This window comes from Corvus hawaiiensis, chromosome 2, assembly GCF_020740725.1.
Source record: "Corvus hawaiiensis isolate bCorHaw1 chromosome 2, bCorHaw1.pri.cur, whole genome shotgun sequence".
NCBI lineage: Eukaryota > Metazoa > Chordata > Aves > Passeriformes > Corvidae > Corvus > Corvus hawaiiensis.
Window position 1 is genome coordinate 3,557,767 of NC_063214.1, and position 288,358 is coordinate 3,846,124.

At 38.6% G+C, this 288,358-nt stretch overlaps 2 long non-coding RNA genes across 3 annotated transcripts; one reads left to right on the forward strand and one right to left on the reverse strand.

The window, feature by feature from the left end:
- Positions 1 to 34,211: 34,211 nt before the first annotated feature.
- LOC125322093 lies at positions 34,212 to 220,888 on the reverse strand. 2 transcript variants are annotated; one of them, XR_007201835.1, is made up of 8 exons: positions 220,790 to 220,888; positions 170,785 to 170,904; positions 52,549 to 52,684; positions 48,786 to 48,835; positions 46,795 to 46,824; positions 41,724 to 41,774; positions 40,172 to 40,584; positions 34,212 to 39,646 (listed from the first exon to the last, which is right to left on the reverse strand). It is a non-coding gene; the product is annotated as an uncharacterized LOC125322093 (long non-coding RNA). The 2 variants fall into 2 exon arrangements; XR_007201834.1 differs by lacking the exon at positions 48,786 to 48,835.
- Positions 220,718 to 241,272, forward strand: LOC125322095. The gene is made up of 3 exons (XR_007201836.1): positions 220,718 to 220,802; positions 239,581 to 239,674; positions 241,190 to 241,272. It is a non-coding gene; the product is annotated as an uncharacterized LOC125322095 (long non-coding RNA).
- The last annotated feature ends 47,086 nt before the right edge of the window (positions 241,273 to 288,358 follow it).

Here is a 288,358-nt window from a genome sequence, read left to right on the forward strand (position 1 = left end):
CTGCAGCATAATCAGAAATACACAAAACAATTTGGAAACCAGGGTCAATCACATCTGTTCAGGTTCTGTTATAAATTCAAAATTAAATAAAATTTTCAGTCTTCTGGGCAGAACTCAGCAGAGCTGAAACTGAGCAATCCATAACCTCCCTTCATTTCTAAAGAAATTTGATGGCTTGAAGGCTTCCTTCCTCTCTGCAGATTCTCTTTGTAGAATCAAGTTATCCCCTTTCTCCTTTCAGGGACTTTTCCATTGCTAGCAATTCCTATTCAAAGTTTTTTGCTTTCCAAAGCTCATTTCTTTTCCTGTCCTTAATTTTTGACTGAAGGTATGGAGTTGTGATCCTTTAATTTTTAAATTTTGTAGCTGTGAAATACTGGTTTGTACATCCCAAAAAGCATCAAATTCAATGCTCTGAGAGGTTGGAAGTACTCAGAAAAGAGGCAGCCCTGCAAACACCTGATGGAATTTGGTGAGGTCCATGCAGCTTCCACTAAAATATGTCTGTAGTAACTGGGCTAATATATATATATATATATATATATATATAATATATATAAATTAATGTATAGTGGTTGAGCAAGTTTTTTATTATGGCAATTGTAATACAGTAATCTAATGTGCAATGGCTCCATTCAGTCCCTGTTGTAATTTCTAGTGGAGAACTTTACTGGGAAAAGAGATATTGGTATTTTCCTTAAGAAATGGAGTATTTAGTCCTACAGATTTGGAGATTTCTTCAATACTCTAGATCACCTTTTTTCATTGCATATACTATAGTTCTGGTTTTTATGAGCATTGACAGAACAGCTGTTTTGCTATTTATTTAGCTGCATTTTGCTATTTCCACAGAAACAAAAAGATAAAGAAAGAAGTTTTTGCTCTGGTTTGGCTGAGAGCTGGTTTCTAGGGTTTTTTTCTATATAACTCTTGGTGAGACTGTGCTGGGTCTTATGCTCAAGTGAGTTTAGTGGCTGCTGCAGGGTGGTGAGTTTCTGGGATTTTTGTTTGAAAAACACCTAGAATGCTTGCATTAAAAAAAAAAAAAATCAGATTATTCTGTTATAGTGATCACTATCAGGCTTAGTCACATCACTTAGACCTAATGGCATTGTCTGAGCATAGCTCAGCTGATTTGCAGGTCATAAATTCTTACTGCGCCATATAACTTGTTTATTGATGCCTGTATGTAAAAATGTGACTGAGATAAATAATCCAGTAAACAACAAGAAAAACAAGAAAGAAATCTTCCCTCAGATGACCAATTTTGCTGCTCTTTCTCTTAGGAAACTTTTTTTTCATTTATGTTTTAAAAAGATGACTTAACTAAATAATCCAGTGAGAACACGAAAAACAAGAAAGCTTTCCTCAAATTACCAACTTTGCTTCTCTTTTTCTTATGAAACATTTCTTTTGTTTGCCCATTTGTAAGTCAGGATGATGACTGAAATGTGATTTCAATTTTTTAAAGTTGTTAAAAACATGGATTTTCACCCTTGCATTCCAATCACACTTAACGTAAGAATTCCAACTCTTGAAGAATACAGATCAGCTGTGAATGTAAGTTATTTGGATGTTACAAACCATCTAATAACGTTTACACTGCTTGTAAGGTGAGAATGGCATCCAATTTGAGCAGTTGTTTGGAGAAAGGTGGCAAATTTTGTCTCAGTGACATGAAATACCTTAGCATGAAAAAATAACAGCACTAAAACTGCAAGAAGTAAATTGAGACCTATATCAACAGGAAAAAAAAAAAGTAAACTGTCTCTGTTTACAGCAGGTGCTGTGTTGGACAACCCAGCCACTGGAAGATGTTCTTTCTGAGGTAATCCTTTCCTAACCTTGACTGGGGAAGTGGCATATCCTGCTCTGGATACATAGATTTAATTTCATCACTGTGTCAAGCACAGGCCAGATGCTTTTAATAGGACTCAATAGAGAAATATAAAATGGACCCACAGCTTTACACTCTTAAATCTGCTTCTCTCAGGCTGCCCTGAAAAATGGAGGTGCCCTAGATTGAACTGCTGAACAGTTTTAAGGATCAGTGCAGGCTTTTTGTCCCAATTCTGCTTAGCTGAGGTCATGGTCATGCATCCTCCCCCAGTGCCTGCCGACAAAGCAGCACCAACCCTCTCTTGATGAGGAGTTTGCCCCATTTCTATCCTTTTGGTCACCACCACAGCAGATCCAGCAGATTATGTGAGTGCTCTCTTAATTTGACCTGCATTACTTTAAGTGCTTGACTGGAAAAGTTTTGCTAATATTGCCTTATTTTCATTTATTGGCGTAGAGGGGAAGGGAACAAAGGGAGGAAGGAAATTCCCCCTTTTTCCGGAACAGGAGGCTGTACTGATCCCCAGCAAGGGGCACTCCTAGAGCCCCATTTTATATGAAAATTACTCTAAATGACAAATATTAAAGTACTGCTGTGGGAACTCATGCCTTCTGATCAACAAATCAATGTGATTACGCAGAAGCTTCTTATTGTTTAAAATACACTCCACTCACACATCTCACAACTTTGACATCATACCCTACTTAGACACTTTGCTTACTTATACATTCTACCTACTTATACATTTCATGTGCTTATCTTATACTACTTATACAGATACACATCACTCTACTTATACGTTTTCTTACTTACACTTTTTACAACTTTTACATAACACAGTACTTATGCATTTTACTTTTACATTCTACCTACTTTTACATACTACTCTACTTATACATCCTACAACCTTTACATGATACAGTACACATACATTTTGCAACTGCTGCGCCTGAGATCTCACAGTGCTTGATTGGTTGCTCTGTTCTGGCCATGAGCTCTGCACACACTTTTCTGATAATATGATTGATTTTAATCCAGTGCAACACACTCCTTTTTTATCTATTCCTTGCTGTCTTGGTATTTAGTTTTTCAGCTTCTTCTTTCCCAATTATTTTCCAATTCAACACAGTTTACCTCTCAGTCCTTGATGAATTCCTGAGGGCTCTAACAGGTGGGGCTTCTGATCCAGGCAAGCAGCATCAAGATGATGGCAGCAACAAAACCCATCCAGTGATCAGCAGCCAAGTTAGTCCAGGAAATCCAAACAACAAGAGAGCAAAGAACAGAGAACAAATATAAACCTGTCCCACCTCTCTCCTTGAACCTTCAGACTGGAGCTGAAACCCCTCTTGGGGCTGATGTGCTGCAGCTGAAGGTGGAAAGGCCAAGTGAGGCTGGTGAGGATAATTCCATCCTGGTCCCACTCTGAGGGCTCTGGTAAAAATAACTAAAGATTGTTTGGCTGGGGCACACTATCAAGGTTCAAATACTTTACAACATACTGCCTGCATACAGAATTCAAAACTAGCTTTTCCAGGACTCTTCTCTGTTGGTTTTAGTCATGGCTGGAAAACTTTTGAACACGGCAAAACCCCTCCTATTTTGGAGCTAAACTGTAGGAGAAAATAAAGAACAAAGAGGTGAAATAATCAAAGTGGCATAAAGAGATAAAGATAGGTTTAAAAATGAAATTCCCAGAGTCACAGCTCAATAACTTCAAAATGCTCCTTGTTGCAGCATTTTTAAATTTTCCTGAATGTACAGATGCCTTTACTAGGCCACTGCTATGGAGTAAACAAATGTCACTTCCATTGGCACCAAAAACAAGAGTCTAGCCCAAGGAAACATAAATGACTTGACAAAAACTATTCCCTGTGTCAGGGACAGAGTTACAGTAGGAAAATGGACATTTCACCTCATAACTTGTAGCATTATTTTTGTTTGCTCCAAGTTTCCTTAGACTCCTGTAAATTATGATTTCTCTGGAACACTTTCGAGAAACAAAGAACAGTAATTATTTTGAACTATTTATTTTATTCTTGTAGCTGAGAAAGTCAGTTTACATCCACTTGCAATATTTCCAGCTTTGCTCCACTTATAGAACCTTCTATTTTATAGCATTCTCACCATGGTTTTCACCAGGACAGAATGCCAGTACAATATATGGAATTAATCTGGAAACCTATTTGTCTTTATTTTGTTTTAATATTACAGCTTTGGCTTCTCCTAGTTCCTCATTTTTACTGCATTTCTGAAAGAATGAGGAAATATTTTTAAAGTACTAGAGAGCCTTAATTGCTATTGTCCTTTCAGTGTGTACTATACATTAATATTTAATAGTGGGCACTGATTTTTATGACAGGAAACATTTTTCGAAATGTGCCTTTTCTATTTATCTTTATAACTTGCAAAAGCAAACTGAAATGAAAATGAAGTGTGTATGCAAGACACAAATTTCACTGTAAATTTTTTCCTGACCTTTTCTGGTCCATGCTAAGTAGTTGAATTAATTTGCTTTCACAACATCATTTTGAACAATAATGTGGTAAGAACAAAATTGTCTAAACCTGTGTGTTACCATGTCCAAAATGCTTTCAATGTTTACCCAATCTTGTACATCTTTATTCTACACTGCAATTTAAAAGACAGATCATCCTTCTGCCTCACCCAATCAGGGTATGTTTATTATCCAGAACTTTGCCAGTTCCAGTTGTTTTTCAGAGACCTTTCAATGCCACTACTATAAAGAAAAAAGGGAATAAAGGATGTGCACTCATTAACCAGTAGTCAGCTTAAAAATGAAATTTCTGCCTTTTAGAGTTATGTGAAAAAGTAAAATTCAAGACTGCAGAGGAAATGAAGAACTTAATCTTATTTTGGCAAACATATTACTGCATGCTGATATAAATGTGTTCATTATTATATAGTGTAACAAAGGAACCACTGGAGAAGTCTCCTGTGCTCACAGTTTCAGGCTGATTTTTTCTAACTTTAGAAGTTTCATAAAGCTTGAGCTATAAATTATAGAGATCTGGTAAATGATTCAAAACAGTCAAGGTAATTATTGCTCATGTGTCATAGAATTGTTAGTAGCACACAACATTAGTTTGAGTATTACCATGTATCATAAGTGGCTAATTCCTTATACTTTTATTTTGCCTCCTCATAAACTGCTCACATGTATTTCCTCATAAGCTCTACCAGCTGATAAGTAGCACACCAAATATTGGCCACATTTTGTGTTCAAGTTACGTTTCCATGAAATTTGATTTCTTATTTATCATAAAGAAAGCATAATTATCCACATAGTGGACAGTTACATATGCAATATACATTTTTATTCCAGAAAGCATGACATGTTTGATTATAAGAAGTCTAACACATGGACTTTGTACCAAAAATTAATAGACCCTTCTGTTTTGTTGCCTCAGGAAGTTATTTTACCTTCAAGTGCATGGGAACTTTGCATATTTGCATGAAGTATAAGAAAGGAAGCAAAGAGAAAAATATATCATTGTATGAGGGCAAAATTTCTTTCCTGCAGCAGAGCTGGAAGGAATCCCTCTGCAGCATTTACCTTTCAGGAGAACAGATTGGAAACGCTGCCGCTGAAGCGAACAGATGGTGCCCATGATGACTGCCACCCACCGGAGCTGTACCAGCACGGGCATCCTCATCTCCTGGCAGGCAGCTCGGGCTGGTATCCACTGACACAAGTTACAAAGTGTGACAAGGACCAAGCTGGGTTAGAGGTGGGGTGCCCAAAACTGGTTGCTTCCTTTCAAACCCTTTCTAATTGTGCCTTGTTTTACAGAGGTGAAGGGGAGAAGTTGGTAGGGAGTGTTGTCAATGCTTTTAATAATGATGTGACAGAAAGGTAAAGGTAGTAACTGGCCACTTTCTCTGGTTGGTTGTAAATTTTTGAAGACTGCCCCTCCCAAACCAGCCCTGTGCAAATTGATAAGCAGAAATCATAAATTAACATCACTGCTTCATGCTTCTAATCAATGTCATGCTTCCAATAAACAGGAGGGTACTTAAAAGCCACTGATGCTTTTTGACCCATCCTCTTCACAGCTCATTTGGCTCATACTCTAAATGTCAGATTTCCATACAGAAATCAAGCAGCCTCTTTTCATGGAAACCTTTCAAGACCATGCAACGAGTGAATCCATAGAAAGTTATTCCAAGTGATAATAATGAGGAGTTTAATTCATGCATGTCACTGAAAAAAGTGCTATTTAGTAGTTATTGAAATGGAACTTAAGCAATGCAGTCTTTTGAAAGTAGTTTAGGAAAGGCTGAGTGGAAGTAACTTAAAAATGGATCCACCGAGGAAGTTTTTTAATATATTGACTCATATCCCTCTGATATCCTGACTGATACAACAGGTTCTGATTGCTAAATAAGATCTCCTCCCCTGTCACAAGTTTATAGAAAAGTTACATCCTATTTTGATAAAATTAAGTTAATGATCACACGAAAACCCATGAAAAAAATAGAGTATGTGCCCTGATATCCGTTATTAACACACTTCTCTGGAACTATCACATGCCTGATGTCCCAGCCCCACAAGCAATCCTGCAGCTTGCTATTTCAGAAAACTCACCTGTGTCAGCAGGCAGATTCAGAGCTCAGCACGAGATTAGGAGCTCCTGAGGCAGGATATAGGACAGTCCCTGTGTGTGTACACACATCTTTTGAAGCTGTGCTGCAAGCAGGGATGAAGCTGAGTTCAGATTTACATGCAGCAGTAACAGAGTAGGATATATCTTGACAGCACAGTTAAAAATGGAGACCAAAATTTCTTTGCTGATACCTATTTTTGCACTGTTGAGTGCCTTCCATTTAATCAGTGCCGCGGCCAAGGACCTATGGATTAAATCCTCCAATATTCTTGGCTTTGTGGAAGTCTGAGAAACTGTGTAAAACGAAATACTACAAAATGGGACTCAATACTTAAGTCCTGGTTCCGATTTTTAGAAGCCATAAACCACTTCACAACAGACCAATGGGATATTTCAGACATTCCAATTAATTTACTTCCGTGGTGAGCATCTGAAGAGGAGCTGAATTTGACACTGTGGGCTTGTATTCATACACTTAAATAACTATTGTCTCTAGTTTGAGTAGGCACAGTGATGGTGTCTGCTGATTGCCAAAATAAATTGATTTATATCAGAAAAAAAGCATTGCCTGAAGCAGTGCTTATTGCAAAATACATTTCTGTAAAAACCTGAAACACTGCTCTCCTGTCTTTTCTTACCTTTATCAATGGTACTATTACACTTCAGAAATACAATCTCTTACTGTTACTAGGTTATAAACACTTTGTTCTATATGAATTATTTCATGTTATTTATTTTTGTTTGACAGAACACAAGACAATTCTCAAACTATAAAAGCTTTCAAGCTACTTGAATGAGATGTTACTCTGGAAAAAAAGTGCATTCATTAATAAACCTAATGTAAAAATGGGATTTGAGAATGATCTGTCCCTTCCCCGTTTCCTTCTCTACTTCCTGGTAGCAGGAATTAAGTTTTATCTAGAAATAAATCTCCTTTATTTTTTATAGTAATTGCAGAATTAAATAGGGGAAATTACAACAATGAAATCATTACTCAAAAAAAAGAAAAAGCCTTGAGTAAGTTCTTATGGATATCATTGAAGTATTTAACAAAACATAAATTTGGGTTAGTAAACATTAGAAAATGTGAGGATATATTATGCAGATCTCATCAGTAATTCAACAGTCTTTGAGGAATAAGTAGAATTACCATTTTCCAATTAAAATAACACCGTAGACCAATGCAGTAACAACATAAAGGACAAAGGCAAAGAAAAATTATTAAGGAGTTCTTCCTAAATGTATACAATATAATGATATATACACAAGCTGCAGGTATGATACAGTGACCCACGATGCTCTAGAGGCTGACAAGGAATTTCGGTAACAAGGCCCTGCTGCTGAGTGTCAGCTAAACTCAAATGACACACTAGATATGGTGTAAAATGGTGCTTCAGCAGTCTGGACCATCTCAGTTGTCTGCACAAAATGGTTCTGGCTCAGTGAAATCGATGAGGAAGGACTTCCACACTGAGGTGCTCGTTTCTACTTGTCAAAAGTGGTGCATAGAAAAGTGAAAATTATAAGCACAAGGTTCATAATCCCTTAAAACTAATTAAATATTCATCCTAGAAAAGATTCTTTACCTGTGACAAGCCTCGGGCTGAGATGAGCCCATCCAAAGTGTTTGTCCTCTTCCCTTTGCGTCAAGCAAAAGGCCGGCATGTAAGGAGTTTCCCCCTTTGGGTAAGATCTTCCTACCCACTACTTTTCTCTCCATTTCTTGGCTCTGAGATAGCCAAAAGCTGCCCTAGCATGGATCCTGGGGTAGCAGGTATTAAATATGCCTTGCTTTTCTCCTGGCTTTCAAGGTTTTTCAGTTCCCTGTCTGTCAGCTTCACCAGTGGGAGTGGTGACATAACCCAGAGCTGTCCTCGTGCACTGTCATTTCCCTCCTCCCATCCCTACCCTGATTAACATTTAGGTTTATATTTGCCACTGCAAATGAGTTCACTGTGGGCATTAGGCTACAGTTAATCTGATGCATAGTAAATATTTCTTACAGCTCTCTTTGTTTTAACACAGGGGTTTGATTTCTTTCATTTTTTTCCCCTCCAAATTTTCACTGGGCACATATTGTGCTCTCCTCAGTCCAGAATTTTGAAGCACAGAGCTTTCAAGTTTCACAAGAACTCCCTGACTTTTATTTTGAACCTTGTTGTTTTGATAGTTCTTTATTGTGTCAGCAATGACTGTAATAGGATGGTACTCAGGGGAGAGGGAGGTTCGTGTTATAACAAAGTCAGTGTTTTTCCTGAGATCCCTTATGCTGGGGTTATGTCTGACTCTAAAAAGACTTCTCTAACCACAAATTCTGTCAATCACCCAAAAGAGAAGATCTACATTCAGTCCTTAGGAGAAACCAGACAAGACATCCCAACAAAATAAATGTAGGAATTGGCCTGAAAAACACAGAAAATCTATAGATTCCACTTGTTTTCCTTCTTCTGTAGAGTTGGGTCCTTTGTATGCAATAAGATAGATGCTTACATTTTTTCCACTGATGTATGGAGACAAACCTGGAATTACTGTGTCCCACCATCCCTTATAAAATGTAGAAGTGTCCCAAAATGAGACTATACCATTCCTGTAGTTAAGGAATTGGGAGTAGATGATAAACATAAAATTGCAAAGATAAACTTTCATCACCAAATAGAAAAGGAATCATTGGTACCCCAAAGGATGGACAGCAAGGGTGCTTTCACTAAAAGCTGTGGTGAAGTCACTGTTGTCTTCTCTTCACTCTTTATACTCACTGAGTTTAGCAGGCACAGGGATTTTATGGCATCCAGTCCTACACAGTAAATCACTTCTGCAGCCTGACATATACAAGGCCAAGATGCTCCATAGCTTGCCATTCCAGGAAATCAAGCAGATCCACTCAGTTCTTTGTTCTTTAGCCCCGACAAATTAGGACTTTATTGTGTTGCCTCCATACACATGCAGAGTACCTCTTTCTTCCTAAAACACAGGTCATTTAGCAAACATTAATTATTAGTTAATGTATCATCAAAATCAAACTTAATCATATATACAATTGCTCTCCCATGGCAGAAAAAGAGTAACATTCCCCAGGTGGCTAGAGCGACCCAAATCCACCCAGGATCTGAGTGATTTCAGATTAGACATATGAATCAGCTCCAGCTTCCTAAACTGCCTGAGCTGGGAAAGACTGAAATAAGGTGAGTGAAGACACTGGAGAAAGGAAGTGCCTGAAAGTTGCAAACTGAGAGGAAAGGATATGGTTCGCTTGATAAACTTGAAAATCTGCCTCAAAGTGGAGTCATCATTACAGGAATCAGCAAGCACAGCAGATCATATTCCCATCATCATTTTCTGTGCACTGAGCAGGTAATACCTTTTTTAAAGTGATCTCTGAATGGGCTTGTAGTTGCCAGAGGACACTGGGAAGTTATTGCTTTGGTCATGTTTTGCTGGGGCTGCTTTGTCCTTTATTCTTTCTGGAGAGTCTCACAGGTTTCTTCTGTAAATGTGCTTTCCTTTACAGCCTTCCAGGGGAGGAATGGGGGTCTTCTGCTTATTGTCTTTCTGTCTGAACCTCTCTTCTTGAAGATTTCTCTCCATGAAAAGCATATCAATAGCTGTCATATTATTCCTATACCTAATTAATTTTGGGCCTGTAGTTATGAATCCATGCTTTCTTGCTAGAAAATAAATAGCAAAATCACTGAGCTAGCAAAACAGCCAGGAGCTGAAAGGGAGTGGAAAGAAACAAACAAACATATACAAACCAAATTTTAATTGAGATATCAGTGACCTGTAGGTTAAAAAGAAGAAATAAAGTGTACACTTTCAAACAGTATGTTGGAATCAAAATCTCTGAACTGTCTTATATGGATATTGTGTTGCTCATCAATGGGCTCAGCAAATCATCCCTGTTTATCTTCAATCTGTAAATGGAATTGGATAAAATTTCATTGTCTTTAAAACAGATGGTGGCTTCTATCCATTTCAAACCACAAGCACAGGGTTAAGAGGCTAACCTTTTGAAATGCAGAGTGTGCTAAATATTTTCTGCAGGGAGTGATGGATGTTTACGTGTTGACTTTCTGGGCTTTTTCAGTTTACATATTGGCAGATTTCAGAACACAAAATAAAGACATATTGTATATTTAACCACATATGTTTTAGCCCCTGGCTGTGTTCATGATCCCCATTGAATGCAATCTCATTTTTCTTAGGTGCTCCCTCCTCCAGAACTTCAGGCCCGCTTTAGCAGTGCTTCTAATCCCTGCCTCCTGTGAAAACAGCATCTCCCAGGGGAATTTGAATTACAGGAAGAAGCAAATACTGCTGCTTGGCAAACTGCGGAGACACAGAGTGATTTTTAAAATGATTACTGGTGATATCAAGTGTTGAATAACTGCACTGCTTATCACCTAAATTACTTTTAGGTCCTGCTCCAGGTCATTCACAAAGTCTAAATCTAATACTGCTTCATCTTTTTGTGTCTCAAACCTGTAATTTCAAGAATGTTGTGCTTTGATTGGTCTAATCTGTTCTGCCTACTGAAAGAAACAGCTTTATCATAGGAGGTGAGCTTCTTAAAAAGTAAAGCAATATTTTGGTTCTTAGACATTCATGCCACCTTCAAACTCAAATGTCATGATGGTATGGGCTTGCAATTAGACTGTCTAAACTCTCTAATTCTCAAAATTTTGAGTTCCCAGACATGACCTTCATCGAGTTGAATGTGAACGGAACACAGTTTGTGTATTACTCGTATCAAACATGCACGAGTTTTCTGCTTGTTAGAGATATAATACCCCACATACCTTTCTGTTCCAGTGGAGGTCACTCAATCAGCTCTGTTTGGTCACGCTTTGAAATGAAAGAAATCACATTTTTTCAGACAAAGGCTTTCTCCAGTATTTTTACATTTTGAAGTGGCGGGTTCCTCTGAGTTTATTATCTTTTCACTATTTATGGTTGTTTACTTCTCCTTACCTTTTAAGAACAACCAGAAGAGAACTGTTCTACTTTTGATTGCAGTTAGTGCCTCAAACAACGGCACTATCAGGTTCTCACAGAAGGCACCTACCAGGCATTTTTTCTGTGTTGAAGCTAGTTGCTAGCACAAGTTTTTTATCCTTTTTAGGGGTTTTAAACAGCAGAGAGAGATGGAGACAGAAAGACTGCAAAACAGCAGTAATACAGCAATGTATCCATGTGGACTGGACGGGTTATTTAGCTGCACAGTATTGGGAAATTTTGTGTTGTACTTGCAAGTTCCCTAAGGAAGGCTAGTCTGCAGATCTGCAGTGTTTTATTGGTAAAAGGGATTGATAATCAGATTTGATCTCAGAATGTCACATGTGGTTTTTTGTGGGCATTACACAGTGCTGCAGTGTTGGGGTCCCTCCCCCGCCGTGTAGCCCTGGGAGAGGGGCCCTGAGGGCACAGACACGGGGTTCCCTGTCCCTGCTCAGCCTCGTTCCCATTGGTTGGTTTGTGTCCCCTGCGCGGGCAGAAGGACCCTTGGTCCGGTGACTGGAACAGTTCCTGAGCAGAGCTCCGGCCATGCGGCTGGAGAAATAAACATCTCTCTGAAACAGCTATCAAGAATCTGTCTGTCCGTATATATATTTCCTTTCCACGGGACTCCTGGTTTGATATATGCGTGTTGCAGGATCCCCACTGCAACACTGCAGTACCATGCAAACAAAAGCTGGCAAAATATAGGGGACTCTGGCTTCGGCTGTGGTACCTCACACTCTGCAGTGTGTTTCAAGTCTGATCTGATGCCTTCCTTCCACTACAGTGAGAAAATCCTGTGGGGAAAGAGGAGGGGGATAAAGAAAAAAAAAGGTGAAAGGGATGTTTCATGCAGGGGGGGAAGTGTGAGTGCAAAGATCTCTGGGTTATTCAGACCAGCCAGGGTAAATTAATCTGCTTTCCCTGTGGTGTGGTGTGTAGATCCTTCTTGCCCATCAGCTAAAGATGTCCTTCAGCACCTCCAGTGCTGGTGATACCATCACCACTAGCCATAACATGCAGAGAACACAGATTGTCTCAATCACACACAAATTTTGGCACCAATTCAGTGACTTCTGTACCATGTGCAAACAGTGAAAATGTTTGAATGCTCCACTGTGAGATGATTGTCCATGCCTACACATAAAGTATAGACGTTATGTAAAGATCATGGTTATTAAAGGTGGACTATCAATTATTTTGTCTAGTTAGAGAGTGAAGTGACCACTGGGCCCAGTGACTTAAAGTTCCTTTCCTGTAAACTAAGAATTACAGTCACTGATTTGTATGACAGCCATGCATGTTATTCTCTATCATTTACCCAAATATACTTTTCAAATAATCACCCTTTTTATAAGCATGTAAGGGCACACAAATTTTAATTCAAATTGCTGTAATTACATCTAATCTAGTCAAATTCATTTTTATTAAAGTTCACACTGTGAGACTAATGAACCTAAAGCACTGAAATCATTCTCATTACACACACTTAGATCTATTTACTGAATCTGCATTGTTTCATGCCCAGAAGGTGAAAGTAAAAACCCACACCACCAAGATGCAAAATACTTCTTCTCAATCATTTCCCCTACATGAAACAGTTCAAACCAACTGTGTTCTAACAGACATGGGGATGTAAGAAATGTTTCCCTCACTAGGTTTTAATATGAAGGAATGGTTGACTGATGAAGAGTGGTTTAAAGGATAATGAAACTAGAAGGAGAAAAGTCAGCTGTGGTTGATGGGCAGGGAGATGATACAGACAGCTGACACACTTATAGAATTGATGCTTCCAGAAGCTGAAGAAAAGATACAGCCATTCTAGCTGACACACAACTGTCCTTTCATGTTGTCTCCCAAAACCCTGTAGGCAGGGAATTATCTTCTAAAAAATCACTCACAAGGTCACTCTTCCCCTGTTCATCCAATTCCCCCTTCAAACATATGCTCCCATGGCCTGTGCAAATTACTGGCCAACAAGCAATAAAGATGTGGGAGCTGCTCAGGCTATGCCCATGAACCAAGGAAATGGGTGTATTTCCATCTGTACCAGCCTTCACAACACAGTAAACCTGTACTTCGAAGGACTGACAAATATATTACTAAGCAAAGCAAAATAAAATCACAGTTCTTTTTCCAACACATGAGTTTCATCATGATCCCTTTGCTCAAAAGCCCAGGTAATAAGATCTTCCTATGTGATTGTGAAGAAACATTTTGAGGTTCTTTCTCCAAAGAAAACAAAGGCAGACCAGAGTGCAGAAATTAAAATCACTGTCAAATCTCCTCAATGTCACCAGCCAGTTCCCCAAGCAGGGATTGCCTATTTACCTCTCTTCAGTTCCAGAGCTCTCTCTTGAGAAAGGAGGACAAACAGGATGCAAAGGGCCAGAATTTCCAAATAAAATCTCCTCACAGGTAACAAAACCTATTTTGCCACACAATCAATGAGAAGTGATTGCTTCCTGTGCTAATAACATTTTGGCACCTGGCAAAGAAAGACCACTTCTCATTCCATCCTCTTGGTGCCTACAATGCAATATCCAATTTTTCCATGGCTTTACATTCATGATAAGAGCTATCAAAATAGATTATCTCCTCACCTGCCTGAAGGGAATGGCTTTTATATATCACATTTTGGGTTAGGCAAAATACAGAACTACTTTTTTCTCCATCAGCATTTTCATTGACTTTTTTGTGGTAGTTTTTCAGACATTTTTAGCCACCGATAATTATGGATTACCCAACACAAATCCATCAATAAAGCATTGCAGATAATTCCTCAGTAATGAGAATATATAAATTCCTCACACAATAGGTTATGCAATCAGTTCACTGCTTAATAAAAAACCAAACCTGAGGTAGTGCAACCTCTACAACAATTCATTTAAAGTGGAATTTGTTAATGTTGGACGAGATCCTTGACTGCAATAAATCAACAAAGACTCCACAAATCAATGGAATGACACTGAATCAAACTAGGTGATAGTCAATCTGCAGTTTTTTGTAAATAAAGGTTCCTTTATTAGCATGACAATCCTTCTAAATTTATTAAAATATTTTTTTTCTAAAGAAAAGTCTACATGTATTTATTAAAAATGGCAAAATACTACATCTCTACTTGCAAATCATAAACTAAGACTTTATTTTGCTTATATGTCGGTCATTATTCAGTTTCTGTCTCCTATTTGGCTAGCAATGGATAAGACAATCATGCATCTGCTAAGCTGATCAGGTGGCCCTGGGCTATCCCAGACAGGGGACTCTCTCACCTGTGACTTGCTTCCGATATTCCTGCTGGATTTCCTTTCCATGGAAACTGTGGTGGAGGAGAAGAGGCAGGTCTTCTACAGAGTCAGAAGAGTCATTCCACCTGTGGAGCTGAGAAAACTTTCAGGTTTTACAGCTTATGCGTGAGTTTTATACTGTGCTGGAACCTTTTTCCCCCTCTGCCACCTATTGTCCTCAGTATCACCTGACTGCTGCATCGTTAATGGCCTCATTTTGGGAAATTATGTGGCAATTTTGTAGTAAGATTGCACATTTTATGTGATACACACATTCCAGAGCTGCAAAGATATAATTCCACAAAGTCCCAAAACATGTTAAAACCATTAATATAGGATTAATGGGTGAAGGGTTAGAAAAATGGAATAATTTAGTGAAGACTCTTTAATCTCTTATGTTCCATGATTAAACCTTAGAGAGACATTAGGGAGAAGAAAGAGCCTGGGCTGTTGTCTCTCAGCATTCTGTCTCTAGAATGAAGAGCATGGAACAAGAATCTGCCTAGGTAAGAAAAAAAGTGGTTAATGTTTGATTTCAGCATTTTTTTGCAGACCCCCTGATTTCAGATCTAATATACACATCCCCAAATACATCACAGCATACATAGCATAAAAAATTAACAACACCCTGCTTTCTTTTTTAGCCCTCTCTGTTCAGAGGGCTACAAAATTGTCTCGTGTGTGTGTGCTTTCAATCAAAATTTCCAATTTTTAGGTCCAGTGCTTTTTCTCCACAAGTACAAGAGACAGCCAAAAGCAGGGAGAAAAGCCTCCGTGGAGTTGGACCTCTGTACTCATTATGAGCTGGTTAGCAAGGACCTGCTATTCACCAGCTTAGAAAACAATTTGAAATTCAAGTAAGTCTCAGCAAGAGCCTAACAGAGAACATCAGGCAGCCAGGCAGCCAGCCAGTTTCATATGCCTCATCTTTCAAAGATTTTTTCTCTGACGGTCTCCCTCAGCACCACACACCATTTTTTTTCCTGCTTTTCTTTCTATATTTGAAGTGGAAATATGTCACTGCTTTAAATGTCTCCCAGCTGGAGGTTTTAATGCCCTGTAATGACAAAAATTATTTAGCAAGATATGACTTAGGAATAAAAGAGCGTGTTAATATAGAAAGCCGAACTAAATTTTCTCTTCCAAAGAGCAAAATCTTGGTGAAAAATCTGCTTGGGCCAAATTAGGTTGAAAACCTGGAACATGACAAAAGAAATCTGAGCACATAATTTCCAGCTTTTCTCCGGTATTTATTGTACTACAATGTGAAATTAACTTTATTGTGTAGCTGGTTGGGAGGTCCTTTTTGATGAGGGTGATCCATTCAGCATTGCTGATTTAGATTGTTTTAGAAACAGTATTGAGGCCTCATGACACCCCCAGACACATAAAGCCAAATCTTTTCAGGCTCAGCCAAGCCTTTCAGCATTCCTAGGGGTGAAATGCACACAGTTTCAAACCTTTGGACCTCTCATCCTAAACTAAGCGATCTGATTTGCACCTGGAAGCAGGGAAAAGATTTTCTGTAGAAAGTCAGTGTTTGCTTTTCACACCTTTAGGTTTGGCTTAAATACCCTCTGGTTAGGGATGGTTTGAAATTTTTAATTTTTAACTCAGAATTTACCTGCTATAGGCTTTCTTGGCTCTAGGGTCATAGAGAATAGGAATCCATTCAACTTTTCCTCTAGCTGATTCACCTAAATGTTGCAACTCCTCGATGTTTTTGGGCAGCCTTCACTTTTTGGCTTTGACCTTCTTCCACCACTGAAGAATTGAGCGTATGGTTCTGTTCTGGTGAAATGCAGAGATCAAATTAAATGAGACCAGAAATCACAACTATGTGAATATCCATTAAGTAGGAGGTCTAAGGAAATATAATGAAAACACATACAAGAAGAAAAAAAGTTCTGATACTCTGAGTTTTATGTGTAGATGGAAAGGCAGCGGGAAGTTTTGACTTCATATGTGTACTGATGTGGTAAATTAAATTGGTCAGGGTAGCTCCAGGGAACAAACAATATTTTTTCCTTAAGGGTATATAGAATGTCATATTTTTGTTCAAAAATGCTAATACTTTGCTACTCCTTCAGCATTTTGTATGTCATATTAACTGCAATTCATTGCAGGCAAAAAAAAAAAAAGTGTTTATTTGTTTTATTCAAAAAAAGTATAGTGCACTCTTTAATGGGTGCAGAAAATTAAAACCTGTGTCTGTATCTGAAGAGACACAGGACTGAACCTCCTTATTGACTGAACTACTGGAGCTACTCCAAATAATCTGCATTTTTCAGGCCTTGCACTCCCTTCCTTGCTGTAAGGACAGCAGATAACAAGTACAACAAAACAGTAGGACTGCACTTGCCATGTGCATGGTGCCTGCAACCAGGAGATTCAGGAGGGGACAAATGTAGATACAAACCAGAAAGTAATTATTTTTTCAATCCTCTAAATTAGAGTTTGTGATCTCAGGGTGCAGGGTTTACTTTAGCCTGATGTGTATATGCTGTGTTCACCCACACAAGACAAAAACGACTTCCAGCTTTGAGGATGGCAGAGAATTCCAACTCCTTGTCAGTTTGGCAGCAAACATTGACCCTCCTGGGTAGGTGTTGTCCTTTTCTGCTTTTTAGGAACATTCAGGGTGGTTTCATTATTGTGCTCTCCCAAGAGCACAGAGGAATCATCATCCTTTCTCTTTTCCTGAGGCACATGGGATTTGAAACTTTGGTCTTTTACTACACATGGACTGGGTGTTTGGGTGTGTGACTTGCAGGGTGCCACTGTGTGTGAAGTTGCTTCTGAATTATATAATTATATTATAAAAAATAAAACATATATGTATGCATGCATGTATGTATATTTATCCTGGTTGGCAATGTGTGCAGGAGACAGGACTCAATAACCCAAGGAATAGTTTCCAATCCTGTGTTCTCCAGCATCCAGAAGTACAAAACAGCTGGTACATGAAGAATGGTATTTATCTGGACAAAAGCAGTCCTGCACACTGCAGGCGAGTGCCTTTATTTTAGCCAACCACTCTTTGATCCCATGAACCAACATGAACAGGCACTTCTGAGGTACAATTCCACTCACTAATCCAAGGTTTAGAGGTAAAAACCTCACATGTGTCACACCCCAAAGTCAGGCCATTCACTTTAAAGGAATTTAAAGACTCTCCAGATTAGGTGTCGACAGCTACAGCACAAAGTTGGGTGACATTATTTCAACCAGTAATACTTAGATAGAATATAAATAAAAAATGTCAAAAAACTCCTTTGCTGTTCACTGGCAAGACACCAATTAGAAGGCTTCATCCAGTGTTTTGACATTGTGCTTCAGGGAAGGTATGGACTGATTTTAAAAAGTCTACAAGTGAGTGAGAAATATTAAAGTTCTTGGAAGCCAAGAACTTCACAGAAGTGCTGATGAAGGTTAAACACAGGTTAAATTTAAAAAGGCCTGGGAAAGGGAAGTAGGAGAAAATAGATATTAATACTTTTCAAGTGTGTGAAGAGTTCTTAAAGAGGCTGTGGATACAACAAGAAACATGGATTTCTCTTGCTGCAAGAAGGAAGAAAGATGAAGGCTTGACCACAGCTTTGCCCAGAGTGCAGCAAAAGGAAGCAGCTCCAGAGGATCAGTTTTCCCCAGGGCTTCTTGGTGTTGAAAGTAGGGAGCTCAACTGTGCCAAAGCTCTGATTATTTCAATATCTGCTGGCAGAGGAGGGGGAGTATCTAAAAGTGTGCCCATCCTTACCCTGTTCTCCCACCTCTCCCAGCCCCATCTCTCCCCCTGTGCTCTCTCCATGCTGAGACATGTTCCCTCCTGCTGCAGCAACAGACAAAATTTTGGCCCAAGAATACAAACAGAAACCGTGCTCAGGACTCTGTGAGAGCCCAGCAGAGGCTCTGCCACACCAGGGAAGCAGAAGCACATGTGGCCCCACGTGTTACTGGGTGACTAGAAGCGCTCTGCATTCTACCTAAAGGAGAGGTTTATGTTTTGCATATTTCTCACAGCAATCTCAAGGAACGATGAAACAACTCACTTCCTCTGCTGTTTCTCAGACTTTTCTGGTGCCACAGCAACTGCTTGTGTTGAATATTTAACCACCTTACTGTTACAGATCCCAATTTACTGATGTTCTGACAACTTCCCTTTATCTCCCACCCTTTCATCACTCAAGGTATAAGACACACGAGAGGAGGTGTGGGGGAAAAAAGTCAGTCAGCATTCCTTGTGAGCCCACAGAAGTGCAGAATGAAGAGAAAAAACATGCAAATAACTACATCTGACTCCTTGCTGCTGACACACAAGCCAGAGTGAAAACAGCCAGAAGCTCCCTAAACTGAATGAGAGATGTGAGAGGACTGTGGCTGATTAACTGAAAGGGAGGCATTTAGTGAGGCTTTTAGGTACTTAACCTTATTTTGTGACAACTCCTGCATATTTTTAAGGCCTATTTTCAAGCCTACAGTCTGGGCATAAAATTGTTTGCATTTTGAACTGTTGGCCAAAGTTTTGCAATGAGTTTCAGCAGATATAAGTTCTTTCCTTGATACTTTCCTGTTCCTTTCGCCTAAAAATTTCTTTGCAGGCAGCTTAACAAACCACACACTGGATTAAAAGAAAATGTTGCCTCTTTAAGATTCAAGTAAGAAAAATACTTGCAAGGAATTTTCCTTTTTTCTATTCTCACATGTACATGTGGGAAGTGGAAGTCCTAGGAAGGAGCTGTGTCTTCTTACCTGGAGAATGCCTTTAAGGGAAAGGACCTCCCAGTCCATGTTTCATTGAAGTCAGCAATTAAATATCTCAGTTTTGCTTTCTCTGGCTGCAGTACTGACATAAATTTCCAGTTTCTGAATTTTTCTACCCTTCTGGTTCAGGGATGTGTTCAATAGCTCTTCTTTGTTATCTTAAGATTAAAAAGGAAAGTAGCACTTTTTAAATTCATATAGAATAATGAATGAGAAAAGCATCTTGTCATTCATTTTAAAGAAGATTGAGATGGTTATAGCACATAATTACTAAATTTAATGAAATAATTACTTTTCAAATTGATTTCTAATTTCCTACAAAAAAAAAATTCCCATGGTTAATAACGGAACAGGAATAATTAACAGTACCTACAAATTAAAACTACCCATGCTGTATTGCATACTTTGAGGAGCTGTATTATAAATTTGTTGCATTCTTTTCATGGAAATGGATCCTAGTTTGAATAAACCTCACACTACTCATTCCTTTCTGTTGATTTTGTCAGTTTACAACAGCAGTTTATGCTGTCTCCTGCCCTGAGCTTCAGTATTCTCCCTGCTGCCACTCTGGAAAAAGACTTGTGGGTAGCACAACATATCTGGTGACACCAACAGTGATGAGAAAAGCAAGGAAAAACATTAGTTCCCAGTGAGGTCAGAAAAGACTGCTGGAAATATTCAGTGATCACAAACACTTCAGTGATGTACTGTCAAAGCTGTCTTAATTCCCTCTGTCAAAGCACAGCCGTCATATTGGAGATTGTTTTGTTGGAGAGATGTCAGATACCTCAGGATATGGCCTGAATTTATATAAAATCTAAAATTTGCAGTTTGGGGAAGCAGTAATATCTTCACTTAATGCCAGTGATAGAATTAGGAAAATGAATAAGTTTGTGGGCCCCTGCAGTGGCAGGAAAAAAAGGTTAGAGGGTTATGACTTGAGCTAATTGCACAAAGATTTTTTTTTTCCTTTAATATTTGTGCTTAAAGATAAATAACAGAATATAAGAATTAATGACAGCATTTTAGGCAGCTTTCCTTACCTTGTTGTGAATCATTTTTAGAATAGGAGAGCACAGGTGCATTTCAAAAGACTGAAAAGCAACCAGTCTTGTTCAAAAAGTACCAGGACAACTGACAGAAGTATTTTAAAAGCACTGCAATGCATTCCCCAGTTTTAACTACCATGAACACTGCAGACTTTTGAAATTACAGAAGTAATAGGAATTTATAGAGCTAAAAGACAGCCATTTTTACACTGACATTGTGAAAAGAATATGGCAAGGCAAATGTTTAGCGTATAAGCCTAATCCTACCCCTATTCAGGGTAGACTTTCTGTTTATTCATTAAATTGCTTGCAGCTAAAACCTCTGTGCTATCCTCTGGCATGTCTGATGCTGCTGACTAACCTGAGGAGATTGATGTGGGATAGAAAATCCGGTGAACTTTGTTTCACTCTTCTGGTTTGTTTGGGCAAGAACAGGTGCAGTAGATTGACAGGATGCCAGCCTGCATTTCAATGGGAGCTGCATTTCCATCTAGGTGGCTTCCTCTTCCCCACCAACCAGAGGTCTTTTTGCCTGTTTATTTTAGAGTATTCCATGGCACAGGAAAGTGATTCAGGGGCAGTTATTTGACTGATTATGTTGCTTTATCATAATACTTGTTCGATATATACTTAGAGCACATTTACTGGACTTGAAATCTGAAGTCCAGAAAAAAATTTTTTTTGTTTGTTTTTTTGGGTTTTTTTGTGGTTTTTTTTTGTTTGTTTGGACTTGGTTTTTTTTCTCTCAGGAAGGATCCTATGCCAATGGAAAGTTGGGTGCTCTGCAGAGCACAACTGTTTCTGTTTCTTCAGGAGGCACCAAGCTTTGTTTCAGCATCCTTACAATTCTACAGCTTTGTGTCACTTCTCCAGCTTCTGTCTGTGTAGGACTCAACTTCTCCCACTGGCTGACTTTATCTTGCTTATCTTATTTGTGTGCTGGTGTCATTTCCTGCCAGCTGAATTATAGGTTTGAACCTTGTCAAACCATGACATCCAACAGGTGGAGGCTCGCCCAAAATCCTATTCCTCTTCCCACAGAAAGACATCTTCCTCAATGGTATAAGAATCATCCTAATACCCAGAATGACATGCAAATATAATAACCTTGACTTTAAGATGAAAATTGACTTTTATTTTAATCCTCATTGTCAAAATTTAAATGTAAAACCAAGCAGTGTCCTAAGGGCTTGGACATTAAAAACAAACTCAATGTAATTACTATTTTCAAATGTCAAGAAGTTTTAAAATGATGTAAAAATGCTTATGTGTTTGGTAGTACTGTGAAAAACATAGAGTTTTTCTGCACATCTTGATTAGAAAGCAACCCATTTGAAGCCAAAATCTCCTTTCCATTATTTTTCTTTTCTCTGACAAAAAGAGTTACTGGGCCAGTTTCCTTCACTAGTATATCATACGATAACAAGTCAATGAACTAAACACGTTCTAACGAATCACTTCAGGGTTACTTGATTGACCACACAGTCCATTCCTTGAACAAATCAATGCCGGCATTAGAAAGTATTCAAGTTACAGTTCTTTGTTGAACTACAGGTAGGAATTCACAGGAAAGGAGGAAGCCACTGCACTGGAAAGAACACCTGCATTGCTCTTTGCCAGCAAACTCAAAGCTTGATATTGCAGAGTTTTGCAGCCTCTTAACTTTAACACAACTATTTTAGGAAAAAAGCACTTAGTCTATAGTAAGCACTGTTGTCACTTCCAGTGTTTCTCACCACAGTACCTCAGTAACAGTACCTAATTAATCCATGTAAATAGGAAATCTTTCCTGAACTGACAGAGAGTTCTGCTGCAGTCTTGATAGATTCCTATGTTCTTACCTCAAAATCCTGACAGCCCAAGCACAGCCACAGCTTTGAGGGCCAGTGAGACTGGACACAGCTCTTCAGCCAGGCTCTGGCCAAATCTCTGATTTCTGATCATGTTTTCTTTGCTCACTGTGCTGACCTGAACCAGCTCTAACATCAATCTTAGGGCAAGGTCCTGGTGTGGGGCAGAATCTCAGTCACCTTGTGACTGTGACTTACAGGGAAGCTTGGGATTGTATTGAAGGAAGGAACCACGAGGCTGAGCCCTTGCTCAGCTTCTTTTATTTCTTGCTCTGAGATAGACCACTGTGAACCATCTCAGAGCCTACCACTAGTCTGTGAGGGGAAAAGCTGATTTTTCATCACAGAGTTTCCAATCAAGGAGGAAAAGTGGTATATAATGGAGGGGTATTTGCCCTCCTTTCATCTTCACAGCAGTTTCTGAGACAAAGTTACTCAAGTGGAAGCATTAAATCACATCACTGCATTTAAAGAAGCATAAAATTTTGACAATGATCAGTCTCAGCTAACAAGGTAAATGTTCAGTCATTTTCCCTTCCTAACTGCACTTGGCTCCCGTATTTACTTATTCAAGAATGACTCTGGGTGCTTGTTCTGGCCTCTTCCATAAACAAATGGTGTTCCCTTTCCTTTTTTATAAATTATGCGTTTTGAAAAACTAGGAAAATACATTTTAAAAGTAACCATGAATAAAAGAGGAAACAAAGTGTGTATGTAAGAATGCTGTTTGGCTTGCAGATTTGTAAAATCTCTGAGAAATAAAGGGTGACAAAACCATTTTGCTGTCTTCCTGTGTTAGATTCTGGGTCCCTTTGGAGGCTCCTAAATTCCAGAGCACAGTATAAAACTCCTTGTTTCAATTTCCTGTAGCTGGGAGAGAGTTCCTGTGCTTATTCCTTCACTGTCCTGGTATTGAGATGTGCAGAAGAGCCTCAGACAAGGCCACAGTCCCAGGCATTTTCAGCTTCCTTGGGATCTTGATCATTTCCCAAAGATGGATTGCATCTGTTCTTTTGAAAAGGAGAATGCCCATGGAAAGCACACATCCAAGGTGGTGGATGTGGGGCAGGAAAAGGACAAGAGAAATGTACATTCTTTATACTAAGATGTTATAGTAGCTGCTGAAATTATGTAGGCTTTTTGAGTCCCATTTCAAACAAAATGTGGATAGAGAATGATTTAAACATGATCAGAATTCAAATAAATGCTTATTTGCTACAAAATTTGGACATCGTAAGAAATTTTAGACTCATTGTTCGTGAATTTTACACTGGTTGTGGAAAAAACTTCTGTTTCTCTGCCATACAAATTTAGTAGTTTCATGGAATATCTTATAGGAAAGATGTGCGTGTGTATTGCAGGTATTATCTGCATTCTGTAGGGAACTGCCTGAATTACTCTAATTCAGCTACTTCAGGCACCATGTTAATGCTGTATGAAAAAGATTTCTGCAGTTCCAAGACATTGGATAGACAGATAAACCTGTGCCTCGGTAAGAGGGGAACTCACTGTAAGAACCTCTGAATCTGTCAGTCATCTACCAGGTTACATCAGAGAAATGACATTTGTAAGAGAAGCTTAAAACAAGGGCTCGTCAGTGATTAGATATCAAAGTGCAGATTGTTAGGTTGGATTTCTCATAACTGCAATTTGAAGCCATCTGTCTGGAAAAGTTTGTCCTATCATTAAGCTCTTTCTAAAAATTATGTTCTTCAGAACTCAGATAAAGTGATAAGCAGATGGGATGGAAGGAAAGCAGAGTGTAATGAAAGGTTTGAGTGCCTCCTCAGCGAGTTCTCTGAGGACACAAAGGACAGGTTGGGGAGATGGCCAGAAAGAAATCATAATTCCACAAAGGCAAATGCAGAGCCCTGCGCTTGGAGAGGAGCAAGCCCAGGCACCAGTACAGGCTGGGGACCAAACTGCTGGGAAGCAGCTCTGTGGAGAAGGACCTGGGGGTCCTGGTGGACAAGAGATTGCTCCTGAACCTCAGAAGGTACGGCTGAAATTCTCTCTCATTCACAAAAAAACCAACAAAAACTCTCAAGGTCAGGCCCTATGACAGTTCCATGTTGGGACATGTTTGAGTCAGATGACTTGAACCGGTATGAAAAGGTGTTGGAAGCGAGTCAACTGTAGTCCAGTGATAGTTATAAAATCCAGAGGGCAATTTGGACTGAATTTTGGGATGACTTTGAAATCAAATGAAAATGTAGTGATTCATAAGCAAGGTGAATGTTTTTTCTCTCCTAACTGAAAATCAAAATTAAAAATATGACTCTCAAGCCTCAACCTTGGCAATTGTCTAAACTGAAGCATTAAGGCATTTCACTTTCTCTGTAGGCTATTTTTCCCCCTCAGAAGCAAGTCCCTAAGTCTTTTAGACCAGAACTAAAACAAGCATCTTAAGCATCTCCCAGTGAGTTGAAAAGCATTGATTTCAGGGTTTTTTTCCAAGAGTAATTCCAGACAGTTGCTTTCAAAGCACTTCAAGTAGGAGTCTAGTCCAGGCTCACTGCAATCCCAGCTGCATTTGGTACACAATGAACTTTACTTCCACCTATCAACAATTCTATTGAGTCTACTTCAAAAGTCTGTTGCATAATGACAGAGACTAATATTAATCTTTGTAATGATGAGAGGTGTGCAGTGGTGTTTTCAGATTTATATATCTAAAAAGCTGTTTTTTTTCACAAGGTTAATATGAAAGTCACCTCGATGACTGTGAACCCACACTGACTACAACCCTTAAAGCCATGGTGGTGTTAATAAAACATGCGTGATCTTTAGCTCCTTCCTGATCATGACCCCATGCAGAAACATCATATCACACTGAATAGATAACATAATCTGCACCACATCGTGCCAGTCACAGTTTCCAGCTTCTTTCCTGTTCCACCTGAGAGGTTTTACTCTGGGGAAGATTTTAAAAAAAAAAAAAAAAAAAAAAAAAAAAAAAAAAAAAAAAATCAAGGAATTACATTATCAGTCCTCCTCCCAGCTGCACTCCATGTTTGGGGCAGCCAGCTCACAGAGTCAGCAGAGACTCCACACTGAGGGAAAAAACAGCCAAATAAAAATACACAAATTAAAAAACAGCAACCCAAACACTGGGTGAGAGGAGAACAGGGTAAAATTCTGAGCTGGACATGACTGGGTAGAGCTAATGCCAGGTGGGGGTTTGGGCTACAGACCTGCATGAGAGAGACACCAAGCAAAGCTGTGACACCCTGCTAGAGCAGGACCTGCAACACCTTCACAAATGTTTGTGTGGAAATGTCAGTGTGCCTGGAACTCACTAGGAATGCTTTAAAAAATTCTGGCCTGACCCTCTGCTGTGTGGTACTGCTGCCAGCATAGGCTCAGTGCCTCTGTTTTTCATTCTTAATTGGGAAACTCCCTTGAGTGTCAAGTTTGCAAAACCTTTCCTCCCTATAAACCCAGCTAAAAACTGCTTCATAATTCTCCTCTCCTATATCACATGAAAGCAGAGCTGGCGATGCTGCTGCATTTTATTTTCCATTTTGCCACGCACAGTGAATATGCCAATGTTTTGTTTTGTGACTTGTTGCACAGGCACAAGTCCTCCTGCTGCCTCTTGGAACCTTTCACTTTTCCTTTTTCTTTTTAAAGCTTTCCTCCAAAGAAGATGCCTGATTGGTACTAAAATATTTCAGGCAGCTGACAATTTGGACTGCTGTGAGCACAGTCTTCTGCCCAGCTCACAGCATGGGCAGCTTTCCTCTACTGCTCTTTACTTTGTACTTTTTGCTTATTCAGAATGAAACCACAAAACAGGCTCTGGTTTTCTTTGTGGGCCACAAGGGATGACAGAAAAGGGTGCATTGATATCATGGGGCAGTGTGCATGGGCCTTTCATGGCAGAGGAACAAGAAGAATTTCTCTGCTTCACTGATTTTTAGTAGGCTCACATACAGTAAGTACAGGATATACAAGGGCAAAAGGGAGATATTGCAATATGTGGGAATCAATAGCTGGAGCACTGAAAATAGAGTGGCAAAGAGTTATTTTGAACTCTTTGGGTTTTCTTTTCTTTTTTAACAGGGGAACTGAATAGGGAATCAGATCTGACACCGCCAGGCTGACTGAGCATTGCTATTTTCCCATAATGATGTATTTTGCTTGGGAACATCCCCAAAAAAGAGTAATTTGAGCAACCTGATGCTACATGCTGTCTCTGGATTAAAGTTGTTCTTTTTCCTCTTATGTTTGGGATTGTATTAGAGTGCCTTCACACCAGTTATTGTTTTCTTCCTTTCAGAAAGTGTTGTATGTGATGCTTCAAAGATCCAGTGCTTATTCATATTAAAGTCACTTCCACACTTTTACCCTGCTTTGGTAATAAATGTGATTTGGACCATCATATTTTTCTCCCTAGTGGAAAATTACAGGCAAGGTTGCAAAGATGACAGCATCCAATTTATGGAGTTCCCTTTCCCGGGTCCTTGAACCACTCCATTAACACTTATGTAAATACAAACAACTTCCAGTGTCATTGTCAGCACATCATGTTCCTCTTAGCTAGTGGTAAATATTTTAACCCAAAAAGGTTGTTTGACAAGGTTAGGCCCTTAGATGTGCTTGATGATGCATCCATGAGCTCAACATTTGCTTAGATGCAGATTCAACCGTGGGTATAAAATATTTCCTGGATTGGCACTGAAAGTATTTGCAAACCCAATGTAAATATCATGCACGTGTGTACCTCTAAATGCATGCAAACATCATATAAGAATCACATGTAAACACATGTAAGTTTTCATAATTAATATTTGAAATAATAGTACCATCAATATTAAGACAGTCTTCAATAATTCTATATGTTCCTCACCTATAGAAAGTTAATTTAATTGGGCCAAATTTTATTCCATAAATTTTTATTCCAAGTATTTTATGCCAAAAGTAAAACCTTATGGGAGAAAAAAATAATGGAAGAGTTTTCAGGATTATGATGGCTGGGGAGTGAAACAGTGCTGGTAGAAAAAAAGACTTTTTTTAAATCAGGTTATTGTCATAGCTGGTCCTCCTGTGCTCATATCAGTAATGCCTCATTCATAAACTGAAAACCATCTTACATATTTGCATCCCTGGTATTACCAAGATATGCACCTCATAATTGCAGGCAAGATGTGACTGGTTTTAAACCACATTTTAAATCAAATTTGAGCTGTGATTTGAATTTCTCTCCTTTCAGGGTGACGCAGCCAGGGGAAAAGCCAACATCAAACATAGGAAATACCACTTTCAGTCAACAGAATGAGACACTCCCATTGTAACTGATCTTACACATGAAGTGATAACTGACCTGCAAGGAACATGAATTTTCTTTACATTACTCCCAAATTCACTCACCTGGTTACCACTGAAGGCTGTGATGAAGCTTTGAGTTGACTGCAGCTTCTAATGCCATCTCAAATGCCAGCAGGATATTTTGCCTGCAAGACAAAGTCTCTTGGAAGAAACTCTTCTGGCACTTTACAGAGCAAACTAGACAACTTATCTCTAAAAGCATTACACTTATCATGAAATACAAATAAATCTTTTTTAAAAAGTCAACAATAAGAATGTGTTTCAAGAGAAAGTAAGTGGTGAAGGCTTGGGAAGACACAAAGATACTTCAACAACTCCTATTAGGAGAAAAGTTGTTCATGCATTAAGAACGTGATTTATTAATGTTTTATTTCCAAAATTCAAACTGTGACACTTCAGGATGTTCCCCAAGGATATGTGTAATGCTATGATCAGTTTTAAAGCTGGTGATTTCCACTCACTCTGACAAATAATTTTTTTTTTCTCTTTTCTTCCTTTTTTTCCCTGTATTGCCAATAATAGCTCTCAATGTAAGTTCTCCAGAATCCATCTCAAACGAGATGATTGTATCCTATGAGCCATGAAAAGTTGATATGGGAAAAAAGAGACACAGGAGAAGGTGTTTTATTTTTTATATTGGCTTGGGATTTTTTTAATAAAGAGGATCACTTCTTTCCCAGTATATCAAAGATGAAAATGTGCTCACAGAAAGATGACTCTATAAGTAGAAACTTTTACTTTAGGTTTCAACACTGCCATTTCATTTTAATCTAAAAATTTGCCTTACATAAGGCTAGGAGCCAGGGAAAAAGTGTCTGATTTTTATCTTGCCAATGCTTTTGTCACTGGCTGTAGATTAATAAAGACTATAGTAATGGCAGAACTGCCCAGCACCACTAACAAGCAATATCACTCACTGTGCATCGCCATGGTTTCACTATGGAGGATACCAATATTGTGCATAGAATAAGCCATCTTAATTTAAATTAAATAATTAAGTAATTTAAATTTAAATGGTAGTTATCAAATTATAGATGTCTTTTAAATACATAATATTTATAATATTATACAAGTATCTATAATACTTTGCCCTGAAATAAAGCATCAATAAGAGTGGAGAAACTTCTCTGTTGCCAGGCCTGCCTCAGCGTAATTCTGGTTTTATTTCCAACCTACTCATTTGCAAGGCAGAGAGGGAAGAAACACAGTCATGTTCAAATGTCAGCACAGCAATATGCTGGTGACGCAGCACAGGGTAGGACTAAATTTCATGCTTCCCTGAATTGCTAATAATGTACAGAGCTATCATGCCACTGGTTTAATTCCAATTAAATTGGCAGGAGTTTGACCCAGAAATTTGCCATTTAGCACATGAAAAATTAAAATTTCTTCATTACAGGATCTCATAAGGGATTTTTTTTGCATTTATCCCAAACAATCAAATGATGCAGAAAGTTGTAAGTTTTAAATGGGGAGTTTTATTGTACTCACTGTATCTGAGACTTTTTCACTGCAGGACTCACGCTGCACACTGTAGGTGCATTATATACATATGGAAATGGCATTGCAGTGATCTACTTTGGAGTAGGTTTAAAGAAGCTTTTTCCCCTGTTTCCCCCTAAAAAACCAAACCAACCCACCAACCAACCAACCAATGAGGATATTTTATGAATAAAACCACCATCTTACTACTATTGCAAACTCAGTAGTCTAAGTTGGTCAGACTAACACTGGGATAAGTTTACAAAATTTAGTAATTTGTGCAAAAAATTTTCAGCTTATGTTTTGTTTAAGTATCCGTAAGCACAGAGCTGTGTTTAACACAACTCAAATGCATAAAGTTCCAAGAGGTTGTGGAATTCTCTCCAGAGCTTCCCATTTGTATGGCAAGATCAACAAAATTTAGGGCACCCTGGAGACACCTGATGCTGTTTTTCTCTTAAATATCTCAAAGGGTGGAGACTCAACATTTTCCCTAGGCAAGCTGTTATGGTTTTTTCATTATTTTTACCTCTGGAAAGAATTTCTTTCTTCTGAATGCGTGAATCTCCCTTGTCACCATTTACTTTTGTTCTGCCTCCCACAATTACAGAGAAGGCTCTTTTGTCTCTTTTCTAATAGAATCTTTTACCAGTAGAAAACTAAAATGAATGGTCTGATGTCCCAGGAGTGCAGTAAGTCCCAACCATCCACACTTCTCACTGGAGTCAGGAGAGTCTGAAAGTGCTTCTGCTGTTTACCCTCAAGCCATTTTATTGGATGGCCTAACTAGAACTTTGGACTTCATCAATTTAAAAAGTTTCTCCAGGCCACTCCTGTGTAGTGGCACAAACCTGCTAACAAAACCCCTGAAAGTTTCAAAGCATTCTTTAGTAGCTGTTTCACTCACCAACAAGATGAGTCCCTAAAAACACCGTGAAACACAGAAAGACTACAGAGATACTTTTAAAAATCCCCACAGAGCTCTCTTTCCCTAAAAAAGCAAACAAGGGGAAAAAGAAAGTTGCCAAAGCTTTGCTGGTAGTATAAAAACCTGAGAATGACCACAGCAGAGGTCTGTGCAAGGATCAGTCTAAAGCAGCATCTTGGTCGAGTGAGTGTCCAGCAGCCAGTGCAGCAAAGCTGTTTAAAGCTGTGCTTTAAAACGACCCACAATGAAATTTTGAAATTTGAAATGCAAAATCAAAACCCCTTTTTCTTATTCTTCTCTACTTAATACAGAACAGTGAAGACCAGGAAAGGCATCCATTCACTTCAGGTCAATGGAAAAAACAAGCAGCAAGCATTAAAACTCCCACAATTACTGCTGTCCCATAGCAGTCTTTTTCACCATGGTCAAAATTCCTCATGGGTCTGTTTGTCCCAACACTCTGAGGCAAATAATCATTTTAATCAAGTTGTGTCTCCCTTCTGTGTTCTCTGAGTGCTCACGATTTGCCAAGCATCAAGAAAGGTCCCACTTGCTTTGAGCACTCTTTAAATCAAAGATGAGTAACATGATGAGTAGGTGAGAAGTTTTATTTCTATGTTATCTTTACTTCATGTCAGGCTTGGAAGCAAATTCACACTCCCAAGGGTGTCTCAGGAGGAGTTAGAGGAAGAAAACAAAATACCTACGGTGTTTTACTGGCAATATCCAGGACAGGCAGAGTTAAGTGGGACATGCCAATAGTAAAACATGTCACAAATGTGTTAGAGCAGTGGCCACTGCAGGAAGTGCCAGGGGGCTTTATATCTCTGCCATTTCCACCCTGGCTGCATATTGTCACCAGTGCCATTCTGAGAGCACCTCGAAAGTCATTGGGAGCTGCAAATTCAATTAGAGCGATATTTTACAACAAGATTACATTTTTGTAGGCTAGAGTATTGTAAACTTTTCATTCCACCATAAAACATTTTAAAATTAAGTAATCAAGGCTCAAAACTGTAAAATACATGCCTTGTACATATATTTAATTACATGTGGTGCAACACATTAAAATTTAGGAGGCAGAAGGGAAGGGTGCCTGCCTGCAGTAATTACATATGGGATAAAAGAGTTTAATACCAGTCAAATTTCACATCAGTGACTTTGTATAAATTCATGGAAAACTGCTGGAGCAAGTAGTTATTACTGCTATTACAGAGCAACATTAAACAGTGGTCAAGGAAAAGAAGCTTTTGGCATAAAAATACTCTGTATAATATCAGCCAGCAGGGTTTTATTCAGCTACCTGTTTCTCACTGTACACAATAAGGTGATATAATGAAATCTCTCAGAATTAGCTATAATTTATTAGCAGATGAGTGTCCCAAAAAATATTGAAATTAATAGTAGACTAAGTCTAATAGTCCTTTCTTAGTGCTTCTAATGGTTTGTCATGCTGAACTGATGGTTTTTTGAGTTCTCTGCCAAAAGTAGATTAATGTGTTAAGGGACACAGAGGAATACTGAATTGCAGGAACTCATACCTTCTGAACAACGAATCAATATGATTATACAGAAGTGTCTTATTGTTTAAAATACACTCCACTCACACATCTCACAACTTTGACATCATACCCTATTTAGACACTTTGCTTACTTATACATTCTACCTACTTATACAGATACACATCACTCTACTTAGACATTTTCTTACTTACACTTTTTACAACTTTTACATAACACAGTACTTATGCATTTTACTTTTACATTCTACCTACTTTTACATACTACTCTACTTATACATCCTACAACCTTTACATGATACAGTCCATATACATTTTGCAACTGCTGCGCCTGAGATCTCACAGTGCTTGATTGGTTGCTCTGTTCTGGCCATGAGCTCTGCACACACTTTTCTGATAATATGATTGGTTTTAATCCAGTGCAACACACTCCTTTTTTATCTATTCCTTGCTGTCTTGGTATTTAGTTTTTCAGCCTCTCCTTTCCCAATTCTTTTCCAATTCAACACAGTTTACTTTTCAGTCCTTGATGAATTCCTGAGGGCTCTAACAGGTGGGGCTCCTGATCCAGGCAAGCAGCACCAAGATGATGGCAGCAACAAAACCCATCCAGTGATCAGCAGCCAAGTTAGTCCAGGAAATCCAAACAACAAGAGAGCAAAGAACAGAGAACAAATATAAACCTGTCCCACCTCTCTCCTCGAACCTTCAGACTGGAGCTGAAACCCCTCTTGGGGCTGATGTGCTGCAGCTGAAGGTGGAAAGGCCAGGTGAGGCTGGTGAGGGTAATTCCAGCCTGGTCCCACTCTGAGGGCTCTGGTAAAAATAACTAAAGATTGTTTGGCTGGGGCACACTATCAAGGTTCAAATACTTTACAACAGGGCACACTATTAAGGTTTGTTGAAATACTTTACAACACTGAATTAACTCTGAATTTGTGGGCTGAACTTCACCTGCATGAAGGACAATCGATCACACCACATTTGCCAGGACAAGACTGCAAGACTACTCCATCAAGCACGAGTTCATAGCAGGCAGGACAGAAGCTGCATGGAAGCTCTGATCAACACCAAAAAAAAGGGAAATCGGACAAGAAGATTGTTCAGCCTTCACTTCTGACCTGACAAAAAAACCTCGTGGCAAACTGTTCTGCTGATGGGGCCAGAGGGGGCAAGTGTAAGTCTGTAATGAAGATAAGGACTGGTAGAGTGATGGTGGAGCTCCTCAGCTTCATGCCACCCCAGTTTGATGGATCCAAGATAAAATTATTCAACAGAGGGATAAAACTTGGCTGCTCCCAGAGCACAGGCACTCCATCAGTGCTCCTGTTTCCTGGAAGCACCAGCCTCACTTTACACAGTGTAATTGCACATTACAAAACCACAGCTGGGCCTCCAGTGGAGTAACCTGAGAACAATTTACCAGTAACATGAGAATAATTCTTCCAGCTCCATCTTGTGTTAATGGTTGTAGGTCACAGTGGTGTGGGTGCTCAGCTACGGCTGCTTTGGGGGCCAGCACTGTCCAACAACAGCACCAGGTTGGTCAGAGATTTCCAGGAAAAAAATTCCATACTTTACATTGTTTTCCCCTCTTTCCTCCCTTTTTGCGTCTTCTGTAAGTGCTTTGAAGAAAGCAAAGAGGCTGTAATTGCTCTCACTTAAGGGGTTTTAATGTTGTCCATTTTTCTCTGTTGCACAGAACACATTTTTCAGGTCATTTTAGAGGTCTCTTAAGCAGGGCTCCAACAGGCACACCACATTTTACACACTTTTTCTCCCTTTTCCTGAAGCATGTGGATGCAATCTCTACAAAGGCCAAAACTGCTCTGAAAATGATATTTTGTGGCCGCTTAAGCTACAGTTCTTTTCAAAACTGAAAAAAAAAAAAGGTCAAAGTATATCTGATTTGCAGTTATCAAGATGCAAGGTCAATTTGAACTGGAGACCTCCAAGTTTTAATCCCATGTATTCTCCAAATCACTATTAAGTCACAAGGCAGAACCCCTTTGCTTGTAATAGGGGCAGGATTAGATTTTAACTCACCTGTCCTAGATCCTCATTGCGTCCTGAAGGTTAGAAACCAGACTTTCCACAAAATGTCAGCCTAATATTCTCTTTTATATCCAGCACTTTTTCATCACTCTTGCTGTTGTTCGGTGCAGATAGTTTAGCATTCAACACCTACAGCAATAAAAGAACGAATTTCCTCAAAGAGCAAAGCTCCTCTGATAAGGCTCCTTCTGAGCTTCATGGTCCTAAGATCACAGATTCTAGTTTGGCTCCCCAGGGTGCCTAAAAATGGCTTTCTATAAAGATACAGCATTACCTTTCTTCAGGCTTCTTCCAAACCCCACCTTTGTTTCATCCTGAACAGCAGTTCTCACACCTTTAGGACATCACCTGGAAAACATTCAGGCTTAACCTGCAAATCAGTGATGAAGTTCTCAACCCCTGTTGGGTTTCCAAGAGCACATGAACATTGGCTGGCTCTGGTGTGACATGGTCGCAAAATATAAATTCAGATAGTTGCTAGCAAAGAATTTTTTCCAAACCCTCTCTGAATTTATTCTGCCTTCAACACACAAAACACAGTCCCAGGAAAGAATAACAGACTATAAAAATGGCAGCATCTGTAGCAGATCTGGACTGAAGCAAATTTGAGGTTAACAGGGGAAAGAACAGATGGAAATGGAATATGACTACATTGGTTCCCCTATATGTTTTATTTCCCTACAGTAGAGTTTGCATTAAAACTATGTTTGATATCTCCCTGAAAAGATTACACTGTGGAGAACAAATAACTTATTTAAGATAAATGAATCACACTGTGAGGTATGTATTTTAAAATCTTGCTCTAACAAATAAATGTGCTACAATTAGCCCTCTACTTAATTCTTAACAGACAGCAGGAATTCCATATTGGAATCAAATATTTGACTCAATTTTTACTGCTGTCAAAAAACATAAAACACCTTCCCACAGACTCTTTTAAAATAAAAATCAAGAGTAGAAGAAAGTTTACTGTATTTTTCAGTGGCGTGAAGAAATAGCACGTGTTTCTTCATAGGAATTGTGAAATGCAAATGCAACTGCCTTATATGCCCAGTTAGCAATAAATCATATGTGACCAGATAGGTACTTGCAAATGCTGAGACTCTGTTTATCAGACAGGAAGTTCAAATCAACAGCAATTCATATTCAGATACAATTTTGTGTTTCTTTCCATCATTTTGGTGTGTCCATTAATGAATAGACAAACATGATTTTTACATTGAGAAAATTGGTTGAATGTGTAGATCTTCTCAGCTGTTGCTGTGTTATGCAATTATATAAATCCAACAAATAAATACATCCAAAAATGTTGTTCAGGACTGGAGATACAAGATGACTCTTCAGGACTATTATAAGAGGACATTTGAGAAAGAGTATACATAGCATTGTAAAACTTTCAAAATAAGTGGGACCCTTTCAGTCATTTGGCAAACCTTGATTATTTGTGTGCAGATAAAGACCCAAACTCACCAAAAAAAAAAAAATTCTCTGCACCTCATTTATTTCACAATATTCAGCAGTGAAGAAAGGTCAGAAAAAAGGAGTAGCATCAGCTCCTCTTTTTGTATGCTGTCATCATTTTCCCTTCATCACTGCAACCTTGTCTTCAGGAACTGCAAGCAGAGAACATACACTTCCTGTTATACCTCTTGAGGACTGCTCAGCTGGTAAATCTTCACCAGGACCCACCAACCCGGGGTAGATAGGGCGGACCAGCATCTCTCAATCACATTTCTTCAAAGCAGGATGCTTGCACAATTCTCTAGACATAGTAGACAATTCCTTTTTTTTCTTGAGCATTGAAATATTGGCATTTGTCACCTTGAAATATACTTTTTTCATTACCCAGTGTAGAGGAAAAGCTTCTGGCTTTTTCTCCTGCAAAGGCAACATGCCTTAAAATCACAGGATGCATAAGCAACATGAAAATCCTCCCTCCGTTTTAAAGATATGGTGCATGTGGTTGTCTAGAAATATGGATTTTGAAAGTAGAGGAACTGCAGAAATTTGATTAAAAAGCAGGAATAATGTGGATTATTCAGCATCCTGTAACACATTACACAGGTATTTCTTCAAAAGCATAAAATCCTGGAAAAAATCTCAGGAAAAGGCAGGCTTGGGAAACCTCAATAAAGCTCACCATGCAGCAGAAGTGGATCATTCTGGGTACAATGCATCTGTGAGCAAATTTGCCTTCATAATGGGAGGGAGCACTTCCAAAAGCATAATTGGGACCTGAGAGATGCAATAAGCCTTGCACTGCTACTGCATGCAGGGACCAGTTCCACTCATCGTACACAGCTTGATCACAGGAGCGTGGAGAGGATCTTCTTTGTAGCTTAATATGAATCTCCCAGCAAATCTGAAGCAGCAAAATGCTATTTTCTCTTTAATGAGAGGCAGTTCAAAGAAATGGCTCAGAAAATAGACAAAGCAGCTCACTTGGAGAAAGGCATTTGCTGCCCTTGCTGCAGCACAAGATCACAGGCAAGCAAAGCTGCACTGACTTTCTGTACCTCTTGCTGATCTCTAAAATGCGCCCTGAGAGTTAAAAATAGATCCCAATAGAAAGGGGGGTTTGCTCTGTGTTTTCCACCTCAGAAGGCACAGTTGGACTAAAGGGTCTGGAATATATCTCGGTGTGCTAATTGAATTTAAATGTGCTCAGAGAAGGGGACAGGATCCCACAGGAATCTGCACTCCTGTGCTTTTATGAGTGGATTTTTTTGTTTGTTTGTTTATCTTCCACATTCCACTACCCGGCATGTTTTATAAGGGTTTTTATTATACATAAATTAAATGTATAATCCTATAAATGGTCTTAGTACAAAGGCTATTTGATCATCTCTTCTCCTTGTATTTAATTCACTCGCAAAATGATGGCATGGAAAAAACTGGGGGAAAAAAACTTTCCTGGCTCCGCTAGAGTCCAGAAGCTAATTTTATGACATCTTTAACAAATATAGAAATTTGGGGCATGACAAGGAGGAAAAGTTATGAGAAAGAAAAAGAAATTTCTTGTACAAGGAAGCAGAAATTACCAAGGCCTAAAACATCCCCCTGAAATACACAATGGTTACAGGGAAAATCTCCTCAGTTCAGGTGGTTTAAATCAAATCAAGATCAGAAGTTTTATCGATTTATTAACAGCTCATAAATAACTGGCAATCTGTGACCTGGGTATTCAGGGTCTATACCAGCAGTAGAAGAGATTCAGCACAACATTGGACACTTGTAAAGTGTTAATAAGTATTTGCAGATGCTCCAGACCTTCCCATGCCACCTCCAAGGCACACAAACCCCAAAGCCCTCCCCAGATGCCCCGCCCCAAACACGTCATTGCTTTGTTGCTCCTTCTCAAGTTGGCTCCAGATTTTTTTCAAAGTTTCTTTTTAATCCCCAGTTACTCTTTATTCAAGCTGATGGTCATATTCCTCAGTTTCTCCACCAGTTTTGGGCAGATTTTGGGGTGTTTAAGTCCCTGGGTTTATGACCACTTTTCTAGGTTTGTAGCTTGTGTTATCCAGGCCATCCAATCAAAAGGAGGGGGATTGCAGGGTGGGCACTGCAGCTCTCCCCTCGTGTTCCAAAGAGAGGAAATGACAAATTTTTGGGAGCAGCATGTCTCCCTTTAGCCCCTGGTAGATAATTTTGGCATTACCATCCAGCTCAGCTCAGCAGCAGCACCTCAGCTTTCCACTTGTGTCAATCAAAGACCCTCTTAAACAGGCAAACTCTTTACAATTAGACCCAACATCTATCTGAAAACCCAGAGAGTGCCATGTTGTGTAATTTGTTCCAAAAAGCATTTTCTGTGTACCAGAATGAGCAGCAAACCTGAGAGCTTTTAATATATAACCTGATATAAAGGCAGCTACAAACATGTTTATCATTTACATTGTGGTAACAAAAAAATGAGTTAAATTGGAGCCGTGAAAAAAAATAAATGAGTGCATGACACAAATTATTGCTTTTACAATTAGATTTTGAATCTTCTATTATGTCTATCCCTTAAAAATAATGCATTTTTAAAATTACTGTGGTGGGGAAGGAAATGTATGCAGTTTATTTATTAAAGGACTTTTTACACTAGTCACTTCACACTGTAATAGTCAAAACATCCTATCCAGATGCATTTCTCCCTAAGTATCGTATTTTTGTTAAAAATTTGGATTGTGCTGAAATTTATTGTAAAATCCCTCACAATATTCATTGCTTATGTCTCAAAATAACAGCTGTCTTTCTAATGGCTCAAAGTCAAGTTTATTAAGCCAGATTATAGGTTGGATTTTTAAAGATTTATTTGATTCTACAATTTTTATAAATTTGGGGTTTTAAGAAGAATTATGTATCCCATTATAAATTTTAATGTAACCAAATGACAAATTTCACAAAACTCACATTAGAAACAGAGATGCTGGGGGGTTTTGGCCCTCATTCTCTTGTAGTTGCATGCTCAGGTTCAGCCAGACATTAACGATAATTAAAGAATAATTAAATAAAGATAATAAAGATAATTAAAGAATAGCTGAGATTGGGCACTTTTCTCCTCACACCTCATTTACAACACACTGTCAGTCATACAACAAAACCAATGCACTGGCTTTTCTGCCCACCTGGAAGTGGTTATAGCATCATGACCTAAACATTCTCAAAAGCTCCAGTAATATTTACTTCTACTTCACCCTGACTCTTTTCAAGGTGTCATGGGCTGGTACACTCTTACTTCAAAACCAACAGAATAAAACAGATAAGTGATAGGTAATTAATTATTGGGGAGCCAGAGCATTCCTTCATTGTATTTATCTTTGCCCTCACTAATTTTTATTAAGTGTTATTTTCCTCCTATAAAACAGCCAGAGAGACTGGAATTCAGGCTTATACGTTTGGTAAAAGGAGAAAAAGCTACACATAGGACCTTGCTTCTACCCACATTAATATTTATGCACGCACTTAATTCTCCTCACCTGAGTGCAATTAGGGACTTGCATAGGCCTTTGCAGAACTGGGGCCAAAATAATTACAGTTTACACAAGACTGTGACAGGGAAATATTTCATTACCAGAATTAATCCTTTAGAGCATTACGAAAAGGCCAGTTTCTCAGAATAAAGCAGAATATTTGTTGCTAATCAAAGGTAAGGTTTATGTAATGGCAATAGATGACATTTAATAGCACAGGAATATATAATATTTAACAGCTCCATAATCCATGGTAATTTTTATTTCCCTAATGTTTACTGCAAATGGGAGAGAAAGAATGAGAAGGCCTTCCCTTCTAGTATCAGAGACACTTGGGTTACATTTTTACATTGGGTGGCACTAATTCCCTATTAACTGGAATTAATGTAATATGCAAAACCCACTACAAATTCATGGTGTTAATGTATAACTTTAGAGCTGTTACACTTTACAAACCATATAGTACAGCACTAAATGAAGGCTTGACTGTACCTTGCACAAGTTCTAATAACCTTCAGGTGTTCTTCAGCACCAAACAAGTCAGATCATGTTTTGAGGTGCTGGACAATTTCAGAACCCTGGACTAGTCTCAGGTATCCCATACGTGTTCCTGTCAGCTGCCATCATGAGGAATTGGTGTTAAATCAGACAATTAACCAGTCTTCACAGGGATAGGCAGTGGAAAACTATTGCCAAGAGAACTGAGCATTTGCATTTGATTATAAAGGAGCCTCTTTTTTTTAGGTACCAAAATTTCCTATAAATTAAAAGATACAAAATGATGTAGAGAGCAAAGTGGCACACTAACATCAGCTCAGATGAAAAACCTTGGCATGCTTTACCACAGATTTCACAGGTTTAGAGTCCAGCTTCCTGCTGTAGTGCAGCACAGACCCTGCCAAATCCAGTCCCAGAGCCTGGGGAGCCACAGCAAAGGGGCTGATTCCAGAGATGCCACACTGTGGGGGGAGGAAGGGAGAAGCAAGAGACAATTGTTTAAAAAGGTGCAGGAAGAGATGCACACATGTAATGCAACACAGGCAAAATGAACCCTCGTAGGATCAGCCCGTGACCCCGAGTACATAAAATATCATCTTAGTGTGACCTCCCTTGTGCCTGGAGCAGCTCAGGCCCATCGTGTTCCTGGCAAGCTCCCAGAGAAAAGCACAGGCTGGGCACAGTGGTGAGAACTGGGCATAAAACCACTCCCGTGAAATGGAGCACTGGGCTCCAAGCAGCACAGGTTTGAGCACAAACACCACTTTTTTCACGTAAGGATTTCTGTAAAATAACTGTGATTGGAAAGACCCCTGTTTGTATCTCTTGATCCACACAGTTTTAAGGAACCCAGTCATGTTACAGACTCTCTGCTCTTCCCTGTTTCAATACCTACACACACATAGACAATGCTGCTGTTCCACCATGCCCAGAACACAGGAGGACAGGAGACTGAGCTTTCTAACCCCATTCCTTAAGCGTGTCACCTGCCCAGGGTTCAGAGAAGTCAGCTGGGCCCGCCACTTCCCAATTCCATTTCCATTTTCCGCCCTGTTCCCTCCGCGGCCTTCCCGCTCCCAGCTCCAGCACACGGGGTTTGCTGTTGATGACTGCCAGGTGAACTCTCACGAGAGCCACAAGTCCTCCTTGCCAGCACCAATCACTGGCACAGCAGTGGGGGCAGCTTCTCAAAGGAAAGCCTTTCAATGGATCCATGAAGCAGCAGTGAGAATCTCCAGAAGGAGCAGAGAATTAGCAGTTGATACAAATTGGGAGGGCTTTTCTGGAAGGTGGAAGTGCATCTCAGAGGATGTGCAAAATTAATTAGAAGTTAGAAGAAGAATTCTGAAGGAAAGAATACGTGGATTTTCTTCTTATCAAGGTCCATGCAAATATAGCCCTAAAATAAATAGAAAAAAAAAAGCCAAGATAAATGTGTTTATTTCATTTCAGTATGTAAAATTGTGTGTGATTAATTTACTGTTAGATTAACTACAATTTTGCACAGTTTTACAGAGCAAAGCCTAGCTCCCGGCTGGAGGTAGTAGTTGGACCACATGGATATGTTCCACAGGATAAATTTTTCTTTCCCCTTAATATTTTAATAATTTTCTTACACTTGCCTATACCATTTCAAGGAGTATTTATTTTGCTGATGAGTAGACATCTGACCAGCAATTCTTATAGTATATTATAAACTCTTTAGGTGACAAACACATTTACAGAGTTAGATTTGTTTTATATTTACAGTGATTTCCATCTTAAACTTCCTCTAACCAGAAAGGAAATTTCCTAGCATTATTTCCAAAAAACAAGTATGTTCAATTGTTTTTCAAGAATTTCCTGGGTGATTTGAGAGAATTTTCTGGTAAAATTAGTTGTAAGATATTATGTAACCACAACAGTATTGGCAGGATCCCCTCCCAAAGACAAACTCATACAGATTTAAACAAGGTTACCTCATGAAATAGAGTGAAATGCAGAGTGAGGAACAAAACCAAAATGATTTATGAAGTCCTTGGAGACTGAAAATAAGTAAAGTAAGATAAACAAAATACGGTATAACTAGTTTGACCTATGGATTTTTATTGATTTTTGCCTTTATAGGCTTGGCCAACCTAACAGTGCACTCTTTATGTGAAACTCGCTTGTATTGGGGTCTAGTGGGAGCCAAAGACCCAAATCAAAGCTTTTTTTTTTTCTTGTTTTGTGCTTTACTACCACTTAAAAAATTAATTTAATGTTTGTACTGAAATGCCAGGGCAATAAAGGGGTGTTTTATTTTCACAGTTGGTATTTTTTTTTTAAGTGAGCTGTTTATTGTCATGGAAATGATTTCATGTGGCTGGCCCAAGGAAAGGAAAATTTGGGGCAGGTTGGGAGGGTGCTGTGACAGGACATTCTAGTCACAGCTCTTTGCAAACTAAGGTTGAACCTAAGCCAAAAACCAAGAGTGTGAGAAAGGCAGCTGAACTCTGAGCTGGGCCAAGCAAGAATTTCAGCAGTGGGACATTCCCAGCCTCACAGCTGTGGGAATACCTCTTTGGAAATTGCTGGGTGCAGTTCCTGAAGCTCTCTGTGGTGTTTAATCTGCAAGAAAAAGAAAGAGAAATGGGGATTCAGCAGAGCCTTTCTGCAGCCGTGACATTAACAAATGTTTAGAATAAAGTCTACAGCGTGAAAAAGTAGAAAATGTTTCAAAATCAATGAAAAAGCCACGATGTCTCTTTCAATTTTCTTGCTCTTCATTTTTGCTGGAAAGCAGAAAAGTAGATTACTGTAATGATTAAGACACTGGCCCTCGACTCACACTCAATTCCCTGCTCCCGCATGCTTTTCTCACCATTTCAGCAGCAGAAAGGGCACAGAAGTGGATGATAATACACTGGCAGCATGACATTAAGGAAAATTAGATTTTTGTATAGTGGGAAAACTGAGTATGAAAAGCACTTGTAGTGACTGGCCATTTTGCACTCCCAGCTGGGGTGATGTCTGGTGATCTTTCAGAACTGAAGAAAGTCCTGTATAGAGAAATATTCAGCATTTCTGCGTCCACACTTCGTGATTCCTGTCCTCAGGAATGAGGATCGTGGAGTAGCTCTTACATGCTGCAATTATGACCTAAACTAGAAATTCTTAGGTCCTGCTACCTGCACTGCTGAGCCTTCAGAGTGCCTGGAAGAGCTGTCCTCAGCATGTGGCCTCAAAGTCTTTTCCTACTTAACTCTACCAGGAGATGGGAGGATGGGACAGAGGAAGAACCCAGCATTGCACACTCAAACCACAATACTACACTTGAATCACTGCTGCTGACCTAAAAACATAGACCCTCAAGGACTCACACTGGACCCAAATTTTGTGTTGCATCTGTGCTGAAAAAAAGCTGGAATTTGAATGCCATTCCAAATATGAAAATTCATTTTGCTGGAGAAGTGCCAGTATATTATTATTTTAATTATGAAAATAGTTAATTTTATATATTGCTCTACAAGGCAGGAAAAGCAGTTCCAGGTCCCAAGGCAAACACAATGTTTGCTTCTCTTCTGTTACCTGTTCTCTTTTCCTCCCCTTCCATGTGTCATCTCTCCCTTTGCTCTCTCCTCCTTACACTTACCAAGTGTTGGAAGTTAATGAGATAAGGGAAGGTCTCTGGCCCCCCTTAATGTTGTCAGGCCACTGCAGACCTGCCCCAGTGCCCTCCTGTGCTGGCAGCTCTGATGCTTTGTGTGTGGGGTGCTGTGCTAAAAGGGTCTGTACTGCTACATGAAAATTCAGTGTCCACTTCACCTGGGGATCCCCAGCAGTGCTGATCTCACAGCAGCACCTGAACCAGCCTCACAAACCAAACCTGAGCACATCAAACCCAAGAGCCCCCTCGCAGTGTCCACAGGGTAAAAAGCACAGAACCAACATAGTTCCATGGTGAATGTGTTAAAATCCATGTGGGCAGAACAATTCATTCCCCATCTTCTCCTGCTGGGGAATTCTCCAGTAGGGAACAGTGGTCCTGAATATTGATTGTGTTTGGAGAGGAACATCACTGAGGAGTGCAGCTTCACCTTATTACTGCTACAGCAAAAGCAGGAACCCCTGCCTTTCCTGCAGGTGAGCAGTGCCAAATCAATATTCCCCTGGCACAGATCTCAGTGATAGGCCTACTAACAACATTTTTTTTTATTATTTCTTCCTTTTAATTTCTCAGAGGGATGGAAATTATCTGTGTGCAACAACCTAAACAGTATCAGCCTTGAATCAAAACTTTCTGCTCTCTGTCCTCATCTAATGCATGAAGTTTTATTTGACTGTTTGGAATTTATGTCCACGTTTCTGGATAGCTGTGGTGAACTAAGCTACAGGTTAAATTTATTTTTGGAGTACTAGTGAGGAGTATGGCTAAGAGCTATAAGAACAGTTAAGAGCTGTGGCAGCTAAAAGATGTGTTGTGCCCCAGAAGAAACAAAATATTTGGGGCCTGCACCCTCTCTTATCAGAGAGTGCCCTCCACATACTGATTTAGGTGGGGACATGAAGGATTTTCTGCAGGTCTCTGGGGCTCTTATGCTGAGGGCAATGGACCCATGAAAGGTGCAATACTTACACATTTTCAAGTGCATAAAAAATGTGGTTATATTTACTTCAAAGTATGGTGATGATATATCTTGAATTGCTGTTATATCACCAAGGAAGCAGACATATTCTTCATTTCCTAGAGTGTCTGCAAGGGCTATACAAATGTTGGGAGGGACATAATTTTTCTGGTTCAAATACAGATATATCTGAGGTGGATTCATGTATGAGAGGAATTACAGACTGCACACCACTTCAGGAAAACGTGTTTTAACAGAAAAAAACAAGAGGGGAAAAAATGCTGTAAAGTAATTGAAACTACAAAGGTAATGCAGGCAGGGAAGTTTAGAACCTGAGCAGGGCACCTCTGATTAATAGGACTCTCTGGTGAAACCTGCTGTGGGAAAGTTAATCAGTGTTAGGGGCAGGATCTGGGTGCTGTGTCACCCTACAGCGGCCCAAAATATCCAAACTGAATTTCAGGGATAAGTTCCAACACTAATTTGGGCTATGAAGGTGGAGGGAATGACACCACCAATTAGTTGTCCATAAATTCCACTTCCTGCCAATGTGATCGGTGTCCCTTATCAGTGCTACTAACAAGGTAAAGGCTGACTTGGCTTGGAAATCAAGATGAGATCATAACTTGAGGAGATGTGATAGCAGGTTGTCATTTTATGTATTTTTCATATGGTTTTGGCTCCTTCTTCAATCTGTGCTCACCACTGCCAACACAACTACATCAGTTGCTGAAAGAATGAGAGTCTCTGTCGAAGGTTGGCCACGTTTCCCTTACACTGTTGTGTTGGCTCTGGAGCACTGGATATTTGTTGCATTTTAATTAAGGACACAGTCTTTAAACCACGTCTCAGACAAACAGTCAGGAAATACTGTCCCAAAGACGAAACTTTCCCTAAAGAAACTGATAAGAGTCTCTGTGTGTTTGCACGTTTGTGTCCCCTTTTCTGCTTTCTGCTGAAAGAGTGGAAACCTATTTCCTACCCCAGTAAAAATGGTAATGCCACTCAGTGATTTTCTGTTTTGATGGGATTTGTGCCCTCCAAACAAGCAGCTGAAAAGAGGCAGTTCAAATGAAGTGGCAACTTGTTGGCTCTTTCTAATTAGGATGGCTCTGCTGAGATGCTGTGCTCCCTTCCAAGGCTCTGAGAGAAAGAGACTGGCAGGAAGAGCAGCGATAGAGCCTGCTTTCCCTTGAGGGCATGAGCACTCACAGCAGACCCAGAACCAGGTAATTGCTGCCACAATTCCTGTGGCCAAGGATCTCAAAAAGGAGCTGCTTTAAAGGAAAAGAAACCTCTCCATGGCTGGATCTGAAATAGAAGTGCTGTGTCTCCCTACTGCAACAGCACAGTCTTGTGCAGCAAGTGTGCCTTAAAAAACAAACTGTAAAGCCCAAAACATTCATACAAAACCTCAGCTCATTTTCTGTGAAGGACGTGGGAATGTACCCAGCGATGTCGCGACAGAAATTTGGTAAAATATGGGAATAAGTTGAGACTCTGGTAAGGAGGGCTAGGCAGAATGAAACACAAGTGATCCAGCAGAATAGAGGGGTTCCTATGGGGTCCCAGGCTCTAGAGAGTATTATTTTTAAAATATTACCTATCCTGCAGAAAATACAGCATGATCATAGCCACAAGCACTTTTCAGTGGAAGCCGTTTCCCAGAGCGTAAATTTTGACTTTTGCCTGGTTTAATTTCATGTCAGAGAAAGTATAGGTGGACTTTGCTAGGAAGACACAGGGCATCAGCTCTCTGGCTCAGATATGTGCAGAAAAAGACAAAAGCAGACAGAAGAGCTGTATGGCCTGGAAAATGGGAGAAGAAAAACCTGGAATAAAATAGGCTTTGTGACAACCAAGATTAACAACTCACCCCTCCGCCCACAAGTGAAGGGCAATGGCTTTGGGGCCATCTGTGCCAAGGGGAACAGTTAATTTCCATGAATAAAAACATTAATGAAGAAATAAAATAAAAAGTACAGCCCTGTCAAAAGCTGTATTAAAACAAAAACGATATGTGTTCCACCAAGCCTGGAGCTTCAGCCAGTAGTCTTTTACCCAGTCTAGCCAATAATATCAATATAATGAGAAATACTATTTTTCCCTTCCCTATGTTATAGTTCACGTACATCTACAATCCTGTGGTAAATTACAGCTGGCGGAAATGGAGTAACAAATCAACTCTCAGTCTCTCTGACATTATAAGGTACATTCAGCAGGGAGACTAACATACACACACAAAAATCCTACACCCAAAAAGCACCTAAAAGCTATCCACATAGTTATTTTCAAAAATAGTATTTTGTTAGAAAAAAAATCTTTCAGAAGATAGTGTAAGCTAAGAAAATATTTAATTAATTGCCTATTCTGTTATGAAGGCTTGGTAACAACAATAAAAAATAATCTGAAATTTCATACATGAGTTTTACACAAATCTAGGCAAATTACTTGTGGTATTCATTCACAAACTTACTCTAATAAGCTGGCAACCTCTTAGGAGAAGAAAATTGCAAACTTTCTGATTGTTGGGGGCTTTGTCACTGTAAGCTGCCTGTACTTTTCCAAGCAGTATATTAAAAAACAAAATCACAAGTTGCACTGCCTGAAGAAACGGGCTGTGAAGATAGACTGAAAAAACTCGAGTCGGTTATAACTTTAGATTATAACTTTTTTGCATGTATGCCCAACATATGCTGGTGTTCAACACTGGATCTGCCAGTAACTGAAGGTGATTCTGCAGTTAAGCAGAGCTAAGCACTGAAAACCCAGGGTAAAACTGAAGATTTTTTAAAAAATCTGATTAAACCCCTTTAAAATCGAAATTTGCTGCTCTTGGGAATGATGCACAATTCAGTCATCAAATTCTGCTCCCTTCATCTGCAACAAATAATAATGCTTTAATTAATGTGGAGTATTGTTCGCTGTTTTAGATTAAGAGGTTTTAGGCAATCTTTATTTCATCCTCCTCCCCAGCCTTGTGACACTGCTGTTTTGCCTGCACAAACACTTTGCAACCTTACCTTGGAAATGCTGTGTTGGTGCTCCCAGATCTGAGAGGAAAGCAGAGACAGTTAAAAAACAAATTAAAAAAAAAAAAAAAAGACATAGGGACAGTAACAGCAGTCAAGAGGGGCTCAGGAGAGAGGTAAGAAGAATGGTACAGATGTGCATTAATCAGATGTGTACATCTTTGTGATGTGAACAAAGACACACCTGATTTACAGTGAGGCCCATTTGCATACAAAGAAGGCAAATTCGGTTTCACTTGCAAAATCTCTTTAATTTTAGCTTTTAACTGAAAGCCTGTGGAACAGCCTTGGGACCAACACCAAACTCATTTGCCAATGATCTTTTATCCTTACACAGAGCGGAAAGAGCTGCTTAAACCAGCAGCTGCTGTGATGCAGCTTCACCAAACATACACACAATTTTGCCTTGCCCAGTTTATCTGTGAGTGTGAAAGAATTCCCCACCTTGTGCACTCTAATAAGGATACACTGGGTTTGACATCAGTGGGCTGGAAAATATCTGCTGTGAAAGCAGAGTCCCCTTTTCCCCTTTCCTTGCAGCTGGAGCGTTACCTCTTTACACATCTCTTCAGGACATATTTTCCTCATGCAACTCCCTGTCTTTGGCACAGATTTCCTCTTTCATTTCATGAATGAAAGTTTAGGAGTGGGTAGGATGCATGGCCTTCCCACTCATGAGTGTGATCCAAGGGTATGGTCCAGAGAATGCTCCCACATAAAAGTCAGTGGCTGTTTGGAAAACAAAATATATTGAAGACTAAACAAACAGGAAAGGATTTAAATGCATTATGGACTCTCTGGAGGAACCATGATGTTTGTCCCATGTCTGCATTCTGAACTGAACACAACAAGAATTAAAACTTTTGTCAGAGAAATTATCCATTTGGGACATGCCTGAAGTATCCATTCAGTCAATAATTTGAAGGTTTGCATGGCTGAAGAACTTTCCCTTCACTACAGCATTTGAGCCCTGTCCCTAGGCACAGCCCCAGAGCCTGAGGAGAAAAATGTTTGGAAAGCTCACTGCAGAGAAACCGAGCTGGAGCTGAAACTGCAGCCGCAATGATAGCCATGGACATTCATGTCTCAACTGGCAAGAAATTCCAGCTGTATTTTTAATAAAATTTCAATGGACTTTCTCGTTTCCTGAAGGAAACTGTCTCTTCACCAATCTGTTGTTTCTCACCTGCCTCGATCTTTGACTGCAGGAAAAAATGTCCTGCCAAGCCCCTTCCCTGGGATGAGATCTCTTACATAACTAGAGCTGACACTACTGTGAGTTCAAAAAATATATAAATATAAGAATCACAGAGGGACCTGACACTTTAATGACATTAAAAGTATTAAAAATAGTAGTGGCAGACTGGGTAAATTCTGTGTTAGTCAGCGGGCAGACACCAGCAAATTTTGAAGTCAGTGGGAATTTTGCATGCCTTAACCTTTCCCTAAGAAGTTGTGATTTCTTTACTTCTGAAGGAAATTTCGTATTTTTGCCATTTAACAAAAACATTTCATTCCAAAAGCCATTTTAGTCGGTACCATATTGAACTGTAATTAAAGATTTACGATCCTATTAAAAGGTAATGCTGTAGTTAATCCTTAATAATAACACATTTTGTAAAAGTTCAGCATTACACACAAAGATGAGCAATTGATGCCTTCTGTAAAATATTTGCTGGATTTTCCAAGAGTCAGCAGAGTGCACTGCTACAGCTCCCCTTCAAATAATCTATACAATCTACACAATCTATACAACTGTGGAAGTAGCCCAGGAAACTCTAAATATTCCTGGTTTTTTATGACCTATATATTTATTGTACATTTTCCATTTTGATTTTGCAGGATTAGCACACAGATAACCCCACTTTATTTCATACAGCTTTGTTGGGATGATAGTGTCAGAATCACCAGATTACCACACAGTGATTTGTTTAATTGTGGAACGAATGGAATTACAGAATTCAAAATAAGAAGGAGATTACCTCAATTCCAATATGATACATGAACTAGGCAAAACCCCCCCAACAATATCCTGAAAAACAATGCAGTTGTAACTTTAGTAAATTTAAATGAGAGAATTAAAACTATCCCAAGCCTTAGACTGAGCAACAATAAGTGTTTGGTTGCCTTTCTGTTATCATATTTCACATACCATTGAATTTGTTGGAAATTCCGTGATGCAAGACAAATTATGGATGTGACTGAAATTTGCTGAATTATCTTTTTACACGTTTTTAAGGAAAAAACAAAACAACTCTGTGGGTGATATATGAATCCAAAGCACCTCTTTCATTTTTCTGCTATGTAAAACTCCTTTTTAGCTTCAGATGATGTAATGTTGGTTCAATTCTGCTTTAAAAACTTCTGTTGAAATTCAGCCTAAACTACAATCAAAGTATAAGCTAAAAACATTCCATGTAAGTGCTTGATGCAAATATTGCAGATAATTTTTAACTGCAGCTGGTTATGCAAAGTTGTTTTGACCATTATTCTACAAACAACAAGCCCTGTCCTATCATGCCCTTAGGATGCAGAAAGGGAAGGAGTTGTTCCATTTTGTTCAGCTCCAGAGAGGTGGTGACCAAAGCCAGTGCTAAATTGTCATGATAAAAAAATTTTTGAGCTTATTTTTATGTAATATCTTTCTTAACCTTTTCCTGGGCTTCAAAACACCTTATGCACATCAAATTGTTCATAAACCGCTTCCCCTTCTTTACATTTTTGCTGTAGTAGCAGTGGTCAGCGTGGCTTTTCTGTCTGCACCAAGCCCCGTTGCTGGGTTTAGGGAGGTGAGGGGGTCTCTGTCTTATCTCCAAATGAACCCAAAGCAGCCACAGGAACATGAGGAGTTTGTGCATTTTTTTTTTCTCCCTAAAAAAAGCTAAAGCCATTCCCTGCATCCATCCCTTGAGGACTTTCTGCTCACTCTTTTAGGATGAGAAAGCAGAAGTGCTACCACAGTTGGTCCACCTTGGGAAGCGATGAGCATATGAGATTTTCCAGGATTATCTATAGGGAATTTTGGACTGTGCCCTCAGTTTCCATACTATTTTATCCACACAAGTACAGCAGAATGTGCTGCTTGGTTCATTTCCCTCCTGAGCCTCAGTCCAGCCACTTTGCCCTGAGGTAAGAGGAGAGGAGAGATTGCTCCCTGGCTGTATTTCATCTCACACAGTGGGACACAGGAGCTGAGAGTCACTTAAAAACAAATGGACACTGCTGTAGGGGCCATACAAAGAAGGTGTCTGCCTAGGAACTCACATGGTTGGGGTTTTTTCCAGCTTACACTCATTATTTGCTGTCTCTTCAGAGCAAATGTGGTGCTAAATTGGTATCTTAACAGCAGTGAGGAATGTTGCTGACAATCCCAGCATGGTATTTCCTTAACCCGATGGAATATGATTTCCAGAGAGATGAAATGTTGCTCTGAAGCAAGAGGAGCTGCAGCAGGTTGCTTTTTTTGTGAGAGAGACTCTGTTCTGCACCTGCTGTATCCAGCCAAGGCACCTCCGTCCTAGCAGAGCTCCCCCCATTGCCCTCTGCAGGCACTTCTGGCATGGATGGCACCTGCAGTAAAAACAGGCTTAGTGCAGGTCAGTCAACACCTAATTCAGCACCAAAAAAAGTATATTTTATATGGAACAATTTGCAAACACTTTGGTCTCTCTGGTTTTCTCAGAAGGTGGATTTGTTTCCTTATCTGCAGTAATGTTTCAGCCATTTTACATTTTCTTCCTCCTCAGCTGTGGAAAGCAATGTTTTCCTTCTGAGGTGTTCAAACATTGCTTGATGGTACTCCCAAGAACTATTTGGAAAGGCAAACCAGGCCTAATTACCATTTCAGCTAAAGATAATTGGTCCAGAGCAAAGGCCTTGCATGGTATTTGTCAGTTTAAAGATATTAGGCCTTCGCAAGCTCCTTAAAAATAGCCCAAAAACTGCTGCACCTGTCATGTCAGAATTGTCTCAAGATTCAGGTGGATACTTGAATGGATAAAACAGCATCTAAAAGATGACATCTCCTGGCTTATGACACTGAACATAACACTGGTATTTACAACTTAACTTGAAGTAAATCAAAACCTTTTCATAAAGCCTTGACTCCATCTAGAACCATGTCTAAAATAAAGGCCTGAGATATGTCTTCAAATACAAGAAACACTATTTCAAGATTTTTTTTTTCCATTTTGTGTAATTCTTCTGCCTTCATTTCCACAGTACAAAAATACCCACCTAATTCACTTGTGAAATGTTAAAATCTTAGTCCACAGGGACTAGGTTATTGTCTCAACTTCCATCATAGCTTCTGACAGATTGTTGCAAGCTAATTGTTTTTCATGTAAAAGAATAATTCCTTTTGAGAAATTTAAATTAATGCTCTCAATTTAATTTTGTATGCATATCTATTATTATTATAAAATGAAAGTCAAATTACATTTCCTGTACGTCCTTTGTTTTTTTCCTCTTTTCTTGGTGGCTTGATTATACGTCTTTTTATTTTTTTTAATGGAAAATTAATACTAGTATGACCAGACATGACCAGAAGTGCACTCTGTATCATGGTAGCATTGGAATATGATATAGATAGATATAGATATCTCATATACTGATTGTTAAACTATCATGTTTTGTGGAGGTTTTGGAAATCCTCCTCAGTCTTCTCTTTCATGCAATTTTCAAACATTGCCAACACAACACTCCATTTTCCACAGCCCTTAAATATTATGACAGTGCTGGGAGTCAGTTTCTGAATAGAAAATATTTGAAATAATGAAATGTTGGCAATTGATTCCCATTTAGATAGCTTTTTATTACTTTTTTTTTAAATGTTAATATCTCTTTAAGCGTGAGATGAAGAGAATGTTTCAAAATTCCAATCTGTTAATCATCTTGCTTCTGCAATGAAGAAACCATCAGGCCCCTCCCTTGAAACTAAACACATTTAATTTAGCTGTGGACACATTTTTATTTCAGCATATCTGTAGCAAGAAAGTGAAAAAGGAAAAAAAAATCCACAGTTGGAATATGAGTTTTCTAAACTCACAAAATAAAGTGATTTTATAAATCACCCAGAGCTACTGAACAAGTAATGTTGGAAATGCCCTCTCAAAATTTATCAGTCCATGTTCCCTAATAAATCAGAGATTACCTACTTTAAGTAGCAACTTCAGGCTTGCGTGTTCTGGTTGAGGTTAGGGAATGGCTAACCCCAGTTTCTCATTAGAAGTGAGTTCAGGTAAAAGAATCAGCCAAAAGTTGAGATATTCACCACAGAAACTGGAGTAATTATTTTTCTCAAAAAATCATTTTCTTGAAAGAGTTTGATTTTCTGCTTTTCTGGGGAGTTTTTTGTTGGGTTTTTTTTTTTTAATTAACTCTTCCTCTCTCTAATCCAAGCTAGCAACTAAAACCCCTTGAAGTAAAATAAAAGCAGGAAAGAAATAAGACATTTCAACAGAGATTGAGCTGGAAACAGTTTTTATGACTACACTTAAAGGAAAATTACTTATGCCTTAATTATATCAGCAATATTGATTAAATCTCACTAAGGATAAAAATAAAGCAAATCAGTGACCTATTTGATTATAGGATTATCAATAGTTTAGACAGTATTAGCTTGTGGCCCCAGATCTCTGTCCAGGTTGAATTTTAGGTGAATAATTTGACTTCCTGGGACACACACACACATCCACACCTCTGTACCTGCAACTGAGCACCGTGGATTGGATTTGAACCAGTTACCTCAAAAGCAAATGATCCATCCTCGATTACATCAGTAACTATAACCTTGGCTAAATATTTAGAAATTTCAACAAATTTCCTCTTTGAATTCTTCCAGATTCTGACCTCTTCTTGTCCTTTAGCACCTCAAGAACTGCTGTAGGTAAAGAAAAAAAAAATAGATAAGTTTTACATTGGCAGGATTCATTTAAAGAAAACTCACTGAAGACTTTTAAATCCTTTCTGAAACAGGTGATTAATTTATTATCACACAGCACTGGGGATCTGTGTCCTGAACTAAAAGGCATGGCTGTCTAGGCGTGAATGTAATAGGAAAGAATCCTTATCTTCTAAATGTTGCCCATCATTCTTTAAAGACAACTCTAAGTGGCAGATGGTAGAAAAAAAATTAATTCTTAACAAAAAGCATTTTCTCTGCATGGTCATCATACAACATCACATTCTCCAGTTATAAGTACAGAACTTCCATTTGAATAAAGCATTTTTTAATTAAAGGGGGAAATACTGAAATATATTAGGCAAAGAACATGGAAGGGTATAATTTTTTATTTGTTTTTAATTTGCAAATCAGAGTGAGGTCTATGACAATCCTGATTTAGTACACATTAAAGAGCTTTATGGACTCAGTGAGAGATATCTCACAAAGGATAAAGATTCTCAATTCTTGGGGCAGCTTAGAAAAATCTTATTATTGATCATTTTTAGGAAAAAGAAGACAAGAATAAATCTGCAGCTACGTCTATCTGAAATGAATAATCACTTTACAGCTTGTCCTGAAACAAGATATTTTCAAGTCCATTCAGACTGACATGTTCTCATGTTTAGTGTCCCTCGTCATCCTATTGATAAGGTGACAATATCCTTGACTGCACACATCCATCGCAGCCTGAGGATGTGCTGACGAGCTGTGGGCTCTGTTTGAAATCATCAAAGTCAGTGTAGAATGTCTCTTTTATCATCAAGCTGGTGGGGGGGGGGAAAGGGGGGAGGGTGTGGAAATTTACTATCTTCTTGCTTAATAAGCAAATCAATGGCCTTAAACACCGCGAACTCCACCCTAAAAATCCTGAAGCAGAGCAGTGACCCCCGTGCTGTTTCCATCCTCTGTAAACAGTGGCTCACCTGCACTTAAAGCTTCCGGTAGCGCTGCTGGAGCAGCACAGTCCTGGTGAAAGGAATAAGATGAATGTGTCTTTATAAACAAACCACGAGGATCTGCTTGCAAGTAAGACCAGGGACTTATAGTTAGGGAAGTAGCAGAAGAAGCCATCAGTTCTAGAAACTATTTGACATGGAGTGGTGCTCAGCCAAAGCTGTGTTAAATTCCTGAACTTAGAGAAAAAGAACAAAGGCTTATAGAATTATGAATAGTGTTTTGTTATAAGAGAGAAAATAGAAAGGGGGTGCAGGTTAGAGGGGGGAATAGAGCAGGCAGTTTGGGAATTCTGTGCCTTCCAAGCACCTCAGCCAACAGGGAAAGGTAGAGGGAGATGCAGTTGGGAAATTAGGATGAAAAGGAGGCTGGACCCCCCAACAATTTGAGAGACTCCATGGGAAATGCCCCATGGCCTCTCCCTTTATCCAAATAAAGTTCCAGGACTCCTCTGTCTCCTTTTTGGACATAAACCTCTGGTGCTGTGAATTTTTCCACACACTTGCCATGAAAGGGATTTTGAATGCTCAGCTTCACACGCCGCAGAGATTCCTGATGTGCAGACAATGACAGGCAGAGCTTGCCTGCGTTCATGGCCTGCCTGATGCTCGTTCCCTGGAACAGAGACCTCGGAAAAACCCCAGGAAGGGGAAGACACGTTTCCAACAGCAAAATCCATTTGCTGTGTCTGAGCAGATGATCTCTCTGCTTTCTCCCAGATGCTCATTCCCACCAGAGCAGCCCCCCTGGACGAACAGCACGTGCAGGGCAGCCTTTCCTCTCTTCTGACACTTCCATACAGCTCCAGCAGATAAGAGTGGCAGGACAATCCGTACGCTGTCAGCCCGGGCCTGATATTCCCTGAGATGGATGCATTCCCACGTGCAATCCTCCAGCACTGCTCAGAAATATCTTCCTTGAGAAAGACAAGAGCCATGGCAGCGTTCCTCTGTTTCCAAATTACAGGGTAAATTAAAAGGATGATTATTAATATTTAATTGAGAGTAACTGGGCATCCAAAAGAGATAAAAGAGAATGAAATAGGATGCAAGATAGAATTAATAATGTATTGGAAATAAGGAATGAAATGAATTGTCTATAAGGAGATAGAAGCTTGAAAATAAGATCCATAATTCTTGTTCAATAACATTAATGAAAATTATGAACGTTGATGAAAATGGCCATCATGTCAAGCAGTTATTCCTAGATAATTATTTTTTTTCTTCAGCAACCCTCCTTCCCATTTTATCTTTAAGGTTTCAAACCTCCTGGCAGGATTGAGCCACACAGTTGAATTTCTGCCCAGCCTGTGAACTCCACATACATGTCACCACGCTGCTGGGGTTATGGCACTTCATTTGGAAGCTGCTGAGACTTGATTCTGGCAGTTTTACTTCAAAATGGGTTAACCTAGAGGTGAAGAAAGTCTATAGGGGTTGTTTTTAGCTGAAGACTAGACACAGTTCATAACACTGACTAATGTTAAAAACTGTATTTTCAAGGAGAATAACCCAGCTTGGTCATAACACAGAAAGGTGGAAGAAGAGTTTTGACCTGCATGGGCTTTGCAGAGGAAGAGGAAAGCTCAATATTAACTCCTGCCACATTACTTCAGTGGTTTTTGTAGAAGCAAACTACTTATAAAATAAAAATGAATACAGAATGCCCTAAACATCTCAACATCCTCAGTTGGTTTCCTTTTAATAAATATATGATGAATTTAAACCTTTTGAAATATATAATGCGATTCTCCACTGCAGACTTGATAAAACTGTATTCTTGATTTTCAGAAAAGAAAGAAACAATTTACCAACACCAAGGGCAAGATATTATTTTTACATTATAGTAATAAAAAGGGCTTTGTTTTCTGAGGCCTGAAATACTGGGCTGAACTGAGATAATTAGGTTTTCTTTAAGCTGCCCCAAGAATTGAGAATCTTTATCCTTTGTGAGATACCTCTCACCAAGTGCATGAAGCTTTTTAATGTGTTGCTTGTTTCTTCCTTTTCTAGGGCTTGCTGCAGGTGTTCCTTCTGTCTTTTCCTTTTCCCCCTCCTGTGCACTCCAGAGCTCTTAGATCTCTGATAGTTTTTGTTTGTACATATGACACTTGTGCCTAATTTCCAGTCTTGGATTTCAGAAAAGTGCAGCACCAGCTCGTGCTTTGAAAATAAATACAGTGGCAACCAGCCACTGTAATCAAATGAATATTTTTACTAGCAGGGCACATTACAATTCAGCTCTAGAGCATTTACTCTCGTTGAACTCTAGATTTGGTTGGAGTTGAATATATGAAACTGTTAAAATCCCATTTAAATAAAACATTGGCAGGGGTCCCAAGCCAAAGCCCAGGGATGTCAATGAGAGACGTTTTCTTGGCTTTAGAGCACTGCATGGCTGGCTTTAGAGAAACAGGTTTTTTTCCAATTATATTAAAGCCATTCTGGGTTAGTCATTTACTTTTCAATAAAATCAGTCTTCCATGGCCAGTAACAAAGCTCACAGGTGAGTGCATGGCCACCCACAGGCTTCGAGAGAAAACAAAGGCCACATGTCAGGCTAATAATGAGCAAAGTAAAGTACATGTCACAAGTCATTAAAGATCCATTACTTAGCAAGTAAAAAAGAGTTAAAAAAAAAAGTAAAAAGACTGCATGTCAGAAAGTATTTCCAGAGTACACATTAAATATAGCAATTACAGGAGATACTTAAATGGAAATATGGGACAAATTACGTCTTTTCAATCCTCTTTCTTGTATTTGGGCAGCAGCACATTAGAAGAGTGCCAAAACAGGCCTGCCTTGAGCATTCTTCTCTTATTCCCAGTGACTTGTATTCTGCAAATTGATATTAATGAATCACGGTATCAGAGGAGGACTTGGGTTGGAAGGGACCTTAAAAACCATCTCATTCCAATGCCCCTGCCATGGACAGAAACAAATTCCACGAGCCCAGGGTGCTCCAAGCACCATCCAATCTGGCCTTGGACATTTCCAGGGATGGGGCATCAACAGCTTCTCTGGGCAACCTGTGCCAGGCCCTCACCAGAATTTCTTTCTAATATCTAATTTAAATCTCTCCTCCTTTAGTTTGAAACATATTGACATTCTGGTTAAAAAAACCCAACCCAGGTTTGTGTCAAACCAGAGGATGAATCCTAATGTTCTGAAGGGTTTTGACTCATTTCTGCTGCAGAAAACAGCCCTTTCTTGAATGCAAGTGCTAGAACTGCCAAGAACAAACCACCCAGTGTGGGTCTGTTGTGCTGACTGATAAACATAACCCATGTCCATGTACTTTATGGCCTTTTGAGAGCAGTCTCATCTGAAGAATAGACCCCTTTGCTCAGGAATATAAAAATCCTTCACTTTGACTTGTAGATTCCAGTCCATGCAGCCTCTGCACTCAGCAAGGTTCACAGCAAGGGTTGTGCTTCTGAAGGTCTGTAACAGTTTATGCAAAGGGTGCAAGTAATGATGGTACCAACTGCTTTCATCTGCTTTCATTCATTTGAAAGGCATAGAAGCAAAAGTTATTGTGTTACTGCTGTCAATACAGCTTACATTGCATGTGCAGAAGCAGAGGAAGCAAAAATCCCTTTGTTGGTTGTACTACAAGCCAAGGAATTTTGCATTCTTCCTCATTGTCCCCCAGGTGGGAAGACTGTGATAAGAAGGAAAACACAGCTGAAAAGACTGTATTGCCTCAGCTTCAGTTTTTCTGACATGTACTCAGTGTTTCAAACTTATCAGACAGGAAGGTGAAAGCCTTTTCATTACAGCACCTTAAAAGCTTTGCAGGCAGGTTTATCCTGCCCCATCAGGCTTGGCAAGTACTTTCAGAAGGTTATCTCTGTTACTGAGATAAAAACATCCCAAAGGGTCATTACTGTGAAGTTTAGAAACATTTGGGCTGGTTAGTAGCTAATTTACAATATCATTTCACTTGTGGGGTGTATTTCATTGTAAAGGCATTTTCTATGTTTTGGGGACATATTTTCAAAGCAGGTTTCTAATTATTTAATCTGTGGGTTTTGAACAGGTGTTTTGCAGCTGGAATCCTACTTATGGCTTTGAATATCGCCTCTTTTCACATATGCCCAGACCTATGGACAAGGCAGGGGTTCTCACAGAGGCCAAGCCCACAGCCCCACTGACACCCCACACATCCTGGATCTCAGGAAGAATAAACCCCAGCACAAACAGAGGCCACCAAACAGTTCTGCAGAAGAAAATTTGGGGTCCTGGTGCACACCAAGCTGCCATGAGGCAGCAGTGACCCTGGGGGAGGGGTGTTGGACAAGATGATCTGCAGAGGTCCCTTCCAACCTCAGCCATTCTGTGATTCTATAATATTGCAGGTCTCTAAAAGACCTATTTTAGATCTACATTTCCCCCCAAGCACCCACAAATAGTCTTTAGATACTTTCCAGACCACCACACTTTTTCCTGCTGTGTGAATGCAAGTCTTGAAAGCAGGGAAAGAGCACGAAGAGAGATCTTCAGACCAGCAGAGGAGCTCTCATACCAAACCTTGCTGCATATCAAGATGTTCAGTAAAGCAAAAAATCAAGGTCATAAAAATCCTTGCATGTGAACTGCTTATCAATAAAGTCATTTGGGAAATTTGAAAGTGGTCATTGTCACAAAGGGAAGGATGCTCACTTTGCCAGCTGGTTAAGTGAAGAAAAACTCCTGTCTTGGAAATGATGTCCACTGAGATAATGATGGGAATCAGAATTGTTACCACACTAAAGGACAGATTTTGCAAGGCCAAGAGCTTTTGATCTCTGTTTCTGTTACACAGCAGACATATAAAGGAATATACAACAAATTTGTATATCTACATGATGATTCCATAATGTCTTTTTAATGGTTTGCCTTCCACACAAGATCAAATCTTCATGAGGCTTCAAGAAATCTATCACTGTCATGTAAATCAATCTGCCACAGAAATTGCATCATTTCTCTTTATATTTCTACATTTTTTACTACTTTGTCCAACAGATTCCTGCCCCCCAGGCCAGTCAGAAGTGTGATAAGAAGAGCAAGAAATTACTCGTACTTTAAAACTTCCATTGCTTGAGAAAGTGATTTGCTCTTTCTGTGTTAAATTTTATCAGAGTGTTGTCACTTTAAACTTATCACACTACTGATAGTGAGTGTAAAGGCAGATACTGGAACATGAAATATGATTTTGAATCTAACACTAAAGGGCTATCACAAACCCCTTTTGAAAAATGGCCCCTTGTTTTCAGTACTGGAAGGTGCACACACATGGAACTTTACATGTGTGTCCTTTCGCACGTTTTAAGCTGCTTATATAAAGTTTTACAGTTCCTTCTCTCTGGAGACTATTTCCCTGTCTTTCAAAAAAGGAAAGTACTAAAAAATAGACTTGAAGTTCCCAGGTGCTCATGACTGTTGCATTTCTAGAGCAAAGCAACATTTGCAAGAGTTGTATATAAAGTTTTAACCATTTACTTGCAATGACTCTTGGCTTTAATATTCCTGAGTATTGCACCCAACCCAAACACTCTACACAAACATTTTTGCAGCGTGGAACAAACTGGATGTGCACTATTTGCACACACACCATCAACTTACTCAGCCCCAAAGTTTACTCAGCTCAGGGGAGAGAACATGGCAGCTGTGCTATGCCATGAGTAATGAAACTCCACATACAAATTTGAGCACAGATCTCAGTTTCAACAGAAAGAGATTTCAGTTTGCTCCTTTAACACCTCTTGATAAGCTCTAAGAGCAACAGAAGACCTTCTCCTTTCCCTTGGCTTCTTGCCCAACAAATTTTGCTCACTCACAGCCCTGAAGTCAGCTCTTGATTGTGTTTTGATGTTTCTGCCGACCTATTAACGTATTGACCTTGTGGCAGCCAAAACACGGATTTGTGTTCTCATTTTTCCCCTGCACTCCTTCCACTCAATCAAACAGGCACACAAATTTCCACTCAACAGGAGAATGCTTTTAAGCCATGCTGGTGCTCCTGGGAGCAGTGTCACAGGCAATCTCTTTTCTCTGTATAGAAACACAATTAGCTGACTGCCAAGACTCGCCTTTTTTTGCCTCTTGTTTTGCTTTGCTTCTCCCCACCCTCAGAATATAACAGCCATATTGGACCTTGTCATGGAAATTACAAAACAGTATTTAAAAAAAAAAAAATTCTTCTGTGGCAGCTCCTTCCATTCTATGAAATATTTAGAGAGAGTGATGTAAAGTACTGGATTTTTAATTTGGTATAAAGTGCTGGGGATGACTTTTTTGTAAGGTGAAAGTGTCTATTTGAGTTATCATCAGGTGACATTGCTTGCTGCAGAAACAACAGATCCAAATATGTCTTCAAGGCACTTCTCATCCTATTTTTTTGTATGTGGGGCACACACAAAAGATTAAAGTTTGTCCTCAGTCCCTTACACAGCATTACAATCCCACACTGCCTTACATTTTTAGCACCAGTTATGAAACTTGAATTCTTAAGAGCTGCTGTGTCTCAACAGAATCATTTCCACTCTATAAAGACTTCATTGTCCTGCCCTTGCTTTTGCTCATTTTCCTCTCCATATTTGGAACCATTTGCAATATACCCCAGCCTGTATCAAAAGCCCTCTCAGCGCCTGCCTTTTCTTCTGGGGATCATATTAACCAGAGAATGTCTCTGGCGACATATCCATTTGGATGGAGGGACTGGTGGCTGGGGCTGGAGCTGAGCTATTTGTATCAAGCACTGGATATATCAGTTTTCAGCTCTGCTGCTGGTTTCCAGAATGATCTTGACCAAAAGCACTCAGGCTTTTGGTTCCTTGGTTGTCTGTCTGGACAGCACAAATTAATCCTGTTTCCTGCTTCTGTATTTTGATATCAATGTTGGGAGACAGGTTGAATATGCTATAAAAAAGTCCCAACTGGCAGAGTCTTTAATACTTGGGTACTGCAAACTTTGCAAAATCTGATTTTCTCTCTGATTTACATCAATATTGGAAGCAGAACTGGAAGCATTCAGTCTGACTCGTGGATCAGCAGTCTGTTCATCAGGAGGCATTTAGGCATGGCTCATTACTAGGAAGACTGTTAGACACATTTGCATACACAATGCTTCTAATAAGTATTTATTCAGGGTTTCCTAATGGCTCTTTACTGAAATAGATGGAGCTGATTGTCCATTTCAGGCATAGCTGGAGGCACAGAGCATTGAGGCAGGCACTGAGAAGCAGTTCAGCACCAACACCCACCACCACGGCACAAGCTGCTTGTCTGTGCACACCGGGATGTGCTGGAGCATCAAAAATTTGGGACATCCCCCCCAGAAAATCGAGACTGGTGAAGCTGGTGGAGAGGGAAATGCATCATGAACCATAGAGGATTGACCTTGAGTGACTAAGCAACACTCTTCATTTAAAGGTGGAGAAAATGAGGAGTCTCATGTTTTTTCCTAAATCTAGGACCAGATCCAGCTCTGCATTTTGCAGGATTTTTTTTGTACACCATTCAGACCCAGACTCACCACGCTCCAACGTTTGTGCAGACCTTTCTTCCCAGGTGTAGGTTCCACTGAGAAAAACACCACAAATCAATGATCAGTGTGGTATTTTGCAGCTGAGGCTCCTCAGTGAGAGCACTCAGTGATAAAATCAGCACGTCCTTGTTCCTGCTGCATCTGTCAGGCTCAGCGTTGAGTTCATTTGAATACTGAAGGTTTCTTAAGAAATCCAGATTCCCATGGTTTATACTCTGTGCTGAAAGTGGGAATGCAGCTACTATGACAACATATTTGAGTTTTTATCCACAGTAAGAACTACTTCTATTACCTTTGTATAAACTGGTTAAGATGGGAAGAAATATCTCTAAGATATGACTCGCATTGATTCAATTAAAACCAAAAAACCCCAATCTTTTAAAAATGTAATGTATCAGTTTAGAGAAAAAAAAGTGCAGGTGAGGAAGAAAGATGATTTTTTTTCCGGGTAACAACTACTATAGTACCTGAAAGCTAAAACAAAAAATGCTTTAGTTTTTCCAGCCTCTATCCAGAAAGGTAAATAATTTGTTATTAGTTTTATCAGATAACATGGTTGCAGCAGACCTTTTCTCCTAACCTTTGAATTATACAAAACCTGTGATGTGTGATCTGGTAAAAATCTTGTTAGAGATAGTGAAATGGTCTCACAATCTACTGTTTGCAGGTAAGTTTTGGGTCCCAAACTAAATTTTGGGTCCCCAGTAACGTAGTCAAAATGAATATAAAATATAAACATATATTTTTTGTAATTTAAAAAAAAAAAAAAAAACCACAAAAAATCCCATAGAAAATTGTTGTAAAAAATATGAGGCTTTGGAAATAAGGATGTGCCAGAGAGAGGTTTGGCAGAGTCTCTGCCTATTTGGATTTTGGTGTAAATGGTGAATGATATGGTATCGCTTCCCTGTGGACATTTACACAATGGGCAGCTGGACGTTCAGCCCTGCTGGGATAATGGTACCTGGGTGAGCCCAAAAATGCACAGATTAGAGAATGAAACAGGTTAAACCAAGCCAAAACTCCAGGTAATTCAGCTTCCAAACCTACAAATTGCTGCTGAGTGCCTTTCTCAGGGACATTCATCACAGTCAAATTTGTATGGCAAGGCAATAGGTGGGCTCCCAGTGACAGAAGAGCTCTAAATACAAAGTAAAGCACCAGATTTCCTCAATGAAATTGGGGATTCTCTTTTTTTTTTGTTTGCTTGCTTTGATCATTTTAAAAGATGTCAATGTAGACATGGTAGATCTGATTTAGAGGATATTTTTGCCCTTGTTATGTAGATATGTTTATTTTTTTAAATATACACACAAATATCAATGCTCTCACATTATAGATCTTCATTGAATACTTTTTATTTGGATGTCACTCAAATAATTGCACCTTAAACAGAGGCTCTGCATTGCACGTTTCACCCCCAAGTGCTGAGATGTGGGAAAAATAAAAGCAACTATAACTACAGTTTGTGATAAGCATTAGACAGCAAATTAAACTATCAGAACTTCTTTTCTCTAAGAGCAAGAACAGCAACTTGTTTGAAAAGCTACAGCAGCTGCAGTTGGTTAAAGGCAGACACACAGTACCTTGTATTTATAGAGCCTGGTATTAATTACCAAATACAGAAATAAGGGGTTTAAGTCATGATGGTTAACAAATTTCTCTCAGCCTGATTTTTGTCAGAATTCAACAAGCTTAAAACACAGCAATTGTCTCCTTTTTTTGTCTTTCTTTTCCAATTCAGTGCACTGTAACAGTAGCAACCATAATTGTTAAGTAACAACTGCATTCCTAAAACCAAAATGAGGAATGGAGGTGCCTGAGCTATTGAGTTTGGTATTAAATAAGAGCTATTTTCCAGTCTTTTGAGTTATGGAATAAAAGAACCCAAACCAAAGCACATAATAAAATATTGTGTCTCTTTTCCCATTTGCTTTGACACCAATATTAGGAAGTCAATTTCCACCTGGTGTCATCAAAGATCCTTCAGCACAAGCTGAGAGTCTGATTTAACAGAAAGCTTCATGGTTGTGAGCCTGAAATGCCACAAAAGGGGGGCTCCAGGACGATCTGTGTGCTCTGACAAGGTCCCTGTGCTTAGACAGACTGATTTGAAATGCTGTAAATGTAAATATCCAGCTAATATTATTCCCTGATGAATAGGCTCCTTGGTAAGCATGAGGCTCGAGAAACTCAGAAAATATCAGCCCAGAGTTATGTAGCTGACAACTTTTTATTTTAGCTTGGATCTGCCTCACACAGCTACAAAATTCTCCCTTTTGCATCACAGCCAGGCAGGCTGGTTCTATCGCTTTGCAATACCCAGGTGACAAATGAAAAATAAAGCCCAATAATTTTCATGCAATTAGAAGACAATACAAAATTTAGGATAGGGAAATTATGTGTGTACATCAAAAAGAGAGTGCAGTTGTCGTTCTTTCCTGTGTCCTAAAGCTTACAAGAAACAATCCTGAGGCACATGAGGCACAAATGTTGTATCAATTGAAAAGCAGAAAAAAAACCCCAAACCAAACTTTAATAATATTCTCAATTTCAACTAAAAATCTTTCACAAAAAATAGCTTGAAATTTTAAAAACATAATGAAAGAAATTTGCTTTTTTAAATTACAGATTGTCCTACTCTGGTACTAACTACAGCAATTATCACCATTTAGAAAAATCATACTATAAATAAAGTGGTGTTGCTATCATAAAGATTTATGAAATCTTGGTATCACTCCTGTGATATACTTTGGAAGTGTTTTCCAAGGAAACTTTCTTATCCAATGTTCTCTATGATACTATTTCAATATTATAAAAAATAGGTTTAGCATGAGATAATGAAGTTCAAGATACCCAGAATAGTTTGTAGCACTCATTATGGTTTGGACTATTTCTTAATTATGACTCCACTGCAGAAATCCTAAAGACAGAGTTTGATCAGCAGCCAGCAATAGAGTCTTCTGCAAATGAGACACAGCATGCAGAAGGACTTGTCTGAATGCCAAATAATATTTTATTATAAGAAAATATATTTGTGAAACATAAATTTTCTGGGACAAGTCCAAACTGAGGGCTTTCCTCTGCAGGCTCAGGGGAAGAAGTGGAGATGGTACCAGAAGCACATGCCAGACCTTGAAGCTAGACTGGCTCTGCCCTCCCTTTTGAAGAGACAACCAACACTTGAACATTTTGATGTTTTTTCTGAAGGACTCTGTTCTGTGATACCCAGCCAGAAGACTTTCATGCTCTCAGAGATGTACTGAGGGCCATAAAGGGTGGCTCCCTCCTGCTACCTTTCAGTAGTGAGTTCTGACTGATCCTTCAAGCCATGTAACAAGTCACCTCTGCTTTGCTCCCTGCTCAGGCAGAGCTTGGGCTGCTCCAGCTGCTGCTCATCCCTGCTCCCTTTGTGGGTGACACGCTGCAGACACCAGGTGACAACCAGGGAGTCAGCCACCCCACAGAGAAACTCTGCATTTTATCATCAGTTGTGAAAATGTTTTAGAGAAGGACTCTCACCCTGGTGAAGAGGCAGTAGCACAAACACCCTGAGTCACTGCACTCAGCCTCCCCAGCGCAAGGCTAAATCCGTGGTGCTTCTCCTCCACACAGAGGCTTTACACTGCCTTACCTTCTGTCTTTCTTCTCACTACCCATTTTCAGTAATTACTTGTGCTCATTAGTTTTTCTTCTGGTATTTCACTCATTTAAAGTGACTCATGCACTTTGTTATGCAAGACCTTCATCTCTGCTTTCCCTCTTCTGCATAAGAGGGAGGGAATATTCCCAACTCTCACATTAATGCAGGCCCAGTTGCTTAATATCTCCTGCTAAAAACCCAATGAAAGCATTCTTAGAAAGATAATAGTTATGAAAAAACCCCCTGTGCTATTATAAAAATTTGGCTAGTTTACCAACACTTATGATTTTTTTTTCTGTGCAGACCCAGTTCTTAAATCTTTCCCAGAAACACAGTGGCATTGCAGCAAAGCTTGAAAAACAATTCCTTCCCTTTGGAAAGAGACTCCTCCATTTTGCCATCTGTCTTCATCAGACTTCTCCTGGCCAGAAGCATTTAAAATAATTTATCTAATAAAGCCCCTTGGGGCAGCCCTGTCTTGGTGCATGTTTGCCTTTGAATCCAGTTTGTTGGTGGTTTATAAAGAGCCAAATTAGCAGATGATACCCGAAGGGAAATTCTGCTTGTTCCCTCAAAGGTCAGCTCAGTAAAGAGAGCAACATCTTCGTTTTGGGACCCAGGGGCACCCCAGTGACAACTTCACTGCTGCCATATGCTCCAACCATCTGGGTGGACCCAGGGTGAGGGATGTGGCACAGCACTTTTTTTTCACTGAGGATTTCTAACTGGAACTGTGCACCTTTGGTAAAGGAATTTTCATTTCTGGGAAAGTGTGTTTGCAATAACCTAAACCCCATCACCTGTATCACAAAAGGAGATGAGAAAGGGTTTCTGGTTGTTCACTGGGCATTCAGCTATTGGGCACAGTCCAGAAGGTGGAATATGTCTCCTAAAAGTTCAGTCACTTATAGGCTGTGATTCTAAAAGGGAATTTGGGTCTAATGCTAGACACAGGGGACAATGTCAACTGATTTGCTTTATATATTCACTCAGCTATGTTTTATAGTTAAAAAAAAAAAGCCTATTATTTTTAGAAGGTTATGCCATCCACAGTTTTTAAGAGACACAAAATGCTTCCTACAATTGAGAGCAGGGCTTATGAGAGATTTTAGGTTCAATAAAGTAATTGAGAATTCTTTTAAATACAACTTTGCCATATTTAGTTTCAGCTGGTTTTTTAAATTAAGCATTTTCATGCTTGATAGGTGATTGGGTTACCATTCCAATCTTGTGCCTACAGATGTTGGATTCTCTCAGAATTCTCTCTCTACAAATGTGCATCTCTCATGGGCATTTTTGACTCTGCTAGGATTGACAAGGAAACTAGGAACTGCCCAAAGGGTGAATATAAGACAAAATAGACTGCAAAGGATAGAAATCTGATGACCTAACTGCAAGTACTGCTGGAAATGTGAGATTCATAAGATCCAGTTTCTCTATCCCCATCATTTATGCAGTCATTCATGAGGGGCATTTTAGAACATTTTCTGATGGGACAGTTTTAATATTTTGAATTTCAAAACAACACATTTCAACAGCTCATCTTCCCCTATGTTTTGTTCAGGTTTTTTTCAGAGATTTACTCATCTGATTTGCTCTATTCCTTTAAGAGAATGCTTTGGTAATCTGACTGGAAAAGCCTAGAAGAACATGGATGAACAGTAAAGCCAGGATTTAGATCCTGGCTTCATTAGTTTATCATTAATAAAGCATATATCAAGGACAAAATGGAATGTGGTGATCTGGATGAATCATGTCCCCCAACTAAAATATTGTGAACATTATCAATTAATCTAGTTTTTATTTGAAAATATTTAATAATGCATGCAGATCTATAATTTTCAGAGTATCTGCAGTTGACCTTTATAGGTTTATAATAAAGCACCCAAACCAAAGAATGAATCAAAAGGGTTCATGATCAAGCTCCATCACAACTATCTCACAGATGATTTGCTTTTTCAGATTATTGCCTGAGATCCATGCACTTGAGGTTCCGATGAGTGAAGAATAATTTTTCACTGTCTTTTACAATAAAAGGATCATCAAGAGATACTGGCGAATGACAGGTTCAAAACAAACAGGCAGACAAAAAAACCAACCAAAAAAATCAGTTTCTCTTTTTCGTACTGTGGTTAATTGATCTCCTTGGGCATATGGGACACAACTCTACAGCACCTCAGCTGGCCTCAGCACCCCCAGGCATGGACCCATTCTTCCCAGGACAAGACAATTTGAGGTTTCTTCTCTTCCTACTTCTCAAATATAAAATAATTTCCCCCCCACCTGTTGCCCCAATCCTTTAGTGAAGAACTGAAAGAAGTAAATAAATGGACGACTCCAGGAAATGAGAGAGACTGTGAGCTCTCAATACACAGATAGTAAAATGTAAACTACTTTTCCATTTTCAGATCATCAAAGGCTACTGTTAATTAATTGTAGGCTGCTCTGAGGGATTGCTAGCAGTTGGTTTAATATATGTGAAGATCTCTTCTATTTCCACATTGGCTCCTCTTTGGAAGAACACTGATACCACAAGCTGCAATCACTCATTCCTGTAATAATATTGTTTGGCTTAATAAAGGGCAATAAAACATCTAAATTAATCTTTCCATGCCAAATGCACTACTAACCCCGTGGCAAACAAAAAGGGAAGCATTACAAATTTGTTTAATAACTTCTTTCATATTAAAAGAACTAAATATATACTGCAGGTTTTCAAAAAAAGGAAAAAAAAATTTCTAAAATAAATCATCCCTTGTAACTGTGCACTATTTCATCTTTTATGATTATTTATCTTTTAAATGTATCAGAGATAGTATTGTGCAACATAGTCCTAGGAGAGAATGTCCATGTATGTGTTCAGCTCTTCTATTTTAGAAAATAAAGTTGTTCCTGGGTTTTATGACATGCTGCACCATCCAGAAGCTCCACTGAGCTTTCCCACATCTGTTTGCAAATTGCAATTCCTCAGGCTGAAATGCCATATCAGGTATTCAAGACGTGTTGGGAAAGAGTTGTACTTCATTGCTACTGCCATCAGAAATGTGCCATGGAACTTTCCACTGCTTGTGCAGACACAAAACTCCACAGATTTCACTGGAATTGATGCTGTTATAGGCAACTGCATATGCACAGAGGTATGATATTTATTAATTGTGAAGTCAGCTCTGCCAGCCACAGATTTTGAAAGCCTTCTAGTGAAAGGCAGGTTCAGCTTTTTGACAGAAATCCTGTTCAGTCTTCATAAGAAAAGCCTTTAATGTGATGCCCATCAATTTACTCATCTTTGGATTTCACTTCAAATATGACAATATCAATCAAATATGAGAGATCTCCAGGACTGCTTTGCATTTTGGAGCCTGAGGGAAGCCTCTCCTGATGTGGCATTCTCACCTCACTAGTGCAGTGCCTGATTTGTCATAAAAACTAAAATAGCCAGTTTATATAGATTGAGTAGCAGCAGGGAAAGGAAAAGCCTCTTTCGTGAGAAATAAATCAGATGTGAACATAATGGCATCTCAATGGGTTCTGTAAAGACTCCTTTTGGCCTGGTGGTTTAATGGAGTGGTAGGAAATAGGTGGAGAAAGGGGAAAGATATAAGACAAAATAAAGGAAATAAAGTACTTGGCTGACTAAATGGTACCATGGAAGAAATACAAGAAGCTTTGGGGAGAAGATAGGGAACATAGGTTTACTGAATCCAGGAAACCAGTGGGAATATCTTCCCTCAAGGAAGCTTTAAAGCTCGCTGATGAAACAAATTCTCATGCAATCATGCTCTTCACGAACCATTCCTCATGACTTATTGCTCAATGCTTGCTTTGCATTTAACCCATTTCCTTTGCTGCATAAGCTGGGCCCACCTACAAATTTTGATGGAGAAGTCTTAAAAGTTGTGATGAATAGTTACGGTAAAACATGTTCTGATGGCTTTAGGCTATTCTGAAAGAGCAGGAAATATCCTTATGCAGTAATAAACATTTTAATTGCAGAATCACAGAATCATTTAGGTTGGGAAAGACGTCTAAAATCACTGAGTCCAACATTTGACTGATCACCCACTTGTCAACCAGACCTACAAATATTACAAGTTTAATCTTGGTAATTTTCCTTTTTTCCCTCATTTGAAATGCAGCAATATGATTGCCTAGTTGCTGAAATATATAATTGACTGAAGTGTGAGGAAAATAAGTGAAAATATAAGGAAAACTATTAAAACCCAAGTGTCCATTTTAGCCTGGAAAGTATTCCAAGGATCTCTATTTTATGGTAGGTGACATAAGTGCCACAGCATCACAAAATCTGCTGGACCCTGAGCCCTAGTATTTGCTTCATGATAAAGGCAACATTTTCCTACTGCATTTTTTCTGAACAAATATCTTTTCCTGTCACTCAAAAGTAAAGATTGCTGGTACAACTCATCTGTGTTTAATTTCTGAAGTCCGTCACCAGAAAACAACCACATTCACAACAGTTCCCTCCCTTCTGCTCCACTGCTGGCTTATTCAGAAGGAAATACTTGAACCCTCAAATACAGATATGTTGCTTTTAATAACGAGCTGGAGAGTGGCAAATTTACTTCAAATGTCTTCATGTTCTGTTTGAACGGTTGCTAGATAATAGAAAAGGGACAATACTTTTCCACCTGACTTCTTCAAACAAAAGTAGGTATATTACGAGTTTAAAAAAATCACTCACTTTTAATTTAGAGGCATTTTCAGGTTTCTTCCTTTCCTCTCTTCTGCTGTCCCCTCCCTTCTCCCTGTATTTTATCTTTACTTGACTTTGTTCTCCCCACTTAGACATTTTTTGACATGTGGGCATCTTAATTACTTAAAACAAAGACTTTAATGGACGAGGAGAACAAGGCCTTTGGTATTAAAAGAAATGAAAAATCAGATGGGAAAAGCATCCATACCAATATAGCCAGCAAGGGATTTCTTTAGTTGACTTTTATAGTCCTGATGAAGAATGAGATGGGACCATTTACAGGATTTAAGCGAGCACCTAAGCAGACAGTAGAATTCCAAGTCATACTTATCTTTTTTTTAGTAGTTACATCTTTTAATAGGATGTTATTTGGTGTCAAACAAGTAACTGGGCTGCTCACCCTGGAGAAATCAGCAGCAGGTGGAAGGATTATTGATGTCATGGATAAGAAAGTGAGCTGAAGGAGGAGGAACGCTGAGGGTTTTAGAGCATTCATGCGGTCAGCTCATGAGGCTGGACCCTGAAAATTGCCATTCAAATGGTCATTTAAAGCTTATCATTTAAATGTGATACACGGACAGTTTTCCTTTTTTGCTGCCTTCCTTGGTTCTGTAGTTACATTTGCAAAGATAAAACTTCACACATCGTGTTTTTATGGTTTTGACCAAAGGTGTGTGGTTTGTACATGTGGGCAATAATTTAAAAATAATTTTTGTAAATTATAGGTAGGACGTCAATGCTGGGGTTGCATGTTAAAAAAAACCCAGATTCTCTCTGTGATCATTGAAGAAGGCCAAGAATTATTAATATGAACAAGAGTAAATAATTTAACAAAAAAGACACGAGGGAGGAGAAGCAAAATATATCATGCATTTCACAGAAGGGCAAAATCACAGATAAGTTTATACTGTGTTGTCAAAGTCACAGATTCTGAAGTTTTACCAACATAATTCTGATTTATCTGAACTTTATTCTCCTTGAGGGAAAAAATATTATTATCTCTATTTTGTAGATAAATCTAGAGAAAAAAATCAAGGGAGCTTGAGTGACTGATGCAAGGCCACAGAGGATGTCTATGTCAGAATACACCAATATCTGGATGGTGCCAACGCCCTAAGAAAGTGCAGCTAATTTAAAACTTCCTTCTTTCAGAGAATGCTGAGGATTTATGATCCATTGGAAAAAGCATCCAGCTCCCAGGCTTTCCTCTCGTGCCAGTTTAATATCTGAGCTGCAGTATTATGATAGCCCTTATTATAAAAACACTGCTGTGCAGAAGGAATCCCAGATATGACATTTGATCAAAGCTGAATGTCACAATGAGGTTCTGTTCATTTCTGCACAGCTGAAAGGCATTTGAAACAAGATTTTTTGATGGCCACCCAGAGGTTTACCCAAATGATTTCTTTCGAGTCTTCTGTCATGATTTTCACCCTCAGTATCTCAAATCACTTGAGCCAAAGGAATTATGTAAACTAGATCAGTAGAATGCCAGAGGATAAAAGAAAAGGAAAGGTTACTGGACAAACTTAGGTGCTCTAGTCTACAAGAGTCTGCTGGCAAAAAAAAATGTAGTTATAAAAGTATAAGCCTATATACAGATATTACAGAATAGGTGCAGCAGACAATGAACAATGTCATCTTTTGAAGGAAGTCACGATTTATAACAAGGAACTAAATTAAATATTTGCCTTGTCTGCTGTAATTAACCTCACCCCCTAAACTACCACCAGCAAAAGAATTCAGGGTGGTGGAGCCACCATCCCTGGAGGTGTCCAAGAAACACTGGGAGCACTTAGTGCTCTGGTCTGCTTGACAAGGTGGTGATCAGTCAAATGTTAGGCTCAATGGTCTTGGAGGTCTTTCCCGACCTAAATGATTCTGTGATTCTGCAATTAAAATGTTTATTACTGCATAAGGATACTTCCTGTTCTTTCAGAGTAGCCTAAAGCTATCAGAACATGTTTTACCATAATTATTCATCACAACTTTTAAAACTCCTCCCTCAAAATATTCCATCTACCTGAGCCAATAACACACCACCTCTCATGTGCACATAGTGACCATGCGACAAGAACCTTCTCCGGCACTCACCAGGCCTCTTCTCCTCTGTTGATGCAGCAGTGAAAAATTACAACAAATACCTTTGAACTGGGCTGTGCCACAACAGAAAGTCTAAACCAGCATTTAGGGTGACTGGGGGACACACAAAATCAGATCCTCATTATGGAACACAAGATACATTTTTATACAGCAACATTTATATCTTCTATATACATGCTCAGTGATATCAGCTGATTCATTTTTACCCGGAAACGTGGACCTAATGATTAGCTTTCTACCTTCACCAGCTTGAAAGAGCAGCCCAAGAGCCATTCTGCATCCCATGACCTGAAAGGGACAAAGATTTCTTCAAAAAAAGAACATTTTCATTTCAGGCAGAGAAAGGAAGAGCCAAAGTCTAACAGTAATAAGTGAAAAGGACACGTTCCAGTTCTCTTGAGGCAGCATGGGGCAAGCCAGTTTTTTCAGGTCTACCTTTTCAAAAGCTGCAGTAAGAGTCAAATGCTGTAAAAAACTGTTCTATAAAAGGAAGTCTTCCCACATTTAAGTGCAAATTAAAGTTTTGTCTGTAGTGGCACTTTTTAGAAAGGTGTAAGAAATGCCCAGCAAAGTAGGCAATGGACTGAACATCACCAAGGGCTTTAAAAACGTTTCACAAGTCCCATATGGTGAGAAAAGCTCTCCTGACAACACGAGAAAGAGCCAGACGCTGAAAGAAACAAGTACAGATAGAATGTCTGATCCTGCAGTTCTCAAAGGGGAAAACTCCCTTTGAAGTCCATAGGAATACGAGTAAGGATTGCAGCTCCTATCACTTTTCTGTCATCCTCTATCATGCATCTAATTTAAAAGCACAGGTTCCATTTGAGAGGCCAATTCTCATCTTTCTTCCCCTCCTCATTCCATTTTCTCCCTTAGCAGCTATTTTCAGCCTAAAGCAGCCACCTATGAGATGTAACCGGATCATTCGGCAACTGCCACTCAATTATCAAAGGGAAATTTATGCAGGGAAAAGTGTTACAATTTGAAGGCAGCATTTATCCTTCAAAAGTTAAAAGACCACAGCTGACACTCATCTGAAGAGCTGCTCTTGAAGCAGCCCACACCCCAAAAGATGTGACAGCAAAGTGAATGCAGATATCAGCTCTCGTCCTGGGAGCAGAGGAGCTGAGCTCAGGGGGTGGGTCTGCCTAAGGGGATGCAGATGCAGCAGAGGACCTGATTTTGTGCAAAGACTGGTCCAGTAGACAGAAATCTGAGGATTTCTGTGCAAAGACAAGTCCAGTTCAGATCCCGATCTGATCATCTCCTCTGATAAAATGGAAAAAGGTACATCAAGTTTATGGATCTTGCTGGATTCAGGGACTAACTCAGTATTGAGCTTCCCAGACTCCTCAGGATTTGTGAGAGCATGGGCTTTTCTTTCTCTATTTTTAGCTTCTATCTGTTCAGAAGCAGATTTTCTACTGTCTTGGAAACTGCAACATTAAATCCTAGAGATTGCTGTGCAGAGTCCAGAAGTAGATGGCACGAAAGCAGAAGTTTTTAACATTACAACTTGAAATTTAGGCTCCCAATTTCTTCTTTGGATCCACTCTGTCATGAACTAGAGGCCCTCAGGAAACATTATGTTCATTCTACTCTAATTAGCTGATGGAATAAAGGCCAAGGTGCTCAAGCTTGATTATTTCTATGTGTCAGGGTAGAGTTCATGGGATATTTTTAATCCAAATGCTGACACTGTGTTGATTACATTTAATCAAGGAACAAATAACAGCACAGTCCTTATTGAATAAAAAATGCAAGTAGAAATATTTATACCTACATGAAAAGCCATTCCTTCTCTACTGTCAAAATGAAAAGCAACACTGGAAAGGCAATGCATGCTCCTTAAGGTAAAAATTTGAAAGGAAACCCCCCAGAACTACCAGATCAGGATTTCCACATGAATTCTTCTACAAAATTAGAGTGCAGCTTGTGGAGGGGTGTTTGTTTAGTTATTTTTATTATTGTTGGTTTTGTTTTTAATGTTGTGTTTGTGAGAAGGGACATAAAATGCTGAAGGTGGTGCCCAGCTGGTTTTAAATCAAGACAGTTTGGAAGTGCTACTCCAAAGGACTAGGCTGCCTTTTGCAACAAAAAAACCATAAAAGAACTCAAGGTAGATTTAGCAATTCTGTTAGAATGCCAATCAAAAGTCTTTTACCAAGTTACTGACATAACATAGAAAATAAATATGAATCAGAATCAGGCAGGTCAGTCTGTCATGCAGATTCCTACTGTAAAAAATTATAGGATGTCCTTACTCTTTGAGTAACAGTTGGAATTTACTTCCTAAGGTTCAGAATGGGCTGGAAAATAAATTTGCTAATACTGAATACAACTAAAATGGCATTCCAGTATAAAATAGAAACAGCATGAAGTCTCAAAAAATCAGCAAGCTCATATTCCAAACCAATATAATTTTATCTTGCAGTAAAAGCTGTGATTTTTTTGAGGGTATCATAGACTACAAAAATAATGCTGAGATCTGTTTTATAACCTACAGTCTTCTTGTTGAAGATTTTATGTTCAGCTTGCAAGTTAGACCTTTTAAAGTCTTTGAGAAAATTACTAAAATGTTCTGTACACATTAAATGTGCTGATTATTCCAAAACTAAAAATTATTTTACTGCTCAAAATCTGACAAGAACCAGAAGCCTCAAGGTCCTGAAAGGTTATTCTATTTGAGCCTGGCATTTTTTATACTGTAATTTTAGGGTCCTCTTGGAAAAGTACCTTCATGTGACCCAATCTCGGGATAAAAGTTTTACCAGACCCTTGGTGAGTATTTCTTGCAATACAAATGAGCCAGGCTGGTTTCTCTTTCCAATAATATTAAAGTATCTTGTGCTTCACCACGCTTTTAGTTTAGCTAGAGGGATACTCTGTGTATGGTACATATTCTTCAACAAACACAAACAAGAAGTACAACCAAACAGAAGCTTTCAACCTTCAGGGCTCCCACACAACTACGAGTAAAATTAGGGAAGGTTCATCCCTACAGGAAACACAGTGTATGCTTTGCCAGCTTTCTTCCAGAAAACATATGGCATTTGCAACTCACTGCCACAGTCAGTGAAAGATTAAACTTTCCATAGCTCTTCTTAAGAGAAGTTATCTGGCACAGCCAGATGTTATAATGATAGTTGCTTAGAAAAAAAGATTCCATTTTAGAAGCTGTGGTTCTGTTTTCGTTCATTAGGTAGAATTAATGTGCATTGGCTCAGAAAAGACCTGAAGCACAGCTCTGTTATAGGAATAACACAGAGGAATCTGTTAACTAATTAATACTGTTAAAATTTGATCTCCCCAGCTGGTGAAGAAAAAGTAATGCGGGTTCTGCTTCCACTTCAAACTTTGGAGTCAATTGGGTGGAAAAGGAATGGACTGACATATATTTAATGTAGACAGTCATGGAGTAAGGACCCCAAAACAAACTAGAGAGTTTTTATTAATTCCAGATGACATTTAAGTTCAAAAACCTATAAACCAGTTCCGTTCAGAGCTGACAGGTCACCCTCTCTAGAGCCCATCTCAGGTAACTTGTCTTTGTTTCTCTTACCCTCACTCTTGGAATATGCTTACATCCACCCAAAGCCAGAGCACTGCAAGGCCTCCAGCCTGAACTGAATGAAAATTCTTGGCTTCAAAAAGTTAGAAATTGCTTTGTCACTGTTGCTGAATCAGAATATCTTTGAATGGTTTGGGTTGGAAGGGACCTCAAAGATCACCCAGTTCCTACACCCTGCCACGTGCAGGGACACCTTCTACCAGACCAGGCTGCTCAGAGCCCCATCCAGCCTTGGACACTTCCAGGGATGGGGCAGCCACAGCTTCTCTGGGCAATCTGTGCCAGGGCCTCCCCACCTTCACAAATATTATTTATTCCTAATATCTAATATCTAATCTTAACCTAATCTCTTTCAGTTTAAAGCCATGTAACTTTTCAACATGCCTTGAGTAAATAACTCTATGCAAAAATAAAACACTAACAAGAAGATGACACATCAGATTTACTATATCAGTGACAGGGTTTGTAACTTGAACCTTATTCTATAAACATGTGGTTTATATCAAGCATAAATATGATTTTAACATAATTAATCTGAAGCTTGATGGGATATAAATGCAATGTCAACATTTTCTGGAATGGGATTTTAAGAAGAGTGAGTTTCCCTCTTCTGTCTTTCACTGAATGATTGAGAACTTGAAAAATAACTCTTTTTCTTTCATAACATTGTATCTGTGAGCTCTGTCAGTTTTAGTGCTCCTATCTCGGTCTCTGGCAGCTGAGAGCACTGCATATAAAGTTATTCTTTTGTTATCATTGCTTTTCAAGCTGAGAAAGAAAACCCAGGTATTTTCTATTACTCACAGAAGTAGATCTTCATTTTTTATAGCAAGATTATCATTCACTTTTCATTTCTCCTAGTTTTAAAAAGCATAAGATTTGATTCAGACATTCACTTTGGAGCAGCCAATTCTAGGTGTCATTTTTACAGTTGGAATTCTCTCTTCCACTGTAAATTTATTTTTATACATCATAAAATCTTTCTGTACCACTGAATTTTGCTAAAGGAACCTTAGGGAAGGGTATTCCCAGGTTCAGTTGTCAGCTCAGATACTGTGCAGTGACATGTTACTTTTGATTTACAGAGGGACTTAACAGCCAATAATGTGAAGTCAAAACCCTCCTATCCTTCTGTTGTCTTTTGTTTAGGCAAAATGGGGAATATTGACAGCACATTTAATCTAAAACATTTCTGAGCAGCCTTTAGCTAAAAAATATTTTTAAAATGCTCAGTAAATACATAGGAGTAATGAAAAAAACCAAAGGATATATTTGTTACCTCACTAATACAAGAGGTTTTTTGGTAGTGCTTTCCCATTAAGGAAAAATTACAAACAGTTCAAAATCAGTCTTCACTTTTCAAATATCTTTTTAACATTATGACCTATGTCCACATTTCTGATAGAAGGAGTATGAATTGAATTATCTAATAAAATTACAGTAATTTATTGCATCATATTGTAATATTAATAAAGGGCACATCATAAAATTGTGCTAATAAACTTAAATTCCAATAAAGTTGTGTCATTGAGAAGAATGTACTACATTGTGTAACTGAATCTTCCTCTGTTACAAAAATGATCTTATAAAATACACAGAATTATAGCAAAATGAAAGCTCCAATTCAATGAATGCTTAGGCAAAGCCTTTATCCATCAGAAAAAACCCTGTGGAAGGCTAATTATTCAACAGGAAGCTGAAACCGATAACGAATCAGTTTCAACCTTGTATCAGAAGACTAAGGCGAGTCAGAGTTAATATTTTTGTTTGTGCACTGATTTCGGAAAACCAGAGACCATTTTTCCTCCAATGAATGCTGGTCCTGTGGATGTTGATCAGAAAAGGACTGGAGCAGATTGCTGGAGCAGCTCCAGCCATGCTTGGGCTTTGAATAACTCCAGGAGTGGAGACCTCACTGTCCCTTTGTGCAAACTGTTCCATTGTTCAACCACTCTCACAGCAAAAAAGTGTTTTTCCCCATGAACATTTCATGTGGTCACCTGAAAGGCTTTGAGAAATTCCTAAGAGAATTCAAGGATGTTGTGGTTGTGCTGGTGAAGTGCTCCCTGACTTTCAGGAGGATGTGATAGTCATGACCAGGTAGCCTCTTGTCTGTAACAAGGCATTTCAGAAAGAGCTTTTGTCTTTAAAATAAAGAAAAAAAAAAATACCAAATTAATCCTAAAACATAATGCCTGAGCCTGAGTCTGATAAAGGCAAAAATATTTTGGATGCTTATTCAGACAGTTCCAGGATAAGAAAGAAAGCAGAGAGGTCAAAGTCAAATGTGTCTTCGGTGTCTTCATAGGAATACAACAGGAACACAGGACACTTACATGCTTCCTTTGGAAAGAGAAATAAGAAGAAAAGCAAATTCTTCTGGGGGGCTATGTATATAGACACACGCACACTAAAAACCCACATGTACACACATACATATATATAAATAAATATAAACAGGTTCAATATTTCAGAGTTGGTATCACCACCCTGGCAGAAGCTTCATTGAATCAGGGCATGGGTGTGCACTCTCTGAAAACAAATTTTAACTAATTTTCCACGGCAAGGAGATACCAAGTCCATATGCAATGTCAGTGTTCATTATTTTAATGAAAATAGTCACATACAAACAGGAAAATAATGTGACTTAGAAGAGGAATACAGAACGGAGCTATTTTTCATCTGCTCAGTAAGTGTAAAACTGTCTCATGGAGAAAGTAAGTAATAGTAATAATAATTATTATAAAAATAATAAATTAAATGCATTGTGTACCAGTTGGCTGCTGATTTTGGAATTAATAAAGCCAAGTCTGTATAGTTTGCAATAGACTCCTGTAAGGACTGGCCACATTTTCAGCTGTTGTGAGGGTGGCTGGTTCATTCATTCTGCTTAAGACTTAATTTCTGATGAAACCTGCAGCTATTTAGGGTTAATAGTCTTCCCTCACTTCTTTATGCTTTTGTGAACTGCAAAATTTTTCATGGTAAAATTATTCAGAGAATTATTCAGAGATGTTCTGAGCTGAAGATTGTTTCCTCATCTCTTTCCTTGCCACTCCTCTTCAGCAAATAAAATAAGATCTCTGCTTTCACAGCAGTTTTCATACTGATCTTCTTGTTTTTAAAGCAAAGGTTGGCTACACAAGCCTATGGTCTCCAATTTGGGATTCACCGCCTGATGCCAAGTTGGGTTTCCTGTTGCAACAGTTTCCCATTAATTTTTTCCACTTCCTTAAAGAAAGAGCTCTTAAGAAAGGAGCTGCATATAAAATCCAACTTTCTACTCCATCACCTCAAAAGACAGCAGAAAAGATCTTCCTCTGGACTGAACTTCCTTAACATAATAAATGTGTCTTGTTCTTTTCTTATTTAGAATAGCAGCAGGTAACTTTGTTATGATTTTTTCTTTAAACTGGACTGGAAAGTTTTCAGCACGAGAGCAATACTCACACAGCCTTAATTCAGATGCATGAGCACAAAAATACTCTCATAAAATAATGAAAATTTTAATTGTGCTCTTTCAAGGCCATAAATTTATAGCACATACTAGCTGACAAAAAAGGTAATTGATGTAAGATTTCCAACTCATTTAATAAACGCAATAGAATACACTAAATTTCAAGATTAATAGTAAAACCTGACATAAACTGTAAAGTCCGTGGTAATAGTTTTATCTGATTTTACTTGCCTTAAACCAGTTTAGAACTGTGCAGGAGACTACGGTTGGTTTTCCATAAACTTACAGCAGTACATTTGCCAATTTGCCAATACTATTGACTGAGGTAGCAATAGCAGCAGAGTTTTAGCTGTCAAGTTCAACTCTCTTCTTTTTCTGACCAAAATATTTTGGTAGATTTTTGGCCAACTGGAAAAAAACTCCACTGTTTGTTTTAGTAAGTAGACTGTGAATAATTATTTTCAAGTCATCAATTTTTGTTCTAGGCAAGCATTGCAGTGCCTCTGAGCAAGCACTGTGTAAATGTTAACTGTGTTTAACGTTAGCAGTGTATTTCTAATCACACTTGATAACACTTAATCTTGTAAGGAATTTTGTTAATATTCTAGGGAAAGAATAAAGGGCTGCTCCTTCTCCCGGCATTTAGATAATATTGCTGTCACAAACTCATGCCTGCAAAATGGTGAATTTTTTTCCATTGGGTCCTGCTTTTTCAGACCTCAGAGAACCCTTTTGCCATGTGACCATATCAGAATTTCAGCTTTGTTTTATAAAGCAAATTTCTACCCTCCAGATACCAGAGACAAGACTAAGAACTTAAACCTCAAGATCCTAAAAGATAAATTTAAAAAAACCCAAACCCTACACTCAAAATTACTTTTATCTTCTCTCATGGGTCTGACTCATATTTGAAGACTGCTACTACTGAGATGATTTGAGGGACAAAGGACACAAAGGCAATATCTGGTCTGGCTTTGGCAAGAAAAAACTGTGCCATTCCACTCAGTAACTCCTGTGTTTCACTGTGCTTCTAAAAGCCTGGAATTCCTGTCTTCTATGTAGAAAGAAAAACCCTGCCTTTTTTTTTTTTTTATATTTATAACTAAAAACCAAACAAACCCACTGTGGCAAGGAAAGTGGGGAGGGAGGGGATGACACAAACTCATCTGTGACAGGAGGACTTTGAAATGGAAGCGAATGCCATCAGAAAATGTGGTTTTTCTTTGCACCTGAATCCTGAGTTCTTATCACAAGTCTGTGTTGTCATTTTGAAATCTCTGGCAGCAGGAGTAATTTGATGAGGATAACTGGAAAAACAAAAGCCTGAAGCTCAACACTGGTGTCCAGGCTGGTGTGGGCTGGGTATGGACAGACGCACGTGAAGAGCTGAAATGGGGCTGAAGAAATACTCATTATAAGCCTTATATGAGAAAAGCCCTATTGAAGATTTTTTTTTTTGGTCACAGCTCATTGACCCTGTAGTAATTAGCATTAAATATCACTTACGGAAATTGCTAATCTGTCATATCTGACACAGTGAAAGAAGGAAAGAGGAACTCGCTCTGACTCACGTGGCTCTGAACTTTCCTTCCTAAATACCACACAGCTTTCCAATCTAGTAGCAAGTAACCCAAGAGGTGACCCCCGGCCCTCAGGATAATGGAATGAGGGATGAAGATCCTGCTTTCTCTGGAAAAAGGGCCTATAAAAAGCTGTCTGTGCATAATCATTCCTCTTATTCCAGTCTGGTTGAATGGCACTGCTCTCCTACCTGAAATCTTTACCAGTTTAAGTCATGGCTTCCAAGAACTCCAAAGCCCAAGACCTGTGATATGTTCTATCAAACTGGCAGGGACAGCAGCATGGGATGCTGAGGAAGCAGCCAGAAGAGGCTGGCTTTGAAAAACAGGCTCTATCTCCATCCCTGGATATATTACAAAGCTCACACCTCTCATCCCAAGCGATTTGTGACACCTCATGGGGACTCTAGGATGGCACAGATGTCTGCACCTCACATGTGACAAAAGGGCATAAAAAGAAAGCTTGCAACTTTATATTTGTAAAAGTTGTAGAGAAAAGATGTGTATTTTGGCTGCAGAGAGAGAAAGCTGACCTTGAACAAGCTAACAACTCTTTGTAGGTCACTGAGAAGAGCTCCTGAGCAGTATTTTCCCCACAGGTTTGTTTGGTTTCATGGTAGCAGCTCTAGTGCTGTACCACATTTTCAAATCACAAATTACACGTTGCTGGATGCGTAAGTTGCTGTGAATGTTCCTAAGACACTAAAACCTCACTGTTGCCTCTGTGTAAGCATGGCAATTCTTCTGTCTGGCGACACTTTTGTCAGTATTGCATCACCCAGGATATTCCATTTTATCCTAGAATCTGTGAAGTTAAGATCTGCTAGAGTGCAATTCCTACTTATTGTCAGAAATAGATTCCAACAAACCCCTTTACACCATTCCTTAGCTGCAACAGAAACCAAAACCAGCTTGGTTTTTGGTTTTGTTTTTTTTTTTTTTTGAGCCAGAGGGCCCAACAAAAAAAAAGCCTCTGGTCTATAAAACAGACAATAATGGTAAAATAGACAGTTCTTTAAAACAAAAAATGTTTTCTGACAGAAAATGCTCACATGATGTACAACTGCCTTGTGTGACTTTATACTCAGAGAACTTTTGGCGGCTTTTTTCGGTTTTTTTAATCTTTTCTTTCCAAGCTGTTGCTGAATTCTCATTCTTACTGAGTGGCTCCTGTCTTGCTGCTTTAGCTCTTACTGACAAGAAAATGAACCTGTGCTATACAACCCTACCTGTCCCTATCATCAACCCCATTTCAGGAGATATTTCCCTTGCTGCGTGGCTGGAATCCCTTCCTCACTCAGTGAGAAGTTTTTTTGAGCTCTGTATTCTAAAATTTTTTCATGTTGAAGTTCAAGAAAGAGAGGACTTGCAAATTTATTTGCATAAGGGTCTGCAATCAGATTTCTAAAATATATCTGTGAACACTGCACCAATTTCTTCAAGTCAGAGGTTTTTTTGAGCCTTGGAGGTGGCTCTGTAGGGTGGGGTATTTTGAGGCTTCTTACCTCATTTTAGTGGTATCATTGTGATCCAAAGTAACTCTTCAGAAGTCAATGGAATCATCTAACAAAAAACTACATACACACATAGAATAAAAGACTCTGAGTCACTGGAATGAGTCTGTGGTTGTGTGACCAGGCTGCCTTCAACAGCCGGGTAATGAAAATGTTTCTTGCTGTGAGATTGAATCTGTTCGAGTTTTTCTTTCTCAAATCCCGCAAAACACCAAAAGAGAGCTTTTACTCTCCTGTGCTACATTTCATTCCTTGCTCTGCGTGAATTTTTGGATGTTAGATCTTCTTTGTAAATTTGAGGACAATTCAGACATAGGACCAGTCACAGCTTTTTTGCACTCTCTCAGACCTTTTTGTGCCAGAGATCTTTGTTACGGGCAGGCTGGCTGGGCATTTTCTTGAGATTACTTTTTGTGTGTGATACACTGATGTGTGTGTGTGTACCTAAATGCTACTACTTGTAAGTTATTCACCTCTCATGATGACACTAAAATTTTTTTTCTATTATCACCTTCTTTTTACATATTGATGATTTTTTTGAAAAGATTAGCTACTTTAGACTGTTCTGCAATAATTAACTGGTTGTATTAAAATCCTCAGGCCTGATATATTCATGAAATATTTTTCATGGAAAACTGGGGCAGAAAGTAGGTGGCTGAAATTCCTTTTCTGTACCAGTAGATGATGTTGCTTGGCTATTGTGATATTTATCACATGGCAAAATACTTCCCCATGCCCACCTCCTCCAGCTGTGCTTTGCCTTTTATTTCTAATTTATGCTCAGCAGATACGAATGCACAACAGAGAAATGACATCTTTTTAATGCCACTTAAACCACGGATGCTTAACCTTAAATGACAATTTCTACAGATATTTTGAAAGGACAAGTTAACCAAGCTGCTCAGTTTGGCTCTTTTGACAAAAAAAAAAAAAAAAAAAAAAAAAAAAAAAAAAAAAAAAAAAAAAAAAAGCCTTTTTAAAATATCTTTGGATCACAAATCTTTGACACAGATTCAAAAACCTACTCATTTTTTAGAAAAAGAAATGCATTTGCTTCACAACCAGTTGAATGTGTTAATTTCTCCCTCTAATACTATATTCCCTCCAAGGTTTTTATGTATTTGTTCCATTTTTACTTGGCTTTTCCTATATTGTGTTTTTGGAGAGAGAATCCTGTCTCTAATTTATACCCACTGCGACTGAACAATGATCAGTTATCAGGTAAAAAATGGGAAGTCAAAAGAGGCAATTCATTTGGTTTAGACAAACAACAGATGGACTGCCTTATGTACCTTATGGACTTTTCTAAGGGAAAAAGAAAAAAAAAAAAAAAAAGAGAGAAAAAAAAGAGAGAAAAAAAAGAAAAGAAAGAGCAAGCACTTTAAAAGTGCTGTGTTTTTCCAGGCTGTGGTAGTATTTGCCCAGTATTCCACTGAACCCCTACTTATGACTAATTTCAAACCGCATGAAGAGTAAGAAGAGGCAGTTTCTTAACACTTTTAACATTTTTACAGGCAATGCTCCAGTGAATAGCTCAGTCCAGTAAACCTGATTTGTGCATTTGATCAGACACCCCCAGACACAAACACACTCCACACACAAAACAAGAAATGCATTGACTCTTGGTCAATATGCACCTCCTGCCATCTGAAACCTCACTGACCTAAAGACATATTCATGTCTTATAAATTTGCAAAAACTCCCTCCTAAAAAACTCTGAAGAAAGTTCTTCCCATCTCCCAGCTTTTGAAAAGCTTATGCTTTAAATAGTTAAGCATTACCTAAATATGTTATATGAAAAATATTGCTTTATTTGAATATAGCATATTTGAAATACTGCTGTGAATACTCTAAAACAATTGCACCATCAAAATTCAGTTTAGAAAGAGGAATATTTGGATTTTTTTGGGGTGGTTTTTTTGGGGGGTGTTTTTGTAGTTGAATCAATCTTGTTGTGGCATGGAATAGACCTAGTTTTCTCAAAAATATTGGCAAAATTGTCTTCTAGCCTCTCCATAAAACTCTGCTGATTTTCTGGCTAGGAATGGCTTTAATCTTCATTGCAGAGCTTTTTTGTGGCTGGGGAAAATCCAGATTAGTCTGACAGGGTTTTCTGGTTGGTTTTGTTGTTTGTTTCTTTTGATTGTTTTGTACTGATATGAAAAATGAAGTAATATAACTCTCCTCTGGTCCTCTGGAACTGTGGAAGCTCTACTGCCTGTTTTAAAAGGACTTTCCAACACTAAAATTTTCTGCTCTAAAATTACCTAGTGTTCCATTTCTTGCTATTGTCAGAGAAAAAAAAAAAAAGTGGCCTTTCCATTCACATTTTTATGCTTATCTTGAGGCTACCACAATACTCACTCTTTTTTTGGCCAGACATAAAATTTACAGACAGCCTTAATGAGACCTGTTTATGTTCAAGAGAATCTGACTCGTTCCAGCCGTACATCTTTGAGTTCTGCAGTTTGTTGACACGTAATTTGTCAACAAGTAATTCGTCACGGGCTTGGGGGGTGTCCTGGGAGAAATATGAGGGCTGAAACCTATAACAGGCTGTGTCAAAGCTTTGCTCTGTGCCCTCCTGCAGTGAAAGTGCATTTCAGATGCTCAGCTCACCTGCTTTTGGCCACACATCCACCCCTGCACATGCACGAATGGAGGTGTGATGGGCCTTTCTCCCTCCCTGTGCGTATTTTGTTATTGTATTTATTTGGGTCTGTCTCATGCTGCATCAATGTGAGATTCCCAGCACCTGAAGTCATGTAAAATTTACTCATTACCCGTATTCCTTATATCCTGTCATATTAAAACAGCTTTTTTATCATGCCATTTGTTGTCAGCCCTTTCTGACTGAGATGTGGAAACCTTCTCCATTTCCTCTGTACCTCTCATTCCTCACCTCTCAGTGCAGAATAAAAGTGACATTTAAGGTGAAATTTTGGGGAAAGGAGTTTGTTTTATTCCTCCCATCCATCCTCCTCACCAGAGTAAGAAATCCACTGTCAGCATTTAAATTGTTACGCTAAAAGGCTTTATCCTGCATGGAGCAAAACAGCTGCTGATGGTGGACAATTGCTCTCATTTCCTTCTGTCTTAATTAAGACAGATTGTTGTAATTCCTTCTGTCTTAATTCACTGTTTCAAAACTTTGTGGGTGTTGCTTCAGGAGTTTCTGTGCAATACCATCAAACTGAATTTTTAGCACATCATTCCCGCTGTTCTCCTCAAGAAGGCTGGGGTTAGTGGCAGTACAGAGCTTCCTACACCTTATGGCATTGGGCTAATTAAGCTTTACAGCCTGGTCATCTAATTAACTTGAAGTCCATGACACAATTGTTGCTTGAGTGCTACACTGAAGTCCTTAAAAGGCTTTACAAAGGTCAGGTGAGCGTTAAATGATCCACTTTCATAATATTTTTCCAAGTAATTCAGCTATTGATTTACACCACAGCTGTGGTACTGTATCTACTACAATTTTGTGGGGTCCAAATGATGTAATTTTTGATATTGAGGAAGCTTTATGATAATGGCATTCCAAAATGCCTTAAATTAGGCAGCTACAAATCATTGGTTACTCTGAACATTTGATTTTAAGTGATTTCATTAACCCTAATATAAAAAGAGCCTGCCGAATTAGTCTCTTCTTGGATGCCAAAATTGAATGTTTTAGGAATAATATTTTTAAATACAGATGATTATACTTAAAACAATTAAAGCAATCTCACGGTTCATTCATTTTAAAGACCTTTAAATCATTCCAGCCTTGAATCTAATTTTAAACTTGCAAGCATTACTGAAGTGACTTGAAGTGTTTAATGCAGTACATATGGGATGGTAATGTTGATAACTTCCCTTGGGCTAAGCTGAAAACAAATGGGATTTTGCAAGTTGTGCCTGGAAGAACAGTTCTTTCCCTAATAACAGAAAGCCAGGCAAGGTTCAGAGGACTGTTATTATTTTCTGTTAAATTCATTACGAGCTTCTAAACCAAATCTGCCTTACTCTGCTACCACATTTTCCTTTCAGTAGTTATTTAATACACACTGACATTCATCCAATGGTTCAAAGAACTTCAAAGGGAATGCCGTAAGCCGGAGAAGTACCAACATTTAAGAGGTTGCATGTGTACATCCACATTCCCAAAACATCACAAAAACCTTATAATAAAACTATCCCACAGCCATTATATCACATTTTTTCAAGACTGCCATTTATTTTCAACCATTAGTTCATCTTTAATCCCTGTAATTAGAAGGGATGAGTATTTGATAGCAAGAAATTCTTCAGCCCTGAAACATTGCTAAGTTTAAGGCTGACAACCAACCATACAAAGTTTTTGTTCATGTTTCTGGTTTGAGATTTCCTGTTCAGTGACCACGATGTGCACATTTTGCACAGGTACATATTTCTACCTTCCTGTCCCTACTTCGAAGTACTTGTGATCACAGGTCTAAATGCAATAATAGAAAATAACTTTCTTTTAAATAACCCTTTATATTCATTCCATGCCATAAACTCCTTGAGTAGCTTTTCCCTCTTTCTATGGTGGCAGATCACGGCTGCTTGCCAAAATATTCCTTGCTGCAAGGGAAAAAAGGCAGGAAAGAGCTTGAATTAGGCAAGAAGAGAGCTTACGCTGGTCCTGTTCTCAGTGGCAGCAGCTAACTAGGCATACAAATGGGCATGGGGAGAGATAACAGCCTGCCTGACACTTCCACTTGTCCTATCCTCCTTGTTCCTTCTGGAAGACTCTGAGATGGTGGAGGGAACAGTCCTATGTCAAGCCTCATGCTCTGTTTTGCTTTTGTAGGTACCTGAATTACTGCAAGGATGGCAGATGATATTTCATCCATACCCCATTTCCACAGAACCAGAGTCCCTATCTTCTGTAGTTATTTACCCCAAAAAAGTAGTTATTACCCCAAACAAAGCAGCTCACAATTCTCTCTCTGTATGTCCCTGCACTGGAGTGTCATTCCACCTTCACTTTGTGCAAACCTCAGGTTTTTAGCCTGAAAAGTTGCAAAAAATGGAAAGAACTGGGTTACCAAAAGACCTTTAGATGAAACCTTCTAATAGTGTTGATTTCCTTTCTAAATATTTGTGATTTGCTTCTGCATAAAAATTTTAGGCCTAATTTTACTTTTGAAACTGCATTGTTTCATATAACTAAATCAGCAAAATGTGTTTTTCCCCCCTAACCCTCAAATCCTTACAACACACCTAGAATCTGAAGATTTACCTGTAATTATGAAAATTACAGATTGCACACCATTGTAAAATACATTGCTTCTGATCCTGGCCTAATAGGTAACCTAGACTTATCTTCAGTCTTGTCACACTTCACGTGGGCGTGAATTGCTTCAATTTCACTTGCAGCCTTCAATTTAATATAACAGTAACATCTAGAGGTAATCCCCAGTATTTATCCTACTGTGGATTGTAGATAAATCTCCTGCAACTGTATTAGTAGGTACAATATTTTAATTTTTGTGAAAAACTATTTCTTGTTGTCACAATGTGGCTGAAAATTATTTTCTAATCTCTCTTCTCTCCAGCAGCATGCCAGGGTTGGCTGGGATTCTAAACTTAACTCTTTTATTATTGTTTTTCCTTTTATTACAGCTTTGAAGAGGGATTTGGGTGAGGCCAAAGAATTATAAAACTTTGCTAGGAAAGTTATAACTGAGAGGAAGCATTATGAAACAAACATGATGGAGTGGAGTTTGCTGTTTAGTTCTGTAATTCCTAATGAGGAAAACAACTGCACTCCTGCTGTTAGCGGATAAGATTCAGCCTCTGCTGCCTCTTTCTGACAACAAAGAGAACCCAGGGGATGCAAAGCTTAAGCAGAGTCATGTTATAGCTGTTTTAAATGCTGGTGAGACCATTAGCATCAGTGCTTTAGCTCAATTCCTTATTTTGCTTTCTGAGTTGACTACTCTGTGATGGCTGGGGTTTGGAAAGGTATATTAATTGGCTAAATCCCTTTTTTTCAGCTCAAAAGGTCTTGGTTAGCAAACAGACACTGGCTACCCCACGGCTACTATCACAAAAGGACATGTCCAGCTAAATGACAGCTTTCAGATTCTCAAGGACTTCTTGAGGACTAGGTCCCAGCATTGAGTCTGCCTGATATAAATATTTTCTCGACATAAGGGTTACATTCTGTCAAAGGCTCAAAGATTTATCTATTTTCCCTCTCCTCTCCTCATTTTCAGCCATTCCTGGTCTTTGGGAGCTGCTCATTTGCTTCAACCCTTCTTTCCTCTGGGCTCCTTCCTGTGCCTGCCCATTGCTGGGACTCTGTGCAGGACATTGTGGAGTCCCAGTTCAACCACCCTCTGTTGTGATTTTGCCAGTCTGCAACAGAAACTGGAATTGGGCAGAAAATATTCCCAGGACTCATCATCTCCATTACAGAGTTTGACCTCTTAATGATGCTTCTCAAGGTTTTTCTTAACATCAATAATGTGATGTGTAAATGACCAAAATATCAAGCACATCTAACTCTATAACCCAATTTATTTACTGTGCTAACCTAGGCAAACTTGCTTGATCCTTCTGGGTTCTGTCTCATTTTCACAACTCTTCTTTACAGTTTCTTCTGGAAACATCTCTCTTTACAAAGTTGTCCAATTATGCTAAACCATCCTTCTGTACCAAGCTTTCCCAGTTTTCTGAAATATTTATTACTAGAAAGCTATTACTTAGCAATAGGAACTAAAGAGTTTGTTAACTTGCAATTTGAAAATGTAAACATTTCCTTTTTTTTTTGTTAGAGACTTAAAATAACTGAACCACCTGTCAAGTTTTTCCCAGTCTTCCAATACAATTAATTACTGTTAATATTTTAATGAAGGTGAATTGCTAAGTCCTTACAAATTATAAAGAAATGTTTAAAAGAAAAACCAGCATCTGTCTCACAGGGATGTGGCTTTCCACTGATGCAGATCTGTCACCTGTATTAATTCTCTAGAGTTTGTTCCAACAAACCCCTCCTTCCTTGCCCTGTGCACATCTTAAACTCTGCAGAGAAGGAACGTGTCAATAATCAGTTTAATCCAGATCGCAGCACTACAAGTTTTTCACCACAGAAATGAAGAATTTGTGCTTTGCAAAGCTGTGTGCTCTTAAGAAAATCCACTCTGATGAGCACGGGTGGAAAAATAGCATTCTGTGAGTTTGCTTCGAGTGAGCCTCTATGAAGCACACTGGTTGTGAATTATTAATGCAATAAGCCAGGAGGCCTAAGAAGAAAAGCCCTCTAGGAGAAGGGAAAAGGCAGCGTGGGAAGGCTTCATTTGCACCAATTATTATTCGGCACCAGTGCATTTTTCACTCAGCATTCTGCTGTGGCAAGGCTGCGTTCTGAGCCTGCGAGTGAAGGAGGACGCAGGAGGAGGAAAAGATGGGGGAAGACATAGCCTGGGGAAAGTCACTGCCCTGAGCAAACTCCTAGGCAGGGGAATCAAAGGCAATAATCGCATCCTCTGATGGGCTCCTCGCAGCGCCTCGGTCGGGCTCAGAGGTGTCAAAAGCTCCGCAAAGCCTGGGCTGCAGGACGAGATCAGCAGTGGCAGCTTTGAGTAGAACCTGGAAGCAGAGATTTGTCTGAACCTGAGCAGGGAGGAAGGGCAAAGCCAGCCCTGGGACGATCCTGACTGCTTGAGTTTGTGGGAGGCGATTTAAAAAAATAAAGGTGAGAACCTCATGAATGAGGAGCTGTATTTCAGAAAGCCAAACAATTGGTGATTGGAGTGATGTAGCGCCAGCTCCTATCTCTGTCAAACACTTTGAACTATAGTTATCGTCATTCAAATGAAAAATAGACGTTTTTTCACTAACATGAGCTCCGTTGCAGCTACCCATACTAGAATTACTGCCAGGTGTGAGGGAGAGGTAAGGGCGAACAGAGGAATCAAAACCTAGATTTCAAAAAAAAGGTATTAACTTTCCAACTCGAAAATGGAGCTGCAGCTGCATTTTTGTCTCACACTATGTCTTTCCAGCTCTGTTTTTGAAAGCAGTGTGGCATACTGACATCAACACTTGGCAGCAGAAAAGATGCAAGTTAACCTGCATTTATTCATGCATTTCCAGATGTTTTATGGTGAGATGATTGTCCAGTTTGTTTTGCTAGGTGCTAGTTACATATTTGTAGACTTTATTTCCCCTTAATTTTTGCCTACAACAAAATTCACAGCTAGCAAACAAGAGTTACAGACTTCAAAGAAAACTAATCATTTGTGAAATAGTCTAGTTGGAAAATAATCTAGACTCCTCTTTTTCTTACAGAAAGGAATGCAGAGTTCCAGATTTTTTTTTTTAAGAAAGTCAACATTGCTTTGCATGAAAAACAAGAGATTAATTTTAAAATTTTCCAGTTGTTTCTGTTTCCATGATGTAAATCTGAGTATTTGCAGAATTCATTATACTTCCCTAAAGGTTCTGCAAATGTTAAACTAGCATTATTCAATTATGTAAAGCAGCAGGAAAGCTTTTCTTCTTTGTGTCTTGATATACATAATAGCATAAGTCAATATTCATGCTAATATTAATTGGAAAATGAATGCCATTTTATTATTGCTGTCAGAAATAATAAATATAAACCCCTGATTAAGTAGATAGGCAACACTCCAGTTTCCTCACTTCATAAGATTATTTTCAGCGTTTGTTTATACTGCAACTAGTCATGGGTCAAAATCAACTGTGCTAGGGAACCTTATTTAAAAGCTGGGCTAACATTTGGGCTCCTTTTATGCCAAGAGGAAAGTTCAGCGAGCTCTTCTTTATGTGCAAAACTCCAATTACATTTTAAAAAACCCCTCCTTCCCATGCCTCAGTGGCTTTTCCTCTAGAAATCCTAACTGCCATTAAAACATATGGACATAACAGAGATATTTCCTAGGGTTTTGAGGGTTTGTCTTGGCTGATAATTGTGTTGCAAATGAACACACTCAGATCATTCAGACTCTTCCCCAAAAGTGATTATAAATACATGCATAAATCTGAGAACACCAAAGGAATATCACAGATAAAATTTAGGCTCTGGAAGTCTAAGCTAACTTCTCACTCATTAAAGTTAGTTTTAACCATGCAAGTTTAGAGAAGTAATAAATAATTAACAGACAAATCCACAGCTCTCTCCAAACTGATTTTAAACATAAGCATGTTCTGTTTAATCCTCAAATTAGAAAATATAAGTGAGGGATTGGTGACTCTTCACTAGGGAGCTGAGGGCTTGCTTTGCCATTACCCTGACAGAATTTCACACTGACCTATGTGATGTTCCTGATTTTCATTATTAAAAGCAGGCTCAAGGCCAAGGAATGAGGTGAAAGTTACACCTTGGAAAAGAATGTTAAATAGTGACATTTTGCTTCTTGATATCGATCTTAATCTTTAGTCTTCCATTTTTTTTTCATAATAACTCAGAAACGCTATTTAAAAATATATATATTAAATAAAACCAGGTTTATTTGATATTGCTGCAATTTTGTGCTTACAACAACTCCTTGTTCAGAAGGCCATTCCTTCAAAAGAAAACATCATGAAATTCCTCAGTGTGCAAAAGCAGGTTCTTTTTCTCTTTCTTTTCTTTGAGTTTTGCTGCATGTGTATAATGCTAATTTTCCCTGGAGAAATCATGCGGATCCATGAATTCAAACTGCAGCATGAAAGGCACACCTTTAATACCTCTCATAAGAATGGCCAAATATATGTGGGCTGGAATATTTATAGAAAATGCAGTCAGATATTGTAAAAGCCTGTGTGCTAAATAACAGAGTAACTGTTCACATAACAGTTGTGATACAGAATTCAGTCTGAATTACACCAGGAATGATAACAAGTGAGCATGGTGAGATTTGGGAAATTTCCTTCTCTTAAGGTCCAATGCTGAGGTGCTGTGTGCTCTTGAAAAGGTCTCAGTACTGGTTTCTTTGCTTTGTTTGCCACTTTCTGATCACCCTTTCTGTCTAAAACATATCCTCCTGTTGGACCACCCCTCTGCATATGGTGGCAGAGCACTTGGTGCTAGTGCCTGATCTCTAAGACCCATAAAATATTACTTTAGTACCACTGTTTTGGGATTGGAGCTTTGAGGGTTTTAGTTTTTTTGGTTTTTCCCCATAGTTGTTGCACTGGAGATGACAAAAATCCTCCAAGGCACTAGAACATTGAGTTTGAAGTTATTTTTGGACGAAAGAGGAACATCCAGAGACTAAAACTGAGTAACCTGTGCAGTGGGATGGAGTGCAGAGGTCCCAGTGCTTGGGGATTTCAAATGCAACCCAGCCAATTCTTCTCTTCTGCCTTTGTGGCTTCTTTATCCCTCATTAGGTTAGCTCATAGGAAGCTCTGGCAGAAGAAATCACTGATTTTGCCTGAGTCACACCTACAGAGAAGGTGTCCAGTTTGCAAAGGTCTTTAGTAAAAGAATTCTATATAATTGTGAAGCTCTGTGGTAAATAAACTAAGCATTGCTCAGGACCCACATTTGGACGTGTTTTCCTAACTCCAGTTGAGTTCTAACAGCAAAAAACCACACGGGCCTTTTAATTGAGATGCAAAACTTCCGGTACATTTTAGTCCAAGGTAGCCAAGGTTTAAGTGCTTCACTACTGAGGTTGCATAAACTCCAGGAAGCTGTTATTCATTAATGGGGATGAGGAGACTTACCCTCTGTAATTAGCAAGTCTCACTGAAGACTGTATTCTTCATCACCATGGATTGTGAGAGAACATTGCACAAAAGCAAATGTCAGCTCTTTGTGACTCAGAACTAATTAATATTTCTAAAGCCTTTAATACATCACTGTGTTAAAATAGGAATCTTATCTGTCTTGGTAGTACCTTAGAAGGAAAATAAACTAAATAAGAAATCCACATGGCTTCATTAATTAGTCAGTGAAAGAATTAAACCTTATTTTCCTGTATCCTTTCACTGCATCATAAAATGGCAGGACCCAAATCCATATACAGCAGTTGAGGATTTGCCTCTTTTTGTTCACTTCTCTCGATAAAATTAAGAAAAACAGTCTTGTGTAGATTTCCTTAATGTCATTTTATGTACTCATTCTTTATGATGACTACATTACAATTCCCAACGTTCCACAAGGTCTGTAAGTTCATTGCTAGCTTCTCTTTTGGTGTTGAACAGAGAGATTCCTCTGAAATGAAATTTGGAAAAAATTCTGAGAATAGTTAGGAGGCTGAATGAGCAGCTCTGTTTTTAATGGGAAGACTAAATAAAACAAAATTGTAGAAAGCCTTCTAATGCCAGCAACAACTCCCCACATGGCCTCAGGTCCTGTTGTCAGACGTGCAATGCCTCTCCCCACCAGGCTACTGAGAAAACGAATCCCTCTCTAAGATTCTGATATAGCCTTCACATTATTTCAAAAATTTTATATTGAAAAGTCACAAACCAAAGTATTTTAGGATACAAGGACCATGCAGAAGTCCCACAACAGCTTGGGTTGCAGGAAGAACACAGCTGCATTCCACTGGGAAGGACTAGCTTTGAGCAACATGAACAAAAGCCACTGCACTGTCTAACCTGGGGAGGGAAGACTGGGTAGGCATCAAATAAAAAAGGGAGTTTTTATAAATTATTTATTTTTATATGATTGCTTATATTAAGGCACAGCTCAATTTGAGTGAAGTTTACAGGGAAGCTGAATGGACTGCAGTTTCCAGAAGTGGTTAAGAGAGTGTAAAGGAAGCATATTTTGGTATGGAAAAGGGACCTCAGCTTCATAGGAAAACCAGGGTCACGTGCCTTTCAAAGGAGTGTTTTCAGCTGGGTGTCTGAACTTCCAGAAGCAGACAGAAAGTGAAAACAGGTCAAAAGGCAGCAAAAGGGGGCAGAAATAACTGTTGTGAGGATTGAGCAGTTAATCACCTCCCACAAGATGTGGATAAACTTAGAAGGCAATATGGATAAGCAAGAAAGACTTCTGGGAAACAAAGCTGAGATAACTTGTGAAATGGGCACTTTAAACTGAATTATCCTCCCTCTAGACTTTATCTAGAGCCAATCACTTATGAGTGTGTGAGGCAAACCCCTACATATCAGCTCAAGATTTGATTAACTGAGAGTAAGCCTTCCTAATGCTCCTGCCGAGGGAATCACAAGGGTAGGAGTAAAGCTACAGAAGCCTCTGCAAAAGTCTATAACAATACATAGATTAAATAGGTCAAACCCCACTCTGACCTTCCTTCATCCCTCTCACATCTCATCCCCTAAGTTAATATTTGTTTGCATTCGTTTTCCACACCGTACCTGAGCACAATTGGTCGATGAGGGATCCTGAGCCTGTGCACATCGATTTTGGTGCTGCTTACCCTGGCCTTGGGGTCACCAGGGACACTGAAAGGGTGAACAAAGCCCTTCTACATCACAGAGCTGCAAAGGTCATCTCTGAAGATGGATCAACTCAGTGGTCAGCAAGTTTAAAATCTATGGATTGCTCCTGCCTCATGCCTTTTCAACAAGTTAGCATGAGTTCCAGGAGGAAACAGAGTTTATTGAAGTGCCTAATTGCAGGAATAGAGGGAACAACCAAAGCCAAAAGTGTTTTAGCTCAACAGAACTGAGGAGGATCAAGAGACTTGATGGGAAAATGAAGCCCTGATTTACATGGTGAGGCATATATCAGGGGAAAGTTTGCATTATTTTACAAGAGCAAACTACTTAAGAGAGAAGCTGAAAAAATCTAATGTTAGATTCAAAGGGAGGAGGAAACCAAGTTTATTCACAGGTGGGCTTCCAAGGGTTGGACAGACTTGAATAGCATATATAGGTATGAGATACCTGGCAGTAAGTTATCAGAAACCTAGATAAGCCTGTCATTTTTTCCCTATTTTGATTTAATGCCAGGCTTACACACAAAGCAGGAACTGTCACCATACAGCCCAGAGGATTAGTGAGACAGCACACTAAAGTGGGGTGGAAGCACAATGGGTTTAAATGTCAGAAGTCTCCTCTCTACTAAACTCCTTAATCGAAATCTAGCAAAACTTTATTCCGGGTTTTATAAAACAGTACTTTTGGGGTATTATTCCTGTGATCCTCTGTGTTGTCAGCTGGGAGCATTCAGCACAAACAGATAGCCTGTTGTCTAAACCGACATCCAGCAACAGCTTGTTCAGGAAGAATTCAGAACAGGTTTCCAGCCACAATTCAGCCCAAAAACATCACCTGGAAGCTCAAGCTGCTGCTACTGCTGAGAGAAGGTAGATGAGGAGGAAGGGAATTACAGGGAATGGATATGGGATAGCCTTTTCCAGAAAAGGCTGGAACCTGCTCCTCCTGCTTAACACTAAAGCTAATTTTTCCAGCAATTGGCCCTGTCATCCTGAACTGGGTATTTGTGTAGATAAAGATGTTGGTCTGAAGAGTGGAAATACAGCAAGGTAAACTCATGGGAAGGTTACAAAACGTGGATCCAGGCTGCTGTGTCCCATAGAACTGGTTTGAAGAGGAGGTTTGCTCCAGCCTCTCGACTTTCTCTGGGTGGCACGGATGAATTGTGAATTATCACCTCATCTTCGTTAATTAACCACTCCAAACTCCTTCACTGTCAATATTCACCCATTACTGCCTTCACTATGACATACTGTAATGGACATATTAAATGGCAGGAAGCTGCTGCTGGTCTCAGTGCATGGAATAATGCGTTCCCACTTCCACACAGACGAGAAAATTAACAATGGGAAATGAGGTGACTTGGAATATGTGTTTCTCATGAATCACTGACAAAATATTTTATGACCTCCCATAAGATAAGAGGCAAGACAAAGGAGATATCAGTAGATTTGTTAAAAAGGAGAATAGTTTTGGCAGAATATAATTCTTTTCTGTTTCAGGAGTACCTATGGAGAAAAAGTTTCCCTGGAAAAGAGATGGTGCAATTCGGGCTAGACTCTTACACAGTGTAAGGTCATTAACACACTCATTTGGGAACTATGAACATAAATATGCCCTTCATAATGGTACTTGGTATCAGATCTGAGCATTTTATTGCACTGTCTAGATACATCCTGATTCTCAATTTCTACAAATTATTTCCTATATTTATGTATTTAGTTTTCCTTATATTTCCTTACAGTTATGTATTTAGCTTTTCCATTGTTGCCCTACAGTACCAATAGAAGAATAGCAAAAAGAAATAAAACTGCTGCTTTTGTGTTGGAAACACAAGATTTATCAAAGATGGAATGGGCAGAAAGGAGAGATCTTGGCCACCACATTGTATATTTTTACCTTTCCAGTTAGAAATTAATTTCAGCAAAAGGTGATTATTTTCCTGAATGACATTGATTTTGCCACTATTATAGAATTCTGAAACAGAAGAAATTTCGTTTCATTTTGATTTCTGAAAATGAGAAAGGTGTTAAGTATTTTAGTTTTCCCTCCCTCCTGAATTTTTCATGCTCGTAATTAGATAACATGGAAAACAGGGAAAGATTTTCCTTCCCTTCCTTTCCCTTCCTTTTCCTTCCCTTCAGGTAAAGTAGCTCTGAGATTTTAAGTAAGAAAAGTGCAAATAGTATTTTTCAAAACTGGGTGAAATGGCATTGATTTATATGGACTGAAAATGGTATTGGCTTGGTTATGTTTGGCTTTTTGTACAGGGACGTAGAATTATTGATGATAGTGGTGATGACATTGATGAGAAGATTAAAAAAAAGGTGACTTTTTAAAGCAAATGGATCCTCTGTGAAAAAAAAATCGCTTTTCAAAATGTGTAAAATGGAGAAAAACAAGCCTCTCTTGTTAAAAAACAGCTTCAGATTTTAAAAGGAAAAAATATGATGCAAATATTACATCTGGCACATGTGTTAGCTGTCTCGTATCACTCACACTGGGAAAAAAATGGTTCAAGATTCCTACTCAGAGAACTTAATGTTTCTTTTTTCACTGAATATATAACAAATTGTTAGGCTTCAGAAAAAAAAATCCTTTGAAAGATGTAGCCAGAAAATGCCAATATGACACCTCTTCTGTAGCTAAACCTTCTCTGAGACATGCAGGATTGTGTGGTGTCATCACTTAAGCAAAATGGGTAATTAACCACAGGGCACTGCTCAGGCAATAGCCTTAGAACCTTCTCCATTTCCTCAGAGGTGTAGTTAGCACACCCAAACTACACCAGGTTTAACTTCCAAAAGCTTCTACATGAAATCTTGCAGGTTTTGTAATAACCCTCAAGGTACTCAAATATTTATCCTATCCCTGTCTCTCAGAAAAATCCAGCCTCATTCATTCCCGGGGTGTGCTGTGCACCACCCGCAGCAGGATCAAATTACAAGGAGAGACTTCACAGCTGCATTGGGTAGCACCTTCCTCCACAGCCTGCTAGTGAATGGGCAGCTCTTGCCATGTCTCAGTGGTCAGTGGAACATCTTTGGCTGCTGAACCTCCCTTTCCTAAAAATCTTCTGTCTGTTATCCACCCTTTTGTGCTGGCACGACAGAACAGGTGAATAACACTCTCTGAAAAGACACGAAAAGAGGACTGAAAGAAGGGGTGATTCTTGTGAGGGAGAAATGGACTAAAGCCCATCCCTGAGGTGAGAGCTGGGCTCTGGGCAGTAGGAAGGAGTTCTAAGAAGTTATCATCATCCCCAACTCCCCATAATACCCCCTAATCTCCAGAAATTCACTGGGTTTAATCTTTCACATGGCGATAGTCTGATGCAGCTGTCATTGCTCCCTGCCATCTCATTTTCCCACTTGCCCAGGTACTCACTAGGACTCCATCAAAACAGAATTTCACTCATTCTGGTTTTCTTATTTTCGCTCAACCCTGCCTTGAGCTACCTGTGACAGCTCCCTTAACTGTCCCCACACTTGGAGAAACCCCACAGGAGCATTGCACAGAGCAGCACTGACATCTGCCATGCCACCAAAGCCTGGCTAACGCAGCCGTGCAGGCTTTGCCAGAAGGGAAGCCATCTGTGACAGCCTCTCTGCCAGATTGTGGCTTTCATGGATATCAGCTGCATTCAGACCAGGGGAATGAGAACTTTCCTCTCACAGCCCTGGCTCTGGCTGCTTCCTGGCTCCATCCTGGAGCATGTGTGATGAGGATTCAGGAAGGGAACCTGGGCATGTGGTGTCATGAAAGACACAATGGTGGATACGACTCAGGTCCCTGATGAACATCTCAAGGACAGCCACAGTGTGTTCCTGCTCCTCTCTCCACCAGCTGCTGCAACAACCACACTGAGCCAGAGGTGGTCCAGCTTGGGAAAAAAAACCTGCCCCTTCTTTCCACTGAGGAACATGTACACAGTCCTAATAATGTAAGTTTTTATCTGATCCATTGTTAATCAGGTGCTGAGGTGGCCTCTGCCCAGCTATTTTAAGTGAAGAGTCCCAAATGACCTTCTAACTATTTGGTAAGAGAAAAACAAAAAGGAGTATGTTGGCATTTTTTTTATAGGATAAGCAGTCTAAGGGGAGAGAGAGATGGACACAAGAAATGAGAAAAAGAGTTCTGGCTGTGGTTAGGTGACTTTCCCTGAGGTTGTAGAATGATCTCAACTGATTCTGCCTCCAGCTGCCATCAGATCATGAGAACATCTCAGGTGCTCTACCAAACACCAATTGCAGTTTCACCCCATTATGTTGTCACAAATGGTGAAGAAGGTAGTATGACTCCACAGTTTTCAGACAACATAACAAGAAAATAGCAAAAATACAGTAAAACCAAATATTTTTAAGCATAGGATCTCTTAAGGGGTCAAAAAACATTTGCTGCTACACACAAGTTTTATAAGCTGGAATTTAACTCCCCTTCTGCCCTTTGATAGCTTTTAGGATACTGCAATGCTCCAGAGGGCAACGGCAATTTTGCAGTGTTATTGCCTTTTTTCCTTTAGTCCAAATAAAATGGCACATCCATTTCCTCAAATATTTACCTTATCCTTAACAAATTCTCTGCTCTCCTTTTCAGCTGAACTGATGCTGGAGGGTGGAAACTTCATTGTAATCATTTATGCAAGTAGGGAAGGATGTGATTATTGGGATGTGCATTTTTCAGTTCTCAGCACTATGAGATAAAACCAAGCACAAAGCAAAAGATAGATGAAACTTTACAAGCTTTGTTTTCATTAAAGAATAATGTTCAAATTTTAGCTCTGTTTTCTTTTCTGAAGAAACACCTGGCCAAATTTTGTCCAGAAAAAAGAAAAATGGCCAGGAATGTAACAGAAAAAGGGTTATTAAAATATGATCATGTTTTAAGAGTGATTTTGTAGGCAGAGCCAGATTATGTAATAGACAATTATAGAAGATATTATGGAACTGAGGTTTGCTTGATTTACCCATCCAGGAACAGCAAACTTTGTTTACACTAATCTTAGGACTTTTCAACCACATACTTTGTTTCTTCTGTTAAAATTAACAAAACTTTAGTTTAAGGAGTTTGCAACTGCCAAAGGGAGAACCTGAAAATGCACTGGCTCAGCCACTCAGTACCACATTGCAGCCCTCAGGAGTGTCTGCTCCTCAACCAAAAGTGCAGCTGAAGCTCATGTAGCCAAGTTAATTTTAAATTAGCCAGTGCAGTGCAAAGCTCAGTGCAGCTGGGACACTTTCACACAGCTTCCCAGAGGCAGATTGAGCAGCTTGCTCTGAGCACTGAACACCTCCAATTGCAGCACAATCAGTACTTGAGCTGTCTTGTTTGAGGCCAGCTCAGTGAGATTTATGCATTCAAAGGACAGAACCGAAATCCTCTTGGAGTATAACACCTAAATGAAGTCTCAGAATGAGTAAAGGGAAAAGAAAAACATCATCCACACAGAGATAAGAGAAGAAAGTGGAGAGTGCACTTTTAGCTGTTTCAGACCCTTCCTGGCAATCATAAAGAAGTGAGGTTCTGTTTACAAAGCAAGTTCTCAGCCTTCCATTCCTAAATTCTGTGTACAAGAGCAGCATGAATAGTCTTTCTTTGATATCAGGAGACCAAAGTGTTTCTCCAGACACACTGATATTATGGGACAGCTTGCTTGTGCATGAAGTTGTGCATAATGAGACTTAATAAGCTTAAGGGGCTACCCCTGCTTTTTTTTGACCACATCCAGTTATTTCATTTCCCTGGTGGTAGAAAGCCCTGGCTGTCAGGACAGGCTGTAAGTTTGGGTATCTTGGCACTCTGATCCTTTCTTCACATCATTATGATGACATTGGGTGAAGCAAGGGTCACAGGGAAGAAGTGGTGATAAAAGATTCGCTCTGAGTTCTTTCTTGCTGTTTTATTGAGCCATCATCCTTTAAGCTGCTCACTATTTATGATGTGCACAAACTACGTAATTAATTGTCCAATTCAACACTAGCACTGTGGCCTGTGACAGACTTTCATTTATCTAAGTGTGCTTTTTCTTTCTCTGGGTTTATGATGTTGCCTCAGAAAATTAATTTGGTCGAATTCCCTCAGAAGTTCAAGGGAACAAACCACTCCTTCATTTCCACTGGAGTTATTGTTATTGGACTTGAAATTTTCTTTTTAACAAAGAATTAATTTGCGTGCATTATAAGCTAGCCAGTTCTAAAATCAGGAAGCTGAAAAAATACACTGATACATATCCCAGTATTTTTAAGTAAAAAAACCTAACCCTGTCACCAGGAAGCAGGTGCTGACTACAAAAGCTGCTACAAGGAAAATCCTGCAAAGATAAATAATTCTTAATATCTACTTGATGAAGGTGGGGAAAAGGCCCTTGTGGGTGGAACTGTGATTTCAGACACAGTGGTCAGGACTCTGAGATACAGAAATGTAATTTCTATACTTTTGGAGGCAAGACAGATAGATTTTGACTCAGATATCATTCCCAAATAGCAGCAGACAGTGTGGAGAGGAGTGTGGCACTACAAATAACAGTAAATAGATATAGTCAGATATTAATCACATCTGCAGTAACAGCTTAATTCCTTATGTGTATTCACTTTAAATAAAAAAACAGTTTCACATGTTTTTCTGACACTTTTATGCTGTCTTTCCCTGGAGTGATATGCACAAATATGGAACAAAATTCTAATTTAATTATCTCATATTTTTGTTGCTTTCACCAATCCTCTGTGGTCTGCAAAGAATTCAAATTATCAGCTGCATATACAAGAAACTTAAAAACATGGAAGAAAATCTAAAATCCACTGGCTGCAACTACCAAATAAAGTAGAAATTAATCTCAGTGTTTTGGTTTTGATTATTTTTTTATCAAAGACTGAAATGTAAGACGTTCCTAACTCCTGGAACTCTTCAAAACAATCCAGGTTTTAAGGACCTTTCTCAGTGCTGGAACAGTAACAGCCAGAACTGAGTCCTGCTCTTGATGAAGTTAATGACAGAACCAGGAGCGTTAAATGGGGACATTGGAAAGTATCCTTCAGTTTTCAGAGAGCTACTTGTACCATCTGCTTATTAATTCATACCCTCAGGACTTTTTCTCAGGCTACAGCTTGTGAGCGGCTTCAAACAATTGACATTTTATGGCAAAAAGTCAACCTAGTAGAGGATATAATTTTTGTTATTCCGTCCAAAATCTATGCCCAAGATTCTCTTGAACTTCTCACAACAAATTAGAGCCTTTTTTTATTTTGTAAAGCAGAAAAAGGTAATACACCATGTCTATAAGTACCACTTTTTTGTGTTGCATGATCCTAGCCTGATTGAAGTTTGTTTGAGATGTATTTCAAGCCCTTCCATAAAATGATAGTGATGTGTAGTTACAGCACAGCATCATTCATATTTGATCTGTTTAATTTTGTGTCAAGAAAGGGAGGCACCCAGAAACCAAGTCATGAAGGTGTTTCCCTGCCAGTAACAAAAGAGTAGCAGGGCACCTATACAGAGACTCACAGTCCTTACAAGGTTTTATGTGCATTAGCACACTCTAATAATGATGAATTTAAGATTGCTGCCATCCATTTATCATAACCACTATCTGGAGACTGAAGAAATGAGATAGGACTCAACCACTGTCCACATAAAACATAACTCTGAAACGTGGGGCACTTAGTTCCCATAATGACAGTGCCTGTCAGATAACAGTGATGAAGCTTTGACATTATTGTGCCCTGAAGTCCATTTCATTGCAGCTACGGGGTTTAAGATGAACAAAGGTCTTAGCTTGTTTTTAAAGGAACACGTCCAGGATTGCTTGAAACACCAAACCCTTAGCAAATGGTCACCATACCAAAGTCAGGCTATTGTCAGACTAATCATTTTGTACCTCCTAAAACAGCAGCTCCTGTGCTGGCTCAAGAAGACTTTATATTCTTAGGCTTGCTTGCTCCCCTCTGCACCAGCTGAATTGTTAGAAAAAGTAACAGATGAAGCTGCAAACAGGAGCTTCTCCTTTATCTGTTTAGAGCAGACACTTTGCTAGTGCCACATGATAAAATGTGTGGAAGCAATGGTTCCATGGCATGGGACCCCTCCTGGGGGAGGGCAGTTTCGAATCCTGGGTTTCTCTCAGCAGTACACCCCAAGGCAGAGCTGTGCCATAAACACTCACGATAAATCCCATGGCTTACCAGGAAAAATGAGGTAGCCCTGCATTTCCACCCCTAAAATTCCCTGAACTTCCATTTAGTATCCTAAATAAACTCATTTGTTAATGAAGAAACATCTTCAATAGAGAAGAGTCTGAGAATAACTGCCCATCTCTCTGTTGGTGCAAATGAAAGTAAGGAGGGCTGACTCCTATGTCCAACTGCTATGGAAAGAGTAAATTTTTTTTAAAGTTTTAAGCCTCATTTGTGTTATTCAGAAGTTTCTCGATATATTCATACATCTCCAACTGAATGGACCACAGCTATTTATTGAAATGCTCAAATAAATATTTGCTTTAAAATGCAGCCTTACTTTTGATTTATTGTATTCATTAAACACTGTCTGCCTTCCAGGGACAGCAGCAAAACCAACACACATCAGTATTATTTTCCTTTGAGTGTGTGTGTGCTCATGTGTGTGTGTGTGTGTTGAATCTGACCACTGATGATGTATCTGAAGGTGAATAAGTTAATTCATCCCCGTGTATGATCTCATTTATGCTTTTGATGCCATCTACCTCCCTAGATAGAAGTGGATGCTATATTAATTCATTTTATTCTGCCTAAAGTGTAATATCTCACAAGACTGCTCGAACTGCTTCACATAAATTAGAAGAGTAAAAACTTCTTTGTCTTTTTTAACCTTGATTCTATTGTATCCTATTGTACATGCAGACTCAAGAGCACACTGAGCCCCCTTCCAGGTAGAATTAGTGCTTAAATTAAAAAATACTGGAGAAATTTATTGTCATATGCAGGTTGTCCTACCTTTTTTTACAGCAATATCTACTTAACTTTCCTAACCACTGTGGCTGTTTGTTGGTCCTATCTGAGTTTTAGGGTTAGAGGAGAACTCATTATAACACAGTAAGTTTAAATACTGATAAAAATCAGAGGTTTTGTCCCCAGAAAACATAAGTTTTCAAATCAAATTTAAGGTGAATAATGAGAAATAAGTCTTCATGACTAACTGAATTCTTGCTGGTCTTGCACTGTTTGAAATGAGTGACAGGTGTTTAATCACAGTGATGTACTTCCTTCCTCATAATTTTTATTTACACGTCTACAGCCCAATGTTTTCATTTTTGGAAAAGAGAAATGTGGGCACAACTCAGGGTTCCTTAGTCTTTGCCATAGATTTTTAACTGATATTTTTAGATGAAAAACTTATCTGCAAAGGAAAAACACACCCGAAGAGAAAACTTGAATCCCACTGTTTCCCATATGAATGGTTGTTCACTGAAGCCAAGGTACAGATCTGTTGGCAGATCTGGTTTTGTCAGATTCTAATCCACTCAATGTCCACTAATTAATCCCAGTCTGTATTCTTATTTTTTGCATGATAAATTAACTTTCCTTTTTGCTGAAGGCACCTGGGTTTTACTCCTTCTAACACACACACTGTGTTTTATATGGCCCTATGCTGATGATGGCGACAGAAACTCCCAGGATTGGCTTTACTGCTTTCTGTGGCCCCTGACGAAAATTCCACAAGGAATGAACCTGAAGGGAGTCAGAGCCACAGACCTGGGGAGACTCCCCAAGCTGGCTGCAGGTATCAGAAAAGTGCAGGGGAAAGCTCAGCCCTTGTAAAAATACTGAGCAAAGATTTTTGATATGAAGCATAGGCCTCAAGCTCAGAAAAGCCACACACATTCAAGGTATAATGCCATCTAAATGAAATACCCCATATGCAGGAGAGAAACCTTTGATGGACATGATGGAAAAAAGACCAGGTGAAAGGGAAATCCTGGTGCTTTCTCAACCTTGAGCTGATTCTTGTCTTTAGAGGAAAGAAAAATCCCTTAAGCTTAACATACAAATGCTTTGTGCAGGGCTGAGTGTAAATAAGATGCAATGCTTCTTTGGAGTTTATTATATACAGCAGCCATGCACCTAGCACTTCTGAAGAAATTGAGTTAAAGCTTATTGGCATCCTTAATCACATCAATGCTCATTTCCATCTTCTCATATAGCAACTCTGAAAAAGTTTACAGAAAAAAAAATTGCTCTTTGATAATGAAACAGAAACCAAAAAGGACACTGGGGATTGAAAAGGGTAGAAGCCTGTCTCTAATTGATTGTAAACTGATGACAAAGTGAAAACTGGAAGATTTGTTTGATCCAAATGTTTCTTCTAGAGCTGTTCAACCATCAAAAAAGAATGTCTTGAATATTTACCAAATGAGGATTGATGAAAGAGCATCAAATCTGCACTAAACCTTTCACCACCCCTGCTAAATAAGTCTCAGATCTTGCAAGAAGACTGCCAAAGACTCATATTTTGAGGGCAGGCATGAGCACACACATTGAGGAGGCGTTGTTTGGGATCTGGAGAAATCCTGGTTTGTAGCTACCAGGGAGTCCATGGCTTTCATAGGGCAAAGGTTTAGAGAGCAACTAAATTATAATTCAAGTGTTGGGACAAAAACTCTGCATCAGAAACACAACCTAAACAGTGATCTAGGGCTGACATTCAGGATAGCATCAAATACCTCCAAAGTCTTATGAACAGGGTGCTCCTTTTAAGTCATTAAACCACCTGTCAACTTTGCAGGGAAAAGCCGGGCTTCAGTTTCATGAAATCAAAGGTGCAGTGGGGTGAAGCGGGGCTGTTACTGCTCTCAGTTCATAGGTGATGAAGAGAGAGGTTTGGCAGATGTGGAAGACAATCTTCAAAACAGAAAACAAAAGAAAACTGAGACATCATTTTAAAAAAATCCCCTGTTAGACCTGATTCAAAAGCCAGTTGCAGCACACAACTTAGAAACAACTGTATGAAAAACTAAGGTTGGAAGCACATGCTAGGAACTAAAATAAACAGAAAAGAAAGTTCCAAGTAGAGAATTTTAGACTCTATTCATTCTTAACTCTCCCCTCTAATGATATTATGGGATGTTGTTATGCACAACATAACAGTAACAGAAATATTAAGGTTATAAAATTTGCATTTTAAAACCCTGATAACTTAATTTGCCCTAAATCTATGCTGTTGTACAGAAAAGTAAGGCTACATTTCCTTTTAATGAGGAAATCTTCCAATGGTATTAAAAAACAAAATCAACCAAAAACCTACAAAATTTTGATCCTTCTAGTCTGATGGATTGAAACCTATTAGGCAAGATGAGGAAAACCCTTTGGTGACCTCAAAGTCCCTTGCCTTCACACTGTTCCTCTCAGCAGCTCTTCTGGAAGGATAACATCACTATTTGCTCCAGCGCCCAAATCTTTTCTGATAAATTAAAACAAATCAAGAATCCAGAAACTAGGGGTTTTTGTTAGAGAGCCACAAAGAAATAATCTTTATGTTTCATGGCAGCTGCTCAATCTATTTATCTGCTGTTTTAATTACTAATGGCACAAGGCAAACCATCTCTTAGACTGCAATAATAGGAAACAAACATTTCTGAGGAGGCCAAAAGTCTGGAGCAGTAATTGCTTCCAATAAAAATCTGAACTAGCTTCTGTGGTGAAATGATTTCCTGAAGATTGGACAGGAATGGGTGACTACTGCAGTTCCTGAAATAAAGCCCATTCTTCCAGCTTCTGGACAGACTCTCTGTCCACTTTCTAGGAACTTAAAACAAGGACAGTTTTAAGTTCTGAAGTTCTGAGGGAACTGCTGAGGTGCTTCCTTTGCCATGGATGAAAAGCACAGCACAGTGAGGGCAGCAGCAAAGAGTCAAATTTCTGGGACTGCAGCCTGCCAAGTAGACACAGATGTACATTACAATTCCAAATCTAGTTGCTAGCACCTACGTGGGTTTTGCTTTGAATGCAAATGAGCTTTTGAATGTAATCTTAAAGTGGTGTCTTGGGTGTACACGTGAAAGTCAAACATAGCCTGAGCACACCGTTCATTAGCAGTCACAAAATCTTTTGCTTCACTATCTTTTCTTTGCATTTAATTCTTTACAAAGAGTAATGCATTATGCTATAAACTTTCTGATTCAACTGTCAGTAAGACTCTCCTTCCATTTATTCATAGAGTGGCATCCAAAGTAATTACAGAAAGAAACAACCATAAGCACAATGCAAGTTGATAGAACTGAGTGCTGTAAAGTTTGGGTGTTTACTGAGAACATTTTTGAAGCCAGACTGAATTTGTACATTTATTGTGAGAGGCTTTCTTGCCACAGTGAACACACACGTGCAGGGTGATGCGATGTGCTGGGTAAGTCAGGGATTTTATATTCATTTGTTCAGTAAAAGGTCCCAGTTCTGCAACTCCTGATTGTGCTCTGTACCTCTACTTTACGTAAGGCATTGAAAGCACTCTTAGTGACAGATTAATTTAATTTATAACTTTAAGAGTTCTCTTCAGCCACAAATACAGGGGTTTGTGAGCAAGAAAATAGTTTTACACTGTTTGGTGCTTTCACCTTTTTGTTGCTACTATATTTAAAGTTATATCCCAGATTTTCCTTATGCTGAAGCATCCTTCCCTTCAAGGTGAAGATAGAACAGCTTTACTGCTAGAAGGTAGCAAATGTCCACCTGGATTCAGTTTTTCACACTGCTTGGAAACACAGCTCTTAAGTTAACTTGGTCCTTTCTCTATTTAGAAAGTGTCCAGCAACCAACAATTCACATAAAAATGATCTAAACTCTCAATTCTTTGCTCCTTGCCTGAACACAGCAGGTTCCAGATGTGCCCACAACAGTGACCCACAGCTCCCTGGAGGGGAACTTTGCAGAATCTCATCAAAGCACAAGCTACCAAAAAGCTGTAACTGTTCTCCTAGGGTGGCTATAACACTTCTGTTAGAAGAGCTAGACCTGCAGAAGAATAAACAAGATTTACATTGAAGGCTCTACAATGGAGTTAACACTAACAGTAGCTACTGCAAATCTTTGGGCAGTGAAAAGAGGAGACCTGAAGGAATAAAAACTGTAGAAGCAAATATTCAAAGAACATGAAAAATATCTTAAATGTTTTGCATCTTGCCTGAAAGTTTCCCATCTAAATATTTTAGTTACCTGGATTTTTTTCCCCATTAGACAGCATATTTTACTTTGGTGTTTATACACAGGAGTGGAAAGGATGGGTCAGGTAGACTAGAGGGTCAAGAAACAGACACAATCTCACTTCTTTTTCGTATTAAATACTCCCAGTCTTCTGGTTTGCTTGCTGACTCTACTAAAGCTCTGAAGTATAAAAAAAATGCAGTATAATTGAAGTTAAGGGTTTGCATAATCCTTTTTCTAAAGATGCAAGATACAGCTATAAACACGCTGCTCACTCGTAATACCAGCTGTGATCTGCAGTCCAGCTGCAGCTTGTCAACAGGATAAACACAAGACATTCTTGTGTATCTATTTGTGCATGACAGCTGTGATAAAGAGATTTTAAACCCTCACTTAGCCACCAGCCTCACAGAAGGGAAGCCTTAAATGATACAGGAAAGATAAAGCTAAAAAGAGATTTTTGTCATGAGGAAACAGTATGCACCAACGCTACACCTTTGTCTAATTTCTTATATTTATTACCTCAAAAGTTTTCAAAGGCTTGACATTTTTATGGTTTCAGGTTCATTGCCCAGATTAAGCCTGATCTCTCCCCAGTATATATTTAAAGCAGGATTTGTGGCTTTGGCTGCATGACTCCTATTGAAGTTAATGGGAGCCAGTAGGCCAAATCCTCACATGCTATTTTACAGTTCTTCTCCCTATGTGTGTTTAACTCTTCTAAACAAATAAACCTGAGCCTAATAGCTAAATAAACAAAATCCACTTTACTATTTCAACGGATGAATTAGGCTTCCAGTACCACCGGATAAGATTTACCAGACTGCTGAAACAAGATCAATTAAAAAACACTAACCCTAATTTTATGACAGTAAAACTGCAATGGCTCTCAAGGAATAATAAATGAATTCCCCTGACCCAAAAGTTCATTGCAGGTGGTTTGAATATGTGAAAATTGGTGCTTGTCAGGAATGTTTTGTGGGATAGTTTTTTTTGTTTGGTTGGTTGGGTTTTTTTGGTTTGGGGTTTTTTTGTGTATCTGAGTGTGTGTATGTGGTTTGTTGGGTTTTTTTGTTGCTAAGTTATAGCCAGATTTTTAAACTTGCATATTGCTTTTCCAAGCATATTTTAATTCTGACACAAAAAAAAAAAAAACAAAAACCCAACCAAAAAAACATTAAATATTCAGAGTGCAATTTCTACAGGAATAGGAAGAAATTTGGAAACTTCCATTCCCTCCTAAATACAGAGCTGAAATGGCTTTATGATTAGGTAAGAGACAAAATTTCTGACCTCCTATTAAATAAAGGTGCTGCATGTGGATTGCCCAACCTGGGAACAGGTTGCCCATAGAGGCTGTGGCTGCCTCATCCCTGGAAGGGGTCAAGAACAGGCTGGATGAGGCCCTGAGCAGCCTGACCTAGTGGATGGCACCCCTGCTCACTAGGAGGTGGTCTGGATTTGTAGGATTATAGAAAATCTTGCAACACCTTAAAACAAAGCCTAAATGAGTTCACTCTGGAAATGAGGACTCTTTAATGAAGGAAACTCTAAGAGATGGACTGACATAATCTGTCACATCAATCATTTTGACAACAGAGAAGAAGCTGGCAGAGTCTGCAGATCCAGAGGTCGGTATCCTCAGAAGTACCTGCTTATATTGGGAGAGAAAATGGCAGCTACAGTGGGCTACCTAAGGCAAATTGCACTCAGTAGCTCTCCAGGGCTCTGACATCTATCCCTGAGTGAGGAGTGGTGGAACAGCTCGCTGGAATATATGAAAATGACTGTCTTGATAGATTCACTTTTGTCCACATTATGATAGTTTATTATAATTTTATGTATGTTATGTATTTTCCATTCTTCTTCTCAACATGATGCCCAGGCCACTCTGAATGATTTGTGTTGAGTTGGTATAAATGTGTACTGTGTGTGATCACTCCTCTGCCTTAGGGAATAAAGGTGTAAAGTGCTGGTTAACATTCCTTCAAACATTTTTCATTGCTTCTTTACCGTGATAATCTTTCCTGACCCCCACACTAATTTCATTTCAGAATCTTCCTGAAGGGAATAGCTGGAGGTGTGAAATAGCTGGAGGAGGATAATGTGACACCTTATTATGAAGTAGTAGTGTGAATGTTGTCAGCTTGGTCTCTGGTTTTAAAAAAGCAATACAACACTCTACACGAGCTGCATTTCAAACAGATGGACCCAGTCATACACAGAGCATGAAACCCAGTCAGATTTAATACATATGATCCCTCTCCAGATCCAGGCATATTATTATTGTTACCACTGCCATTTTCATCCTACTGCTGGGGTAGACACAAATATTTGCAGCAAGGATAAGCAAACACCTGTCCCAAACAAAAACCAGATCTTTATCACACGGAGCTGATTCCAAAATGTTCACAATCTATGAATGAGATGAGAAAAATACAAGAGAGTAGTGCAGCCAGACAAGTACAAATAAACACACAGAGATTATTGATCAGTCTGACCAAACAGCTGGTGGTTGATGTACCCACAGGCTGAGTGTGTGCTCAGTTCCCCCTGGACAACTGATAAACTGCTGTTCATCAAGTGTAGCACAAAACCACAGTGAGAGCAGCTCTTTTAGTGGCTGAATATTTCTGAATGAACACCTTCAACTTCCACTGTCAATATCCAGAGACCTGGAGACCATCTAAGCAAAGGATCTTTGCCTTAGACACCTAGCAGAGCTATGTTACTTTTCCATGTGAAGAAGCTGAATTTCATGAGATACAGATGAAAATTAGATCTCCCCAAAAATGTTGGTTGAGAGCAATGATGGTCAGCACATTTGAAAGAAAACCACCATTCCATCTCCTTCCCTCCCTTCCTCCCTCTGTCCCTTTCAAGTTGTTCATCCCCTCCTCCTTTTTCTCTTTCCCCACAGGTCATTCTCTGTTTTATTATTAATGTTCCTCTGTGTAGCATACAAGCATTTTTAAGATGTTGAGCAGTCTTTAGGGTCAGCCCTAAGTATGATCCACTTGAGGATCACACTCTGAATGAACCACAGAATCATGGAACAGACAAGGTTGGAAAAGACCTCGAAGATCCTCAAGTCCAACCATTAACACTGCACTGCCAAGTCCACCACACCTACCAGTTCATCAGTTTCTTAATTTTCCTTTCCTAACTCCTAATACTGTTTGAAAAAATTATCTGGTGAACCCAACCCACATCCTTTACTCCTCATTTTGGGGCAGAGAAACAGTTTGCCAATGGCTGTGCTCATTACTGCTGCACATACGTACACACAACACAGAAATTTGCGTTTTCTTTTTAAGACATTTTATAAAGTCTGAAAGTTAAAGAATAAAACCCTTAACTAGAAAATTTACCTGGAGTCTTGTGGGAGGTTAAAAAAAAAGCACAAATATGGAATAGTTAAGAGGCAATCCAGAGAGAGACTGATATATCTGATTAAGACTTCATGAAAACCAACACAGACATTGAGCTAAATAATAAAGTATTCAGAAGGAAAGAGCTTAAGCAAATTATTTATGGAAACAGGGACATGCTATGAGATACAGAGTCAGAAAAATCCTGGCAAATATATAGGAGGCAATTAGATAGTGACAGATTTATTCTTGCCATTATAAAGGCAAGGGGTAAGTTACTTCTAAACCCAAGTCATCTGTGTAGCCTCCACTCTTTTCTGAATGATGGATTATACATAAATCATGTTTTAAGGTACCTATCACTGTAGTAGTATATGACTTCTATCCTAACAAAAACCTCTTACACTGAGGAAGAAAAAGTCAATAATCAATGAAATTTAACTAAACTTCTACAGCTCTGGTGCTGGTACAAAATAGATACTTGCTGACTTCACCAGAGCTGCACCAGAAGGTGGGACCCATTCATGCCCAGAGCTTCAGAGTAAGTTTCCTTCAAAGAAAATGCCATTTCACATGTCCTGAGCTTGAGCTTCCTCTCCAAAACACAAAAGGCTTGAACAGTAGGAAATAGTTCCTTCATCTGCCTCAATTTGCACCAGCTTTCTTCAGATAATTCATTGTTCTCTGAAAAAAACCCCAAATTTTCACATTACTTGAATTATAAACTATTCCTTTCAAGCACTGGGACAAAAGGTATATTCAAAACCAATGACACACACAATTTTAAAACTCAACCTGTTGAGTGGAAAAAGCCGCTCATGTTGAATTCAGAAGATATTTATAGAACTGCAGCTGAATTCTACTTTTTAATATAAACCATCTCCTATTTCATAATTGAAACTATGTGCAGGGATGTTCCAGTTATGCCAGAGAGAGATTCACACTAGTAACTAACCATGATAAGGTAACGCTGAGGTATCCACACACTTCTGCTACCAGAACACCCACGACTGGGAGACAGCCCAGAATCCTATTTTTACAGAAACTGAGTCTCTGTTGTGGAAAGGTTAAAAAAGAATAATCAAACAGGACTTTCCAGTAACAAAACACAGTCCTTTAACTATTGGAGGACCATGGAGATGGTTTATGGTTGTTGCTTGGAAGCAGAGTCTGATGATGCTGCCCAACATCTCTCCTCCTACTGCTCTGTGCTCCCATTCTCAGAGGGCAAGACTCAGTAGAAAGCCTCATAAAGAAGAGGTTAAAAACCTACTGCACAGTTCTGCAGCTGGCATTGACCTCTGTCAGGGTAAGAAAGGCTCTTCTCTGCATCTCTTCTCAGTCCAAGTGGGACAGCCAACACCCTTTTTTTACCCATTGTTCACCTACTTCATTTACGTAGACTGCAAGCACCGTGGAGTCAAATTTTATTTTAATTAGCACAGATCTAGGGAGTATGAGCTACTGGAATATCAATGGACTTGTAATGCTGATATTCAGAAAGGTCTCTGTGCTGCAAATGTGGGAGCTCTGGGGTAATTTTTCTCCCTCCCAAGTGCAGCAGTAACCCTTACCCACCCGGACCACCAGAGGGTTCTGCTCACAGCATGGGAGGGTTGCTTCAACACAGCTCCTTGACCCACTCCCTGCCCCAGATGGGCTTCAGGTAAGGCTGTCCTGAGCCTTGACCCTCTACTGCTGCTGACAACCACCCAGCCAGAGCCCAGATGGGCCTTGGCAGCAGGGCCACGGCTGCTGTCACAGGACAGCTTCTCCCCAAGCCTGGCTGCTCTCAGCAGACCTGTTCCTCTCCCCTGTCCTCTGCCTTCACACACTCCCTGCCCTGGCTGCTCCCTCACCACCAGCCCAGGCAAAGTCCCAAGCTCAGCTGGAGCCTCCAGGTGGCACTGGTTTGAGACAGCAGTGCCTCCAGAGAGGTGATCTTGGAGCCTTGATCATTTTTAACACTGACCTCTCTCCCCCAGCACTGCCTTCCTCCTGTTGCCATGCTGCCAGCATTTTAGTCCCATAGCAGGGACTGCATTTCACTTGTTAAGATCTCTAAGGAAACCGCCTCTTAAAATTTAGTACATCCATCATCTGGTTATATTTCAGCTTTTTCTTAACTTTACCTTGCAAACACCATCTCAGCTACGTGCAGTATTCAGAAAGGTGAAGAGAGGAGGTCATGCAAAACAGTCGTCTGTGCTGCTTTAAGCACTGCCATTTCCAAATGTTTCAAAAAAGCAAACCCACCAGAATCACTAATTGGCTGAAAAGCAAGAGGGGTTTTCCTTGGCTGTTCTTTAAAGCAGTATCTCTGTTTTGTTTCAGCTTCTTTACTTTCAGCTGTGCTGGGGAAGAAAGGAGCTTGGTCCACCCAGAGGTTTATTCAAAACACCAAACTATGGCTGACAGCAGAGATGATCCTTTTAAAGCTGGTGACTTGATATTGGGGAAACAAATAATATTAGAGAAATACAAATACAGCAAATGTTGTACTATTAGAGAATGAATTATTGTGAAAGGATACAATTTACTGCTTAAATCCCCCACTGAGCTCACCCCCAAATTCAGTAAAATTAATTTGATTCCTGTCAGTCCCTTATTTCTATTCATTTCAGTGGACCCTTGATTAGGCAGAAATTGAATAGGATTCTAATTTTTTATAACTTATATTAGTCTTCATTTATTTGTAAAACACCTAAAAATATTTTGGCTCTAGCAAGAGAACCTCTCTACTGAGAGTCTCGAATACTTCTGTGACTTGAACTTGATTAATGCCATTACTTGGACAGCTGGAGGCAAGCAGGCTCCACTGTCCCCATCAGGGACAGCAAAATGTTATAGCTCCACAAATGCTCTTTCAAAACAGCCAAATTTTAAGCCACCAGTAAATTTGTCATTACTATTTAAGAAGACTGAGGAATGAGAATTCTCCCCAGATGCAGACAGGGACATTCTGGGATAAACACTCTGAATCCTGATTATGGCATAAACCAAGGATGACTCTGAATGAGCCATTCAGGGGTTTTTTTTGTCTTTTTAGCAAATAAAACTGATTTTGTGCCATATTGTGCCATTTTTAATAACTTGATAAGCCTTTGGAGCTACTGATGTTCTGCCAGTAGGGATTACTGCAATATGAAATATTAAGGAGGACATTATGCTAAAAGGTCCAGCTGGGCACGAAGTTTTTTCAGCAGGGAAAGACTCTAGTAGTTATCATAGCAGCACACTACAGGTACAAACCTTCTGTGATAATTCTCTTTGCTCAGTATTTCTTTTAAAACAAATCCAAACAGACCCATATTTTTTAAAACTTTTAAAAGGGCCTTTAGTGACATCAAAAGTTGTTAAAAAAAAATCACTGTAAACATGCCTTTATAGATTTGAAATCCAGTCATGGAAGAGTAATGGAAAGATGCAAGTAAGGCACCAAAAATAATGTCTCTCTCTTCTACCCCTTTAGTAGAGTTACTCTTTTTTATTTATCACCTATGTATTTCTAAATCCTGACACTTCACATGCCTAGACATTGAGATGCTCTCATGAGTCATGAAACAGGTTCCCTTCAAGCAGTTATTTTTCTTTTTTCTGAGTCTACTAAGAGAATAGACACTTTTCCAACCATTGCCAACCATTCCAACCTTGATCTGCTGTCTTGCTAATGATGCCTCACACATCAAAATATCAATAACTTTCAGTTATTAGAACAACTGGCACTGTAGTTTAAAGCAGAGTGGAAAATGTCTAAGTAGGGAGATAAAGTGATACTTGGCACAGCTGAGGAAAGAAATACACTGAAAGTAGTGAAGTATTAGAAAGAAAAATACCCTGTGCTGGTTCTCTCTGTCAGGTGCAATGTCTTAAGTGGTACCAGTGCTGCAAATACCTTTGTCTTTATCTAACATAAAATGTGAGTAGCTTACTTTGTTTTTCCTCAAAGCTTTCCCGTTTTTACTTCAGCTTAAAGAAAAACAAAAGAAAAGAACATAGTGTAATCAAATGTAATTCTACTCTTTATATTAGTTACCCATTAAAATTTCATTTTCAGACATCTTAGGGGCAGGAAAGTTCACTTGATCATCCAATTTGATCTCCAATTTCCAAAAAGCATGTAATTAAAGTGTAATCAGTCTCTGACTAATGCATTTTCCAGAAAGGCACTCACCCCTGAAGAAATCCGGTGATGCTGCCTTGCAGCAGAAGGACATTTACTCCTTCCAGAATACCCCCTGACAACTTTTCTCTGTACAGTCTTCAACTGCCCAACAGACTCCTAAAATTAGACACAAATTTCATTTTTGCTTCCTAACAGAATTTTGGCATGACCCAGATGAGTGTTTTTCATGCTGCTACCTGAATATTGCACACTCCCTTTGTGTTGCAGCCCATCCTCCTTTTTCCTGAGTGCATCCATGTTTGCAACTGGCCATGTTTCCAGTCATATAAAATACAAAGAGATTATTTTCTGGGACTGGAACCGTCTTACTAGGTGATCCATACAGCTCTGTAAGACTTCTGCCACATGCCTCTCCTTTCAATAAAAATTCCCTATTGTCAAGTACTTTAAGATCAGCCAATTCTGCAGTTCTTTCAAAATTCTTTTTGTTCCCAGTGTCGAATCTAAGTAAAATAACTGTAGGGTGCTATTTTTCTTAGCCAGATGCATCATCCAACCAACAAATAAAATTATGTTTATCTCCCAAGGCCAGTTTTCACAAGGCCACATGAACTATCATGGGATGAAAACATGCTAAAAGGGAATATTGCCATTTTCTGACAACCAAATGGAGGCTGCAGGTGGAAAAGAGCTACAGTTTGATCTCCTTTACTGGACCAGGCTGATGACAAATTGGAGAAGGTATCTGGAGGACAACTGGATCTTTGGTCAGAGTATTTACTGAAGAGGAGTGTGTCTGCATGGACTTAAAATGAGCTACAGCTCCAGCTGTCCAGAAAAACAGCTGGAAGCCTGAAGGAACTACATCAACACATTCCATAGTGAATGTCTGGAAAATGCAAGAATGTGACAGTGACTGCTGCTGCACATGGTGCTCACATCTGAAATCAGAACAGGAATACACAAAAAAAAAAAGACAGCTAGAAGTGTATAATGGTTGGGATTAATTAAACCCAGGATTTAATGTGCATCCCCTGACACATTAGAAGCTTTGTTGCAGATACTTGAGGAATAATGATATGTGTGAGGTTTCTTGGAGAGATTTTACAGAATAGGTTTTACAGGGTCTTTGACACAGTGGTTTGGTGAAACAGACCGCACAGAGAATTAACATAATCTTTTTTCATTTGAACAAAATCCCTTCCTCAGCAGAGAGCTGCACTTTTCTATGAGTTGTCACAAAGAAGCATATTTATCAGACTATTACACAATATTAACAATGACTTTTAAAACAATTTTGTAGAAGATAGCACACTGAAAACATATCAATTAAAGCTTTTGAGGACGTTATATCCAGGACCACTTAGTCTCCTTTGAGTCACTGAATTGCTCTAGAGTTTTCCTCAGTGGAGTTAGACATTCAACACCAGGGAACAAAGTCTGGTGCTGCTTGTTTAGTTTGTGGTGTGGAGCATGGGTTTGTGTGTAATCTAAAAATTAGGACCCCCTATCCCAGCCTGGCTGATAGATTTTCATCTCGTCTGTGCTAAATATTTAAACTTCCCTAGGTGACCTCACAACTGCTTGAGTATTAACAGTCATCACATTCTAGATCATCCCATGAAATGTTTAGATTTTGACAGACTGGTAAAAAATATCTATTTGCATACATTTATTTACTATTTAGGCATCTTTATAAACTTCAATTTAGCAGCATTTCTTCTGTGCATTTTTTTAACAACTGGGCATCAAACACAACTCTAAAAACATATAAGTGCTATGATTTTGCATTGAGTTTAAGCTATAAATATTACCTAGTAGAAACATTCACAAATAAGCCTTTCAAAGTTAAAATTGTGCCTTGTGACATTAACTATTTTAGCAGATATTAAATAAGCAAAGCATGAAAGTATATTTCTAAAAGTTTTCCTTTAGAAAGACCGATTTCTTGGCTACCTTTACTGAAGAATAAACAGCACTGAAAGTTACTAATGGCTGTCAAGTCTTGAGGATGATTGTCACATTTATCAATACTCTGTCAACTGCTTTTAACAATTCCTTATAGCTGTGTTAGTTAATAGAACATTCTTTCAATGCATTCTGAACATCATGAGTGAATTTATTGTTGGCTTCCATTGAATTATAAATCAAGAAATACCTACATTATACATTTATATATATATATATGTATGTATAATAATAAAAAATGAAGACTGCAATCACTTATTCTTAATGTAAATCCAGTCCCAGTTTAGCAGCTAAACAAACAATAGTAGACTAAAACCATCAGAATGGAATTTTATCCCCTTTTATAGAAAATAGGTTTGTCTCTCCTTATTTGTTTTGTGGCTCATATTCTTGTATCTCAGCCTTTAATGGGGAAAAATTATTTATGCAAGTTACAGAATCTCACAAACCTCTCCATCTTGCCAACAAATATTCATAAAGATTTGGTGTAGACAAAAAAAATAGTATTCCTTAATAATACTAGCTTACACCAGAATTGGGTTAGATTTTTATATTATACAAGTTTGCACATTTCAGTCCTGATTCAGGAGTGGCTTAAGTGTTGATTTGAGGTAATTCCAGGGAAATGCCCAACCTAGCCCTGTTGAAATGAAGTTCATCACTGTTTTCAGTGAGTCTTTTGTGAATGAGAGAAACAAAGCAAACAAATATCAAAATAAAGATTAGTTTCTACACTTAAACAGAAAAAGAAATGAGCTGTATGCATTCTAAATGAGTAATCACTGACTAAGTAGCAGTCTTACAGGAAAGATCTGCAGGTTTTTTAGGACTGTAAAGTGGACATGAATCAACAGTGTCAGCCACTGGGACAAAATATGCCAGGAGGAATAAACACAGCCAACAAAATAAGCAGTACAATCATTTCCACTCAGTAAGACCCCACTGCATGAAAGATGTGGGCAAAGCAGACACGAGGGGAGAGCAAGAACAAGAGAAAATGTGATTTGACTGTGGGGTTTTGTGTGGCATGAGAGGACAATACTGCAGCTTTCAAGTGGTAGAAAGCAAAATTCTCTGTGTCCATGGCAATGGGACAAACAGTAATGAGCTTAGGCTGCATTAGTAGAGATTCAGGTGAGACGTGATGATGAATTTGCTAATGATGGGATAATGAAGCCCACTGGAACAGATTGCCCAGGAGGCAGTGGAATCTCTGGTATTAGACAGATCTCTGTCAGAAGCTGGACAGGCGTTGGGCAAGGAGAGGGATTAGATGTCCCCTTGCTGTCCTTTCCTCCCCGTTGCCCAGGACTGTGCTAACAAATCCCCAAGGGACTACATGACAAGCTGAGTGTGGCTGCAAATACATTACACCACTATTGGTCTCACCTCTTTCCTTCAGGCTTGTAATGCATTTTGATTTCTGATTAAGCAACCTTCAAATTTCTGAGATTCAATGGGAGGAAGGGGGATTAAAGCCTTTGTACAGTATTTTATCTGTCAGCGAGAGGTCCCATCAATTCTAAATTCATCACAATGCAAATGGGAATGGAAGCACTGAGAGTTTTCTTTAGCTGAGAACTCTTTGTTCATGACCTATCACTGCACCACAACGACTGTGCTGTGTTTCTTCAGTGGAATGAAAGCTCAGAACAGTGAGTCGTGTTTGGAGTAAAGAAAAGAAGCCCAACCAGAAAAGTCATTAAAAGTTATTTTGCCAAAAAGAGTCATTAATAATGTTTGTCCAGTGTTTCATGATTTCAGCCATTAAAGTCATGGTTGGAAAAAAAGTATTCCACACTGAGAAACACATATTTTGGAAACTTTTTTCTGTCTGATGGACCCTGGAAGAAGCCCACTGTTCTGCTGTGTAAAAGGGAGTTTGTTTTTATTGTTTAAACTCTACAGAGTTTTTCTAACTGTGGTTCAACTTCTGGAAATGCATGGCACTAAATCTCTGACTACATGAGAACACTGTGAGTAGGTACACACAGAAAATGACTAATGGGGAGGAAGAGAAGTTAATAATTTTGAAATACATTTGCTATTGTTATTACATGTAATGTCCCGAACTCTTATTTTAATTGGGTTTTTTAGGAATGTAATTATTTTTAAACTATCACATGCTCATTATATTTCCAATACTGAAATCCAGTAATGCTATCTTGGTGTTTCACCAGTTTTCACTGCAATTAAATTTAGCATTTAGTGCCATTAAAGAAAGAACATTCTCTCGCTGTAAACAAATTTGCTTCTGAATTTGACCTTTGACTATATTTTGCAAAATGCTTCACTTTATGATTGCAAACCATTTAGTGAAGCTGAATATTTGAAATTCCCTGTTTGAACTGTTTGACTGGTCACCCAATCCACCTGGCTGTTTCTCTTGTGTGTGCTTCTGTTTTGTAAAGATAAAATTTTTAGACAGAGAAGGATGAGGGAGAATCAGAGGACTTTCGATTTTCTCCCTAAGAATGCAGTCTAGGGAAGGATTGCTTCAGATGAAACAGCTATAAGTTTCATTGCAATATAAGAAATGTCTCCACAGATTTGGGTATGTGTGTTGTTCCCAGATTTAAAATCCCAGATTGGCAACATGTCCCTTTGCCATTTCCCAAAACACCACAGTGATTTTGCTATCAGTTTGTTGGACTTGGTCTGTAAACCTCTATGAAACTTCCTGTCAATATACCTTTTAGCTTGTTGGGTAAATAAAAATGTCATATTCCAAGGGAAACACACATTTACTACTCTTAGCTTTCCTTCTGACTGATTCTCTTAAAACCATTCCACTCTCCTCAGCTTCACTGTGACTTTTTGTATCAGATTCCATAAAACAGACATTTCATATTCAGTAAGATGCTTCCTAAGTTTAGCTGAAAGTGGCTACAGAAGGAGACTTTACAGGACAGGAACAACCTTCTGCTCTTTTAGGCAAAGAGGCCAAAATATAAAGATGTTTTATTAAAAGCTGTTAAAATAAATGTTTTGATTTAGACAATTTATCACTTGATTTCCCTAATTTCCTCACAATCCTGTTCTGCCTCCTGTTGGTTGGACACAGGATTTTTTCAACTTCCAGGCAGCCTCTGGCTCAGGGATTTCAGTGGGATTTTGAAATTGTGTCCCTAGTCCAACATGGCTTTGTAGCTTTTAACCCCCTAACTCACCTTTGTGGTGAAACTTGCCAATTCAACCCTGAACATTCATATTAGAGTGCACATGAATGAGCTTTCACATACAATTAGTGCCTAATATGAATGCCCCCAATTAGCATTTTATAACTGATGTTTGTTTCTATTCTTTGAGTACCTGGTTTTGCAGGTAGAGGTACAACAAATAAGATTATTCAGAACCACACGCCGTTGAGAACTCAGAAGAATCAGAGATGATCATCATGTTACAGTTGCCTTGGTTCTAAAAGGTTAAATTCTGGAGATTTTTCTAAAAAACAGATCCACTGCCAGAACTTAAGGGGTAAATTTGGCCTCTAAATGAAGACAAATTTCCTGACAAGAGAGGCAACAGAAGAGTTTCCTCAATAAGGTTTTCAGGCCAAGATTAGATTTCAGGATGAGAAGCATTTTACAGCTCTTGGATACAATGGAAGTGAAAGTAGATCAACCAAGATCAAAGATCTCAGTCACCAAATATATATAATTTACCTGAATTTATGCCATCTTGATTATTGTGCCATACATGTATATTCCTTATCCATGACAGGAACAGAAATCTCAGATGCTTGGTGGCTCCTGTTCCTAATTATTTATTGCCTTGTAACCAACTGCAGCCTTTCACAAGCACCAAAGAAATCTCTCTTAAGCATAAAGAGAAATAAGGTTCATACCAATGTAAGATACAGAATGAGGATGTTTGGTATGAAAAGATGTCATATACTATAAAAACACTCTTGTTATGGCTAAAATACTGACAGATTCCACCAGAGGCTGAACACATCCGAAAGAATTCTGATTGTCTCAGTGTTTATGTCACCAGGTTATCCAGATTAATAACTCAGGGGAAAAGCACTGATTTGCCTAATTATGCCAGTATTAGACTAACTGAAAATATTACCATTAGTGAGGAGTAAGAAACTCTGGTTCTCATAGTTTATCTCCACCATTTCTTTAGAACAATACACAAACTGTTGGATTAAAGTCTTCCAGTAAGAATACAGTCTCCTGATATTTTACTTGAATTTTAAATACTATTTTAAATCCTACTGCAATAAAAGGATGCTGGTAATAACAAATAAAACCCTTAAACAAAAAGCTAATGATAAAATTCTGCCTGACTAAAGCCTAGATCAAACTGAAGGATCAAATTCCTTTCAATAAGACCGAGCTGACCTTGTGACTTAAGGCTCTTAAATCAGGAGATCTGTGCCCTTACCCAGAGTTCTGATATTCTGGATGATGATTTCCAGATTTCAATTTTTTCACTGTTATGTTCGACCTTTGCATTATGTTGTGGGGGTTTTTTAATATTTCACTGTATCAGTACTTCTGCTTTTGTAGAAGGATATTCCTGGGGATTTTTCTCCTGTAGGCAGACAAGCAAAAGGCCTAGAAGGGATTGTTTAGAGGTGGGAGAGATCACATACTGTAACAGAAAATTCCCCCTTGTAATACCCACCCAATCTGCAACTGCATCAGACCCATGGAATCAACTTACACACAAAAATTTCCTATTTTTTCAGTGCAAAACCCCTGTGTATTTGTCAGATATGACCAAGACAAGTATTTTGCAAAGTAATTCTATAGCTACTTTTTCTCCTCCAGTTTACACTAAACTTATAGAAGAAACTTTGGGGTTTTTTGAACACCCATCTCCAAATCTGGAAAAATATGATAAAAACATCAACCAGATTAGAATGAGTGGAAAAGTGGAAACATTCCTGGAAAACTGAAAGGAAGGAAAAGCAGGATATATCTTACAGATGTGTCCATGCTGTGTGTACTTTTTTTACATCTGAGAAATGCGAAAGTTCACTTCCTTGCTTGGGGAAAATTAAGTTTACTTCAATTTGTGTCTGACTGCAAGATAATAGCCTCCAAAAGAACCACCATAAATTTTTAAAACTGCAAGTAAGCTAGTGCTGAACTTTAAAGCCAGTAAGTATGTTTTAATGTGTCCATGAATTCAGACTCTTAATCTAGGAAAGAAAAAGAAAGGAAAAAAAAAACAAACAAAGGAGACTCACAAGTCCTTGCACATTTTAATACCAAGTGTGATTATGCACATCTAGCCAAACCTACTGACTCAGGGGATTTTCTGTAACATAAAGAGTCTAAATCAAGCTCAGTGTCATTTAAAATTCTCTGTCTGTAGCTTTAAATGCAAGCTGTGGTCTTGCAGCATAAATTAATTGCATGAGGTACTTAGTGTAGCTAATGCAGGAAGTCAGACTTAATAATCAGCGTGCTCCTGCCTGCCCTTAAAATCTATGAAATGCCAAACAAATACTTTAGCAGGAGATCCACTGCAGACGACGTTCCCAGGAGAAAAATCTGGCCTTTGATTTTATGTATCTATCAATACCTTAAGAGCAAGGTCTTTAATATATGGTTCCGGTCAAACTAAAGGAAATCTCTGATGTGTGAAATGTAAAGGTCAAAAGACACTCAATAAAAATTTCAACACTGGAAAGTGAGGAAATTAACTTTGTTTTATAACTGGCTTCCTGCTATCCAAAAGAAGAGTTGGATTCTACGTGCAAAGTCCGTGCCTTGGCTTTAGGAGCTACGCCCACAAACGCTCCATTTTCCTGGGCTGGATACCCCAGTAAGGCAACACAATTGCGTGTGTTCTTCAGTGAAAAAGAATTTTATTTCCAGTGTACCAAATGTTTAACATTGAGCACAATTAACCATGTTTTAGCACTTAATCCAGGAAAGTGAGATGGATGAGTTTGTACTTTTTGTGCCAAATATAAGGATACTGGAGTAGCATCAACTGCACTCTTTGCTTCGCCTCTCAAAATTCATGTCTCTTTTTAATTCAGCTCTCTGTCTTTCTGATGTTAAACAGCACGGGACTGGGAAACACCTTCTCCTACATAGATAATAGCAGCAGGGGTTTCATCAAAGTGAAAAAGATTAAAATAAACAATGCTTTTCTAAGTATAATTCTGTGAGAAAGGCTTGGAGGCAGTAAAAGAGGGCCCACAAAATTCCCACAAATCCATCCATTCCCAGGTCCTAATATAAACTTGTTGCTCGAGGACTAAACTAAAGGAAAGCCTCCATTCACATTCTACTTTGGGCAAGAAACTCCAAGAAAAAGGTCACAATACTGTCCTTTCCCTCACAGAGAAGAAGGAGAGAAATGGAAAAGACTAAAGGACTAAAAAAGGCTTAAAAATTTGGGGGTTTATGTCACTGAGTCAAGGCTTAAAAATCTTTGATCTCTGGGTTTTTGCAGAATTCCAACAAATAATAGCTGGTCTCATGAAAGGAAGCCCTGTATCATTGTTTTATTAATATTTAGAACAATTTTTACTGCTTATTTACCTTGCACAATTTTCTTCCTTCCCTTTACAAAAATATGGTTTGATCATCATTTGGCTCAGGATTCCAAGCAGAGAAAATTAAATCCCAAGCACTAGAGCAGCTTAGTTGTCATTTTTTTCTGGTTTCTGATGGTAACTTGAATCAGTGCTTGAGATATTAAACTCTTGAAACCTTAACCAAGCCGTGACAGAAGGAAAAGTCAGAGCAGTAAAATCCACAAGAGGTAGAAAAGACACCTGGTGTGTCATTCTCCTCTCTGAATGCAGAAAATCTCTACTGCATGGGCACTCAGCAGACAGAACCTGATTATTTGCGAGATCATTAATTAAGAAAATGGAGTTTAGAGGGATTTCTATCTTTCTTTTCAATTCATGCAAGTTTCAAGACAAGAAATATCCAGCACTGCAGCATATTCAGAATGAAGAGGTTTAGGGGAAAAACGAACCTGTGCTCCTTATTGAAGTTTGGGTTTGAATAACTGAAAAAAATCCCCAAACCCTTTTTTTTTACCATGGTAATTAATTACCCTTTAGTCGATAGAGGAGCAGTAGAAAAGAAGTAATAGATTTTCTGTGCTGGAACACCAGAATATGAGATATTACATTCTTAATAGAATAAGAATTATATTAAGAATTATTTTTAAAAATAATAACATTCTTAAAAATGCCAGCACCAGCTTTTTCTCTGCCACTGATAACATTAAATGTGGGCTAATGTCACACTGGGTGGGCTGCAGGCTGCTTGGAGAATAATAAAATCATGTAATCTGAGCTGATACGTTACACACACACACACATACATCTCTGAAAAATTATGATCACATAATGAATTGCATGTTTAAAATAGTGAAGAGTAAATGCGATTATTAGAGTATCATTGCAGGCAGTAACGTTTTGTAAATGTCTGGTTTGACTGCACACATGGATAAGTTACTCAAAAGTTCCCGGAAAATCTTAACAGAGGAAAAGGAAGGCAAGAAATACTTTTTGAAGAATAATTCAAATGAGTAAAAGATGGGAGATTAGAACCACTGTAGATTTTGAAAACTCATTTTGTGAGCAAGAACATCATCTGCAAGATAAAAAAATCTCCAACACCTATATACATGTGATCAGATGAAAGATAACGTTTCTCAACTGAATTTTAATGTGAAAATATACTTAGTAAGTACAAAGAAAAGTTCTTGATTAAACAATGGAACATTTTATAGGTTTTCAGCCTTCTAATGCTGCCTAATCTAATCTTTCCTCATTCCTGCCCCTTTATCTAAATGGTTGCACCTCCTCAGTAACCCTCAGGAATGAACTGATCCAGTTCAGTTCAGACAACTCCTTCCACTGCTGCACCTCTTGCACTCAGCTCAGGTAAAGGAGCTGAACAGACTGAACAAGAAATATTTAATGACTCCTGGCCACTCCTTCCTTGCAAAACAAAGTTTCTGCCTTTTTTCCTGTTAGCAATCATATTGCATAGGGAGAGAACACACTCATAACGCAAAACTCAGCAGATGTTTAAGAACAGAATTACCTTCCTATCAGCCAGAAAAGCACCCGAGCACACTTGTAAAGTCCAGTTTGGAAACAGTTCCAGCACTGTTAGAGCAGCTAAACAAAGTTTCAAGTAGTTCCTACATCTAAAGCCAACATTGTGCCACACCAGTCCTGGAGGAGAACCACTGCCTCTCTCTCATGCAGGTCTGTAGTTCAGAATTTCTTTCCCTCTGCTTTGTTCCAAGGCAGTGGGAGAAGCAAATGGAAGCCCATCTGCCTCTACATATGAAGGGACTGTTCAATTCTGTACATTTTACTTGTATTTTTGACTGTGTAAGCAAACAGCTACAGCCAGTCACCTAAACCTTCCTATCAGCCCCTCTAAAACAAGCAACTAAAAATAAACACTCTTCAGGCAGTCTGCCATAATTTATGGAACAGAAAGAAACAGTTTGGTTTTCAAATATGACTTTGAGCTTGAAGTGCTGATTGTTGGAAAGAAGGGTTTTTGACATGAATTTAATATGGAATCGAGGATAGCAAATAACCAGCAAACAGAAAGATGCTATTTTTCAGCATGACTTAACCAAAGTTTTGCGAGACTGATCTTCCTTTCATCACCTCAAGATTGAATCAGGTAAGATAAACCAGCGCCTTCACTGAATAGAGCAGAACAGAACAGACTGAAGGTGGTAGCATATTGTACCTTCATCTAAGGGTTCTCAGAAGACAAATGGATCCCATTGTGTGTAGCCGTGTCTTTCAAACTAGACAAAGGCTCTCCAGCTTAGCTTTAAGAGCATACACTCTAATTGTGTGTCCTGACATTGGCAGGATCACTGCCAACATTTCATTTGTATCTCCACAGTTTACAGTATCAGGTTCTTGCTCACTGTCTTAGAAATCATTCCAATAAACATGATGGCATTAACCTTATAAGTAATTAGAGAAAAATTGCATTTACTGTATAATAAAACACTGACAAACGTTCATCACCACTGATGTAAAAATTCTACACAATCACCCTTTTTCTGGAAAATATGTATTGAGTTCCATGTGTGACCTGAATAGGACCGCACCTGCACAGCTTGAAATATAATTTACGTCTTGGAAAAGAAGTTGTAAAATATGCAGCCTGTACGTTGATTAATTACAAAGATTATTTCCTGTTCCTTCTGATGTAGTAAAGCAGCAGCATTCTTTCCCACCTGACCTGGCCTTTGAGAACTTCAAAGTGGTACCTCTGGATAAATGGGAAGAGCTGCCTTTCTACTCCCTTTCACAGAAGAGGCTGACCCGTGGGTCATGAGGAGTGTGTGTGACACCACAACACCTACAGCTGCATTTTCTGCTATTTTTTGCCCAAACCAGCCCCACATTTGATCTGAGGGATCCTTGAGGAGCACGGCAAATGTTCCAGGAACTCTTTTCTCTCTGTGGCCTGCAGTCCCTGTGACATATACAGCTCATGGCCACATCAAGAATGCTGTAAGACCAGGAATATTTTCCCGCCTTGCCTTATTGGCATTGCAGTGCAAAGATGCAGTGCTCCAACCCAAAAATCACGCCAGCAGACATTATAAAGGCCTCAGGAAGTTGTCTCTTTCCCAGAGGAACCCCACTAGCTCCCCTGGTGGGTAGCACAATTAATTTAGGTTATACTTAACTGGCCCAAGCAATGGTGAAATCTATTTCCTTGTGCCAGTGTGATGGATAATGGGAGCTCATTCACAAGGATGTGCATCTTTCATTGCCTTTTGTGCATCATATACGGGGTTAATCAAGGAATGGATCAACTGAGGATGAAATGACAAAAATTAACATCATTATAATTTCAAGGCGAGATCTATACTCTTTCTGATTCTTTCTCCACCTTCATTTATGAATGACAGATTGTTTCTCAGATTCCATTTAAACTCATTATTAAAATGCAGTTATTTGTACAATGCATGCCCTTCAAACAGATATTTGCTCCCACAAAATACTGGCTGAGACAAGGCTGACCTGAATCTAGAGATCAAAATAGAGAGAGTCATTATTTTTCCTTACATAGTTCTGATAAGAATATTCAAGCTGATTAAAAAAGAGTCTTTGAGAAAGCTAGCTAAAATTTCCAGATGTTTAAAAAAAATGCAATTTCCTTTTACAGTAGTAATCTATTTAGTCCTTGATTTGTCCAACTGCACTGAGAATTTCATTGTGGCAAATCATCATTTCATATTTCTAAACCAGTATACAAAGTGCCTGACTTGAGGCATTCAAACAAGGAGACCATGATCACCAGGAGTTGCTTAGACCAGCAAACCCTTAAGAGAGCCACTGACTCTCTGCAGCATTATGAGGCTGAGTTAGTTTTTGTTTAGGAGTTCAAATATTGGTTTAGCTATTTAACTATAGGTGCCTAAATTGCAAAGAGTTGGCATCCATAACAATAAATAATTTTAAAATTCTGAACTTGTTTGTGAAAAAACAGGCAATCAGTTAAATGTAAGTGCATTTTGAGGACAATGTGTTAAGATCCTAAACAAATGAGGATAATCCCAACACTTTTGTATTTATATTTAACTGTCTTAGGCAGCCAGTTTTAGTTTCAAAACAATTTTCTATATATCAAATTCTATTTGCATGATACACTATTGTGGCTAAACCCAGAAATCTGGTTAATTGTACAAGCATCAGTAGTATTAAGGAATTATTTTATAGAGATTTAACAGTATTTCGGAGATATGTAGATAAAACAGCATATATCTACTTAGGAACTGGTTTAGGATATTAGCATAGGGGGAACAAAAACTTCAGAGTCTTGCATTTTATTTCAGTAGTGGCTTAGATGCTCAGGATGATAAATCCCTTTTTTTTAGCCATCAAACATTCATGTTACTGTACATTTCATAGAGAGAAAAATTGCTCTGTACTTTATTAGTAGCACATCTATCTGGCCACGTCTGACACTTCAGAACTATACAAGCAGAAAGTTCCATTTCAGGAAAATAGACATGAAGAGTAATAAATATATAAAATACAGCCAGCATTAAGAATAGATTGTAAAGCGCAGCCTTAACTTGTGTCCAGTCACCTTTACTCCTGTGTTTTATGGTTTCATACTTGTTGTGTAGAAAATAAAAGCTCAACAAACCATGAAATGCCCATCCTTTTCCTCCACCCCCTGCTTCCAGGTCTCAGTGTGAACCCCACTCCCTTCTCTTTGGGGAACCCCACAGCCTCTGCTCCCCAACACCAAAAGCTGCACCAGCTACAGCTACTCCTTCCCATGTAATTAAGGGTTCAAGGACTGATAAAATGGCTCAGTGCAGCCAAAGTGTGCTGGTACCATGGTCCACAGGCCTCAGAGCACATCCCATAGTGATGCCCTCCAAAAGTCAAGCTCTGCTTAATGTTGCACACAAGAGAGCTCTTTCTACAAGCCAGGAAAGGGCTGGGCTGGAGACACCCGGAGAGAATGGAAAAGACAATGTCAAGTTCTTATTGGCTAAAAATTCAAGGCCTGTTTTGAAGGGCAATTTTCTTCATTCCCTCTAGCTTCTCTTGCCCCTTTGATTATCTGGCTGCAGAAGCAGCTCAAGAATGAAGGTTTCTGGGTCTGCACCATAATTTTTCCATCTCCTCTCATGCAAGATTGCACAGAGTCTAACTTGTAGGACCATGAAGGCAGCAATAAAGCTCTACAAAACGAGAAAGATACAGTAAATTATGGAGCATTCAGAGAGGAATAGGGTGGCACACACAAGAGCCAGAAAAATTACTGTGCCATGTGTCCAACATGAAGCAGGACATATCCAAAGTCACCAAGTAAAATCAGCCTAGGAAGCACATTGAAGCCAAACTGGACAAAACCTAAGACATTCTTTATGTACAGGAGTATCCCACTGCACACAATTACACTCTCTCTTGCCAGATATTTTGAAAAACAGTTCCCATTGGAAGGGGATGGTAAGAGAATGATAATTGCATATGGACTTAATTAGACAGCATGTATTAGAGATAAATGGCACTTTTGTTTTCCAAAGAAAATAATCATAATCACTACAGAGCCTTCAGAACCTTTAATTGCCTTTGAGTAATTATCCATTTCTCCTTATACTATGTTCAATTTAATTTGTGCAACAATTAACTGAAATAAAACACTAAAGTAAAAATAGTCAGGTTTTCTCTTTAATTATTTATTTAAGACTGGGAAGATAAATCATCCCAGTTTTTAAAAGCTGGTTTCTTCATTCTAGTTATTAAATTTTGGATATTTATTTGCATTTCCTGTTGTTGGTACAGAATCACCTTGTGAGCTCACATATTAAGAAAGACAGCTCTAAACATTTTAATGGTTTCATAAATTAGTAAGGTAATAAACACAAAATAAAGGTATTCTGCATCACTGTGCTCTTCATTCATTTTTATGCTGCTGACACCAGTTTAGTTTTTAATTATGATACTATTTTGTGATGCACTGGTCGCATCACTGGGAAATATAATAATGAAGTCTTTTTATGACAGAATATATATGGAATAACAGGAGATTTTGCCATGGTAAACACTCTCTGAGAAGCAAGACAGAACTGCCACCTGTGTGCGAGAGTGAGGAAGTCTATGTTTTAATGCAAAGTGGATTAGATACACTTTGGCCTGGATTTAATTTTTTTTAGAAAAAGAGGTGGAGTACACTCAGCAGAGGACTTTTCACAAAGTCAGCCTGCACTTTGAATCTCCTTTCTCCATAAACTAAACACACTGTAGATTTGGTTTTGTGGAAAGTCAATTTTATCAACATAGTTTTGAACTGCCATAATGTGGAAATTGTATTCATCAGAAGGGACAGAAACCTTTCAACAGTATATGATAAAGAATTTTAAATAGAATATTTTTTTCCCCCCCCTGTTCTGGGGTTAAAAAAAAGACTGAAATTCTTTCCAGTTACACCTCTTGTTCATTTAGCATGTTTTCCGAACTTATCATTCTCCCTTATCAATATCCTTTATCTTCTATGAAGTGATAGGTATATTAAATCAGGCAGCTGCTGGCTGCAGATCTGGTGGCTAAGCCAACACAAAAAATAGCCTTTCCTTCCCTGTGTATGAAATTGGACTTGATACATTGTTCAGTAAACTCATGCAAAATTTCTAGGTATTAATGACAATGCAGTGAAATGCTGAGCTCCTTAATTCATTCCAAGTAAAAGAGATTAAATACATCCTAATGGTACATACTGTTAAAATGATCATCTAAGGAAGGCCACACACTGCATGTCCGCATGTCCCACACTAAGGAGGGCCATGGCAGAAAAAGCCATGTATTACCTGTTGCCTGTCCTTAGCTGGTGGTCAATTCCAAAAGTCTCAAGTCTAAAATTACAGGAGCAATTTGCTTTTCATATGTGTGCATTTAGTTCATGGTATCCTGGTCTCTGCCACTTCTTCTAAGTACTTGTCTAACAACAGACAGCATCTGCAAGTTTTAGTCTGATGCACAAGCTAAGGAAGAAGAAAATATCTATCTGCCCTTGATTCCTTAGTAAAATCACTCCATACTGCTGTAAAATTGGTACAGGCACCACAGAGCTCAATAAACAGAAATTGTCAGAAACCCTCCTAAAAGGTGGCATGCATAAAAATGAAAGGAATCAAATTCTGAATTCTTAGCTATCTTATCAAGGAAGAAGTCACAGAGATGAGTCTTAAAGGTGTAATAAATGACGATAATGCTAGGAGGGAGATACATAGCAGAGGAGAAAAAGTAAAGTGAAAATGGCCTGTAGGATGGAGCTTCACTCATTTGTCACAGCTTCTACCGAAGACACAAAAATTGCCTTTTTATCCCCTTCCCCACCCCTGTTAGGTCCAGCTGCTTCTTTATTCTGAAACTCTCTCTCAAGTAGATGCAATTTCAATATTCTGCTGGATAACAGCCACCAGAAGCTTTGGTAGCCTGCACTTTCCAGGGATATTTGGTCAGGCCCAGGCCTGGAACTAAAGAACTGCACTCTGACACACTATTTCCCTGCATTTTAATATAACCAGAAGTGGGGAAGTGCTCTTTTTCAGGTGATTGAACCAGCTTAAAATTCTCTGTTTGAAAGCCCAATGCAGAATTTCATCCAGACTAGACATTGCATTGAGGGAGAAAGCTTACAACAGAGTTATTCCCAGCAAAACTCTTCTCTTCCCACAGGTGGGACACAAAAATGTTTATTTTCCAGTGCTGGCAGCAATGGAGCAGGATCCATTCAATAAGTAACCAAATGCTTGCTGTGGAAGCAGCTGTGTCCCATCCCTGGGTGAGAAACCGTTTTCTGTGAAGCTGGTGGGTTCGTGTAACACGGCCCTTTATTCAAATATCATCAGAGAATGATGACAGTGAACATAACAGTAAAACTGGAATAACAGAAAAGCTACAATTTTCTTTAATAGGCCACCTAGAGAAACTCTGTGAATACAATTTGAAAGTGCTAATATTAGTAAAACACATTTGGAAGCAACTAGGGTTGACAAGGATGAAACATTACATGAATGTCTTCTCCAAAACAGGGAAAAGTGACTGTTAAAAATGTCGTTCTATCCTGATTCATCGTGTCCCCTTTTGTGTATCCATAAACTTCCACCTAAAGACAGTTACAAAATATTTTTTTGATCAATTTCACTTTTTTTCCTGTATAAATCATGTTTTTCCTTAGACTGGAAAACAATTTTAGCTTTGCAAGTTGAACTTTATTAAAAGGCGGAGTCATCATTCCAAGCTTTTATTGTACTTGTCTGCGAGCTTGAATTTTTTCAGTTTTAAACAGGATGATAAATAACAGAGGGTTGTCTTTTATAACTGGAATGTGTCTGGGAACATTAACACTGCCTTTGACTTAATGGCCTTTCTTTTTTCTCTTTTCACTAATATCAGTTACCCATTAATTATTCTCCTATGTCAGTGAAAACATTTTGGAGCCTTTTGGTACAAAACAAAAAAACTCAATTAATGAGGATGTAGTCCAGGAATGCACAGAAGATTTTCATTCAAATTCTCCTTTAAAATGTCTGTCACAAGGTTACAGTGGCTCAATACATACCTATAGAGTCTAACCAGAAAAGAAATTACCACAAGATAAAAATGAGGACTTAAGAGTTCTAAAATTTACACAGAGTAAAAAATGAGAAGCAAGAGCACGCCCACATTTACTAGTCTCTGTTTACTTATTCATTAATTATAAGTCTTCAGAAATGCTGGAAATACTGCCTATAAAAGATTTTGGTGAATCTGATCATATTGCTAAATTTCTCAGGCAGTTTTTGCTCTGCAGAATGCTTCATTTTCATTCCACCCGAAATTTTTAACTTTTCAGTAAATCTCTCCTGATCTGATCGTCAATTCTGGCAATTCTGAAATCGCATCTTCAATAAATTTGTTGATTTTATTTTATTTTGGCTGCCCAGTAGTGGGCATGTGGTTTTACTGGTGTTGACTGGGACTTGGACCAGACAGGACTGAAAATAACAGAATATAGTAGTTTTTTCTAGGAAACATAAGAAATCTGAGCAGGATTTTCTTCTGGCAAAATTGCCTGCATACCATATTGTTTGTTTTATCCTCTCTGACAAAGGCAAGCATGGTTGTTTACAACTTATGAATAGCAAAAGACCGGCAGAAAATATTTCAAAGTCTGTGCAACTTATTTCCTTTCGACTAAGAACCTGATGTATTGTAAAGCCCCAGCATCTGCTGCCATTCAGCATGGGGCAACAAAAGATTATTTCTGCTGCTGCTCAGCAAGAAGAAAAATATGTAATTTCTGCAGTCTTGCAACTGCCTTTCACAGCCTTTTTTCTTCTACCACAGAAATCCCACCTGTTCTGCAACTGAAAATTCTCCAGTATTAAAATCTGAGAATATATAGACATCTCTGAACAGGGACCTTCTGCCTTTTCTACAAGTCAGAAAATCTTTTAGTGAGAAAGTTGAGGAACCCTCAGGCTAGCACAACAGAAAATACGCCCCTGGAGCTTGTGGGAATCATGCCAGGCTGATGGCTGCATTCAACCACTGGTTCCACCTCCTCTTTTGTAGAGAAATTAACTGCCTCTCTCAGGTTCAGTAAGAAGACTGCTAGAATTCAGCAGGTGCTGGGATAGTCAGTAAAAATAGGAATAACAAATAATAGCAGATATGTGGGAGAGCATGGAGAGGGAGGCTTAGTCTGCCCACAGAAGAAATGCAAAGGGCACGTAGAAAGGAAGAGGGAAATCACAGGCTGAAAGGAGTAGGAAATACATTTCCACTTAAAATGTCTTGTTCACTCACAGCTGCCTTCAAAGCAGTCATTCAGAGGATAAAACAATTCATTTTAAAATGTATTACAAGTAATGTGGAGATAGCAGCTCTTATACATAAGTTTCTGCCTGAGGCACACATGGTTTTGTCCTCCCAGTTACATTATGAGGATAAAAATAGCTCAAAGTCATAGGGCCCTGCTAAGCTCTGCATCTTGAATTCGATTTGTAGGAAGACAGTATGAGACTGTGCCCACAGAACTGCGGCTGTCAAATTTTAACCTAGATGTAAATAAACCTACAAACCATCCAGACAGCTTCCAGTGGAAGAGTTTAAAAAGTTACTACAAAAAGTTTTACTCTATGAGGCCAAATCTCAAAATAAAAATATGCAATGAATATTTGTATAGGATATAATAAATAGTGTTTTTTGATAGTACACATGCAGCCCTAGATGGCCTTAGGTCTATTATCTTCTCAATTTTGATTATGTTCCTGTAGCTTACTTTGATATTTATAAAATTCAGAATACCTGTAACCTGGTTTCTTAAGAGTGCTGTGATATTTGCCCCCTCCCAGCAATGGGCAGCTGAATATTTTAGAATGGCTCACTTCCTTCCTCGCTCATCTCCAGAAAAATCCACTCAACACCATTCTCTCCTAAAGTATCTCTCAACCCTGCCAGTCTTTTCTTGAGTCTCATCTTATTGGTGCCTCCACCAGTGACACTGAGCATCAATACTCAAAAAAGTAACAGATTTCAGCCCTGGACCAACACAGCTCCATTGAGACAGGCTGGAAATCCTAAAGCCAACCCCTAAACTTTCAGGTACTGCCTTGTCCCAGCTGTGGGTATGCAAAGAAGCCTTATTCACCTCCTGCGTGGGGCATGATGAAGTGATTCCATCTTCATTCAGGGCTTTCAAAAAGCACCAAAATGCACTATGACCACACCTGGATGGCACACAGCTTCCCACACTAACTATAAACATTAGTGGATTGATGGAAACAAAGCAGTTAAAACTCAATAAAACAATTAATTCCACAATTAGCATCAGTTGTCTCTCACAACCTATCAACATATATTTCCTGACTGCACAATTAAGTCTTAACAATTTACTTACTTCTTCTAGGTTTTGTACAGGCCATATGGCTTTCTCTGGTCAGTAATACTCTCTTTAAAGTAGTCTCTCAATGTTATATCAACCTTGTTGTGGTCTGATTTATCCTTCCCAGATACTCTGCACATACCACGCTCTTTAATGGCTAGGTATAGCCAAATTGGTGGCCATAAATCTTCCTAAGCTAGCCTTGTAGCCTGCACTGAAAAATATGATGCTGAGCAAATAGGGGAATGGCTACATGGAGTAGCTACAGGAGTTATCAGGAAGCAAATCAGGCTGCAATTTTATAGGATGTCATCTACTCTGCTAAAAGCAGTGCGTGTGTGTGTGTGTGTGTGTGTGTGTGTGTGTGTGTGTGTGTGCTCTTTCTCTGTGGGGTAGGAGGGTTTGCTGCCCTAATTCTATTGAAATACTTTGTGTTATCCTGGGATAAAAGCACATACACACAATACTGTCAACTCTTTTTACCTGTGTCTATATTACATCAAGTACATATAGGGAGTGAATCCCTGTCCTCCCTGAACAGTTACATGAACCTCCGAACCAGCATTATCACAAAGTTATTTGGAGGTGACTGAGAGAATACCCAAATTCCAAGGATTGGTACATAAAACAAGAATAAATGTACTCAAAATGTACAGATTAATGCAGCAGTGATAAGGGGAGTGTGAGTACTTGGCATGTTCCTCCAGGCAAAACAACACTGTGCCCTCAGCATCGAGAGGAGGCAACCAGGTCACGATTAATCTCAGATGGCAGGGCACATACAAGGGTTCGATATATTTGCTACCATGACCCCTCTTCAGTCATAGAAAAGCCAAGGCCTGTCTTCCTCAATATAATTTTGGAGAATTTTTAATTCAAGCATTTAATTAATATTTTTTCCTTCATGCCTTTTACCATGTCAGTAAGCTTGAAATATTCTTCCACTAGTTGAGAGGCATTAAACCAACAAACAAAACTACTCTGTTATCCATCTCCCTAAGTACTTCCACGAAACTCTCCAAGAGCTGGGTAAGAACAACAGGAGTATTGGGTTGGTTTCCATAAATTCAAGATGCATGATGATAAAACAATTGGCATTCCATGCCCAGTGCACTGCAGAGAGTGAGGGCAGAGGCTCTGAGGGACTGAGGACTCTCCTGACTCCCCAGCACCCAGCAGCCAACCCTTGTCCTGTAGTGCAGGCAGCGCAGCCTGGGGCTGGACAAGGCATTCTGGAAGGAGCCTGGCTCACCTGGGGGGCTGCTACATGATCTGCCAGATGATGCAGATAAGGCTTGAGCTTTCTTATTCATTCTCAATGTTTGTGCAGTACCCAATGAAAATAGGAAATAATCTCCCAGCAAACTCCCTCCAGACAAACTATTCCATTTCAGAGCACACCTGCAGAGATGCATTTCAAGTGAGATCAGGCCAGGGGACACATTGGCCTTCTGTGCCTGAGACACAGCTGAAGAGAGATACCCTTATAAATGCCATTTCAGAATTGCAAATGGAAGTCTTTCTTTTCTCACTGGGTACTGCTGGCACAGTATCTTTTTACTTTTCTTTATATATAATATCATCTGCAAAGCCATCTTTGAGCTACAATGCACAAAGCACTACACAAAAGGGTGGATTATCCAATGTTTTATAGACTACATAGGTATTACAGACAAGAGATACAACCACCACAAAAAAGAGGTGTCTTGACTATGGCAGACCTTTATGGAGGAGGCAGGGATGACCATTATGTCATACCCTGGAGGAAAACGCATTGCCAGATAGATTTCAATAACAGGTTCAAATAAATTGGTTGCTTTTTAAACTACACTGTAGGAGCAAGATATCCAAAATTACCCATGTGATTTCCCTGGATTTATTTTTTCCTATTGAAAATCAGCAACATTTGTGTTCCTAAATCACTTATGATTTTATGAAGAACAAGTACAATAAAGAAAATTCTTCCTAGGGAGTCCTAGCAGTTTAGCTATACCACCTGTCATTGCTGCAGGACCAAAGCCACAAACCCAGCCTGCAGGAAGCTAAAACAGACTGCATCCATTAAACAAACACACCAAGAAATGTTCATAAATTTTCCCTAGATCACTGATTCTTCACCTACTCTATATGCAAATATTTTTCAACAAACACACCGAGCAAAATCCTTCTGCTCATTGACAATTTTTAAGCAGAAAGAAAGACAATACTCCCATGAAAGAAATAATGGGGAAAAATTAACAATACTTATCCATAACACTACACTTCTCATTAGTAGCTATCATAGTAGTATCCCTAGCCCTAGTATATCCCTAACCCTAACCCCAATTTAAAAAAGTATTGATACTTTTTAGTTCCTTTTCAGTTAAGAAACTGAGAAACATAGAGATTATGTCATTTTTGAAAAGTCAGAAACTGATAAGCAATCTCCATGCCTGATGCCCATCATCAGAGACACAAAACCTTGTTGTTCCTTCCTGAAAAGGCTAGAAATGTTTAAGAAAAGAAAATCAAATTAGCACACTCTCTTGGATACCTTTTGTACTGTAAAGTGCCCAGGATACCGAATAAAAATAATTGGGTTGTTTTATTTTTTCCTGCACACAAGCTTTAAATTATTGTATTATTTATCACAGTGATCATGAGCACTTTACTAAAAATGTCATAAGTCTTTAAATATTCATCTTTTTCTTCCCTGGAAGATTTTCAGCAAAAAATGTTGGCAAGATAGTGGGTACAAATAAAAGTGCATGAGTCATACTCCCATGACAGAAAAAAAGTACTTTAAATGATTCCTCTCATGTGTACTTTTGAGTATGCAACTGGTTCATACAGAGCAATAAATTAACTTACTCTTCAATATTGAAGGAGAACCATGAGACTACTCAGTCTTCTGTGATGAATAATAAGGGTTGAAAACAACAATAACAAAAAAGTCTGAAGTAGCTAATTCTCTTTTTATAAACCACAATAACTGATGGCCACAGGTTTCTCTACAGGCATTTTTATATTTTACACTATGCATTGCATATTTTGAAATTTGCATTAAAAATTTTATGACACCGCTGAACAGGCAGAAACACACCCAGGAGGTTCATTTCAGACAGTTCCAGGGCTGAAGTAAGAACTTTATAACCCTCCGGTTCTGGAATGCACACAGAATAATTCTACAGTCCAAAACTTGCTTTCCTCAAACCAAATTCAAAGGGATTAATGGGAATAGGATAAGGTGGATCTGAGGACAGATCTGAAGATTTCTAGAAGGAGCTTTACCTGTGGATTTTATGCATGTCAGAAGAGACAAAATCCAAGTCCTGGCAAAGACCTTACAAGGCACAGGTTTATCTCATTTTGAGTCCTCACTCACCCACACCATCAGGAAAGGCTTCAATCCCATGATTCTTTTATGTATTTTCAGTATGACAGAGAGAGGTAAGAGAGAAGTATTCAGTTTGTTTCTGCTATCCAGGACAGTTCTGCTGACTGAACTGAATTTGAAACTATCTCAGTAAGCAATCCTTAATCCTTTGCTTCTTCACTTTATTTAAAACTCTTCCAGAAACCAAAGAGGATATTCTGGAAACAAGAAAATCAGTGTTGTTCACCTGGCAATCCAAGGCATGTGCCCTGGGTGTTGGATGTTTTTAATTGTTCTGACTGAATTTTGACTGTTTCTATGCATCCATTTTGTATGTTTATACCAAAACTCTGTGCAGGAATATAAACTGAGAAAAGTCCAGTCAATCAGCCTCTCACACCCCAAAGAAAAAGAGGTAAGGTGTATTATTTAGTCTTTCAAATGCCTATTTGATGAACTTCTCTATATTTCTGATATGCACACAGAGGTAACAGCTCTCCCTGCTGCACCATACTTGAGATTTTTAATGCAATTATCCTCATAAGACTTCTTAGAGATGGAAAGCATGGGAATGCTACTGCCTGCTAGAAGTGGAGGAATGTCATCAATCCAAATTTGCCAATGGTTGGCTAAGGTCCAGTGAGGTTAAATAATTTACTCCAAAACATACATTAAATTGGTAAAATAGTCACTTCAAGAAGTGATTTACAACACTTCACAATCTCTTTCAATTTTATTTGAAAAAGCTATAAACCTGAAAACCAAATGTTCCAGTTCTCAATGAAAAATGTTTTAGGGGACCTACAAATATTAGCAGCTTTTGAATCTGACAAAAACAAATGAGCAGTCACAATTTTGGATTTATTGGTATAGGATTTAAATTGTTCAAATTAGATATTGGTGAAAAAAAGTTATTTGCATGCTTGTATAAGCTTTAAAGCCCCTCTGGATACTCTGAGTCCTGACAGATGAAGTTTTGCTTTCCTGCTCTGTTCCTCACGACTTTATGACTGCCAACTAAACAACTCCAGGAGTCATCTCTAAACAACCAGCAGCCATCTCAAGATGATTGTTTGAAAGAAAGAACTTGTTACCCTATCTCCAAAAGACATTTTAACCCCTCCAAGGTCTGATTTATGGTACTTTCACACTACTAAAGAGAAGAGTCCAAGGTTTTTTTAATGCAAAAGTTATGGATTCCATTAGAGCTTGAAATAAAGCCCTCTGAGGTAAATACAGTAGGGAGTGTTTATGGCAACGAATTTGGAGGAAACTCTTAGGAATGACAAGATTTTTCAGAGAATAATCTTTGTTAAATTTGGAGTCCTAGCCTTTTCTGAAAGTCTGCCTCTGCTTAAAAATACCATTTTTCTTCCTCCCAGGATATTAAGACTTTATAGGCAGCTGAACCATGACACTTTCAAACCACTAAGGTTATGCGGCACTCATGGCTGAGCTGGGAGCTGAAATTCCCCCACTCATTCCCTTGTTGAGCCTATTTTTGAAGTCTTGTTAAAGTCAGGTACTTGTTTTCCCATCTCTTACTTGCTGGCTGGAATGCAGTAAGCCTTTTCTTGTTTCTGACTTCTTAACTTATTTCTGAATTCTTACCTTATTCCTGACTTCTTTACAGCAACCATGTCCCAGGTACAGAACAAGTCTGCCCAGAGACACTCAGCAAACAAAGTAAATTCAGCCTTTCTCTGAGAGAATAAAGAAATACAAGCCTTAGAGTCATATTAAGCCTAAAAACATTCCCAGGTTTAATGACAATTTGATTTAGTAAGCTTCTGTTTAAGGGTTTTATGTCATAACTTCCATTTCAAAGCCTGGTGCAGGACATCATTTTCCTCAGTCTTGTTTCTATATTCTGTAGATTAATTTAAAGCTTTCTCCTTTTCTCTGTTATTTAGGAAGGCTATTCTATTTTAGCCCATTTTATTAATATATTTGAGTGAGTCTGGCATGGCTCCTTTTGCATATTACTTATTCCACAAAGAGGAAAAAAGAGGATAAAAGATAAATGTCAATAATGGAGGAGAAATACAATGATATCTGGAAATTTCAATTCAAGTATTGTTACACTGCTCTTCAAAACTCTTCTGAAAATTCATTCCAGTGAAACACAATGCTGGTTATCTCACACCAGACTTGTCCTCCTCCTCTTAAGGACATGATAACCCATTTTTTTTTGCTCTGCCTTGGCATGTGAATACCACAGCATATGAATGTTATTCTCTTCAAGCAGGCACAGAATTTGTGTGATGTAGAGAAGACAGCAATAATTTTTAACAGCTGGATATTTGCTAGTTGTCAGTACTACTCCAACATTAAACCCAGCAGATTATATCCATATTACATTTTCTATATAATAGATCCATGAAATGCTTTAACCTTAAAAAAAGGAAGGCATTAGACCCTTATTTTTGGAAGCTGCCAGAGGCACTGAGGTGTCTCCACAGTCCATGCTCATATCAAGCAGATCTTCAGAGTCTGTGTCTGAAGATTCCTTCTTAATTCTAATTAAAAACTGAAATGGCTTTGTTTAGAAATTTCTTTCTGTTAATCTAACTTCAGAGAGCACCTTGCTTAATATGTTAGCACTGGCAATAGGCATCCTAAATGGACCTCCGAAATTGGAGAAAACCAGCAGTTTTAGGAATGTGAGCAAAAGGATTTCTGCACAGGGAAAGTCCCTCACTTTTTAGCTCGGAGCACCTGCATGCTGTACTTGCATTCTCTAACCACTCCAGGTGATTCCTTGGTTGCCCATTCCAAATAATAAGAAGATTATCTTAACTTCAGAGCTCTCAGAAGTGACAGACTCTCAAAACTATGGAAAACAAAAGTTGGAAAAATAATACTTTTGTTTTAAAAATGCAGTGCTTATGCTCTTTCATCACAGGGAAAACCATTAGGTTACCTCATCTAAAGAAAGATAAATGCCAAATCAGACAAATCAATGCTATTAATATTAATTTAAAACTATTTAATAATGTATTGTTTGGATCCTTCTCTGGGTTTTCTCCTTGCAGTGCCTAGGACTTCATAGCGGCAGCAATGCAGAACAGAGAGGCAAAGCAGTTTCCATGACAACAGAACTACAACTTGATGCATGAGATATAATTAAAAGGTCCAGAACATCTACCTTGCAACCCAGCTCTCTCCTCATTATAACACTTCACATCATGGATCACATGGGTGACCAGGCACCTGTACTCTGCACACTTTTGGCTTTCTCTAGTCTTGCTGAAGAGCAGCAAGTAGAAACTGTGTTCTTCTAATTAGGGAGTTCATTCACCTTTCAAATAGCAGCCAAGCTGCTGAGGCAGAATCTGTTGTTTCAGAACTGCCTCTAAAGAGGGAAGGGTGGGAAAATAACATTAAAAGACAGAGAGAAGCCAGAGTCAAATATTTTCTTAAGCGTCCTGGCTTTTTGGGAATACAGTCTTTGAAATATTTCTCCTTTATTCTAGAGGCTGAAAAAAATACATTGCTTTTTCCATTTGCCTCTGCTGCTTCTCATCTCTGCGTGAAAAAGCAGAGGCTGGGAAAGTTCTGCACAGCTGCAGCAGGCAAGGCTTGAACAGCAACACATCCCTTCCAATTTTGTGGTTAAAGAGTTTGGCTGCATCCTGACAGCCACATTCCCATCCACACAGCATCACACTGGAAGGATGGCACACTCTGCCACCCAATGGGTTTTTATGCTTTGTGGAACATTTACTACTCTTAATTGCACAGACCTTAAAATTAATTAAAATTTCAACATTAGCCTATTGTTATTGAAAGTGACTAATTATTATAGGCAAAATTCTCACTTCCATTCAACTTCTTTTCTTGCCCACGCAACAGAGCTGAGGGTGGGGAGTCTGATGAGGAGCAGCTGAGGGAGCTGGGGTTGTCTAATCTGGAGAAAAGGAGGCTCAGGGGAGACTTTATCGCTCTCTACAACTCCCTGACAGGAGGCTGTAGCCAGGTGGGGGTTGGGCTCTTCTCCCAAGTGTTGGGACAAGAGAAAACATCCTCAAGTTGCAGCAGGGGAGTTAGATTGGATAGTAGAAATTTTTCTTCACTGAAAGGGTGGTCAAGCATTGAAAGAGGCTGCCCAGGAAAGTGGTGGAGTCACTGTTCCTGGAAGCATGCAAAAAACATGGATATGTGTTATTTGTTAGCATTCCAGGCCTTCATCATCCAGGCCTCAATCTAAACAATATTTATGACCACAGCTCTTTGCACGTCAGGGTTTTTTTACCTTCAAAGCAGAGTCAAACAGTCTAAATTTCTATTTTAGCACAATTATATTAATACTGTGGTTCCTGGATTAATTTCAGTGAATGGCAAGGCAGGAGACAGTGGCTGCTTTCTCTCCCTCCTGTCTTCTGACTCCAGCAGATGCAGCATCATCTGCTGTTTTGCAGAAGACAGCAGAACATGTGCTCTTTTAAAGGTGCCTACCCAAACTGGATGGATTTTTCTCTGTCTAATGGCAAAGGCTTTTTCCAAACACTGCATGGATTAATATTTTTCAAAGAAAAGGTCATGCAAATCCTTTCTAATGGGAGAAGAATTAAGTGACTTAGCTGCCCCAGCTGATAAAAGCAGCTCCCATCATATTAGTCAGCAGTGGTTTCAGCTTAGTTATTGACAGTACTAAAATATCCAGTGGTATTTATACTGTGTCTTCTCCTAGTGATAAGGAGGGATACTGTGATTCCTGGCCAGAGACTGAGCACAGACCTTCACCTTTTAAAGCCTTATTTAGGCTTTAGGGTGAGAATAATGTATGCTGGATCCCTGGATTAGCTTAGGGGAAAGGTGTTATGCTCAGTTTTTAAATAAAAGCTTCCTGACTTTTCTGCTCAAGCACACTGTAGATCCAAGTTTCATTCATCCTCCCTTTCTATTCATTACAAATTATTTCCAATATATTCACTTCCTTCAAAACTAGAGGAACATTCCATTCCTGATTTATCTGTATCACTCTGTTGATAAAAAAGCATGGCAGTAACCAAAATCTGAATTAGTGTGCAGTAAACCCCTTAACTTGCACCTTAAAAATATGCAAACATTATCACAAGTATCTGTCTCCAGATCTGTCTCTTTTGTTCTCATAGATGACGCAGCAAATGCTACAGTGAGGTCTCCATTAGCTTGACAATCAATTACCAATATTCATTAACAATAGAATAAAATGACAGTGTATATTATATATAAAAAGGTATATTAAAATTATCACTTTTGTAGTAAAGAAACACTGTGGTGCAGTGAATTTTACTTTTTATCATGTCTGTCCATTTCTTTGTTCATTCACAGAATTCAATAAACCTCTGTAAGTGTCCAAGCGGGTGGTGAGGTTTGGTAAGGTTTTAATGTACTATAGTGACAGCATTGCTCACTGTATAATTAAGAAAAAATTAATCAACCATTACTTTAAATATATGGTGAAGCCCACTTACCAGCTCATCTTAGATGGATTTTTATTTCCATGCACAAACCGGCTTACATTAGTGCAATGTAAATCTGCTCATTTAATATCATTTGTAATAATAATGATTTCCATTTTTAATGTCAAGAGAAAAATCACTGGTTGCCGGGTCCAAAGAGCACTTAATGTCCATTATTGCACAAATGAGTTTGCAAATTTAAACAGACTTTTCAGCAATAGTTATTATCTCCAGTCTATCTGAACAGTGCAGGTGTGGTAAAAGCCGTTGTACTTTTTATTCATGGGCATAAAAGCACTTGAAAGTCTTTAAAATACCAAGAGCCTTTATATTTTTAAGACTGCAGAGCTTTTAAACACATAAAAATTGAGAATCCCCTCCATGCACTGTACTTCTACTGCCATAAGTTGTGTTGATGCTGACTCTTATAATTAATTACGTGTCTCTTTCTTCCCTGGAACTACCAAAGGAGTGGCAGAGTATCCCAGAGTGGACGATGAGAGCAGCACATCTGAATGGATGAAGGAAAAAAAGCTGGCAAGTTTTATGATGGCTCTGGGTACCTGTGTTTCCAACAAAACCAAGAGAGCAAGACTTGCAAACTCAGAAAATGCTTAAAGAAAAGGTGGGAAAAATATAAACATCAAGGGCTACATCAAGAATGTACACAAGAGCAGACGTAAATACTGAGGATGAATGATTTGCTCTCAATCTTATTAAAAAAAACCCAAACCAAACCAGTAAAAATGGGTTTGAGAACTGAGGGGCACTGAGTGTTAACACTGTATTCTTTTATATGCCTATTATGTCTGATCTTCAGTACTGTTTCTTTGGGCATCAGTGCTGTTTCTTGACACTTGAACACCTTGGTACCCTCATTGTGATCTGTGAATTGTGAAATTACTGGTAAAAAAACCTCAGATAGAGTTAAATTATCTATAGTGCATGTTTGGAGGGCATCACAATAAATCTGTGTAATATCTCAAAACCTCACAAATTGGGCTATTTTATCAGTCCAAGAGTCCACACAAAGTTTTCTTATTTTAAGTCTCTAATAAAACTTATTCTGTAGTACCCTGTACGGTACACCTGTAGAATAATTTCTAGGATGAGGAATTGTGTTTGAATTACAGCTGCACGCTGCTGCAGCTCTGTCAGGCTCAGACCCTCACACTTCCTCCCAACTGGAACTCTTGCTGATGTCCATATATTGAGAAAAATTAAGTGACCCCTGCAGGCTCATCTCCCAAGGTCATTGGTTCATTTCTTGCCAGTGATTAAATATGCATCTAGTAATCAATAACATTCTATTCCCAAGGTACACACTGTTCTTCAATTATGGTATTTAGATGGAGAGCCTCTCAGTATCATCTAGCTCAATAATGTTATGCAGATCTCATTTTATACAAACCTCTCCTGCTAATTTAAGGCTGGGAAAAATATCTGTATTTTCTGTAGGTTTCTTGTATAACCTTTCTTCCCCAGAAGTTTTTTGTTATGTTCTGATTTCTCATTATTCCCAGCAAAAAATGAATTTAATTTAAACATTACTGTGTCAGTTCTGCCTTCCCAAAGAGGTTTCCAGCAGCCTTAGCAAAGAGCTGAGCTTCCGCCAACAGATGAACTTTGGTGGTGTTTTTACAGCACTATTATGTTCTCCATGCATGAAACATTAGGATTATGACAGGTTGCCAGTCTGGAGGCAGCACACTGGTTTAAGTGCCTCAGAGGTGCCATGCCAATCAATTCTCCTGTCTCACTCTTACTGGTCGTAGAAATATGTATTAATGACAGGTGAATAATTAAAGAGAGAGGATGAATTACAGGGGACAAGGCAATGTCACAAAAATGGGAACTCAAAAGAAAGGAGTTAAAGAGGAGGATCCAGTCTACTGAAACACTATAAAATTCACTGTGTGCCACTCACAACAGCCACACATTTCCTCCAAACCTGCCCCATTTTGGCACTTTGAAGCACCTAGCTGGATCTGAAGATATCAGAAGCTGATCTGAAAGGCAGAGAGATGAAAACTATTTCTCCATGGAAGCCCTACAATATTCAGGAGTAATTCCATTTGCTGTTCCTGACTTCACGACAGAGCAGCCCCCCTAGTCCTTTCAGAAGCATCATACAAGAACTCTGTGCCCTTCAAATGCCAGACTGAAATTTCTACAGGAAGCACATTTCAAGCACATGAGGGGAGGGTCTCCTTTACCAGATAGATTGCTTTAAGCACACAGAGCTCCTCTTATCCCTCAAGGATTACTGGAGAGGAAGGAAATGGCAGGGAAATTCTGCCAAGAAGTTTTGGCCTTCAGAAAAGACCAGCTTCCACCTGCTCATCAGGGCATGTCTGTCTAGGTTCATATTTAGAACCACCTTGATCCACCTGGAATACACATCTAGAAAGGATAGTAATAATAATCATCTCTCAGACACCTAGCAACCTCAGTAAACCTCAATTTTACTTATTATTCCTTGCATCTAACCACTTCTTTCATCAGATATCCTGGATCTCCTTCCTTTTCTATTCTCTGAATTGCCAAGTGAAAGGCAAAACAAATTCTGTAAGGATTCTCTGCACTTTCACCATGTCCAGCTCTGTTTTTCCACCTATCCCTCTCTCAAGTAATCAAGAACAAGCTTTTCTTCTCTCTTTGAACACAGAAACACTCGTGGCAAAGTCCACAGAGGCTCAACCAGAACCACTGTCATGGTCAATTTAACATTCTTTAAGCACAGCTCCTTTCCATATTCATGGAGTCAAATTTGGTGCTGACTTACATGTACTTGCAAGGTAATTCTGTCTCCTGGAGAAAAGTCAATTATGAATAAAGTCAAGGGCAATACAAAATACAATACAAGGCTAATGCAATTACGGATTAGGTTCAGGTATTAAAAACAGCCTAATAAGCCAAGTACAAGGAGCTTGAGGTCCAGACTAAGCCTGTGTAAATTCTGTACTCAAAACCTATGAGGTTTATCACTATCAATTTTAAAAAGTGGAAAAAAAAAAAAGCTGGATTAATGTGAAACACTGGTTAAAATAATAATAAAAATGTTTATTCAGTTGACAGCCAAACTTTTTTTCGCCTACTATGAAAACAAAACCAGAACGATATTCTAACAGATACCTTAAGAAAAAACCTGCATTTTTCAGTTGGGTTTTTTTTTGTGATCAAAAAAAATACGTATTTACTCTTCCATATCTAATAAGTAAAATTTGTGTTTATATCCTGACACAAGACAGACATTTTATGGAATGCAATTAATGAAGTAGATGAAACAAGTAACAGTGGATGCCACTGCATTGGTGGATATTTGGAAATAGGATTCAAAATAGGGTAGAAAAAATGAAAGTATCAAATGTGGTGATTTAAGGTTTAGTTTACAGCCAACAGAGCTCATTTGCTAAGGTATTACACTGTGGCAGACTGGAAAACAAACTTGATTCTTCTTGAACAAACTCGCTCTTCTTTCCAAGAAGTTTCCTAGTTACAGGCCATTCCTGTACCACTTAACTTGCTAAAAGTCTAGCAGTGTTCTCAACTACTATCCCAAGAGTGAAATTTTATACAGAAAATCTTACTGTGCTCTGATGCAGATTTAAATATTCATTTTTAAACAGAAGTTAGTTGCAGGGATCTGAGATAATGGATTATTTCATTCACAACTGGGTGGAAGCCAGTAGTCTTTAGTGGATGTTTATTTCCCTGCAGATTGTTTTCCAGCATTTGTTTACAATTATATAGCACTGTTAGTAAAGAAATTATAATTTCCACAGAAAGCAGACAACTGAATTTCTCCATAACTGAAGTCTTGGCGCACTCAAGAGCAGTGTGGTAGAGAGTGAAGGGCTATTGAAGAGAGAAAATTCCTCTATTTTGTGCTTAAAGTTGAGCTTATACAAAAAACTTTGTCCTCTGAAAATGACACAGCAGTAACCATGCTTTGAACCTTAACATTCAGGTGGGTTTTTTTGCTTCAGTCTCATTTGGAGCTGGGGCTCAGTGACATTTGTTAGATTACTTAGGCACACGTTCCATTGCAATCCCAGAAGGACAAGCAGCAGCATTCCAAAGCTCGTTCGCCAGCACTTTAACTTCCAGTGAGCCGCTTAGTGAAGACCCAGCAATTATTTATAAATTCCATGTAGGTGCCAGATCCATTCTATTCCAAACCAACATACAAGAACATGCCCAAATTCTAAGTTAAGAAAACATTGTTAAAATCCCAGCAACCTATAGATCATCCCCATTTTTGCAGAAAGTTTTCTCCCTTATGTCCTTATGTCCTCTTTTGGGTATTATGTGAGGTGTAACAGGTTTTTCACAAGTGCCTTGACCACTATCAGTATAAATGCATAACAGAAAATGGAGCACAAAGATGAAAACTCATTGCAAGGACTACCAGGGAATCTGTAAACCCCTGCTACACTAAACCAGAATTGCAACCGTGTTCTGCAGGAATTACCATACCTGCAGAACAGAGCTGCAATCAGATTTAAAGGATCATTGCTTTTACCTTCTCATTTACCAAGCTTCAGGTTCCTTTGGAGATAGTGGTGAGAAACACTGCCTGAACTAATACTGCTCTGGCTCTGCCACCTCAAGGCTCTGAATCTTGATCACCTTCAGCCCTTCCTCCCATCTCCACATATTTTCTTTTCCTTTGATTTTCTGAATTTAATGGAAAGAACCAAAAAAACAACAAACCAAAACCCACCATATTTGGTTATAATGACTTTCAGGCTATCCATTTTCTGTCTCATTCTGATAGCCCTAGTATCCCACTGTTTATAAAGAAAAATATCTATATGGATGTATCTTTTTTAACCCCCTAGATGCAATTTAGTGCTAAACTATGAGTTTAACATTCAATTTTTCATTGCTCTTGCCAATTTTATGCATATAACTATCTGTTAAAACAATAATTAATTTTAATTAGCTACAGGCTATTGGTGTTCAAGCTCTAGTGTCATTTGTAACTCTTCTTCATGCCTGTGGAAAAACAAATCTAAATTTGGCCTATTTATAAAGGGTTATTGTTGAACTGCTTAACTTAATATGGTGATCTAATTCAGTAAAGTTGAAGCAGGGAGTAAATGTACTTGAAAAGGGTGGTTTTATTTCCTCACAAGGGAAAAAGGAGGACAGTGATGTGCTAACAGCAATGATGTTCTTATGTGCTGAAAAAATTTGAGGGAATCACTGTGTTTAACAGTTTTCTGATTTTACCATCGACTCTAAAATACAAAGGAAAAATGTAAAACCTTTGCAATGTAGCATAAAGTTAATCCCTGTAAGGAGGTAATGAAGCTGCTAATGTTTGGCTAAGTACCATCCTTAGCTAGCACACAGCTCTGCAGGCACAGAAGAGCAAATGACTTCCCTCGGCGTCCCACACAACTGATCATTTATTACTGCAGGGCAGCACTGGCCAGCAGGAATATCAGTCAAATTACACTGGTGAGGGCTGCCCTTACACAAGCAGAGCAGAAAACCAAAATACTCGTTCTGATTAAAAGCAGAGAAGACACCTACACTTGCAGCAAAACCCCTAGAACTGGTTTTCTGCCTGCCTGACCTTCTTAACTCTTCACTTAGCCACTTCAAGTGATTTCCTTTATTTAGGCTTGATTATTCATCATCTCATGCCCAGCCCTGGCAGGCGAATCAATAAATGTATATATGTTTCGAGTAAGTTCCCTCACAAACCAAACTAAAGAAAAACAAGCTGGACACCTCAAAGTGAAAATACACTCATCGATTCTCTCCTGATTGCTTTTAACTGCTACTGCACACTTGGTAGTGATTACCTCACGTATCCTGCAGCGTTACAAGACAGCAGGGGGCCACATAATGTAAGACATCAGGTAAATGAACTCACAAATGGGCTTTAAAAGGTGGTCACAAGAAGAGGAGAGAGCAGTAAAGTTTTTGAGGATAAAAAATGTGAAAGAATGACAGGGGCTAAGTTAAGATGTAAAAATTTATGTTATCATAACACAAAGTGCCCAGAAAATCAACTCGAAAACCTTTAAAGTCTATCACTCATATAAAATTAAATATTACAGAAAAACAATCTAAGAGACACTGTTGTGGAAATGTGATTAGATTATGTGGGGCAAGAAAAAGTCTTTTAGCTGTGTTCCTGTCCAGGGAATGAGGGCATCTCATCAAAGTTCTTTTTGCATGTTTGCTATCTCCTTTCAAAAATAAATACTTGTTCAAGTCACAGGTTGGCCCAAAGTGCCCACCAGTGATAAATGACTATCCTAAATGAGAAATAACTACTATTTACAAACCTGACAATTTTCTTAAGGTACTCAGGTAACCCTGAATTTGGGTGGGCTGTGATGGATGAATACATTCCTGCAATTCCCATTGTGAAATCAGTTCATGTAGACACAGAGTCGTAGAATGGTTTGGTTTGGAAGTGACCTTAAAGATGATAATCCTAATTATAATTATCATCACATAATTACCATGGTTTCCAGGAGGTCACGTGTTAGAATCCCTTTCTAATAACGGCACACTCTGGAATAATCAAATAACACAAAAACTGTGCACCTCTCAAGAGTGATTTGTTAGTATAAATGAGGGTTCTTAATGAAAAACCAATCCTCACATGTTCTATTCTTCATCCTGTCTCACTCATTTAACAGCAGCTTTTACAACCAATGCAAGCCCTGAAGAGAATTACCACACATTCCTTCCCCATACTCAGATGTTCCGCAAGTTGATGCGGGCTCTGTTTGGAATTTAGGGTGGGACTGGCATGGCTAGAAAGGATTTGCCTGTTTTTCACAAAGTGTTTCCAGCCAGGAAACAGGTGAATTTTCTACATGAAGTCAGCAAAATAGACACCTAATACCTGGGAATATATTGTCTATTTACTTATTTTAGGAAAAAAAGTGTGGATATCTAAAAAGTAAAATTAAAATAAAACGTAAAAAAAAAGAGTGATGCACCTAATTAAAAAAAAAAAAAACCAACCCTTGAACACTGGCTAAAAATAGAAAAAGAAAAGCCAAACCAAATAACAAAAACCCTGTGCAAAGCTTTGATTTATAATGTCCCTTTTTGGATTCTTGTGAAAGCGCAGAACACACCAAAAATGGTCCAAGCCATTACTATGGTGGAGAAGTCTATGACAAGTTGAACAGAGCTACAGGGAAAAATTATGGTTGCCTTCCATTGAAGCAACATAAAACCCATATCTCCTAAGTGATATGAGACATTGGGAGTAGTAATGGATAACTCATAACTCTCCTCTTTGAGGAAGAAGTTCGACACAAGCAGAGACAAAAAGGGTCTAAAAATTTGGTTGGTAATAAGTTTATAAACAAAGAATCGAGTAAGTTTTGGATAAGTCAGGTATCAAAAGTCTTGGAGCCAAACAGAATACTACTGTCAGTGTTCTGATGTGATCCTCAAAAAATGGAAGTGATGTAATGCTCTATTTATACTCAAAGTGGAGATAAGGAGACTAAATTATTAGAAAAGTGAACAGCAGCCCTGTTCTGTATTAAGTAGCCTGATAGGCCGTGTGCAGTTTCTGCCTGTAACATCTGTGACTGGTGAGCATAAGTGTATTTTATTTTGAAAAGTTGAAGGAAAAATAAATGTTGCTACCTACCCCTTTCCACTGCAATTGCAAAAGCATCTCTTCTGACATTGAAGAAAGAAAGTGTCTGGTTTGAAAATGTAATGGATTAAAAAAAAATTATTTTCTTCACAGCTAGCTTGTTAATTTTATACTTTATTTTGAAATTTAAAATAGAATGCAGGTGCAAAATGTGGGTACAAGACCAACACCTATTGCCTAAATAAATCCTATTTGCCTAAAATTTCCTCAAACATTTCCATATGATATTCTGTCATCCTACTTCCATCTGTGGTTAATGTTTTCAGCTTCTCAGATTCAATAAAAAAGTACAACTGAGTTTCAACTTAAAAAGGTCATTACTCGTTCGTTGCTGAATTTTGTGAAGTGAAACATTTAACACAGAGAACTGTGTGAGAGTGGAATGAGATGTTAAGAGTGGCAAATAGGGACAGGAACCACCTTTCCTCGAAGTTAGAACAGCCTTCCAGTGTTAGAAAGCAAAACATTGCTGAGGAAATGTGGGAATCTGGGAAGCTGTGAAGGAAAAACTGAAAAATCCCTGATAAAACTGAAGAACAGAACTGGTGTTTTAAAAAGATGTCAATTAGTACTGTTTTGATCACTGGAGAGAAACGAATACTATTTTAATTTTCCAGGAGGTTGTATGTATTATATATATTTAAGTTGATGATTGAAAGAAAACTGGTGCCAGAGGAATCTGATTTGGTGGCACTGCACTACAGTCTGTAATTAGAGCCATGTTTGGTGACTTTCCTTGTTCTCTGATATGGAAAAAGCAACTTTTTTTACCACATATTAGACATATTCATATGAAGAATAAAATTAACAGAATTAAAAAAAAAAAAAAACCCTCAAAAACATATCTATGGTGTGGCAAACTCTTTGCCAAAAGTTTGCATTACAAAAACTCACATGTAACTGACTCAATGTGCTGTAATCAGATGAGAAATACAATCTGACCTGCACTTCTACAGAGGTCTTGCTTTTCTACCAGTGAAGACACACCTAAGGACTTCTAGGATATTAGAAAGTTCAAGGTACCAGTTCAAAGTGACTGTGAGGTCACAGTACTGGATTTTTCCCCACCCTTGTCTTGAGATTTGAAATCACTATCACAGTACAAAATAATGGAGAAGTAATTCTTAAAATTTTCTCACTTTGTCAAGAGGCAAAACAACTTTGCTCAAAATAAACAAGCAGGTTTTCTTTGAGATTCACATTGCCAGACCCACGAGCCACACGCAGACATTCCAACACAGGAAATTGCAATGCTATTAAGAAAAAAAAAAAAAAATCAAACACTGCAACAGATTGTCCAAAGAAGTTATCAAATCTCCTTCTGTGATGATTTTCAAATTTTAATTTGTCAAACAATCTGACTAAAAGTTCAGAGTGGCCCAGGTTCTGAGTGGGTGTTTGGACCAGATGATCTGGAAGAGGATCTTCAGAGATTTTTTCCAAACTAAATTTCTACCAATTCTATGAAACTATCAGATTAAAGAAGTGGGCTCTGATGGATTAGTGAGAAAATAAAAAAGCTGTCAGTGATTCTGTTCTCCTCGAGGAGCACAATACCAATTTCCAATGCCAAGCTGCTGAGAAGTCTTTCCTTCCTCTCTTGAAGGATACTAAAGGAGTGGTCAATAATGCCACAGAAAGAAGATATTCAGAAAGAATTAATTTCTTCATCATTCCTATGGTAAATATTGTGTGTAAAGCTTGCAGGCTTGGTTTATGTTAAATACTCAGTATGGAACTAGTGGATTGAACAAGGCAGCACCAGTGGGCACCATCATTTCCTTCCCAGCGCTGAATGGAAGATGGTGTCTGATGACTACTGGAGTTTGGAGTAAAAGGAATCCAGGTAGGCCATGAATCTCTGTGGGGTTTCAGGGTGTTGTTTCACAAAATCCTTTCACAGCTGTAGCTAAATTCTCTGAGGAATGAAAAAAAAAATGCCCTCTGAGGCAAAAGAGCAAAAAGTCATCAGCTGATAACTGACCAGCGTTATTTAATGTATTGAGTGGACTGGTATGTCTCCATGTCAGCAGGCAGGATGATTTCCCTGCCAGACATGATCATTAAAAATCAATGTCAGCTTCCAACACTGTCTCCTTAATGTCTGAAACCCAGAAACTTTTATTTGAAATAACAGCCTCCTGGCACTTATTAAGTACCCAGACTTAATCAAGATTGAGTGTACGTAGAGAAACTAACAAAAAAGTTTTGGAACCTCTACATATTTTGCCTGTGAATAAGATAAATACCTACAAGGATACCATATAAAGAATATTTCTGAAACTAGGATTGATTTGAAACATAAGTGTAGCAGGACACGGCCAATTTGTCACGGCCCTTCAGGCTCGTATATTTGCAATGTTTCTAAAATTTAGCACTTTACTCAGACTTTATTGAATACTTTAAAAAAAATAATTTGTAAATATGCTTTCAACAAAAAAAGAACTGCTGCTGGTGGTTATAATTCTGAGTTTTAAAATAAATATTTGAATGTGTGTGCACTGCTGTGCATTTGAAAATCCAGTCATCTCCTCAGAAGATGGTATGAGAGACCACTTTTATATTAGCAAAAGTGTTTATGACATTTATTTAGGCATCAGAAGCAACAAAATACAAAGTCCTTTAACATGCAAGATGCATGTGATGTTAAACTTCTGCCATGACACATCAGTCTAAATCATTTAAATCCAATTTATCAAATGTTAGCTAAAACACATTCTAAGGAAATCACAGAAGTATCTAGACAGGACTTGTTATACAAAAGAGAGGCTATAATTACAGAGCTGTTATTTTTTTGTAAATTCTTTGCCTTAGTCATCATCCTCATTTCAAGCAATATTTAGGTGAAGTGTGCTTACTGCTTAGATTTTGAGGTTTGGTTTTATTTTCAACAAGTAGCCACAATCTGAAAATCTACTCCACTTATTTGCAGATACAATGAAAACTTTGGAATTTTAAGATTTGGAAAATTTCCAAAGGAAAGGAATAAAGGCAGCTGAAGACAATTACTTGGTACTTCCCTGCTGCTTGTCTTCACTGAGCAATATTTTTTAGGGACATGGATGGGAAATACAGGCTGTCCTTGGAAAACCTGTGTTTCATACCAGGGCCTCCCCTTATGTAGCAACAATTCCAGTTTGGGATCCTAATCTTAACTTTAGGTGCAAAATATGCTTGGCTGAGTGGGCTAGGCTGGGGATAATCTACAGCAGTGTTGGAGAGGGAGGTGAAAATGTTGGCTTTGGGGGCTGGCATCTTCAGCAAATTCCTGTTTCCCCTCAGGATTGAAATGACCAAAGAATTCTTCTCAGTTTTGAGGACTCTGCCCAAAGTTCCACCGTTCTTCTCTCAGGCCATGTGTAAAGAGGTGACTTTAGACCTCTGTCTGGGACACAGTTAAGTGGTAAATGTTGATTTCCTTCTTATTGTTATTTGTAAGATATATAGGTGCAGTAGGGGTGCCATGAGAGTGCCAACAACTTATTTCAAGGGAATGGATGCACTGGCACTTCCCTTTTTGTTCCAGTTATGGACATTACCAGCGGTTTTCACTCACGTCATGCCATGCTGATAATTATTCTCTCTGCACTGCTGTTACTCCGCCCATTCCTGCAGCTTAGCTCAGCTACATGACCTGGCAAGCAACAGCCCCTGCTCTCCTACTTGAAAAGAAGACTGACATATTCCAAGTGTCAAAATTCCATTTTTTAGTACTGCACCTCTAATGCAAAGGATTAGTCCACTGAAATGTTGAAACTTTTCATCAAAGCAAGAAGCGCTTCTGAATACCTGTCCTGGATTGAAAACTCACCCAATAAAGCTGCTTTCAACAGCAAAATCTTCTAGTTCAATCTTGCAGTTGCTAATAAAATTCTCAGGTACAGCAAATAAAAACAAAGCAAGTCCATCAAAGTGACACTGCAACTCCAGACTGCAATTTGCACTCAATTGCCCTGTCATGAATTCTAAGGTTTTGTCCTAATCCCTTGATATAATATTGTGACTTGGTGCTGACTTCCAAAAACAGAGCACGTTTGAATCCTGCTTCTTTTATATCACTGTGTCATTTAAGGTAAAATAAAGCCTTTTTTTACCTTATGTAACCCGTTCATTTGTTTGTTTTCCTGAATTAGAATTAAAACTACCACAAGGGACAAATAACTTAGAATGAAATCTAAGGCACATTAATTTTTGATGATTCTCCCACTGTTCATCTTTATTTAGCTGTATGCATCATTTGCCTTCTTAATTTTTCCGTTTAGTGAACTTATAACCAAACAAATCTATAATACTTCTTTTAAAGGGAATTTATTGGTCGTTTACTTACAAGTAAAGCAGTAGGTAGTGAAAGAAGGTTAACACAGAATGCACCCTGTTACATGGAAATACATGATTATTTTTGTCTCCTACAACCTCTCTTCTTGTTGAAGGTAATTACTTTTGTGTCTACTATATTAACCATAATTAACAACAAATCTGTGGGAACATGCATTTAATTTGCAATTAAATGGTGTTTAATGAGTAAAAACTATCAAGTAGTTAGTATTTGAAGGAAAAGTTCTACTAAATGTGTGATTTTAGGTTTTCAGTGTTAATCTAATATTCCACTAGTTTTCCAAACTGTCTTTTCACAAACTCATCCTAGAGCAAGCAGGCCTGCAGTGGCGGAGTAAAACATTTTGAGGATAAAACCCTCATACAGTAAATATGATAATATCTTAAATGTCCTTTTCCCTCTTGAGTGCAAAATAAATAAAAATCAAGCTATCAAGAGCATTTATCTAGCTGTACAAGCATGACTCACAAGAAGACTTCATTCCATTTGAGCCTATTCTTACAAAATTGCATCTGGCACTCAGCTGCCAGAATTTCTATTTTGACATCTTGAAAGTACATAATATCGCATTGTTCTCAGTGTGAAAAAGTGTTTTCTGATCAGCAAATTTCCCTGTTACACATTCCTGCCTGCGCTTGTCAGCTCTTCCCAATCCTTGCAGCCCTTTTACTCTTAGACAGCTGTAGAATAATATTAAATGCATTGGAAAGAATCAAATCAGAGGGTTTCCAAAATCAGTAATGTTGGTTTGGCTGCACATCAGATGATACCTGGGTGGTTCCTTTAGAGGGCTTTTTGTCAATGTTATTTTCATTGAAAAGTTCCAGCCCTGCAAAACATACCCCAGATCCTTCTTTCTTTTTTCTTTTTGTTCCTCTTCCTAAATTCCAAAATGTAACGGATAATGAAAGCAGAAAGACTGTTCAAAGCAGTACTTTGATCTTGTAGCTAACATCCATCAAACTCTTTGAGAGTCTTGTGCCAGCCTGATTTCCCCTCTCCTGCTCATGAGCTTCTGTGAAATAATTTCTTGAAGTGTGGTCTTGATAAAATGAGCCATGTACAACAGAGAACGGCAAAAACGTGACATTTCTAAGAATTAAAAATAAAATAAAATTCTGTGTCTAATAGGAGAACATTCAATTCTAAAACACTAACATTTTATCACACGGTCACTTGAACTTCAGAATTAAATTCTGAGCAGGTAATTATTTTCTATTTATTTTAAGCCTGCTATAAGTAAGACAAGCAGTTTCTACAACTTTTGGTAGTTTTTCCTAGAGAGAGAACATTTGTTAATGCTGACCTTTCCTTGAGGAAGGCTTTGATTTTGACGAACTGAGTATCTTGTTTGGTTTGTTGTTTTTCTTTTTTTTAACAGACAAGTATCTTACAAAACACGTGAACCAGCTCAAAACTAAACGTTATCCCTCTCCTGTCTGAGGCCAGTGCACTTTGGTCACTAGGCAGAGAATGGGAGAACAGGTTCTTCCATGCAGCCACAGAGGATCTGCCCCCATCACACTCTGGTATCACTGTTAAGAGCTGCATGGAGGTTCAGCTCCACTGCACACTGAGGGATTATTTCTAACCTGCAGATTGATTTGTCATGTTCTGCATTGGCACCTTTTGAACTCTGACTACTGAAAGGAAGGGCAAAATGTAATATTCTCATAAATCTTGAAGGTTACTCCTCTCTTAAAATTTTTCCACTGTGTACTCAAAATTCTCTGAATCAAAATACAGAGGAACACAGCACTGAACCTTGCTGATCCAATCTGCTCTGCATGGATGGTCACAGAGCATTCATTAAAGAGGGTTCTCTGAAGTTTTCTTCAACCATGCAATTTGCAGCTTGGTTCCACACTGAAGAATTCACCTAAGCTTGACTTTCTGACATTTATCCAAATCCAAACTCTAAAAACCATTAAGGATTTTTATGTTATAATTTAAACTCTAAAAAATCCAGTTTAAGTTATTTCCAAAACCAGATTTGCAGTACAAGTTGTCAGAGCCATTCCCAATGGCACTAAGCAGTGTCAAAAGTATTTCTAAACTAGACTGTCATGCCAACAGAAATAATTGACTTGAGAACAACCAAATGGCATAATAAATACTAAATTCCTATGCCCCTAGAAGAAAAAGAGAGTGGTGCATCACTGAACTCACGGAAACATTTTTACAACTCACAGTTTTTGCTGTACACTTAAAAATTAAACATATTTATACCTATTCACTAAAATGCAGTAATTCAGAGAGATCAACAAATTATTGCTGTATTTTGAGTGGTTTTGCACACACATGGGTACATTTTACCCACAGCTGCAGGTATGTATGTGTGTACATATGGGCATGCACCTTTATAAGTACATGTGACAGACAGTCCTGCAGAATTTTATCAACTTCTCATTATATCTACTGCAACCTCCTGATGCTCCAAGCAACATCTGTTGTTACTACATCACACTGTCCAGTGATTTTCATGGAATCATAGAATTATTAAACTTGGAAAAGAGCTCCAAGACCATCAAGTCCAACTGTTAACCCAGCACTACCAAGTCCTCCACTCAACCATGTCCCCAGAAACCACATCCAAGGGGGTTTTGGTGCCCCCCCCTTCCCTGGGCATCCTGTTCTAATGCCTGACCCACTCCTTCAGGGAAGAAATGATCTCCTAGTATCCAACCTAAACCTCCTCTGGCACCATTTAGGGCCATTCCCTCTTGTCCTGTCCCTTGTTTCCTAGGAGAAGAGACTGATCACTCTCTGGGCCCAGCCATCCAGACAGTTTTTCACCCAGCATCGACTACACCCATCCATACCATGGAAAAGCAGTTTTGCCAGGAAAATTCTGTGGAAACAGTGTCAAATCCTTTAAATAAACTCTAGACAGACAACATTCACAGCCTTTCCCTCCTCCACCAGGCAGGTCACCTTGTCATAAAGGGAGCTCAGGCAGGGCAAGCAGCACCTGCCTTTCATAAATCCATGCTGACCAGGCCTAAACCCCCAATTCCCCAGATCCCTCAAATCCCTGAAAGAAAAATATTTCTGGGCACTATTTCTATTGTTTTCATCTGCTCCAGAACTCTGTAGGTTTCATGAACTAAGTGGAGAGCTAAGGTAAAATGCATTATTTTGAGAGTCATCATGTCCACACTCTTAACGTAGAGTGAATGGTTTGGTTATTAATGTGTGAAAATGAGGTCAGTACAGGAAAACATTTTTTCATAGTACATTTCAAACCTAAATTCGTACTGAATCATACACTGAAAGATATAACAGTGCATAAATGCCTACAAAGTAGCTATTATAAGGTCTTCCATCATTGAGTTCCTAATTAGTCTCTCAATTGTAAAGTACAAAATGTGTCAATTAACTATTAAAGAAAGAAAAAAATCCCAGCACAGCTCTCCCAACAAACTTGTGGGGTATTTAGGGATCTTTGTAATGTAACACTGTAGGGTGTCAAAGCAGCGTGCTGGAAGTTACTGGGGTGGAGCAGAGTTATGAGCCCTGGTACAATCTGATGTACTTGGAGGGGATTTCTAGGCTGGATTCAGTCCTGCAGACACTTTTAAGACTTTGCTGATCTCTGTATTGCTACTGAAATCAAAGATCCATACAAGAAGTAGGCATCACCCTCTGAGCATCCAGCTTTCCAGAGCAGGCTAGCAGGAAAGATGTAGTTAAGCACCCTCATGAATTTTTCTTCAGCTTGGATGCCTAAATTTGGCTCCTACATCTATGCAAGTGACCTATTTTTTAAATACACTGAGTGCCTGCAATTCCCAGCAATTTACGCAATCAATCATCGTTAAATTGTATGAAAATACTGATGAAACCTAAGTTGCCCACGGGCATTTATTTCTGCTCATTGTTGCTATTAGAGAAACAGCATTTTTTCTGAGGAAAAACTCCTGTAAAACTAAAGGACAGAAATGCATTTTTAAATGTTGAAAAGTTGCATACCATGAACTTTGTTTCAGGAGGGAGGAAATAGTCTTACTTTACTCAACTATAGCATGTCAATGAATAATAAAATGGATCATGTCTCCATAATTTTATGTGGTGAAAATATATAGGAGCATTAGCAGATTCTTGGACTAAGATATTTTTGTAGTGACCTGCTTGGATCAAAAGAGACGTTTTTGGAACAGCAGGACAGGCTGCCCTTCAACTTCCTTAAGAATTGCTATCACCTTCTCTTTTCAGGACCTTAAAGCCTTTGGTGCAAGCAACCAGAGAACAGACACAAATGTGGATCACGGAAATTCACATATTCAGTAGATGGAGGTGCATTGCTTTAAAGCAACTGGACCAACCCAGGGGCTTTCTCACTTTTACCCTTCTGATTCTCTCCCCCTTCCCACAGGGGAGTGTGAGCAAAGAGCTGCACAGGGCTTACTTGTCAAAAAACCACAAAATAAACACATTTCAACTAAGGAAACAGAAAATATGAACTGGACTTCTTCAGGTCCCTGGGAAAGCAGTTCTTCAAAACCTGATATGAATATATTTGATATGTGCATTTTAGAAATAAGACCATATGCATCCTAATTTTGTACAGGCCTGATAAGAGCACATTTCCTTGGTGATGTGAGACATTGACATCTCTGAGACAGCCTGAGCACCCAAGTGAACCAGGAGGGTTAATGAGTGGATCACATGCTCTCCATTCAGGTGTCTGAATACCAGCATATCTTGGTCCTTGTGGATATACTACGAATACAAAAACAAACTTAATGACATTTATTTACACCTATGCTGACATTTTTCTGTATGCAGAGGAAAATCATCAACATATTTTCTTAAAGGTCAAAAGCCTTTGAATAATATATTTCACTGCATGGAATGGATACTCTCTGATATAATTCAATTGCTGTGTTTACCATGTGTTATCCCTAAAAACCCAATTCTTTACCCTTTTTAATATACTGGTGTGTTTTCTTTCTTTTATTTCCCATTTTGGAACCATAATCTTTATTCTCTCAGCATATAGCATATGCTTACTGTTCAGTTTGAGTTGACATATTTTAATTTGCATGGTTTTCCTATCCAGTTTCTCTACCAACATTTATTATATTGTGATGAATATTACAAGTAATGGATACACCTTCAAAAACAACAGCATCCTCTTTGCTTCTCTCTGAAAATTTTCTTGTACTTACATATTCTTAGATATTAAAGACACCACCATTTTTTCCTTCATCTGGATGGAACTAACACTAAGCATTTTTAAATTCATTCAGCATTTTTCTTTAGGGATCCCACTTCTGTACATTTGTTTCTGAAAAAGAAGACTGCAGCGAGACGTTCTGTAGCAAGCAGAACATCAGGGGTAGAGACTTGACTGCTGTACGAGTACAAGGATGGTATCAAGTATTTTTATTTTAATCAGTTATATTGTGCAGGATGACATTTCCAAATCTGCTATGATATCTGCTGTTCAGCCTCTAAGTCTGTCCTAATCAACTCTTGCATGCAAAACAACAGGGACAACCTTATTCCAGATGGCTGAGAGACAAAACTTAGCTGAGGTCAGAATTTAGCAGAGAGGGAAAAAAAATGTAGTAGAAATTGCACCATTAAAAGTCTCTGTCACTCTCATCAATTTTAATAGTTTACAAGAACTTCAAACTTCTTGTTTATTCTTTTGCATTATTAGCTTTTGTCCTTTAATTAATCTTTCAATTTTATTTCATTTAATCTCTGTTATTTCTTATTTTGATAATATATTTAATGTATTATATTACTAAGGAGTAAATATTTAATAAAGCTCTGCAAAGCCCTTTTCCCAAAGTGCCCTGAGAACTTGGCGACCTATGTAGCCCTCCTCTCTAAAAACCTGAGTACAATCAAGCCACATTTGTGCATTTTCATGAAAACAAAGTCAAGGTCAATTCATTCTACCCAGGGTATGTTTCTGGGGAGACCACACTGTTATGGAAAAAAAACCAACACAGTAATTAATTAGTGGCTGAAGACGTTTTTTAGGCCTAGAAATTAGGTAAAGTTCTCAGGCTGGATGGTCCCCCACAAATGCCCAAAATGTTTGTGCTTAACACCACCAACTTCTCCCTCTGACAGTCCACAGGCTGTTTTTTTGCAAAGATTATTTTCCGTAGCAAAGGTACCTGACTTTAAGCAAAACTTGCTTTTGCACCAATATCTTCCTTCCCCAGCATTCCTGCCACAGTTACTATGCCAATTGCTTTGGTATGAAGCAACAGTGAAAACACTTGCATTAAATTGATATTATTTGTATGAGGTTAAGCTACCTGAGCCCTAAGAGTGGTTCAACAAGTGACAACTTTCATGGAGACTTGAAGGAATAAGTGGATTTAATATCTTAAGTGATTACTCATCTGATTTCTCGTCTAAAGATACTCATTGATAAGGCACCAACTAAGAATCAACCCTGTGCCAGAGGGGGAAGGAAAAGATTTAAGGGTGCAGAAACACAGTTTTGTTCTGGGATGGCTTTCTGGGATGGACACTGTGCAATCTCCACCAAGCCTGCATAATCAGAGAAAGAACTAAGTCTTTGAGTTCCTACATGCCAAGGCAGAATTAATCATCCACAAAGAGCAGCAGAGAGAATTTCTTCAGAGGACATGCATCTTCTCACTCACAGACACAAGTGGCACTTGGCACACTCCTGGAGCAGGGAGGATATCGAGGTAGGGTTTGAAGGAGACGCACAAAAGCAGAAACACAGCTTTTTCTCTTTCAGGAAAAATAAAAGTGGATCTGGGCTTGAATCATCCTTCAGCTTTCTGAACAGTGGTTGGGGTCAACAGAAACCTTTATATAAAAAGGGGTGTCACAGTCAAAATCCTGCTGTGAGCTAAAAACATACCTTGTAAGTAAAGTCGAGAATTTACTGTTGTAACCTCTGACATGTTCATAGCAGAAGCAATGAACTATGATTAATTAACATTTAATCATTACAGAAACAGAAAATGAGAGACTAGAGGGAAAATTCTTAATAATAGAGTTAAAATTATTATATGTACATGCTTTCTATCTCTGGGTTTTTTCTGGTGTCCTTCACTGCCCCTCTGGATATTAAAATTAATCTGTCTGATGTGTGGGGCAGGAGGTAGACAGTGACTCCTCAGCATCCTGAGTCCCCTTCTCTGGAAGGAGTATGATGTTGGTGATTTCTTTTTTGTCCCCCCTTGTGAATGCGCTTGGGATTATGTTTGGGTATTTGTTAACACATTTTTACACCTTTCTTTATCAGTGCACAAGGCAACATTACATCCAAATATACTAGAAAAGGCTTTACTTGTGTTGGATGGTCACCTTTGGTTTCTTTGCTGTCCTAAAACTGTTTATGCTCAGTTCCAGGTCTATAATCTTTAGGTGCCTCCCCATTTCCCTTTTCCTAAACATCTCAGTCTGTACTCCTGTAAATACCCACTTGAGAGGAATTGGCCGTAATCCAAGGACTGTCTCCCTCCACACTGCATCAGAAATATTTCAGCCCACACTGAGTGACTACTTATTGCTAATATCCATGTCAAAAATATGGCTATATCCACTAAGACAAGCAAAGGAAAATGCAAAATACTGCAGTTTGGGAGGAAAAAGTTCTGGCACTGAGCAACTGGAAAGCAGCGGGTCCTGGCACACACCAAGCTGGCCATGAGCCAGCAATGCCGTCCTTGCAGGAGCAAAAAGTCAGAGACAGACTCTTCTCAGAGGTATCCAGACAAGAGGCAATGTGAACAAAACAAAACACATGAAATTCCATTTAAATGCAACCCAAAACTTGTTTTTACTGTAAGGGTGGTGAAACATTGGAGCAGGTTGTCCAGACATGCTGTGGGGTTTCAATCCTTGGAGATATTAAAGATATTCTGCTTGAGCAGGGGTTTGGACCACACAATCTCCACAGACCTGAATCTCTCACAGATTCTGTGAGAAGTGAAACAAATCAGCCACAGCCTCCTGACAGGCAAGCCAAACCAAACTCCAGCTAGTTAAAGACAAAGTCAAGGCAATGAAAGCTTCGCACCTTCCAGTTTGGAGGGTTTGCCACTTCAAATGTGTGTTTCTATTACAGGAAATACTGCATTTACTGGGCTACTGAGGTGTTCCTTTGCTTTCATTAAGAAAAAAAATAAATATCACAGGTGTAGATGAATAATATATGAAAATATTCTATTTAATTTCCTGTATATCTCTCTTCACTGTACCTGTAGGATTCTACACAAAATAAGCTTTGCTCCTTTTTAATTAATTTTGTCTAGTGTCTCACATTTATGCTGTAAATAATCCACTGATCATGAATTCTCTGTTTGCATTGAATAAACCATTATTGGAGCAACATGAGAAGCATAAATGGTTTGGACATCAACATTTCAGTATTTTTAATTTATACTTGTTATTTAGCATTCAGGCACAGAACTCCTCTGGGGCCTTTTACCCACATCCTCCAAATCAAATAAAAGTCAGACTTCTGAATAAGAAAGAACTGCTGATCTGACCATGCTGTTGTGCACTAGGGCAGTGTCTTTTTCATTCTGTTTTACACTAGGAAAAAAAACCAGATCATTTTAAAATTATTCGAAACACAATTATGAAACCATAGTGCTGAGTTTCACAGTCCTCAGGAATTTCACTGTGGTTTGCATTTCATTTCGTCCTGGAAAGTTTGCATTTCTTTCAGGGAATTTAAGCTCTCTTAGGTTACACAGGAAAACTTAACCCTACAATGAATTTTTAATATGTACCTTCTAAATAGGATATGGTCTAATTAATTCTTTACTCCCAAGTACCCACATTAAACAGCTTTATGAAACGTTCATATATCCCTAGGAAGCCCTAAATAAAAAAACCTGAGATGCATCTAGTGAGTTAACTTCTAATTCTCCTCTGTGGTTAGAGACAAAACAATGAAAAGATGCAGTGATATTTGCCAGTTTGCTCTTTTTTACCCATCAGACTGAGATAAGGTGATGCGAATTTGTAGGTAATGAAAACACCCCTTGCAATTTGTCGACGTTAACTGAACCATCATTCTAAACACACATTATTAAAATTTGTTGTTTCTGCACAAACTTTAATTTCCCTTATTATTATTTTCTCATTTTTCACTCTGACCTACTCATCCCCATCAGCTGATGCACATGTTGCCCATCTAAAATGCACTTTTGTCTTCTTTTTTTCCCTCACAATATTTAACTTATACACAAGATGAAAAATGTATCAATTAATAGACATCCACCACCAAATCTACTCGGAAAAATGACAGCACTCTCATGACAATATAAAATTTGTGTTTGCTTGGGTTTTTTTAAATGAATTCTGTGTGCACCTGATAAGCAGTGGATCATAGAAGCTCATATCTTTTAGTACAACAGGAGCATAACAGACTTCATGAAGTCCATTTTTTGACTTGAGTACAGCAGCTGCTGGAGGTCACTGAATATTTTTAAATGCAAACTTGTATCTCCTACGAGACAATTCAGCATATCTAACATGTACCCTATCTAAATATTCACAGGCACTTTCTAATTATTTTCAGGATATATTCTGGCATGACAGATCATGCTAACAGCTTCATTAACTCTGCTGTGCAGCACCACTGCATGGACAGTGTGCCCAGCCTAATCTAGGCAAGAAAAACTGTGCAACTCCCCAACTTCAGCAGGATAACAGTTACTCTCTCTCTGGATGTTAATGAGATTGGAAAAGTTTCAGGTGAAGCCATCAGAACATTAATACAAATTGTACTGGTGCACTATGCAGTTATTTTTTTAGCAGCTCTGCCTGCGCATAGCATTGTTCTTTCATTAAAGAAAACAGATGATGACGCCTTTGACACAGTTCCTTCATTTACAGATTACACAATAATGGAGCTTGGTGGTGTCTGTTTGTAATAATGAAAATTTCATTCAATTCATGTTTAGCTGTGAAAGATTTGATTTTTTCAGTAAATTTTTACCTAAACCCTCACTTAGAGATGGAATAGATGGCCTAGAGATAGCACATTCTTTTCTTCCAAGAATCTCTAAAATTTCAAGTTCATTCATTCACTTTTCCAAAGCTAGATTTCTATAGCTATGGATTACCACCAGTAATAGTTGCTAGAAGGAGGAACAGTTATTTTTCACTGTTTGACCTAAATTAATTTGCCAGGAATTGTTTTGTTTGTAAAACAGCAATAAATAGCAGTAATCTATGTTTCAGGCTTTCCTATCCTTAGTGGGCCCATCTGTATTACAGTGTTTTAACCCAAGTGGTGAGTTGTAAATGGTCAATAAAACTGGAAATTTAACAAGATTTTTAAAAATAAAAAAGAAAAAAAAATAAAAGAAGAAAGAAGAAACAAAGCATTTAGACATTTGCTTTGACACCCTATTCAAAATATAAAATACTAAGGAAAGATCAGAACAAGGCAAAGCTACCCTTTCCACAAAACACCACACAAAACTGACCTAAAGTATTTAATGTTTACATTCCAACACCTTTTAAGAATAAAGTTGACGCCTGAGCTGATGTCTTCTCCAAGGCAGTTGTTTTTTCTAGCTACTGGCAAAGCTGCTGTGTCAGACTTGATTATCTACTAAAGTTTACACAACCTTGTCTTGACTCAGTTCATTTTGTGTGCAGTTTATGCATTGATTAATTGCATAATCAAGCTGTGGCAGCATCAAAGGGGAATCACCTTCTGGCCAAGCCTGAGAGAGCTGCGTTCAATCGTCTCCAGCTGAAGTCACAAAGCCAAATTCTGCTCTGGCAGAAACAGGCAGAGAGCCCCACTAAGTCAATAAGATAATCAAAGCTTTGTAATTAGATCGATGCAAAGAACAGCAGCAAGGCCTGGCAGAAATCTGCATTGGACATAGGTCCAGATATACCCAGGGCTGACTTTGTCCTGGGAATTTTTCGTACCTTTGAGCAGCTGAGCTGAAGCAGAAATTCAGAGCATTTATGGATCCTGCCAAAGAATATCAAGAGAGGCAGGCATATATAAAAAGGAACATATTTCACTGTTACCTGATACTTCAGCCTTCTCTGTCTAATGAGAAGCACAGCAACCAAAAATCCCATCTCAAACCTGACGAACTCACTGAGTATAGGATGTACTTTTATATGCAGAGAAGTAGAATGTATTCAAAATTCAAGTCTATCAAGACATATCCATCAGACAATCTTCAATGTCTGCAGTCTGGACACCCTCTTAAGGAAATACTACTGCTCAGGAAGAGCTTCTAAATGATAAAGTTTTGTGCAAAAATTTTAAAACCTTTTAAGAGAGTTGTAAGATGTTTTCTGATGTTTCTTTTGGTGAGTGAGGGAGAAGGAAAATTCTGACAATACATGTTATTTTAGCCCCAGTTTAATTCCCTCAGGAAAAAAAAATAAAAAGGAAAAAATAAAAGAGTCTGATTTCAGAAAAGTTTTCACCAGAAAAAGTAGGGAATTTTGTACAGAAGTGTATATTCTGCACAGCGTATATGGTCATGTTCTCTTTCTCTGTCAGGAAATGCTCTTTGAACTCAAGGGCATCTTCTCAAGAATCAGAGTCCCATCATGCTGGGACCTGTGTACTGACAGAAGATTGCACTTCCCTTGCCCACAGAACTGTGTATGATCACACTAACTTCCACAGTTATGAAATGGCTGAATAAATCAAGGGTGCTTTCCTCTGCTGGAACCAGATATCAGCTCCATATTTCAAATATCACCATGCCACAGCAGAGCAAGTGCTCTGGCAGCCTTGGGGAAGGCTCCAAATTTTTACTTAGAAACCTTTTCTCTTCTGTTTTTCAGTGTGAAAATATCAGTGCTACTAATGTACTTCTACTCCAATATCAGGAAGAGACAAGAGAGAAAATTAGTCACCTTGAGTGGAAACCTCAGTAAGTCCAGGGCATATGATTTTGCTGAGGTAAAGCAGAATTTGCAGCTTTCAAGGTTTGGCTTGAGAACTGTTGCTTAGAGGAAATTGAGACAAATGTGTTGCTTTGCCAATACCATTAAGATAAAAAGAGGCTTGTATTAAACAAGAGCGTTCCACTTAGATCATGCACCCAGTTAAAGCTGGCCATCTCAACCTACCCATCGAGCAAAGAGCCCACCCTGATCCTTTTCTCAGGAGTCAGGCTGAGTTGAGCTGTAGCAATTTCTGAACTACAAATGTTCTGAGCTGATGTGGGCCAGCTGCACTTTAACTGAGGCCAGAAGGCATTAACTATTTCACTACTGCTTCGCTGTGCACAATTCATCCCACATGTGCACCTGTTGTGACAATACACAGACCCAAAGTGCTGGGATAATTGGCCAGTGGGTAAGTGGCCTAATCAGCTGTACAAAAACATCAGTAAAAACCATCAGAAGTAAAGGCTGATAAGCAGAAGGGAAAAAAAATAACCCCATGGGTTATTTTTCCCTTTTGAACAGGCAAAAATATTTACAGCTTTTCCAAAGTGCTGTCACACACTGAGGCATATCAAGCCAAGCGTTTTAGAAGCCTTTTAATTTAGGACGCCTGAGTGACAATACACGAGCCACAGTGAGTGGCAGCCATTCAGTGCAGTGGGGCTCCTCACAAGATTAAGAACTAATCAGTGAGCTCAGCTCTGATCCCTGTTTCATGTCCCAGCCAAAGGGATCAAGAGGGCAAGGGATCAGCATGGCACAAAGGTACTTGTCAGCAGACACTGCTCAGAGATCAGCGTGAGGGTCACCCACTGCGAGGATTAAACTCCCCCAGAGGAGGGGGCAGTGGCAGCCAGGCAGGGAGGGAGAAAATGAGAAAGGAAGGAGATTTCTTCAACAAACCAGCCAGACTGAGAAGGGCAGGGTGGGAAACGGGGCTGCTTATTAAATGGAATAACTTAAGGTGACAGAGTTTCATTTTTTCAGAAGGTCTGTAGCACCCAACTGAGACATACTTTTAGTGAACACTGTCAGCTCATGCCTGCCCACCTCCCTACCCACCAAAGCCTCTTTCTGCTGTCATCCTATAAAAGAAAAAGCTCCCCCAGGTATCATAACATTGACCAAAATATATCTGGAATACAAAAAGATTCAAATATATACGTTTGGGAGTATACTGAATTCAAAATATTTTCACCTTCTGGCAAGATCTAAGCTTTCTCCCAGGTGTTATCAGTGGAAAAGGAAACAGATCATGTGAAGACTGCCTGAGGAATCTAAAACTTTTAAGAAGCAGCTGGAAAAGGTGTCAACCAAGGGATTACAATGGATTAACCTTGAAAAATTCTATTCTTCTCAGGTCTGTCTGCTCATAGTTAGGTACCACAGGTTGGCTATTAATAGATGTACTGTAAAGGTAGCAGTATTTCAAGATATGTGGTTATCCTTGGCCACCTATCTGGGAGGAGAATCAATCCCCTTTTTGTACTAAATTTCCCTTTAGCTCTCCTTCCCAACTTGTTAAAAACAAACCATGGAAAAAACACCCACCAAATCTCTTAGAATACCAACGTGCACACACACAAATGTACAGGCATATATACACCCCCTTCATGCTGCATTTCTACAGCATACATTGAATTCTTCTGCTGTACCTTCTACAACAACCATTGACTACATAATTGAATACACCTGTAATTATTACGTTGCTCCTCTAGGAGATTGACCAGCAGAGCACATCAGCAGATACAAAACAAAGCTTTTTAAAAAAATCTTTTCATTAGCAGACACAATTTGGTCAGTTATTTCTACAAAGAAACCTCGATTATATTCGCAGGTCGCATACAATTAAATTGTTTTACATATTTAACATTCAAAACCAAACTTGTTTGACAAGACACACCAGAGAGGTTCCTGGAGATCTAAAATCCTCCCCAGGACCTGCAGATTGTTAATGTTCCTGACACACGTTTTAACTCACAACCTCCAGTGCTCAAATTCAAATATTTTGTTTACTGATACCCTTGTTAAGCTTTACTAGCCAGCTTAAAATTTAAGCTGTTTCCAACAACTGGCACAACACAGAGATACATTTATTTTAAGACACGTATTACATATGCTTAAAAGTGGAAAAGAGAAAAAATATTCTACTCCCCTCCCCTCAGAGCAGATTGGTCACCAAAAGAATTTAAAACCCTGTTAAGAGGAATTGATGCATGGAAAAAATACTCTTGTTATGTGCATTTTAATTAATCACCTCCATAAAGCTCAAAGCCATCTGTTCAATGGGTGGTGAGGAGAAAAAAGATGAGGCTGGAGAAGACAATCGTGGTGGTATTCAAGTGTACTTAGAGTGGCAATTGCAATACAGAGGTATTGGGCCAGCACAGCTTTGCAGAACATTTAATAGAATATTCCCATACTTAAAAGAAAGGCTCACAGAGAACATGAATATTTTAAGGGGAACAAATTCCTAAAGCAATAGTAGGTTCTGTTACAGCAGCAATCAGTTTTCTATTTGAAATGCTGACAAAACCTTGAGTAGGAAATTCAGCCTTGACAGTGATCCCTAACCACTGAACCCCTGCCTGCATTCCAGGACATGGAATGGGTGGGTTTCACTGGAAACTGTCTCTTGAAACCTGCATTTTCTCCCAGTCTGGCAAATTCTTTGCGAACATAAAAGCCAAAATATCATCAGGTGAGGGCCTTCAATCCCACCTCAAGTAACACATTACACACATCTCACAGGGAAGTAACATTTGGATTATAAGGTTGCATCCATTTCTGAAGGCTACCGATCCCAGCAGCAAGCAGAGACATATTATCTTAGGGTTTTTTTTATTTGTTTGGGGAACAAAGCTACAGAAAACATAAGAAAACTGAGAATTCAGTCTGATCCTAGATTCTTCCAAAATGGTTAATTCATACCCTGAATAATAATTGCCATAATTCACCCACTAAGTTTATGTTTAGAGCCTTGTTACCTAATACAGTTTCCCAAAAATAACTATACAGCCAAACTGCTATTCCCATAACATAATTTGATATGGCAAAGCACATATTAACTTTTTTTTTTTTATATCCTCCACAAAAAAATTTGAGTGCTCCACTGCATTCTCTGGAAAAATCATTAGTCAGTGTATACATTAACATAATTGATATGTTGAATTGATACTTGAAACAGCTCACAGCTGGTAGCATGCCAAGTGAGATTTTATGATTTTTCACTTCACAAATGCCTTCTCGGAGAATTTTCCTTGTGTGCACATTTTTGCTTTGGAAAAACTAACAACTGGCAGGCTTTTGAAGTGCTCCACGGTAATTAATGACTCTGATTTACATGTCTACAGTACATTACACAGACACATGTCAGGCTGTAACACTGAGTGCTTAAAAGCTCTGATTCCCCCATCATTGGTCTTGGATTTGCACAGAACAGACACCAACAGCAAAAATTTTACCCAGCTCCACAATGGCAGGGACCGTGACAGACTTTCCACCAAAATATCCCCTGCATGTGACATCAGCCAACCCACAGCTCGCAAGGGGAAGTCAAGACATCACCTGATGCGTTTTTAGGACAAGCCCGAGCTGGCAGAGGGAGCTCATTGCAGATCAAACCTTTTGAGCTGTATGGTTGCAGTTGCTGTCACTTGGCACCAGGAACATAAAAGCCAAACCCCCTTTTTGTTGAGCCACAGCCCAAAGCCAGCTGGCAAAGCATTTCAACCCCGAAAATCTCCCCAAACTTCAGTTTTGATGTAATTCCACAAATGCTCTAAGCTTACTTTTTTTTTTTTTCTGATTTTCTTGGGGTTTTTTGGTTTGTTTGTTTCAAGCCCTTCCTCACATCTGACCTTTACTCCTTTTTTAAACAAATGGAATGAACTTGGGACTTACCAAACCAGCTTGACAGACCTTTATGACAGTTGTTTCCCACCCTGCAGCAAATTCATCCCAGGATGGAGTGGTGCTAACAATTTTTTCAGCTTTCTTCCATAAGATTTTGATACTTTTTACCTGAAAAATAAAATAGAGTGAAAATATGAAAACAGGGCAGTCATCTTTAAGCTTGTATTTTAAAAACAGCAATCAGAATTCTGTGATTTTTGTGCTCTTCCCCCCCCCCCCCCAAATAATGTCACATTTCTTTTTCACTTAAGGAAGCTTAAGAAGAACAGAGTGTAGTGGGTAAAGCACCCCTGAAGTCTTACACTTCTTCCACACATCTACCTTCTTTAGGTGCCTTTTCTCATCTCTGCTATCAACAATACCTCATGTGGGTTGCAAATGTCACTGTGAAATACTCACTTTTTAAAAGGAAAAATTATTCTCAAAGAAATCCAAGGAAAACCACTCACTTTAAACATCCCATTTCAAGCAAGAAATTTTCCATCTCACAAATAAAACAGTTTTTCTAAAAGCACGCAAAATAAATCTGGTGGATGAGTCACAAAGACCTCACAAAACTCTGTTTTTACAGCTATATCGTTGAGACCAAATTAAGCTTGACAGTTTCCTTTAAAATAAATTATTAAGTTAGAGATCATGGAATAAATAGCACTTGATAAAAAAATAGCCTTCTTATTCTCTAAAAATGTTTAGAATCAGGGAAAAGAGATCTTAATCTCCAGCTGAATGAAATAGATCTATCGAGGTAAGAAAGTACCAGTGGATGCAATATGAGAAAACAGCTCTGCATTAATTTCATCTCTGCTTTCTAGAGTGATAAAGGACTTCTTTCCTTGACTTTTTCTCATGCTATACAGGCCAATTCTAAGGCTCTCTCCCACTACACATGCCAAGTTATTTTTTTATAATGACATGAGAAGGAAAAATGCATGCTTGGTAGGAAAAGGGGAGCAAAGAAGCTCTACTAAATCAACACTTGTTTAGATCCAAGGAAAAGAGGAATTCTATTGACACAGACTCATATAGCAGGATATCTCTTCCTAAGTAAACACCTGCATGATCTCCTTGCTTGAAGGGAAATCAATTGAGTTGTGCTTATCTCTTAAATTAATTATCAATTAATGAATTCTATGTATTTATTAAACTTGTTATTAGTATGTTATTCTTCATTGTATTCACTCCTTTCCTAATAATTAAATATTTGTTTGTGTCTCCAAGGCTATTAAAAAGATATCCACAAGAGTAATTATGAGGACATTCTAGTCCCTTTTACCTCAGAAGAGATAAGAGATTTTCATGAAAGTGTCTGGAAGTGTCTTTCACTGTTTCAGAGCTCATAGACTTTCCATTAAAATAATAATAAAAATTATAACAGTTAAATGGTCATTCCAGCTCCAGAAGTTTTAAGATTTTAAACACATGAAACGGAAGGGAATAAGATTCCCACAATGACATGAAATACTGTAGGAGAGATCACTTTCAAATCTAGGTGTCATGATGACAGGAAAGCTGAAATCCATGGTTGTGAACAGTCTGTGGCAGCCCAGTGACAACTGAAGCTGGACAGACTGAGGATATTATTTGAGAATGGGGTTTTGACTTGCTCCTCTACAAAGACTGATTAATACTGGAATTGAGGGAGGAAATGAAACCACTTTCAGCAATTCTCCCAGTTCTACATCACTTGGCTGAAACCCAGGAACTGTAATGTGTAATTTTGGTGCTGGAAGACTCCTTTAATTATAAATTGAGGGGAAGGTGGACAGCTCTGGAAGTGCAATGGCTTAACTGATCTTGCTGTCCTACAAATCCCAAGGGACTTGTGACATTAGATTCTGCTGGCTTCCTTCAGGAGACAAATCCTTTTCATCTTAGAAAATACCCATGAGCACATCAGCTAAAATATGTACTGACTTTTAAAAATATATCACTTTCAGTTTTAATTTAGTCAACTTATGTGTACAGTTGGCTTCAATGGTCTTAGAGGTCTTTTCCACCCTAAATGATACTATGATATTTGCATTTTATGTTCTTATATTCTGGTGTCTTTTCTGTACCAACTTGAGCTATTTAGGATGTGTGGTACAGTATATAACGTGCTGTATAGAATAAAATTTCCTATCAGTATAGGGAAGTAGATACAAGCACTTCTCTAACAATTTATCAAAATGTTCCATCAAAAATAACTGTACAGGTGATGACACGAAAATTACACAAATCAATATAAAAAAGCAATAATGAATATCAGACAAACAAGATATTAGCATATCATAGAGAAGCAGAGGTAAAGGAGTATCTCAATTATTAAAAGCTTTCCAACCAAAAGAAGATGCTGCTGTCATTGACTTTTGACTTTATACAGTCACAGTGGTGCAGTAAGATGTCACAAGGTCAAAAGATCAAATGCTGTAAATAACTGGTCTTCTCTGTATTAATGAATACTTAGAGAATAAAACCCAAGCTTTGTATTCAAGAATATCTCTATTTATCCAAGCAGCAAGCCAAAAAAAAAAAAAAAAAAGCCATTATCAGAAGCAACTATATTTCTTACTGAAAAACAATTAGTGAAGCAGTTATCTCAAGATGAGATAAAGACCCAAGCTGAAATGCTGTGATTATAATCACATGGCCTGACTAAAGGCTGCCTGCATGCCTGCCAGACACAGGAGAGGTAAACCCTTTCTCCCCCTCTGTATTCACTATACCTGAGGGTCAACCACCTTGCAGGATATTCTCCTTCGCCTTTTAACTTCTTCCTACCAAATGATCTCATCAAAATACTCCTCTGAACAGCTATTCTCCAATCATTTCCTCTTTCTTCCACTTAGAAAGAACCATAAAAATAACAGAAAATTTCTTTCTTCCAAAAAAAATTTAAGAAACAAACATTGCATGTGACTCCTAAGTAAATATATTTCCTGATTAAAGGCAGAGCAAGTCCATCTGCTCCATCTCTGTGTAGTTCCAGCATTCAGAGAGAATATGTGAGAAACCTGTCAACACTCTGTAAGAGGAGGAGGAATATCATCACACAATTTCACTGAATTTCATAACCAGGCATAAACAGCTGAGTCTAATGCCCACAGGAAAGAAAATATTACACTTTAATTGGGTAGTCTTCTTCAGCAGAGAAGAACCCACAACAGGAAGTACAACAGGAAATAGATCAGGACGTAGAAGTTTAAAAGATCTCTCATCCAAAGTATTGCTATCCCTCAGAAGCAGAATATCAGACCTGGGCGAGGACAGCGGAAGTTAACAGGAGAAGTGGCACCCACTGGTGACACAGGAGCAAAATAAAAAGGTGAAATACAGCAGTAGGAATTCTCACCCTGGGTTATTCCCACACTGACTTCCCTGTTTCTCTTGGAGTTAAAATCCCTCTTAAGTAAGATAACCACAGGGTTGTCATATCCTTTAATATTTTATTTCTTCTAAGAAAAAGCCTATGAAGGGTCAAATAGTTGTTTACTTGGAAGTCCTTAAGCCAAATACTTTTTTACACTTAATGGTGTAGGAAAAAATATGGCTGATTCTGTGTACGAAACACTTCATCTGTTTGAATAGGAGCAGGAAGGAGGGAGATACTCATAGTTTCAACTTTCATCACCACAGGGAACATGAAAAAAACATGCAAAAAACACATTTTCCCTGCTGTTGTCTATTCTACATTACACCTATAAAATTACTACTGAAAATATACAGTGGAAACAAAGGATTTGGATGCAACAGAAACCACTGGATATGACAACAGAAAAGGTAAATTCTTGAGTGCATGTTATAAAAGTCTCTACTGGAGGAAAGGTTTCATGAACCCTGGTCTGCTCTGCACTCTTCTTATGATCTTTTAGAATGATCAATATTCCAGTTGACATAAATTTCTTGTTCTCAAGTCACCCTTATGAAAATTAGGCTTTCAATATCAGTACTCTGATTTTAATTAGTTGCCAATACCTCTCTCCTCTTATTTGTACAGATATTTACAGGGCATTGCCCTTTGCCGGTATTGTGACAATATGGTTTAATATGAACATCCTTCCTCCTGTATTTCTTTTGATAGGAGATATCTTAAAATAGATTAACAGTCTCATTAGACTGCACTAACCTCCACTACAGAAAGAAAGAAACCATGCTGTACATCATCAGCCTTCAAGGACAAATCTTAAAGGCTTCTCTGTCCTGCTTTGAGCCCTCAACTTATCATTCATAATGAACTTTCCTGCCAAAAGGCACAACTGTCAACAGGTGACAAATCATTGCATCAAGTGGCAATTTTTCACTTTTGTTGCTCCACTTTCCTCCCTGGCATCCTCTTACAGGATACGTATTTGCTGCAGAAATGAATGCATGATGTATTACCAGCCCTTAATTTCTCCAAATTCACTTTCCAAATGACATGGTGAACTTTAGGTTTTGCTCTTACATGGGCAGAGAGGGATAGGACAAGGGAGAATGGTTCTAAACTAAAAAGCAAGAGATTTTAGATTAAATGTTAGGAAGAAAAACTTTGCTCAGAGGGTAGTGAGGCACTGGAAGAAGTTGCCCAGAGAAGTTGCCCCATCCCTGGAGGTGAACCTGTTAATGGATTTTCACTTCAACAGAAAGCAGAGGTTTAAAGGGATTGAGATGCCACAGATGTTTGTACAGCTGACACTTGCAGGGAACTTCCCCACCACAACATGGGACAGTATGGGAAGTATAGCAGGTTCTGGGATATAGGGATGCAAACCTGTGTTGCAGGGGTCCTGAGAAGCAACCAAGGGAAAATTTGAGGAGAAAGAAAGAAAAACGCACACAAGAATCATAGTTAAAAAAAAAAAGCCTTGCTACTTTTGCTGTTCACAGAATGCTTGATGTTTTAAATAAGAAGTTATACACGTTGTATGGTCTAAAAAAAGCCAGATAAAACCTTTGGGAACCAAGTACTATCATGGCCAAGCACATAAGTACTCATCCTTGTGTGTCAGGGACTTTCAGAGGTGTGTGATGTGACTACCATTGGCTTTTGAATAATTTCCAGCGAACACTGATCTTGAACAACTGTCATGAACATTCCCATATAGTTCCTCATTCCTGGAGTTGCATCAGTAGGCCCAAGGCTTACTGGAGAGTCCAGGAGATCTACTCCTAAAGAGCTGCACCTTTCTGCAAGCAACTGTGCTGTGGTTCTGTTAGCACAGTTTCAAAAAAATATTTAAGGAAAAAACATGAGTTTTCTTCTGGGATATCATCTATGATCATCCTGGAAGCCAGACCCTCTAGCCTTTCTGTAAGGAACACCAGAATTATCCTTCTCCTGCCCAAACTCACGGCCTTCTCCTTTCTTCTGAAGAAAGTGACCCCACGACTTTTAAAATGTGCACATTTTTGAGCTCTTCCACTAAACCAGGTTGCTCCCAGACCCATCCAGCTTGACATAATCATAGAGCGAACAAATATTTAAAATGCACACTTTGTTCCCAGAAAGCAATGAAGAAGGCTCCTTTTGATTACATACCTAATGACACTTTCCACTAAATCCTCATTTAGCAAAGCACAGCATTCTACCTGCTCTGGCCGTTTCAGTATTTCCAACTTCCTGGTCATGCTAATAATTTGAGGAAGAAAAACCAAATAGCACAGGCAGAACTGTAAAAGATGGGACAAGGGATGCCATTAGCCCTTGTCACGTCAAAAATAAAGTATGTAGATCACATCCAAAACTACCTGTCTGCCAGAGTAGTAGCACTTGTACAGATTATCTTAGACCATCATGAGCACACAAACCCAGAAGTGAACGTTGTTTGTGCTGGATTTTTACATCTTGACATTAGCAGTGCTTTTAAGTGGGATTTTTTTGTTGTTGTAAAGGTTAATAAATCAAGGAACACACATAAGCAATGCAGTAGCAGCCTTCACACATGCTGGGCAATTATGCGTGTAGGGAAGACAAATAGGCAAACTGTTCCAGCAGGATGAAATACTAAATTTTCCACAATGAAGGATTTGCCACTGCCTTGCAAAGAAGGAGAGTGAGAGAGCGATGGGGAAGCGAGTCAGGAGGGAATTCCACATGTGATTTACTAACACACTCACAGCGCATTTACAGCCATTAAGGCAATCCTTCCTCCAGAGATTCCTCTAATGCTCCCACTTGGATTGTCAGGAATGAATCCTCACAGCTTCACGGGACTATTATGCTTTGACTGTTTGAATTGTCAGCCCTCTCTCCTGCACATAAATGTAATTCTCATTACAGCTAAAGAGGTCGTGTGGAAGCAATCTAAGGAAAGTAAAATTACAGATTGCTGGTCAAAATTAGCTGTTTACTCCATGCTATGCCAGGATTCATAATTTGCAATTACTTAGTTGCTCAGAAGGATCCCTGTACATCCACACCTAGGAAATGCCAGCTGTCACCACGTGGAGCTGATGTGCACTTGTATGATCAAAAAAACCCGAGAATTAAAAAGGGAACTGAGTGAGTGGACCAGCAATGGCCCTTTCAGCTGCACCACCGATGGTAAATAGAGGCAACCATACAGTGAGTACCTGGATAAAGGAGGGTCTGGCCTATTTCTTGTCTATTTCTGCCCTATTTCTTGCTTATTTCTAGACTCTTTCTGGCCCATTTCTTGCCCATTTCTGTTACACTGCAAGTTCTGGTATATGGATACACACCACACATCAAATAAGCATCTACTCAATTTCTACAAACCCACTGGAAACACACTTTTAATTTCCAGACTTTCCCCTTGATTAAATAAAGTATTTAAAGACATATTCTTACTCTCAAGTAAGCCCTTCAAAACAGGGTAACATACAAGTTGATATTTAGAGCACGTATTCCTTTAGACAGTAAAAAATGAAATTCAGGATTAATAAAACAAAGTAAATTACTCATTTCTCCCAAGCCCTACTTAAAAACTGTATTTTTCAGGCAATACAAGGGGTATGCATGGATCATGAATGAAATATTTCCATCCACAGGAGTCAGGGGTTTTTTTCTGCATGCTGTTACTGGATGGAAAGCACATTTTTCAAAAGAAAAAAAAAAGAAAATGTAAGAAAAAAATATAAAAGCAGGTAGAACTTATTTATTGAAAGATCATAATTGGTCTTAGTACACAGCATTCATTTAGAAACTGTCTTGGGCTTGCTAAATTAAATGTAAGGCTTACAAGGGATGAAATATTTGAAGAACACAGGTGGTTTTTATCCTCAGAAGCTGAAAAAAACCCCCTTCTTCAAACTACAGAAAGCCAAATGCATGGATGGAGCAGTTAAAATGAATGTTAGGTATTACAGCACATAAAAGAGTAATCCACACTTCACAAAAAAAACCAGGTGGATAAATGGATTTCCTCCCTTGGTTTGCCAAAGTCAGAGCCGGTCACTTTTCAGAGTATATTGTAGAACCTTATAAATATGATTTTTGCCTTCTCTCTCTGTCTCACAGAGAGGTCAAAAAGAAGGAGCACCTTGAGTAGCAGTCAGGAAATATTCTCTGGGGACATAACTGGTGACCTATGATCAGCTGTGGACATTAATCTAAAGTAATCCATGCTCATGGTTAAAAAAATTCTGTTTAATAGCCACAGAATACTCTTTGATAGATCAGTATCACATTGTAATGCTGATTTAAGTAAATTACATTGCAATTACTGAGTTAATAATGACCTAAACAATACTCAGGCAGGAATTTATTTTTTCTGAGTTCCAGATTTGGTCACTTAAAGTCTTTTTCCTGGTTTTTGTCCTAAAAGTGACATGAGAAATGCAATTTAAAAGGAATTAATTAAATATGTTTGTGTTTGTATTGCAGGAGTAGCTGATTGGCAGATAAAGCCTTACCCTTTTTGGTCACAGGTAGGAATTAAGTTCAGTCAAAAGTGGAACAAGTTTTTCAGTGCTATGTGAAGCGAGGTAATGTCTTCATTGTATTTATAATAGCCAAATGCTGATGTTCAAATGAAAAAAAAACCCAAAACAAAACAATCAATGAAGATATCATTACTGCCAATTTTAAGAGAGAATCTAGAGAAATTCCTGACTCTGCATATCAGATCTGTGCCATACTTTCAGAGCTCTTCCCCTCCAGTTCCTCACCTTCATAATGCAGAATCTACCCATGGCTACATCTTAATCTACATGACAGTCAATAATTGGGGAAAAAAAGAAAAAGAAAAAAAGAAACACCAAAAAAAGGAAAAGGATAGAGAGAAAGAAGAATTATTCTAAGCATGACACATTTAAGCCCTTTATCAGTAAAAAGTAGTCATTGTCAGACCCCCATACAGTAAGTCCCCTCCTGTGCAGCTCCGAAATATCTTAACTTCAAATTTGGCTTTTAAACAGGGAAGAATTCTTTCCAATAATAAGGAAGAAGATTCAAAACATTCTTTTCCAATTGCAGAAAATTAAATACCTATTTCTATTCAAGATATATAAAATATGTGTTGCTCTGATCAAATTTATTTAAATTATATTAAAATGCTTAGCATACTACTTTATTATATATACCCAAAATCATTTCATAATATATTATTTCTGTGAAGAGATTAAAATATTCTGCTGGATGTCTGAATTGTTTGAGAGCAGAATAAATTCCATTATGGCCTCTGCTCACATGACTTTCCTTTCTTTTATTTTTTTAGTGCATGTCAAGGATTGCAATTGTTTGAAGCAGTTGTTTTAAAAAAGTGTTTTCCAAAAGTTTGAAGAGATTCAGCTGTGGCTCCATTTCATGTTGACCAGGGCTGGTGTGAAATATTTTTGTCACACAGGTACAGGGATCAAGGGCAATGAAATCTATGGCCAATCATTGATATTTTTAGATTTCATTGCAAAGATCAGGTGGACAAGTTATTGAACAAAACTTACTGCAGCAATAAAGACAATTTCGTTCTTGTTATATCAGTAGCAAATTATTTTTCATCAGCTCAACATTTATGCATTTTTATCAGCACGTTGACTTTACCCTGAGCTAACAGGGGCTTTACATGTTGCTCTTTTGTAAACTTATTTGCAAATGCAGGAATTGTTTAAATTAGAATATATTGATTCTAACAATATTTTTCAAAGTCTAAAGAAAACATGGAAGGAAAGACTTTTAAAAAGTACAATTTACTAGAGCTCCAGCAGTCTAAACATCATTTTAAAACAAAGACATTTCAAGAGCTCCAACACCTTTAGTTGCTGGTATGGGATGAAATAATATTTCTGGCTCTGCTGCTCTGAACTTAAAGGGGACAAAATCAAACATAGTTTAAGCAGGTGTCTGCCTCCATGAGAGTAAAGCTTAGCACCCCAATTTGGAAAGAAAGCAATGTTACCTTTTTTAATATTGATTTTTGTTTTCTCTGATATCTCATCCAGGAAAAATACGTTACAAAATGCAGATGTAAACTCTGTACTGTGAAAAGTAATTTTACCTTGATATTAAAAATTACATCAAGGAGTTAAAATACAGAAATCTTGTCATCAAAGGTTTTCCACACACAAGCAGACAAATTTAAGCACAGTACTGATTTCTGACTACTGAGAGGGATTTCCATCTCAGCTGTAACCACGCATTAGCTCCTGATAACACCTTTCTTTCTATTATTACAGATGTCCTTAAAAAGTGAGCCCAAAGTCCTGAACAAAGCTTATGGGTATTTTAGGGCTCCGGAGAAGCAGAGCTGATCTGTGAGCAAACTGTTAGCAGGAGCTGTAATTCAACCAGGGATCACAATTCCTATCTGAAGGACTTCCCCAGGCAGCCAGCCCTGAGGGGGTGAAAAGCAGGAATGAGCTTTTCTGGATGAAGCTGCAGAGCAGCAGCGAAATATGGGTCTCAGCCCAGTAAATCCCTTTCCCTCCCTGGGGAAAAAAGGCAAAAACTCTCTCAGGTCAGAGTCAAATGAAGGACATTGGCAAACTGCTAATGCAGCCATCAACAACATCCAGAACACACAATTCAAATTACGAGTGTTGCATTATTATTAAATCTAAGAGCTCTCTCTCTCTGTACCCAGCTCATATGCTGATATTAGTGATTTTCTGAGTACGCATTTCCACAGGGATTCTGTCTTCCTCCTCTCTCTGTGGCTCAGGTTGCATTTGCTGGGAAGAAACCATTCCAAATGGGAACACCTGAGATTTGATGATTCAGCTTGTTCTGGGAGTAATGTAGATGGAATTAATTTATCCTTAACTCTTTCCCTGCAAAAGCATCTTGATTCTAGGCCTACGTCTGTGTAGGCCTAAGAGGTCTGGGCCTAGAACAGCTTCAACTAAAGTACTGTGGTTCTAAAAACATCATTTTGATGTTTTCTATACAAAAATTGAAAATAAACAGATCTTCAGAGCCCTCCTCAGCTTAGACAACTCAGATCTTCTGACATCTTGTGCTGGACAGGAAATCCACTACACAGAAACCCTTACGGAATATGCCACACAGTCTCCCCCCAGTAACAAATATATTATTTTCTTCCTATTGAATTCCTTTAAAACAAGAAAAGCCATGTAAAGCTTCCTTATGGGAGGACTTTAAAATTGATTAAGCCAGATGGTTCCAAAGACTCTTTCTGCATATTCATTTCTTTGTAGGAAAGGAAGAAGGAAAAAAAATCCTACATTAATTCTCCAGAGCTATTAAAGAAACAAAGCTAACCTTCTTAAATTTCTCAATGGCAATGAGTAGCTCTCAAAACATCTTCAATTAAGTAGTTTAATTTTCTGAATCCAGCTATTATCATCCCACGCAAATTTTACCCCAGCTTTTAGAAAATAGTACTTTTTTTCTTTTCTAATTGACAACATTATTATAAATTAAAATCTATGTTGGACCAAAGGTTAAAAATGTTATGGTTATGTACTGGTTCTGAAGTGGGAAGCAAGACTGTTATTTTCAGCCAGCTACAAGATTTTTATGATCTTCAGCAAGTTAATTAAAGACCAAACAATAGGAACCTTCCAGCTTTTTCTTTTCACTCTTTGGTTTATTAATACATATTAAGCTTCTGGAGCCAGAAATCTTTTCTTATTAATTCTACATTCAGAGCTTGATAAAATAGGCATTCCTTCCACAATACCTCATTTTACCTCAATACCCACACAATCTAGTAGCAATAGCAAAAATCTCCTAAAAAGTTGCCTGCAGGAGAGAACTATGAAAATTCAGATGAGTGAAAAAACAGAATCTTTTTAAAAGTGCACCTTTTAGTCCATTGATCATACAAAATAATTTTAGTTCATTTCATAACATTTCAGCAACATTCATTCATCTTTCATTCATAACATTCATTCAACATTCAATAACATTCATTCATACACATGAAAGCAACCTACCATAAGTGGAAAATTGCAGTAAATAAAAAGGCAAATGGTTCAGTTACTGTTTGCAATAACTTAATATCTGTGAACAGCCCTTCTTTGTCAAAGGCATGGAAGGATATCAAGCACAGTTTTGACTTCAGATGCAAGGTGGGCAAGGGAGCCACACTCTGGTCAGTGCCTCCAGGCAGGACAATTTAACATGCAAAAGCAGCTTTCTTGGCTAGGATCAAGTGCAAATGGGCCTGGAAGTGGGAGATGTTTGCTTGGAAATAGCATGGAAAGGGTATGCAAAATGCTGTGGTGTGGCTGTTAGAGTAATGAACTGTGAGTCTGAAGAGTAAAATCAGTGCTGAGAGGCACTTACTTAGAGATCAGCTCTGTCTCGGTGATACACTCTTGAACTGAAGTAGGAAAAAAAGGGCTACACAGAAGAAGAAAAAAAAAATCTACTCAGAACCACAACACTTCCCCCACTGACAGCTACACATATATTTACCCATCACCTTTTCATTGAGGTGGAAGTCTGTCTCTCTTTTTGTTTGTGTCAACATGAAACTCTGTAGGCATTAGATTGCTGTTTGAGAATGTCACACTGCCAAGAAGTGAAACAATGATGAAGGTTGTCAGAAAGGGAAGGAAGAATATCTATCATGCTAAAGAAACCAGATAAATAACAGATGACAGAATGTATTCTATGAAACACTGTTAGGAGCATAATCTTCAGGAGGACACTGAATTTGGATCAAAACCAGAAACCAACTTAAATAGTCTCATGTGTTCTTAATGTCAACTACAGTAAAACTGCAGAAAATTTTGAAATTAGTCTGTTACAAACATTCCTGGAAAAATTATTTGCAAAGACTGAATATCAACTTGAAATTCAATAGACTGCTAGACTGTTTAAAAAGTAGCAAGGAAATCCTATAAAATTCCTAGTTATATCTTCATAGTTCTTGTTTCACCACTGAAATGATCCTTGCATCTACTCCATTATTTTTACTCTTAGATAAAAATATTTCCCTTTCACAATCATAATATATTACATTAAACACATCTATAATTTTAGTCACAGGTGTAATGAGGGAAAAATAACTCCACCACTTTAATCAAAGGCAGGTTATTTCCACAATCTAGAACTAATCTGAAAGCAGACAGATGGCTCTAAGAAACGCTGCTTTTATCACACAACCGACAGATGTTTCTGAATGGCTTTTTGGTAATTGTCAGATAACCTTGCGTGTCTTGTGAGTGAGCTCTCTCTTAGCTTCTCACTTTAACTTTTGCTATCTTTGTCTCAAAAAACTGAAGCTGACAGTTTGAGGATGGCAAAGTCTTTGCACTGGGGAAGCTTCATTCACCTGTGGGAAGGAAAAGCAGCTCCAAGAAAGGGACTGTGCATCTGTCTGAAATCAAGGAGAGAGTACTGGAGCTGCTTTCAGGCAATACAAAGCAGCTCAGGCATTGTCCTCATCTCTAAGTCTGGAAATACATCCCTAAATAAGCTCTGAATTTTTTTTTTTACAGCTTTAAGGAAGCCAGAAATATTACTGCTGTAGTAGGAGTCCTAATTTGAGATCTTAAATACAAACAGAACATTAAGACTGCAAAATTAAAAATCAAGTTAGGTGCAGGAGACCCTTAGGAAAACAGACACACGTGGGACCTTACACAGATGTGCGGAATCTGGAAGCAAACTTTCAGACGTCATAAATCTGGAAGTGTGGCAAAAAATAACAGTAGGAGAAAAAAAGCATAGAACACTGACTCAAGGAACAAAATGTAACAATCTGCATCTAAAGACCATGCAGGCCCTGGAAATTACACTGATAAGAAAAACTGAGGTGATGATTACTCGTAAAAAGCTACACAATTCTATGAACTATTAAATCAATGAAAAAAATACAGATGTGTTCTTTAGATTAATATTTTGAGACTTCACCTAAGTCCGGTCACATAGGAGTTTTTGAAACATTTAATACTACTATGTATTACTTATTAGTCATCATAATGTGCTTTTAAATATTTGTTTAGTACACCTCCTGCAGTAGTCTTTGTTCTCTCCTTTTAATACTGTAAAATCATTTAACTTACTGTACACAATACATATTTGTCAATTATTTTTTCATAAAGCTATGAATTTTGAAATTAGAGTTTATTTTAAAACCTCACCATTTAATAACCATGAAAACCAAGATATCTGAGAGATTTCATTTATTTCACTGTGCAGTGAAATCATAGTGACATTATGGATGCTGGCAAATACTAAATTAGTATTGCATGATTAATCCAGCCAGATTCCTTCATAGTAAAACTCAGACTTAAGCAGAAATATGTATATTCTTACCAAAAAAATAAATCAACCTAAACAAACAAAAATTCAATCTAGAGCCATATTCTGAATTATGTCAACTGAGATTCCATCGTGCTGACAACTCCGACTTCATTTCCAGCAGTAAAACAGGTTCATAATCAGGATTTTGTTCTCTTTGTCCACTCAGTCCAATGGAGATATTTATCCTGAAGCCTGTGGATATTTGAGCAGGTCTGTAACCCACTTGGTGGAATGGCCAGGTAATTACCTATGTTTACACAAGAGAAAATTATACACACAAAAATCAAGGTTTGTTTTTATGTGTGTATGTATTTTTTTCCAATATTTCTTAGAATGGAACGTTATTAGAAAAACCAGATTATCTTCTGGCAATAAGGTAATAGCAATTTGGAGGAGAAGGAAGACAGAGTAATTTCCTGCAGAGAGAAGTTCCCTAAATAGGTGGGAGTGCAGTAATTGAGATGAAATCGAACATTTATAAATGACACGGAGTAGCAAGAAAAGTTCACAAAGCTCTTCTGAGGAGAGTTCTTTCTACGCCTCTCTTCAGCAGCAGACGTAGGGAGATTTGCTTGGGTTGGTTTCCATTTCAAGCACCAAGGTTCTTTCCTTTCTGAGAGTTAAAAGTCTTGATCTTGTTCAAGGTTTGCAATGACAACTAAAATGAAAATTATCAATCAGCTGTGGCTGCATTAGTCCATCTGCAAACTACCCACCTTTGAAATACTGGCAGGTAATATTTATAAACACCTTAGATCTTCTGGAATCAATACCTTATCCAGGTTTCTCTGCTCTCCAGTGATTTCTGTATTTGTGTAAACTAATAGAAAATGGACATGTATGAAATATGTTCTTTTCGTATAGTTCTCCCTAAAATCATAGTTCTTAATTTGCAAACTTAGGTTAATAAGCAAGAGATTTGAATTGCATTGAGTCAATGAAAACCAAGCCCTTCAATTATTTCCTGAGTGTTGGAAATGCCCACACAGACATCTCTAGCTGCACAAACGAGAACAATGAAAAGCCCAGGCCCAAAAAATCTTAAATCAAAGTAATTCCACAGGTCTCTCATTTCTTTAATGCAATCATACAGAGCTGAAATGGTGCACATTTAGATTAAGGCAGAGTGATAGGACAGAATATTGAGTAACATTTTAAATGACTAGGATAGATGAAAGCTTTGATAGTAAGGTCTTTTTTCTCTTCAGAATATTCACCCTTTGATATTTTTCCCAAAATGATATCAGTCACCCCATCATTGTCCTTCTTAATCAAATACAGAAATTAAATCAGAGGCACTGATGAGGAAAACCTCAGCAGAAATGTACTTAAGCTTATTGCATACTACTTTCTGATTAGAGATCCAACATCACTTGACAGACTGAGATACATGATTGTATTTTCAATTTGGTATGACTGATATGGCTTATTTTCATTTCAATAAATGCAATTCCTATGTAAAAACTAGAATGTAAACAGGAACTGAACTGCACTCCCAGGACTGCAGTTTTACAGGAAACTACGTGGGTACAATGTTAAATTTTTGTGTGCATGTGTGTTTCCTATTTATATATTTAAGTTGCTTTTCTCTGAAAGGTCTGAATGGATTTCAAGAGTTCATGGAGAGAGAAGAAAGATGCAGATTATTCAGACAGTGGAAAATAGCTTTTGGGAACAAAGAAGATCTTTGGGTCCACTGTTTTGCTCTACTTATTATAAATAAAAGACTCATTTTTAAATACAAATAATATGGTAGAGTGATTTATCCCAGATTGCTTTTGATATCTTTCTGTAGCTCTGTTTGCATCTTATTTTTGAACATCCAAAGAGGTGGTCCCAATGAAGGTAGGAAGAACAATGCTCCTATACTTGAAACATTTATATTTAACTTTTCCAGAAATTGTCAATCATGCAACAGACTCTGTTGTTGTGAAAATAAAGAATCTTTGTAAGAAAATGTTCTACATTTAGGAAAAACAACTATATATATACAACTCATATGCAGAAATAAATATAGTTCTAGCATGAATTATGGCTTAGAAATCCATAGTACTATGATTCCCTTCTTAGTCAGTTATTCTAAGAAAGCAGTTCTCAGTCTATCATTGAATAGCTTCATCTTAATTTGGATGTTGCAAAAGAAATACTTTATGAAAATTAAGAGTTAAATGTTAATTAGTTAAAAGTTAATTAAACTTTTTAGTTGATTAGCCATTAGTTAATTTTCACTATGTTTTGCCTCAAGATTGACCTGCAGCATTTCACACCAAAAGACAACACATCTTACAAGAGGCCTTCCTATACCGGTCTGATCATTTGTCCTCTGGTGAAAATGTAAATACTTAGGCCACTAAGTAAGTAAAACTGCAGATTCTGAACTTAAAAATTTACCTTCTAATTCTGCAGCTGGAAGGAAAATAGTCCAGGCAAAAAAAAAGCTGGACAAAAGAGATGCTCTACTCTGAAACAATCTGTCTGATACAGGAAGAAAACTGACCCTACTGCTTTCATGTTGTGTAAAACTTTGAGAGAGACAGCACTGAAACTTGCACAGTCACCTTGCCACCTTGATTAAGGGAAAGAGGGGAGAAGACTTTGGGGGAGCGGAAGTTTCACTCTGCTGAATTCACTCCATAGTGCAGAGTGCAAAGAGCCGCCACTGAGAGAACCTGCCCGAGTGCACGGGACAGATTTATCCTGCTCAGAGGATGGGGAGTTTCAGCTTCCAGGGAACAGGCTCCAGGAACAGCCATCTGCTGGTACATTTGGCCCTCACTTGGTCTTTTCCTGGTTTTCAGTCCAGGTGAGAAGTGTTTCTGCTCTTCCCTTCCCCTGGAAGGCTTGGCATCAGACACAGAGAAGGAACACGCAGCAATGCACGCAGCTGCTGTCTGGATGGCATTTTATGGGCCATACTGTGGGCAAACAGCATGAAGGCAGTTCACAAGTGTAAAATTAAAGTGATCTCTTTGTAGGAGGACTAGAAACTCACTCCACCTACCATTTCAGTCATGTATTGACAGACTGACTTCAGTGCTCCCTAGCAACACTCCCTTCCCACAACTTCCACACCTCTCCATGGCCTGTATGCACAGAGCCATAACTGGCACTTCCCCACCTCTTTTTGCCCAAGATCTTCCCTTCAAAGCCAAATCAGTGGGTTCTTATGTACAGGACAGCTGGTCCACGTCTGTTGCCACACTGAGCCAAATCTGCCTTTTCCACAGCTCCTTCCAAGCAAACAAATGAGAGCAGCAGTAAATCCACTGGCATTGCTATCCACCTGGATACAGCTCGTTGTGGTGGAAAAGGCACAATGCATTGGCCAGTTGCAAAGGACATTATCTGTGCCTGTGCATCAGATGCTTCCAAGGGATGCAGAACCAAGGGCAGTACCAGAAATCCTTTCTTCCTCCCAGGTCAGAATTCCTGCCTAAAACAGTAGATAAGACTAAGTGTCCAACTTATGTTAAACTCATATATTGTAAGAATAGCCCCTTGTGAGTCTGCTCCTCTAATTGCTTCAAGCACAGCTCACCTGGATCAAATGATTTAAAATGGCTTTTTCATAAATTCCTGGGTACATCCTTGGAAAGAGCCAATAATGGGACTGGAAGGAATTACTTGCAGTCAGGCTGTGATGAAATCAGGCCTTGGCTGTGACCCTGCAAAGCATGGCATGTGTGTGCCATTAAACCTTACATCTCAATCCCATACTGTGGCCCCATTCAAAGGCTGAAACCTTTGCAGTTCTAAGAATTAATCTGCACAGATCAAAATGGAAGGGACCTATTTGCTGCCTTCTCAATAACAATAAATAATAAAACAAAAGCTACATAAAAAATGTCTTGTATGAGAAGATGAAATTGTCCAACATATTAAGTATTAAATTGGGCTTGAGGAGTTTTGAATGGTGAAGAAAATGCTGCATGCAGTCCTGATTGTTACATTCCTTTTCATCAAAAGAGCTGAACCCCAAAGGTCACAACAAGGAAATATATCCATTCCAAAGTGGGTAGAGCTGAAGGACTACACATGGAGCCACAGAAAGTTGCAAGGTGACTGCCACCCTCCAGCACTCAGCCACTTCTATAAAGGTCTGCAATGGAAACGAGCCAAAAGCACTTTTTGGACCTGCTTTGCAGGCAAACAGCTTGTCTGGAAGATGAAACTCACAACAAAAGAGCTGAAACTCCTAGGTGTAAGATTGGAAGTGTAAAACGAGTGACCCACAGTTGTGAGTCACTGAAACTCTTTGGGGGGGATTGCAAGGAAAGGGAGAGGTGCTCACATGTACATTCCCACTGTCACCTGAGCTGTTCTGCAGGTGGTGGTGATCCAGAGGGCCTCCTGAGAGAACACAGGGTGCTCCCCGCACCGTGCTGGGAAGAGGCTGAGCAGCCCCTGCTCCATAAGAACCTGCAGGATTTTGAAAGCTGCCTCAGCATCATCTCACCTCAGCCCTCAGAGCCTTTGGATCTGGGCAGAAGGCAGCTGTAACTAGGGAGGATCCACTATCCCTTCTCCCAGACTTGCTCTGAAAAGCAGGTGGGATGTGAAGGGAGGACTTCAAGGCAGAGCTTAACCAGCACACTCACCTATGTACTCTGCAGAACATGCATTTTGAATTCTTGCTATGCAGATAATTGTACTCAAGTGCTAGGAGAGGAAGAATCAGAGCCTATGGAGCAGAAGAACTGGAGCCAGAGGAAACTGGGGCTGCACTCAAGAGGAAACAGGCAACATAATGAACAGGTCTCCAGAAGAAGCCAGAAATGCAACGGCTGCCCTGTGCATAACATTCCCCAGGCTGTGTAAAGCAAAAGAGTCACAGGATCTTGCTGCATTTACCCCTGCTCACCTCTAGGCATGAAGAAAAGGGAAAGAAAGTCAGGATCATTTTCAAAGAGAGGAGGACACAAAACATCTCCCAGATCCTCCATTAAATGGGGATACATGCAGTAGTAGAAATGAGGCCAGAAGGCACAGCACACGTGCTGTTCACAGATCTGTACCTTTAGACATTCCCAATGGCAACAATTCCAGCTGAGATACTGAAGATAAGGATTCATTTCTCATTTCCTTGCTGCTTTTGCTTTGGTAAGACACACTTTCTTCCCATTAAGCTAGAGGTATTATTTTCTTTGAGACAAATGATTACCAGACTGCTATAGTTTAGAAATGTAACTCACCCCTCTAATATCATATCAGAAATTAAAGTTTTATGACAATGTCTCCACAGAACAGCACTGCATTATTGGTCTGAAGAATGAAAATGTGGATTACATTCTTTTTGCTCATTGAAGCTGTCTCTCACATGCAACACAGATACTGTCAATACCATGATTAACTGCAATGACTAAAAGATAGCTAAGGATGTTTGCTGATACTTGGATGGTATTTGTTGCATTCCTAATACTCCCTGAAAAAACCTCATAAATGACAGATTCTTCTGATTACAATCAAAGAATGAAACAAAACAAAAAAAATCTCTATATTAATATGGGTATAATTTGGAAAACATTGTTTTTTCATGGTTCAGTGATAATATCATTTTATACATCTTGCATTTTAAATCCTTTTCAAAGTGCTTACCTACTTTTTGCCTAGAGCATTAGAATACATGGCTTGATAAAAAACAAACAAGCAAACATAGCCCAGGGTGATAAACTTGAAAAAGCAGGGAATACACCATTACTAGAGCTGCATCCAGATTTTGTGATAGAAATTATTCCACTGAAGTTTGCCTCAGGGCACTGAAATAAGGTATAAGTCTTAATACTTGATGCACAAAAATCCTTTGACCTATGGGAAGACAAGATTTTGATTGCATTTGAGTTCATCTGATCTGTTTCAGAAAAAAAAAACCAAAACAACAAACCAAAAACAACCCCTCAAAATAACTCACCCCAAACCATTTTTCACTATACAAGAGATCAATAGCAAAAAAAGATTATAGTTACTTCAGGAGCATCAGAGCCAAGTTTATGTACGTGCTGGAAAAGATGTTTGAAAAATGCTGTAAAAAATAGTTTTACAGCAGGGTAGTCACTACGAAGAAGATCAAGATAAACCTGTGATTCAGCTTTTGAAGTTCTGCAGTGTAGGATCAGACATAAAAGAAAATAGAGTCTACTATGCAGAGAGCAGTAGGAACTAGAGGCAGCAGGCTGGCTCTGTCCTGGAGTGACTGAAACAAAAGTAAAAGGAGGAGCCCTACGCTGCTGGGGGTGGGAATTCTTTTTCTGCCACAAGAAACTGACAAAATTAAGTGATGCAAATAAGCAAAATATCCCACAAAATAAGGCCAGGAAGCGTGACTCAGAAAAGCCTTTACTCACCTTCCCCAAGTCTCTAAACTGATCCCTTGGGTTACAGCACACCTCGTTTAAATTGGGAAATTCAATCCAGACCATGATACTATTTACTGTCTACCTTAAAATTCCAGTGTTGAGTTTCTTGGTTCTTTTAATCTGTTTCATTCTTATTAGAGTTTTGTTTTCTTCATTTTTAGAATTCAAGCAGAGGCAAGATTATCTGGGCAGTGGTAAAGAAAAGGTAGTGCCTAGCAAGGGGAAGCCACGGAGTTCTGCAGGTTCTGCAGAAAGCAGAGGGCGGTAAGAAATGCCCTCAGGATTGGGGCAGACACAAAGCCAGAAAATGGCAATATTTTGGCTAAAGTTTTGATGGTCGTCATTCTAAAGTAGCATATGAGACTTTAAAAAAAAAAAAATCTGAAAACTCACTTTTCTTCAATCTATTAATGAGTCAACCACCAGCTAAAGCAGAGACTGACTCTGTGACCTGCCCCATTAAATATGCCAGTGGCACACTCTGATGCTGGCATTTCGCAACTTGATTCTTGACTTAAATGCCCTTTTAACGTGCTCATTAGTGAAATTTTCTAATTAAAAAATGCAACAGCTAAAAAGACACCCTCTCCTACACAAGTCACACGGAACCAACCTGAACACCTACACGGTTCATTAGCTGAACTGGCAATTTCAGATCCCAGGGCAGTTCTCCACCACTTCTTCTAACTGAAAGACTTGTAGCAGAAGTAGGCTGTTATCTTTTTTATACACCTGTCACAAAAGGCAGAGCATAATTTATTCTATAGAAATAAAGTTTTTGCTGCCTAGAAAACCTCAGGAATCCAGAGGCTTGCAATAATTTGGCCATTTTTAAGAATTATGAAGGAAAAGGCTGTCATAAGACTCTCTGCCCCCTTTGAGAGTCCTTCTACCTCCTCCTTTTTTCACCCCTCAGCCACCTGCCGTGGTCCCCTGCGCATGTAGTGTGTCATTTGTCTTCATACCGTGTTCTATCTCACTTTTCTTGTGCCATGTTCTCACCCCACTTCATTTAAACCCCTCTCTCCCTCTTCAGCAAGGTCAGGATCCTACAGACACCAATACCATTCCCACATGTAAATTATTATGTGATCTGCAAGTGTTACCTGCATTTAAATGCATTTCCCCCCCAACATCTTCTTCACGCATTATTTCTATAATGTGCTGACGTGCAGTTTTTCCGGGTTTTTTTTGTTTGTTTGGGTTTTTACTTTGCGTTCATCCTCAGCTTGGACTATGGCAATCTTTCACTGCTTGTGGACAGACATCAAGCTTTTCTTCTTCATAGCTCCAGAAGCCAATCCATATCACTCTTGCATCTCTCTTGCAAATTACTCTGGGGCTGAGTTAAAGCTAATTTTCTTCACATTAACTGGTATGGGGCTGTTTTTTCTCACCATGCAAATTTACTTTAACTGACAATTTAAATCAAAACAGCTTTCCTCGAGTCTGTTTTGTCTGTGACAGTAATTTGTCAGTGATCTCCCTGCATTTATCTCCACCCACGAGCTTTTCCATTTGATTTTCTCAGTCTGAGCTGAGTGAGGAGCAGGAGTGTGGCTGAGGGGCCTCCCACAGCCGGCCAAGGTCAAACCACCACAACACCTTCAGAACCTGCAGAAATTCAGCCTCAGTGAGGACTGGAATTCCAGCAAGCACAGCCAGATCCTCCTTTTGCTTCCTCACAGGCTTTGTGAGCCAAAAGATCAACACTAAATACCCTACAGAGATTGCGCTGATTACCCAGAGATTGTAAAGCTAATATTAAAATTATTTACCATTCATTCAACAAAAAAGGTTACTATGGGGTTCAGCTTTATATAGTTTTATATTTTATGTACAAAAGGGTCATTAAAAAATGTCAGTACTTCTTGTGATTTAAAATTTAGAGCATTACAGATGCATTTCTAGTTTAAGATGAAGTTTCTTAGCCCCTGGAGTTATGAAAAAATTCATCCCCCTATGATACAATTTGTAGCCATTTTATCAGTGCTACTGTTTGCTCAAGGTCTCTTTCTGCAGAAATACAGGAGCCACATTTGAAAACGGATGTCGGCCTCCCTATCCCTTCCCACAGGCTTGCTCTGTGGCCTAAGGACCATGTCAAGAACACAAAACCTGCTCATTTACGGCTAATAACCATCTTACTGAGTTGCCTGATATATCTGAATGTCAACATTCTTTTTACCTCTGTCAAAAATAAAGCACTTATCAGATACATGGAATGGTGGGTGCTCAAAAAGCTCTTCAGAGACCTGGGGATCACATAATTTCCAATTCCATGGGTAATGGTGGAAATCTCGTATTTTGTTACCTACAGTTTTGGTGCCTTAAGATCTAAGATTTAGGTAGAGAGCAGCTGGAAGCTTGTTAGCAGCAGTTATCTTCTGTGCCAGACTATGCATTTCAAAAAGGTGTTCCTTTCCTGCAAGTGCAGGGATGCTCCTGAAATCCTGCCCTCATCCACAGCCTAAACACAGACAGGGCCTCAGGAGAGATACAACTGCACACTTGATAACCAAAGACAAAATAAAGCCATTTTTTTGATTGGAACATGAAAAAAAAAGTAATCATCACTTAAATAACACAATACCTCACAACAAAGAGAATTTGTCCAGGCACAAGAATACTGAGACCCAATATCTTTCTCTGCCTGAAGGAGATTAGACCTACATCTCTGAGCATATTTGCTGTCTGGCAGTGCACAAAGTTGGAAGAGCTACCGGCACTCCCTCAGTGAAATGATGACATCTTGCTGAAAAGAACCGAAGATGTGTGAAAAAGAAAAATCTGGGAACCCCAAAACTCTTTCCCTAGTTGGTATTTGAGGATAAAGCATATCAAACCCTCCCTCTCTCCTCCTGCTGTGGCAGCCTCACACAGAACGACCACAAGTGCACACACTCAGCTCACTCTGGAGCGATTATACCCATTAGGACTTGTCAAGAATCCCTGCAGAGCACCACAAAGCTTCAGATTTCTGATTGGGCTTAAGGAGGGTTTAGGTGTTGAGCTGATCAGATGGAAGTAATTACAGCCATAAAAATGTGTAAATGCAGCCATTTTGAAAACTTTCACGTCAAAAAGAGCTGCTAATGAACTCAGACTGACTCAAGAGCTCATCGACAACTGATTGGAGGCTTTCAGGAGACAAAGCTTCGATTCAGGAGCTTCCATTTTGTCGAATTGCACTGGATCCTAAGCTAAATCCCTGTGTGCCATGCAGAGAAACCTGAAGGCAGAATTGCTTATTCCCTGGAGGCCACAAAAAAAAAGCGCATTAAAGCCATCCCTGGTGATGAGTGCTTGATTCCCAGTCTCTCCTCACAACACTCCTATTTCTTCTAGTGAGATATGCTTGGAAAACTCTTGCAATAACTCCTGAATTCATCCTCACCCTGCTGCAGGGAAAGATGAGCCCTCTGTGGCAGTGGCTGTGCATCTCTTTAGGCAGCTGCTTTCTTAGTGACATTCGCCAGGGAATTGCAAGACATATTCCAAACACAAGCCCAGAGCAAGGCTTAGACTGGAGTCCAAGTAACCCTTCTTTAGATTAAAGTGAGTCTTGGAAGGTTTATTTGATCTACAGTAGATTTATTGATCTACAATATTTGATCTCCAAAGCCCATTGGAAAAAATGGAGGAAGGACTGTCCAAAACATGGGAAGTGCTTTGGTCTAGGCTGTGTTTTTGCTCCATTCCTTGCACATACTTTAACTTAAAAACAAGTTGTGTGGTTACAAATTAAAAAGAAAAGAGAATCAGTTGTTCAGGATCTCCTGCTATCATTTCACCTCAAATCTTTTTCAAAGAACATCCTGCTTAGCTCATCAGAAATGTGACTCTGTCCTCAGACATGAACATCCATCTAACATTACAGCTAAACAGGAAGGTATTTTCTTCCTATTAGTCAACCCGTTTTTATTTAAATTAAAAATATTAACATGAAAAGTATGTATTTTTCTCTGAAAATACCCCAGAGGTTTCATGAATTAAGATAACACTGAGTGCCACAGTCAGTGAAGTGTTTAAAAACAACCATACTCTTTCACCACAGTCATCGCAAAATTTGAATCCCCTGAAAAAAGAAGAGAAACTTTGCTTTTAACCTACCTTCCCACACTTCATTTAGCTGCATTCTGAAAATTAATTCCATTCCCTGATGTGATTTTCCCTTGCCCATCCAACATGTCAAATCTACATAACTTAATCTATACACTAATGGACTCCTAATTTTCTGGGGTAGTCACCCACATAAGACACTAACACAGATCATTAAAAGAAGTGGAAAATCTAAACAAAGACATAACAATTAATTCTGTGCAAGCAACAGCTCCACCACAAACCTCCGAAAAGATATTTATAGCATTGTTTTTCCAAGCAGGGTGTAATTGCAATAGCTAATTCTTCCACCAGTTTATTTTATGACTGTCACATCGTCAATGTTTTAAAGAAACAGTCTCTAAATTTCTAAACAGTCCAAATTTCTAAATATTTTATGGATTGTCTTTCTGTTGACCAGAATTCAGGCAGATTATTCAATTAGTCTTTTGGCCTTGCTTTATTTCTGCTTAGCACCTCTGAAATTACTTCCCAGTGGTGTTTTATGTGTCTTCAGAGACAGAATTTCATTACACTACACCATGCTGGTAAGGGCTTGGGATAGGGAAACTTCATCTATGAACAGTATCAAAATTTACAGGAAAAGCGAAGTATTGCGGTAAAACATTTCAGTCCACTCTTTGCTCAAGTAAAACACCGAAGACCTAAGACTGACTTCTTTAAACTGCTATTATTGGCTTCTCTGTTAAAAGGAAGCTGTAATTTATCAGTAGCCAATTAACTCAGAATGATCTATCTGTCTCTTCTCAGACACCCTCACGTTATTGCACAAAGAACAGCAAATGAGTCTTGTCTCTGACATCACCTGTACACCATGACTGGCATCAGTAAGGCTTTTTTTATGGGTGGGCATGAAGGAACCATAATATGGGAATAAAATTGCTTATCTAAGGCTCAATTGAAAGCTTAAAGCCACTGTTAAATCAGAGAACACAGAATGAACCAGAGAAGTGGCAATAACTATAAAATGTAATTTTACTTGAAACAGAAAATGTGTATTTGATTAACTGTAATATTCTAAAATATACAGTACAAAAATGTCAGGAGTTTTCCATTTACCAGCTAAAATCCCAGGATGAGAAACACTTCCCCTTTGTTTGGTTGGGTTTTTTTAATTTCTTTTTTTTTTGTACACAAATGCCTTGATTCATTATCTCTGGCGGCTCTCTAAAATTCACATTGGCTGAAAAATACTGCATTATCTACTCCTGGTAATCAAGGTTCTTTCCTTCTGATAAGCAATTCTAGGTAACTCACGAAATGTTATTCCTGGCAAATGGATGAACTATTTTCTTTTTTATTGCATTTCTTTGAGGCTGTCATGGTCTAGAAAGCACCATTAAGGCATGCATATAACTTAGCACCAACAAATCTGAATTATTTTGTTTTCATTTCACCAAGCTCAATGTATATCCTAGATATTTACAGAGGTAAATAACATTCTTCATGAAGCACAGCAACAATTTCATCAATGCAGGACTTCCAATACAAGCAGATTGCTCCACTGAATTTTAAACTTTTTTAAGATAAAGTGTGTTTCCTCAAAAAACTTTCTAAAGAGTGTTGTTTGGTTTTATTTTTTTTTTCCTGAGGGCATAGTTTCTTCAGTCATTGAAACGAATATATGTGTGGTACCTCCCAATTATTTTGTTCAGCATTCTTATTTCTTACCTATGTTTTAATCCATTTCCCCCATAATTACCTATAGTGTCAGAAGACGTGAAATTAAAAGCCAGATTGAATGACCCTTGTAGTTAAGCAACAGTTTTATTCAGAAACTACTTTTTTGGTGCTAAATGGGTATCGGTTGGCAAAGTATAACAGTAAAGCTGAAGCCACTGTTGGTTGCCCTCAAATGTGATTGTTTTTTTCAGTGGGTGCCTCCTAGACTCTATAGTTTTCCACAAAAAATAAAATTTACTTAAGCACATAATTAAGTTACAAACTAATGTCCAGGTCTTAGTCTCTATCAGGTCAAAGATCTGGTCTTAACAGTGTACTCTGTCAGGACTTTACAAAAAATATGTTTTCCAAAGAGAAATATGTTTTCCTGGGAAAAAGGAAGAATGTGCTGAAATGTAAAATGTAAATGTGTCTTTTGTTCCTTTTACTCGTCTCTTTTGCTAAGGTCCTTCCAGCGCCTCTTAATTAATTGCTGTGATTGAGGTCAAGTTTGAAGATGATACGGGGTTAATTTTAGACTCTCTGGAGTGCAGACTAAGAAACTCATTACTGTTCCTGACATTGGAATGCCAAGTTAAGCAGACCTGTAATATCTCAGGCTCTCATGGATACTGACCTTTCTGTAAAGAGCTGCCTTGGCCCGGGTCATGGAGGTCTGTGCTTACAGTACTTCTTAAATTTCTTTGCTTCTGTTGCCAGATTATAAATTACAAGTGAGAGCTCAGTGTTTCTAATTAGTCTGGTGTTCTCCAGGGGGGCTGGTGAATATAATGCAGCAACACATGTAACTAACTACCACTCCAAGTGCTTTTAGCAGAAAGCCAATTAAAAAGAAAACGAAAAGAAAAATTGCTCTGTGCCTACTCCCTGCTCACTACCTCGAAATTACTCAGTGAGTCTGATTGTTGGCCAGCAAGAGACTCCCTGATTGTAAAGTGAGTTTATACTTGGTAAGTTCATTATGAGGGAAGTTCATAATTCATTTATAATCTGTGTTCTTATTATGAACTTTTCCTAGCAAGTCTGAAATATTTACAAGCTCCACCACTTAGAAAGCAACAAGCAGTGAGGGCGACCACTTCTGACATCTTTTGTATGAGAGTGAGAAAGCAAAGAGCAACAGCTCAAGTCAGTGGCTAAAGCTTGTTGATTCCCTTGAAGATCACAGCCAATTCCTAAACTGTATTTAATAAAGGAAATATTAGCCTTTATTTACTCTAGTGGAAATAGAGAAATGAGTTGAATTATAAATCCCAATTGTAAAAATGAGATGTATCCATTTAAATCTATCAGGTCTTTTGGGCACTGGTTTGGTTTGGGTTAAAAGTGCTGCAGAAACACTGGGCAGTTTTTTTCTGAAAACTTCCCTGGCCATACATGGAGAGTTATAAAGTTAATAAAAAGCCAATCCTAAATGAAAATAAATGGCGATGATGCAAGCTGCAGTTTATATTCTGTTCATGACAGACACTTCAGTACAGAGCATTTGCAGGTCAAATTCTCCATGGCTTTTATAAAAAAGGCATCTCTTTTCATATGAATTTTCAGTGAGCAATCAAGGCATTAGTCCCTAAAACTGTCAGTGGCTTTCTCTCATTAACCTGAATTTTGTCAGAATTCAAGGTTATACAGGCAGCCCCACCATATTTCTATACAAAGTCATCTGAAACAGCCAAACTTTAATCCCATTAAATTCCTGTAGGGAGGCTCAGCAAAATACCAAAAAACAGGTGCTCAAAAGAAACTTAAAAAAAAAAAAAAATTGCCTTAAACTGGCTTCAAACATCTTTGTATTTAAATCAATATACTTTTTCTGTATATTTCTCTGTCTCAATGAGGACTCACATTAGAGGGGATTCAACTTGAACTCAGCAAGAGCCAATGGACCTCAGAGTACAGGTTTAGATGTATTTACAATACACTGATAGAAAAAATATAATCTAATATTACTGGTAATGAAAGAAGTAAACTGCAATTGAACTTGATTCTGGCAGTCATATTCACACCAGCAGCATATCAGCCATGAGATAATGAGGATTCTCTTCTTAAGAAATGAGGCTTGGATAATCAAATACAGAGAAATTATTTATGATTAATATAGTTGTGGTTATCCACTCAATTAATGTTCCATCACTTCCTTTGATGCTACAGTAGCTGCAGTTTAGACAGCAAGAGGTATTTGCCACTGGAAAATAAAAACATGGAAAGGAGATCCAATATTTATAAACCAAAATGATTTAAAGTCCCCGTGCTCCAACATATGCTATCCACCTCCCCAGCAAGTGCATCTGAAGCAAGCTGTCAATCTGAGATGCAATAAAACAAGGCAAAGATATTCTCTAACTTCATCTCCACTAAATTTACAGACAAACTGCCACATCAAGGCATCATCACTCCTCAACCTGTCCATTTATTAATGCCACACAGGGGACAGGGCCTTCACTGTTGCGGGCGTGACAAAGATCTTAATAGCTTTACTCCTATTGTGTGGCAAGCAGACAATATTTCTTTCAGAGCTAATCCGCAGACAATATTTCTTTCAGAGATAATCCTCTAGGACACTGCTCCCCTACTCCCAGCACTGCTTTTCTTCTCTGCCCACTCAAAACCCACTCTGCTGGCTGGTTTTGCATTTGTAATGTGGTTTAAGAGCAGCTTCAAGAGTTTTGAAGTCAGTTCTTTGCTTGCCTTTACTACCCACATGCTGTTTCAGTTCTTCAGGCAGTTTGGGAGTATGCTGATAGCATCAAACTTACTCTGGCTCCAGAGTCCCATCTGGGGGATGTCTGATCCAGGCAACCAGACAAAACTTGCTCTAAACTAAAGTCTAAATTGCACATGGAGGACTTTTAGGGGCCTTGTCACAAACCATTTTAACCTACTGACCTTTCCCTACAGCGTTCAACTAATTCTTAATACAGGCATTATGGCATTGAATTCCTACCAGAAACCCTCAAAACTAATCAACAAGTTCACTTTCCCTTGATGGTCTCACCAGAGCTATGAGGATACATTGGATATTACACAGCAGAAGTTTCATTCAGTTTTACAGCCCTGCCACATTAAGCTGTGTGGAGACGTGGTTTTGTTAATGCCTGTTTAGGGTCCCATAACACAACCTCTACCCCCAAAAGCCATCCTTGTCCATGTGAGTAACAGGGAGGTCACACACAGGATTTGCCTGACTGAGGATCACTTGCAGGAGTTAAATGACTCGAGCTTACCATAACTAGCATTCAGGAATATTACCTTTTTATTTAATTGCTTTTTAAAATGTTAATTAGCTCCAGTATGCAAAGCCACCAGAGAATGCAAAATTCTCATACAAGCAGTTCTGCAGGCAGAAGAACCAGTTTGGATCCCATTGGTTTCCTTTTCAAAAGTAATTATTCTGCAGTTTTATTGCAAATTGCTACTTTGCAACAACAAAGCTGAGCATTTGCACTTCTTTTCGAGTGCAGTTGTGAAAACAGAACTGGGGAGAGACCATTCACAGCTGCTCAGCTCTTCATTCTGCTCACCATTTTGAGGGGCAGCTGGAATTAATGGAGACTGGATGTTGGAAGCACTGCCAGTCTGCGTCCCTACTCTTATAACCAGGGAGAGCAAGGAAGGGATTTTCTGTTCCCTCTTTGTCAATTCCTACTCTTCCCGGCAACAAAATGTTGCATTCCATGGATGTATTTGTACATTGGATGCAAACATATACATAAAACTACCTCTTATGGATTCAGACGTAAGATACCACCTGAAAAAAAACCAGGAACCTGAAATAAAGTATGGTTTTGACCTTTAATTTTTTTCATTTTTAGCTTCAATATCAATCTCCCATGGAAACACAAGCCACCTTTTTTATTTTACACTGGAAAAATCAGGAAGATGACTGCAGATGATTAATTTTTCTTGCAACAGGAGTTCAACCCCAGTCAGTATCTTTAGCTGTGATACCTTCCCTGGTGCTGATAGCTGCTGAGAGTGAACTGATGCTGCTACCAAAAAGATTCAGTTAGCCCTCAACCTGTTCTCTGACACAGAGGTGCAAACCAGAAGCACTATCCTGCCATGGATCCCATAGGATGGACATCCCTGCCTGAGAATAACTACTGCCCTGAAGAAATATGAACTGTGGAGTGGTAAAATCTGAATCTTACCAGGCACAAAAGGAAAAAAGACTCTTAAAATGTTCCTATAACCTGCTTTTGTTGCATGTCTTGTGTAAAGGATTTGATATTTTTTTGTGAAATATTTTGTAAATTGCCTTAATTATGATTGGCAGTGCACTTACACAATGATTTTTTTTTTTAGAGAAGACACAATTAAGCCAAAGAAATAATCTCAAATAGGAAAAAGTCTGCATCTGAACCCTGAAAGCCTGTAAAACTCTTCTGACATGTCCGTAATTTGGTAGAAACTCCAAAGAACTGTTCTCTAACATAATTAAGGTCTAAGGATGTGAAGCATTGGGAATTGCAGCAAAACCAGCAGAGGTTTAAAGATAAGGAGAGCAAGGATATCTGCAAGCCCCAGGACAATAAGGACAATTCTGCCATATGTACTTGACATATTCTGCTTGCCCAAGGTTGTTCCCAGAGGCCGTGGAGTCTCCATCCTTGGACATACTTGCAAAAACCATCTGGACGTGGTCCTGGACAACCAGTTCCAGGTGATCCTGCTTGAACAAGGTGGTTGGGCCCAGTGACATCCAGAGGCCCCTTCCAACCTCAATTCTTCTGTGGAATACATAGAAGGAAAGGCCTTAATTTTAACATATGCAAATAAGCAGATTACGTGCCATTACTTGGTTACAAACCACATCCACTGACTTTACCATTTCCAGTCTTGTTAGTAGACTTCACTTTTTCAGTTTGCTTAATTTTTAAAGAGAAATCCAGGATGACAAAACACCTTGGGTTTTGTCTACTAACAGAACATCGTGTGTTCAGAATGAAAAATGTACAGAGGGTTGGATTAAAAGTGGGTGTAGAACAAAAACAGAATTTTAGCACACTTGGTGTCAATAGCTGCCCAACTGTAATAACATAGGCAATCATTCTATTATCACAGATAACAGTGTAAAATAATAGTTGCCCAACTATGATTTTAGTTTGCTGTCAGTAAACTAAAGTAAAAACTAGGCTAAAAAACCTCAACAAATTAGGTGAAAAGGAACTAACCTCAGCTGTACTAGAAAATATGGGTAATTTTGAGCTTTATTTTCTGTCAATACAGCACAATCTCATTCTGATTTTTAGATCCTGCAGGAAAATTTGTTGTACTGATTTCAGAGTGCTGCAGAATGGCTACCATTTTGTCATTTTTGCATACTTAGCTACTGATAAAGCTTTCCAAAAGCAAAGGGCTTATGATTAAAACTGTGATAAGAGAAAAGCATTTTCCTGAACTGGGATATCTGGGGAGATGTAGGGAATGTGATCATTAATCAGCAATACTTCTAATGAGTCTATATTCTTTTGAGTCATTTCACTATGTTGCTTCTGTAAGTTTGTAAGTCCAGAAAAAGCCTCTTTGATGTTAAACTACAGGATAGAAAAAGATGTTTTCAATGCTGCTCTATTAAATGCTGTAAGTGCTGTACATTTCCCCTGGGAATTGTTAAGTTTTGGTTCCCTTCTCTCCATTACATTCCTTTTAAGGTACAATAGGTTCACTGATGGATGGCAAAAACGATTAGAGACACTCAAAGACTTCCCCCTTAAGAAATGAGCAGGCTAAGATTGAGATGTTTATAGATGAGACAAATAAGAGAGGACACTCCAGAACTTTACACAGCAATGAATGTTGTAAAAGAGACAAATGGAGTGGAGGTGCTCCTATTTGTCATGTTTCATAATAGAGGAAGAATGGTTACTTCAATGGCACTGAAATGTAACAGAGAAAAGATTTTTTTTCCTGCCATAAACAACAGGTAGGAGTCAAGAGATTAAATTTTATTCCATTAAATTCTTTGAAGTGTCAGATTGGAAGTTGAAAATTAAAAACATGAACCTTCTGGACCTTCTGAATAGCTCAGAAAAATTAAATAGTCTTCAGAGGAATTGAAAACTTGTCTTGTACTTCCATTTGCATTTAGCAAGGAAAAAAAAGGAAAATTTTAAGACTGAGTATGTTTCTGAACAAAATTTTACATGTTTCACTCAGAAGAAGGTGAAGCATTTTCATGAGAGATCTTCTTATTTGGATTTTTCTGCTCAATAAAATTTAAATTTTTACACCCTCATTTTTAAAACTTGATGTGTTCTAGGTGAAATAGCTGCCAGCCATTTTTACTCTGAGCTAGGAAAAGCTATTTCCACTACATATTTTTACAATCAAAAGAAGAAATGTAAATGGAAGAGATACAGTTTTTTGGATTAGTTAAAAAACAGTGGCTCTAGGTCAGAAAACAACAAGGCTTCTTAAATCTTCTGTAGCTGTGTCTGATAATCAGACTAATTAGAATACTGAACTAAAACTGCTGGCTGTGTTTTTAGTTTATGCACTCCTGAATTCACTGCTCCTACATGTTGTGCTAATGTTATTTTCTTCCCCAGAGAATTAGAATTCATTTTCTAGGATGAAAAAAGGTGCAAGACACAGTGCAAGCTACTACCTGGTGAGAAGGGAGGTAAAATATGTAAAGGGTTATTAAAATTCAAGCTATATAACTCGTTCACTAAAGCTATTTTTCCATGTCTATATCAAATTTGCTATTAAAATAAGGAAGTAACCTTAAAGATAGACAATGCAGAATAAGCTATGGCAGCATGCAGATTCACAGTTTTTGACTGCCTGAAAATTTTTGCGGTGAAAATCTCAGAACAAAACCAAAATAAATAATAATTTACACATTCACATCTATCTTTTGTTTAGTGGAAAAACGAAACTTATTTAAAACTGTCCAAGCAAAATACTTTGTTTTTTCAGCCTGAATAATTTACCAGCATTTCACTGAAGATGATTTTAAATGGTCAATATAAAACAAAATTGTTTTATTTTGTGTAACAGGAAAACCATTCCCTTGGCTGGTAAAAAATAAATATATATATTTAAATAACCAATAAATAATATTTTCCAACTGTTTCAGCTGACAACCAAGCACAGAAACAAGCACTCTGCACCCAAGACTATCAATTTGCACAACAAAATTTTGATGCTCTCTAGCCCCTGTTTAATGGTGTCATTAACAGCATGTTGTGCCTCTAACTAAGTGTGGCTCCACTTTGTTTTGACTACCCTGTCATTATTAATTCATTTGGAATCTGCTGTAGTAACGCTGATCATAATGAATTCATTTTATATTAATGTGCATGTCATACTCATTATCATGGGGTTTTCCACTATAATTTTGCCTGAATGAAAATGAAACCAATTGCAAAAACACTTTGTTTGTTGTGGTAATGTATTAGGAAGGAGTAACCTGTCTCCAGTTTTCACAGCACCAAGTGGCATGGGATGAGTGTCCTTCACAGATTCCATCAAAAATGTTCTCCTAATCACATTTGAGCTGCCACAGTAATCTACAGAATTGTGGGTTGCTAATGATTGCCGGTACAGAGAGTGTGGTCTTGGCTAAAAGTTTTTCTTGTGCTTCCTAAGGTTGCATCAGTGACATCATATAAAAAAACATATTCTAAAACCTTCCTGAGATCTTGGCATGCATTATGGAGCTGCAGCAATTTAAATTTTATTGAGCAGAAAAATCCAAATAAGAAGTTCTCTCATGAAAAATAAGAAATTCTCTCATGCTTCGGCTTCTTCTGAGTGAAACATTTAAAATTTTGTTCAGAAACAAGCTCAGCCTTAAAATTTTCCTCTTTTTTTTTTTCTTACTAAACAAAAATGGAAATATAAGACAAGTTTTTAATTCCTCTGAAGAATATTTAATTTTTCTGAGCTGTTACTTCAGACACGTGTTCTCTTCACACAATGCAAACCCATGCTGCCATCACTAAGCACGGGGCATTGACCCTCCTGATACCTGATGTATCCATCTCCATCACAGAGAATCCAGAATAACAGAATAACAGAAATCCAGAAAGATTTTGGTTAGGAGAGATAAATTAAGATCTCCAGCCCAACCACCTGCTCAAAGCATGGCTCACTTCAAAGCCTGACCACATCACTCAGCATCTTGCACAGCTACACTCTGAACTTCCCCAAATACAGAGAACCCATACCCTCCCAGTACTCCTGCTCGTTCAATATCAAAATTCAGCACAAAACCACAGAAAGACTCATCCCTCTTTGGGCTTCAGTTCGCCTTTTTACTTTTGTTGTTCAAAAAGGTAACATCAGCAGACATATTTCCTACAGTCCACTGCCTGTGGAGTTCCACATCTACATTAAAAACCTCTTTAGCTAATAGTGGCCAAGCTGGATATGGTCTAGATTTACCATGTCCAAAAACTGGGGCTCTTCCAGATGGTCAGTGCCTCCCTCAGCAACTTCCTGGAAAAGATTTCTCTGAATCAACTCACCCTGTTATGAACACGTTTAAGGTCCCAGGACCAGTGGCTTCCCTGGAAAACTCCCCCAAGGAGGCCAGGGGAACTGCACTTGGGAACACACAAGATCATCTTTTTAGCTGAAAACTTCCTAACAACTGTCGTCCTTGTGCAGATTCCGAATCTTAGTTGTGTTCATGAAAATGACAGTTTTAAACAACAGAGAGAAAGAAGTTGATAGAATTTTAAAAGAAAAATAAAGGAGATAGACTACAATTTTCAGCCCTGCTCTACTTAAATGAGTGCATTTTAGCAACAGCTGTCCTTCACAACAAATTATTTTTGTACCAGCTATTTTTGCCATGATCTTAAATTATTTGAATTGCTGCATTTTTTGCACTCCCACAGGGCTTCCATTAGGACTTGACTTCTTCTACATGGAGCTGTTACAACACATAAGTGCTGGAAGGGTGAATTTACAGATAAACAGATGCCATTAACATTGGAAATTTTCCTTCAAGATAAAAGGCTCATACACTGTAATGCAAATTTGCATCATTAAACCATAGAGAATTAAATCACATTTTAGAGCTGAGTCCCTGTCCAAATTCACTGGAGAAGCTGTAGAACTTTCCTATCACAAGTAATGTAAAAATCATAGCAACAGTGGCCCAGTGTCAATGAAACCTGGGTCCCGTTGTCCTGAGCACATACAAATGGAGGAGTACACACTCTGAATCCAAGAGTTGTGAAGACCAACCAATATCAGTTTATAAAAAAAAAAAAAAAAAAAAAAAAAATATTAGAAATCAGAGGTAAAGTGTAGCAGAAAAAAGACAGGGGCTTTTACAATTGAAATGTAAAATAAAATGGTGTCTTTGCTTTATCTTTACTTTGGGCACATTCCTACAGAGTAATATTTTTTGGATGAAAACCACCTCTGCCTCCTGCTGCAAACTCACACTTTCATGTAAGGCTGATGCTTGTTTAACCTCTGGCTAACAAGCCTGTTTACTATCAATATAATCTTGATTATTACCATTTTATTTGTTGAGGAGATAAACAAGTGAGTACCTGCTCCCAGCCATACCCAACGCTGCGTTTCACGCACAGCCCAATGTACCTCTGACATGCTCTCAGCCTCCTGGGTTCTATAGCAAATTTTTAATCCCAATGTAAACCAGCCTGTCCTGCACACAAGAATTACTCACACTCAAGGGCCTGACCTCTCCTGTGTCAGAGCAAGAATCTCTGACTGCAATTTTCTTAACTGGTTCAGAAGAACATTAATAGTCAGAAAGCACAAACAACAGTGGTAAGGAATAGACAATTCCACCTCATGGTTTGAGAATCTCAAATCTGCCACATCTCATGGAAGTTTTGAGTGATTTGTTTCCTTTTTTTATGTAGAAACCTTTTTTTTTTTTTATGTGGGCTCAAGCTTGGGCATGGGGCTGTCCTCAGGCAGCACAGATTCTCAGGCAACTCAAGGAAAGGCCAAAGATTATAAATAAAAGCGTAATTCAAATTACCTTAACTCTTCTATCAGACAAGTTGCAGCCACCCTGCTTTGGGCTGTTTCTTGACCTCTGGTGTTAGAATCCTTCAGCTGAGGCTCTGTAAATTGCTCTGTTTCCTGGTTCAAGCCCTGCAGTGAGTTGCAGTGATGAGTAACAGCACAGCTGTTTGTTATTCTCTGTAATTTATTTCCTTCTAGCTCTCAGCTTTTGCATAGCCCAGAGACGCCCTACCTGCCCTCCACACCTCAAAGGGCAGCTCCTGCTGCCCCTACAAGGCTGAGGTGCCCCAGCCTTGGGCTGTCAGTAGGTTTCAGAAGACAAAAGCTATGACATTACAAAGCTATGGTCAGGCTTTGGCACTCACCTAAATTCTTAATGCTTCAAAATAATAAGCTGAGGAAATGAAATTATTTACCCTTCCAAAATTAGGTTTCCTTCAATTTCAGAAAGAAAACAAACAAACAAACAAGAAACTGCCTGTTTCAGCACAGGATCTGGGTATTTCAGAAAACCAGAAAAGCTTTCCAGTTTCAGGTGGCCCCCATTGCATGCTGCTTAAGACACTAAAACACCACAGATAACTGCAGAAAGTTTCACAGTAGAGTTTGATGCAACTTCTCAAAAATTAGGCATAATTAAATTGTTAGATCACTTTATCAAAGTTAATAAGTACTTGGATAATTTTCTGTTTTTCAAAACCATGAGTGGATGTGTTTGTAAAGCGTAAGCTGAAGTTTTGCCACAAGTAACTAAGTCCAATAGAAAGGATGATTGCTCAATTCAGAGAGTGAATTTATTTGACTTACATTATGCAGAAGATCAGACCAAATCTTCAAAGAGGTTTCTTTTTCTCTACAAAAATCAATAATTCTATTGGCCTCCGAGGCAAACAATAAATGTGTCTGAGAAAGGCAAACACCTCTTTAACTTTTGAATTATTTATTTTAAAAATATTCTATCTTCATGTGGATGCCTCTGTGAGGCTTTTGATGTGCAGTTTCTGAAGATGTATCTTAGAAAAGAGGAAAGAAACAAGAAACAGTTCAGGAAAACTGCAATTTTGAGATCTTTCACAAGAAAATCCCTAGAATAAAAATAACAATAATAAAGAAAAACAACCTTGTGAAAGTGCTTGCATATTTCTTTTCAAGGAGGTAAGAAATTGTTAGTCCCCTAATCAACTGTCAGATTTTTAATTTAACCCTCAGAGCTGATCTCTTAAAACGCTGCAATACCAGTGCTGAAATCTGTGTTGAATTAATACCTGGAAGCAGAGGTCAAAGTAAAATATACTGGATTAAGTAACAAAATCAACAGAGGGCTACTCCTATTGCGTGCTTAAGGTACTTTTGTTTATATAGGATGCCCAATGTCTATCTTTTTTCCCTAAAAGAAAGGATTACAGAATTTCCTTCAGTGCTGCAGAACTTACAATTCAGTTTAAACCCAGCTTGTTAAGGCAGGCACAGAGCCATAATTACAAACTACACTGCTGCTTATTGTGCTGCAGCTGATTTCTCCTGGATAAATGCATGTCATACAACCTGCAGCATGCCAAATTAACATTCAAAAGACAGAACAAGAATGTTTAGTCATCAAATACATTCAGAAACAGTCCAGCACTCCAGCTGTTTACTTTTAATGTTAAAATTCCTTTCTTGCCTTCTCTTGTTCTCGTCTCTTATCACTGCCTGTACCAAGCCTCCAAGGAAAATGCAGCAAAGTCTGATAATTTCTAAACCAAAAAAAAAAAAGAAAAATATTACTTTTGTCAGCTATATTGTATTTCCCAAGTCTTCCATGGCAAAGAGGGAACACAGCCCCTCAGGAACCCTTTCTGGCGAGATGAGCGCACTGCATGTCTCAAACTCAACCATCCTTTCAACAGTGATAAGTAACACAACCGTGATCCTTTTTTTCCTGTGAGTTCTGAAGTGAAGGTCCTAAAGAAAGCTTGTCAAGGACAGTGCTCAGAAACTCCAACAGAATCCCAGACTGATCCCAGACTGACCTCAATCTTGTATCAAAACCTAAAATTCCAGACTTCTGCCCCTTGCCAAATGCCCCAGGGCATTCCCAAGAGAGAATTCAGTGGAATTGGTTTAAAGTGTTGGGATTCATTTATTTGTAACTGAGTTCAAGACTCATTAAGAATGCCAATTCCATCTCAGCAGATTTACATGTACATTTACCGAATTACAGTATGTTCGTTGTGTTTGTTCGGAAAACACACATAATAATGCAATATATGGGGAGTTGAACCTTACTCCAGCCCAAGCCTTGCATTTTGACTTTTATTTTCCTCAGCAATCCTATTTTCCTATCTGTGGTCCGCCTTCCCTTAAGTCCATGTCTTCCATGGTGATTTATGATGCCTCCTAATGAGATCAAGAAAATAAATGCTGGGGAGGTCGATTACAGATGGTATCTGAGCTCAGCCTCAGAATGCTCAGATGTTTACAGGATCCTTCTCCAGTGCTCTTCAACTTCTGTTGTTATGAGTGTAAGTTCAAATTAATGCTCTTTTTTTTTCTCATTTTAACCAAAGGGAAAAAAAGAGGGGAAAAACAAAGCAAGGGCTCCAAGGGCTCCATCCCACCGAAACCCGTGGCTCTGAAGCTCTTGGTAGCACTGCGCCCATCATCAAAAAGCTGCTGGCTTAGATTCCTCCTTTTTGGATTTTAAACAATCCGAAAAATCTTCTGCTTCACAGAAGGTTTTTTGATCTACAGAGATTGTCAGAGACTCTCTGATTTTTCCCACTTCAGATCTAGTAAATTTTAAAGGCTAGTTTATAAATCTCACTGTGTTAATGTATGGTGCGGATGTTAATGGAAAACAAACTCACAGATTGAGGAGCTCAGTTTACAGAGAGGCTGCTTTGTACAGGCAATGCTGTAAGAGTCTTCTAAATCCAGGCTCAATTATTTGCTCTATCACACATACTCATGTTCTTTTCAAGGGTCTTGTAAAGACGGATTCATTACCAATTTTGGACATCCTATATTATCACATTTAAGTCCTACTTGATGATGCTATCTTAAGGTTCAAAATGTCAGCCTGTATTTTTAAATTTAAAAAAACCCAAAGAGCCAAGACAAAACCAAAATAAAACAAACAATGAAACAAACCCCCCCAAAACTAAGCAAAAAAAAAGAGTTATTTGAACTGTGGAAGAAATACCCCCAAACTATGTGAAATTATATAAGCATGATGTAGATGGAGCTGCAGACAGCTTCTGCGGCCAAATTAAGAAAGCTGAGGTGAAATTCATTAACTTCTAGAATATTATGTATATTATATAATATATCATTTTAGGATATTTTTTGGTTGCTATGCATCACAGCTAGACTACAGCAAAAGCATGGACCCCTGTCAGAGTGTTTTTATTATTTGTTTTATTTTACATGTTTTATTTTACATACTTTTTATTTTGTGTCTTAGACAGATGGCACTGTGGTGACTGGAATCAGAGTGTAACATCAAGTTTTGTTCCCAGTGAAGGGAATGGTGACTTTTATTTTCAAGACTAGAAAAAAGAGTATTTGGATGTGATTGTGTGTCTCAGAGATCCTAATAAACACAGTGCACAGCCCTAAATACACAGAAAATGAGTTCCTATTTCAATCCAGCCCTGGGAATTCGTCTGAATCTCCCTGTCCCAACACTAAGCCTCAGGAACTGGAATGAACGGGTCTGGTAGTACAATATATCTCCTCAAAATCTTCAATAAGTAGCTTCTTTTAGGATTTAAAGTTCATACAGTCTGTCTTCTGGGTAGACTCTGAGTGAGAATTATATCTTTTTTCCTATTTCAGTCTCTTACTTCCTATAATGGAAAGTTTGTGCTAAAGCTGCTATCCAGTGACTGAGGAATTGAAGTAACACACAAAGTGAAACATTCTGTAATTTGTTCCCTTGACAAAAAAATTGTCACTATCTTTCATTTCAGACCCCAAATGATTGCTTCATTCATTCACATTGTGCCCCAGTTTCCTGGGGCTTAAGAACATGGTTAACAGGAAAGTAAATTGAAAGGGAGTACCTTTTATATGTTGCTGACTGAGATGTTCTAATATGATGATGTGAATCCAGCTAAAAATAATAAGATTAGGCTCAAATGACTGACTAGGTCAAACAGTACACTTACTTTATTTTCTATTCCTGCTATACTAATGGAATAGGCAGAGAAAACCTAAAATAATAATAAAAAAAAATCACACCATGTTAATCACCAAAACCTTACAGTAATCCCCAGGGCTGATTAGCTCTCAGTCACTTTCCGTATCATTTGACTCCTTCTAATAAGATTAAACCAGGCTCTTTTACTTCTCATCATCATTCAGAAGGTCCTGTTGACTATTCACCTCTCTAACACTGTAATTCAACAGTGACTTTCAACGAGTTGTGGACCCAGCTTTAGATAAATCTCACCAACCACATCTGAGCCACGTACAAGCAGTGAATTATTGCAAGCTGCACTACGGTCATATTACTGTCATATTTTAGGACCAGTTCTAATCTCTTAGCCCTGTGAAATCACTACTTCTCTAACTCATGACTGAATGCTCATTCTAATGAATGAGAACTCCTACTTTAAATATGCAAACCCCTAAGATTACTGTTTCCTCTCCCTTAACCTCATCATACCAAAATCAGCATTGCTTTTTTCTGACCAGCTCAAACAGAGCACCTTGGCTGTCCGTGACAAGAACTAAGAGAGTTTGCCCAGCTAAAAATCACCCAGGGTCTGTGGCTCCTGGTCCCTGTGATGAAGGTAACTCTGCTGAACATGAGCTTTCACAACTCAGTGAGTGGCATTTCTACAAATGTCCCTCTAAATCATCATGGGACGGTCACTTCACCTAATTGACATTCATGCCCTTTTTGTTGTATAATCTTTTGGGTCCAGGACACCTTTTTCCTTTAAGTTGATATAGGAGACTACTGAAATCATCTGCAACTCACTTTTTGTGGTTAATTCCTCCTATTTCTTAATAGCAATAATTACTGTTACCTAATCCTACCCAGCCAGGGTCTTGGAAAGTGGGATGTGGCTCCCAAACCAAAGGGATTAAGATTCACTAAATGATGCTTCCAGACAAGGCTGTACCACAACCTGAATGAGGGCACACCCTGTAGGGAGCCGTGGCTTCCTGTCAAGGTTCCTGACATGGCAGATACTGGACTCTTCAGAAGCTGTGTGGGAAAAGAAGGTGCACATCATGCACTGGGGCCTGTTTAAATTCATAGAAAAGCTGATTTCTTTTAATTAGCCATTGGCTCCAGACCGCTGAGGAAATGCCCCCTCTCCTGCCCCAGTGGAACTGCTCCCATGCTCTTTCTACCCTATAAAGCCTTTACAGGATGAAGTGCAGCTGTGCTGAACATTACCAAACTGAGCTTTAAAAAGCACTTGCAGAAACACTTAAAAGGTATGACAGAGACGGACAAATATTTACATTTTAAATCATTTCATTTGGCAGCCACCTAAGCAAAAAGTGACTACAACTGTACAACTGTAGAGAGTTTGACCAAGAAATATGCACTACTCTTTTTTAATCTCGATATTGTATTGACAATTATCCTTTTCCATGTTAGTATAAATTGCCTTTACTAAAAAAAAAATTAAAAATAAAATCAGTCTGCTTTTAGGGCTTTTATAATAAACAAGTCAAACCCTTTACCCACATGTTTGCCTAAAACAACCGAGCAGCAATTCAACATGCTCAACAAAAAAAAATCCACAATCTAAAAACCCCAAACCTGATATCCCTCCACAGGACATCAGATTCATTAATCCCAGAAACATAATTAAAGCTTTCAGGGCAGATGATTAACAGTTGTATCAAACAAACTGTTGGACCCCTGTATATCAGCTGAGAAGAATTTCATGTCTTCTCTTAATCTTGCCAAGCACTTGCTAGATAAGCACAGGGTATTAGATTCACCTGTTACTATTTCTGTAATTCATGATGTTATCGAAATTGTTTTCTCCTGGGAAAGCACCTGCATGAGACAGTTTTATATCCCATTTCTTCAGGCTTTTTATTGTTTTATTTTTCGTCTTGAGCATCTGCTTAGCATATTCATTCACTCTCACAAAATAGGTAACTTCTCTATTATTGTTTGGTGTTTCAACACCATTCTTAAGAACAGAGAAGGCAATTTATAGTCTTATTATATGTGATATTAATATTCTTACTGCATGTCACACTGGGCCCAAAAGAGAGAATGTTTAGTTTATCCCAAATCCATCCTTGAGAAAATAGCTTTGACCTAACGATATCCAAGCTGAAACAGGAAAAGAAGCATTAGGTACACATAGAGGCAGCATTACTACCACCACCTGCTCTGCTGTGGTGAGCATCACCTTGTTCATGTTTCTGAACAACTACAGTAAATATAACTTCATTTATTCACTTGTGTGTCTCATTTATTGCCTGTCTGAAAAATAAAGTATTGTGGTTCTGTTGGATACCCAGAGCTATTTTTAAAAATATATTGGAATTTTTAAACTTGTGCGAATTTTATAAATATTTTGGCTATGCGTTGAGAAGGGTTGTATTTAATAACACATTTAAAAAGAAATGTTAATAAGTGCAAAGCCATCTCAGCCTTTCCTCCTCTTCTGTCCCTGTGAGAGGGAGTCTGGAGCTGCACACCCTGACCTCGACCACACCATCCAGACGGAGACTTTCATCACCCCTCAGGCACAGGGCATCAAACCATTAAAAACTGCTCAGCTTCTGACCATCTGTGCTGCCTCTTCATACCCACAGAGCACAGGAATAGTCCTGCCTGCAGAAGGGTTGGGCCAAATGCTTCCCCTGCTCCAGGTCTGGTGGAGCTCTGCCAGTTTCCCAGACTTAGGCAGAAACAACCCCAAAGCAGGAAGGATGATGAGCTCCCAGCTCGGGTGACCATGTGCTACATGGGCAGCTCCAAGGTACCTCTGTCTGCAAGGCAGTGGGTGAGGCCACATCACACTTAGCAGGACACAGAACAGCTTCACCTCATGACTATGTTAGAAGAATAACTTTTAATAAAAGGCCAGGGAGGCACTGGCATCCACAGCAGAATAAATACATGTATTTTCCCATATGCATAACATCACACCAGATCCCTGTGGTTAAATTTTGGATGAGAATCTAATCAAGAATCTTCTATTTTGAGCCAGCAGCAGAAAATTTGTAGCCAATCTGGAGGCAGCATTCTTTTGCTTCACTTTGTAGGACATAAAAATGGCCTTTCTTATTTCATATTCTAATGCTGTTCTGCAGTAGTTCTACCCCCAGTCCCAGTGGGGATGTATTCAGCAATTATACCATGTATTTGAAAGTGCATCCATTTGTGTGCCTAAGAGTATCACTGCACTATTGTTAACCACAGCTGTGTAAAAATCTAGGGTCTTTTTTGTTAGTCAAAAGCATTTACTTTATGGCACATTGGGAATTTTACCAGGCAGCTTCTTCATTGCTCTCTTTTTTCACTATTTCTATGAGTGAAAACTTCTTAAATCTGTAGGGTTTATATCCTGTAAAGTACAATATGGTAGAGAGCATGGCAAATCATCAATTAGTTATAAATAAAAACACACCATGTAAATAAAAATACACAAGATATAAATTAATGATTGAAAATTATTATGAGCTGGGGAACATAGGTAAGTAGGACACAGCAACTGGAAATGCAGGGTTATTCCTGCAGTGTTTACTTTCATGGATACCACACAAGTTCCTTGTACTCTACAGGAAAATATAAAATGCAACCACAAAAAAATGCTACTGCAATATTAGAGCTCTCCAAAGAAGGTCAAGCACAAATGCCTTTTACCCAAAACAGATGGTTTTAATTATTAATCCTTATTCTGTGTTAAATATTTTAAAAACTGTAGAGCTTGTGAGAGTGTTATCTTACTCGTCTGGGTTCTGGGTTTGTTTGGGGTTTTTTTAATATCAGAAAAATACAGCTTTAAAATAGCCACAAATGCCAAGCCATGTTACTGCTTCTGACAGAACATTGGGGGGTTTTGTCTTTGAGACAAAGATTTACAAAATTATGATATTTTAGCTGCAGTTTTTTCTTGTTCCAGGGATGGTTTCCCATCCTGAGCACTCAGCAGTGCTCAGTAGCACTCCTACCCAGGGGAAGACTTGCCACACAACCACTTAAAAAAATAAAAACAACTTTTTCATTTCTCCTGGGACAGCAGCCATTCCCTGGAACCCTGAATGCAAAATAAAGGTGTGATCAGTGTCCTGCCAAGTAGCCAAGGGTGTGTTCAGCTGCCTCTCAGGATGCTGTTGGATAAATGGTCATTATCTCTGGCTGAAGGATTTTGTGAGGCTTCTGCAACACTGGACTCTGCTAAAAGCTCACCAAGGTCACCTGGAAAGCAGCATATCCACAATTATCCCATTGGGATGGGAAAGGAAACAACCCATATCTGCTGTCAGCGAAAATGCAGAATGCATCTCATTTTCTGGCATCACCAGGAGGGGTGGAAGTTCTGGAGAACAGCCTTAGGTGCAAAGCTTTGCTTCCCTGGGAGGTGTCACGCCCATGGAACACAGCTTAATGCACCTGTGTGTCCCAAGACAGTGCAGTTTCTTGATATTTATAAAATGAAAATGTTAATAATAACCTATCCTACCCACTCTGATTGCTGTAAGAGAGTTGCAGAGACACAAAAATCTTTATTCTCTTGCCTTTATCTCCTCTGCCTCCAAAATGGAGAGGGAAAATACCTTTTTTTCCTGCAAGGATGAGGGCTGTCCCCATAGCTGCTGCACCCTCTCTTCATCAGGATGCAGTAAAAACGGTGGCCACAGCCTTGTTCCAAGCATATGCTCTGTTATTAGGGGAATATGAATGCCTAAGCATTATTTTAACTTGCAAATGAGAGGATATAAAATTCTGCAAAGTGAATCAGTGAGGATGGAGAGGACAGAGAAGTCACTGTGAAACTCAGTGTTACACACAAAAGTACAGACAGCTGAAGAATGCCACAACTGGGAACCATTACCATTGTTTTACTACCAGTAGTGATAATTTTTCATGGTAAAGGTATCACAAAGCTGTGTGCTCTCCCTACTAAGGGTTTTTAAATGCAGAATCTTTACAGGGAGCAGAACAAATGCTACAGGAAGAGGAAACAGCTACAAACAGCCTTGCTTTTAGCGAGACTCCATTGAAAACGGAATTTTTATTGCTCAATAAAACTTGGGACTCATTAGTTACGTCTGCCAGTGTTGATGAAAATATTGTCTGATCATTTCTTTGGGTAATGTGCATTAATCTGGGAGATAGCATCACATCTCTGAGTGAAAGCCTGACAGTGGCAGGAAGAAAACAGCTCCTAAAAACCACAACTCCAGGTGACAGAGTTATCTCAAAGCCTAAATCTTGTCAGTAGCAAAGGAGAAGCTGCAATTACTGCAAAGCAAACAAAGACAACTTTTAAGCCATGGAAGTTAACATGGCTATAAAAGTCAATATATTTACAAAGGGGAGAAGCAGAAAGAGATATAAAGGAAAGCCAGAGGGAGTATCAAACAAATTACACTTCAATTTTTATCCTGATGGTGATCAGTTACAGTAACACTGGGGTTATTTAAAGCTCTAAATACTTCTGTCACTTCCAATTGCCCTGACACATCCAGATTATACTCAATAAAATATTTTCCATGCCTGAATATCTCAGTTTAAGCTTGCTGCAAGGTTGGAACAAGCAGCTCCTTGGCTCCATATGCTTTATTTCAGTGCAGATTTCTACTGTAGCTCTGCATAACATTTTCCTCAAAACACTGGCATTACATATTCCAGAAAGGGACAGAATTAACGTGAGAAATCTTTTGTTACCACTGTGTTGGGGGGAAAAGAGGAATTGATGAAAGGCTTGTTCATCTAACCCAGCATGACTAAAAGAATTCAACATAAGTAAGCCACGAGAAATGAGGAAAAAGAAATAATGTTGGATGTGAGCCAACTACTCTTATTTTGAAAGTATACAGATGTCTGAAAACATGTGGATATACTTTCATTTAATCCTGTTTTTAATTTTACTTTAGAAGTAAAGTATTAGAAGCTGTTTATTCTGCATAGGTTAAAATGCAATAACACAATTTTTTATTCATTTCTCAAGGAGCTTTTAGCTTTGGAACTTTCTGGCTTGGTGGGTATGGCAGTTTGATGGGAAAAGGATACCACTTAGGATATGGAAAAATACCCTCAGGGGCAGAGCAGCATCACTTCCAAAATTATCAAATAGTAAAATTTTAGAAAAATGAGAGAACTTAGAATCTCTTTCTGTGGTTATTCACTTCACTCTTACGTGACTTTTCATGTTATTTTAAAGGTAACAACCAGACATTTCCCAGACTATGAAGTCTTACTCTCTCCCTCTCTTTTTCCCCTACTCTCTGAGATGTGGTGTTATTTGGGACACAATTCTAGAACTATTAAAAAACACCCCTGAAAGTGCTGGTGAATTTCAGTGGCATGAGGAAGGCTTCATGACATCAGCAGAAAAAATTTCATTTTCTTATTTGTCAAGGCCTTTTCCTACTTCTGCTTTATTAATAACAATTGTGTCAATTTTCTGGTTTTACTGCTTTATTTTTTAAAATCATGTAAAACTTAAGTATTTGTGGAGGACTTTTTTTACTATTAATTGTGAGGGCAAAACAAAAGCCCCTGTTCACACTGGTTGAATTTCATACTCATTTTGGTTGCACAGGAACCTTAGTGCAATGCCTGGATATGGAGAAAAATAACAAATTATTTATCCTGTGTGTTTGTTCACACTTCTTTTGCTGCCTTTCTTCTGAATCAAAAGTAGGTAGCTTGGTATTTTTGGTTTTTTTTATGGGGGGGTGGTGTGTGGCTGAACAAAAATCTTTTTCTTCTGACTATGACCACTGTCTCCAGCATGGTTTGATGTAAAAAACTAGAGTGCTGTAACTATTTTGCTGTGTTTTGCAAACATCTTTGTGCAGAAGCGTGGAACACCTCTTCTACTAATAATCTACTTTTAATGGAATTCTGGTCACCGGTTGATTGCAGGTGCTGATGTCCTGCTGAAAAGGAAACAGCTCTGCAACACCTCAACACCAGGAGAAGCTGCAGCATCAGACACCCCTTCACATCAGACACCAGAGCATCCTCAGGAGAGGGAATCACAGCAAATCCCATCTCCAGAAATTCCTGAGGCAGCACTGAAACACCACAGTCCAACTGGGAGCCAAGGAACAGCACCATTTCCCTTATTCCACTGTGTGCATACACCACTGGTGTGTCCTTTCCATCAGTTATCTTTATACAGCCACATGTACATAAATATTACAAAAAATACCGCTTGTATGAATTTTACATATATTTTAGTCTGACACACTGCTTTCTCATTAGCTGCTACCTCAGGAGATGTTGATAGAAAAATGGAAGCCATACGATTATTTAGCTTTCTGATAACATACCACCGGCCACTTAATGTGTACTTTTGGTTATTTTGTTCAAAAGAATAAATGAGGAACCCCAGACATAAATACTCACTTTAGAGAAGATCACAAATGCTTTTTTTGCTAGCTTTTCTAAGCAAGTTGCAAACAGAAACAGGTTCACATTATATTTCTGATCATGCTAAGTGAGAGTTTTCACCCCACAGGTGATACCAGAAGCAGGTTATTGTGCTTTGCTACTTTTTGGTTAGACTGGTTGAATTTTCTGGGATTGTTATGTTTAGAAATACAGAAAACCATTTTTATCTTCTAATACCACCTTGCAGAGAAATTCATGCTATTAATGCTTAAAATTATTACCAAAGAATCTTGGCAGTAAACTGTCTGGACCGAAATAGTTTAGACAGGCTTTATTCTGTTAATTTTGATGCTGAATCTTTGCACAGGAATGTTTTATCTGTTTTGCTGAGGCAGCAGATCCAAGGCAGATGCATCCCATGCAATGAAAGGCACTTACTCTTGGTTACAGCCCAAAACTAATTACTTGAGAACTGAAGTTCAGACAAGAATACAGGAGACTACACCATGGTACTTTGAATATTTTCAGGAGGACTCTGTGGCTCTGTCACAGTGAAATGTACCTGCTAACGTGTTGCTTTAGCAACTCTAATTAAGTGTATATTCGATCTATACATTGCCAAATTATCTTCCTACCTACTTCATGGCTGTGAAATTAAAAAACCATTACAGCTCATTGAAAGTGACAGCATCTGCTTTTAAAATAAAGATTTCGTGCTAAATGAGGGGTTGTGCCAATTACCGTCCACTTTTTTTTTGGTTTTTCTTTTTTAAATCTAGCTTGTCCGTTAACCACACCAACTTCTTCCCTGCAGATTTGAATTGAGTATTGAGGTTCCATCCTCTAATTACCTGACTTCAGTAGAGTCCAGGCTGGACTGGTAATATCATTTCAGTATTTGGTTTTAATTAGCCCGATTATTGGCAATTGACCTCCACTTAACAGCTTCTAAATCAGATATAGTTGTTTCCTTTGTCGGGCTGATTAGGCAAGAAGCTGAGAGCCTTTTGTTGCCTCTCTTCATTCTCAGCCCTGGTTCCTGAGTACGGAGGCTCCCCCTCTGCTCTCCCCATCCTCCCTGCAGCTCCAGGCTTCCCGGGAAAAGGCTCCAGACCTTGTTAGGGAGGTCGTTTCCCATTAAATCTCCCTCACTGCCAATCGATTTGTCAGATCAGAGGCCCCTCTTTTGTGAGAGCCCCTCTGACAGAGTTCAGCCGGGGTCAGCCGCATTAGAAATCAGAGAACTCAAGGAGAGGGCTGAGGGTTAGTGCAGACAGGATTGTCTGCTGCATGAGGGTGAATAGGACCTTCCAGATTTTTCTGGAAAACAGCATTCGATTAATTAGAAAAGTTTATAAACAAACAAACACCAAAAAATGGGTTAAAACCACCAAAAAGAAAAAAAAAAAAAAGGGGGGGGGGGGGGTTATTAACAATGTATATCTGGGCCACTGTAAAACCGGCAAGTGAATTCAGAGCAGTCTTCAACCAGCATAAATTTAGGACAGATTAAAGGCTTAAAGGCTTATTGATCTCTCCTGTAAGGTATCAGCACTGATAGATCTACAATTATATCACAAAGGACATAAAATTATTGTATTAAGGACAGAAAGCCCAAACTGTATTGACACAGGGTTTGAATGCCTCATTTTCAACAAGCCAAATGACCCAATCATGGATAGTGAGACATATTTTAAGGTATACTAAACTATGCTACAATTGTAAAGCCAAGTCTCATTGTGATTAAGCCTTGTACTCTAGACATCTGAAATTTCAAACTCACCCTTATCAAAATCTTGACACATGTATTTCTTCATATTTTTCCAGCACTCTTTGAAAGTGGCTGCCAACATGATGCCAGGAATACAACAGATGTACAGGAAAAAACCCACTTTATTCACTGGCTAAAACCACAGGCATAAAGTAAGGCTTGACCTAAAATGTATTCATACTGATAAAGTCATTCTATTAAATCTGCTGGATTCTGACTAAAGTTACATAAGAGCACAGAAATCAGAGCATTACATTGTCCTGCTGGTAGCTGATGTGATGTCCTCTCAGTTTACAAGAGCCACATCAGCCCTGGCAAACTGTCTCTGGGAGTTATTTTCCCCAAAATTTCCCTTTAAAAGAAGTTTTCTACAGAAAGACAAGTTATGGAAATATTTCACCCAGTATGTTGTGTTGCTGTGCTGTTCATTCTCCAGCTCCAAGTGCACACATCTGTGCTGAGCCCTCCATGAAACAGCTGCCTTTGGTGTGCCCCCAACCACACATTAGATCCTATTTCCTAATTTAGGAAAAGCTGGCAAACAGGGCAGCCCCTGTATGTCAGAGGGGAGTAAATATCAGACCACAGAGAAACAGGGGACTCACAGGAGCTGCTGGCTTCCAGGATTTGGGAAGCACGAAAGGGCAGCGTTTTTAAGAACTGCTCAGAGCTGGGAGTTACACAGAGCCATTCCATGAGGTTCCCCAACTGCTGTGGTGGAATGGGATTCATTCTGCTGAGCTGGACCTCTTCCCATAGTCAGCTGGCATTTCCTGGGAAACCCAGACCACTGGGCTGGAACTAAAAGCAGTTAAAAGCAGCACGACAGGCTGCGTGCTTCACAGGGAAAACAACTTTTCACCATCCATCCAACGACAGAAAGCAAGGACAGCAGAAATCCAAGGACAGGAGGGAAAGGAACATCTTACCTTCTCAGGATAGGTAAAATAGCTTAGGTATCAAATGATGTGGGTTCTTTCTAATGCAGATATCCCAACACTTGTCAGACTCCACGGTGGGTAAACTGCAAAATGCAGAAGAAAGAAACATCCACATTTATTGAGATTGTACAATTAAAACAAACAAAAGCATGGGGAAAATCTCAGACTGTGAAATTCTCTTGTTCTGCCATGTATATTTTAAATACAGCATACATAGTAGCAAACACATGATAGGAAATATAAGCATATTTTTACCTAGCTACCTACCCACTCATAAATAAAATAAACTTCCTGGTAATTCTGGTATTCTTTATAATAATAGTTTATTATTATAAAACTCTTTATAATTTATTATTAGAAAATTCTTTATAATAATTATTTGCATACGATTCATTAGATACTAATAATTTCCTGCAAAGAATTTAAAAAAAAAAAAAAAAAAAATCCAGTCTTTTGCAGTGAAGTATTGCTTTGACTGAATGTTTACACAATAGAAAAAAAAAGAAAAAACAAAAGGGGAAAAAGAAAAAATAGAAAAAATAAGGAGAGTTCATCTGTTCTTAAAATCATGAGAAAGCCATTTTGGCCCAGTTCCAGTTGATAGAAACCTTCATAGCCTTTATTCAGACTAATACATTTTAAAAGTTTAACATCTATTGCTCATCCATGCTTCCCTGTAGTGACGATTTTACTAATTATATCCACTAGGAATGTACAAAGCAGGTTGCAGGTGTGCTTCAATCTAATGCAGCTATAGGTGTATATAAATATATCTACATAAAAATATGTGCATATATATTTAAGGTACCATTTTAACTATAGGAATTCCCCCCTTTAGAAGGAAAAGCAGTGAAAGCAGCTGCTGTTATTCAGAGATGAATGAAAATGCATCACTGAGATGTTTTATCAGTGGATGTTTTGGCATCTGTGGATTTTGCATTTTCACAAGGCTTCTTCCTCTCAAGCTGAAGTGGAGAAATCGTGCATTTGCTCAGCAAGGGGTGAGACCGGGAAAAAAAATTCAGGAAATTAAATGGGGAAGGAGAGGGCTTCTCTGTTTTGTAAAGTTTTTATTAGTTGTTTCATCTGCTTCTAATTAAAAATGGGTTCCAAATTAGTTCCAACACTGACTTTTTTTTGGTAACATTCTAACTCAGAAAGAAGAAGAAACGTTGCCACGAACTACAAATGATATGGTTTGTTTAAAAAAACATAGGACCCAAAGGAAACAACTAACACACCAAACTACTTTCTGCAGCTGGTAAATCTGTGCTATTACACAGCAACAATCTCATTGACAAAGTACTGAATATCCCTATTCAAACAGAGTAGTTTACAGGCAAGCATTTGAATAGTTCCTTTCTTTTTAACTCAAATATCACAAAAATAGAACAACTAAATGCTTAAAATACAGTGTGTGAAAATTCAGAGCACTTCTGAAAAGAAAATATATCCATGACAGAATTAAAACCCTTTTTATTGCTAGAACTGCTCACCTCTAAAACCAAGGATTTCACAACAACAGGATTTCTCACCCTACTAAATTGATAACAAACGCAAATCCCGGTGCAAATGAAAAGAACCAATAAAACTGATATCACTCCTGAAAAGACCTATAAAGTCCTGCTGGGATATGGCTTTGACTTTTTTTATAAATGGGAACTCTAAGCAGCCCATCTCAAAACACTTTTGTTTTGGGACTACACTACAATGCCTTAGTCACTTCTATGTAGTGGACCTCCAATGTAAAATCAGAGCAGTCTTTTCTCCTTAGAACCAAATAAATAGCATTTCTGTAGCTCTTGGAAAAAAGTAATAATTAGACTCATTCAGAGCACACATTTTTTGTATAACAATGCAAAAGAAAAAGAAAAAAATAAAAACAATTCAACAATTCAGTCCACTGGCTATGAGCAGGGGAAAAGGTAGAGAAATAAGTGCCCAATTTCTGTTGACTTTTAACAAAGGCTTGGTGCCTATTTCTACACATGCTTTTGAAAAATGTTTCCTCCAGACAATTTAAAAAATCATACCAAATCAGTCCTGAAATGGGAAATAAATGGCAGCAAAAACGTCTCAAACATTTAATAATACACCTGATCAATGACAATATAGCCATCTCTCAGACAGTGTGAAATATAAAAATGGATACTCAACAACATAATTTCCAGGTCTGGATTCCAAAAATATGTGTATTTATTTTAGAAAGTTGATTCCTTTCCAGTGCATGGCTCAGATTAAATGCCAGGGAAAACTCAAGAACTCAAAGACCTTGTGAACATATGAACAGTTGCACTGCCAGGCATAATTGTTTTCTGATGCATAGCTGGCTGCCATTTAGCACATGCCCTGGTGGAAAAGGTCACTACTTACAAAAAATAAATTCCTCACATCCTCCATTAAAGCAGGCAGCCTGCATACCAGGCAGAACAGCACAGCACCACAACAATGTATTAATACATTATTTCCTGAAGCAGGTCGCCTTCAGTTTCACCAGGCAGAGTTGTTCTTAAAATGTGATGATATTAATTAACCAGAGCATGAATGACAAGAAAAGCAACACCAGAATGAACGGGTTTAAGTTAGTCCTGAAGATTAATCAATCATGCTTTTACTCAATTTCAGTAGTAGCCGATCAAGTAAAAAAGTCAATTTACAAAGTAAGAACATGTTTCCCTGGATAACTTTGAAAATTGATGGGTTGAAATTAATTGTGATTTTTTTCTATAAAGTGTGACAAGTTTGGGAAGAGGTTATAGGTTTCCTAAAGAGGAAAAGGTGAGCATCTTATTGTCACACAATGGCCTTGGACAAGTGAAAACTCAGTAATAGCTACAACTATAGCTCTTAGACGCTTATCACAAAGGCTTTTGACACAGAGACATAAAATATAAGGTTTGCACGAAAAAAATCTTTACTGAGGATTGGAAGGAAGGTTTTGACCTCATTGAAGCGAGAAGTTATTTACTAAGCAGTCAAGTGGAGGAGAGAGCTCCTAATGAAATAAAGCAGTTACATATTTACAGAAGGAAAACAACCTGTATTTAATACACAAAGTCACACCACCTTTACTCTGCAAGGACAGAGCTTGAAGGACTTTGGTATGAAAAATTAATTTTGCCTGTGCCCAAGTCTGCCTGTAATTTCATCAAGCACTTTGTCTCAGTTAAGTTGCTGTTTATTTATTTGAATTTCTTTGAAAATCTTGCTGTGCTGGAGCCATCATTTAACAGCAGCACGTTACTGTGTGTTTGCTGTTGCACTTAGAATGCTCCAGCCACATGCAGAATTTTTAGGGTTTTCTGCCCAGATCATTCTGTTTACTACAACCCAGAGTTTAGCCCATATCACTGACACTCACACTCTTTCTGTCAGCAGGCAAGTGATTAATTATGTTTATATGTTTAATATGTCTCTTAAATAATCCCAACATCCAGTACAATCTCAGGGTCAAAGGCATATCTGTGCTCTTCTTTTCCACAATATATGCAATAAACTTTTGAGACTCTTCTAAAAAACAAACATAAAATAACTTCTTATAAAACCTATGTAAGAAAGCTTTGAGCTACCATAGTCCCACTTTGGGTTTTCTTCCCCTTTCCTTTTTTTATGTGACCTTTGCTGAAGCCTTCCCAAATTCATTCTCTCTCCACGCTTCTGACACCATGTGATGTTCATTGCTTTCCTTAATGACCAAACAGGGATGAGAAGAATAGCAATGTGCTTAATGTTCAGCAGGAATTCATAACTACACCATCAAGTCAGTCATGACCTTACAAATTTCCATCAGGAGCTCTCTGGGACTAGCAAAAGAATTCATATTCAAATACATTGTCTATTATGTTGTCTCCTTCAAATATTATGCTACCCTTGCTTGGCTGTTAAATTTTACTGTTATTTAAGTAGCAAGTAAAAGACTGTGAAGTTCAATACTGACTCAAAATAGAAGACAAAAGTACCATTATTGCTGGTTTTTGTGGATACAATTTCGTGACACCACAACCTTCAAACACTACATCACAGTTGTTTTATTTGGATATGGCATTTCCGTATGATCAGGACTCTCAATTGCTTCAGTCAAAGCAGAAAATAAGTGAAGATGACAAAGGCCCTCTGTTTTCTTTATGTTTGAGCAGAAGAATCTGGGACAAAGCAGAGCAGTCCTGAGTCCATCAGAATCAGGAGACATCCAAAGAACAGCTCATTTCAGTCACAGCATAGGGTATCTTCCACATCCCTCTTCCCATTTCACCAGGACAGTTCCTCTAAATCAAGGACTCTTGATTTAGATGTCACTTCCCAACAGCAGCAATGAGTCCCATTCCCCTTCCCTTCTTCCCTTTAAAAATCCTACCAATATACTGCTCCAAGCATTAGTCACTGTATGCATGATGCCTGACAGATTTACTGAATTTGTGAATTAAATCTAGCTGCAAAGAGAAAAGTTGTGATTTACGGACAGATAAATGCACTCTCAATAGCCTATCACTGTAATGAAAATGGAGCAAGAAATTCTGCTCTAAAAACAACCAAACAACAAATATCAGAAAAGAAAAAAATAAAGAGAAAAAAGAGAACAAGAAAAACAGGTACAGCTACACCAGGTCTCATTTCAGCCTCTTCTTCCTTTGAATCTCTTAAATCACTTCACCTGCTCAAAAGCATAACAGGTGGACCAGCAGTCCACCACTTCCACATTGCCTAATGGTTTGTGTCCAACATCCATCCTCCAGAGGAAGATCCCAGCTTATTTCAACCAATTTAACTGTCATGTTGTGTGCTGCAGGGACTGAACCCTTTTTGTCCTTTGCCCCAGGTGACCTTGTGCATATGGTTCAACTTGAAACCTTTTTCCTTCTAAGGTCTTCTGGGCATTTCCTTCCTTAAAATGCATCAGTCCTCCTGCCTCCAAGGGAGCAGCTGCCTTTGTTTTGCTTCCCCTAATTCAGAGTCATCAGGAGCAAAACCTCTGCTTTCTCCACCAGCAGCCAGAGGTGTTTCCTCTCTGTGCATCAGTCCAGTGGGACAGGCAGGTGCCGTGGGGCAATGGCAAAGGGACGTCCCAAAATGTCCCCCTGTGATAAGGGGGCTGCACAGGCCTCGGGTGTTTCTACCTCTCCCCATTGTATCTTCAGTGTTTTATGGTATTTGCTCAGAAAGAAATCCTGCTGTGAGTAATCTGCAATTAGGCATGGGTAGTTAAACAAAGCTCCTTCCATGTGAGTGGAGTGGAACTCCCCTGAGCCCATCCTGGCAGAGTAGAGATTATGAAATCCAAGACACGCTCCGACAACTGTAGGCGCAGTACCCTCAGCTGAGGGCAGCGCACGACACGCAGTCACGGTGACCAAAATGTGTCACCAGGGAACTGCCACGCTCACTGCAGGAGTATTGTCTGTCTGCCAGAGGAACTGACTGTCCTCAGGTACCTGTGACAGCCTCTGCCAGGCCTGACCCGGCCTTCACATGACAGGATTTTTTTCCAGCTCTCCAGAGCTTGCTGAGTGAGGGCTGGTGAAATGCATCCCAGGAGCCTTCTGGCGTCCTCTTAGACTGGAGACAACGGGGCTCCTGTGACTGTCACGGACTTTCTTATTCACTAAGAGTTATTTATTCTATTCTCTTTATTCTATTAAGATGAAAAGTAGGTATTTTTGCTAGCTGATACTGCTTTAAAACAATAAAGCATACTCCAAACACCACTCCTCCTCCACCCATCTTCCCATCCCATATCAACTAATTTTTTAAACTTATCTTTTCAAACGTAACATCTTTCTGACGTTTTGGGGAGCTCATTATTGAAATTTTAAGCATTCTCATTTCAGACACCTGTCCTGTTACCTGCTTCTCCTTAGATAATTTTCAACAGGAGACTGAGTTTTCCTTGAAACTACTCTTCAATTACAACTTCAACTGGAAAGTCTGCTCCTAGCATTCTGCAATAAAATTAGGTGTGTGTGGTCTGTAGGCTTCAGACAACTTCTATCAGGATTTTGTTCAAAATACACATAAGACAAAATTGATTCCCTCTTATCAGGCAAAAAGACACCCATCTTCCTCACTCTCTGTGTCCTCTGGATGCTCAGAAAGAAATCCTGCTTTGTTGTGGTAATGCCTCAGGCATTTTCTGTTCCTGTCCCAAATGATTTTAACAGAATAACATGAAGTTTATAAATCCTTTCTATCACAATGACCCATGATTGCACATTCATTTTAGTCACAGGACATAAAAAGACACAAAAACAATAAAACCTTTTCCTTACCAATCTGTAGAGCCTAAAATTTTGCAACAAAAACAAAAAACAAAGTTCAGAAAGCGTTGTTGGTGTTCAGAAAGCTAGGTGACATTATCCTCATTTAGTGCTGGGGAACCCCTTTGGGGAATCCCATTATCCCATCAAACTTCTGCCACTATATCATTATTCCATTGTAACAAAACACCCTCATTCACATACTCCAGCCTTTCAAGTGAAAATGCACTGTATTGTACAAAAGACATATCTAGCAAAAAATTTACTATGAAGCAAAACATTCCTTCTCAAAATATCACTCTTCAGAATCCTCTCTATGAATTCAGTATAGAAGTAAAGAAGACAATGCTAACAAGTGTCCTTTTTCATGACAGATAATTTAGAATTGTTATCAACAGACTTGGTATTTCATTAATGGTCTTCAATGAGGTTTTTTAAACTGCAGTATCATTGTATAAAAAGATTTTATGGAAGATAACCAGGTACTAAATATATCATCCCTTCCATCATTTCATCTTTACAGAAAAGTAACTTGGTTATTTTATCAAATGGGTTTTGTTAGGAGATTTCTGCTGCCCATAAAGTGGTGGTTTTAAAAAATCCAAGCAGAAGAAAATTATTTCATTTCAAGAAGTAAGAACAAGATAGAATCCTCCTAGAGCAACTGTCTTATTGTTTTCTAAGATACTCTCTTGCAGGCTTTACTTTTAAGTGTGTGTCACCAATTTAAATGTGGAGTTTGCTACTTAAGACTGTGTTACTTCCACTGTGGAAAGAAGAGAAATGGGAGATCACAGAGCAGCAGTCACATAACGCCTAAAAGGCAGGTTACAGTGAGGCACTGCATGGAATTTTTTTCCCTACCATTAGGGCTATCCAGTCAAAAAGCAGCGCTGAAGGAACCAAAAAGTTCACAGTTCAAAAGCTTCCCTGCAGTGCAAGTGCAGCTTCACAGAAACCACAGAAAAAGTGTAAGGTGTGAAGTGGCTCAGTGGGGTGCAGAGGGAAGGCTGAAGGGGAAAGGATGGTAGGGAAGTTGAGAATAGGGGTTTCCCCTTTCCCTCATTATCCAGAAGCTTTGCTGCTATCATGGACCATAGCAGCCATTTCCAGTCCGACTTCTTCCTCAAGGATCCAATGCAGCTGCCCTTACCTCCTTCTCACCTTCCAAATTCCCCACACCTAGTTATGGAAAAATGTGGTTTTAAATCTGGGAAAAAGGATCAAGTTCTGGCACTTTGAATGATACTGACTTAAAAGTATCCAGCAAGATAACTAAGTTCCTGAAGGAAAAAAGTTTCTAGGAGATTTTAGCATCAAATAACACAGAATACATTTTGACTTCTGACTGACATCAAAAAATTACAAAGGCATATCTGGAACCATAGTTTTAAATTTTTTTGAGAAAGTTTTCATTTCAGGTATCACATTTGTCTTATTTCTAACATGAGCAGTGTCCAAAATGCCCAAGTTTTGATCTCATTCCACCTCAGGTGCCCTTCAGAGACACTGGAGAAAGGATACAAGGATGGCAGATTGTGATTAAGAGAGCCTAGGTCCTCTCTTAGGTCCTGCCAAAACATAAATGAGTATCCAGTGATTCAAGCGCAGAAAGGCATGATTTTAATGTGTTCAAAACTGATTAAGTTCCACTGTTCGACCTTAAAACAGCTTCCTCACCAGTTTTCATGCATTTCTCATGTTATCAGCAGTTTCCATCAATGAATATCATCCACTTTGCACACTTGAATTTAGCTTCAACCCACATTTGAGGAGAGTGAGCTTTATTATTCTCATACAACAAGCAGGAAGACTGAAGTACAACCACCAATTTGGCCATTTCCTGCACAGTCCTGGAGTCCTTGGTCTGTGCCAAGCAGCACTGGCTGCCAGGAATGCGGCTGGATTCTCTACCTGTTGGCACTGAGAAATGCCAGTCATTCTCAGGGAGAACATAAAAATCCTCTTCCCACTTCTGTCATTCCAGAAGCTTTTCTAACTCTTCCAAACCAGTTGACAGGAGCGCATTTAGGTATGAAACTCCTGAAGGGGAAAAGAAAAAGCAAACCCCAGTAGTAGCATATTAAATTTTGTGGTTAAAGAAATTTGAATTTAGGCAAGTGTGACTGAACCACCAAGCACATGTCACATTATCACTTAACTCCTTCCACAAAGTCTGCTTTTACAGTTATGTTTTCTATCACTGAGCAGCAGTTTTACAGTGCACTTGACTTCATGGCACTGCAAACTGATTGAGTTTCTGCACCTTAACTGTGAAATGGTGCTGATCCAGTGATGTATTACTCAAAATGTGCAGCCTGCTGAGGCAATCAGCAGGGAACCTGTACTTTTTAAATTAGGGGGTTTTTCAGCTTGTAAAGATTGACAGTGTTGACACCTTATAACTGGGGTTAGACCTGGTGTATTTTACTAACAAAATGAATGTTACTTTCAGAATCAATGCTACGATGGCAGCTTGAGCCTGAGGCATCCAGTCACCTTCTCCTGTGCCCTACATTAATTCCCTCCCTTAATTAACTACAGAGATTTGGTAACACTACAGATCTGGGGTTTGTTTTAGGTATTTCCATCACTGATATGCATTAACGAAATGGTCCCTTAGGAAATAAACAGAAAGGAACTGATAAATACGATACAAAACCAAATACATTCAAACAGTCAGAACTTTTTTTAAGTAAGGAAGCACCCAAGCTTCAATTCAGTCACTTCATAACTCTGAACAATAATTACTGCCCTTCGTTAATTTTCATTGCCAGATCATCCCAAGCACTGGATGCTGTTTAATTCACATAAACTTACAGCTATTCAATATCCAAATTCCTTAGAAAGATTTGGAAGATCACTGGCTGCTCAAGGAACACAATCAACAAGAGAACTGCCCCATCTACCCTATTTGGAAAGCAGCACAAACCCTTGTGACTTAGAAGAGCACTTGTGGAGGCACCAAAAAAAAAAAAAAAACCTTTAGAGCATGTTCCACTTGTTACAAAAAGAATTTAACTTTAGCTCTTCCTTGAGCTCTTATTTTCTCCCCTCTCCATCTTCCATGGTAGTCCATGGGCTAGAACAGGGTGAGGGCAAGGTGCTGCATGAAATTGTTGGGGGTTTTTTGGACACAGATGATTTATCTTGCTCTCATTCATAGAGAAATGACATTAGAAGGTCATGCCACAACTTGTTCCCAGGCTGAGAATAGCTATAGGTGGGGTATTTTCCTGCTTTCCTCAGAAATGCAAAGCACAGCAAGCCCACAAGGCTTATTTGGGCTTCCTTAGATCCCTAGTGGGGTCTGCCAGACACTCAGAAGATAAATCTTCCAAAATCCAGAATATTCTGTTTGGATTTGTACACTGTATCTGTTACAAATTTATAAACACACTCTTTGGAGGAATTAAAAGTTTGAATGTATTTTGGGACCTCAAACATAATCAAAAAGTTCTGAAATGCCTCTCCTATCCCTGTCACTGGAAGCAAATCAAAGAGTTCTGTCCAACCTTCTGCTGCAAGACATTCTGTGCTGAAATAAGGGATGGGGGTGTGGAATAATCAAGAGAGATGGATCTTAATTTAAATGTAAACAATGGAAGTACATATATTATACATACACCTACTTGGAGCAAGAATGAAAACCCATTTGTAAAACCCAAATCCAGCTTGTCAGATAGAGATGGAGCAGCTCTTTCAATTGCTCTGTCTCCCAGACAGAATGACAGGGTGGCAGGAAGAAACGATTCCTGCAGTCTGACTACAGAAATAATGAGTAATCTGCTCCAAATTGGGTTTTTCGCATTATTTATACTCAATACACTGTCTTTGTAAGGATGATTAGTGCACCATCTGCCTTGACCACAAACAAGCAACCTCCTGATTAAAATCTCATTTCTTTTAAACAGAGAATATGAACCCACTATTCTTTCTGGACATGCAGACATCCAGTCTCCTAATTAATCTACATCAGTCATTAGATATAGATAGCCTGGCCAGACCTCAAGTTATTTAAATGCATCACTGAGCTAAAATATAATCGAGCCAAACCACAAATATGAAGTTCCTTATCCTCTGCAATGCTCTGTGCAGGATTCTGTGTCTCATTAGGGCAGAGCGTCAAAATTAATCAGGAGCTCTGAAGCGAGCTTCTAATTTTTATCATCACAAGCCTATGACTAATCCTGGAATTCATCTGATAAATGGGAATGTCTGCCTCAGATCTGCCACCCCATCTTCTTCAGCAGAGACCTCTTCAGCAGAGACTCAACAGCACCTCAGGTGCAATTTGTCAAACATTAGGATCACAAAGGGACACAAATGAGTTGCTGCCTAAACAGGACTTCCTGTTTTGAGAGAAAACAAAGAAAATAGGAGTGATCCATCCAGAAACAAACTACATGCTTTTGATGCCTAAATTAGATTAATTTCAGGATCTTGGCACACAATACTCTTGCAAAGGACTGAGGTTACAGGAAATTCACCATTTCTATTAAACCTGTAAGGAACAGTACTAAAAAACATTGAAGTTAACAAAATTTACTTTCATTCAAAGTTTTCAGTTATAATTAACAACCATGTCCCTGTCCCTACCCATTCATTATTTTGTCTTCATTTTGTATCTTCATTCTGCTCTGCTCCAACATTTACAGGTGCTTGAATCAAAATCATCATGACAAAAGTGTCTGTCCAGCCCAGGGTCAGTGTATTTGATGCAACAGCCATTAAAAGCACACACACACACACACTCACTCATCACCATCTTTATTTTTGCAGCACAAATTAGGGGCAGTTTTTGTCCAACAACTCACATGTGAACTACTTTGAGATTTTCTGTCCTGAAAAAAACACACATTTGTCATTACTGTATTCATAAACTAGTAAAAATACAAAACCACTCTATAGATCTATATGATAGATGAAAACAGTCTTTAAGGGAAATGTAGAAATATTGTATTTCCTTAGGGGTCTCCAAAGCATTTGACAAACATTTATTAAATTTCAGATTCTCTCTGTAGGTAAGCTTCATTTGCAGAGTATTTACAAACTGATCATCCAAGGCATAAACAAAGGCAAATCGCTCAGTTCTGAATTCAGAGAGTTTAAGAATCATGTGCTGAGATTTGTCTGCTATTGGAAACCTCCTTCACCTGTCAGCAAGAGAAAGCCTAATAAATTTATAGCCTTATAGACTAACTCATGTTGGAAGAACCTCTGGTTCACCCACAGGATGGGTACATTTCTGCCTAAGACTTTCCTCCTCTCACGGATTTTATATAAACTATTCTGTGTTTTCATTACACACTTCCTCTCTGCTTACACATTAAGTTCTCATTAAAAGAATTTTAAGCATTAATATATTCCAGGCAAAATACACAGTTGACATAATTGCAAATTATAACAGCTTTTAATGCTGGCACTCAAGAGAATTTCTGAAAGCATCAGGGTAAATTACACAATGATATAGCATTTACAAAACAGTAACATAAAAGCCTTCCTTTCTTTCCCCTTTCCCGAGTGTTAGGACATCCAGCTCTGGTTAACATGCACACTGGCACTCAGAGACCAAGGTGATGCTGGAGGAAGTGGGAGCATGAATAAAGAAAGAGAAATTGCCTGTTTCATGGAGGAAGAATGAAATCTTATACTTGCTTTCATTTTTAACTCGAAACAAAACCACGCTGATAAAAGAACTTTGAATTTACAGTAGAACAGAACACAAAATGGCTTGAGGTGCTGTGTTGATTTTCTCTCCAGAGTAGCAGTGTGAGCACAGGGCATCACAGTGGCTGCTTAGAACATTATGAACAACAGAAATCCTGCCCGTGGAATTGTGTATCACTGGGAATAATGATTGAAAAACAAATCATAGCTACATCAACTGAACAATTTACCACATTCTGGTAGACAAATGCAGGTACATTTGGCTAAGATTTGCGGCCTAATGTGGACAAAAATTGGTATCATCATTCAGAATATGTTTTATTTCATTGCTGACTTGCTGTGAAACCTTTGGCACGTCAGTTAATATCCATGTCCGTTCTCTTTCCATCCTTGACTGGCTAAGAACATAAGGAAGAAATGCTTCGTGGGGAGGAAGGACCTAAAGCAATGAAATGGAGACTTATCTTAACTCAAATCTACATGCTCTATTAAAATAAAAATCAGCAATATAGTTGTCATTATCATCATTGGATAGTTATCTTTAGACCTAAACAGGAAAACTTTAATAGAACTAGTCTAAAAGAAATACAGTTTCTATTGCATTTCTATTTTCCATTTCTCCTCTATTTTATAATAAAATTGGGAGCTGTACTCAGTGTCAAGCTCCCAAGTTTCATGTTTCAAGACATTCTTTTCTTATTTATAAATTTCCCTTTATAGGAAGGAAATACTGTAAGAATAACTCTCCTCCATCCTTAAAAAAAATTATTGTAGAACTTGCCTTTGTGAAGAACATTTTGCAACTTTTACTTTCCCAGCTGAAAGAAGTTCTCGAAATATCTTGAATATTTAGAAGTTTCCATCCCTTATTCATCTTTAGCTACATTTTTGGCCAGACCTACATATTCTACCACTGGCTATTTGTCTGCATCTGCAAAGCAACATTTTCTCATTCTGCTTTAAAAATTACTGTAGCATCTGATAATGCAGCCTATATAGTCCTCTCAGGAAAGGAAGGTGATTTTTTGCAAATCAAAAAGCTGCAGTATAAATTCCATCATATCACATGGCACACGTAAATAAGATGAAGAAACCTAATCCTGAGTCAAGAAAAATGCTATTACACTATCTACACTTTTTTGGATGTGCACAAAAAATACCAGACTTGTAATTTGTTTTTTCTGCTCACAAAGCTACTGGTTTCAGGCTCCTTTCTAGAAGCAAGGGTGTTTAAGGCATTTGCTTCTCCTGTTTCTGAATTAGGATAACGTGGAGAGAAAATTACTGTTTAGAAAGAACAGTTTATTCCAATTGTCAGCAATATATTGATGATATATTTATGGTTTTTTATCAGAGAGATCCTTAAGGTCCCTTCTAACCCAGTCCATTCTATTATTGTATTAAATCAGACAAATTTGAGCTTTAACTTCCCCTACAGAAATGAGAATTCAGTGAAGCAAATAAAAGCAGTCAGTACACGAACCACACAACCATTATTTACATAAATGTGAAACAGCATCAAAGAACTTAAATTTAAGAGAATTACACATGCACTCAGCATTTCCCTTTACAACCTGCTAAAACTGGAAATAAAAATCAAGATCCCTAAGTCCTTAACTACTGCTTTAATTGTAAGACTGAGCTCTCTAACAAAACAAGCGTGGAAGACAGCAGAAAATAAGTTTTTATTTGTACTAGATGAAGTATTGGAAGTTTTATTTGTACTAGATGAGCTATTAAACCCCAAGTATTAGATGTATTTCAAGGATTCCAATATACAGTGAGAACTGTGTCCTTAGCCGAGGGCTTCAAAGTTTTATGAATATTTCTAAAGCACTTTGTGTCATTTTATGAATTATTACTCAAGTCAAATAAAACATAATCCTATTAACAAACAGTCTCTGCTGGAGACAGATGCATCAGCTCCCAGGAGAAAGAAAACCAGCAGTCACTAAATAATAATAACCAATGAAAAGATAAATTCAAGCACATGCGCCCTGTTTGGGGAGCGCCAAACACAAGATTTTGTTTCATTTATTTATTTCCAGTCCCACTTGGAAATCAATTCTCTGTTCACATGAGGACAGTGCAATGTAATGTTTGAGGTGCTGGACAGCTTGTCCCCACTATTGTTCCATTTTAGCAGACAAGATTTATTTGCCACAGAAGAGGAGGACAACCCATTCCTCCGCTGCATCTTTCAAAAGAACAACTCTGATCTGACCTACCAGGATATTTCTCACACGCCAGTGTTCCATGGAAAAGAACCTTCAGCAAATTTGAGGCACAACCCTCTTTCCATTCCATGTACAGACTCACTAGAACTGTGACACACCAATTTGGATAGGGGCACATCATTATAACAGAACAAGTTTAACACTACCGTTACTCAATATTTTTCTAAGAAAATAAAATTTTTGAACACAGAATTAGAAGCATTGATGGTAGAACTATGCAGAAAATAATATTTTTAGCTAAAAACTCCATCCCCCTTCGTGAATAATAAGCTATTGTTCAGTGCAGCACAGGTGCTGCTTTAGTCAGGTTACAGACACATAAATCTTGAAAGAAAATTAAAAAACCTCTGCACACTTCAGTTACTTTGAGAAGCCAAAGGGAGGAGAGAGAACACCAGCAAGCTGAAACAATTCCCCCTGACCTCTCTTAACAAGAGAAATTTGTTCTTCAACTGGTTTAATCAAAATGTCCTATCATTTCCCTGAAGAGTTCTCTCTTGCTGCTTCAGCAGAATTTCCATTCTCCCTTTGCCCTTCAACACGAAGCTGTCTCACAGGAGACCACAGCCACTTCTGTACTTTATCACCATCAAAATACCCAGAAGGTTTGTTTTCCAGACCTTTGAAGGTTTTCCTGTCTGTTAAATTAGAAAATGATGCAGCACTATCATCCTCAAGTATATTTTAAGCTCACAGAAAGCACAGGCCCCAGGTGAGCAGCTCCTTTTCCAGAGGAGTAAGGACTTACAGAATTAGATAAAACTTAACAGGTAAGCAAGAATTTGCAGGATTTGAGAAACTTCTGAAGTTTTAACACATAGATAAATACTGACAAAACAGAGATGAAACTCAACCTACTATATTAAAAAAAAAAAATCACTAGCAGTAGAACCATCAAGACGTACAAGGACAGCAAATATTTTCCATCTAAGTGAAACTATTGCAGTAAAGGGCAAGATGAAATGTTTTCATTACATGTGAATGGGTGCCCTAATATTTTTATTCAACATTTTTATATATTGATTAATATCTGTCATAAGAACCAAATTTGCAACTGATTTTCCAGATTATCCATGTGAAATCTTGCATAAACTTGCAACACATCTAATGCTTTGCCCATTTCACCTAAGCAACACCCAGAGAATTCAAATTTATCTCATGTAATATGGGGCACATAAAAAAAGTCCTAAAGGCGTTAAGCACCCATTTTAAATGGTTTGTATTTTTATTAATTTTGGAGACTGTATTTTATGCAAATATCTCATTTTCAATTTACAAATCTATTACAACAGCAGAGAGCCTCTAAAAGGCAGCATGGAAGTTCAGAAACACAGAACTCAGATCAAAGATAGCACAACTTTTAAAACTCATTTTCTGGGCCCTGAAGATTTCAGCATATGAACAAATGCATATTTTCAAGGGAATGGGTATCAAAAATAACTCTCACACTGTACAACTTCTTTAAAACCACGTCTTAGACTTTTCTCTAATACTATATTAGGGCTAGGAGAGGGCAAAGAGACCTGTTCTAGTTGAAGAACAGTCCCACTGAAGGAAAGTTCAATATCTTTTCCCCACTGTCAATCTTTTGAAAGGATTTTTTTCCCCTCTTCTAAGTCAAACATGTTCCCTTCAACTCCTTCCAGTAACAAGTCAAACCCAGTGGCTTCTTAAATGAAACCTACTGAACAAGTATCACAGAGATAGAGCTTATGAAAAGAAATGACAAGGTTTTTCCTGCTACTCTATTTTGGCCTAGAATTGCGGGGGGGAGAATATTCTGCTTTATTAGCATCTCTGAGAATGCCTATTTTTCATATTGTTAATGTTCTAAAATACAGAAGGCACTTGAGGCTGCAGATGTTCCTCTCTAAAATGCAGAGAGTCCATAAAATCTGTCTGTAAATAACAAGGAAGGAATTAGGAAACATTTCAGTGTGGAAGAACTGAGCCCCCAGACTGGCAGGGATCCCCCTTTCTCTTCCAGCACCCTTTTTTCCCTGCCATCCAGCTCCATCTTCACATGGATCAGGAACCATCAGGAGCAGCCTTGTGCCAGGAGATTTTTTAAGTGTAGGTTGTCTGGCCTGACATTGTAACTGTTTGAATTTCTTTAAACACAAAGTACAGTGGAAAACCTCCAGCATAATACATTTTCATATTGGTATCTGACAGCACTGCATTAAAAAATATTGCAGTATTTAGATGTTCTTCACAGCTATTTAATTAAAGCCAATGGTAAGTGTGCCAATAGGTTTTTATATTGCAACATTAATATTTAGTTCCTGAGCTCTAGGATCTTACATTAATTTATTGTAGAGGAGTAAGGAGACTAAAAATTGTATCAAGATATTAGACCAGGTTGTAGGATCTTGTTTTCCTTCATCCTTGTGCATTCTACAAGATCACTGTGGCTCCATAGCGGTAAAAGAAATGTTTGTTCATTTAAATATCTGGCAAATTGGAGGGAATTATCACACAAAATGGATTATGCAATTAATTTTGGATTTTTCGCAGGAATTGTAAGTTTATGTATATCAGAAGTATTGTAGAACTTGTATTCCTTATTCTTTTAGTTCAGAAATCTCTGAAAAATACTATCCTGAAGCTAACTAAGTAAAAACTGAGTGAAAAGAAACACTCAAGAGGGTCACAATTATAACACTAAGGCAGAGTAAATCACAGAAGATTCCTACACTTTCCAATGTCCACCTGAAAATTAAACATTAACAGGCCACTACTTGACATTAGAAGCTGCACACCTGGATAATTAGCCACAAAAACTGAATAGCAGAGAAACTTTAAATGCTTATAAATTTTATAAATGTTACATTTATATTAATACAGAAGTCTATATTAATTTTAAATAAAGAAATATGGAAAAAGAAAGACCCTTTAGAGTGGCCACCCAACACTTTGAGTACGTTTCTCAGAGATTGTGGAGTTAAAAAATCATGTCAAATACAGGAGAGTATTCAAGGAATAGTTTGCTGTATCCCTGAACTGAACACTTGACACATTCCTGCTGCAGGGAGGCAGCAATTTTCCTTGCTGCTAAAGTGTATTTTCCTGTAAATGAGTGTTGTAAATGTTCCGAGCTCTTTCAAGCTGACTGTACTTATCTAAATTAGCATCATGTAAGTTAGGAGAAATAAGGAAGGAGTGGCCTTAAGAAGAACTGCAACCAGTAAACTTCTAATGGCAAAAATTCAGAGGGCAGCTGTTGATCAGAGGAAAAGAGAGTAAGGAATCACATTATCTGGTGCAAATACTTTGTCCTTTCTTTAATGAACACCTAGAGTAGCTTTCACTATTTCTGCAGATAACTTCAAGAGTTCCTCAGCTTCTCTTGATTTCAGTTCTCATTTCTAACACAGAAATCTGTACCAGGCTGATATTTTCAGGGAAATTATGAATTTCAAGGGTTGCTGTTCCAGCTTTCTAAAGAACCTGCATTTCTGAAGCAATAATTTAGTTCATTTACCACTAGCAATAACAATACCTGATCACACTCACAAACCTGACATGAAAATGATGACATTTATCCTGTAATTAATGGTGGATGCCAAACAGGAGCCTCAAGCATTTGCAGAACCAAAACCATGTTCAAATAAATGGGCCAGATGACATGCTATTAAAAAAAAAAGCAGCAAAGGTGACTCCAAAGATATAAAAATATTCAAGTGTTTGTACAGAGGGAGAGTCACAGCCACATCCTGATCCCCTCACTCTTATTCCATCCAAAATTTTGATATTGCTGCACCTTGGTGAGATTATGCAATGGTTTCTTCCCTCATTTAGTATCTTTTTTTTGATGCCTCATCATCAGTTTTGCTTTCCCAAGGACAAGATTGGATTCATTTTCTCTTGTAAAGCAGGAGATTTCTGTTTGGGCCACAGTCACTAAAAATCCCTTTTTTTTTTTTCCTTAAAATCACTTGGATTAATAACAGTGCTGCCACTTTTGACTCTTCCCTCATCTTTGCCCCTCTCATGCATCAAATCCTGGTGATGACTTTTTGCACGCTCTTGGAGGATGCATTTCCATTGCAAATATGAATGTCACTTGTAGTTGCAACGAAACCCATCCAGCTTTAAATTAGCCAGGACTGATACCTGACCTCCAATATCCTTGGCATCTTCTTTGTGTAGATAAAAATTACACAGAACCTGCATAACTTGTGCCACGTCCCACAATAGGTATCACACCAGGACACTACACATTCCAACTTTTTCGTATCACTGGTCATATCATGTTGTCTTTGGAAGGAGTATAAGGGAAGAAGTAGTGCAAAATGTGGTAAATTTCCATACTCATTCTTTGCTAACTATTTGCAAGTCCCAGGTAACCAGGTGAAAATGCAAAATATGCAATCAGTTGCTTTTTTTGTTTGTTTTTTTGGATTTTTTTTTGGAAATGTGAAAAGGCAGTAAGGGAATTACATTGATACTGTATTCAACCTTGCCAAGGTTAGGTAAATGTTATCTAATGCAGGTGGAAAAGCACTTTCTTCTGTGTAAAGTGCTGGGTTACTGTCCACTTCAGGAAACATCAACCTGCTTGGGAGGTGGGGGAGGCAAACTCCCAGAACTCAAGCAGTCTTCATCATTTTCGTTCCAGTCTCTGGCAGCGTTAATTACCGAGTAACCTCATCCCAGATCTGTGATATTAGTGACAAAGATCTCACCAGCTCAGCAGGCCATGAGCCAAACAGGTATGGAAATGGATTCCTACTCTCTGTGTCTTCCTCAGTGCATCTTTCCTGTGCCTGATATCCCTGGGTGTATTTAAAAACAAGAGCTCTTGTTCTTCAGCAAATGAGATTGTGTACAGAAACATGTGTTGCACAAAATCTACTGACTCTAATACTTCCGGTTTTCTCCTTTTGTCTTATAAATAACTGCAAACAGAGGGAAATAAATTCTCTTTCCTTCTTCTAAGAGCTTTTTTTGCCTGTGTACAACAGATGTTGTTTCCACAAATTAGTTTCTAATTTCTTTCATAACTCAGTCAGAACAACCCTTCAATTCATAGTCAGGGAATAGATTTAGTGCTGCACATAATTCTTGTAATTATGTAAGAAAACTGCACTTTGCTAGGTGAAAACCTTGGCTATCAATCACTGGGTTTAGTGTATGGGCAACTTAATCTTCTGTTATACCAGCTGTGCAACAAGCTCAGGATTCCTTGAATTTCCACAGTGGGAAGGATAAATGATTCCTGGGGTGGGGAATGGATAAGGAGACAGCAAAGGGGCCAGCTCCAGTGTTGGACTGCAATATATGGAGTCATTAAGAATGCCACTCACACCTCCTCCCTCTCAGCAATCTGCAAACCCAGCATTATTTAAATGTTTTCCAGTCATCAAAATGCAGTTAGCCACAATAAAGCAAATAAAATTCCTCCCCTTAAAAAAAAAAAAATTAAAATCTAATAGAAAATTGAATAAAACTGCTTGCCTGGCTCAGGTGAGCCACATGGACACCTGGCGGATCCTGAACTTTGAAGTTCAGCACAAAAACTGCAAATGTCACATAAAAATTGGCAGAGAGTTAGGCTGTGCAAGACACTGTTCATGAAGTTGTAGCACTAGGAACAAAATTATTTTGAATAGCTTGCTGCTTTCTTGGGTTTTTTATAAGAATATGATTTACTTGTTAAATGAAAATTGATTTTCATTTTTATTTAAAAGCTGTTCCATTGCCAGCCACTAAAGCTGAAGTTGCTGACATATTAACATGTGTAGAATACAGAGCACACTGTAATTTCTCCAGGAGGTCACATCCAGGTACCTGAAGGCAAGTGAAACTCCAGGGGTTACAGAAAGGGTTTTAAAGGAACTGATTAGGCAGCCCTGCTTCCCCCATGAAACAGGCTTACTGCATGCCTTTAGTAATCCAGCTGGAATCATTATGCAGTCTCAGGATACACTTAATGCAACTTTCATACAAAAATGCTGCAGGGATAAAGGGATTAGAATTTCTGAGAGAATGAGTACTTCAGAGGAAGTAGCACAATAAAGTCATCATAAAATGGTAGGGTTGTCTCTCCCTTCCTTGTCTTCTTTTATTGTTTTAAGTGGGGAATGGGGTGACAAAGTGGTTTTTCCAAGTCCTCTGTGTGCGAAACTTTTTTGGTTTGGGTTTTTTTGTGGGTGTTTTTGTGCGTGGGGGGGTTTTTTGGTTTGTTTGTTTTTTTAAAATATACTTCCCCAAATTCTTTACTCTAGGCAGTGGAGGTGATCATTTCCCTCTAACCAGTAAAGGTGAGACATACTTGAGTGCTTGATTCAATGGTGCCCAGTGACAAGAGAAGAGGCAATAGGCACCACTTAAAATGCAGGAATTTTCATCTGAATGCAAGAAAAGACATTTTTACCATGGGGGTAGCCAAACACTGAAGCAGGATGCCCAGAGTGGTTGCTGACTCTCCATCCTTGGAGACTGGACACAGTCCTGGACAAGTTTGAGTAAGGGGTGGACTAAAAAATTCTGTGATTCTTCTTTGCTTTGAGAAAAAAAAAGAAACAAGAAAAGATAAAGATCCTTCCATACACTGTCCTTCCTACCTTGTCAGGAAAAAAACCCAAGCAGACACATCCTTTGGCTCATCTTCAGACTCAGAAAAAACACGACTGAATAAAACTCCTCAAACTCCCACTTGATACAAGAGGAGGGAAGAAATTCAGGAAAACACTGTACTTTTGGTTATATCAAACCCCTCACGTCTCAATCCTAAACTGCATCTAGACTATATGCACATAATCTCCTCTAAATTGTTGAGCCAACAGGTAAGAACTGAAGAAAAATCTCCAAGTAGAATCCAGAGAATTAAACCTAATTAATGTTTACCAGAGAAAAATGGACACAAGGGTCAAGCAGAATAATTCAAGTGACTGAAAGCCCAAAGGTTTAGTAAATATCCTTATATTTTCAGTTTTATAAAAAAAAGGTTAACTTGGACTGAACCTAAGTTTGCAGAAGCAGATTCTGATTCATTCCCTTGACCTCCCCCATATTGGAAATTTTATGATCAAATATTGTCAACTCTTACTCAGCAAGAGACAGCATTTCTAAAATTTCTTACAGAGTATGTACATTAGAACGCAATTATTCTGTGCTTTTGGCTCTTTTTTCTTTCTAGTGGTGAACTAGCTTCTCTTTCTCAACTCTGTTCATTAAACATTCAAAAAACCCCCAACAAACATAACTTGCGCTTCACGTTATGACCCTGAAGTCATAAATGGTGAAGTGTCAGTAACTTTAATAAGTCTGCTGCCAGTATTTTTTTCACCTTAATGATTCACTAACTATTATGCTAATGTTATGTCAAAGACCCCAAAACACAGGAGAGGGATTCTGGGTGTAGCTAGGCAGAGAAGCATGTTTAAAAATCCACGTAACAGGGGAGGCCTCACAAATGGCAAGATGTCCTTGCTAAGCCTCTGCCACAGTCTATGGGCATGACTGGATTTTTGTAGTGTTAACCTAAAAGGGAAAATTATCTCACAACTATCAGCAAGATTAAATAAACAATACAGAGATGGAGACACTTTAGATGTGTAGGGAAAGTAAAAAGCCTGCTCCTGTGAACACCACTGAAAACCTGCTATAATTTGAAGGCAGTATGTGGTTTAGAAATACCAGATTCAAACAAAATCTCAGAAGCGCCAAGAAATGCAATTTATCTTTATTGACAAGATAAAGAATCCTCAAGGAGAGATCAGAGGTGACAACCCACTCTTACAAAATTTACCATACTCTCCCAGGTATCAGTACTTAAAACACAAAAGACAGGATTTCACTGTTGGCTGTTAGACTCTGTTTTACCCCTGAAAACTAAAGCACGAAAAAAAGATTTCACCAGGGAAATTCCCTGCTGCCCCTGCCCCTGCTCAGGTATTTTGGGATTTTTCAGCTACTACACAGAGGAAGGCAATGCTCCCTCTTGCTCTCATACTTACTTTGTTGCTTTTTTTTCTTAAATAAATGTCTGTAATAAGGAGGAAGGTTGGAATTAAGGAGGAAAAAACAAAAGCAGACAAGTTCTACATGAAAACCACACCATGTGTGCACTTTGCTCACACAGGTTCCACTTCCGTATTTCGAAAGCTGAAGGAACAAGAGGGTTTGAGTCAAAGTCCAGGAGCAAGAGATGGCTTTGCACAGCAAAAAGTATTTCATTCCAGCCACTGAATGAGGTGCTAAGCAAGAATCACTCTTGTCTTCTCAGTCCCCTGCCCTCCATGACTTTATACTCGGAAAAAGAATCCTCCGTGAAATAATATTTATACTGTAATCAACCTAGTTTCAGTCAGGATGAAATTTAGTCTGCTGTTTGTTTCCCCATGGGCACTCTGTTTTTCCATTTAATTAATGACTATCTATATCTACAGATTTCCAGAAGTCTGATTGCATGATTGTTCAGAAAAAGTACAACTTAAAAAACAGGGCACAATCTTTGAGTTTTCAAAATAGCTCTCATAAGACCCAAACCATTCAGTATCTGATAGCAATGTAATGAATAAAATCCGTCTTTTTAATTACTGTTGACATACTAGGACTTATAAAATGGAATGATAATGGAACACTTGGATATGCAAAGGGTTTATAAAGCAACAGAGGAATGACTTACCAAGGAATATTATGTCTTAAAGATCAAGAAAAATACAAATCAAGCAAAAATTGCACATAGGCAGACTAAGTTAAACACTGCATTTAAAAATGAAGGCGAAAAATTATTCATCCATAAAAAAAAGTGGTAAACAAACATGCACAGTGATGAGGCAGCAATAATTAGAGATAATGTATGGAAGCCACACAATAAAACACTCTGTTCACAGCAGATGATGGTGAACATGGAGGAAAGGGTTGGGGGGAAGGATAGAAATAAGTAATCCCAAAATTGATGTGCAAGCAAAACTTTAAAACACAACACATGGACCAGATAATTCTAAACCCACAAATTTGGACAAAACAGCACATAAAACTGTAGACCAAGTATTGGTATTTTAATCAATTTGGTGAAACATCTTAAAATAAAACCAATAATGCAAAAAAGCAGGTGGGAATATGGAAAGGAATGCAAGACAGGCTGGCTGATTTTAAGTAGCCCCAAAAGCTTTAAAATAAAAGTTTTGTAGAAAAAAACTGGGCAGTAGGGAAGAGATAAAAATAGGACAACACATAAGCAGCATTAAGGACAAAAACTACAGTCCAGAATACAATCTTACATATTTCTTCAGGAAAAATAAAAATTCTAATAAGTTCATCATTGAAATGAAGATTATATACGTTAGAACAAGGTCCTTAAAATGAGTCACACATTCACCAAAGTGGGAATGGTGACATGCTCCTTTGGAGACTCACAATGCTGGATGCCACCCAGGGAAGTTCTTGAAGTACTTCCTGTCATTCAGTTTATCCACGAGGCACCCAGACATGTGGGAGAAGAGCTGCAATGAAATTTCTTGGAAAACAAACTTGGGAGGAACACTCAAGGGAAAGGATTGGAATTTTAAACATGAAGGAGATGAAGATTGGAATAATAAAGAATTCTGTGTTAGAGTACTGAATCAAGCAAAAGTGACTTGGAGATAGAAAAGCTGTTTCTTTTATAACATCAAACATGAGGAAAAGTTTGTGTTTTACTCAAGAGCAAGGTTACTCCACAGCATAAACACACCATGCCTGTGAAGAGGCCAGTGGCACAAGTGATGCATCATTTAAATAACGTCCAGAAGAGGTAAGGAAATTATTGCCACTGTAGTATGTAGTGATGTGAACAGTTTTCATACCAGCTCTCAATTTCAACAGTCTGTGCAGAAGGAGGATTTATTCAAGTGGGAAGAGATAAAATAAGATCTACCAGAACTGCAAGAAAACAAGCCCACTTCACAAGTCCACACAGGAAGAATACTTGTTTGCAAAATCAAGGTTGAGATATCATATTTCTATATCCACGATAAATGAATTAAAATTCATTAAACTCCACCGGGGACAGCGCATCTGAAGCAATACAACACATCCACACTAAAGCAAAACAAACATTCACGTAGATGAAGTCTTGCAATGCTTGATAGTTAAGCTTTATTTTGAAGCATCTCAGTTTAAAATGTCTTTTTAAAAAAGGTTTCATTCCCATATAAATTTATAGGGTTTAATTATTGACATGGAAGAGGCACTTTTGAATCAGTTTATGTTTTTACCCTTAACAGCACCATGCAACACTAAGATAGATGATGCATTTGCTTGTCAGCATTGGTACTGAGCCAATCCATATTTCAACTGAAAACACAGATTCATGTTTTTGTTTTGTGCATTCTAGAATGGAATCAAACCTAAATATGAAGGATGTATGACAAACATGGAAGTATGTAATGTATTTCTGCTTTCCTTTAGTCTTCTTTTCTCTCATTTTGCACTGTTCGTGTTCCAGCTCAACGTGTATCTCCAGCCTTGGCCTAAACCCAAGCAACTGCCATCAAAATACATCTTGGATTAAGAGAATCATAAATGCCAGAGCTGATATGGTGCAGAGCTGTTTCAGTTGCCCACATTTCTCCAGTAATGCCTTTTGGAAAACCTCCATAAAAACATTGCTTCCATGCTTCCATTGGCCTCATTCTCTTCCAAGTTCCAGTCACATCTCTGGCATAGCCAAGAGCTACAAATGACCATTGCTGAAGATGCAAACCTTTATTTTGACATAGAAAGCTCTGATAACACTGGCACGCCCATCAAGGCAGGCACACTTACATAAAACCACAAGTTAAGATTGGTAATAGAATCACACTTCTATTTAGTCACAAATCAGTTCTATTCAACAGTTACTCATTGTGTGTTGAAAAGATAAAGATGCTTGGTTTGCTTTCCTGTCACAGCAATACCATTTTGTTTATATATTCTGTTTTTCAAAACAGTGGTAATCTTTAACACTCTACAATAGACCCCCAAGTGAGGTTCAGCACCTAAATGAACTAAAACGAGTGTGTGAAGCAGAACAGCAGATTGTTACCCTTGCTTCTCAGTTATGTGGCTAAATATTTCAATTTTCACCAAAAAGACATTTTTCCCCATGGCAAAACAACAAAGAAAAATGTCTTTGTAACAGACTTAGAAAAACATATTTACAGCAGGCAAAATATTCAATCAAAGTTTTATTTATTTACTTTCAGTACAAATGAATTTCTTGAACAAACTTCTTGACTGAAATGTCAGCTGTGACATTGCAGGTCATTTTCCTGCATGGCTGAAAAAAGTTTAGAACTAGAAATGAGCACAAATACTCAGTTCAATGTAACAGCTATTAGTCTTGGGTTTTAAAATGTTGTTTCATATTCAATTACTTTGCTTCTGCCCACAGCTTTTGCACGTATCTGAGGTCCTACAGTCTCTCCATCTCAATTAAAAACTATAATAAAAAAAAGCACCTCCCCACCAACAAGAGAAAGGTTAAACTATCTCCCTGTTCCCTCTTTTGTCTATGATAATCTGATCATGGAAATATCACAACTCTCAGCACAAAAATATTACATTTTCAGGAGGGCAATGCAGGAGGTAAGGAGACAAATCAGCTGTGGATCTCAAATTTGGCACTGTGAATATTCCCTGAAAGATGAAGCATCTCAGCCCAGTACTTATAAATTCATGGGCTCATACTTTTGTATAGAAAAGCCTAAACAGAAAGCTTTAGTCATTTACACAAAAAAGAGAATATGGCAGTGAAAACTTTAATTAATTAATAGTTTAAAATGTGGGAAATTATTTTAATTGGGAAAATAAAATATGCCAACTCCTACAATAAGTACTGAAAACCAACCCACAATCCAAACTATGTTCTGGCAAGTTCTATTCAACCTGCCACAAATATGATGAGGTATATAAATAACTAAACCCTTCCCTATGTCAGGCAGATGGACCTGTCAGCAAGAGTTAATTTCACCCAAATCAAAAATGAAACCCTTTATTCAATGTAGCTTTATGAGAATTTTAGAAATTTTACATTCAGCCTATTTTTGTTTAACACTTTGAACAATATTAAAAGATTACCACAGAGACAAGGTCTTATCCGCCTGCTCAGATTACACTGTGCTTACACCAAACCTTAGAGCATACATGATTAGCCCTAAAAGGTCTCTTTGGTGATTTTCACTTTTAATGAACTGGTTGGAATTCATTATACAATAATTGTAAGGAGGTTTTGCAGATAAGCCTCTGTCTTTAGGGGGCATGGTTCTGACAGACAGCAATTTTTCTCAAAAAGAAAGTCCACACACCTTCCCTGCTAAATGAAGCGTAGATATTAATCTGAAACCTTCTCTGAGCAAGGAAAGACACAAACAGCAGAAAGGCCAGGACAAATAGGGTAATGGGTTTCATTCAACTTCCAATTTACACCATTTTTGCCCAAGCGAAACTGTCGGTTTTCTGTGCTGACAAAAATTGCATTTGTCAAGACAGAAGTTCTGCACTTCTATTTTTGCTCTGCAACTTTTGAAAAGGTCAAACCCCAGTATTTACATGCCAGAACAGGTGGTTCTGCAGGCTGTCCTCCTGCCTGGACAGGCACAAGATTTGGAAAGCAGTCAGGTACCAAAATTCAGCTTATATGCAACAGAACTGCAACTGTTACCATAAAGAAAAAATGATGGAATTTGTTTTGCCAGCAGGGTCTAAAGGCAGCATTGTTGAGGCCTTTCAACAGACTGGCTTGTTAATCACCCGAGGAGAAAGGTGCTCCACTGAGTTATTTCATCTGGGGAATTTCAATTGCACAACCTTTTCTCATAGGCAGACCTTCCTCATACCCCCTGCATTATCTACAACTTGGGGTGAAGCTGAAGGCCAGGAAAGTGCAGTCCCAGCTCTGCTAAGAACAAAAGAATGGTTGCACTGGCTCAGAGAACAGACAGCCCAACCCAACATCCTGTGCCTATTGATAGCTAACAAATTGCTTAAAAAAAAGTATATGGACATTAATATAATTTTATATTTTTCCTGTTCAAGAAATCCATAATTTCAGGACTTGCTCAATCAGACATTACCTCTGCATTTCTGTGTTTTCCACGAATTTTTCATCCATGAGTCCACCTAACAACTTTTCACATACAACTTTTGGCATACTTAAAACCACTGAAAGAATTTAAACTGTCCAGCTGATAGGGAACCAACAGAGCACTTCTCTTACAGTGAGGAGAGTAGTCTGAAAACCTCCAGGGAAAGATTTGTGGGCTTTCCCAGCTGCAGATCAGGTTGACACTGCTGTTTGAAGATTCCTGTCTACTTGTAAGCCACATATCCAGGGGCTTGGATCTTTCATGCTTTCTTTTTTGCTCTTGATACTCAATAGGTCCACAGACATCTTCATTCTGGGACACCTGATATATTTTAGAAAAATGTTTTCACAAACACACTGAACTGCAAAAAAAGTCCTTCACTAACCTTCTTCTCTGTTGAGGTTCTTCCCTCTAGAGGTCTATAGCTTCCTCTGCACTATCTGGAAGCCAGAAAACACAGGCTAAAGGCCCTTCTGCTTAGCCTGCCTAATGTTCAAGCTCCCTTTTAGCTGGAGTGGCACAACTACTGCAGAGAGGATAAGAACTGCAATCTCTTTCCCTGCTGCACCCGTCATCAAACAGTGCCAGCTCCAAAAAACTTTTGGCATCCCAAATTGCATTTCATGCAACAACTGTTAAGTTTAGTCCTTCCGCATTAGCTTTGAACCTGCAAGAAAGTAAAGTTACTGCATTAGCACTGCTGTTCAAGCAATGCACTCAGCACGACTCATGTCCAGGAGCACAGATACTCTCCAGAAGCAGCCAGATGAGGTCAAACCCGAGAGGACAGTGATGTGTGAGCAGACATTTACACCATACTTTCAAAATCAGGGATTAAAACCTATCCAGACATTTACTGATTTAATTTTTGAGACTGTTCTGTGAGGACTCAGCCCTGCTCTCCAGTCACAGGAAAAGAAGGTTCCTCTGCACTTTCAAGTGCATGAAGAGTTGTTTTGTGGAAGCTGAAATCTACACACTTTTCTGGTAAGTGTAACTAGAGCTCAAGTTAAATTTGAGACTGAAGATATAACATCTTCATTAAGAAGCTCTAGTAAAATACGCTTTATTCGTCTATCAGAAAAGGTCCCCAAACCCCCTGCAGATTCTCCACATGCTGGTAAATGGGGGAAAATTTGCACTTGTCCACACGTTTAAAATTTTAATCAAAGCATGTCAATGCTCACATAATGAGAGTTTTTTCCCTGTGGTGAAATTGTCATAATGAAGGTTGCACAATTACCATGTACTTTCAGATGAGCTGCAAACAGGCTCCGTCTTTCAGCTGTTACATATTACACTACTCTTCCCCTTAAGCCCAGATACTTGCCTAACTGCTTTCCAAAATATGCCAGTCAGTAATTTCCACCCTGGATAACTATCAGAACAGGCTACAAAATGTTTATAACCATTGTTTTCAAATTTTCACTCACTTTGATGCCAACTTGCCAAGCCAGAGGTGCAAGTCTGAGCAAGCAGTGGAGGAACCAAACCCTGGACAAGGCCAGATCCAGGTGTTTGAGGCACTGCCTCAGCTCCATCTTCTTAAAAGCCTTTCTAGGATTCTATATTCATAGAAGGTATATAAACATATGCTTCACCTCTACAAATAGTGAACTATTCTGGGAATAAAAGCGGGTTTTCCCCACGTCCACTCCAAATTGCTCTTTAGAAGCACGACACAGATTTAGAGAAGGTAACTACAGTAGGAGAACGTGGAAAGGGACAATATCTTGTGTCATCAACATCCAGATGGAAAGAACATTTACATGAGGACATCTACATATCATGGGTTTGTCCTAATTAGATAATTATATCAAGGAATTTTATATTTTAGATATATTGTATCCAAATATTCCACTATATATCCAAATAGATATACATCCAAATATAACATATAATATACATATTATATCCAGAGAGAAAAAAATCCATCCTTTCTTTGCTCAACCATGCATTAAGCCTCCCAATTATTTGAGTTGTGTGGTGAAAATGCATTTGTTTATAACTGTGGAGGATGTACATTTAGACACAAAAACCCATGGAAACAAAGCAAGACAAGAAAAAGCATAAGAAAGGTTTCCAAGCTGATTAATAACAAAGAAAGGGTCACCTGTGGCACAGACCAGCATAAAACTTGAGCACTTTACTTATACCCCACCCTCAATACAACCCAATCTGACTTTGGACATACGAAAAACACAAATGCACTGAGCAGAAGTGAAGGCCCAGTTTCAAAATTAAAACTTCCTGCAGCCATGACAAACCTACTTAGGAATATTACACCATGCCCTACTTCATCCTGCTGCTTTTAAGCAATCAGTAAGTTTTTTTAAAACTTGATGGGAAACCAACCCCACATTTCACAGACAGATGGTTTATAGTTTAAGTGCTCGAGTAAAACCTTCTCTTATCATTCTTTGCATACACTTGAAAGCCACTTAGCTGAAATAAATCTGTACAAAACAACAGCAAATGACCAGTAAAAAGCTTAATTATTCTGCTTTATATCTATGGTATGAAAGAGGGTTGGAAAGAAAAATAAATCTACTGATAAAGCTTGGTTTTAAACTAAGTGATGAGAGGGGGGTTGGGGCAGAGAACACGATAACTGGGCATAATTCCAGGGTTTAAACAGAACCTCAGGCTTTATATTCTTTCATGCAAGTCAGGTTTTTATCAAAAAGCCAACTGTTCTGAGCCAAAATGTCCATGTGTTTTTGTCCATCACACAGTTCCTGCTTTGACACAGTTCTAGCTGAGAAATCCTTGCACTGTGCAAGCTGATCACCCCCTTAAGAGCCCAGTGTGAACCAGTGCCAAGCACAGCCCAGAACTGGAGGCCTTGAGTGCAATACCAGTGCCCTGCCTCAGGCTTTACTGAGCCCAGAACACCTGAGTTCATTCCAAAAGAGTGCAGAAAGGCACAGGGTGAATTCCCAGCTTACTGCTGTTTTCATCACGCAGCTACAACGAGCACGTCTGTGTGAAGGAGGAATCCATTTCTAGATCAATTCATTTAAAGGAGGGGTGCAAATCAGGACTCATCAGCTTTTTTACTCTCAAGCAGAAGCAGCATTTTTCAACTGGGAATGGCTGCCATTCGTTCCGTTTGATGCTGCCAACCAGAAACATCAGAGAGGAAAAGCAGGGGGTGTAAACTGGTAACAAGAGAAGAGGGAATGAGTGGTTTCCTGCATTTTCTAAGGTGAACTTGAGGCTGTCAGCCTAAAACTTTGTTTTATGGATATAAACATCTGGTTTATAGTATGAAACTTTGACATTGAAAACTCTGGAAAAAAAATCATATACATGCAATATGCAAAAGAAGCACAGGCGCTGATTTTGCTGTTAAATTCGTTATCCAGCACTCCATGTTCTATCTGGTGTTGGGTGAATTTTGTGATAAGGGTGCAGTCCAATATTTAAACATTTACAAATAAGATTAATAGATTAGCAACCAGACAGCTTAGTACACATCCCCAAGGACAATAAGGATTATAAGAGAAATCTAAATTAATGTTTTAGACAAGCTAAACCTGCAATAAGGGGGAACATGCAAGAAAGCATTGAGGCAAATCACATCACTCAAAATGAGCCTGACCTTTCTGAGAGCATTCCATTAGCACCAGCTGCCCAAGTCTCATGCACTGTCCCTTAAATAAGGGATTTTAGAGAGCAGTGGTACTCAAGATCTCCTGAAGCTGAGAAGGTTGTACCTGCACCTATTACAATGGGTAACACTACCATTTCCCTGCTCTAAAAAAAACCCCAATGGAACAAAAAAACCCAACCAGACAGATCATATCTGACAGAGCCATTTGGAGCCATGTGTGTGCTCTAAATTCACCCTCTAGCTTCCTGTGCAAAGACTCCTATTACTAAACTTCAGTTAAACTTTCCAGCAATGTAGTTTACTGAGTGTCCAGAATATTTAAAAATGAAGATGAAACTGAGCAAGTAAGTACAAGGCATTTGCAAGCGCCACAGTTTAAAATATAAAAACAACAAATGACAGACACTCACCAGAAAGTGGAAACATTTACAAAATAGCCCATAGATACTGCAAGAAATTAAAACCAAAACAAAGCAGAAAACCCACATAAATACACACACAAAAAGGTTTATGTGGATTCCTTTTTTCCAATGATCAAACTCTTTGAGAGAGGTTTTCCTTTCAGCAGTAGGGTGTCTGAATTAGAGAGCAGCAGTATCTGATCTTTTTTATGTACCTATCCATAAACAGAGCTTTGTTATAGCCACCCTCAATCCTGTCCAATGCCTCCTCTGCAATTTACTATGTGTATTTATTACACCAAAACCTCATTATGATAAATTGAAACTACCCAGCACATCCCTGGAAGCATTCCCTACAGAATGCTACATATTCCTAGCTCTGCTTTAACTTCTCAGCTCCCTTTCAGGATAAACATGGGCTACATGTAGCGAGTTTCATGTTCAGAAATACGATTTATAAGAAATGTCATCTGTCAGTTTGCCTTCAGCAACCAACACCTCACATCCTCCAAGCTAAATTATGTTCAGTCATGTTACACAAAAGAACATATCTAACTCAAATACTTACACTTAACGGATAATTGAGAACTGATCCACTAAATGAGCACCTCTAATTACACATCCTAGATGGGGGAGGGGGAGTTTCTTATCTCTAGAGCTCTAATTTCCACATGCCACACATGTCTTTTGTGAATTGAAGTGACGAATATACATAATTATAAAATTCTCTCTGCAAATTAATATAGTTAAGGCTGAAAATCCAGTAATCAGAGGGTGTTCTTTAACAGACAGAATCAGCACTATTCTCCCATTCCAAAGGCTGTAGAACAACATCCAAAATTTTACCAGTGTTGGGAGAGCTAAGAAATGTTAAAATACCGATAATATTCAGCGCACACAGAGGTTTTGGCAAAGTAACCCTGAGGCGATGCAAGAAATGATGCCAAGACGACCAGGAGAGACAGCAGGGATTTCCTTAGTTTTTGCTAGTTTTTCTTTTTTCTCTCCTGGAAACTAAATAAATCTCCCCCATAGTTAAAGGACATTGAATTTGAAATATAGAAGTTTTATTTTGCATCAGTGTGCCATCACAAGTTTCTAAATTACTTGCTGCCTTCATTGTTTCTCAGATATTTTTAAAAGTCACATCACGTTGACTGGCAGAGAGCAGAGATCACAGATATCAAAAAAGTGCAAACCAGAACACACTGAACACAGAACTGAATTTGAACAATATCAGTAGCTTTGTTCTTTTTCCCCTTTAAAGGGGAGAACACTTTTTCCAGTACAGGTGCCTGATGATCATCCAAAATTCTGCTCTTAGCTCAAAAGGAGGCAAGTCACTGTATCTCCTTTCCTCTGGCATTATCTGACTTCTAGAACTAATCCTCTTATTTGGCACACAATCACATTTTTAATCTAAAACCACCTTATCTAGACCCCCAAGATTTTGGTTTTCAGGGGAAGCTGCTTTCCTTCATTGAGATAATACACTGCTGAATTACAAGCTCCACGCAGCTGTCACTCTCTGCCAAACATTCAGAAACATAAATGAACTCTGACAAGTCATTTATCTGGTAATTCAGTGTCAAAGTGTAATAATATCACTGGGCTTTGTGCATTATCAGTGTTAAAGCAGAGCTGAAGTTAAAATGCAAATTGAAAGTGTGAGAATAAAAAGTACTACAGTTGGTGCCTATCCTGTTAATCCTTTAGATTCTCGATTCGGTAAGAATAAAAATGTGTGGATAAACCTGAATGTTACACTCATTAAACCAGGAATTAAATGCTTAATGAATGCAGTGACACCTGGAGTTATTACACTGGCTTTAAGTCTTCAAGAAGGAATACCTGCATCTTGACTCAAATCCCCAGGGAGCTCACACTCCCAACGTGAGAGCAGAGTGCCACAGAAGTAAGTACAGTGTGCAGCAGAATAAAAATTCCAAGCACACCTACCAAATTTTCCAGTTTTGCTAAGTAAAGGCCACCCTGCAAGAACTGCCACAATCCTTTCCTCACTCAGTCCTTGCTCAGACAGTTACAAAACACATTGTGAGATGTAGGAAAGCAGAGGCTCATCTTCTGCATGTTCATCCAACCAAAGAGTTTCCATCTTATCTCCTGCTGTTATAAACAAACACCAAAATGTGGGGTTTGGTCTGGCTTTTTTTTGGTGGCTCATGTTTTTGTCTGGTTGAGGTTTTTTTCAATTGGTTGAGGGGTTTTTTTCTCCTGGATGTTAAGCAATTGGTAAATATTCCCTTCTCTCCCAAAGGGGTTATAAATTGGAATAAAACAGTGAAATGTATTCCTCATGTTCCTCTCTTGGCTAGTGTTACCAGTTGATCCACCTCAAGAAGACCAAGTGGAAACTTGCTTTGATCACTCTGGTATAGTTTATATAATGGGGTAATACCATTTCAGCACAGCCCACAGCATTCCCTGCCAGGCTGAGTAAATTTCTCCTGCGCAAAGCCTCTCTGTTGTTCTGTCCAGTCTCACTTGTGATGAATTCAGCCTTCCCTGTTTTACATCACAAGATCAGAGTTTACAGAAATGTTGTTTTTTTCCAGCTGATTAAGATAGGATTGAGACAATCACAGAATATCCTGAGTTTGAAGGGATCCGCAAGGGCCATCGAAGTCTAGCTCCTGGCCCTGCACAGGACTCCCCAAAAATCACACCCTGTGCCTGAATGTCCAAAGGCTTTTCTCTCAGGGTTGGTGCTGTGACCATTCCCTGGGGAGCTGTTCCAGGGCACAAACACCCTCTGGGGGAAGAACCTTTACCTAATATCCAACCTAAACCTCCCCTGAGACAATTTCAGGCCTGTTGGGTCCTTTCACTCACACAGAGCAGAGATCAGTGCCTGCCCCTCCTCTTCGCTCACAAGGAAGCTATAACAGAGTGAGGTCTCCCCCTCAGTCTCCTCTTCTCCAGCTGACCTTGGCCACTCCTTGTATGACTTCCTCACCCTTCCTTCACTAGCCTTGTATCCCTCCTTTAGATGCTCTCTAACAGCTTTACATCCTTTTTATATCATGGCACTCAAAACCCCACATATAAGGTACTAAAACTCAGCTGGAAAAGGGCCAGTATGGATTTAACTGAGGCTAAACCTTAAACAAAAAAAGAAAACAGGACAGTAAGATGATGTATTTTTTCTGTCATGAAGTTTTTAAGTTAAGTAACAAAGCTGAATGAGAGGTGATACAACAGAGCAAGAATCTCACTCGGGGGAAGATGAGGTAGAAAAGATAAAAAACCACCCCAAACCAACAACAAAAACATCCCAAGCTGTAAGCTATGAGTTTTATATACTATAAATAAGGCATCTGCTCTGCAGGCAAAGCAAAGATTCTCCTTGACATGTCCCAACTCTTCTATTATGTATAATTTATTAAAATTATCAAGATTTATCCTTTTTTCTTTTAACCAGAATCCTGCACTGATATTTTGCTTTGTTACTTCTGCATGTTAAATTGCTGCGAAGGTCAACAGCTGACAGATGGATTATCTGGAGAAGGTGGAGAGAGTCTTATAAAAGGAGAGCATGAAAACAAAATTATTTCTTTTAGAAGGGAGGGTTATAAGGAGAGGGAAGTACGTGAAACATGTAGAGGAGGTAAACCCAAGGAGCCTCTTTCTCTTCCTATCTTGACCACAATAATACCTGGTCTGCCCCCTGATGATACCCAAAAGGTGATACAGCAAAACACACCAGTCAAAAATGAAAGGTAATGTCTCACTAGCAAGTTATTCCTGTATTTTATTTTCATCCCCTCCTACTTCAGAAACACCTTCTATATGTCATTACACCCCCATTTCTTGTACCAGTCTAAATGGAAACATTAAATAGAATTTCCCTCCTCTCCTACTCACTTTTTTAACACAGCCCATTGGTGAATTTCCTTCAGCTTGTTTTCACCATGCCACATCAATATCAATCTGCAATGTCTTCAACTCAGCTAATTATCATCTATGCAGTACTTGATACCAGACAGTTTAAAATAGCTAAGATTTCCCATGTCTCAAAAAAAAAAGAGAGGGTTTATTACCTCCACTTCTCAGGTTTTTTTACAAAGATTTGTGTTTAATAAACTGGGGCAGCTTTTTATCCCTTTTCCAAGACTCCTTCAAAAAAAGACTCTCAAGCCTTTCTTGCTGCAGTTGACTAATGGCTATAACCACCTGAGGCAATTTCCCAGATCCTTTAAAAAAACAAATAAATAAATCATAGCCTCTACATTTTCTGTTCTTGAGTTTGATAAAAAAATTAATTCTAACAACAGAAAGTTTAAAGTTCACCGAATGTACAACTACACATTTCATGACCCAGAACTGTCCACAAGGAAGAAAACTCTTCCCCACACCAGATTTCTAACCTTTTTTGCCATACCTGCCCCAAAGTAAGCTGAGCTTGCAGAGAGATTGTCCATAAAGGAGGCATTGATGACTACAAGTCAGGTAAAGATCATTCTCCTGCCGTGGGCCAGAAGTGGCCAGCAACAATTTGAGCCTTGTGAAAACTTTACAAGATGTAAAGCATAGCCCGGAATATAGTAACAATAAAGACACTAACATAGGTTTGGTTTAAATTCACCTGGAATTGTGAAGAGCCATGTAAAACTCACATTGAAAGTAGGCTGATGGTGAATTTAATCCAAAATGGCAGTGTTTTTCAAAAACTAAAAATTAGTGCTGGCAGTCACTCTTTTGGGACACTGTTGTATCTCAATCCTGCCTTTCATTAGACCAAGTATTTTCTAAACCCCTGGCATGATTTAGATATTTACCAAACATCTTTATCACACCAAAAGTCACATTGCACTGGGTGCTTTTTCTAAACACTCTCTTTTTTATTTTTTACTAATGAAACCCACACAATAAAGCGGCTGTTTTCCCTTCTCTATCTGTGGACACCATTATCATCACATCTTGAGACACCATTAAAAGAATTGACAAGAAATTAAGGATCAGAAATGAGAAAACCACATGGAGAAAAAATTTGGAAAGGAAAGAAAAATAAAGAATAATTTTAAGACCCCAAGACTCAGAAAAACAATTCTGGAGAAAACAGGTGCTGCCAGATAGAACAAAATCAGGTGCAGACAAACATCTCAGAGCATGGTTTAGAAATATGGCTTGGCTAAAAAGAGGGGGTCTTCAATAATTGTACCAGAACAATTGTATTAAGGTATATTCAAAAGATGCAAACTTGTTTGTCTTTCAGAATTTAAAAGAGCATTGATCCTTGAACCTCTGACACTTGCAGGCATTAAAAGAATCCAAAACCACCCACCCTCCCCCAGTAAATCTGAATACAAAGCTAACTTCTGTAGAAACAAGTCAGAGATCTACAGACAAGAACTGGCCCAAATTTACAACTGTTAGACTATAAACCTTTGATCCATATTCTTTCCTAAATAGGCTATTGAACACTGTGCTGAAATACTCTTCATAAAGCCTCTCACTGACACTAAGAAGGGGCAGAAGTTGTTTTTCAGGATCTTTACTTCCTACAAGGCACAAAGTATTTCACAGATATATTTTATTTTATAAGGAAAGCTTTGGAGTAGAAGCAAAACCTTTGCATTTTCAAAAATGTTTGTTTTCAGTTATCTTCACATCAAACACAGCCCCGGCACCTTTTCCTAAAGCAATATTCCCATCCAGCTCTCTGCCCTCTCAGCAACACCAGAATCCACCAAGCCAAGTGCAAAGTGCACACACCATCCATCCTCCTACCAGGGGGTGAAGAAACGCTGCAGAGCTCTCCAAAAATGAGATAAGAAGGCGAAAGTGCGGCACACAGATGGCTCTAGGCTTAAAATGTGACTACTTTCCCTCAACATTCAGGCTATACTGACATTATCAGTTTATCCAAGATTATCGAGTCCCTGTTTCTCTACGTTTCTGAATCTTCATGGCTTTTCAGGTTCTTCTCAGGAAGAATTAAGAAAATTAATGGAAACAGGTTCGTGGTCAAAACATTTCTTTCCATCCAAGAAGTTGAATTGAGAAAATGGTGTCTACCTAAAACCAAAGTTCATAGACTATATAACTCTTTCCTTTTAAACATGTATCTCTCCTCCCAAGAGGACAAGAATATGTCATGTGTATTTACGAACAACGCTGATATTATAAAATTCCAGTACCTAAGGAACAAATAGGGTTGATAATCTTTCCATACTAAACAAACAAGGCAGGCAAGCTTAGGAAAGCTTCCTGGACAAATCCGTGACACAGCTTTGTAGGGATGGTTGTTTCTTACACGAAAGACCAAGGAACTTTAATAAACTCCCTCCTGAAATTTCCTCTCTGTCCCTAAGGATGACTCATTTAAATGTACATGCTGACTTCCCAAAATCCCTTCCTCTAACTTCATGTATTCCACAGTAGTATCCTCAAACACGATAAGTTTGCTCTGGAAAGAAACTATTTCAAAGCTCCTGTGGGATCCCATATCCCGTGAGATGCTGATACTTTTCTAGTTTACTATCATTTCATATGATTTTATTCCTTCCTCCCAAGAGACAGCATTTTCCTGAAAGGTATTTTCCTCATAGTTTGAAAATACTGCTCTCCAGAGGTTTAAAAAAATATCCTTCGAGCAGTAGGGGTTTTTTTCTAAATTTACCCTTCTGAAACTTTTCACACAACCAGCAAATGAAGCACACACTGGGACATGTCTGAAATGCAAAGTGATACAGGTGATGTGCCTGGCTTGTTCCAGAAGCAATGACAAGGCTCATTTATTTTTAACTAGGTATATTAAAAGAATGTGTGTTGTTGAACAAAACAAATTAGAATTGTATGGTCATAGTGGTTTGAGTTCAGAAAGCAAGTTCTGCTGCAACACTGTTGGTTGAATCAGGTTGTGTAGGTGGATGTCAGTAAATAGTGGTTTCAAATTACAATAGGATGGTTTTTCAAATGGAACATGCACATTTCCTGCCAAAATGTTGTATGAGCCTTTTGATTGGAAATTTGTATTACTCTTCTAAATGCTAGACAGATAACTGTGTCACATGTAGTTTAAATTACAGCAACTCACAGTCCTGAGGAACAAAAGAAATGTGTTCAAATAATTCACAGCAGCCACTGAAAATGGGATGGGTTTCAAGGCAGAGAAACCTGCTGGGGCAATGCCCTGTCAAAAGCACTGTTTGGGGCTGGGGGCTTTATACAGCACGAGGCGTCTGGTTTGGGGTCCAGTCCACAGGTCACAGGCTGTGACAAGGAGGTGCAGGCAAAGCCAGACACAGATGGATTAAAAGATGAAACACATGAGGCCCAAGATCAACATGTTCAGGTGGTCAGAAAGACAAACCTCCAAGTTCTCCATACTGAGGCCTCTTCAAGTTACCCCTCAAAAGCCCCAGGCCTGCAAAAGATACTTGCCAGGCAGGGAGGACACGTAAAAGATATCCCTGGCTGAACAAAACACCCTGGGGACACAGGGACACCTAAAAGGTAGATAGAGGCAAATGTCCACACATTAACCCATGAAGGCTTTACTCAATCAGTTTGTGTAATTAATGTAAATTTGAAATTGGAAAGCAGAAGAGAGCACTCTGACCCTATAGGTGCAGGGGTGAAGACATGACCTGGCTCCAGGTAGGTCTACATTTTACTTTAAAAACAGCTTTAGAGCTTTAGCAGATGTGCTGAGCGTCTCTTCAGCCAACTAAACCAACTAACAAGTTGATTCACAACTGTGCAGAGCGCCAGACAATGAGACTCAGTGTAGTCCACAAGACCTTAAAGAAACTACCTGACAAACTCCACACTTCTTGGAGCCATGCTGGTATTGATCTCTGAGGTAACTGCTTTAAATGAAACACCAGAAAGCCTTATTCACAAGTTGTGACTTGTGTTGGTTCACAAATCTCTCAAAGCTTCAGTAGCAATTCCACAAGTAAATTTAGTGAGTTCTTTCTTTACTGATTAAATTAACATCGCAATTACGTAACAGGATTTAAACTAATGCTTCTTAATAGATGCCATAAAAGTACGGGAAAAAGCATTAAAATAACATGTTTGAGTTAAAACAGGTATTTAATGACTTCATTTCTCCCAGGGGTCTAGAATATTAACAGATCTCTTGAATCACACTGTATCTTGATTGTAACTTTTTCCTTCTTCCTGTCATTATCAGCCATTTATCCTTGAAAAATATTTTTACACAAGCTTGTGGTTTTCATCAGTTAAAAAAAGAAACAAAGATGCCATACAATTTTTTCTGCCAATCACCCCCAAGCTCTGTCAGCAGATTGATATGAATAGATACAGTGAATTACTGAGTTTTCTGATCATGAAATAATCTGCAATAAAATTTCCTAAGACAACCCCAATAAAGGTTCAAATGACTGTATTTTGGAAATGAACCCACAAATTTCCGAACAGCAACAACAAAAAAGATTTTTGCTTTAAATATTAACTGTGACTACAAGGTAATGTATTATATTGCCAAGGTAACATATTAACACAAGTTGTCACAAAACACAGTACTGCACAGAGCAACACATGCCTAGACAAATACTTGCAAGAAATGTGGAATAAACTGTAGCTTGAACTCGACAAACCAAACTCTATTTCGATGAAAGACAAGCCTAAGGTTATACAGGAAATATTTAGTAACCTAAAAATGTAACAGATTTTGTCATTTTGAAAAAACAAAAAAGAGAATTCCTGGTGATTAGCGCCTTCAAGGGATGCACAGGACCTAGGACTGTGACATTTCCACAGGTCAGGTGCATCACACAGGAATTTAGGTTCTCCATTTCACTTCTGAGAAGGACAAGGCAGCCTTTAACCTCCTGTTTGCCACTAGAGTGCTGAAAAAGCAGCGCCCTGCCCCCTGCACTCAGCACTGGTGTACGTGACAGGCCCAAAGAGAAAGATGCAGAAGGCAGATAAATAACAAGGGCTTCTCTCGGTACTGCTCAGTGGAACTGCCTACATGTCTGCATCAAAGAGAAACAGAGAGATTAACGGCGAAACCCAAGCAGGCAGCCAGGAAAAGGACTGAGAAAAGACTTTCTACCTCTTCCCCTCGTCCCATGACTTCCCCGAGGGAGAGCTTTGAACAAAAGTACTGAGGAGAAAAGAGTATGGAGTTCCTGTTTGATGGTGGCAGCATTCAGGGGTGCTGTGAGAATTCTCTGCACATTCTCCACTGCTGAGGCTTTGCTCTTCCAACCGATTTGCACTTCATATCCCTTACAGAAAATTCCACGATGACAACGTTATCTTCTCCTAGCAAACAGTTATTTGAGCCTTGTATTTCAAAATGCAGGCAGGTGTAATGCTACAAAAGCTCTTCACCCTTGGTCAAAATAGAAAAGCACAGCATTTAGAAGCTGTGGTCTCCAAAACGGTACGTCAGAGAATTTTATATCCTTTTAACACACTGAATACCTATTAAGAGTAAGAGGAGCTAAGCATGAGCCAAAGGACACCATGATTCAAGATTTAACACTGATTTGCCATTATGGATACAGATACTACATGAAACAGCTGTCAGCTCCTAGATTTGTTCCAGAGTATAAATCTTTTCTGTTAGTATGCATAAGGCATAGCTAAAAGTGTCTGCTCAAACAGAAAAGAACAGGCCTAATCAGAGAGAGTGAGACTGTTTCTCATAAAATGCGGGGGACCCTTTGTTTGGATTTTGCCAGCTATCTCAGACTCGAGATTTTTTTTAAAACAGTCAAGATATAAGTCTATTGTAGACATCACATGCAACTGTTATCTCACTTTCTTTTCATTGATTTAAAATAAAATAGTAGGCTTTGGTTTTATCCTCACAGCAGTTCTAAAAATAATAACAGTCAGGATAGGAAACCCAAATAATTTTATCCTCTATCTAGTTTTGTTACACAGAAAAAGAATGGCAATAGCCTCTCCAAGACTAAAAGGGGTCAGGGATTGTTTATACGTTTTCAAAATTATTTTCAGAACATCACAATGACTCTGAAACCCTCAATAACCTCAACATCAGTTTATTTCCCACATCCTTAATCCTTTACTTTGGAGAATGCGTCTAAGTATGAGCAAGGAAAGTGGGGCACAGCTTTGCTCCTCACAGGTTACACAAGTGTTGCTGTGCCCTCACTGTTTCCATGTCCATCTCCAGGGATAAGCATAGCCTGTGGCTCTTGCTGTCTGAGACATTTTGGGAATTTTTGTTCAGCAGTTCAAGTTATGCAAGATAAAACTTTTTTCTCACAGGGAGGCCATTCTTTACCTCTGAGAGGTCTATTACCTTGCCTGCACTCTGCTCATTAGTTCTGCTGTGATATTTTGACATGGGTTTATGTCTTCATTCCTTAAAAATATTTGACTTTCATTTCCTTCCATTGCTGTAGTTTCTTCCTCAATCCTACCTATGGCTCTGTGATCCTTCCAGATCCACTTAGGATGTTTTTCATTTAATCAAGTACTGAGATCTAAATTTCTTTGAGAGTAAATTATTTTTTTCTTTGTGTGCAGCCTCTTTAGTAGCAATTGATTGCTAGATGCAGCAATTTTAATCATCTAAAGACTTCGTCTAAGTGGTCTCAAATTGCACCATATGAATTAAGGAGATGGGATCAAAATCTCTATAAGCAAGTTAGTGCATAAATGCAGAAATAACCGGATTTTATTTTGAAGGAAATGTTTCTATTGGGGAAAGCTTTTAAAAATACATAAACATATTACAAAGGAAGTGTAGAGATGGTGAACTGGGAACCAGTGCACACCATTTCTCCCAAATCAATTTCAGGGAATATTTTATGAATGTTAAAAAGTTCAACCAGAGATTTTGATTTTCTCCTTTGCTCCCACCTGAGGTAACATGTGTCCAACAATGACTTGCTGATTATATTATAATTAATCCATTAAAAACTCCCAGTAAACCACATGACAAAATAGACAAAATTTCTTTAAATAGGAAAATGTTACAAACTTGGGCCATCAGAATGCCACCAGAAAAATGGAAGCTAAAGTTATTAAGGTGATGAATTTTTACTTGTGTCCTGTTATCTCAGGGAGCACATTTGCACCGTGCTTTGGCCTGCTAGGATCTGAAATTGCTGTGAAATTTAACCAGGCTGTATAATTAAAGCAGCAATTAACCATGCTTTTGAACAACTCAAGAATTACATTTTGATCAAGAGGCATACAGCAAATCTCTGCTTCCAGTACCTTTTCTTCTCATCGAGGAGATTATGCCATAGTTATTGAAATTTTTGATAACCTGTTCCATTCTGCTTGGAAGTATCTGCCTACCTGCTACAATCCTACAGCTCCAACCTGGGAATTAAATGCTGTGGATCTGGGCACTGAACATAGCAGGAATAATGATAAATGTTTTAGGGCTGATCAATTTTGCAAAATCACAGTCACGAGAACCATTTGTGAGCAGATCGTGAACAGTAACAAGTGAAGGATCCATGTTCCTTATTCATAACTCCTGGTTAAACAGCATCAGACAGCCAGTGACCAAACAGACTCATCTGGAAAATTAACTGAGTGCTCAGAAGAGCCCAACCACGTGCTCTGAGTGAAAGAAAAAACTGGTGCGAGGCTGATTCTCAAACCAATGCATGAGTCTTTGTAATGAATAAATAAAATAGGAACTAACAAGAGAACAGGTCTCAAAACATTCTCTAAGCAAGTGAGGCAACAAAACCACAATGACTTTACCAGGTGGGAAGAAAGTTTTGGTTCCCATCTGTACTGTCATTCACTGAGAATTTGACACATTAGACAGTAAAATCAGGAACTAATAATTACGTCTTGATTTTATTCTCAACTGAAATAAAAATCTATGCATAGTAGGGATTAATTTGAGGCACAACACTCACCTGCTAATTAACAAAGGCAACTAAGCTACATAAATGCTCTTACGCCCTGTTATGAAGGCTTTGCCCATTTCAACTCAACCTTAAAATGGCTTTATTTTGCTATGCCAAGTAATGTCCGGAAATTATCTCCAAGTCAGAACTGATGGGCTGTAAAGAGGCTCAGGGAAGGGAAAGACAACGGATCAGACACATCCACAGCAATATGTTGAACAAATTTCAGTAACAATCCTCATCATGGAGTTGGACCCATGAGGGATCTAATGGAGATAGTGAGCACATGACATGTACCCAAACTAATTTTGCTCCTTTTCCATCAACTTATTTCACTGTCATTTTCAAACAGAACCATAGAGTCACTTTGCTCTGAAGCTCCACTTTCTTGTACACTACCCACAAAAAAAGTTTCTTTTCTTTTTAATCCAAAGAGATCACTTTCTTGGCCGCCTTAAAACACGTACTAATAAGGTTAACAAACCTCAGAACAGCCTCCAGTTGCTTGCAGGCTGAAAACTCCCCCTCAAGACATTGGCTTTGTGTGCAGCAGTGTGGCAGAGTTCAGTGGTCTGAGCCTCACCAGGAGCATAGCGTGCCAGGAACCAAAGTTAAGAGCTGATGTAGGAGAAAGCTTCTTCCACAGAATTCCTAAGAGTCTGAAAAGCCAAAGTGCAGCCGAAGGTTATCGCAGAGGAGCAGTGTGTTGCAAGGACTAAGAGCTACAAATAACACACAAAAGAAACTGTTTTACATTTGTTTGGTTTTGAGCACACATACAAGAGATGGATTAGAGTTTTTTCTTGTGGAACACATCAGATTAATTCAACAACCCCTTTGCCAAAGAATGCTCTTATGGGACTACATATTCCTCTCCTTCCAGGACTCCTGTTTCCTTTGTTCAAAATAAGACTATTTAACAAAAGTTTGACTTCTGAGATCACACCTTTTGCTTTTGACTCTTGGTAAGTCTCTAGCTGCTCCCTGAATCATTGTTCTCTCTCAAAATCAATCCAAACCTCTTTACTCCTCCTTCCTCCTTGCCGCCTGTAGAGCTTCACTCAGCAAGCCATTCCCTCTGGAGCGCAACATACAACAGCTTCTATCCCTTTACTTTCCTATGCCCTTTCCTTGCCATTTTTTTTCAGCAGCTCTCACCCCATGCTTCAGAAAGAGCAGGCAATCTTAACCATCCCCTGAATTTTAGCTCCACACCACCACGTGTAACAACTTCCAGAGCAAAACCACAACTTCCATAAGAAGGCGAACCATTTTAAAGCAGCCCACTTAAATTGCAGCCCTGTCTGGAGGGAAAAGAAATGGGGACCAAATCAATGCTGTTTTTCAGAGGGAACAAGAGCAGCAGCCTCCTTGCTGACTGTGCTGGACCTACACCAGCCACGACTTCAGCAAAGTGTGTGAACACCAGAAACCTGGGACACTGAATCCCTGCAGTTTGCTCTCAAATCCATCCTTACATGAACCATCTTGATGGGCGCTTGCCTACTCAAACAGTTTAAAACCAGCAATATGCAAACAATTTTTCTTCTTCCTTGCATATTATTAGTTTGACATTTTAATAGTCTCTGACCTGCAAGACCAGAAACTAATTCTATTTCACTTCCCTGGTAACCCCTACCTATCTTGTGGCAATGTCCCATTTTTAGTACATATCTGATGCTCCTATTATCCAAGTAATAAAGCTCATCCATGGCAAACACTTCACAGAGAAAAAGAATATGTATGAGTGAAATCTAATGGCAGTGGATGCAGAATCCTGGCAGCAGGAACGAGCCATTTTTGCCAGTAATGGCAAAAGATTTTACCTGCCAAAAAGGAAAAACCAACAAAGTCTACTCAGAAGATGATATTTTCTGTGGTACAGCAAATGATGAGTGCCATTGCTTGACCATGATTAAAATTATCACCAAGGTATCACACTAAGATTGAATTAAAATTTGGATTGCATTAGAACACACAGTCTGCATACTGTTGGCTAGAGCAGCTGTATCCAAAATTTGTGTATAAGACAAATTGTTAATGCTGCTAAAAACTTCTGTTAAAAGCACTACCAGGCTAAGCTCAAAAAGTACCCACAGTTTGTCCTTGTTTTTGAGATAACAGCTCTTACATTTGCAAATGTTAAACTAGAATATGTTCCATCTCACAAACCAACAGCCTTATGACTGTCTTCTGTTAAAGGGGAAAAAAAAACCCCAACATTTCCATATGCATATATTTTATCCGGATATCTTGCTATCCCAGCTGTCTATGAGAGGAGTGGAACTCCTGAAGGGCTCCTCATCAGCACGTGTGGGTATCAGACATCCCTGATCAGAAACCTGCTGGGGTGCCAGCAGTAGCCAAGGGGCCTGCATGATCTGCCCATATGCTCCCTCTTTACACAACAGATTGATGCCAAAGCAAAGCAGTTCAAATGTTTTCAGTGCTCCTTCATCACGGCCAGCAATCTGCAAACAATCTAAATTTGCTTTATTTAGTCACACTACAAATGCAGGTTTTAGCTTGAAGCATAGCTCCCCATTCAGACATAAAGTGCCTCCACAGAGCTGAAGATCTTCCGTGCTTTGAGGAAGTCTGGATGGGAATGGGATTGAAATTTTTAACAACCTTTCAGCATTAAGGGTGAAAAACAGGCAGTAGAAAATAAACCAAATAAAAATGCTGATTAGCTCTTATTTAGAGAAGATATTAATTAAATATTATGTTTGTAATGACGGCGAGAAAGGATTGAACATGCTCTGGGGACCAAAACTAGATCCTGGTACCAGTAAAATCCAATAGCATATGACATCTTGAGACTCCAGTTTTTAGTATATATGCTGCAATCAAACACCAGGCACTTAGAAATATTTTTTTAAAAAATTGAAAATCAAAGCCTATTTCTCAGTATAAAACCCTTCACAGAAATGTATACAATACTCAACAGCAGTAAAATGAAAAAAAGTGTAGCTGGAGAAGAAAAAGAGCTCAACAAAGAGTTCAAACTTCATAATCTGACCTAACTCTTCTTTGTCAGAAGGCTACTAAAATATTTCTCAGGCTAAAGAAAACTTCCTTAGTTCAAGATGCAGCCTCCTTGCATTCAGACCACTTCACCAAAAGTTTCATCACATCAAATATATTCCAGTTTGTTCTTTACCTTCAATAGGCTGCATCTCAAACTTGCTAATGTTTGTAAGTGTTGTAGGTTTTTCTTCCAAACTGCAAGTGAAGTAAGTGAAATCAGCAAGGCTGCTTTGAAAATTGGGAAATCCACTTGCCAATAATCCATCAAACATCGAACAATTTACGGCTTTTAGCCGTACAGTCTGACATTATTTCAGAATTGGGATCCTAACATTATTCCAGTTTATCATAACACTATTTTGGTGTCAGAAGTGAGACCATAACATAGCAGTATAAGGAAGTTTTAAATCGCTGAAATATCCCCAATAGGAAAAATACTGCTGGCAGAAATAAGTGTGGTGATAGAAAGGACAAACTAATAATCAAAACCAGTTAATGAAGAATTTATATGCCCTTACATCCTATTTTGGCAATTTTCTGATCATCAGGGAAGCAACCACTGATCTTGATCTACTTTTGGTTAAAAAAAAATAGTTAAAAAAAACTGTGCTTCTCATTTGTGGTTTCTGCAGTAACATTTTGCTGTAGCTAAATTTTGGGAATGTCATTTTACATAATAGAGTTGTTTGCCTGGTTTAAAACCTTATTTATTATTGATAATTGACAATTGCTTCAGACTTCCCTAGGGCTACGCTGTATCACTTAATGGGCCCTAACAGACAATAAAAGAAAAACCTTTCTAAATTGAAGAAGCTGAGTTCAAAGCAAGAAAATTCCACAGAAGACAGAAATTTTCTGTCCACTTTGGAGTGGCCATTTCTGTGGGAAACACTGACTGAGAAGTCCTTTTTAATTTGATTTAGGATAAGCTGAGATTGCCTTACTCACATTTCCATGGGTTACAGTGAAAACCAAAATTATTGAAACCTAACAAAGCTACAGTGGTTTTATTTGTCCCCCAAATACAGTAAAGAACTACAGTACAGAACAGTTTTCCACAGCTGCTCTGGCAGCAACACTCATAAATCACAACCAGCAAATATAACTGATTGCAGAGATGAATGTATCAACTTCTACAGGATTTTTTCCATGCAAGCCTTTCTGAAAACTTTTTGCTACAAGAGACACGCTGTAATTAAAAAAGCAGCAATGAAATCCCAAACAATATAAAGAATTATAGCACCAATTAATTACAGTGCTTTCAAGCTGAAAAAAAGCAATTTACTAATGAAAACCACGATTGCTTAACAGCAGCGTTAACAGCAAAAAAAAATTGTTGCAATAAATCACTCTTCATAAACATGGACTTATATTGGAAATCCTCCTAATCCAAACATGTTACACTCAGCAAATTAGCCAAGATGTTCACTCCTCCAGGATCCACTATCCATATAAAAAAAAAAAAAAGGTGACATAAGCGCAACCAATTGCTGAGGGTAGGAGATGCTCTGCAACAAAACCATTCCTGAGAGAGGACAGCAGGTACCTGAGGGCTCTCAGCACTCCACTGGAGAGGAAAGGGCTGGGAACACTGGCTGGTTTCAGGATAACAGGATTACAGCAGAAACACCTCTGCAGGAAGAGTCACAGTTCTTGAAGAGCAGAAGGAACCACAGGTTTCCCAGAGAGGTAGTGGAGTCACTGTTTCTGAAGATATTCAAGAACCATCTGGACGCACTTCTGAGTAGCATCCTCAATGGAACAATGCTTGGACAGGAAGGTTGGATGAGCTCCAGTGGCTCCTTCCAACCTCACCCATTCTGTGATTCCATGATCTATATCTGGGGATAAATGGCTGAACAGTCAATGTAGTCCCTGAAACAGCAAAAGAACCCTTATGTGTCACACGTGAAATCTGCAACACAAAAAAAGCAGTTTATTTCTTAGCTACTCTGTTTAAAACAGATGATGGGTGACACAATATGGGGATGTCCAATTCCAGAAAATGCCAGACAAGTCCCTTAAAGCATCAACAACTATATTGGATAATTTGTATCTTCTGGGCACTGGCTAAAGGTGATATCCTAACCAGTCTAATATCCCATGGAACAAAAAACACACAAAGTAAATAAAACAATATAAACAACACAAAGAGCTGCAAGGAAAGAGATAGTTCAACTGCATGATTTTTTTTTTTTTCGTGGACAATTATACAGCTACATTTTACAAAATCTCAGGGAAAAAGAAGAAATCACATGTCTAGATACCAAACAATCTATGCAAAAAAACCCTTTTTAACTGAAAGCCTCCTCAAAGCAATCCTGGGGCACAACTTCAGTTTCCCTCACAGAGAAGAGTTTGTGGGTTTGGTTTCAGTGAAGGGCTGAGGCAGTGTGTGATCCGTGGAAAGAAATATATATATAACATAAAGCACAATCTAAACTATTCCCTTACACAGTAAAGGTCCACAGATGAACTACTTAAAAGGCTTTGGCTGCAGAACACTTCTGGAGTTCAATGCTGATCTTGACCCTCTTTATCCAAGCATGAGTATGCATTGCTTTTATTACCTGCATTTACCTTTTGTGTATTTATTTAATCTTGGCCCTATTTTTTGTCTTCTATTTCCGAAGCAAACATAACAATTTCTGGAGATCCAGCTGACCTTCTTCAGCCAGGCATATTTTGCATATGTATCTTCATGGAGTATTTTTCTGTTTAAAGTTTCAGAAATATGGCTGAAATTCCTGTTTCTTTAGCTTTGTGAGTCTTTACCCAATTAAAAAGTCAAAATCACTGCTGAGGAGTGCCATAGTGCTTTCACCAGCCATGGATTTTTTCTACATTAAAAAATTAATCTGGTTGTCTTGAATGTTTATCAACTGTTACTCCCTCAAAAACACACGTTACAGATCCCTGCGACAAGATTCATGATATGGATTAGAGCATATTGTTTACAGTCCATAAACACTTTTTATTACAGTTTCATCATAAGGTAATTTCATTCTGGGGAGTAAATTAACATATTTTCCAGGGCTCATTAATCCTCATTTAATCACTCTGTGAACATGAACCAAACCCATTAAAAGGAAAATCAAGACATGAACTCTAATTTAAGCCACTATTTTAACTAATTGCATTTATCTTTAGGAAATCCTTATATGTAATACTAAAACCAGTTTCCCCTTCTTTATATTTAGTGTACAAGAAGTTCTTGGGATATAAAGCATCCTCTAAAAGCCCTGTTCTCCCTGCTCCTTGATTGCCAACAGTGCCAGTGGATTTGTAGGAGTCAAACCAGGATTGCTCTGTGTATAACAAATTTATTTTCTTATGGAACAGCCACAAAGCACATGAGAAAGGGGCTTTTTACATATTCAAAATATCCAAGCTATAAACAGGGCTCCATTGTGTGAGTTTCTCATGCTGTTACAGACAAATCCCACTGAGAACTTCCAGGAGAATAAATGGAAAATGGGCACACACAGAGTGATGCATGGGAAGCACCAGAAAGAAACTCAGGGCTGGAGTCACCAGAAGAGCACACGAGAAGATGCCACGACTGCTGTGAATTTTTCAGGCATCAAAAGGAAGGAGGTTTAAGAGGAGCGAAGACTGAGGGAGAGAAAGAGGAGTAATGGGAAGATGAATTGAAAAGTGACCTGAAGCACAGCCCTGGAAGAGCCGAACTCCCCGGACAAACCCTTTTGCTGCTGCTGATGTACATTCCTCACTCGCAACTCTCCTTCAGATACTGGGGAAAATTTGCAACCGTTTTGAATTCAGCTGCTCCCCAAACCCAAACAAATATAATTCCCTCTCTAATCTAAAGAGGAAACAGAGAAGTTTGAGCATACCAGCTTGCCGGCAGCTCACACACCACCTTTCATGAGCTCTGCCCAACCTTCTTCTATCACAATTCCTCTTTAAACATTTTTCCAGGCTTAAAGTTGAAATCTTACAAGAAACAATAAAACAATGAACAAGAAGTACAAGCAGTACCTTGAAACTTGTTCTGCATAATACAAAAGAAATAGCAAATATTCAGGGACAGAGAACCAAATATTTTCATAATTTCCCAAGGTAAATATACAATTCCACTTGAGATCGGCAGGAAGAGAGCACAGACAACCCAAGATTTTTATTTATTTCAGTTATAAACCCTTCCTTACATCTAGAAAACCTGGGATGGAAATTGAAGAGGTTCAACCAGATTCCTCTGACTTTTCCAGCTGTCCCACTCATTTCAAACAACAAGTTAAAGGCCAGTGATGACAAAACAGATGTCAAAAGAAACTGTATAAAGAAACACAAAGTGTTGATGAAGAGGGCTGCTTACTCTGATAATTCTGCAACACCTCAAACACACCAAAGTTGCATTGGTAACTGGCTGGTTTCATTGCAAAACAAAAAGGAATCATTACCATGCAGAAATTGAGGATTGCAGCTATCGGTTAAGAAGCCGCTTGTGTGAAGTATTTCAACAGCTGCTAATTATAAAATTAAAAAAAAAAAAAAAAGAAGGAAAAGCCACAAGCTGCTTCTGGACAGCTAAAAAGAAAGTAAATTAATTAGTTTTTCACACACACTTTAAAAATGTTTTAGTATTTAAAGTTACTGTGCTATTAAGAGGCCAGTACACAATGCAGAATGAGAGAATTAATTCACTCTCTTCTAGCCAAAGGCAAATATAAATAACTACCAAATAATAAATTAAATGAGGTCTAAAATGGGATCTATAATTAATGACATTTCTGCTGACCGTTTCAGTGACAGGATTATTTTAAAAGCTGCTTTCACAGAATGTCAGGCTCTAAGATAAGATACATTAAGTATGAAGTTAATTGCACAAGTATATAAATCTGGCAGCATTTCTTACCCACAGAAAGGAAGCACTGCCAGACAAAAATTACTAAAATGCCTTTAATATGTCAGTGTTGTTCTTTCCCATGAGTGTAAGGAACCAATTGCAAGTACTGTTATACAAATTCAGCAGACTTTTAGTTTAGAGTTAGACCTCTTTCTGACAGCATTTTCAAGCAACATTTGTCTGCTACCTATGGAAATTAAAGATCTCAAGGTGCTGACTGCACCAGCAAAAATGCATTTCCCCGCCCAGAGAAATGAGTTTAAAATGTAACACTGGATGTAGCTACTGAACCCAAACCTGAAACATGAATCATTCAACACTTCCACTGAAAGTGTAATTGGTAAATTCTTTGGGGAAGAGATCAGCTCCTGGTTCAATGTTTATATAACTTGCAACACACTGAACTTCTGATCCATAGCACTCTAATTTAAACAATAACAATCCCTTTAAAATGGGGGAAATTGTGTACTCAGCTTATTGATGATCTAAAAGGAAAATACAGAAAAATGTCCACCTGAGGCTAATGTAAAACATTCTCCTCTGGTCACCGGACTTGACACAAGCTATAATTTTGTTATATTTGGGTTGAACATTATGTATCTCAAAAAAAGAAAATAAAAAGAAGCAAGAGCAATGGTGGTTAAGAAGAAATTTCTATTTTTAACACACTCATATATTCAACTTAGAACAAATCTATAAGATAGTTTTATGACCTGATATTGCCTTTTGTTTTAATGAAGATCATTTTGGCCAAATAGTTCTGCTTCACATTGCTGCTAATGCATTTTCTGGACATGCTGAAAATACCATCAATATATGGTTTGAGAAGGTTTGGGTTTGCCTTCTATAGTTCTCAGTCTGGTCAACTCGATATTCTTTTTTCAAAATGGGATTCTTATCCTCGGTACATCACAAATATCACCACGATGGATCAAACACATAACCAGAAATGCCTGATGAGCACATGACAGAAATGTTTACACAAATTTACATCAGCGCTCCAAAGAGCCCCTTTCCATTCCACTCTGAAAACAGGAATTCTGGCTAGGAAAGGGAGGTGATGCTTCTTCTGTTGGATTCAAACCCTTGTTCTGTCAACAACGTGGAGAGCAGGTACAGAAAATTATCTGCCATGTGACCCTGCAGAATAATGCTTTGGATGGGTTTATTTTCTGCATGTTGCTTTGCTGAGTTAGCACCAGTGAGCTATCTCAGACAATTCCTTTTCCTTTAGCACAAGTGATAATCACAAAATTATTTTGGGGAAAAGGATCTTTAAAAAAAAAAAAAAAAAATTAGCTACAGAGGCAACAAAACAATAATAATATATATGAGGTTTTAGAGCGATCAAAATACATCTTTGACCTGTAGCGTGGTGTATTAACAGAGAAAAGGGCACTTCTCTCATCCTAAGGAGGAAAGGCAGGGCAAGAGCTGCAGGATACAGCACTGGGACTCCCTGTGTGCCCTGCTGCTGAAATGTGACCAGTTCCACATCAGGAGTTTATGTGTTATTCACAACAGCTGCCTTTGAGAAAAACATTAAAGCTGCTGGGACACCCTCATCTGTCACTGCCCCCCCGATGTGTCTCCAGGAACACAAACACCCAACATCCACCGGTAAGAGGGAGGTGGCACAGGAAGAAAAAAATCTCTGGATAATGTATTGGCTACTAACATGCCACGTCCTTGGAGCATAAAAGCCAAAATGAATACTTAATGTCATGAATTATGGATGCTGCTGAAAGGCTGTGCTGGAAGAGAGGCTGGGAAACCACTGTGGGGTTCCATGTTTAGGAGGCAGTGACAAAGCCTTGAAGGACGGGGTTTTCTCTCTACCCTTAAAAACTTCTTTGGCCATTATATTAATCATTATTGTGCCTATTTATTTTCAAATAAATAATTTCTTAAAGAATCTGAGCCAGTAAGAAACCTACAGATTTAGCAGTGAACAAACCGCTAAAAACACAAAGAATTTTATATCTCAAAGGGAAAAAACATCCTAAATAAAAATAAATGTTCAGCATTCTTATGTTTCATGGACAAAAAGCAATACACCATTATTCCCTTATTTTTTTTAGTTCACCTTCAGTACCTATTTTCATTTCTCTTTTTTTTTTTTTTTCCCAGGTGTTTAGAGCCCCCTTTTGTAATTCTGTGCTGCTAAACAGAGCTAGACATCGATAATTCTACCAGATTTCTGTGAAGGGTTCCAGGAAAAAAACAGAGTAAAAATATCAACCTAGGTTTCTCGTGGATATGCTGAAGGCTGAGATTGTTGCTTCTTGGGTCTCTAACTTCAAGAAAAATGCAGCTCAAACTAGAAAAAAATCTTCCAAGAGAAGATACATGCAGATAAAAAACCTTGCTTTCTGGACAATGCTATTGTTAAGTTGATTGTGCCTTTAAAAACTGTCCTGTGAGTTTATAAAACTTAAAAATAAGCTAAAAATGCATGAAGGAGACAGAAAAAACTCCAGTCTGCACTCTTTGATGATCAAGCTCTCACTAATCTTTGAAGAATGAAACAATCCTGTTATTTCAAGAACATCAGTATAACCCTTTCTCCAACATATTAAGTGAAACTGTTATTATTTTGGCTATTTTTAGGTTTACCTTACTCTACCAATTTTTCTTTAAGAAATTAATCCACTATTTGAAAAGAAGTAAAAAAATAGCAATACAAAGCTCACATCTGATAAGTGAGTTATACCAAATTGTTTCCACTTTCTTTTCTTCAATTCAGCAAAAACCAAATCAGAACTGAGTCTTTTTCTTATTGTCCAAATTTCAGAGTCTTTGGAATATGAATTAATCAAGTTTAAACTTTTATATGTTTCCTAAACATATATTCATGGTTTGGATATGGATTTCCAGGGTACAAAACACTTTAAAAAAGCTGAATTTTTCTGTGTGATAGATATCACACCTAATATGTGGCGAATAACTGGGCAGCAAAGGGAGGATGAAATCCAAACTAAATAAATAGAAGCAAATGCACTTCAGAAAAAAATTAGTCCTGATTTCACTTAGGAAGTAATAGTCTGTACTGGACCATGCAGGTTGTAGAACTTGTATATTTATGATATATGATTATATCCACTAAATATCACTTCAGAACCCAGCAGTGGCTAAAAAACACATGTAGAAAATAACTAGAAAATAAGCAGAGACCCAAACAATTATTATCAGGTCAATCAAACTGAATTCAAGAGAGCCTGCTTAAATATCTTCTGGAATTAAATAAAGATATATGTGCAGATTCCAAGTACCAATTGCTACAGACCATGCTCAATAAAGCTAAAATCTCAGCTGATGTTTGATAAAATATATTGAAAGTTTACTATGAGCAAAAAAATTTTGAACATTTCGAAGACAAAATGGTTCCAAATAGGTGTAGTTTCCCCACATCCCTGGCACAAAGGACGCCACCCACCTGTACTGTTCAAGAATGTTACAGAACTTATTAAAAAAACTGGCAAGTTGATCCTTCAACAAAGCTGAGCTCATGAAGTTTTCTTTCACTTTTTGTTGTACTACTGCTGAAAATGAAAAAATACACCTAGAGCCAGAAGTGAACCTGAATTTCATACCCAACCTTAAAGCTTCAATTTGCTGGTTAAAGCACAGTAAAGAGAAAAGGCACAAAAAGGACAAAGGCACCCCTTACACAGAAATACCAAGTGACTTTACTGATAGGTACCAGTACCATAAATGCAGACATGGTTTGAGAAAATCGAACCAAAGAGCAACTGGTAAAACTTACAAAGTGATTTCATCTAATTAAAAATCTACCAACATATTCATTATGTCAGTCTTTTTCAGAAGGTGCTTTTCCTCAGACTGTATCCCAAATCTCCCAGTGCCACACTGCACACACTGTCAGGCTCAGATATTACACCACAGCTACACAGCACAGCCCCAGACATGCGCACAAACACTTTCCTCCTAAAATATTCAGCTACCAACACTGCTCTCTTTCTGTCTCACGCTGGGGTGTGCAGGAAAACAAAAGAATTCAGCTCTTCAGGAGTTCCTGCCAACAGCACTCTCTCCTCCTTTTGCTCTGCACCTGTAATTTCTATTAGGGATAGATGAAAACTACAAACTCTGCGTGACTCCGCTGCTTCAACAGCTGCTGTCACGTTCTTTTCAAGCTCTCCAAAGTAATTATTTAATTTAAAAAGCAGAACGCTGCTGCTTATGAAGAGAAAAACAGTTATTACTTAACCAAAAGTGAGCATATTCAGTTTCTTGCAAATTTAAATTAAGAAATTGCTTCACCATTGGCAAAGGACTTCGCCTATTTATATCATTTGAAACTCTCTGCCCGGAAACCCTGAAATGGAAATAAGAAGGAAAAAAAAGGAAAGAGAAATTTACTGGCAAAATTAGAACAATGAAAAACACCATCAAAATTGATGAAATTACTTAAAAATAAATGAGTCCAATTGTTTTCTATCAAAATTCAACATCCTGAAACCCTTTTGTTCCTATTCTGACAGTACAAAACCCAAGCCACAATGATTTCTTTTCACTGCAGTGTAAAGAACACAATACCTCTATAACTGTTATAATTTAATTTTTTCGTTCTGTTCTAGATTGCGTATTGTGAAACAACTTTCAGAGTGAGAGATCAGCGCCACTTATGTCTGAAACTTGTTAAAATACTGTTTCAAAAACAATGAGGCTGGAAAAGATTTCTAAAAGCGGAATCTCTCAGCAGAGCCCCAGATCACTACTTGGATATTTTGCAAAAGAAGGCCACAACAGATTTAGGTTATAAACTATATTTTTCTATTGCTCCCACCTTACCCATTCTTCATATTAGTTGCCACTTTTGTGCTAACAATGGGCTGTACACATTTCCCACCACCTTTAGGATAATTCCTGACTATGCATTCCTCCATCTGCCCTAAACAATTGACAGTGCCTCTTCACCTTCTTTCAACACCGTCAATTACACGTGTGCTCAAAGCATTTTCTGTAAGATGCAAAATTAATGCGTCATAGAGACCTGAGCACAGCATTTGAGAACAAATAATTCTGCATTAGTGGCAAAGTATTTGATCTGGGGTGGAGGGAAAAGCACATCAACAGCTTGAGTAAGGGAAACTTGTACTGATGAGAGACCTTGTAAAATTCACCTCACTGGTATTTTGATAGGAAATTTCTGTGGAACATTTTGACACTTTTAAATTATTATGGGTTTGGGCAGAACACCTCATTACTTTCTCCCTGGAGCACGTAAGTAAATGCTTTCAAATTTCATCTGCCTCTTCAGTTCACTGATCCTGCATCATCTTATCCTAATTTGGAACAGCAAATAACTATGAATATAAGACCGGGGAGCCGAAAACCTGACACACTGATACTTTACTAGACTGAAGTAAACTTAAGTGTGCATGGAAAGAGAATTTGGGAATCAGAGCTTTAGACAGAAAATTCAAGCTGCTCTTGGGTAACACTGATACCAACCTGAACACAACCCTTGTGAATATCAAGTTTTCCAGGGATTTTTAGCATGATTTCCAGTGCTGTCTCTGTGCTCTGGCCATTGTTAGACCTTCTTCAAGCAGAGACCACATAAATCTAATCACACGCTGCTCAGGCACACACCACTCTTCTGCTCCACCTCTTTTCTACATCCATTCGAGTCCCCAGAGAGGAAGAGGGAAGAGGCAAGGCCACAGAATAGCTAAAAATCATTCAAAGGTATTAAGCGAAGAATCTCCTCCAAGTTTTTCAGCAAGATACCACGAAGATATACTGAAAATGGTAACAATTTAAATAAAGCAAATTTAAAGAGCAAGGGGAAAAAGTCCTATGAGATGATGAGTCAAGCTGGAGGAAAACACTGGCCCCTAAACTCACTCAGTTTCTCCCTGCAGAGTAAGGCTGGAGGAAGAAATAGAAATGGATGGATGAGTTTGGGATAGCAGGTTAACAATGGAGCTGAACTTCTACCTAAAAATAGCCAAAATTAACCTGTCTGTTTAAACAGTCATGGAAACTGCAGAGGAATCCAAACTCTCACCACTGCTCTCAAGCATGTCAGGAGCGTCCTGGCAAACTTCAGCGACAGTAAGACACTTCACCCACATCCCCTATCCCCTCCTGCACTGCCTATGCACTCCTTTGCTGCATAGGTACCATCAAAATAGGCATCCACCAAAGATTAAATACCTGCAAGAACAGAATGGCTCACTGCTTATCAGAACTGCCTCCAGTGCTAGACAAAAATTTTTAATGAATAACAGAGGAAAACGTTCAAGGAGTGAAAAAACCCAAAATAATTTAATAGCAACATATTCAGCCACAAAAATCTACTTTTCTTACACTAACAACATTTTAAAACTATAAAACGTTGACAATTTCTACATAAAGGAAAAATGGAAGCTCACATCTGATTGACTGAAATACATGCACACTTTTGGGAATTGTTTTTCAGTTCTAGCCCTAGATTACCATGAAAACTTCTTTGTTTGACTACATAGATATGCATGAGAAGTGAGAGCTGGTAGGAGATTGTTTTACTGCTGCATGGTGGGAGCTGTGATGCAAAGCTCCATTTTGAAAATTTCCCTTAAACCCTCACTTCCATCAGTGTGTCTCAACGGTCATGCACGTTCCGGCGACTCCCAAAAGCAAAGCATTCCTCTCCAAAGGCTCCCAGGAAATGCTACAGAAAATACAGACACACTTCCATGGGGCATTGGGAGTTTCTCGTACATCCACTGAAATATTTTGCACTACCAAAGCATGATAAAGGCTGCTGATGCAGCCCAAAGTCAGTGGGGAAAAGGAAGATGGAAGGTGAGAAACTGAGGCACTGCAGAATATCCTGTACCTGAGCCCATGCCTGGGGTAGAGCTCTTGTTCTCTTGTGCCCCCACATTACACCCCAAGGTCAGGTTTATGGAAAATGAGCCTCTCAAAGTTTAAGATGAACATCTGTTAGCATTGACAAATATTTTTCTCCACACAGTTGCTTCAGTGGCCCCCATGGCAGCCAGAGAGGAATACCCCAGGGAAATACACAAAACACTACTCTTGGAAGTGCCTCTCCATAGCCTAGGGAGGGCTATTTTTAAATTTAAGTCAGATTTCAGTATCTTATTCTCTGTAGTATGACTGCTCAATACATTTCCATTTATTATTTAATTTGGGATGTATTCACAACAAAGGACTTCTACGATCTGAATAACACTTTGTGCATTACTCTGGTACAGAATAGTTTTTCTTGTATTCTGATTTCATTCTTTCCAACTTGCAAATTGAAAAAGAAAAGCTGTCAGGGTAGATCATAGTTGGCATGTCACTTTCCAAATATCATTTACATTTTCCTCTTTACATACAACTTTAATAGTCAATTTCCTTTTTTCTATACATATTTTAGTGTGAATATGTTTGCCATCAATATTAAAATACGAATTATCTGCATAGCCGTGTACATAGCTTACAGAATTACCTCAAATCCCATCTATTACTCTCATATTTAATAGCTAATATCCATTTTTGCTATGATATTTTAATATTAAGTTGCTTCCTTAGCTGTGCACAGACAGAAACCTTTCTCTGTGCCAGGATATGTATATCCTCCTAAAGCAGAAATTAAAAGAAATCTTAGTAAGTTTGGGGATGTTTAAGCATTGATAAACTAAAACTCAAACCCACAGTCTAAAATATAAATAGTTAAATTTAGCTGCATTCCAAAATTAAATACCTTGGAAGGTAATTTAGAAATTCCCTTTAACTCTTAAAAAAAGCCACAGTTGGAAGTGGCAATCAAATACATTTAATTCACTACATGCATGTTTACAGCTTCTCAGCTTGGCACTGCAGCAGAAAACCCATACAAAGGATTGTGTGTTGATCCAGGTAGCTGGTTGTGACTCCATATTCTCATGGCTGAGGCTGAGATGACTCAGAACTAACACAGGTGAAAAAATTCAACTTTTCAATGATGACCAAGCTGTGAGACATTCCCTTAATGAATTAATAAATGGTGGCTCTTTACCCTTACTATCCTACCAGGCCATATACCAAAGAGTATAAAAAATCAGAAGACAAAAGCAATGAAATTATCCTAAATTTTACAGGCTAGGGACTAATAACACTTCCCACTTCTCTTCTCCCATGCAGCCCAGAGTAAGAGTTATCACCAATGGCCGAGTACTCCCGGCAATAACTGCTCATGCTGAGACCCAGATCTAAAAAGAAATTTAAAAGACAGCACTGCTTCTCTATCTGACATTTTAAACTGAAAGCACTGAGCATGTGGGTTCTACCTAATCCCCAGATAAAGCCAGGCACCCAAAATGGGGCTTAGAGAAGGTCATTACTCTTGGCAGGCGGCTGCCTGATCCATTTTGAAGCCAAATACTAAAAGAGTCTCTGTATGCAAATATTACACTTTAAATTACCAAGCCTTGAAGAACACCCTCCATGCAAGACATCGAGGCTGGAGCTTGCCCTGAAGATGGATGACACATCCTTTAAAATATAACTCAGTGAAATGGTGCTGGTTGCATTTTCAGGCTGAGGTAGTGACAGTGCTGCTGCTGCTTCTGTCCTTGTTTGTGAGTGTGTTTTTCTTCAGCAGCTCACTGGTTAGAAGCAGGCAGTTTTATCCCTTTCAAATCCCAAAGCAAACCCAGCCCACTGACTACAACTATTGCTGTGTCCCATCCCTCAGATCAAGATTATGATGCGCTCTGGGATTCAGAGTTGTGACCACTCCAGTTTCTTGCATGACCTAGTGGATTTGTAAAAAATGCGTGCTGTCTCCCAGGAGAGAGCAAACATCTCAATTTACAACACAGGGTAATGAGTTGGGTTCCTGCCAAAAGTGAGAGGTGGATTTGAATGTCTGGGTTAGAGGAAGGAAGAGCATTGTGAGCATTCTTCACCTGGGAAGAAACCTGGAACACCAGACTGCAATAAAAAGCAAAACACAGCCTTGCTGCTCCGTCAGTCAGACAGGAATTACTCTCATTGCCACATTTGCCCTTCCCTGGGAAACTGTGAGGGGTAGGAAAGAAGCAAAAATGCTGAGCCTTTGCCAGTGCTGAGGTTCCCTGGGCTTACAAACAAACCCCAAAGTTTTGGTACTCAGGGAACCTACAGTTCAAATGCTGAGTAACCCCTCAGTCTGATGCCTGCAAGGCTGTGAAAGACTTTGTGAGGATTTCACACCTGGGAAAACCTGCCTGCATCTTCACTGTTTTGGAATTTTTGGAACATGGCAAGAGAATACAGGGCAGAGTCACTTAAGGTCATGGAGTCCAACCTCAAAAATCCAAAATTACCTGTAACAGATGCCAAGGCCAATAAACACAGCAGCAATAGCCACTGCTGTCTGCAAGATTAAACATTTTACCCCAAATCTTGCAGGAAACTTGACATCAGTGAAAGAGACCAAACCCCTCTATAAGAACCAAAGAGAGCCCTGGGAGAGAGAGCAGGATGAAACCAAAAGTACAAGCGCTCGTTGTGATAGAAGTGCTGTAACAATGAGCTACTTTTCACGTTAATGAGTGATTGTCACTGCATTTCATACTTTTGAGAAACTTCCACTGGTGAAGTTCTCTCCAGGTCAGGTGCTTGCTTCGGGCAATTTTAGCTCAACCCTTTGCCCACTTCAGGACACGGAAGGTATCTGGTCCCAGGTTTTTTGTGTGCTGGTTCATCCAGTGTATATTTAGCAGGTACAGGAATTTGCCCAAGCAAACTGAGAAGGAAGGGTCAAGAGTTTAAGGAACCAATGCTTATGAAGTCACATTTCAGCAGTTTTGCTGTGCACAGACATTTTTGAGCTTCAGTCTTGATAAAGATTTTAAAGGGAAGCTTTCAAAATCCACAAAAGAGCCAGAACCTTAAAAATGAGACTTGCAATCTTAACTTTGTACAAATGCTTTTGAAAGGCCTAATTATCCACAAACCAATCTGAGTACCAATACACGATTTAAAGGTCCAAAGTGAGACAATACAGAAAACATATTAAAAAGTGCACTATAAAGACTGAAGAAGTTGCAGATAGAGACATAAAAGAAAACACAAAAGATGCAACAAGGAGAGGAGGATGAAGCTGACCAAAAAAAATGTTAGGGAAGATATATATTCTTCAACCTTCATGCCTTTTCACTGTTTAAACACATGGCTGGAAATGACTTACTAGGTTGGAAAGGCTCCAGCTTCTCTGGTGGCATGGCACTCAAAACAGCAGGTGGTTTATGGTCCATTGAGCAGAATGAGGGGCAATGTCCTCCTCCATTTCCCTGTATTCAGACTCTGCTTCCTGATTATGCACACGTTCAGTCTTGGAGTAAAATTCCACATGCTCCATAAATCTCAAATTAGCTGTTGTACTGGAGGGGCTTTTTTATTACTGTTAGAAAGCTCCCAACAAAGCTGTCAACAATAGCAGGCCACCAAAATATTTCTTGTTATAAAAAAGGCAGGAGAAATCCAGAGGCATGACTGCCTGGTAATAATTTTGAGCTGTGGCTGTAAATTGCTCCATTCATTACACTGAGTCGAAAATTGCCCTGACTAGATGAGATCTCAAGAAGACTCCCATAGAAGTTGCAGAGAAAAATGGACCATGGGAGTCTCATCAGTGACTAGCCAGTAACTTCCAGTGCAGGGGGAGTTATGTTTGCATAGATATATATAGAATAAAAAAGAAAAAACTATAAACTCAGACATATATGTGCATATTTTATAATCTTAGACTGCTGGGCTTTCACAAGAATATTATCATAGCATAGATGTCTCTGCTGGCTGCATTCAGACATCAGATTCACATCTAACAACCTAAATTAATTCAACAGAATTCGTGCCCTGTCATTTTGTATTTATTAGTTACCACAGTATAGTGAGAAGGAGTCTACAGAAATGTGGGAGAGCAGTAATTTGTTCTGTGAAATATGAATGGTCATTTCCTATGAAATTTGCTTGTAAGCATTTCCAATGAACTGTACACATGCACACACAGGTCCTCTTGATGCTCAACTGAGAACTGACAGACCCAGGGAAAAACGTTCTGTAGCATCAAACACAGGAAAGAAACCCAGACCCCATAAAGCAGCAGAAATGAAAACATTTAATCCACAAATAGAGCAATAAAGAAGTAAAGTCAAAGACAGTGTCATGTTTATGCAGAAACACAAAAGTCTGTTTCAAATTGGAAAAAATCCAAAAAAGACAGCTAACCTCATCTGATAGATTCAAGCAAAGGCAGAGGAGTTTCTTTCCCTTGTGGGTTTGGAGTGATTTACCAGTAGCACCTTCAACAGCTGTACACTGTGTTATTAAAAAAGTAACATCTTCACGGTTCGTGTGCACTGTGCAAGAGTTCTGCTGTAAAATAGCCTGCTATCCAAAAGGGAATGTCACTGGGAAAGCAGGGAAGAGGCAGTGCTACAGTATTTAGTTTACCTGGCTGTGAACAAACACTGAAAAGTCATGGGGAAGCATCAAGGACCCCAACAGAAGTCAGGGTTCAGAGAGTAGGTGCCAAATTCAGAGCCACAAAACCCCAAGGAAATTAAGTGTACCAAGTTGCTCTGAGCAGCAGAAAGCTGAGCATGAGACAGATCCAACGAGAAATATCCGTGGTGAACAAGACGTGATCAGAGGTGAGCCCCCACTGTCAGTCTGCCAAATGGAAGGAAAGGAACCTGTTAGTTTTACCTGGGACATCCCTGCAATCCTGGAAGCAGCATGAGAAGACACAATGAGCTGTCTGAGGAGCTTTTGTCACAAGTTTCTCTGTTCAACAGACAAAAGGTAAGTGCAGCAATTTGTGATTTTGAACTTGAAAGAAAATGCAAGAAGATGAGGGGCTGCAGAACACTGAATCTTTGTTCATTTTTCAAACATCCATGACACCCAGATTCTTAGGAGTTTGCATGTAAAACTTCCCTTTATATAGTGTTTAAAGCAATGCAAGGAGTTAAATAATTTATCATTTTTAAGTCACAAAATGCAAAAAGTAGGACAATGTTCTCCTTTGGTAGGCTCTCTCTTGCCTTTATTTTTTTCCCAATGGCACAACTCACTTGCAAAAGGTGGAACAGAGAGAAATTCCTTCCCTTCATTTTCTGCTGAAATTCCCTTTTCCCCACATTTTGACTACAGAAAAAGCATTTAAACTCAAATGTAAACAAGATTATTTACCAGTAAAGTGGCATTACCCATCAGCACATTCTGAATGCTAATCAGGCTAGGAATCATCCTAGGGACTGCTTAAAAAGAGAAATCAAGACTTGAAACATTTTTAAGACTTTCCTGTGCATGTCAGAAATACAAAAATGTGATGAATAATAGCCAGGCACAAAAGATGACAGCCTGTCCCCTCATACGTGCAGGAAATCAGCTAAGAGCTACTTCTTCACCACAACCACTTTTTCCCACTTTGAGCAGCTCTAGAAGAAAGGGATTTATATTTCAAAAGTGAAAAGTCATGAGGATCAGTGACTGCCTCAACCCTGTGGTCAGCTGAGTCCCTGCCCTAAACGGCTTTGCACCTCAAAGGGCAAGACAAAGCGCAGCTGATGGAAAGGAGATGATTTTAACTTCATAGGTGATCAGCTGAGTGAGCTGTAACATTTCAGACTAAGAGGTTTCACTGGGATTACATTAGACAGTCTGCTGAGCAGGGTCTCAAAAATCCAGTAAGTTTTTCACACTCCATTTTACAAATAATTATGACCCTCACAAAGGTAAGGCAATGATCCTCTTAGTTTTACTTGGGAGATACCTGAAAATGTTAAAGTAGATTTGAGAAGACACACCATGTTACATCTAAAACCAAATTGCTTTTAGTCACCTCAAAGCATGGAAACCTGAATACAGGAAATTATTAAAAATCCAGGCCCCTAGGAAGCAGAAGACTTTGTCTTGGATACGTGACCTCAAATTAAATTATTTGCCTCAATTCAGTAAGCCTGGATCCCCACAAAAAAAAAAATAAAATCTGGAGTTCTTTAAACCACCAGAGTTCAAACATTCCCTTCATACATCCAAGGCTTCAATGTGGTTGGTCTGTGCCACCACAGAAAGCTGACGCTGCCATTTCCTTTCCAGTGCCGGAAAGATCTTTGGGACTCTTGACCAAGTTTATAAAGCAAGTAGAAGGTGTTTAATGAGATGGTCTACCCATGTAAGAAATTCACTGCAAAGCTCTGGCAAAAATCAAAATCAATAAAATGTTCAAATATACAAGACTACCAAATGGGCTTTGCCCTTTTTGTAAAAAAAGTCATCTTAAGGTGGCTGCTGTACATATATACAAATATACACTTCAATTTTGACTCCATTGTTTGAGCATGAGTTCTCTAAATCAAGATCAGCATTCAAGAAAAGACTCTCAGTGCTCCACATTATCCACAGCAGTGGATTTTAAAAGAACAACACTTGGGACTGAATTTACTACAGCCCAACCATTTCCAGCTGTGCACTGTTTACAGGCAAGTTTGGGCACTGCCTTCATTCCATTTCCTGAATTACAGCAAGTTATACATTATGTAACTAATATTTCTCATCACATGAATATAAGCTCCTCATTACTGTTTCTGTATTTATTTTTTTTCTTTTTTTAAACACTTCATGTGCTTGCACAGAACTAAAAATTAGGATCAGGAGAGCCTGCCAATAGTTCAGTATGGAGATAGAAGGGGAAATGCAGAGGTGGACTGCTTGCACTGGAAAATCATCTGCCACCTGTATGAACTTGAAGAAACAGACACAAATTCACATTTATTCCTGTGCTCAGCACAGGTATCATCACTGTGGCAGCAGAGAGGTAAAGCTGTCTATATAAGGAGTCATTTGAGCCGCTGTTCTCCAATTTGAGGTAAAGTGGAACTGCAAATATGCTTAAAACCATGTAAGCAATGGCAGTCATGTCAGTTAATTTTTGCAGTGTCCAAAAGCCTGGAATTTTCTTGGAACAAGAAAGAGGCCCTAGGATCTGCAGTCACATCATCTTATTCCACAAATAAAGCTTTTGTTTTGGGGAGTGACACATTCCTATTCTACATGCAGCTATTTTGCAAGTCTGGAAAATTTAAAAGCAGAAAATATTTTTTTAATTCTCTGTTACGCTTTTCATATAAAAAGAATTTAAATAAAAGACCCCTAACAAATGGAGTTTCCTTCCTCTGGAAATCACTGCTTCAAATTGAATCATTAAAAAGACTTTAGCAGAAACCATCATCAGTCTCACTGTGGCAGAAATGTGCTTACCACTGGTTTTAGTTATGCAGATAAATGATGGGCACTGGCTCTGGAATTGAAAAGCTCATGATAAAATGGCCTTGGCTATAACAATATAAAAGTTGGTATAAAACTGTGGGAATAACCATTGTTGGATCTAAATAAATGTGATGGATTGTTGCAATCCCCATGACAGTGTGGAAACAAGAAGGGTACACAGCACAAGGCATCATCCTCAAACTCTTTAAGCTATCAGCAAACGCTTCCAACCCATCTTTGACACAGAGATGTTCAGTTTTGGATACACACATACATGGTAATGAACCACACCAGAACTTTTACAGTTAAATAGTCCCCTTTCCCCCTTATCAGACAATGCAGATTCATTCAAATGAGAACGATGCATATTTAGTTCATTGACATTTCAACAAAAAACTAAATCCCAAAGGGCTTCTATGCATTTACTCATAAACATGCAACAGAGGGGGTGTTTTAACCCAGTGACACCAGCTCAAAGGTCAGTAATGGTCTTGCAGAAACTGAGTAAAAGGAGCCATTTCCTCTACAATACTACTCCTACAAATAACATCCCTGCCATATCTTAAGAGCATAATTTCTCCCCGAACACTTGCTTTTCATGAAAAACCTCTATTAATTGGCACATACAAGAGACCCTACTGCCTAAACCTGATGGTTTTGACATCCTTAACTGGAAATGCATCATTTCTTCTGTCAGGGAAACCTCCTCATATGCCTGGGGGCGATTTGCATATGGAAACGAGTGTTCTCTTTTTATTGAGCTCCTTGTTTTTAGACACATGAATTCAAATTATTAACAAGTCTGAGATGTTAATAATGAAGTGACTCAAGATAAGAAAATACAACACTGGAAAATCATCTCCTCCAGGAATTTGAGGTTTTAAATGAATATTGCTATTCATCTGAGCAATGGAGACAGCACCAACCACATTTTAATCATTACTCGCCAGCCCCTTGTTCTCCATCACAATTACTTATTAACCTAATATGAAATGGTGGGAGCTCAGTTATATTTGAACAGGAAACTGCCTGAAAATACCTAGAAGCAAAGTAACAAGTGCTTGCACAGATTCTCCCCTGTATTATTCAATTTTACATTGTGCCAAAAGCAGGATGCAGTATTTTTCCTTCTGTAAAACTTACAGAATAAAATGTTGATCTCTCTGAAGATACACTGGAATCTCTTTTAATATTTTACAATATTTTTAATATTTTACAATACAAAAAATATTTTGGTATTCTACTCTAAAATAAGAGGGAATATTTATTTCAGAACTAGGGAACATTTTAGAGTTTCCTTCTCTGATATGATATTACCCTTCTCCTTTTTTCCCTTCTGTGCAAGAGGTACTGGTGAGTGAGTAGGACCAGAACACTGCAGAGCATCCCTTGGATCCAGGGCAGACATCCCTGTAAATCCATTGTGCCCAGCCCTGACTCATGACAGAAATCTGAACACACTCCAGCACATTTCCCATTACCTCCACACTTGTTTCTCCCTTCTAAAACAGAAGGCAAAAACCCCAACCAACCAAACCTAAACAAAAACCCCAAACACACACAAATAAACACCAAGAAAACATATCTGACAGACAGAAAGCATACAAATAAATAGTCACCAAAATTAAGTGTTTCACAGAGTCCTGTGAGGAAGCTTCAAATACAAGTCAAGAGTTGGGAAGTCAATTGACTGAAAATTCTTAATTATGATATTTATCCTCTTTGAGTAACAACATACTAATTCTTTTAGGTAGGAAAGGCAGATGGAGGCACTCTCCCAGCTCAAGTTTTCTGCAGCTGTAACTTTGCATTCCAATTAGATCAATGGAGACTCTTAATCAAGATACAGAGCAGAAAATTTTAATTGCATACAGAAAATGGTTAAGAATATGGCTATTTAGTCTATTATGTGGCACTTTAAGAACATGAACATGTGAGTTGATTTATCAGGTGCCAAGATATGAACTTAATGAGCCAAAGCAGTCTATATCACATGCACACGATGCTATTTACTGCTTGCCTCACACAAATACTTTCAGCTATTTTATATCAAATGCACACAGAGCAACACTCTTCTGAAAGCAATATGCCAATTTGAGGTTCAAAACCACAGCATCCTCTGAGCACCGGACCTAAAGTAACACAGCTGACACCCAGAAAGGTATTTTTACAAAGTGCTAACTTACACACACCTGTATTCAAATAATAGCATTTCAGTCCTGAATATATTTGTCCCCCCAAAGCAAAAATCTGCTTCAAAAATCTGAATATCCTTAAACTTAACAGCGCAAACTCTCCAACTGCAGTGAAAAA